The sequence below is a fragment of the Motacilla alba genome, chromosome 8 (genome assembly GCF_015832195.1).
Source record: "Motacilla alba alba isolate MOTALB_02 chromosome 8, Motacilla_alba_V1.0_pri, whole genome shotgun sequence".
NCBI classification, from domain to species: domain Eukaryota; kingdom Metazoa; phylum Chordata; class Aves; order Passeriformes; family Motacillidae; genus Motacilla; species Motacilla alba.
In genome coordinates this window covers 23093066-23362727 of record NC_052023.1, presented here as the reverse complement: position 1 = coordinate 23362727, position 269662 = coordinate 23093066, and the positions used below count along the sequence as shown (strand labels likewise).

At 41.8% G+C, this 269662-nt stretch overlaps 9 protein-coding genes, 3 long non-coding RNA genes and 7 other non-coding genes across 50 annotated transcripts; 6 read left to right on the top strand and 13 right to left on the bottom strand.

Annotated features, from left to right (window-relative positions):
- The first annotated feature begins 5895 nt into the window (after positions 1 to 5895).
- HEBP2 (heme binding protein 2) lies at positions 5896 to 11024 on the top strand. Its single transcript, XM_038144235.1, has 5 exons — positions 5896 to 6065; positions 7891 to 7975; positions 8074 to 8209; positions 8322 to 8487; positions 9051 to 11024. The coding sequence occupies exons 2-5, from the start codon at positions 7901 to 7903 to the stop codon at positions 9223 to 9225; spliced, it is 552 nt and encodes a 183-aa protein (XP_038000163.1). The 5' UTR covers positions 5896 to 6065; positions 7891 to 7900; the 3' UTR covers positions 9226 to 11024.
- LOC119703829 lies at positions 10146 to 16086 on the bottom strand. Its single transcript, XR_005257786.1, has 12 exons — positions 15959 to 16086; positions 14891 to 14937; positions 14344 to 14383; positions 14030 to 14078; positions 13675 to 13707; positions 13196 to 13288; positions 12588 to 12612; positions 12085 to 12132; positions 11347 to 11392; positions 10671 to 10703; positions 10435 to 10477; positions 10146 to 10269 (listed from the first exon to the last, which is right to left on the bottom strand). It is a non-coding gene; the product is annotated as an uncharacterized LOC119703829 (long non-coding RNA).
- On the bottom strand, positions 10545 to 10619 carry LOC119704276. Its single transcript, XR_005257907.1, has one exon. It is a non-coding gene; the product is annotated as a small nucleolar RNA SNORD47 (small nucleolar RNA).
- Positions 11455 to 11530, bottom strand: LOC119704270. Its single transcript, XR_005257900.1, has one exon. It is a non-coding gene; the product is annotated as a small nucleolar RNA SNORD79 (small nucleolar RNA).
- On the bottom strand, positions 13534 to 13618 carry LOC119704279. The gene has a single exon (XR_005257911.1). It is a non-coding gene; the product is annotated as a small nucleolar RNA snR60/Z15/Z230/Z193/J17 (small nucleolar RNA).
- Positions 13788 to 13868, bottom strand: LOC119704280. The gene has a single exon (XR_005257912.1). It is a non-coding gene; the product is annotated as a small nucleolar RNA snR60/Z15/Z230/Z193/J17 (small nucleolar RNA).
- On the bottom strand, positions 14147 to 14229 carry LOC119704269. Its single transcript, XR_005257899.1, has one exon. It is a non-coding gene; the product is annotated as a small nucleolar RNA SNORD24 (small nucleolar RNA).
- LOC119704283 lies at positions 14453 to 14519 on the bottom strand. The gene has a single exon (XR_005257916.1). It is a non-coding gene; the product is annotated as a small nucleolar RNA SNORD75 (small nucleolar RNA).
- On the bottom strand, positions 15272 to 15350 carry LOC119704277. The gene has a single exon (XR_005257908.1). It is a non-coding gene; the product is annotated as a small nucleolar RNA SNORD74 (small nucleolar RNA).
- Positions 16087 to 16106: 20 nt separating the features above from the next.
- On the top strand, positions 16107 to 35735 carry ZBTB37 (zinc finger and BTB domain containing 37). Of its 2 annotated transcripts, none has more exons than XM_038144232.1 (5): positions 16107 to 16207; positions 17943 to 18042; positions 20319 to 21268; positions 22635 to 22734; positions 24907 to 35735. In XM_038144232.1, exons 3-5 carry the CDS (start codon positions 20346 to 20348, stop codon positions 25393 to 25395), a joined length of 1512 nt encoding a protein of 503 aa, XP_038000160.1. In that variant the 5' UTR covers positions 16107 to 16207; positions 17943 to 18042; positions 20319 to 20345; the 3' UTR covers positions 25396 to 35735. The 2 variants fall into 2 exon arrangements, with proteins under 2 accessions (XP_038000160.1, XP_038000159.1); XM_038144231.1 differs by having other exon boundaries at positions 20316 to 21268.
- Positions 35736 to 38604: 2869 nt separating this feature from the next.
- SERPINC1 (serpin family C member 1) lies at positions 38605 to 45108 on the bottom strand. Its single transcript, XM_038144233.1, has 7 exons — positions 45000 to 45108; positions 42460 to 42838; positions 40641 to 40856; positions 40198 to 40335; positions 39717 to 40110; positions 39307 to 39371; positions 38605 to 39097 (listed from the first exon to the last, which is right to left on the bottom strand). The coding sequence occupies exons 1-7, from the start codon at positions 45089 to 45091 to the stop codon at positions 38924 to 38926; spliced, it is 1458 nt and encodes a 485-aa protein (XP_038000161.1). The 5' UTR covers positions 45092 to 45108; the 3' UTR covers positions 38605 to 38923.
- Positions 45109 to 48190: 3082 nt separating this feature from the next.
- LOC119703745 lies at positions 48191 to 55726 on the top strand. Its single transcript, XR_005257750.1, has 2 exons — positions 48191 to 50880; positions 50921 to 55726. It is a non-coding gene; the product is annotated as an uncharacterized LOC119703745 (long non-coding RNA).
- RC3H1 (ring finger and CCCH-type domains 1) lies at positions 55043 to 112303 on the bottom strand. Of its 13 annotated transcripts, none has more exons than XM_038143992.1 (20): positions 112121 to 112303; positions 88136 to 88501; positions 80732 to 80852; positions 79243 to 79482; positions 77931 to 78106; positions 76911 to 77111; positions 75637 to 75769; positions 74002 to 74120; positions 72195 to 72307; positions 69324 to 69605; positions 68789 to 69006; positions 67127 to 67503; positions 65959 to 66090; positions 65222 to 65392; positions 62339 to 62549; positions 60846 to 60936; positions 60597 to 60732; positions 58511 to 58681; positions 57809 to 57924; positions 55043 to 56820 (listed from the first exon to the last, which is right to left on the bottom strand). In XM_038143992.1, the coding sequence occupies exons 2-20, from the start codon at positions 88364 to 88366 to the stop codon at positions 56667 to 56669; spliced, it is 3393 nt and encodes a 1130-aa protein (XP_037999920.1). In that variant the 5' UTR covers positions 88367 to 88501; positions 112121 to 112303; the 3' UTR covers positions 55043 to 56666. The 13 variants fall into 13 exon arrangements, with proteins under 13 accessions (XP_037999920.1, XP_037999923.1, XP_037999927.1 ...); XM_038143995.1 differs by having other exon boundaries at positions 55043 to 56817; XM_038143999.1 differs by having other exon boundaries at positions 58511 to 58654.
- A 65-nt stretch (positions 112304 to 112368) lies between these two features.
- LOC119703776 lies at positions 112369 to 133137 on the top strand. 13 transcript variants are annotated; one of them, XR_005257762.1, is made up of 6 exons: positions 112369 to 112530; positions 112810 to 112939; positions 115146 to 115224; positions 117129 to 117261; positions 119439 to 119560; positions 120707 to 122010. It is a non-coding gene; the product is annotated as an uncharacterized LOC119703776 (long non-coding RNA). The 13 variants fall into 13 exon arrangements; XR_005257761.1 differs by lacking the exon at positions 120707 to 122010 and adding an exon at positions 113282 to 113377 and having other exon boundaries at positions 119439 to 119951; XR_005257766.1 differs by lacking the exon at positions 119439 to 119560.
- UCHL5 (ubiquitin C-terminal hydrolase L5) lies at positions 120098 to 137021 on the bottom strand. Of its 3 annotated transcripts, XM_038144081.1 has the most exons (11): positions 136731 to 136956; positions 135327 to 135390; positions 133148 to 133253; positions 125779 to 125904; positions 125633 to 125694; positions 125425 to 125555; positions 124024 to 124087; positions 122849 to 122951; positions 122314 to 122427; positions 122017 to 122115; positions 120098 to 120702 (listed from the first exon to the last, which is right to left on the bottom strand). In XM_038144081.1, exons 1-11 carry the CDS (start codon positions 136810 to 136812, stop codon positions 120658 to 120660), a joined length of 996 nt encoding a protein of 331 aa, XP_038000009.1. In that variant the 5' UTR covers positions 136813 to 136956; the 3' UTR covers positions 120098 to 120657. The 3 variants fall into 3 exon arrangements, with proteins under 3 accessions (XP_038000009.1, XP_038000011.1, XP_038000012.1); XM_038144083.1 differs by lacking the exon at positions 122314 to 122427 and having other exon boundaries at positions 136731 to 137021; XM_038144084.1 differs by lacking the exons at positions 135327 to 135390; positions 136731 to 136956 and adding an exon at positions 129777 to 129860.
- A 130-nt stretch (positions 137022 to 137151) lies between these two features.
- Positions 137152 to 157334, top strand: RO60 (Ro60, Y RNA binding protein). 4 transcript variants are annotated; one of them, XR_005257754.1, is made up of 9 exons: positions 137152 to 137322; positions 141623 to 142215; positions 142899 to 143119; positions 143388 to 143534; positions 144754 to 144891; positions 145120 to 145236; positions 146003 to 146109; positions 146524 to 146670; positions 147581 to 147717. XR_005257754.1 is itself a non-coding variant. In XM_038144078.1 (9 exons), the coding sequence occupies exons 2-9, from the start codon at positions 141645 to 141647 to the stop codon at positions 147731 to 147733; spliced, it is 1608 nt and encodes a 535-aa protein (XP_038000006.1). In that variant the 5' UTR covers positions 137155 to 137322; positions 141623 to 141644; the 3' UTR covers positions 147734 to 157334. The 4 variants fall into 4 exon arrangements, 3 of the variants coding, with proteins under 3 accessions (XP_038000006.1, XP_038000007.1, XP_038000008.1); XM_038144078.1 differs by having other exon boundaries at positions 137155 to 137322; positions 146003 to 146116; positions 147581 to 157334; XM_038144079.1 differs by having other exon boundaries at positions 137240 to 137322; positions 141626 to 142215; positions 146003 to 146116; positions 147581 to 157334.
- Positions 157335 to 157507: 173 nt separating this feature from the next.
- Positions 157508 to 161017, bottom strand: GLRX2 (glutaredoxin 2). 2 transcript variants are annotated; one of them, XM_038144085.1, is made up of 4 exons: positions 160936 to 161017; positions 159585 to 159654; positions 158690 to 158866; positions 157508 to 158171 (listed from the first exon to the last, which is right to left on the bottom strand). In XM_038144085.1, exons 1-4 carry the CDS (start codon positions 160983 to 160985, stop codon positions 158052 to 158054), a joined length of 417 nt encoding a protein of 138 aa, XP_038000013.1. In that variant the 5' UTR covers positions 160986 to 161017; the 3' UTR covers positions 157508 to 158051. The 2 variants fall into 2 exon arrangements, with proteins under 2 accessions (XP_038000013.1, XP_038000014.1); XM_038144086.1 differs by lacking the exon at positions 160936 to 161017 and adding an exon at positions 160714 to 160910.
- A 4968-nt stretch (positions 161018 to 165985) lies between these two features.
- On the top strand, positions 165986 to 269422 carry CDC73 (cell division cycle 73). Its single transcript, XM_038143688.1, has 17 exons — positions 165986 to 166328; positions 171811 to 171916; positions 172888 to 172957; positions 173936 to 173998; positions 174087 to 174139; positions 174513 to 174601; positions 175948 to 176164; positions 186469 to 186567; positions 187804 to 187882; positions 196972 to 197036; positions 249653 to 249710; positions 252739 to 252774; positions 253186 to 253273; positions 261677 to 261838; positions 263641 to 263741; positions 266856 to 266997; positions 267826 to 269422. Exons 1-17 carry the CDS (start codon positions 166198 to 166200, stop codon positions 267860 to 267862), a joined length of 1596 nt encoding a protein of 531 aa, XP_037999616.1. The 5' UTR covers positions 165986 to 166197; the 3' UTR covers positions 267863 to 269422.
- On the bottom strand, positions 216364 to 240288 carry LOC119703622 (beta-1,3-galactosyltransferase 2). Its single transcript, XM_038143689.1, has 2 exons — positions 228037 to 240288; positions 216364 to 223176 (listed from the first exon to the last, which is right to left on the bottom strand). Exon 2 carries the CDS (start codon positions 223042 to 223044, stop codon positions 221776 to 221778), a length of 1269 nt encoding a protein of 422 aa, XP_037999617.1. The 5' UTR covers positions 223045 to 223176; positions 228037 to 240288; the 3' UTR covers positions 216364 to 221775.
- Positions 269423 to 269662: the final 240 nt, after the last annotated feature.

Genomic DNA, 269662 nt, shown 5'->3' with positions numbered 1-269662 from the left:
CCCCTAAGACAAGGTACTGCCCTAAACAAATTCATAGCAATAAATGTCAAAAAAATATTATAATAGATTGTCTTCAGTGTGCACTTTGAGATCTTCCTTTAAAACGTGATTTGAGAGCAGCCAGTGCCTGCAGAGAGAACAATCCCCTGTTGTGTGATTCAGGAGCACATGTTCATGGATTCACATAATAACCTCAGAAGTTTGGGGCTGTGGTATTCCTCCTCCACCCCAAAATATGTTCACTGTGGGCTGTTTGCATGCAGAGATCACTCTCTGGGTTTTTGCCTTATTAACAGCTCCTTACAAAGCACATATATTCCCCTTTTCTAAGAGGGTCATCTCTCTTAGAGGGTCATCTTGATCTTCCAGAAATCCCCTTTCTCTACACTCTTCCATTCCCACGGGTAATTTCTCTTTCTCCAGGCTCAATAATTCCAGCCCTTGCAACCTTTGCCACCTCCCCTAAGCACCAGTGTATTTCTGGAAGTTCACAGACAATCCAGTGCTCTACAGAGCCATTTAGATGAAGTCCTCAAGATTTCCTGAGTATTTTAATGCCGTTTTAGTGCTACTTCATGGTGTTGACAGCACAGGAGAGAAGCTTTATACAGTAGCCTGGAGAGGTTTAGAGCTACTTAGAACCCTGCAGGAGTCACAGATTGGCATAAAAGGGTTTTAAAGCTCTTTGGAGCTCCTCAGAGGAATTTTAAAGCAGCCTGCAGGAGTTGAGATTTTTGTACAGTAGAGATTTAGAGGCATTTTGGATGCATTTAAAGACATATTAGTGCTGCTTACAGCAACATAGAGCAGCTTTAGATCAGTTTAGGGGAGCTCTGAGGTGCTGAGAAGGGGTTTAGAAGAGCTAAAGGAGTTTACTGCTTTACAAGAGTTCTGACACGTTTCATAGGACTTTAGGCTGCTTAGAACAGTCTATAGAATGCTTAGATTACCTTAGAGCAGTTCAGAGTGGTTTTAGAGGGCTTCGGAAGAGTTTTAGCATTGTCTCTAAGCAGGAATTCCAGAACTGCAGAAAAGAGTTGTAGAGCAGTTATTTTTGTGATTCTAGAGCAGTTGATGTGATGTCATTATGTATGTATGTATCTATGGATCTATCTACCTAGCTACCCACATTTATTCTGCTCTCAATCTAAACGTGCAAAAATCAAAATAAATACTGACCTTCTGGATATTAAATTTTAATTTTAAATTATTAAATTTGCTTTTGATTCCACCTGAAAACTTGCCAGTTTAGCTGTTCTAGAGTTAAGCATAACCTGGAGGATTTTCCTAACTTAGCATTTTCTTAACTGTCTTACACAGACATTCCCTGGCAGGGAGTCAGAATTATAAGCTCTTTTAAGTCCCTTCCAACACAAATGTTTCTGTGATTCTCTGATTCAGGTTGCTGTGACTGTCACATAAAAGATGTTTTAACATGCCAAGTTATTAATTTTTAGATGTTAAGATGCTTTCCCATTAGCAGCCAACAAGAGCATAATCCAATTTATGTCTCTGGAAATGGAAAGAACTATGAGGGTGCACTGGAGCTGAAGTGACCACTGGCAACCAAGAGAGGACCAGGGATGTTCCTCTTGAAGGAAAGCTCACCTCTGAACACAGCCAACAGTGCCACCTGCTGCAGAGTGCAGCATGGGCTCATTCTGGGAACAGACAGCAGAGCAGCAGGTTCTTGAAGGAAGAATCCATCTCTGAAGGCCTTACTCACATCATCTAAAGAACAGAAGTGCCTACCAAAACTCCACACCCACTACCAATATCCCCACTGTTAGATGATGGGAAAGTTCTGATATGAACCACACTCATGCCAGTGAGATGAGGAAGAAGCTTATGAGATAAACCCTCAGTTCCAGTTACCTCTTCATGCCTTTTTGGAAGTGGAAATCATTTTAAGGAAAGTATTTCCTTTAACATATTCATCCCTACTCTCTGGGCCTGTTTGCATCATGTCTGGATGTTCTCAGGTTCCTGGGACTACTGAAATCCTGAGCTCTCAAGGGCAATTTCTGCGTATTAGGGTCTTTTTCAAACATGTGGGGCTGTCCCCACAATTTCAGAACCCCTTTAGCAGAGTCAGAAGCTTAACCCAGGTCCTTGGCAGAGGAGCTGCCAGGTGGTCTCAGTCCATGCAGCATATAGACTGGGGTAGGCTGAGAATGAGAGAGAGAGGGGGAGAGGAAGGGAAGGAGGGGGCCAAAGCAGGTAAAGAAAAAGATCACTTTAAAACTCTGGGAAGGGGGATCGAAGAAAGAAAATGCAGAGCCCACTGTGTTTCTGCCCAGGCAGCTGTTGCCTCTTCAGAAGTGTGTTTGCAAATAAGGTGTATTCTGTCACAGTTTAGGCTTAAGTCCCTTCTAAACCATTTAAAAAAGCAAAACCAGCAGGGCAATAAATTTGTGTCAATTTGTGTCACTGTTACCTCTGTCCCTTTATGAGACAGTCCTATCTTGAAGATAAAAACGTACCTTTTTGCATGTTCTTGTTTCTGAGAAGAATCTGTCAACAACAGAATGTGGATGAATTTGTAGGGGAAGATGAATTAATTTCCTCTCAGCAATCAGAGAGGACTGGAAGTTTCTGTGGATCTAGGCAACTTTTTTCACTGGCTGAAGTTCACTGAGACAATCGCCTGTGGAGTTCAGTTTCTAGCTAGATCCCAGAACAGATCCATATTAAAAATAAGCCTTATATGTAGAAATAAACCAGTGAATAAAGCAGTATATAAAGCTGAAATAGCTTCTCTCTTGGCTCCATGCACAGAAGACAGGAAGGTTTAGGAATGTTTTTCAAGGCTGCTGGAAGCAAGGATTCATTTAAGATTAATTCCCCAAACCTGGAATGGTTTCAAAATGTGAGCTTCAGCAGAGAAATCTTGGAAAATGCCAAGTCAGGAGTGCTCTGGAGCGGTGTTTGGTGTAGGAAGCTTTTTATTTGGCCAAGAGCAGCCAGTTCCATGTGTTCTCTGATGAAGTGAGCACAGAATCACTCATTCAGCAAGATTTAGGTAACACCGTCACTGAGTAAGCAGGAAGATGCAGTAGTTTCACATCACTTGTAACAAACCAGCTGGAATCGGGCAAAAATATGGATAAAATCCACACACACATTTCCAGAAAGCAGATGATTTTTGGCTGAAGGCAAATTCAATGGTAACAAATTCCCCTGCTGATATAAAATGTGTAGGTCAGAGCATAAGGTCTAAGTACCACCTCACTGAAGTTACGGCATAGATTTCCTTTCCACAATTTCTAAGGATAATAAGGAACCTCCTTGGAACAGTATGACAGAACATTCAACTGCTTCTTGAGAAGATGGTGTATTTCTGCTTGTTCATTTTCCATGCTGGGAGTGAGAATATGATATAAAATGGAGGCTTTCTTTAGAGCAAGGAGCTAAGAGGCTTCTTTTAGGAGATGAATTTGCAGTAAACCACAGTTCATCTAACAACATATAAGGACACTTCTTCTGCCCTGGACAGTAACCACAGTAACATCACATGCTCAACTCCTTTGCTGTGAAGTGAGGTTTCTGCACCATCAGAAGAGCATATGTTTACAAAAGTACAGGCCATTTATGTGTGGAGAGACTCAGTTCTTTTAAATTAATTGTCAAAGATTCTCTGACAGGCTTAGGCAGCAATGCAAAACTGCCTGGAGCTTTGTGTTGAGACCACTTGATAAAATATGTGAGTGGCCACACATCCCTGTCTGCCCCTCACACCCCCATTCGTCATATCACACTACAGACCTGTCTGCTACAAGAACACGACTCAGAGTTATCATCAACCACACTTTTCTCCTGGCTTCCTCCAGTCCTGACACAATTAGGTCAGTGGAAAGGATTCCTGCCTGTGCACACAGTCGGTGCTTGCCTCTAGGGATAAAGGTAACTTAGAACACAACTGCATCGATATGACAGCAGCAGTTGTAATGCTGCCACACAGCAGATGGAAGCAGTTTTGCTGGGGAGAATGTTGCTTAAGGTCTTGCTACAGAGAAGCAAAGTGGAATTCACAAGTGATCACATCACAGGCTCGTCCTTATCCAATCAATGTTATTATTTAAATACCAGTTCATTACAATGTTCCTGCCCAGATGAAGTAAAATTAAGGTACAAACCCCACACTTTTTTCTGCTTGTGCCCACATCTCTGCTCCTTAAGGCAAGGGAACAGAAAAACATTGCTTTGTTAACGGTTCTAGAAAATGCCAGCCAAGTCCCAGACACATACCTATGACATTACACAAAGGTCAAAAGTCACAGAGCCTTGGAGACTTAATGGCTGCTGTGTACTTGGATTTTCCTCTGTTTGGAGGAGCTAGTGAGAATGTGTGTCAGGTTGCACCAGAATCCCATCCCCATTCTCTAAGTTTTGGAATGTATATAAACAGAATGCATGTCCCCATGCCTGCCCTACTGTCTCATGCAGCTGTTGACATGTTCTCTCAATGTTTATGTGTAAAAACAAGAGTGCTGGAAAACAACCTCTTGGGGAAAACACTGAGGATTGTTCTCCAGCCTGGGGGTGCTCCACCAGGAACAGTCAACTCTTTGTCAGGGACATCAGCTGGACACACAAACTCACTGTGGGTTTGTTCTGGGCCTCTCTGCTTCAGAAACCAAATGAAAATCCACTCTGGGCTTGTCTTTATCTACAGTTATTGCCCCCCTGCCAAGGTAATACTTCTCAGTGCTCACCATTGGGGTAAATTTGTGGAGATTTGCCAAACTATTATTGCTGGGTATTGTTTTTCATATCTGGAGGCGTTCAAAACCACTTCCATCCCTGGGGTGACAGGGTAAGGCGACAGCTCACTTACAACCAGCCCATGCCTATGGCTCCTGAGTAAAGACCAAGCAGCTTCTGCTCCTCCAAACACCCTCCTGCTGTTCCTGTTTGACCCGAGCAGAGCACAGGTAAAATGGAGAAATATTTTACTCCATAAAATAAGAAGCACAAAGCATGCAGAGAAGTGGTTACACATTTCAGGCCTCAACCTGTTTGAATAAACTCTAGTAGCAAATGACTGTACACCACCCTCTTCTGTGGCTCTGGAGAGACTTGTGGCTTTAGAGATAAATTCACAATTGCTTTTTGGCATGGTTTTACTTCCCTTTTCAGAACAGGAGTGTACCACACAGCATCCTGATGAAGTTCTCAGCAAGAAAAGTGGGTTTCCTATTAAAAGTCATTCCCAGCTATTGATGTAAAATGTCCCTGAGAGCTCAGCTGAATTTGGCTGCAAGGAATTTGCACAAACCATGACAAACTGAGAGGTGTTCTCAGAACACAAACTGTGCAGTTTAATCTGCCCTATTGTGCTGGTACCAAACTATGTCTGGAGCTGCAGCTGGCTAAATGAAGAGCCCAGCTTCACTGTGTGTATTATAAGCAGGACAGGATTTCACAATAGCTTTGTATAACCCCTTTGTGCAGATATCCAAGGGCTAAGAGGGCTGATTAACCTCAAATACCACTCAGAACAGCCAGCCATCAGAGAACACTATCTGTCTTTCATAACATGCCAGCAAAAATCTCGTGAGGATGGTCTCAGCAGAGTGTGCAGCCAGATTTCTACCTACTCTTCACCCCTGTGGTAAAAAGGGAAAGCTGGCATTCTGTATAACACCACTCTCCCATAATCCAAGTCAGGTGGGGGGGAGAGACACATTATTTATGTGAAATCCTTTCTCCCAAAGCACAAAACCTGCCACTGACCCTGTCATAAGTGGGCACGCAGCCATGGCAAACGGGAAGTTACACAAGGGTGCAAAACTGTTTATGGAGCCAGATCACACACTAGTGCCAGTGTTGCCTTGTGGATAGTAGGTGGGGCCTTTGGCATTTGCGTGGGGGCTCTCCAATGAGACCCAGAGCAGGACAAGGCTCCAGCCTTCTGGTTTTCATAACAGTAGCCCCCTCCAGTAGGGTTGAGGCATGGGAGGAGCTTGCCCAAACTCAAATAAACACTGACATGCAGCATCTAATGAGGATGTGCAGCCTCCACAGGACACACTGCAACAGCTAGAAGGACAAGGACTCAAACTGTAAGTATGTCTACCTTCTCCACTTCCTTAATAGCACTAGTAGTTTGTGGAGTGGCATGTTCTGGCTGCAGTTACTCGTGTTAGCAGGGTAACCTGCTGCCTGTCCCTTTGGCTGGCCCATGTGTTAACAGCTGCAGAAAATAAACTGAACACCCTACAGACATATTTATACGAATAGTTGGACATTTCAGCTTCCCTGTACATCTAAAAAAATTCAACTGTATCTTGAGGATTCTTCTGCTTGTCTCTCCCATCCCAAAGCATAATTAAAATATTACGTAATTAAAATATTTCTAGCATGCAGTCACAGACAGCACTGGCCATAAAGTTACAAAATCCAGAGCTGGGAGGTCTATCCAGTAGCTATAGAAAAGTATACTGGGAAGCAGCTGGAATTAGCCAGTAAAGAGAAACCAGCTTGTTCAGTTCACACTTCACAAGTGTGAAGCAGCATTGACTTTCAAGTGGCAATAACTTGTTGTAGGAAGGTTCAGTGTAATTGCTCATATTTGCTTCTGATGGTATGAATTCCTGCTTTATGATGCTTTGTTGATTTGTAAACACAAGGACAAAGTCTATTAATAGAGTACAACTGTGCAGCAGTCCCTGGTGACCATCATTCTGGTCAGGTCTGCTGACCTGAGAGATGATGTACCTTCAGGCTGGGACAGGGAAGGGAACAGCACCTGCCTTTACTACCAGCAGCTGTATCCAGCTGTTTGATTCTGACCTTCCCTTGACCTGTGGTGACAACTGAAGGAGCTGCTGGAAAAAGCTCAACACTGAAGTGGCTCCACATGCTACTTATTTTACAGACTCTAAAGGAACCCAGTACCACCAGGGTTTGCAGCCTTTTTTTTTATGGTGTGTTTTAATAACAACTTTTCAACCTCAGATCCCAAGAACTCTTCGTAGCCACCTCTAGGCAGGGTACAGAAGGGGATTAATAGAATTCAACAGTAGTCCAGGAATTGCAAGAAAATGTAACAGCCAAGAAAATGGTTAAGCAGCACAAGGCTGCTTAAGATTTTACAAAACTCACACTGTTACCAAGAAACAGGTATTTAAGTTATAGTCTGAGAAGACAACATTCTATGACCTAAAAATCCAGATAAATACTGAATTATGGGCTCTTTGCAACACGAAGGGTGAAGGACATTGTAATGTGGCACAAGGCAGAGACTGTCAAAATGCACATCATACTCTACAGTCTGCCTGGTTAACAGAAGTCATATATAGAGGCCACTAAAATCTCAGCATTTTACCAGATCTGATAATTTCAACACTGGTTTTGAATATTTTCACTCGCTTTGTCTGGGACAGTGTTTTAAAGTTTTCACCTTTTTTCCTCCCTTGTGAAGGCTATTGAGGAAATAGTTATTCATTGAGAAATGCAGAAAATCTCATTTACCCACAGGACTCTGAGGCTAAAGGCCTTTAAGAAAGCCATCGGCTATCATGAGAGGCCAAATAAAGTTAAGAGCACAGTCAACACCAGATCATTCACCACACCACAACTGCTTTTTCATCCAGGAGCAAACAGACCGAAGTCCTTTTGACTTACAGATTTCCACAGAACTCCCACTTGCAGGATCTCTTGACTTTACTGTCAGGAAATACCTTTTTGTCATGGAGAAGCACGGGCAGCGTATCCTGAAAGAACACCTCCTCCAGTAGAGGTAGTTTCTTGGTCCTGGTGCTCTGTTCCTGCAGGGCTTAATGACTTCCAGCCTTTTTTCAGGCCTTCCACCAGCTCAGCAACAACTGAAAAGCTCTAGTGCCATATTAATTTAACAGATGCCAATGAACTGTGTCTGCCTTCCAGCTCTGCCAAGATGATCAAGTCCTTCAAGCAAACATTTCTGTCCCTGGACCTGCAGTCCCCTCGCTGGAGCTCAGCAGAGGCAATGGTAACTGCAACAATACTTGTATGCTGATTTGGAAAAAGTAACTACTAATTGCTGTCAGCACCCATCTCATGGTGACTGTGACTTCTGGTACCTTTCAGGCAAAGGACTATGAACTGCGTCAGTACGAGCCAGCGAAGTGGGTCAGCACAGTCATTAGGGGGGAAACCCAGAAGGAAGCAATGCGCCAGGGCTTCTGGAAACTCTTCCACTACATCCAGGGAAAGAATGAAAAAGGTAGGACATGCTGGTTTTTAATGGACAGAATTACCAATAGTTCATGAAAACAAATAATGAGCAATAGAGGAGCTGGGAGATGCAGCTTAGACACCTGGTTTTCCTTTCCTAGAAATGAAGATTGATATGACTGTACCAGTGACCTGCCTGGTAAAATCAGGCTGCACAGACTTCAAGATCTCTTTCTTTGTGCCATTCGAACACCAGGACTGCCCCCCCCAGCCCACTGACTCCGATGTGTTCATTGAGGAACGGAAGGCAGCAGCTCTCTTTGTCCGGTAAGCAAAACCAGCACAGCTGACGCCACACGAATCCAGGGCAGCAGCTGCCCTCATTTCAGTGTGGGCTAGACTCTCCTAAAAGATGATAGAAGTATGGATAGACCCTGCTGTTCAGAGCTTTAACTGCTAAAACCCAGCCCTCAGGCAATCTTATGTTTGGGTGTCTTACCACAGACAAGTGACCAAGTTGTGAAACTGATTTTTTTAGACAACACTTGAAAATTGCTTTGAGTTTCACAGAGATGCAGCCACCAGAATCTTTTGAAGACAGTTTGCTGTACAGAACACCTAAACTGCTCTCACAGCATTTTCTTTTATTTGTAGTCCTGAACTGCCACAGAACAGACAGGGCAGTTGTTACTAGGGTGCTTACTTGTATTAAATCTTACCTTTAAAAACAGCATAAATACCCCTGCTGCTTGACTGCTAGTTCTGCATGGGTAATGTACTAACTACAAACTGCAGCACAAGTGCTCAAATCTGCTTTGTAAGTGTAAGCATTCTGTGAAAATAAAGCCAGGGGCTTGAGCCAAAACCTGTCGTTTTCTCACTTGTACCAGGTCCTTTGGTGGATTTGCCTCCCCAGAGAAGTATGCTGAAGAAGCTGATGCCTTGGCCAGAACCTTAAGAAACAGAGGCCAACCATTCCACGAAGACTTCTTTTATACTGCAGGCTATGACAGTCCCTTCAAGCTCTTCAACAGGCATAATGAAGTGTGGTATTTTAGAAAGTAACACAAGTGGGGGGGAATATTAAGAGGCTACTAATCAGCTCTGGATGAAAACAGACATTATTATTGGCTTTTTAGTGCAGAAGAGATTTAATTCACATGTGGACACAGTGTCCAAATTTATTCTCTCTAGGATAAAGTACTTTTCCAGATAGAAACATTTCGAAATGTAATTCAAGATCATACCAGGTGGAATGGGCAGGAAACAAACTTACTCCTCTTAAAGATTCTAAGCAACACTAATAATGTGAAAATAATCCTGCTGAATTTTAGGTATGTAGCTTTATTTCTCATTAGAAGTGCTACAGCACTACTTGAAGTGTTATGGAAAGGGAGTCCTTCATAACTGACTTCCATAAGCTGACTTCCCTCATATTGACATCATCCCTGAGACCAGGGAGGAATTTAAATGAATTTTCCAGAGAAGCAAGCTTCCATTAAGGAGCATTAGAAAGCAGAAACATCTTAGCAGGCCTTAGTGACTCCGATCAGTATTTTCAGAATCTCCCACTTCTCCAACCTTTTTCCCTCATGAAGACCAAGTGTTGTGTTGTTTAAATCCAGAAGCCTTGGAAAAGAGTTATCAAGTCCAAGCTGTACACTTGTTGAGAAGGTTTGCACCTGAACATGCAATACCAGGATTACTGATAGACTATTACTTCAGTAGCAAATACACAAGTAGTAAGTTTAGCTCTCTCCTTAAAACACTCGAAATTGTCCTTTAAGTTATTTAGCTTTGTCTAAATCTGGTCCCTTGCAGCCCGCACACCTGCAGCATTCGACACCATAGTTAAGACAGTTGCAGGACTAGCATCTTGCCTAGTTTAGACCCTGCTCTAAATTAAGCATTTTCAATTTAAATATAGCAGCCTGAAGTATTTTGCTTTAAGTTGTTTCAGCCAGAAAGGAGGTCACAACACCAAGTAGAGTTTACAGATTTTTATTCACTCCAATCAATATCAGGCAAACATGACCAGTAAGGTAAAAACACACTGGCTTTTAAAATGCTGTTCATGCAAGTGTAACCCATTCAGCAGCAATCTTCCACCTATTAAGACAGACATAAGAACTGTTATAAGGTACCAAACCAGCATAACACACTTGATGGGAACATCTCAGACCTTAGAATTTCATCTCTGTTCAGTGAGAGAGTTCAAGCTAAGGTTATCATCACTTGTTCCAACAAATTCATTATGACAGCAGTTACACTCACCTTCTCAATTCTTCATATGCTAGTTTCAGAGTTGCCTCTTCACCTAAATCAAGAAAACACAGTTAGAACATGCAGCAGCACAAGTGCTAAAAGCTCCATAACAGCTCTGTAACCTCAGATAGAAATGGAACGGAAAGGGTAATATCACAGGAACTCATTTGGCAGAATCAATTTCATCAGCGGCTACAAATATTTCCAGAAGTTTTTAACACAATTAATCTGTTGTGTGGACTTACCCAGTGAGGCTGCAGGCACAGCACAGTCCCTTCCTGAGGAAGAAAGAAGTACTTTCAGAATAACAGCCAGCAGCACAATATGCAAAGTTTATTTATCTATTCATTTCTAATCACCAAACTTTTACCTAAAACAAAACTGACTTTTAGCTGACATCTTACAAGTTCAACTTACAACAGCCAAATAGGATACACAAAGCTTACAAATTCTAAATTAACTGGAAACACAGATTTACTAACATTGGAAGAATCAGGGAAAGTAAAAAGCTGTAACTTTGCTTTGTGATACTGCCTCTACCAACTACGTTGTATTTCATGATTTTAAATACCTAAAATACAAGTCCCATAGGTTTTCAAGATGGCTTCTATTTTTGAAAGTGTTTGGAGTGGTCCAGTTTGTTTGAAAACAAGTTTGTACAGCAATCATCTTAAACTTCAGCTACATTTGTGTGGAACCAATATAAAGATTAGTAGTAACAACTGCTGAGAAGTGACAGCCACAGCACAAGTTCTTATTTAAATTCCAGAGTGCAGTGTTAGAGTGCCCACAAAACAGGCAGACAATAAAGGGAAGACAAAGCAGGTATCTCATAGGACTAATTTTAGGCATCACTATTTAAGTATTCAGCACAAAGACAACATTCTAGGAATTATTAAACCCCATGTATTCTACACTTACCTCAGACACATTCATCTTATTTCTCCAACTCCATGCAAGCATCACCCTGTAAAGAAGGGAAATTGTACTAAAACACTTTTGGCACTTGTTTGAGAGTGTGAATGTGGGTACTGTTTCAGCACAAGAATTCTCCTCAGCCTCTTTCAGAGAGATTCCCATTGCTTAGAATTCATCACAAACAGTACATGCCAAGAGTAGCTTAATGGTGTATCTCTTGTGACAAACCCTTTAAAGGGGGATCTGACCTTACTCCCAATCACATCACCGTAAGAGCTCTGATCTAGCCATTGACATAAAACAATTTACCACAGAAGCATTCAAGATCAGGGCTACTCCCTGAAAGAGCCCACTGAATTTATACAACAAGAAGTTTAATAGCAGTTAATTGCACTGCATCTGCTCAGCCCAGCATAAGTGACAACCTGGTAGCACAGAGCTTTTCTTATTAAGTAGGAATTCAAGTAGTCCACAGCAGTTCCACATTTAAAATGGTCACCACTATTTCTTTTTAGTCACAAGAAACAGTTTATTTTGAGATATGCAGCACCTTGGGGCAGTGAATCCTGCAGGCTGCTGGAAAATCCAGACTTTTTACCTGGAAAAGGTTATAAAAATCAAGAACCCTGCTTAATGCTGCAGCCAGCCCTGTAACACCCTGTAAAAGCCAGGACCTAGTAACTTCCTCATTCCCCGCATCACACAGCTCTGACCAGTCACACTGGTGTGTTAGTAACTTACTTTTGCTGGCAGCACTACCAGGTCCATCACCTCCCAGCTCTGTCACACCTGGAATGAAGCAAACCGTTAGGACAGTACAGAAACAAGCACAGAAGGAGAAAACCCAAGTCAGGTGCCTGCAGTCAGATAGAGCTAATTACAGACCTCCATGATTGAAGTCAAGGCAGTCACATCTCATCACACAGGCAGCTCACCCTGTCAGCCCCTGTGCAGCCCTGCTCTGTTCTAGGGCTGGGCTGCTATGGGCAAGAGGGCAAATACTTCAATAGTATTTAACAGAGCAAATCCAAGAGGAGCTCACTGTGGTAAGTTGTGTGCACACCACCCTGTCAAGACTGACGGGCTCCAGCCAGCAGCTCCCCTTTAAAACATGCTCCTGTTTGGCTGAGATGTAAGCCACAGGCAATGGGCCACATGCCCCCTAGCTGACAAGCAGTTAAAATACTTAACTTATGGGCCTATGTTGAAACCCCAATACTTAGGAAGTAAAAACAAGTACTTACCTCACAATGACAAACATCTGGAAGCCTGCAAAGAAAAATTAGCTATTAGCCAGGATCCAGCAGCAAGTTATAGCATTAGGAACAGTTTGAGTGAACTACTGTATCAGGCTTTGGTCGATTCATCCTCATGGAGATCAGAGACCTGATTCAACATCATCTACAGTAGGCTGCAACACTCCTATCCCTCTTCTGAAGGCAGGCTGTAACGCCATTTCCCAGCACTCTTCAACACTGCCATGTTCATTCCTCACCTCTAGAGCGTGCTGAAACTGCAGCAAAGAGCAAACCTTGCAACTGCAGAGTTCAGTGACTTGAAGTTTGTGTAACCAAGTTGGGCATTTTAAGGATAATCAATTTGGACACTGATTTCACAGCAATGTGGCATTCACCATTTAGTTTCAACAGGAAAACTCAAGAGATCATTAACACCACAATTATTTGATGCTCTTACTGTGAATACAGGAAGCAAAAGGCACACTTACAGTACTAATCTTTGCCTCACACTTTTTAAGAGCAAAATGAATTTGCAAGCATCTCTAAAAGCAAACTCCCAAATGCAGCACAGACAAAAGTAGCATCCATCTAAGGAATGAAGGTTTATTAATCACCTTTAATTAGGAAGGCCTTGTCTTCACCAACATCAGGAACAGGTGAAATGGCTTCTCACACAAGAGGGATGGGGCTCCTCTGTCGAGGGCAGCCTGGGAAGCAACAAGAAACTTTTGGAACCTGGAGCACCAACACCTGAATAATCTTATTCTGCTATATTTTGTGCTTGACTTTACAACCACATCCTAATCCCTATCTTTCTACTCATCTTACTAAGTTTATGTCTTCCCACTTAGTGGTCTTCTGAGATCAATTTTAAAAACACATTCATGGAGCAAAAAAAGTGTATCCCCTTCAGCTTCCCACATGATTTTTTTGAACTAGCCTAAGCTACAGGAGGCTGCATCAGAAAAAGGCGAAAGACAGAAACTGTGATCACCACAGGTCATCTGCTGAACTATGCACTCATCACACAGCAGCCTTTCCCAACAGCAGGGATTGAATGAGTTTTCACAGATGTCAGAAGTGCAGTTCTTACCTTGTAACAGCTTACAGTTTAATTTCCCAGTGCCTGCAACAACAGAAAACAAAATCAGATCCCTTCGGCCTTTGTGCCCAAGCCCACAGCCCCTGTCTGGAGATCACAAGAGCCAGACACATCAGATAGGGGCGAAGCACAGGAGTGTTCATCACAGGATATTCTGCTGAACTATGCCGTCATCACTGCATCTGCTCTGCAATCACAGCACCAAGCCATCGCCTCTTGGGACTGCTTTGACAAGTACATTTCCCAATTGAAAAAAGTAATATTTACAAGTTTGAATACCAGCAAGTATAAATTGCTTTTGGTCTTAGTGGAAATTAATCATAAAACACAAGTACCTATTTCTTACCAGGAGATGATGCTCCTTCTGCATCCCTCTGAAGTGCAGGATTCAAATCCTAGAAGTAAAAAACTTGTCAACAGTATATTCAGCAGTCAAAGCATCGAGGGGAATTTTAAGTTGCTGTGCCTCAGAAAACTGTTTATGGTGGTAAAAGTGCTCATCACTCTCTTGGTCAAGAGTAGCAAATAAGTGTCATCACTGTGGCACCAGAGGGATAGCTTTGCTCAAGGAATTAAGCTGATAGCATCAAAGCAGAGGATGCTGTCTAGACAAATATTAAGCACAATTTTATATTTAATTTTCAAGAATAGTTTTTTTACCTTGGGTAGGAGTATTAGGTCTCCACATTTGGGGGCAGATCTGAAAGAGAGAAGAGTTAGATGGAAATGCTTGCAGAACTAGGGAGCTTCTTTGGCAATCACATTAGAAAGCCTCAGCATGGAGTTTTCAGAAATCACTTCTGTCCACTACTCTTACACTGAAACCATCATAGGCTTTGAGATTTACTCAGCATCAATCCCCACAGTTACCCATTTTCTTCAACATACTCCAGGCAGTTTTCACAAAACATTATTTACTGCTGTGAACAAAGAAACAGCAGTAAGGAAAAAGGGACCAGGGGGTACTCTTGCAGTCTGGTTACAGTATGAGCAGTAGCTCATAGTCAGGAGCCTCATGAACACTCTCCAGGACAAACAGGTGACTTTTCCCAGCAAAAAAGGGAAGCCAGCCTGAGACACTACAGGCAATGCCTGGATTACAAGTGCTGATGCTGTAACTCCCTGATGTAACAGTACCCCAAGCTAGTGGTGCACACAAACCCAACATTGGTTAATTTCAACTCTGTATTTCAGAAGCAATATTTACCTGCAGTGAAGCCACAGGAAGGACGAGTGTAGCTGATACATGTTGAACTGAAAACAAGAAAGCACGTTAGTTTTTCTTCAACCAAAAGGGACACAATATTCACAAATATTACTTTGAAAAATCCAAGCAACACCCAAAACACTTTGAATTTTAAGATTTTCCCTGATGCAATCTTAATTTTGGCTCTTAAAAGGAGTGAGGCCACAAAAAATAATTGCAATTATCTATTTTTAAGCGGGACGTGATCGCTAACTGCTTGATTTTCTACCACATCAGTTCTGGTGTATTATCACTGGGGCAGCCAGGCAGGCATGAACTCTGGCTTCTTCAAAGGCCCAGTGGTGTCTCAGGCTTCCCAGATAATGCTCTCAGAAGTATTCCATGCCCAGCTCAGATATGTTGGCATTCATCACCCTCTCAGATGTCCCTACCAACATAGTTCTCATCACGTGCTGAGCATACAGAAGTGAGCCACTTCTCTTTAAACGTGCTGAGTCAGGACTCGCAAGGACCACGGTGTCCAACCCTCAGACTCGCACAGGTCCATGGCCAAGAGTGGGGACACGTGCCCGAGAGCACCGTGCGAACGCTTCCAAAGCCTGCCAGCGCTGGGGCTGTGAAGCCAGCCCTTAACCCTCCTACCCTGCACGCACATCCCAGCCGTGCGGGGACCCTTAATCCTTCCAGAACGCTACCGCTGCTCCTTGCACAACGTTTCCCACTTATCTGCAAAAACACGCTCCTTAAAGCCCAGCTCGGGGAAAAAAACCCAAACCCACTAACGCGGGAGACCTCTCGCGAGTGACCCGGTGCTCTCCCAAACGCGTGTGGGCTCCACAGGATCCCGCCCCGTGCATCGCCAGGGCCGCAACGAGGCCCGGCCCCCGGCGGTCTAGGCCGCGGCCCGGGCCCGGCCGTGCAATCCACTTCAATCCTCCCTCGCCACCTCCCATCGGCGCCCGACCCGCACCCGCGGGGCCCCCCGGCCGCCCCTCGGAGCGGTCCCGGCGCACCCCGAGCGCGGAGCGGCCCCCATGACCCCCATGGCCCCCTCTGGCCCTCACTCACCGGCGGGGCCGCGGGCGGGACGCGGAGCCCGCGCGGTCGCGAGAGCGGAAAGGGGCGCCCGACGCCAGCGCGCGCCTTACATAGCCCCGGTCACGTGGTGCGGCCGCGGCCGCCCCCGCCGGGGCGCGGCGCACGGGCAGGGGCGGGGCGGGGGCGTGCGGTCCGCGCGGCGTTTCCTTCCGGGGCGCGGCCCGCGCTGGCGCGTTTCGGTTCCGGGCCGGCGCTGCGGGCCCTTCCCACCCCCGGCAGGTGAGGCTGGGCCGGGAGGGGCGGGCGAAGCCGCCCGGGGCCCCGGAGCGGCGGGGGCGCGGCCGCCGCCCCGCGGGGCCGCGGCTGGGAGGGGCGGGGGCGGGGGGAGGCTGGTCCCGCCCGCCCCGCGCAGCCCGGTGCGGGGCCGCGGCGCGGCTGTCACGGGTGAGAAGGAGCCGCGGGCCCCGCTGGAGGAGGGTCCGGGAGCGCTGGGCCCGGAGACAGCGGCTCCGAGAGGCAGGTCCTGCGGGAGGGGTGCGGGCGGGCGGGAAGCCGCCGCCGCCTGGCTCAGTTTGGAGTTGTGTTCGCGCTTAGAGTTGCTGGAGTCCCGTTGGAATGTGCGGGCAGCCAAAGGGGTTTGCTGGGGAGACATTGTCACCTGTGAGGGTGGTGACGCCCTTGGCACCGGGGAGCTGTGGCTGCCCCTGATCCCTGGCAGTGTCCAAGGCCAGGTTGGACGGGGCTTGGAGCAAGCTGGGCTAGGGGAACGTGTCCCTGCCCATGGCAGGGGGTGGAACGGGATGAGCTTTAAAGTCCCTTCCAGCCTAAACCATTCCGGGATTCTAAGCAGCTCTCTCTGCGACCAGGGACAGGAGCCCTGGAACGGCTGGAGTTTTGTCAGGGGAGGTTTAGTCTGGATGTCAGGGAAAGGTTCTTCCCCCAGAGGGTGCAGGGCACTGCCCAGGCTTCCCGGGGAATGGGCACACCCCAAAGCTGCCGGAGCTCCAGGGGAGTTTGGACAACGCTGTCGGGCACAGGGTGGGATTGCTGAGCTGTCTGTGGAGGGCCAGGAGTTGGCTCAGTGGTCCTTGTGGGTCCCTTCCAGCTCAGGATATTCTGTGAAGTTGCCCAGTCACGGTAAATCTCAACCCAAAAGCTGAGAGTTGTCAGTGCTTCCAGGGTGACATCATCTGCTGGGTGGTTTGTCTCTGCTTCTTACCTGAGGGAGCAGGAATTCCACCCACTCCTGGTAGCTGCCTCACAGGCTGGAAGGCATTTGCTGAGCTAAGTCTGAGTCTCAGCTGGTGACACTTCAAATGGCATTACAAACAGCAGTGTCTCAGTGTGTGCCCTGTGCTGACTCAGCCCAGCCTGCACGTAAAGGTGGCTGGAGGTGATGGACTTGCCAGAGCAGAGAGACATCAGGATGTCATTGCCCTGGGGTGCAGAAGCTCTGAGACATTCCCTTACTCAGAGGGGCAGAAATCAGCCTGTGACAGGGTAGTTTGAACCAAAAGACAGATTGCCTCTCCCCAGCCTCTGAGTGGATCATAACATGCAGGTTCCTTGGCACTGGGGTGAGCAGGGTTCTGTGGGTCACAAAGAGCAGACGGATTTTCCCTGCCTCTGGAGCAGGAGCTCACAGATAATTTGCTGGGCTCTCTGGGGAGCAGCTGCCTTCTCACCACAGCCATACCCAGCCATGCTCAGCAGTTAAGGTCTGATGATTTTTTTTTCCCCTTCTCTTTCTGTATATCCCAAGCTCAACCTCTGCCTCCCTCTTGCCTCCCTGGGTGCTCGTGGCCTTGGCCGGGGTGTTTCACCTTTGCCTTCCTTGAGAGTGTACTCTGAGGCTTATTGCTTTAGGAACAGCTGTTGTGGGAAGATGGTGAGCTAATCCTGCTGCTAGATCCTCCAGCAGAACCAAGAATGACAAAGCTTGATGTTCACAACCGCTCTTGGGAGAACCCAATTCCTCTGCACTTCATTTTTTCTTTCTTTTTACCTCCTAAAGGGGAAGGGGGCAACAAGTGCTCTTCTTGCTACATCAGAAGAAAAAAAAGAAGGCAGCACCCCCATTTCCTTCCCACTGCATGTAACTCACAGCACTCCAGGTAAGATGTTGGCTTTTCTGTTTCCCCTTGTTCTGTGCAGTTGGTGTTCTGCTCCCAAAGCTGTGTTGGCACAGACCTGTGCACTGTGGTTTCCTGATTTTTGTGGGATTTGTTGTTTCTCCAAAAGATAGGGAAGGACATGGAGCTTTTGGAGTGAGTCCAGAGGAGACACCAAGATGATCAGAGACATGGAGAATCTCTGCTGTGAGGGAGGCTGAGAGAGTTGGGGTGCTTCAGCCTGGAGAGGGGAAGCTTCAGGGTGACCTCATTGTGGCCTCCAGTGCCTGAAGGAGCTGGCAGGAAAGACAGAGACAGACTCAGGACAAGGGATGGAATGACAGGATGAGGGGGAATGGCTTCCCACTGACAGGCAGTAGGTTTAGATTGGATATTGGGAAGCAATGGTTCCTTGTGAGGGTGGGCAGGCCCTGGCACAGGGTGCCCAGAGAAGCTGTGGCTGTCCCTGGATCCCTGGCAGTGCCCAAGGCCAGATTGAACAGGGCTTGGAGAAAGATGGGCTAGTGGAAGGTGTCCCTGTGCATGGCAGGGGGTGGAACAGGATGAGATTTAAGGTCCCTTCCAACCCAAATCATTCTGGGACTCTGTGATAGGGGAAGGAGAGAAGAAGCCCTAAGACCTGGCACTGTTCAGCTACACCTTGTGAAGCTTTGTGCACTCTGCTCTGGCTTCCCCAGGGACATGCAGCCATCCTGCCACTCAGAAATCCCTTGGCACAGCTCCACAAGATTGACAGGCTGTCCTGCAGCTTCTTGTTTAGTAACTGGGTTTGCCAAGTTTGCACAAAGCCTGCTTGGGCATATGGACATGTGCTATGCTGCAATGTTCATAAATTCCAAATAAAAAGTCCTCCACAGCAGACATGCTCATATGCCAATCCCTTCAATTCAGAGATTCCTCAGAGTGGGCACTGTGAGCCTCGGTATTCCCAGCCTGCTTGAAATGGTTTTGACATTTGCAGGACCCTGCTCAATCCACACTTCAGATGCTATCAGGCTTGGAAGCTGCTTATGCTGTGAGTGGACTTTAACAAGCGTATTTACTTTCCTTTTTTTTTCCTTTTTTTTTTTTTTTTTTTTTTTTTTTGGATGAGTTTACATCTCACTTTCATTCATTCCAGCTTTTTACCATATACGGTCAGGGCTTCTTTTCAAACTTTGCCAGAATGAAATGTGATGATGTGCTGGTGCATCCCCCAGTCCCCCGCCCTGGCCCTGCTCTGAGATCTCCTGATAAGCCTTGGTGGCCTCGGCTGAGTGGTGAAGTGTCCCCTGACTGCTCCAGCTGGGCAGTGAGGTGCTCCCTGAGCCTACCAGGAGCTCTTGTGTGGTAGAGGTGGGAACAACGAGGAACATCCCAGGCGAGGTGGGAAACAAGGGATGAGCCGTGTGTAGCGTGGCTGAACCATTTACCTGGACTGCAGGCTGAGCAGAGCAGCAGCGCTGTGAATTGCAGCCCCAGTGGAACAGTCCCATTTCTGCTCTACTTGGGAAAGAGTCCTGGAGTTACTGACCTTGGGTAAGGCCAGGATAGGAACTTGGTGATGAACAGTATGAAGTCTCCTGGGACCCTACAAAAGTGATCCCGAGGGAGGCCCTCTGAGCTCTCCTGGGCCACAGGTTGGTTTTTTTTTTTCACTCTCCTGTTATTATATATTTTCTGGCATGTGTCAGAAGTGCCACATAGGATGGGTATCTCTGGTTAACAAAGCACTTAGGATGCCTTGAGGTCAGACTTCTCAAAAGTCTCAGGAGGATTTAGGTCCCAGTGTCTCCTTCCCGGTTCCTGTTTTACAAAGGAGCTTTCCCTATTACTTTCTCTTTTCAAGATGCTTAGAAGGTACAAGTGGTGAGAGTTTTAATCCATTATGCAATCAGGTGCCTATTTTTAACACCTGTGCCGTTTTTAATGTTCTTTTCACATGCAGATGTGCTTTTATTGGGGCTGGCAGAACAAAGTGTTTTGCAGGCTAAAGCCACAGGGAATTGGAGCCTGTTGGGGTCTGGTTTAGCAGAACTCTTGTGCAGGGGGATGCAGAGCATGGAGAGATCAGAGAGCTTTAGGGATGCTTTTTTAAGTGATCTCAAACACACTCCTTCATGGCAGAGCTGCTGCCAGGTGTGTGGCAGCTCAGTGGGTGAGGAAGGTCTCTAAAAGGGTCTCCAGTGTTTCAAACTGTGTGGAAGCAGGTGAAAAAAGTTCTCATTTCAAATGATTGGCTCTGCTAATGACGGGATCTTTTCCCCCTTTTCCAGCAGAGTGGTGCACCTGCAGCTGGGACAGCCATGGAGAAGAGTGGGAACATTCAGCTGGAGATTCCTAACTTCAGTAACTCTGTCCTGAGCCACCTGAACCAGCTGCGCATGCAGGGTCGGCTGTGTGACATCGTGGTCAACGTGCAGGGCCAGGCTTTCCGTGCGCACAAGGTGGTGCTGGCTGCCAGCTCGCCCTACTTCCGTGACCACATGTCCCTGAACGAGATGAGCACTGTGTCCATCTCCGTCATCAAGAACCCCTCTGTTTTCGAGCAGCTCCTCTCCTTCTGCTACACCGGCAGGATATGTCTGCAGCTGGCTGACATCATCAGTTACCTGACAGCTGCCAGTTTCTTGCAGATGCAGCACATCATAGACAAATGCACGCAGATACTCGAGGGGATTCATTTCAAAATTAACGTGGCCGAGGTGGAAGCGGAATTGAGCCAGACCAGGACGAAGCATCAGGAGAGACCGCCCGAGTCTCACCGGGCGACGCCAAATCTAAACCGTCCCCTGAGCCCACGTCACAACACCCCCAAGGGGAGCCGCCTGGGCCAGGTTAGCACAGTGCTGGACATTCGGGAGCTAAGCCCGCCCGAGGAGTCCACCAGCCCCCAAATCATCGAGCAGAGTTCCGACGTGGAAGGCAGGGAGCCCATCCTGCGGATTAACAGGGCAGGACAGTGGTACGTGGAGACGGGAATGGGAGAGCGCGGGGCGCAGAACGACGAGGAGGTGCGGGTGCTGGGAGGAGTGCGCATTAAGACGGAAAACCTGGAGGAGTGGCTGGGGCCGGAGCACCAGCCCTCGGGAGAAGATGGGAGCAGCGCTGAGGAGGTCACGGCCATGGTGATCGACACCACGGGCCACGGATCGCTGGGCCAGGAGGCTTTTGCCTTAGGCTCCTCTGGAGCCAAAGCGGTCAGGCCGACCAGCAGTGAGATCGACAGGTGGGTGTTCTTAAACCTAATTATTCACCTTGGCTGTAAGAGGAGGTTATGCAAGATTCTGACCTGGCTGGGTCAGTCGTTTTGTAACATTTCCTCTTTCTATTTCCTTTGGCCATCTTAAGCATAAGGGCAAAAGGGTTTTTACCTGGTGTTAGGAAGCGTGTCCAGTTTGGGTAATAGTATTTTGGCTGGGTAGTGATCAGACCAGGATCTCCAGGTACAGGCTAGCTTGGGAAACTAATTACTTATTAGTTCTTAGAGGCTGGGATCTCTACCTCTCAGTGTCTCAGCTGAGGTGAGACTTTTTTTTTAAAGAAGTTGTTCAGTTCAGCCTCAGTAGATACCGGACTCAGCACTTGGGTTGATGAGGTCGCATACAATACGTGTTACATATCTCCATTGCACTGGTGCCTGCTGGCGCAGAGGTCTGGGGATGGTTCTGGCTGAGAAACAAGCCAGACACCAGCTGTAGGTCGAGGTCTTCCCAGTGGTCCATGACAGCAGTGGGCCCTGGGTTTCCATCTTCTGAGGCAGTTGAAATGGGGAACCCAGTGGCCTCCACTGTTGTTTTGGTTTATATGAGAGAGCAGTAAGCCTTTGTTTAAAATGAGTGGTGAAATCTGCTGTGTTTGGATTCTCCATCCATTTGCTTCCCCTCCACTCCAGCATTTGCTTTCTTCCCCTAGGCTCAGGCCGGAGAATGGATTTGATAAAGGGCAGATCTGTTTTATTTGGGGGGGGTTGTAATTCTAGGGTTTCCCTTCACATCTGCCTCTCTTCTAGCTCAGTCCCATGGGGAAACAGCTGCCTGGAAGCAGTGGATAATCTGTCACTTGTCCCTTAATAAATCAATCAGTGGGAACAATCTTGAGCTGGCCTTTGGAGAGTGATGCTTTCCTACTTCCTTAGCCCTTTTCCTTGGATCAGCTGGTCTCTAGCATCTCTTTTTGCACTGCAGTCTGTATGCTCTGTTTCCCACTTCTAGTCCATCACGTCCCTTATGTTTCACACTGGGAATGGAGGAGGAGGGTGCTGGAGGAGAGCTGTCCTCTGAGCAATGGTGTCTGTCCTGCTGTACAGTTCCTGAGTCATCAGCCCCATATTATTTTACTCATGATATAGCAACCCCTCTGTGTTGCTGAACTGGAAGCCAAATGGCTCAGTTTTATTTCTCAGATGTTTAGAAACCATAGACTGGTATGCTTTGTTTTTTCCTTTATATTTGCATTTTTCCACTTCCAGCGTGTTAGCTGATGAGGATGAAGAGATGCTCTACAGGTGCCTCTGTTGCTCCTCCATCGCTCTAAACACTGTAGTGACCTGATGCCCATTAAAAATCCCATTTCCACTCTCCCCCACCCCACAGATTTAGCCCTTCTGGCAGCATGGTTGCTGTGACTGAGCGGTACAGATCGAAAAGCGAGTCTCCTGGGCGGATGGACGAGCCTAAGCAGCCCAGTTCCCAGGTAGGCAGATCAAGATGTTTGCAAGTAAATGTTGCCTTGAAGGTGAAGGGGACTTTGTGGTGATGAAGTGTGTCATCTTTTATGTTTGCAAGCAATAATGTGTGTGATACAAGGGCCTTTTACTTTGGCAAAGGAGCTACCTGCTCACAGGAGAACATGTGCTGGGCAAGTATGATTTAAAATGGATTCTGGCTGTTGTTTGGGATTTTGGCCAGATACTTGGAAAACACAAGGAGTTTCTCCTGTTGTTTGAGGGCATAAATATCCACCCGTATTCTGGGCAGGCCACCAACTCCTGAGGAGAAACCCCATTTGCCTGCAGAGCTGGATCTGCCCTCAAACACTGGCAGCAAATGCCTGAGCAGAGGGAGGAGGTGTGGCTTGGCTTCTATGGAAGACGGGTGACAACAGCTGAATCTTTCTATGCTGGTACCAAGACCATTCCCAAAAGCCCTCCAGGCACTTCACCAATAAACCCTTTGGAGTGGAGTGTCAAAGAGCTGTGGAGTTTTAAGAGTTTTTCTGTCTCTTCTCCAAATGACTGTGTTGCACAGCGGACTTTGCAACATAAAGGAGCTCTGAATCCTCTGCTTTCCTGGGCACAGTTTTGGGTAGGAGAGAGAGATGTGCAGAAATGGGAGAGCAGTGGGCTGTAAAGTGCAGCCAAGTGGGACACGACAGTAATGCCTGTGCCTTATCATTTTGGTCTAATTTAGGCACATCCAGTTAGTGTCACAATGCCACTGTAGTGCAAGCATGTCAGCCAGCACAGTGCAGGAGGACTCTTGTGAGCCTGGCAGGTAGGGAATGTGTCAGTGTGTGAGCAAAGGACTTGGCTGGAGGTGGGTTAGGAGGTACTAGGCTGCTTTGCTCTTGAGTAAGACTGAGTGAAGCAAGGAGGGGGGAAATTGTGATTGCTGTCTGCTGACTTTGTTAGACACTTCCATAAAATGACAGATACCTTTTTGTTCCTGTTTTGCAAAGCTTTGTTTTGTGTCCTCAGAAGACATTGCAAAAATTTCAGGTCAAACCAACCCTCTAGGGTAAATGTGACATATTAAGCAATTTTAGCTCTGCCTACAAAAAAAGGTGCTCTTATTTCTCCATTGTGAGACAGCCTCAACCATGAAACCTTAGGCTTTACACACCATGGGGAAGTATCATCACCTTCCACTCTCCTGGCATTGCAATATCCATACTAAAATAGCCTGCCCCTGATCCCTGCCCAATGGCAGTGGTGGAGTGGAAAGGAAGAACCAGAGCTTTGTGTATCTCCTTTAGTCCTCAACAGCTTCCCTATGCCTGTACAGCTGCATTCAGCAGCACCTGGCACGGGTACACTGCTGCTCATGCCTGTACAGAGGAGATGCCCTCCTGCTGGTTGCTTCTCTCCAAGCAGCACTGGGGGAGTAAACAGTGCATCTCCAGCACAGAAGCTTTCTGGAGTCTGTGTGTTTCTGCTCAGTCTGAATACGATGGCCAGAAGTGTCTGTCCTAAGACCGGGCTTGTGGTTCAGGTTGCTCTTGGCTGTTAGTCTGTGTGACTTCAGAAAATACAGAGGAGTCCTTGCTGTGCAAGCTGGGTCAGGCACATCCTTGCCTGCGGTGCCACGGGGCTGGGATGGATTACACAGCCAGGCAGGCAAATGGGACTCATTGTAAAATGAACTCTTAGTGACATCCGAATAAACACCTGTGTAAAATGACACCTGAAGTCTTTCAGATATGATTTGCTTCTCCTTTGTTTTACTGCAAGGTCATCAATCGGCTTCTGGGTTTTTTTGATTTTTAGTAAGGAAAACAGAAGGTGATACTCCCAAGTGCTTTAATTAAACCAGCACAAATTTTTTAAAAAGTAACAAGTATTGACATGTGGTCCACAACTGAATTGGTGGCCAAGTGCCCTTGTGTTAAGGGCTGTCTTTTCTTCACCAGATCCAGGGAATGGCTTGGCAGAAGGGGCCTTTGCAGCAGTGGTTTCTAATTGATTGCTCGTTTGTCTTCAGCCCCAAGGCCACAGTTAAGCACTTAAATGTGCGCTTGAGGTTGCAGACATTAGTGCTGCCGATTTTGAGGTTTGGCACATGCTTTGCTGGCTGGACCTGGGCCTGATCTTCTGTGCGACTTGTTTTAGGCTGCTTGTTATTTAAATCTGTGCCATTTCCTTGGCAGGGGGAGGAATCGGCCATGCTTGGAGTGAGCGGTTACGTGGAATATCTGCGGGAGCAGGAGGTTTCCGAGCGCTGGTTCCGGTACAACCCGCGGCTCACGTGCATTTACTGCGCCAAATCCTTCAACCAGAAGGGCAGCCTGGACCGGCACATGCGGCTCCACATGGGCATCACCCCTTTTGTGTGCCGCATGTGCGGGAAGAAGTACACCCGCAAGGATCAGCTGGAGTATCACATCCGCAAGCACACGGGCAACAAGCCCTTCCACTGCCACGTGTGCGGCAAAAGCTTCCCTTTCCAGGCCATCCTCAACCAGCACTTTCGCAAGAACCACCCCGGCTGTCTGCCCCTGGAGGGGCCCCACAGCATCTCCCCCGAGACCACCGTCACGTCCCGGGGGCAGGCAGAGGAGGAATCTCCTCCGCAGGAAGAGGCTGTGGCGGTGGGGGAGACGGCCCAGGGATCGGTGTCCACAACCGGGCCGGATTGAAGCGCGGCTCTGGAGTCCCAGGAGAAAGGACCGTCTTCCCATTCCTGGCTCTAAAGAGTCAGCACCGACCCGGCAGGCTGGTACTGTAATTAGTGCAATGCCACCACTGAACAGAAAGAAGCTCCCAAGATGTTGCCAAAATAGAAAAATCTCTCTCTTTCTCTCTCTTCCTCTCACACACCCACACACGCACCCATAGAGTGTTAAATGTTTTTCTCCCTTATTCCTCCTCCTCTCGGAGAAAAACAGAACAACTGTGTCAATCAACTTCTTATTCAGGGATCGACAGGATTTTAAATTTTTTTACTGTTCTGTAGTGATCTGGGACAAGCAGTCGTTTGTATTTCTGGACAGCGCTGTGGCCCAGCAGGGCGTCCCGCCGGCGGTGCCGGGTTCAGCCACAGAGCCATATCCACTGCTCCCGCTCGAGGGGAGAGCAGGGGCAAGGGGCTGTTGCCTTTCTCCCTTCCCCAGGTAGTTGCCACAGCAAAGAAAACACAAATACTGTCCTGGTGGAACCTGCCTTGCCCGAGTGTATTTATCCCTGTCTTATTTTGGTGTGTCTCTTTACGTTTTTATTTAAACTGTTATTTTAGGGCTTTGGGCTTGCTCGTTCCAGGCATGCAGCCCTGGTGCCCCTTGTTAAAGTGGGCACAGCTACAAAGTGGTATTCCAGAGGTCAGCAAAATGTGAAGGAAGTACTTCAGCTACTGAGAGTGGAATTTAGCAGCTGTGAAGTTTGCATGAGACTCTGATGCATTGGGAGAAGGGCTGGAGGGATCTTCCAGAGGAGGTTGTCCTCTGTTGGTGCTGATCTGGAGAGCTCAGAGCGCTCTGAGATCCTGGCTGGAGCGCTGCCGTGCTTCAGGTGGTGCCAAGTAGGAAGAGATTTTCTGGAGTTGCTGAATTGCAGAGTTAGAGGCTGGCTACCAAAGTCCTCTTTCACCCCTGCTCCCCCCTCGACACACACTTGATCTTTTAGAACAGCAATACGGGATATGGGAATACTGCAATGCTGTTGTCACAGCCGAGCAATCGCAGGTGGTTGCTTTTAAACCTGTTTCTACAAACTAGTTTGATAACTTTTTTATCAATGAAACGCAAAAAGAAAAGAGAACCCTACTCTATTTCCTTATAACAGTTCAGGAGACTTAAAAGTGAACGGTTCCTAGAGCAATCACAACTCTGTCCCCTTGCATGGACTTAACATTTTTGTATTCTGAGTAGCTCTGATGTTTAGAGCAAGTTTAGCAAACCTGGAGAGACATGCCTGCGTGTGTATTGTAGGTGTTTGCACGAGCTTACGAGGTTCATAACCAGAAAAGCATGGGACAGGCAGATAAGTGCAAATATCCTGACATCTTTTTTAAAAAAAAAATATGCAATATTTTAAGAGTTTTCTCTGGTTCTGATGCCAAGTTGTTCATGATGAAGGGGGGACGACAGGTTGCGCGTATCAGGTTTGGTGAAGGAGTTCTCTTGAGGATGTATAATGTGTATATGGTGAGGAAGGGTGAAGTTCTGAACCTTAAGGTGATGGGAGGAACAAGGAGACAGGGAGAAAGAAATACACTTCCTCTTGCTTTTGCAAGAAAGCTGGATGACAGGTGAGAGCAGGGGCTTAGCAGGCCAGGAGACTGACCAAGTGACAATAAAGCTTGGCCTGCTGTCTGACTGCAGTTTTGGGCACATGGAAACATCTCCAGCCCTTGCTTTCCCCATCTGCAAATTGGGACTTGGGATCATTTTCCTGCCCCTTTGGAGGGAATAATTTGGAGAAGGGTGATGTATTCTTGCCTTGATTTATAGATTTTTTTTTTATGTGTGAGGAGTCTCACTGTTCCTCCCATCTCTCTCTCAAAAAGAGATGTGGCTCTCATGTGTTTTTGTGCGTGGGAAAGGGCTCGGTGCCAGTATCACGTGTAACAGGGATGTGATCCTACAAGAGGAGCCTTTGCAGGTGTTCTGAGCTGGGTGCCTGCAAAGTACCATTTCATTGACCATTTCAAACAGGAAAACTGATACTTCACCTCCGTTTTCCTTCTGTGCCTTCTTCCTCCTCTCCTGTCAAGGGCATCTATCACACAGGGAGTGGTTTGGCCACCCAAACACCAGCTCCGTCAGGTTTCCTGGCAAAGGTCAAACATCACGGTACCAAAACAGTGAGGTTGCCAGAGAGCAGTGGCAGAGGATGAGGGGAGAGGGTGGCCAAGGTAGATTTTGTTGCAATCAAGGTGCAGGGAGGAGTGGAGATGTGCTGCTTTAGTCATAGCTTTTGAAGTTACCAAAAAAGAAAAAAAAAAAAAAGTTAAAAACTTTGAAATCCTATCCTGTTCACACTAGAGAGCATAAAAAGTTACTTTTAGTTGCTTAAAAGATTTTTAAGTGTTTTAAAATAGAAATTTTAAAAGAATACTACCAAACTATAAAAACATAAAATTATTTATATACATATATTATATAAAAATATAGTGGGAAAGTTTCCCTGCTAAGCTTGCTGTGAAGAGAAGGGTGAAGGTGCAGTAACTGCTACACAAGCAACATTTCTCTGAGACAGATGGCAACCGTAGTGAAGAAGGGCTGACATAAAATGGTGAATGCCTTTGTTCCCATGGCATAGCTGTGAGTTTCTTGAGCAGGTTTTTATTTTACTGTATCAATACTGTGAACGGAGAAGCATCCAAACAGTACAGGATGCCAACAGCGTGTCCTGTTTGCTGATTCACTACTTCAAGTGGCCTGGTGAAAACCATGAAATTAGTCCTTCATACCTTACTAGGCTGAAAACAAAGCTTGTGAAAGGTTTTTATTTTTTTCCTACTTTATGTTTGCTTTTCTTTTTGTTTTTGGGTTTTTTTTTGGTTTTTTTTTTTTGGTGCAGAGGTTGCCACTGTATAAATGATCATTTCTGATTGCATGCAAAAGAGCCAATATTCTTGCCCAGGCCTCGCTGAGGTGAAGTTTATAGCTTGTAGCTAGAGTCAGTATAAGGTATGGTAGTGGGAATCATTTTGGTATTATTTCTGTACATTTAATGGATGTGTACGTATGTGTGGGAATCATGATGTCTAATATTTCTTGAACAGTGCTGAAACCAGTTCAGGCCCATCCGCACTAGACAGTGGAACCAGTTCTGAAGGAATCGTTATTGAACATTTCTTTCAAGGGTCGACTTCCTGAGTGCAGATGAGACCGAGGTTCGAGAAAAAAGGGCTTGGAGGTCCTGTACGGTATGGAGAAACCTCATGTGAATTTTCTGGCAGTGGTGTAGCTACTTTAGAGGTGCTTTCCCTAACAGAATGATACTGTGTCCTGTTGCCTCTGCGTCGGTGTGGCTCTTTAAGGTTGCACCAAAGCTGTGGAGAATCAGATGCCAACTTTCCAAGTGTGAATGCTTCTGTGATGGGTTGAGGCACAGCTTTGCATTCCCACATCTAGCTGCATCTTGTTCTGCCAAAACTGTGATTTCAACTGTGATTTAAGGAGGATGTGAAGAGAACTCTTGTGTTTTAATACCTCTGTACGTAACATTTTTGTCTGCTTTAGAGTTAGGGCTTACTAACCCATTTGTTTTCTTGCCTCAGGCAACAGGGAGAACACACTCTGGTTTTACAGTTTGCTTTCTTGGAGGTGGACTTATTTCTTAGTTCTTTGCTGTCAAAGAACTCACCTCCCAAATGTGAAGAGTTGTGGTTTATCTCCTTAAGCCTGCAGCAAGCCCTGGTGCCAAGCGTCAGCCAAGTGACACGATGGTTACCACGGCTGTTCCCTGCTGCTGCCAGGTTACCTGTGAATAGCTGTGAAAATAGCAAGAATTGTGTTAATACTGTGTGCTGCTTTGGAGAAAAGCTAAACCTCTTTGTCTCAGGAGGATGACTGATGTGATGCTGGGAACGGGAGAAGGCCAAAATGCAATGAGAGGATGTGAGAACAAATTGTGCTTTGTATTTCCAGCAGCTAGAGAGGGATGAATGAGAGGCTTTGTGGAATGTGAATATGTTGCAGGAGGCTGAGGACATGCTTAGAGGTAACTTAGTGAGATGCAGGGATAGCCTGGTGAGAGCCAGAGCAGTCTGTGCAAATGGGCAGTCCCTCCTCGTCCTCTCAGCATTATCCACCATCAGGTTCAGTCCTTGGACTTTCCTGCATCTTCTCTACAATATTCTCAAGCTGTGACCTGTATAATTTAACTTTAGTTTGGGTGCTGGGAAGAACAGAAAGCATGTTGTGTCTCTGCTGCTGTTTTAAACGCAGAGAGGTCGGCAGCGGCTGACCCTGTTCCCATCTGACAGCTATACAGAGCTGCAGTGGCACTGGGAACAAGCTGAAAAGCATCATGGGGCTGGCTCAGCACACAGGGCACAGAGCCAGGATTTCAGCCCTCTGTGAGCTCAAGGTTGAAATACATGGACAGGACAGCTCTCCCTGCTTGTCCTGCTCTCATTTTGTGACAGCTGCGTGGCTGCGTTTCCATCCCACACCTCTGCAATAGGAATGTCACTTAACTGTGGGATGCCCATTTCAGGAAGGGATTCCAAGCAGGGAAGGTTTTGGAGTAGAGTCCTTGCCACTTTGGGTGATTCAGCCCTAACGAGGCCTTTGCAGGAGCAGAGTTGCAGCTTTTATTTGCTGCTGACTTCATCTGTCCTGCAGAATCCAACATGTAAATAGGAATACAGCTGCAAAGGTGCAGCTGATTAAACTGATTTGGGTGGAAGGTGGCTTGGGAGGTAGATAGGACCGTGCATCTTGAAAACCAACAAAAACCAGCCCTTAAAATTATTTAAACTTTACCGAACTCTCCTCTTTGATTCATGACATGCCTGCCAATTTAGCCATGTCAGCATCCAAATGTTTCTGCAGATTAGTGACATCAAATGCTGTTCAGGCTCTGCTGGAAATATTTTGGAGATGGCAAGACAGTTGGACTAGGTGACCTCTAAAGGTCCCTTCCAACCCATACTATTCTGTAAGTCAAGAAGCTATAATTTCAGGAGACTTTTTGCCAGGATCTGGGCTCTGAATTTTCCCTAGGAGCTGAGTCTGTGCCCAGCACTGCAGTTGGAAAGCCTGGGATTCACTGCCATAGCAAAATAATTGTGGTGAGCATTGCTCCTGTCACAAGGTGAGAGCCATGCACAGAGTTTTGATGCCTGCAGTTAAAGGGCCTAAAGAGGAGCTCAGAATCTTTACTTTAATCACTGTCATTCAAATGATATTTTAATATAAAATACATATGTACCTGTGTACGTATATGTGTGTATATATATATTTGTAACCAAATAGAAGTTAGAACTATGCAAGCAATCCTGGCTGCTTCTTGAAACTAAAGTCTACCAGAACATTTTGAAATAGAGCAGATTTGGAGTAGACTTGCTGAGGAGTTTGTTTTTGTTTTGTTTTGTTTTATAACCTGTAAAATGCAGCAGACCAAAGTTTTGCTGCTGTTAATCTTACTAAAAATGTAGGTGATTCCTAACCTGAAACCCACTCAAGTGGGTCCTACCATCTCTAAAATATTTCCATTTGCTGAAAGGCTTTGGCTTGGCAAACATAGAAAAACACAGAGGCTGGGAATTAGGAGAGATTGAATGTTTGGGCTGATGGAATCAAGAAAGAACTGGGAGCATTTTCTTTTGGATGTAGGATTGGGTTGGTTTCAAGGAATCTTCCTACTTGGGAAAATGTCCATTGCTGAGATGGAGGCAGTGATCAGAGCATCCCCAGGATGAATTCTGGTTTTGATGGAGGTATTGGAAAGCTTCCTGCTGAATCTGATGGTACAAGAGTTAAGGCTGCTGGGAGAAATTCCATATGGTTTCTGCCATTTCTTTGTGTCAGATCTGATCTTTGCTTTTAGGATTAACTGCAATATATCTGTAACTTTCAGTGAGCTTTGGCTTTTTATTCCTGGAACTGTAGACAATTCAGGTTTCCCATAACATTATCCTCATCCCGACTGTGAAACAAGTTACTACTGCTTCTTATAATTTATTGTCTTTCTGTTCCTGAATGTCTGTGTGATCCAGCTGGTCACCAGCACCACCTTCCAGTGCTTCATTAGCTTTTATGCACAGGGAATTGTTGCAATGGATAAGTTGACCATGCTAGTTGGAAGAGTAGAAGCTTTTGGAGAATGTCTTTTGCTTCCTCTAGCTGTCATTAGGGAGTGCACACACACATACCTGTATATACATATATAGAAACAAATATAATGTGTTTCAATATAAACTCATTTAGCATTATTCTTATTTAATTTATATTTTAATCTAGTTGTAAACCAAAGTATTACAGCTTGTGAAATGATGTCTCTCGGAAATAGGAGGAACCTTTTTTAGGTGGGAGTCCTGAAAGGTCTTTGGTGACAAAAACATGGATAGGAGTAAGACTTAACAACTTGTGCTGCTGGGGAGTTGCAGCCTTTGAAAGGATTTGAAACTTGCTGAGTAAAGTTGGATGGTGGGGCCTTCTGAAGGTGCTCTTCATGGTCCTTAACAGTTTTGTTGTAAAACAAGGACGTTCTGGCAAAGCTAGAAATAAAAGGGAAGAAAGCAGAAAATCAGACTGTGACCTGGCACGGCCGGGAGCTGGGGAGGAAGCCACAAAACCAGCCACTGATGTATTTAGTGTCTAATTTAAAGTTTTAGGAAATGAGCCATTGCTATTTAGTGGTGTCTAGAAGTGGTTGGGGGTTTGTTAATAACTTCTGTAAGGCACGTGTTCTGCTGCCACCAATAGGAAGAAATGGGTTCAAAGATAAGATCTTGCTGATTTTTCTGTGCCAGGGAGTAATTACCTTTCTGAGGAATTAGCAAGTGCTAAGAACAAATTCACCTCTAACATGTCCCACAGGCTTGGCAGCAGCTCTGCTTCCTCTAGGGAGGAGGAAGAAAGCTGAAATAAGGAGAGAGCTTATCTGTTTTCAGCCCTGGCTGGCGCTGGAACCACACAGGGGAATGGCTAGAAAGGTGGAACAGCAGCAAAGCATCACTGGGAAGAGGTAGTGCATGTATCTGGTGTGCCATGGATGCTGCGGGCAGGGAAATGCTGGGTGTAGAACCTGCACAGGGCAGGAGCATGCAGGAAATGCTGCTGCCTTGTGAGACAGGTGTCCAAAGATGCCTGTTCTGGCACATGACAGCTGAGCAGCACCAGCGTTTTCCTTACTGGAGCTGTGAATAGTAAGAAGGAAAAGGGATCAGTCCCCTGTGGGGGCAAGGTTTGCTGTGAGCATTTCAAAAATGCCATTGGAAGGAACTGAAGGGTGGGATGTGAAGAGTGGAAGGGGCAGTACTAGACTTCAAAGTGCCATTTTCTGAGTTTTCTAGCAAGTGTTGAAGACTGAAGTTTGGTTTTGTTTCAGTGCTTTCTCCTTTACCTATATAATTTTTCCTATTTAAACTCCACAGCTCAGGGAAGGGTGCAGAGAAGATGGAGCCAGACCCTTCCTGGAGGCACACGGTGGAAGGAGGAGCAGCAGTAGGCAGCAGTTTATACAAGGGAAAATCAGGTTAGGTATGATAAGACATTATCTCACCATGAGTACAGTCAAACAGCATTGGATCAGGTTGTCCAGAGAGGCTGGAAATCTCCATCATGGGAGAGTGCAGCCTCCACGTTCCTGTTTCCATTAGACTGCGCCAAGCTGGATTTTTGTTACCTTTTTTTTTTTTTAGTTTTATCATGTAAAATTGGCAGCTTTACTGGCCTTCCTAGTTTGTATCAGTTAAGCTTTTGAAACATGTTCAGGTATTTTTAAATACTGCTGTGTAAGTTCCTTGTTTAATCTGACATATTCTGATTCATTATTTTACTGCAGTTACCTAAGGCAGTACTTAAAAAAATCAGTGCATTAATTTTTTTGCAGACTTTTAGCTTAGTTTTTGATAATGTACTTAACACCCTTCCCCTCAGATCTATGGTGAAATGGCTGCATTATTTTTATACTGCAGTGAGACTTATTTATTGAAACCTTCCCATTACCTTTGCAGTCAGCCCCAATATCATTGGCTATGAAACTGTGAAACTAATGAGAAATGAAGTTGGATTGGTTCATTTACTGCTGGACAAAAAATACAGAAAGTGGCAGTATAAAAAGATAAAATACAGTTTAAATTAGCTACTCAAATCACAGAGTGGCTTGGGTTGGAAGAGACCTTAAAGCTCATCTTATTCCAACCCCCCTGCCTCGGGCAGGGATGTCTTCTGCTAGAATTCCAATAGAAGTTACTGAGTCTGGGGCAGGGGGAGGAGTCACAAAACTAGTCTGAGGGAAATGAATTTTAACTTGATGATACCAATTAATTGGTTCCCCATTTGGTCAAGTTTTAAAAGCCGTTTCTTGAGGTTTCCCTGGCTCTGCTCGTTCATCGACACGTCCTGGGCATTGGTTTGATGTGGGGTTTGTGCCTCCAAGAGTGCTTTCTGAGAGTTTACATGTCTAAAGAACCTCCTGAATTACTGTGAAGCTTTCCCTGAATCCTCCCTTGCCTGTGCAAGATCACTGAACACAGCTCTTGCCTGCAAGAGGCCGGTGGGAGGGGGGTGGCAGCAGCGGGTGACACTAACACATGGACAGTGCAATAGCTGACAGATTGGAGTGCGGGAAGGGGCACCAAGCCCCAGCCCCACCGTGGCTGTCCCCAGCCCCACCGTGGCTGTCCCCAGCCCCAGGGCGTTCTTTCAGTCGATGTTTGTTTGCCGGGGCTGTTTACAGGGCAGCCTGGATCTCCAGCAGAGGTGCAGGGAAGGAGGCTGTAGGTGACATGCAGGCACTTTTCTGATGGGTTAGAAGATTTCCTAAGCCAGGCTTGTGCTGTTGGGGGAAGCGCCTCAGGTGGGATGGAGAGTAGAATTTTGTCATAGCCTTTGCTTAAAACTAATTCCTTGGGCTTCCCCTCTAAGGCGCTGGCCTGGGCAGAAAGCTGACAGCAGACAGCTTCCAGGGCTGTGCTGTCAGGGGGCAAGGGCCAGTGAGGAACTTTGGGAAGGGAGAGAGGAGTGGTGGTGTTCAAATAAGGCATGGTTCTTTTGTGTTGGTGGGTAACACGGCTGACGTTTAGGACAGGCAAGAGCAATCCTGGGTGGCGAGACAGACTTTTCTGAATAAGGTCTTTCAGAGGCTGAGTGAGGAGGAGAATAACACGCACCTGTGTGTTCTTGCAGTAACATATTCCTCACCTCGTGCCCCGCACTTGCGGGGAGAATTAGTGAAGGATGAGAAGACTGGATCAGATGGTAATTCATGGAAATGGAAGCAAGGTATTCAAAGCACTGCTTTAGTCTGAAAAGGGAAGGGAATGAATGCAGTTTTCCCAAGCCTCTAGTGTGTTGAACACTAGCTGAACCTCCCATGAGCTGTGTCCCCGTTGTCCCCAGAGCTCCCCTCATTTCCCTGGCGTCACCCCACCTTTCCTGCACAACACTGTGAATATGATATCTGTAGCTCTTTTTGAAACTTTGGATTTTTCCATTAAAACTGCTCAGAGCAGGTAATGCTGTCCTACTGCAGGAGCAGACAGGATGTGACCCCCAAACAGGGCATGGACAGTTGAGTAGTGGGAGAGAGAATTTTAAGAGTTAACAAGGGAAGTGGCTTTGTATAGCAATTTGCTAATCAAATTTCATCTTGTAACAAACTTAACTGACAATCAATTTCTAAAATACAAAAGCCTCTTAGAGGAAATAGTCAAGTATTTCTTCACCAGAAAGATTTAACTGGGATAACTTAATAAAGAGCACAGGATTTTTTTCCTCTTTTTTTTTTTTTTTTTCTTTTGAGCAATCACTCCAGAAATGGAGTCGCATTAAGCAGCAGTGTATTCACAGGACAGTAACTACCTCTCTCTCTTGGAGTGCTGAGGTTACCACACTACACACTCTAGCAGCAAAGCTTTCACTTTAAAGAGATTTGTTTTCCTTACCTCTGTGTTTCAGAAACGCAAGTCTGCTTTGTAAAGTGACTCTAATGAAAATGGCATCTGGCAGGAGCAACGGGAGTCCCTTGGGGTCCACAGTCCTTCTTGGCCTCCAGTTCCACACTGTGACCCTTTGCAGGTTGGCCATGGGGCTGTGACAGTTCAGGGGGACTTTGTCACCTCCCGTGTGCTGTGTGACAGTGAACTATCCCCTGGGCCAGAGCTGTAAGACCACATTCCTGCACTGGGAAATCAGTTAATGGTGGGGAAGGTAAAGGAGAATCCATCTCCCTCCTGCCTCTAAGGCAGCAGGCAGCAGTTAAAAAAAAAAAAAAAAAAAAAGCAATAAGATAAAATACAAACACTTTTATATGTTGTTCTTTAGTCAGCAGATCTGACTCTGCAAATTTATATATATATATACACACATACAGAGAGCAAATCTCTCATGTGAAAAGGTGCCATTTTTTTTCTAAACAGTCCCTTTCCAAACTAGAACAGCACTTTAAATAGGTTCCTCTTTAAAAAAAAAAATTAAAAAAAATTAAAAAGCAAACCCTTTTCTGCCGCAATGCACTTTAACTCGTCAGAGGAGCACAGCTGTGGCTGGCTGGGGACACAGCTGTACTGTACAGGCAGGCAGCTCCTGGGCAGCCACAGCTCGGGGGGAGCAATGCTGCCAGAGCCTCGGGCATGGCAGCTCTACCTCCAGCAGCCCCCCGGGCCGACACGGCCCCCGCGCTGCCCGGAGCGGCCCTGCCGTGCCCAGGCACTGAGGGGGCTGGGGGCTGGTAGGAGACTTAGGAATCTTTCAAGAGAAACCCACCCTTGCCTGTCAAGAAGATTGAAACCCCGTTTTTTAACAGGTCAGAAGTTGCACCCAGTTACAACGCAGCTGGTGGCCTGGGGCTGAGCTGAGCTGAGCAGCAAAGCCAGGAGCAAGCTGTTACTGGGGTTGTGGGCTTTTTCCATAACATGAATACGGAGCCCTCGTCAGTTCTGTTTGGTTTTTTTTTTTTTTCCTTTTTAATCCAAGTTTGTGTGTCCCACATTGATTCTGCTCTGAGCTGGTTTGCAGAGTAACCATTTGTAACAGAAATTGTGCTGTCACCTTCAACTAGTGACCTATAAATCAAACCTTTTTAGGACAGGTGTCCTAACACTCAAGACTTACTTTCACAGTTAAGAAATTTCCTGCTGTACTAATTATTCTTTTTTTATTATTTTATTTTATTTTTGGTTGCAGTCCTTATTTCAAGAAAAAAAAAAAAGTCAGTGTTCAGGCTAGTCTGGAGTAGGCTGAAGAGTAAGCCTGCTGTAACTTGTGGATATCAGACTGTTCTTCAGTGATTTTCCAAGCTGTTTCCAAACTGGCCCTCCATGACTGCTTCCCTTCTCCTCTTCCAGCAGGCACTGGCAAACAGAAGCTCCATGGCCATTGTGGCCAGGGACAGCCAGCACTGCTGGAGGGGGGTGGGCAGGGGTGGCAGGGGAACCAGAGTTGGGAAAGGGGGAAATAAAACCAAGGTAGAGGGGACTGTACAATTGCATTGCAAGCAGTTTAGCAAAAAGCGCTCTCGTTGGACAGCTTTAAGAACAATGTGAATGAGAACTTAGCAACTTGGGTAAGAATCTTGGAAAATTCTATAAATGTATACTTGAAATTCTGTTTGTATTAAAAAAAATGCATTTTCTTCTTTCTTTTAACACTGTGTAAAAGAACATTATGCATGTGAGTGGTTTGAGAATTAAATGGTTTAATACTCAGATCCTTGTCTGTGAAGAGCTTACTGCTCCTTACCCAACATGGATTTTCTGCCTGGTCCTGGCTGTGGGCTGCTCCCCACTCTCCTGAGCTGAGCAGCTTGAGAGAGGTTGCACAGTGCCAGGCTGCTGTTCCTGGCAACTCAGATGGCTTCTGTCCTTTTTGGCTGAGTTTTGTCTCATCTCTTCAGCAGGCTCAGCCCTTGTCAGTCTCCCCAGGAGGAACGTGCCCTGTGCAGGCCAAGTTTTGGATGTTTTCCCAGCTGCCTATGGCAGGGGAAGCATTTTGGTTCAGTGCCATGCTAGGGAGGCCCAGGCACTGCCTCAGCTCTCCTCTTTCACCAGTGTCCACCTCCCAGCCTGGAGCACAGCTGGAAAAGGCAGCAGTTACAGGAGGCTGTGTGTCTCTCAGTGATGTTCACAGGCAGAAGATGGGATCCAGCAAGAAAAGCCACAGGGGTAACAGCCAGAGGAGGGCAGGGAGAGGAAGAGCTGCTTTCTGAGCTGTTTTTTTCAAAATGCTTCCCCCTTTTCTCCCAGGGTCCCAACCCATCGCAGCTTCTTTCCAAGGTACAGCCCCAGGGGAGCATGCAGCTAAAGGAGCCCCTGAAGGACACCTCTCAGATGTGTACGGGGCCCGTGGGACAGTGGAGGAGGTGGCTCTCCATGTCCCAGTCACACACTGCTTGCACAGATGCCAAACAATCCTGCTAGGAAGAAGAAAGTCAAACCTCTGATAGCTTCCAAAACTAGAGACCCAGTGACCAAAGATCTGGCATGTCAGCTCTGTCCAAGTTAGCTCCCTCACTGCTTGGCTGGCTGCTCTGGCAATTCCTGCCAAGAGAAGCCTTTACAAAGGTGGATATTTTGCTGGTCCTACAAAATCCAGAGTAAGTGGCCCACTGGGGAGTGCACCCCACTGTCTGCACACACCACTTCCATCACCTCCTGAGGACAGGAGCTGTGATTTCACTGTTTGGTTTGAAACAGCTGCCTGAAATGGAGAAATCTTCTGCATCTTCAGGACAGCCCTGCCAAAGGTTCTACAGCAATACAGCCACCCTGAGAAGACAAGAGGTCTGATCACGTGTGGCCTGGCAGCAGGCCAGGAGACCTCAGCTCCCGGAGTAAACTTGCAGATGAAATAATTTATTTTTATCAAAGCTGCAGGTACTGGTTACCTCACCTGGGCACTGTGGTGGTTCATGGGCACTGCTGCTGCAGTAACTGTTAGATGAAATCTTAGCATTAAAAAAGAGTTTCAAAGCCTTGGCTCTGCAAGGCTGGCACCAGTGACTCCCTGGGCACACAGGACACACCAGAGCTGCTGGCAAGCAGGGCACAGCTTTTGGCAGCTCTTCCACCCACATGGAGCTGCAGAAGGGTGTTCCTAGCCCAGCCAGCACAGGCCTTACGGCTGCTGCTGTTCTCTCACCTTTCCAGTGTGGAGCCCCATTGCTGGAAAAGAAGAATTTCAGTAAGTCTAGGAAGTGGCTCGGTGTAAAGTGTGCATTCAGAGAGTAGCCTGTTACATACAGATCTATAGGTTTTAATGAACCAAGTGATCAGAGTTACAGAGGATTGGGCACAGGAAGGCCACAAAAATACTGGTACCAGATGAAATTCAGCTTTCCTTGCCACAAAGGACAGAACAGTGAGGTGAGCTATGAGCTCCCTCACCTGACATGGCAGGGAGGAGCAGGGACAGCCAGCTGGATGCAGTCCCTGCCTGCAGCTGGCACCAAACAGCAAGACCAACCTCCCCAGGAGCAGCCCATACTTTGTGGCAATACCCCCCCTCCCTTTTCCCGAAGAGAGGAGGGAGAAGTGAGGCTCTACCAGCCCCTTCAGGAGCAAGGATCAGCTATCCTGCCCATGAAGATGATGGTGTTGAGGGCAGCCTCCCGGATGAAAAGCAGGAAGGGCCTGTTGGCATTGAAGATTTTTCTGTTCATAGGGAAGGAACGGCCAGAGATGGTGACAGCTGTAGCAGCTGAGGCCTCGCTGCCTTCTTCATTCACCTGCCAGCCAAGAGAGAAGATGGGATTAAAATACAGGCATTATGCAGCATGGAGAGGGTTCACCCTCCTCCTCTGCCACAGAACGCAGGCCAGCCTCCCTCCAAAGCCCCAGACTGCTGAGAATTGAACGCTGTAGGTTCAGAACTATTTTCTTCTCTTTAATATTTGTTTTTAAAAAGCAAAATGTGCTGGCACAAAACAAGGCTCACCTCAAGGAAGGCTTTGTGGAAAGCCTCAGACACGTACAGGTCTGTGCGGCCCTCTGCAATGATACCTGAAACACAAAAACATGCGAAAGTCAAACTGTGAGTTTAGAGACAGCTCAAGGAAGAACACATTGCCATCCATCATGGCCTGGGATCAGGCAGAAGGCATGGCTGCCCTGAAACGAAAACATCCTTCTCCATGTGCAACTGACTGCTAAACTGCCGTGTCTGCAGGGCAGAGCAGGGCTGATTGTGCATGGTGGGACTGTACCAGAGAGTCCATCACTGACTGCAGCAACATACAAATGCTTCCATGTGCTCGTTCCCCTGTGCTGCTGCATTACTGCCCTGCCCAGGGAGGAATGGCCGCCCCTCACCTCCACCCTGCACGCTGCCCTATCTCCACATCTCACCGGGGAGTCTGGCATTTTCTGGACTGAAGAGATCTTCCAGCCCCATTTTCCTCAGCTTTTCCTTGAGACTGAAGCTGTCCTCGACGCGGAAGCGAGGGAGGTAGACGAAGAGAGACATCTCCTTCATGGAATCTATCCAGCTCTGCAGCTTCTCCAGTGTCAGGTCTCGCTCCACCTCCTCCAGTGGCGTCCCAGCACTGGGCAGGACCAGCAGCATGGTGATATCGTCCCCTTTGTAAGGCAGCTCCAGCACCTGGACTTTGTCCTGGGGGATGAATGCATAGTGGAATTTGGACTCCTGGTACATAGTTGGGACTTGGCAGGTCTCACCATTGGCTTTATGAAATATATCCAGTTTTGTGTTTGGAGCTGGGAACTGCGATTTCCAGTGCCCCTAAAAAGGAGAGGGGGAAAACAAACATAAGCACCATATCTCCTCCAAGGAAGGGTGCGGCTCCCCAGTTCTGTTAGCTTTTGTTACCTTAAAGTAAATGGTGTTGACCAGGACCAAGACAGTGAGATCATCAATACCACTTTCTGGGATCACTTCTGTGATGCGATTCTCTGTCTTATTAGCCACCCACTCATTAATGATCTGCCTGGAAAGTTCTGGCTTCTCCTAAAGGAAGAGACCAAAACAGGATAAGCCAAGGGTTTTAAACCCCTCTTTGTACCCCTACTGCAGGAGACAGGTTCACAAAGGTACGTGCTGGGGGAGGACAATGAAGCTTAGGTATGACGAGTGGGGACGTGGCTGTGGTTAAGGTGAGCTGAAGCAAGAGGAGCTGCAGGTTCCCTGTTGGTTTCACTGGTGTCCCACACACCCGGAGCAGAGCACTTCTTCTGAGCAAAAGACAGGGATGGACTGGGGGTGGGGTGTGGAACCAAACAAAAAAAGCAAAATCCTGAGTAGGTCAAACTCACTTTGAAGTTCAAGGGCCAGAGTTTTGCTCCATAAACGATTTCACTGATGTTCTGGTAAGTCTCATTGAAGACCAAAGATTTCTCCCCAAAGAGACGGTTGGCTGATACCAGCTCTGAGGATTTGTTTGCTTTCTTGTAAAGGCGGCAGTTCAGCTTGGCAAAGAAGAAATGGATCTGATCCGATGTCTTCTCTGAGATGGTGTCAAATCGAAAGACCTGGACAAGCAAAACAGCAACAAGGCATCCATGAGAAGGCTCTTGTGCTCCTGGGCCCCAGAGGAAATGGTGGTGCAGCTTTTGCCTCAACAGCAACAAATCTGCAGGCCCTCAGAGCTTCACCCTCCACGTATGGGAACCCAAATCTGTGGAAAATCAACACATCAACAGCCCAAGACCTCCAAGTGCTGTTAAAATTGACACGGTGTTCATAACCCCTTAGTACACCCCAGAGATGAGCACTGCACCCACAGGGCCTAGAAGCAGCTCTTGGGTCATATCAGGTCATGGGAGGACTCTCATGTGCTAAACCCTCCTGTGAAAATGCTAAAGGCTCCTCTTTCCCAGGAGGAATTCTCATGGCCTGTTGAGTACTTCTGGTACATCTTATCTATTTTTACAGGGAATGGGAATATGTAGCAATCATTTTGAGGGTAGATTTTTGCAGCACAGGGAATTTTTTTATCTGTTCCCAGCTGCCAGCTGGAAGGACAATTATGATTTGTCTACTGCTATGCAACCTCAAGGCTTTAAGGCACATAAAATCCCACAGCACATTGCTCTTTATGAACCTCCTTTGGCACTGTTTCCTGTAAGGCATTCCTGGTGTTCCCAGCCATTTCATAGGGAAAAGGGGGGTTAGGACTGCAGGTGTGGGAGGCTCAATGGAGAAGGTTTCCCTTCCAGTGGGAAGGGCTGCCCAGAGGGGAACACACAAGTGAAGATTTTGGAGATGTGGTTATTGCTGCTCCACTCAGGCTGTGTGGATAATGACAGGAGACCACCACCGTTATTTGTTCCCGTGGCAGGATTTGTAAGGACAGCAGAGGGGTTTGATTCACACCTCCTCATTGCAGGGAGAAAGGCTCCTCTGGGCTGAGGGCTCCCATTGGAGAAAGGGTATGGGCAGCATCAAACCCCACACAGCAGGGTGAGTTGTCAGGTGAGTGGGTCTGACATTGAGAAGGGTGCTAGCACAGGCAGGGAGTTAAATTAACTGCATGCAAGAGCCAGAACTCAGAATTACCTCAGTCTGGGATCAGAACTATCCCCTGAGTACAGGGCCAACAGGTAGAGGGAGAGACTCCCCGTGTACAGGCTCCCCTGTCCTGGAAGTCAGGTGGACTGCAAGCTCTCCCATGTGTCTGATTTTTGTCCCAAGGAAGAGAGAAGCAATGTGAAAAAGTTCCTCTGCCAGCGGGACGTGATATCATGGCTTTTCATGCTTTTTACATAAGGAAAAGCTTAGCTCAGTCTGCAAGAAGCAAACTGTTGCCATTCCCTTTCCTCACCCTCCAAATGGGCTTCCTTTCCTCCAGATAAAAACTAACTGCTCAAAGCCAGGAATGCTGGATCCAAATAGGGAGTAAGGGGAAAGAGCTGGGGTCTAAAAAAATCCAGAGACAGGGCTTGGAGCACCTTGGTCTAGTGGAGAGTGTCCCTGCCCATGGCACAGGGTGAAACAAGATGAATTTTAAGGTCTTTCCAACTTGGGATTTCCTCCCCAAGGCAAATCCTGAGACCCTGAGAGCAGCCATTAGCCATGATCACCTTTCCTGTCTTTCAGCCTGCTACAGGAAAAGGCTGAGGAATCTCCACCAACCTCCATGAGCTGCTGGAGGGTGCTGCCGCAGGCTCCGAGCTTGGTCATGGCGAAGGCTGTGGAAATGCTGAGGGGTGACAGGAAGATATTTTCCCCACTGTCCTTGGAGTCAGCCAGGTACTTGTAGAAGATGACAGCGAACCGAGAGTTGGCCTTTGACAGCTCCCAGACGCGGGGGTTGGTGGACTCGGGGAGCTTGTCCTTTGCTGGCTCTTGCCCCTCACCCTCCTGGGGCTTCTTGTCAGGGTTGCGATAGATGCAGATGGGGTTCACGGGGATGTCGCGGGGCTTGGCGGTGCAGATGTCTTCCACGGCGTACTGCTCCGGGGCAGCCAGCCCCCAGACGCTGAGCAGGCACAGCACCAGGAGCTGCATTGTCCTGGAACCAGAGACAGAGCTTAGACACGCGGCCTGGCTGTGAAACCTGAGCTGCTGCCACGGCCCCGGCCCCTTCCAGCCAGCATCACGGTGACAGCAGCCCCACAGTCCCCTCAGCTCATCCCTCTGCCCTGGGCCTGCAGGAAGAGCAAGGACAGACAGACAGCAGGAGGACAGGCTTGCCTGTGAGCACACAATGCTTTTAGAAGCAATACACTGAAACCAGTGACCTGGGGCCCCTCTTTTTTGAGCAGCAGGCTCAGCCCTGACAAGTTTGTACCAAAACATGTGATTTGAACTTTTCAGTCCTCCCTATTACCAGTGAGGTGACTACAGCGTAAGGACCTTGCCAGGCTCACCTCAGCTTTACAGTCCTTTTCAGTTACTGATGTAGGAGACACTGTGGCAGAGAAGAAAGGTGACAAGGAAAAGGTCTCCAAGGAAGTTGGTCCCTCTGTGGACTGAGCATCTCTAATTCCCAAAAAATGTACTTTATAAGCATGTATGGTGTAGCTGGTACCTCACACCAATCCCTGTCTGAAGTTCATACCACCTCAATGCAAACTGGTTGTCCTTGGTACCTAAAGAGTGCAGGCTGATGGGAATTACTGTGTTCTAGCAAAAGCAGCTCTCTGAAAATCCTCCAGCAAGAGAGAGATAATTTATATTTTCCCCTTTGCTAAAGCACACTGAACCTCAAAATTGTTTCAGTTAAAAGGAACTTTAAATATCATCGGGTTCCCCCCCCTCCAGAGGAAGGGACATCTTCACTAGACCAGGTTGTTCCAAGCCCAGTCCGACCTTAGACACTTGCAGGGATCCAGGGGCAGCCACAGCTTCTCTGGGCACCCTGGGCCAGGGCCTCATACCCTCACAGTGATGGGATTTCCTCCTAAATCCCATCACTCACCAGCTCTGGCAGCAAGGCCTCAGGAGCCATCCCAGGGCCTGCACGCTGTGGTTCTAAGATGCCCTTTGCATGATTGCTTTGTGTATGTACCCCATTGGAGGAAGCTCAAGAACCACAGCCACAACAGTTTGGGAAAACACTCCTGGGAGGGGCTGGCAGCCTGCTCAGGTCTTGTCTTGCTACTTTTTCAAACATGTGTCTAAGTTAGGTAAGTCTCTGCCTGTCTCCACATACTCACTGCCATGGCTACCAAGCATTGCCTTCTGAGACACTAAATTAGAAGTCACCTGCATTTAGCACTGGTGACCTCCACGTCTGTGATCTTCCAGTGCTGGTGGGCCAGCACCTGCTGGAGCACAAGAGGAGCAGGCTCAAAGGCTGATCTGGGATGAAGGAGACCTCTGGGTTCTTCTACAACCCCCTCTCCGGGCCTTTGGCCAATGACTTCATCTGTGCTCCAGTTCCCCTGCAAAAGCAGAAACTACCTCATCTGGCACGAGGACTGGCTGGAGCCCAAGGCTGTGTGACAGCACAGCAAAACAAGAGGGGCTCGCTCAGGCCACGGCCACAGCTCTCGCTGGTAGCGACACGAAGATCATCTTGCGAAAGGTTTAGGACAGATGCAACACCACAAAGGGGGAAAAAACTAAAAAGGAAGGGAAGTTAACCAATTAAAAAGCAAAAAACAACACTCAGGCCAAGAGAAAGGAAAAATATTAAGACAATTGAAAATACTCCAGGAAATGCTGTTCCTCCAAACCTTTCAATCCCACAGGAAAAGTCAGCCAGCAACAAGCCAGACACAGTCCAGAGTTCTGCAGTCCTGGGACCAGGAGCAGAGCCCTTCACTGCCTGCAGCAGCCCTCCCTCACCCACACTTGGTCCTGCAGCTCCAGCAGCACTGACACACTTGTGGCCAGTCCCACCATGGACAGGACAACCTCACCATGGTCCCTACCCTGTCACTCCACTCACCTCCAGGGAAAGCCATGGCCCATCCCTGTCTGGACAAGGACCAACACCTGCTTCTGTCAAGCCAGAAGCAGCTCGTGGTGTTTGCCATCACACAAACTGCTGCTAATCTAATCTCATACTTAAAGGCGAAAGCACAAGAGTGGGGAGGGCACCTCCATCCTCACCCTGTCCTCATTAAAAGAGAAAGACTCCCTGTTTTTACTCTGCAGTAAAGCCCTGACTCCATCAATTCAGGGAAGATACAGGACATTACGTTAATGCCTTAAATCTACTTTACCATCCATTAAGGTTGACCCAGCCTTTGACACATCCAGTCTTGTCTCTTACAGGGAAGAGCCCCTGCTGTTTCTCAGACCAGCTCTTTGTCATACCATTTGGCCAAAACTCGCTCCTCCTCCCCCCACAGCTCTTCAATGTTCCCTTTTCCTCTGCAGCACTGACACGCACTCCATGTGTGTCAACCTGGAAGGATGCCAAAAGTATTCCCACAACAGCACTGCCTGAAAAGGATTACTGGCAAGGGGGAATGTAGAAATTAGAAAAGGTTCTTGCAAGGGTGAAGCAACAAAAAGTGCAGAAAGCCAAGAAACAAGTTGCTGATTCAGCTCAAAATCTGAAGGCTCCAGGGAAGCATGGAGAAACTCCCCGATGCCTTGGCTGCTGTGCAACATGGCTGGGCTCTCACCAGCACACACCATTTCCATCCCACTCTGCCATGGCTGCAGGACAGCACGATTAACTGGGCTTACAGACCCCCAGCACCCACCCTACTGATCCTACTGGAGCTACTGGTAGCAGTGGGAATGTCCCACAGCAGCCAAGCACTGTGCTACACAGCCTAGCTAAGATAAAATAGCTCAAACCATTTTGAGATTAATTTAGGCTCTTGAGAAACCTTCCCCACTGCATCACACCATAAAACCAGAGTCCAAAGCAAAACAGCAGAGCTCTTTTGCAGCCAGCAATTACTCAGGGCTTCCTGACTTCATCAACTGCCCTCCACACCATGATTGCTGCAGGCTGGGGGCAAGTCAAGCCTGACAATTTAGAACAGCAGCCTTCATGACACCTAGGGTGGGAGGACTCTCTCTAATAGAGCAGAAAGCCACTCTGGCAGCAGCTAAGATTCATAGGCTCCTACTAGGGAAAAGAAAGTGTTTCAAGAAATTAAATAACAATGAAAGATGCGTGGAGTCTGTTTTTCTTACCTGCCCCTTGTACCTCCAGCCTTCTGCTTTTAGGAGGTAAATGCAAAATTTTGAGAGAACAGTCTTGCTTGAGCCCAAAGCAGTTTCCCCACTGGATTTCTGTGCTCAAACAGAGCTGAGACAGCAGCAGGGGATGGTGGGAGGGGAGTAGGATGCTAAGGCCAAAGGCTGATGACCAGCTGCCGAAGGTTAAGCAAAGAGTAGGAAAAAAAAGAGGCAATGTTTAGTTTGAAAGAGGTTTTAAAGTTCAATCTGACAAGGGAGAGTTTGACCACCTACCCCACACGAGTGCCACATGCCCTCAGTTTTTGCCAACAGAAAACGAACTGCTTATCCCATGAGAAGAACCTCAAACCCTTCAAGAGTTTGCACAAAAATTATATAAAACTATTTGTAGATCTGATTTTGGGATCTTGTAGCTAAGCAAAATGTTTCCTCCATCTGTCCCATACCCTGTCACCTGTATCCCATTTCCTGAACAGACACAAGTCGGGAGAAATTGCCCCACTTCACATTCTGCAGTTTCAAATAGATCCCTTCTTAAACACACTCACCTGGAACAGGCTCCCCAGGGAACGGGCACGGCCCCAAGGCTGCCACAGCCCCAGAAGCATTGGGACAACACTTTCAGGCACAGGGTGGGATTGCTGGAGTGTCTGTGCAGGGCCAGGAGCTGGACTGTGTGATCCTGGTGTGTGCCTTCCAGTCCAGGATATTCTGTGATTCTGTGACCTTTCACTTGCACAGCTGGAAAGCTGAGGATGAACAGCAGCTCCCCCAGCTCCTGTCCAGACTCACAAGGCAGAGTAGTGAGCAGGACTGAACACCATTTCTGATCCAGGATGCAGCTGCTCTACAAATCCTGCAGCATTGCCCTCTGAATTCCAAATCCCAGGAGCAGCAGGCTGGCTCAGCAGGCAGGTGCTGAGCCTCCAGTGAGGGGAACATTTCCCCTTAATGGAAAATGCAACTGGTTTGGGTTAAGTAAAAGACTTTACTGCATCAGTATGGGACATAGTTAAATGGGACAGAGACTGTGGAGATAAACTGAAGGGTAATGTAAAAAATAATGTCCTCCATGAGAAAGGAAGGGCTCACACACTGTACCTGTTATTTCAGGTGGCCGCTGGTTTAATGCTTTGAGGTAACTGACATGCTCACAGACCCCAGGGTTTTCAGATGATTAGGGATGCTCCACACTCAGGCAGACATCCAAGCACAGGTTTCCATTTACCCAGTGCTCAGAGGTAGTTCAAAGCAGCAAAACCAAAAGCAAACGACCATGCACATCCCACAGAACTCCAAAGGCATTTTTTCTAGGGTAGCTGAGTAAATCTAAATTTTGAATGCAGCATGTAAATGGTAATTTATGGCTGGTTTAGCTCCAAGCATCAACCCAGCACTTGCATCTGAGCAGAGCTATCCAGGAAGACCCCAAGATGGCCACTGTCTTAATCCAAACTGTTAGATGCCTTGTTTGCTGTGATATAGGGGCTGGTTTTCTCCCAAAGCTGCTGCTCCCAGACTCAAAGCAAAGATCAGAGGCTCAAAATCATCAAGCACCAAAGCCTGGCAGCCTGTGGCAAGAGAGATGAAGCTTTGGTTTTAGTCTCTCCCACATTTTTAGTCCTCAGGGAGCTGGAGTTCAGAGTTAGGAGGAAGGAGGTTACAGAAACAACTGAACACATCCTAGCTGGACAGAAACAGCTCTTGAACATACCTGATTGGTGAGCAGGAACATAAATTGCCTTAATTTTGTTTTGTGCTTCGGGTGTTCACTGTTGAGTTTCATGGATATGCACAGAAAAAATGACTCTCGCGCTCAAAAGAGCAAGATGGAATCAGGGAATCTCATGAGCCAGCCTTTTCAAGATTCTTTCTATCCTGCTATCCATATGCAAAGGGGAAAAAAGTTCCAGCAGGTACCGTCCACTTGAGCCTGGTCTCCTCTCTTTTCTACATAAAGAAACCCAGCAAGTTTCCCCCAACCTCTCTTGATAAAGAGCACCCACCCCTTCCTTCCAGAGGCATCTGACTCTCCAGTGCTTCAGATCTTCCTTTTAAAAGCCAGTCCCTGTTGGAATTCAGCTTTTTTTTTTTTTTCCTTCTGAGGTGAGTCACTACATGAGGATCCTGAATCCTCAGACTAGTGGGAGAAAGGGTAAGGAAACCATCACCAACTGAAACTTAGTTTTCTGCTGTATTTCCCAATAAATACAATTCCTTTATAGGAACTGAATGCTTTGAGTCATCTAGCAAGTTAGTGTGGAAGTGTGAGGGGGCCTAAGAATGAGCAGTGATGGGCTTCAGCCCAGCAAAACACACCTTACCTTGACCCACGGTGCCCAGGCTCAAGAATAATAAAGAGCAGTAATGAACATTATGCACAAACTCAAGGGGCAGAAGGCTGTGCTTGCCCTGGAGTAGAAGGAGCAGTTTTTCAGTGAAGCAGCAGCTTCATCCAGTTTCAGATTTACAGACAATGACTCGTTAAAGACCACAAAAAGGTGTGAAAGGAGAAGACTAAAAACCACAAAGCAGACCTTGGAGCAAAACTTACTTTCACTTTTAAGGCAAGTTCCAAACCAGGCTCAACATTAGACAAATGCTGCTCACTCCTTGCTCTGAAGGGTCTGGTTTGCTTTTAAAATATGTACACTCTGAGCAATTTAAAAAAAAAAGATTATTTTGAGTATCTTTTCTTGTTCATCTCTGGTGAACAGGTGAAGGGCCCACTTTGTTTACAGGTGAAGTCAGAAGAGAGCAGACCAAACCCAGGAGACATGTGGCTCCTCTGCTATTTGGCATCTCCTATGCTCCAGCCCGGCAGAGAACACACACACCTTGAGCCGGTGAAAATCTTACTCAGATGGTCCAACAGTCTTACACCTCACACAAAATTTAGAAGAATGTACATTCATGCCAGACAGAAAACAAGAGATACTTCAAAGTGTTCATTAATTTATCACTTAATATAAATGCTGACAGCAAAGCAAGTAAGACCTTGTATTTCATCTATTTACAAACCACATAGTGAATCACTTTTCCACTTTTATTTTTTTGTTCAATCTGCAGCTCAAAGGACCCTCAGACATTCTGTGAGAGCAAGGTGGAGTCAGGGAGAAAGATGGAGAAAAGCAAGATGAACAGGGAAGAAGAAATAGCATTTCAACTTTTTTTTTTTTCTATGTAACTGCCATGCATGTACAGTAGGTCTCCACTCCCTTGTTCTTTCACACAAAAGCGACACTGTTGGTTCAGTAGGTCTGAGAATTAAATAAAGACCAACACTGATTTTCAAATCTCTGGATTCTCTTGCGTTTTGCCTCCTTCAATGCATTCTGTCCCACTTCAGCAGAATACCTAGAAGGTTTTTCTTTCAAGTCTAAAAAGTACATTGTAGGAGTAAAGACACAGGGAGCTGGATATAGAGAACTTTCTTCTACTCCTTTTGTTATCTCAGTTTTCCCAAGAGGTAGCAAAGCACCTAACCTCTCCTGGAAAAGACATAGCAATTCCCCATGTACCTCTGAACATCTCACCCATGACCAGGCCAGTATGTACAAAACTTCATAATTCCTCTGAACTTGAAAGAATTCAATTTATGGAATTCTTCCCATACATTCTACTTCATCTCTACTCCTATTGTGAATGTTTTGATAGTTACAATAAATATCCACATTATCGACCCAGAGCCAGCCACTCCCATGAAGGACTGAGAATTTTTGTATATGGGAAAGAGAAATAGGAAAGGAAGAAATCAGCAGAAGAAGAAAAGCAAGGAAAAACACAAGGAGAGAATGAATGACATTTTGTATAGCACTGATCAATGAAAACAGCAGATGGAATTTCACTTTACCAGGATCCTATATAAATTTAAGAAATAGTTCATAACCTGACTCAACAAATTTCATGGTCTTCTTTATTACCTAGACTATCCTTTATTTTATTTTCTGTTAAATATACCTCTGCAGGGCACAATCACATACAATCAATACGATTGGATAATTACATGAGCTCTATCCCAAGCATATATGCACCAATGTTAAAAAGTTATTTAAAAAACCAAACCAAACAAACAACCCAAAAAATTAAAATAAACTCCACCCAAAAAGGTGATAATGACTGCAGAATGTCTCGGGGAGACTTGTAAGGAACTAACAAGATCAAAGAAAATTAGACTTACAAAAACCACAAAAAAAAAATCATATATCGAGAAATCCCACAACTGGAAGTAGATGATTTCAAAGAAGTGGGAACTGTCATACAGATCCCACAATTCTTCCTCCCTCCTCTCACACATGTCTTGCTTCACCTCTTCCTCCCCATAGCAACAAATACAAGGAGGGGAAGAGCTTAACATGACACTACCAGTTAGAGAAAATATGGAACAATAGCCAAGCTACAGAGCAGCTGCTAAGCTGACTTGAAGGAAAGATCCTTTTAGCATGGAAGCTGCTTACACAGCAAGCAGAGGTTGAAGGGGGAATGGGAACTCCTTAAAATTAGGGGAAACCCTAAAAGTGATTTGTTTTGCCCATGTTGATCAGCTTCACTGAGGAGAGGCTGCAGATGAACAGTACCAATTGTGAGCTGTGCAGCAGCTGTGATGTGAACGGGATTGCTGCTTCCTCTCAGGTTGCTTCGTGCATTTATTAAAGGCTGCTGCCAAATTTCTTTTTAAAAAGCTACAAATAAAGAGCTCAGTGCACACATCCAGTTGTGGGATCCATCCGATATACAATCTGGTTTGGATGCCAAAGACTTGTGAGTACTGTCTGCCACAGAACTAATAATGAAATCTTTTTAACATTATGAAGAAGCAAATAATTTCTCGAGCATCAAATACTCCACAGTATTTTTTTTCCTCTTACAGATACATTTACCCCATATACATTTCACATGTAATTCCATCATGTCTAATGCTTTTTATTACCAGAGACTGGTAATGTTGATTCTGTCTGTTGATTCTGTCTGTTGATTCTGACAGACCTGTTGATTCTGTCTCTCCCAATACTGTATTTTTCAAATTGGACAATTGTGTTTTCCTAAAACTTGCAGATCTTCAAAACAGTAGTTTCCTGGCATATGAAAACATCCAACCAGTATACCTAATGAAAGCTGCCTTGCTGGATGAAGTTAGGCACCTAAACCCTCCCAACTGCTGAACACCTTGCAATTAGCACTAAAAATCATACACAAACTCCCCGGAATTGCAAAGATTGCCTGGGAAAGATCAGTGAATTATTCAGCTACAGGAATCCAATTTTGATTATTATGGCCACATATTTTAAGCATCAAATGACCGTGATGTTCCTGATGCAGACAAATACACATTGTCATGTGCTCTTTATAGTGGGAAATTTCAGAATAAGCTGCAGCCTCTTTGCTTGCCACACTTCCCATGGAACAATATTACACTTGCCAATAGGAAATAAAATTATAAAAAGAAAACGTTAAATTTGTTCTCCTTTCTCTGCTAACCAAGGCTCTACCTGCATCACAAGAAGTGCTCTGAAGACTGTGACAACACTAAGCAGTTACATTCTTCTTCCTACAGAAGGATAAAGGCCACATGTTAACTGCAGAAGGACACTGCTGGGATAACATTTCCCCAAATCCCTTTCTTATGTTGTATAACTAGGATTAACTTTAGTCTCTGTCATCCCCTGACATTCCAACAGAAAATAATGCAGCTGGTAACAGTTCACTATGGAAATGAAAATTCCCAATAAAGTTTTTGACATTTTAAGAGTCTATCTGAATGGAGAGCAAATCAATTTGTGCTACATAATAATTTGTATAACAATATAACCCGCTCATCTCTTGGCACCACAGCTGTACACAAAAGGTGGCGTAGAAGAGCTGCTTCATTTTCCCCAGAAATTCAGTTTACACTTACTCAAGCAAGGTGCATGTTTTTCCTGTTCATAACTCCATCACCATGCATGCAACTCAAAAACTCTTGCTCGCTTTTCCCCCCAGGGAAATTGATTTGTTGTGATACAAGAAATTAAGTTGCTGACACACTAGCTTTTTTTTGCGTTGTTTTTAAATCAGCAACATCAGGAGGCAGGAATGGAAGACTGTGTTTTGGAAAGTGAATGATGACAAAATTTGAATATGAAGGTAACATCATGACCCAGCAGCATTGCTCAGTGCTCCTTTTATCTATCCTAGGACCAAAACCACCTCTCCATACACACACAGACTAGCAAAAAACTTGCACACTGCATATGTTTGGTCTTTTCTCCCATTTTTGAGCAGAGAAAGTGGCTGGCATGCCCACTGTTGAGCCTCCTGAACACTGGCATGGCATTTCTTGGACCATAAAAGGAGGTTTGAAGGAGCCAGTCCAAGAAAGAAACTTTATACTGGGGGTCTTTCAGATAACTATCCTGTAAGTCTGCTTTGTTATAGTCCAAAATTAAAAATAGCAGTGGAAATGAGGGTTTATGCTACTGGGACTTTAAGAGATTTCTCTTTGAACCTAAAAACTTTACTAAGAAGTCCGGGAGAGTTTTAGTAGCTCGAGGAAGGGAAATGCCAGCAGCTTTCTTGTATTACCAATAAAAGTGTCACTCCTGGCCCTTTCTAGTACAAAATTTGCCCCACCTTACTCAGTCCATGCTGTCAAGAGACAATATCATCACAAGTTTGGTTCTTCCACATCTAATTTAATGCAATGCTAGTGTTTCACAAATTTTTTCGGTCCCAGTGGACTTAAAAGTCAGTCACATTTGTAACACAGATTTATCTTTTACTGTAACTGAAGAAATTTTCAATCAGTATTCAATTTAGAAACACTTAAAAACAAGGCTTCTTGGATTATAACATTTCTACGTTCCTTCTCCCTCTCTAAATGAGCCATTCAGTCAGCTGAGAGAGTGCATGAGAGACTGAAAACACATCACAACACCTCAGATACATCTCAGTACATTGCAAATTGTATGACTAAATGGAATGATTTTCCACAGTTCAATGCATGGGCAAGGCTTGACAATCATTAACTTCTGGAAATTGTTATTAGGATAATACAGTCAACTCACAATACCCCACACAAATGTCTGACAATCAAAATGGCTACACCAGGGGGAAAAAAAAGTGTAAAGCACAAGTCTTTGGCTCTCCTTTAACAAAAAACAGCAGTTTACCATGTTTATACAGATCCCCTGTTTGCCTACCAGTAGGGGCAATATCACATTTGTGCATCACTGAGTAATAACACCATTAGAAAAGGCAACTTCACAGAAGTTATTGGCTAAGCGAATTCATTTGAATGCTCTGTTTTGAGGCAGCAAGCTGTCACTGTTACACAATCAGGGAGGGTGGATGGGCAAGCCACAGGAGAAAAAGACACAAAAAGGGGGGAGACAGCTCAGAAAAGACTACAGAGAGAAGAACTTGAGAAGAACAGGGATAAAAGTGCTGCTAGCTTGAAAGGTGCTCTGATTTACAGAAAAAAAGTCCTACTCTGAAATAGGACAGCATGCAAGAAGGGCAGAAGAAAAAGTTTAAACTTCTCCTATTAAGAAAAAAGAACTAGGTCACAGGACAGACAGATGAGATGTTGACAGAAGGAGGGAAATAACACCACAGAATAAACAGACATCATCTATATACTGACTGAATCACTGACACACTGAAGCTTAACCTACCACTTGAAGCTTCCTATTTTGAAGGTTTGTCCATGCTGTCCATCTGGCTGAAACTCAAATATTAAGAGTTGTCTGGTGCAGCAGAAAATTTAACCTACCTACCAAAGGATGCAGCAGTGCCCTGACACCATGGTAATACTGCTTCTTCTTGCCCAACAGAAGGAACTAAACCACTTGGTAGCCAAGACCAATTTCACTAGGTGGCCAGAATTCCTGTACAACTGGGACAATGATGGGCTACAGGAGTGAGTGTAGCACGACACAGAGTCACTCCAGACATTTTCATGCTTGTTAGCTGTAAACATCAATGCTGCCACTACATACAGAGCTAGCTGTCCCCCAGGGTCTCCCAGTTCTTCCACAAAACCGGAACATTTTAGGTGCAGTTTCCAGAAAAAAAAGTTAAGAGTATGCACTGCATTTTGGTGTTTTATTTGTTTAATCAACTAAAGTTCTGCAAAAAAAGCAGAGAAAGGGTAAGAGGAAGAGAGGATGAAACAAAGTTGAAAATCAATACTGTTAGTAGATACTAAGTAAACTATTTAACAAGCCTAACTATAATTTTGGGCAAACAGGGCATTCACCTGGACACATTGATCACAACAAGGACACTATGCACAAAGTACAGCACAGAGAGCTGGATGAAGGAGAAAAAAAACCCAGTAAGGTCCCCCTTCTAATCCACAGATTTTGGAAGCATTTGTCATATGTAGGCCAGCAATCTAAATAGTGCTTACTGAAGAATTCCAGGAGAAAATGTGTAGAATAGAATAATCCCTAACCTGGTGAGGGAACTAGGAAATAAAAGGTAAAGAGGTTTTTGGCCCTCTAGATTTTCTTCCTAGTATTACAAATGAACCTGTAGTGTCCAACCTATCATAACCATCTTGGAAAATTAATTTTACATCCACAATTACTACAGTCAAAAAAGGCACATTCTGGGCTTGTCCTCCTAGATTAGAATATTGCACTAATTATCTTGACTAAGATGAGCTCCCTGTGATAATAAAGACACAGCAGGAAGGAGCTAAACTAATTTTAATTAGCAAACTAATTAAAATTAAGGGAAAGGATGACCTGAGGGTGGTGCTCTGCACTGAAGGATGAGAGGGCCCAGGCCCTATGTCAGGTGACTTGGAAGCAGGCAGCCAGGAAAAGACCTTCATCCTGCTCATGCCCAGAGCTGAGAAGGGAGGAACAGACCTGATGGGCTCCCAGCTGCATCACCCCAGCTCTGCTCAGCTCCAAGGGGAGTGGCTGGAATGCTTGGCTTCAAGTAGGAGATACAGATGGATAGGGGCAAGGGGAGATGAAGCTGTTTCAGTGCAAAGTTGATTCTTTGCCAAAAGTTAAAACAAGCATTAGAAAAAAGCAAGCTTCAAACTACTCCAGGCAATTAAGAGGCCAAAGTTCAACTAAGAGTGAAATAAACCCGTGTTAAGACACATGGAAAGTGTGGGGGGGTGTGCTAAAAAATGCTTTTATTTTCATTCAGTGCTTCTACCTCCCAGACATTTGATCACAACAGCTGCGCTCATGCGAAAAAATTCTTAAAACATACCCAATATATATACAGATATAACTATGTATATATGTATATATATATATTTATATATAAATTTTTATTTAAATAAAAAAGAAAGCTCGAATCCCAAGCCAATATGTGTATCAAATCCTTGACCAGCCAGGTCTGTAGGGCATAATCAAATTCAATGTGAAATAGTATATAAACGCGGTGCCTTGACTGGGCAAATTAAATAATTGCTACTCAAAAGAGTCTTCTGTTTGGACTCTCCTACTGGTAGGCAATAGTGAGACTGTATCCCCTCCCACCCCCCTGTTGTTTTATTTAACAGTATGATGAATGCAAAGCTTAGCCCAAGGTTGCTATAACCTCAGCAGGAGTTAAGGTTAAGGAAAAAAAAAACTAAAACCCAAGAAAATTTATTAACTCTTGCTTTACCCAACCAAAGCAATGCAGTAATTTATTACATAACCAGTGCTTTCCCACTTAGTAGTCTAACCCAGGAAGAAAAAATGAGGACACAGGCCAAGAAGGTAGAGAGGGAGCAGCACTTGAAAAATCACTCTCAAGAGGTCTTCATATCCAGGATCTTACCTCAGCATATGCCAAAAAAGTAAAAAAATGTGCAGCAAGAACAAAATTTTATTCTAAAAAAAATAATCAAAAGACACTTACAGCTTCTCTGGCTTATGCCCACAAAGCATCTACTTGGAGAAGTATTAGATCTATCAGGCAAAATTTGCTTCTCGATACTTCTGGCAAGATCTGTGCTGCACCTTCAGTGGTTCCTTTGGTGCAATTTTTCCCCCATGAAACAAGAATCCAGGGTGGATTCACTGCAGCCCTGACAAACTGCAGGTTGATACTCAGGTGTCAGATTCTAACATACACAGACCTTAAATAACGCCAGCCTTTAAAAAGGACCACACCTTTGCAAAGACTCTGTCATTTGTAGTTTAAATTCAGCAATTTAAGCAAGAAGCTCAGGTTCAGTTCCTGGCCACAATGGGAGGAACTGTTTTAAGATGAAGTTTGCTGCACATCTTTTGACACTGCAATTCACAGCTACTCTCCAACCCTCATTCCTTGTTTACCCTTAAACCATACAAGGAAGTGGTCAAATTGTTGTCATAAGGTAAATAAGGAATTATGCACTGGGTATGTAATAATACCAAAATAAAAGAAAACCTACTTCATTAAGATCATACAATTAATCAAACAGAGTATATATATATAATATCTTTTTTTTTTAAGCCCTGGGATTCAAGGCGTCCAAAGTTATTAAAATAAAGTTCATTCACAGAACAAAAACAAATTTAATTTGAATTGCTTGCAGATACTGCTAATTTTCATTTTTTTAATTAAAAAATGCGTTAACGTGAACTATGTGCAGGATTTGTTTCTAGTAGTTGTGTTTGTGCACATTGCCTCTGGATCTGCTGCTCTGCTACTACTGCTGCTCCTGGGTTTATCCAATCATCCCTGGAAAAAAACACAAGATGGAAACTGCCGACACCCCAGCAGAAGGAACCCCAGGGTGTGCTGGCCTCGCTTCATGGAGCAGATGTGGGTGTCACTCCCCCTCGCTGGGAGTCATGGCCATCTCCTCCTCCCTCGGGGTCCTCTGACAGGCTGAGAGATGCCATGTTGTTTGACAGGAGGCCAATGTTCTCTTGGGTCAAAGCTGATCCATTTGGAACATCACTGCTGAAGGGAAATTGAAGAGAAAGGGGAAGTGGGTGAAAAGAAGCAATTACTGAGATTTTTTCCTTTATTTTTAAGTAAGAGGACATCAGTGTACACATTCTACAATATTTAACTTACCTAATAATAATTTGTCTTCCTCCCCCCGCCCCCCAAATTTAAAAAATATAAACAGTTGTCTTGATTTCATTACTTTCACAGCACCATATGGAAAAATTAGTTCCTGCTCTAGAGGTGTCAATCTGATGGTGCAGGACAAAACTCCAGAACTAGTCATAAAAAGAAGGCACAGACTTCATCAGCAATAGTGTATTTATTCAGAAAATGCTCATTCTGAATAAATATTAATATTCCAAATGGCTCACATGCAGTTATGTAAGCATGCAAGCTTCTCTGTTCAGTGCTGGCCTGAATACACATAGGTGCTTGTGGCTGTTTGAAAATACTTGCTGTAGAGACTTCCAGCATTCCCAAACAACATCTTATTCCAACTGTCTATTAAATGTGAACTGAAATCAATCCAGCATCTACACAGATAAAAGTCCACTACTGACAGCTGAAAGTGAACTTAGTTTCAAAGTCTGTGCCTTCCTAGACAAAGTTCACGTGACAAACCTTAGCAGGATGGAATACCTTTCACATTTGGGACATTTCTTTTATTTGAAACCAAAACAGCAGATAAGGATTACTTCTGTGGTGGCTGTGAAACTCCTGCTTCTCTCTACTAATCATCCAATACTGACCAGATGGATTCCTCTCTGCAAATCTTCTGTTGCATTAATTTATATAGTCTTACTCCACTCACCTACTCCACAGCTAGAGAGGTCCTTAACTCATACCTGCACTATAAAAACTTGATTTTTAGCCTCTTTGCCTGATAGGCGCTTCCTCATCACAGCTGATGTGAGGCAAGGGTATTTATTCAACAGGAGAGTGGCCCTGAAGAAGTCAGTCTCCTGTTACACAAAGAGAGGTTGAAGGCCTGTGTTACCTGAATGTCAGTGTAAGGTCCTCAGCTGGAACCTTGTTTTGTGGTTCTAATTGTCCATTTTCTGTCTGTTTAGTGGTGCCCAGCTTGTTTTTCATATCCAGTGAAGACTGGCTCTCCTTTAAAGAAAGGACAGATGAAAAATTCTTTAAGAGTGTGTTGAAAGAACTGGAGATATCATTCCTTGGGGACGATGAAGAAGGCCTGTAAATTGCAGTCACACAGTTTAACCGGCAAAAGCCATGAGACAAAAACAGACTTTTAGATGTGCTCATCCTCTCCAGACACAGTATTTCCCAAAAGGAAGGGATGATCCTTGTAACAACAAGCAAAGGCCACAGACTAACAGCACATGGACTTCTGAACACTAGCCTGTACCTGCAGACAATGTTTCCTATGTTAAAGCAGTTCATAGAGCTCATGGCACAGTGACCTTGGAGACAATTTGGTTTCCATCAAAGTCAACACCATGCTTATTTCAAATGGTGACAAATTAACAACATTTAAAGAGGCTACATTAAACTTCTTCATGAAGAAGACTCGAGAAACTCCTCAGGAGGTTTTGAAGAATAGAGGTGAAGAGGAAGATGGCTGACTCCATCTGTGGGCCTCCAGTAGGGAGCCCCTGTGCCAGGGTGAAGGGGCTGCAGCCAGCTACATGGCTCTTCACTGCATCTCTCTGCCTCCCAGCCCCCCAGCACTCACCATGCTCAGCTCACGGGTTCTCTTCCCAATTTCCCTTTCCACCTGGTGTAGCTCCAAGCTCAGCTGTTCACTTGAGATCATCCCAGGCCACTTGGGAGGTGGGGGTGGGGGCTGTGGTTGGCCTGCCAGGGTAGTCGCCTCTCTCTGCAACAGCAGCCTGTTACTAACAGCCTAGATGCATAAAGCCAAGCACATACACAACTGAGCACACAACACACCAAGCACAGAAAGCTCTAAGGCCATAATTCCAGAGTATTGCTCGTTTACAAAACCAAGGCTGCCTCTCACCACACTTCACAATGTCCCAATTGAAATCACTTCCAATCCAAGTTTCAACACGTTTCTGTAGACACGGACAAGTATTTTAATTTTTAAACAAGCAGTGTTAAATACCTCTTGCTGTCATAAATTTGCGTGTGTTTTCTTCATGTGTCACTCCCTTCTCAAAACTACGACTAAGCCCATGAACAAAAACATTACTCTCTTCTGAGCTCTATGTTCAACAAAAGAGAACTGCAGATAAGCAAGTTTGCTGCTTTATTTACAGCAGTAGAATTTATCTAATTCTACAGCAGAGCCAGAATTATTATTGCATCATCTTGAGAGATGTAGCTGTCAATATGTAGGTCTCTATTGACCCACATTAGGAAACACAGGAACAGAAAGGGGCAAGTGACTATGGTCATTCACAAGTTACAAGTTAATAAAAGCAGTAGCCATGTCAGCCATCCTAAAAATCTGCTAACACTTGTGAATCAGTTCTGCAAGTGTGGGCTCTGCATTTAAATACAACATCTTCTATTCCACACAACTCAGCATTTGGCTGGTCTTTGAGAAGAAATGCTCATACAATGCAAAAGCAAAATGATCTAGTTCTTCACGCTCTGGCTGAATTGATTGCTGCAACCTTGTAATAGGCAAACCAGTGAAGGCTCCTTGATTTCCAATACTGACACGCAGCTTTAAACATAAGAGATAAACTGAAAGCTGTTCTTAATCAAAATAACTGATTCTGCAAAATTCATATTATGCCAAAATCAAGGCCCAATATTCAACTCTGCAGGATTTAACACACAATCACAACAACGATGAGTGGGAGAAGGCAACTTACAGGTTTTGCAACTTTCCAGTACTCTTGTATTATGGCAAATGCAGACATGCAAGATCGAAAACATTTTCTCCTCTCATTCCCAAACAAGAGCACAAGAACACAAGCTATGTTTCAAGTAACTAACAAATGCATATTACTGCACCTACTGCTGTGAATTGTGAGCTCTTAAACTAATCTGCAATAACCCTCCTCTGTAACGTATTCTTAACTAACCATAGCTTCAGCAGAAGTTGCTATCCACTACTTACAGCAATTTCTTCTGGGAAAATGTTAACACAAATAGTTGCTGAGGTGCCTAGAACAGTTTTCTGGTAAATATTTACTGATTTTTCCTAAGAGGAAAAAAGTAACTAAGACTTTCTGAAACCATTCATTATGGCTTGACATTACTCCTGTCTCACAAAATCAAAATATTTCAGCTCATTAATTCTTTTACAAACACACACTCATCTTTCCTTATGCTACATTTCTTCTAAGCAAAGAGCCATAAAATATTAAGCCTTAATTTTTCAAGCTAAATATATTATATATTTACTTTGACTCTTGTGGCTTGTGCTATTTAGGAAGAAACAGGTACAAACACAAAGCCAAACATGAAACAGATGAAGCTCATGGCTTTTTGTACATATGATCAGACATTTCCAACAGCAGTAAAGTCAAGAAGAACAGGCTCCTACACCCCAAGTTTGCCTCTGAGTAGAGCTGAACAGAGGGGGAGTGAAAAAGAGAATGACAGCAAACAAGACTGAGCACAGACTGCAGATTCAAAGATGGTGTTGATGTGCATGTGAAGTGCAGGGAAGATTCTGCTGCTAAGCAGAAAGGCTGGAACTTGCACCACAGCCCTGATGCTTGGCATCACAGGATTAAGTATTGCCACCGAGTATCACTACAAAGGTCAGCCCCTGAAAGGCTTTACCAGCCTCATCTCCCTCCATCCCACCCCCCAGTTCTGCTCCAAATGCTGGTACAAACCTCCAGCCCCCTCATTTGGGTCTGCTGGCTGATCTGATGGTCAACTTGCTGCAGTTCCATGCGCAGCTGCTGCTCTCGTTCAGCTGAGGGCAACTGCTTCCCATGACCAGCCACATCCGCCATGGACAGCCTCTCCCTTTGGGATTAGAAAACAAAGAGATTAAAAAAAAATCTTTGCTCCACTGGCACAGAAAAAAATAGATAAAAGAAAATTTAGAAAAAGGCAAAGAAGAAGTACAGCAATCCTACCTGTCATTGAAACGTCCCTGAGAAGGTATATTTTGATGAGGAGAATATGGAGAGCCTCCCCAGCCACCGTGGGTTTCGTAAGGACTGTAGTCTACCAGGGAACAGAAGAAAACCACATTGCATTACTACAAAATCACCCTTTCAGTCATTCAGCCAACACAGAACTAGACAGAGAAGAAGAAAGGCCAGCCCGCTAATTATGAGAAGCTGAACATTTTTTCTGATTAAATAAACACAGAAATACTCTGTGACCGGTCTCACATGTCTAATACACAACTCTTCCTGTATGTCTAACAGTCCGTGACAGCCTTCCAGAGTCTGGGATTGTGAAGGACTTCAGATACTCAGGCAGATGAGCAAACACAGAACAAAACTTACACACATGATGTTTGCAGTTATTTTTACTACTGAAGTTCCTAAAAGAGTCAGGAGTTCATTGATAATTCTGACATACCTCGGTAACTACAGTTTAAAGATTAAGTTTTCACCTGTAATAAAGTCTAAAAAATTATTGCCTGAAAGAGCTAGAAGCAAGTTTGGGGGAATATAATAATTCAATATTTTCTTAAGGTTATGCAGTGCACCTCAAGAAAGTAAGTTTTGGAGTAAGACAGAAGGCCATATTATACACGTGATTAGAAAACAGATGTGCTGGAAATGAACTACTTCCACTTTTTTGCTTTGTCTAACAGTACACAAGACAATGGCCGCATTAAGTTTGCAGGAGCAGCTACCCATAAAGCAGGAAAACAGCAGTACAATACTTCATAAGATAGTTTTGCATAGTGTATTTGGGAAAGTGCTAGGCTTCTGCATTCAGCTGCTACAGATTTAAAATAAGCTTCCTATCAGAGGGACTGGCAGAACAAAGTAACTTCTTCAAAACAGCAACAACATATCACTAACAAATACACTGTGTATGCACAAACACGCAATGGAACCCCTGAATATCCCAAGTTGGAAGGGACCCATAAGGACCATGGAATCCAACTCCTGGCCCTCCACAAACACCCCAACAATCCCACCCTGTGCCCGAGAGTACTGTCCGTACACTTCTGGAGCTCTGGCAGTCCTGGGGCTGTGACCATTCCCTGTTCAGTGCCCCATCACCCTCTCTGAGGGAAGAATCTTTTCCTGACATTCAACCTAACCCTTCTCCTGACACAGCTCCACTCTTATCACTGGTCACTAGGGAGAAATCAGGGCCTGCCCTTCTGCATCCCCTCAGGAGGAAGCTGTAGACTGCTATGGGGTCTGCCCTCAGCCTCCTCTTGCCCAGACCAAGTGATCTCAGAAAGCTGTGGCAACCTTGTTGTGAATTCAGTCTTCTGAGTACAGCCCCACTTGCAGTTATTTCAAGTGGCATTAACACACACCACAGCTGAACCTCTAAGACAAGATACAAGCTTACAGGGCTTGTCTTCAACCTGTACAACACTATAGCAGTAAAGAAAACAGCAACAGCCAGCAAAACGCAAGAGCACAGATCATACCTGAAATGATGGATTTGGTGGCAGCTCCCTGAACTGCCATGGCCTGCATGGGCCCAGAGTTCTGGTACATGGCTTTGGAAGTACGGGAGATGGCCCCAAATCTTGACACAGTTGGTCGGTCTCCAAATGGAATGAGGTCATCGTCCCCCGTCTCGGCCGCTCGTCGCTGCATGTCCAGTCGCTGCTCACGCATGGCTTTACTGTCCACATTCTGCACAAGACATGGAAAAGGCACTCCAAAACTCATTCCAAAACAGGACACATTCCTCTCACAACAATTTGCTGAGTGCAGTTAGTTTCTCTCGAGTTCTCTATTCCCTTCACTTTTCAACTAGTTTTTCTATTCTTCAGTTTCTAACTCCACTGTCAGAGGGGAAGTCTCCTTAATGGTCTACCTTAAGATGACCATTACTACACCACAGTGAAAAAGCTGCAAAATCGATTGTAATCAAATCCAGAAGAAGAGAGCAGCAGCAAATGTGTCAGAGAAAGTCTAATGGGAAGAGAAGGTGGAAAAAACCCTCCCCTCATATAAACTCAAAGAAGAGATCACTGGGCATCTCTGAGGAATACACATTCCTTCTAGAATCAAAAAGAAATTTCTCTGAAGCCCAGTGCTAAGAAATGTGTAACAGCCTGCAAATGACTCAGAATGGGAATTTTTCAGTACTGCACTTACTTGGACATGTCTAGTATATCTTTTCAGGCACTTTTCATAAAGCAGCAGTACTGTTTGGAACATGCTGTTTCTAACTGAGTTTCAGACTCAAACACCTTCATGGGTCAGTATACAAAGAGAGAAAGTGTTCACTCTCTCCTCCAAGAGCTGAGTTAAATAGGGAAGCTATCTCTTGACTACCAGAAACTGTAACATGGTAAGAATTTCCAAAATCAAGTTAAGACTTTGCTAAAGAAGTAAAACTGTGCACAGTAGAACAAAAAGAGCAAGGTAAGTGGGACCACTACACCAAGAAAATTGTCTAAAGGCTACAACCTTTGGTATAGTCCAATAATAAAATAAAACTCTGCAAGCTTTCAGTGGGGATAATGATTGCTAGAAACAGTTAACATAGCTGAGGCAGGAATAAAGGGGTGAAAATAGCAGTAACAACTAAGTTGGAAGCTAAACTCAAGAAATGTAATACTTGGAAACTGAAACATTAGGGAAAATCTACTTTGGAATTCTGGAAAAAAAAAATTTTAATCTTGAGGCCATAGGATGCTAGTACCAATTTTAATACTCTATTTACTCAGTAAAGCTGCATGTATCTGCAGAATATTCAGCATTATGCACTCAGATGATACTACTCCTCTCCTTCAAAAAAGGAATCTCTTATGAATGATTAAAAAAAAAAAAACACTGAAGAATTAATTCAGTAAAGGTCTCTTGATAATTTTTTTCCTGTGAGGAGACAAAAACTGAAAAGCAGCAAAGATCCCATTTTGCTTATTGAAAATTAGCTCTGGGGCAGAAGAATACTTTGTTTAGCCTTGAAAAAGGACGTTACTTCTTCAGAACCTTATTACTTGTAATTGAGCTGCAGGTTTTTTACACAGTTTTCTAGCAGCAGGGATGAAAGCCAAGAGCTGTTTATCACTCCTAGATGATGCCACTTGGACAGCAATAAGCTGATTCCAAGTAATCTCAGTACTTCCCCAGGTCAAACATGGCAGTGTGATAACTCCAGGCAACCACACTGTGTAGGACTGAGAGCAAGAGGACAGGTAAAAAGGCCAAAGCTGCAGATGAAATGCAATTTTTTGCTCTGCTTTTTTCAGGAGAAAGCCTCCTTTTTGGGTCCATTTCCAACAGTGGCTTCAAAGTTTTAAGAGGAAAACAATTCAGCAGACAGAAAAAAGACAAATTTAATTCTAATGGGGCAGAGGGGGAAAAGGGAAACCTTTTTGAGGAGAAGCTGAACCAAAAAAATCTGATTTAATTAAATGGTTGCAACAGGTGACTTCATTCTTCTAAGAAATGTTCCCCCCATTGGCCAAAGACAGGTCACCATGACTCCAACAATACAAAAACAAGTCAATAGATCACTTTGGCAGATGGGGGGTGAAGGAGAATAGATGAATCTCTGTAAAATAGTTCCTCAGGCTAAACAGTCTTTCCTCTTGAAGAGCCTGAATGACTTGCTACGTGCACGGGCTACCAGCCTATTCCTCATGTTGAGTGATGCCTGAGTGTTAGGAAGAAACTGAATGTAAGACTCCTCTTTACATTCTTCTCCATTCGTGACTCCAAATAGTAACATCCAAGCAGCCCCTTCATTTTGCAACACTGACCTAGCAAAAATGGAGCAGCACAGAGGTAGAAATTGCCTTCAAGAACAACCAGCCTAGTGCAAAGTTTTTACTGTGTTTTTACAAAGAAACTTCATGCAAGTTTTGGGTAGTCTTGTGGCCAAAAATCACAGTCCTTCAAGTAAAAACTAGCAACACCCTTAATAGCAGTAACAGCCACCTTAAAAGGAATTAATTGCCTAAAGTTAAGTTACAGCATCTTTCTCTGACAGAAAGAAGTACAGGCAGCAACAGACGGACATGCTTAATCAACAAGCTGCCAGGACTGAGTAATTTTTGCATTCCAAGTAAGTGCAAAGAATAACCCTTGCACAATATTCTTGCTATCTATGGGTTCAGAGCAGAGAGGTTATCCTGCAACTATATGCAGAATTTTGTACCAGCTACACAAGGGTAGGACTGTTCACAACTGTGAAAACAAAGTGCTTCACACACTGCAAATGCTTTCTGTGACTGCAGTGCACCTCTGAGTTTAAATAAAAGCACTGCCATTATTATGGAAAGCAAATGAAAGTCCTCCCCAACCCATAGAAATATGCACTCGTCTTCTGTTTTCCCCTTGTCCCTGCATACCGCCATCTCCACACTCCTTGCTGCCACAACATCTTTGGGTTTTGCATCTTTGGTTCCAATGTAGGAGCCGATGGTGTCACAGGACCACGGAGAGTACTGGCTGTAGTCATTTCCTTTGTATTTCCCAGCTACCTTCAGGTCTTCATCCAAGTACTGTACAAAAACAAAAATCTGGTTCTGTAAGTGAAGGGAAGAAGCAGTTTCACAGCCATCCCTGTTCACTTCAACAGTAATGAACTTGAGAAACACCACCAGGATTATTTTTTATCAGAAACATCACCCTCTGGAATTGGGCCAGAGAACACATGAAGTGCGTGAAATTCTGAGCCCCTGGCTACATTCCCAGTGCTGACTGTTCACTTGGCCAGTTCAAAGGTGATATTTTAACACTGGTTAAAAAAATAAATAAATATCAAGCTGTTACTTCATCCTAAATATGTCAGGAGTAAAGTCTGGTAACTGTGAAGAGCGATTACTTCAATTAGTAATGGCTCTAAATTAATGTTCTTGGCTGCACTGAAAGCAGAGAGCTTAGGACCAGTGGTAGATCAACAGCCAGCTGAAATACTGGAGACTGTACTACAAGGGCTTCCCAGCTAGGCACAAAATCTACTTTGCCCAACACTTGCCAATGCTGTATTGTTCCGATTTTCTTGTTGTCTACATCTATCAGCACGTAAACACCCAAGTATTTTCTAAACATGCCAGTATCTCATGTTTCGTCAAAATACGCTTACCTCCTCTGAGTGAAAAGGATGAGGCAAGGTTGGTGATGGTGCAAAAGGAGGTGGAGAAATCACCTTCCTCTCTTCCAGCTGGGCCATGATCTCTTTCCTGCGTCGGTGAAGTTCATCCAGGCTGGGATGAGGCTGAAATGAAGACAGGAAAAAGTTTCAGAGCTCCTGAAGCACTGAAGTACAAAATGAATAATTTCCTAAGTGATGTCTACCTGAAGAAAATAAGGCAGCTATGTACTGCAAGGAGAGGGAAATACAGAGGATACACAGTATCACTGAAGTAACAAATAATGATCACTTTGTTTAAGTCTACCTGTTAGCTTCCATGCAGGACATACATGTTCTTACACTGGCCAACCTTAGTTCAAGACACCCCACAAACAGGCAATGTGTTACTCCTTGGCAAAGTTCTCCCTGGCATATGTTCAGCATGGCAAGTTCCCATTACAGTCACGTAGGGTAAATTGATACAACTCTACAGGTCACTAGTCACATTTATTATTCACTTTGCAATAGAATTAAACACAAACACAGCACATTCAAACTGATAAATCTGTAAGTTATGTTAAAAACATTTCCTGTACTCAGCAATAGGATTCAGAGCCTTTAATCTGAATTACTTAAGTCCAACTATTCTACAGAACTCAATTCCAGCTGGTAAGTTATCAAAACAAATTTGTAAACTTGTAAACAACAGGAAGACCTTCCACTTAGCTATCTAACTAGAAAAAATTCAGAAGAGCAGAATTTTTAATTCTTTTATCAAGGCAGGTATGTTTAATGTTTATTATTGAGGTACAGAGTCGGTCAGTCACAGATGGGCAGTACAAGAATGCACATGTGACCATTTCCACACGCTGTATTTACTCCGCACTTGAGTAGCCCTCTTTAGCCTAATCTTTGCTGGAGGAGTCAGAGACTTAGGAGATTTCCAAAGTGAATTACAATGCTTTTCTACTTTGAGCACTAAAACAGCCTACTTTTACATATTAACATCATTTCAACTGCAGAATTGACCAGTAACTACAATACCTTCCAGCTTTTGATCCACTTCCTCAAGTTCAGACTTTCACAAAGCCACTCCCTTAGTACAAAAACATTCAATTCCCCAAGCAGTTTATAGTTTCTCTCTCCAAACAACTACAAAAACACAGCGCTGAACCCATACCCTGTGGCACGAAGGTCTGATCTGCCCAAGATGCGGAGCCACCGGGCAATAAGGCTCTGTTTGCTGGTATCTGTCTCTGGCCTCAGGTACGTAGAGGGGCACGGCCGCCTGCGGGATGTCGATGGGCACCGGGCTGCCCCGCACCACGTCGTCCCGCTGGTAGGGCTGCACGGGCGGGTAGACGCGGCGGCCGTCGTAGTGCGGCGGGTACATGGGCTGCGCCAGCGCCGGGTAGCCCTGCGGCTGCGGGTACTGCGGGCTCACCACGCGCTCCGGCAGGTACGGCCCGTAGTGCTCCAGGTACGGCGTACCCGCCTCGGGGGCTGATGGAGGAGGTCGGACAAAGCGAGACATGGACTGAGTGGGATAGTACACTCCTGAAGCGAGGCAAGGGGGAAAAACACAAGACACAGAAAGCGATTACCACAACTGTCCATAAAAATTGACTGCAGAAAACCCTGAAGAAGCAAAAGTTGATCCAAAGCTCGAGTGAGGTAGTGTAATTCCCTAAGATACCAGCACGGTGTCAATGTTACAGTAGCTGATGAAGAGCTGGTGAGACTGAGCCCACCACGGGTGCCCTGCCAGCACACGGAACAGAAAGACATCTCCAGAATGTCTCTGCAGATTGCTACAAATGCTTTCAGCTAGGTAAGACCTAAAAAGTAAACTGAAGATTGGTCTGTACAACTTCTTCCATGTAACTGAATTCAATTTATCTCAACATACCAGAGTCACTGTCAGGGTAAAGGAACTTTGATTATTAGGATTTAAAGTCGTCTAGAGATTTGTTCTATGTCTTGAACAGGAGAAAGACATTTCCGAACTGTAAATCATCAAAGACTTGTAATATCACATTGCCTGGTTACCTCAAGATTTTATTATTCTATCTGGGATCTCTGGATAATTTTAAAATAAGTACGAATATGTGCATGACATCAGATTTTGTGGACAACTCAGATGTTCACTGGCACATAATGAACAAATGTAAGTAGTTTGTTTTTCTTCAAAATGCTCTGCAACTTTCTCAGAAATGGCTTCCCCCATTTCACCTTTCCTTTCTAGAACTTTTTCTGCTTTTAACTTCCTTTGGTCTTTCATTGCTTATTTTTCTTTCACATTAACTTCACTTTATCTCACTTCTCTCTGCGACCTCACATTGCCTAAGAATCATTCTCTGTTTTCATATAGATAGCCAAAACCTTCTCTTTTTAATCCCCTTCAATATTATCTTTCTCCACGTGCTCTCTTGATAGTTAAGTTTTTCCTCTTAGTTCCTTTTTTATGACATTTTCTTTTTTTTGTAAACACCCTTCTCTAATTTCATGTATCTCTAGTGATCACATGCACTTTATTTCCATTTTCCCTGAGTCAAACTGAATTAAGGTTTACCATACTGGATCCCTCCTCCAGCCCAGTTAGGAAAAACTGAAGACAGAAGGACTTGCAACATTTGGACAGATACAGGTATTGTTTTCACATGCACTGATGTCTTCAGTCAAGGCATAAAATCCTGCTGATTTCCATTTTATTATCACATCACTATACTGGTGTCTTTCATCCATGTAATTTGTAAGAAAACTTCAATTAAAGGGCATAAAAGCCAGAGTGGGAAGAAAGACTCAAATCAGCATGAGGATGAAAGAGCTTGGTCAATCTTACCTTGTTGGTAGGGCGCTGGCTCAAACGATGGGGCAGCCCCCCTGGGGTCTTGATAAAACATATCTGCTTGTTGTGCACTGTACAGCTGAGACCCTCGGGGTACCATCTGCAACTGCTTGGTGACAGACACCGAGGGCAGATCTGCTGGCACCCGAGCAGGCACGGGATGAGGGTTCACTGGCAAGGCAGAAATAGAGCTCTTGGGAACAGATTCCAGCCTAAAGAAGTGGAAAGATGGCACTGTTCATTAAGGCCTGATATAGCACACTGTACTCTAACACACTGCTATTTGTCTACACTCCACCTTCTGAAGGCTTCTATCACCTTCTCCAATCAAAATATAAGCAATCAGGGAATTAACACAGTTCAGAGCTTTAGCTTTCTACTCTGCTACATAATCACTAAAAAAACCCCAACCAAACACAAGAATAACCACAACCCCAGCTCTGTTTCTTTTTTAAAGAACTGGCTTACTTTGTTTCTACTCCACATTTACACACACAACAATTTGAACAACAGGTAGGAAGAGGCGTACAAGTCAGGAGGGGATCCAGGGGCACTGCTACTCAGATGGTCCATCTTCCCAGGCTTCAGGGCACTTTCATAACCGGAGTCAGTCCCTCGAGAAATCAGTTGTGTCACTGTGCTGCCTGTTGACACAATTCCATTTGGCAGAGCAGAAGTTTTCCTATTGGGCAAGTCCACTCCCCCTTCCTCTGAGAGGATAGCTCCTGAAGGCAGGCCCACCTCATTCAGCTGGCCCAGGGAAGCACTAAGGGGTCTTCTGGGAACGAGACGCTTGTTCATTTTACGGAATCTTCAGAAAGAGAAACCACATATCAAAAATTGAAACAAACAAACAAACAAACAAAAAAATAAAAGGAGCTGTACTTTCAAGATTTCTCAAACATGGATTCTACTGAAAGCTTCCTTTTATTCAAATTCTTCAAGGGGCTTATGAAAACACATTTCAGAAGACAACTTCCCTGCTGGTTGATCTATTAATTGGAGTTTCAATCAGAACAAGAATGGACTTTTAATGACAAGTACATCAAGAATTCACAGGTAAACTTCACACAGCAAATTTACAAATCCTACTTTCTTTACACATTTGCATCTCAAGAGAAGAAAACCAAAACCAAGCATCACAAAGTACTATTATCACATAAAATACAGTAATACAAGCTTCAGAATAAGAATCACCGACTGTTCAAGCATGTTTTATTCAGAGAAGAAACTAATAGCATAAAATTTAAATGAAAGAATATGAAGTTATACCCTTTTGCTCTGTTTGTGCAATAATAAGCCAAATGTTTACTACCATGTGATATATTTTAAAGCACATTTTAAGATTAATGTTGCTATATCGATATGCAGCTTACACCATTTTGATAAAGTGATTGCACAGATAAAAACTCTATGAACATGCAGCAATTCCAAAAATCTGCTTCTGACTAAGGCCTGAAAAAATACAGGCATTTTAACCAAAGCTCCACAGAAACCAGTAGGCCAATGGTACCGGAGAACAAATTCCAGAGTTGAAGGTCCTCCACTAAATACCCTGCCATTAGTTCAGATCCCAGAACGCAAGTGTGAGAGCATATTTGCAGACCTGAGTGTTCTCACTAAACAAGAAGCAAACAGTATTTCTTCAGCAGGGTTGATTACTTTTGTATCATAAATAACAGTCAGAATGAGATGGGAACCCAGACTAGGAAGGTATACAAATTACTGCAGAAAAAGGTGGCAGCTGACTGATTACTCAATCTTTAGATAATCTCTGTAGTTGCCCACGTGCTTTAACAGCAACACAAGAGAGGTAAAAAGGGGTTTTATTGTTGGGGCTGTTTTGTTTTTTAGATGTTGTTGCAGTCTCTACATGTGCAGAACACAAATTAATTTTTAAAAAGTTCAGAGCTTGTCTATGCACACAGGGTCTTTGACCCTTGTCAAGAGGGGAATGAGCTGCTGTTTAAGCAAGTTTAGACTATAATATGCTATCTAAAGCATTACCACACGTTTCCCCATAACCTTCCTCCTAAGTTAAAGCTATACAGAGAGCTAGAGGAGTCACGCAGCAACAGCAATGCACATTAGTCACACTAAGCATTTTTAAAAGGAGGAGTGCTAACACAATAGCTACTTAAAGGAATTAAGCAAAGATAAAAGGTACAAGGAACAATCAAAACTCCCAAGCTCCCCAACCACCCACAGAAACTGAACAAACATTCTCTTCAGCCCAGGACAACATTAGAACCAAGGCAGGCAAGTCAGTCTGGCTACAACAGGCCTCTCCCCTCCTGCAAAGCTGACAAACAGTCCTTGATACATACAACTGGCTCAGAGGTGTAACACTGACCCACCACAGGTCAACAAAATCATCCCAAAGCAGCACTACCAATCTCCATTTCATTAGCATGGTGACAGAAGGCAAACGTCAACTGTTTCTGCAACACACAAGTACTAAAGTCCTATTCCTTGTTCATATGAATAACTGTCTTTGTCATTCTAACACCACATGCTCCTCTTTCTTTGTGTTTTGTCTATGTAGCATGCTGGCCATACAGGCCATGAACTGACATTAATGCTTTGAGTTTCAGATTAAGAAATGAAAAAGAAACACTGCATGCCAATTCCGAGCCTTTGCAGTATTCTACTCATTAAAAAGCACCTTTTCTTTGAATTATTTTATCCCAAAAAGCAAGTAACAAGCTAATATACTACTGTATTTGTTTCTTTTAGCTCCTCAATAATCCATTTTACTTAAAAAAACCCATTAAAACAACCTGCAGAACAACAGCATCTTGCTCTTGAATAACTGGTAGCCCTCCTAAATCTGTAATGGATCTAGACTGCAAATTTGATATGAGCATCATTTTTTTACTCTACAACAACAGATGTAACCAATTGAAGGCATGAAGCTTTTTGACAGATTGCACAAAGAATTGTTGCAGGAAAAAAATCTTGAATTGTTTGTTTTTAGCTCTTTGGAGAGCTAGCAACACATTCCTTAATTTGGAAAACTGCCAGGAACCTACCTGAATGAAAAGGGAAGAGGAGAAGTACCCCCAAACAAAAGCCACTGTGAATGCCTCACATAGCATGTTTAGTCACACTCAAGAAGTAGGGAAAACAGCCCACCTCCAAAAACTTTGGGTAACACTTGTGTAACATCAAACTTTGAGAGCTGCATTACGGATGAACAAAGCAAATATCCTGCTGCATGGAAGAACAAGTAGCTCCAAAATCTAAGTGATGACTGTTACAAGTTTATCACATTACTTCTTACTAGTTTAACAGCCAGGTTATACCTCCTTTCCCCCTCATTCCTAAATATAAGAAATAACTCTTATAGACAAGATGAAACAAAGACTGGGCTGCTTTCTACTACTAGAGATACACTTACTTTTCCAGCTCCTCCTGTGAGTGTGCAAAGGTGCAGCTGGCCCCCCGGGGACATCCTCCTCTCTGCTTCATGTCTCGGCACATGTATGTCTTGTACTTGCTGTGCTGAGGGGGCTGACAAGGTTAAAGAAACCAGGTGAGATACCTGAACATGAAAGTGCACTTAACCAAGCTGAATGGATCATCTTATCAAAGGCCTGATGGTTGACTGTTGACAGTTCCTCAAATTTAAGTGTTTCTAAAATACCTGACATGAAATAAACCTGAAATACTTGTGTTTGGTTCTTCAACAGAACCAACAGATTCAAGAGTACATGTTTCGACAACTAAGTCACTCTCAGTTCTCTGCAGCATTTTTATTCAAACTCCTTACTGGAGAGCTTGACTGGAACACAGGTGTACATTCTAGGACACAGGTAAGTGGGCAAAACAGATACAGGATGAAAAAATTACCAATAATCAGATATACCCTATCAACAGTTTCCACCAAGGGACTGGTGTGTACAAGTCAACATGCTTTCTGAGAAGCCAAAAGGTGTATATCTGTCAGAAGTCACCTGCAAACTGCTGTTTTTTTTGTTGTTGTTGTTTTTTTGTTTTTTTGTTTGTTTTTTTTTTTTTTTTTTTTTTTTTTTTTTTTTTTTTTTTTTTTTTTTTTTTTTGTTTTTATGGTTTTTTTTTTTTGGTTGGTTGGTTTGGGGAGGGTTTGTTTGTTTGTTTTGTTTTTGTTTCGTTTGTTTTCGGGGTTTTTTGCCTTCTACTGCAGTGAGAAGATCCTGGCAGAGTGAACATAAGCCACACAGCCTTTCACTGGCCACTGTTGCCAGGTAGTGCAACTTTACCCAGACTCAGCAGACATCCCTTTCCTACTCACAAAGCTCTGGGCTCCCTTCCAAGCAGCACAGCATGTACCACAGTCTCTACACAACAAAAACTCTTGATGTTTTCCCCTCCCAGATTCCCACTTATGCATTTCTGCTGTTTTTCTTTTTGCTGGTGACAGTGCTCATTATCCATCCCAAGCAATGCAAAAAAATGAAACAGCAGAAATTATTGTTTAATTATTTATTCTTTAATTATTCTAAACTCAATTTTGCCCCCTTTTTTTGGGCAGAGATAATCTTTTTACTAGTTGAGCTCCCCAAACCAGCTCTCCAAGAGGATAAATGCCAAAGTGATGGAGGAGTAGGACTGGGACAGGCAGCGCTGTACTTCAGCACCATTTATATCAACTGAGCTGCACAATAAAATGACATCAAAGAAATGTGTGATAAGGTAACTATGAGATAAGTTTATATACAATTATATTGTCAATGCTGAAACAAAAAAATTTGTTTCAGGAACTTGGATTGCACTTTCATATCAACTGCTCTTAAATCTTCAAGCTTGACAGACCACTCGGCACAGGTATAAGGATGATTTCATTAACAAAGAGCCAGCTACCTGAAATATGTCACATTAAAACAAACCCAAGAAAATTCCCACAAACCACAGCAGCATCCAATGCCCCTTCCCCACCCTCTGCTCAAGAAGGTTATTCATTTCCCTATGCCTGCAGCTGGATCAGAATGTTCTCCTTCCCTCCTAGTGAGCTGTGAAAATCAATTCCACAGGTTTTGGAGGTAAGTATGTGTTGTTTAGCACTTTTTCCTTTCTTGTTTCTTTTTTGATAAATATGAATTGCAGTGATGTTTTCAATTGGCTCCTTGTCAAACCAAACCTTTCCAGCAGACATTAGTAAACCTCTACTATAGGATACAGCCAATAAAACTTAGGGGTACACATTGCCCAAATGATTTAGCTTTTACCTGTTGTTGATCTGTTCCTTTTTTGCTGTGATTCTGGATATAATCAACTAAGCCATGAACCACAGTTCTCACAGCAACTAGTCCATTTTCCAGTTGTTCCCATGTTGGAGATGGAGCATCTATTGCATGGACAGCAAACACCAAATATAAAAAGAAAAATCAGAAAGATTTTCCAAAACCTCACAACAGTATCACAAAACTTGACTAGCCAAGTTTATAAAAAACATTTCATCAGAAGATAGAAAGCATTCAGCACCTTAATTCTGGGACATTTAGCTCTTACAGAATAGAGGTATCTATAAACTTAAGACTGATCTGCATAAAATACCAAATGAGCCAGTAAGACCATTATTAGCATGTAAAATTATTTCCTGTTAGAAGAACTCTCATCTCACAAGAACTCCAGAGTAAAGGCACTGTACAAACTCTTCTCATTAAGAAAAACATCAGGTTGAAAATCCCTCTTTGCATTCAGACTCCTGAAGGTAAAATTATTCCATACAAATACAGTCATCGCTGGCCTGATTACACAGGCACAGATGTAGAATAGCAACAGAAATTAATGCCTCTCATGTGGAAAACACATCACAAGGCCAGTCTATGAATCAGACTACCATCTAAAACACTGTGAATAAATTGTACAGTCTCAATTCTAGAGGAGCACTTTTTCTTTTTAGCCGATTTACTTTTCCAAGTTTTTGAATCTGTTCCAGCAGCGGACACTCCCACTATGTGCCTGCACACTCTGCTGCAAAGGACTGTACCTCAAAGAGCCTTTCAAGATCTTTAGCAGAATTAATGACATTATATTCCACTCACAGGGACTAAATTCTTCCAGAAGTACTTCAACATGCTTCTCTGCTGTTCTTTAGGCAACTCAACAGTACAGAAAAAACCCCAAAGACCAGACTTGGCTACTGAAATCAAGGAAGGCTATTAGTGATGCCACCTTCCATACCAGTTTTTTGCAAACAAATTTGCAGTACACGGGTTTATCCCCAGCTTGTTTCAGTATGAAAGATTTGGGAAGAAAGCACTGCATCTCCTTTAGCTGTGAATTACAACTGGTCCTCATTGGAAAGGAAGTTTAACTTCTGCTTGTTTAAACAAATATGAAGTACAATTTTTCATCTCCTGAAGTAGTAGTTTATATCATTTTACTATTTTGACATACAATATTGATTTTACAAATTCTAGCAGGTATAAAGTAAGACTTCAGCCAGAGGACTTTTCTGTTCCTTCCCTTCTCTCTCAGGTAGTCCATCCTTACAGCACTGCTGACTTTTCCAACAATTTCTATCTTTCTCTCCTCTGTCAACAATTTAGGTTCTATTTCCCAGTTAAATTCTTTGCAACTATCTTCTACCTGCCAGACTCTTTCCTAGTTTTGCAGAATTACCTATGAACAAGAAAAATACTGAATTCTGTACAGTAACAAACCATTCTTGTCTAGACTGACTTTTGCCTAGCTTCTCTCTATTCAATCTATCAAAATTCTACTTTGGAATCCAAAACTCTTTAGTTGACGAGTAAGGAGGACTTTTCCTTACACTTGATGATCAGCTTTCAATCCTTGAACAGTGTTAAGCTCATCTTGCTAAATGTAAAGGTTTTCATAAAAACACCCAGATTTACCTGGACTAGGATCAATATTTGCTAGGAGCTCTAGGTGAGGTCTAAGACGATTCAAGTTAGCTGGATCTCCAGTCCTCTGAAGAGCAATAGTTAATTCCTGAACGCTCTGTGCAAACGAGGCCGGGGTCTGCAACTTAAAAAAATTATCATCATTAACTTTCTACAGGCATAGCAATCCTCATGGTTTCTGAAAGCTGCTCCACAGGCTCACAAGAACTGTCTTCCAAAACTGGAGATAAACATCTTTCACAGAAGCTCATTCCAGTGAACCCTTTCTATTAAGAATGCACAGTGCTTTGACATTGCATTAAATTACACTTCAAAAAAAGACAAAATAAAGGCTGGTATTATTTCTAGCAATAAAACCCATTTCTTTTGTGTAGTGCTGCTACCCAAGAAAAAAAAATAAGCCATATTGGAAATACTTTATTTAGATTTCTGGAGAGTCTAATATCTCCAATCCCCAAACCAACAGGTTTGCACCCTGCTTTAAACTGAGTACAGCAAACAGAAAATAAAGAACAAGATGGTTAAAGGAAAAGATAGCTAGCAACATTCTATTTCCTAACATCACTCAATTCCAGTTTTAAAACTGTTAACTCTACCTAGATCCTTCACGAGATGTTTGGCAGGACACTTCAAAAGGTGGGCAAAGGCATAAATACACAGCAGAAGCTATCTTGAAGCTAATCCTCTTGCACAGCGGCCAAAGCTGTTTCAAAGCTTTCATAACCATTCAACAAGGTTCAGCTTGTCCCACCTAATTTAGGCACTTAAAAAAGCATCCCCTAATCTAAAAGCCCATTTATCCTATGTTGCTTTTGAACACAGAAAGATCTGAACACAGAGTTTAGGTATTTTATTTACAACATGTGCTTCCACCTCTCTGTCTTCACAGACACGGGGACTCATTTTTTTCCCAGCTTATGCACTAACTTACTACCCAGAAACACGGACCATTAGCCTCTGTCACTCCACTGGCACTTATCAGCTGTTCATAAAGGTCACCCCCAATTATTTAGCTAAACTTTGTGGGTTTCCATCTGCAGAAAGAAGTAAAGTAGCAAAAATATCCAGATGGCAGAGGAAGCAAGATTCATCAGGTTACAAATATATATTCTAATTATTTAGGACAATAACGGGTTTTGAAATAACAGGACAAAAGATTAACGGGCAAGTCCACGTGGACACAGTTTCTAAGTTCAACGTTACAAACATTTATATCTACTACAGTTGCAAACAAGATGGACTGGGCTGATTCTAGGTGGCTTTACCTTGTCAATGATACTCTGCATATGGGATTTGTGAGACTGGTCTCCGTACAAGAGCGAGGACCACTGGTCTGGTGCAATGCGCAAACCCGCTTCCATAGCTATTTGAACTATCTGTGAGTCGTGCTCCCTTCTCAGAGCTTCGTACGTCCGAAACTCCTCCTTCAGCTGCATCAGGGAGGAATCCTCATCTCGCTTGGTCACCTAGGAAGGAGAAATGAGCCAAATACAATTAAGTAGGATAAGCCCAAGATTACGTGAAGTCCGAGGCAAGTGACGCCTTCAGTCAGCATCTAAGTCCTTCTCCCAAACTAAAATCAACTATGACACCGCTCAGTGAACACCAGCTCCTACTAAAGCAATACGCACTCCATAGAGTGGAACCACTATAAAATGGACACAAAGCATTGCTTACTTAGACTCTGACTCACACATCGGTCAAAGTGTCACACTTACAAATGACTTTACAGCACCTACACCTTCAATCAAGATATTTTGTTTGCAACGCAGAATTTTGTTCGAGGGTACAATTAACAAAAACAAAGCATTTTTCTACTCATTTAGCAAGAGTAAATGACATTCAGGTTGAGCATCTAGTAACAGATATTAAATACCATGAAGTACATTAAGCAGTTTTTCCTCATACAGCTGACACCCCAAAGTCTCCTATTTCTTTGGTTCTAACCACACCACAACTGATTAACACAATTAGTGATTTTCTGGCTTTAAGCCACTTCCAAGAAGTTAAGTATGCTGCTTTACATCCAGGTTTTGTAACAGTACCTCTATGAAACTGGACAGAGGCAAAATCCACCTCTACAGCTTCAAGTTGCTGTTTCAGCCTACACTGCCATCACAGCTGAATGACAAAGAACTCTAAATTCATGTGGGACTTAACGAGCAATACTTCCTCTAACTACACATATTTTTAGGCACATTTAATGTAACAAAACAATAAAAGCTGAAGGTGAAATCCAATGGTTTTCATAGTATTACAAAACCTCTGGGCAGAATTCTTCATACCTTGAAGCATGAGGCTCTGTAAAGGAGCTGGACAACATGCCCGATGCTAGTCTTGGAAGCCTGAGGGAATCGCGGCTCTAGTCTCTGCACCACAAAGAGAACCAAGACCTTTCGTGACAGAGCAGATCCATCTTCCAAAGCCAGCAGAACCAGCTTTAGAGCCTCCTCTTGCATTGCTGGGAGTCAGGGGAAATGTAAAAAGAGACAAAGAATGAGAGAAGCCTAAGTAAAATTTTTGCAGTTCCTTGTTCACCTACAATTGTGCTAACAGTTAAAAACTCCCACCAACAGACACACAAACCCAGAGAAAAAAAGGAATGGAGCAAGAAGGGAGAGCAAAGAGAGAAGGAACCCCTCCAGATTCCCAGACTGTGACTTGGGAAAACATGGCTTTTTACCTTCAATGTTATTATCATTAATATAATATATAATGATAAATTATAATAATATTATTATTACTACTACTACCACTACAACAACATCTGTTTTGGGTATCATCTGATAAGAAGGTTCCTGTCTATACATCTCTTGATTATCAATATGAGTTTTCAAAGTGTATTGCCTACATCCCACACTTATCCCAGAAGAAAAAGCTGACAGGCTAAGGGAGAGCAAGGTTCATTTCCATGCAATTAAAAAAAAAAAAAAAAAAAAAAAAGCGCGCCCACACCAATCAACCAGGCTGCAGCACTGCTATTTTGCTACATAACCAACCTCTCTCTTCCCTGAAGTGGTATGAAAGTTAGTATCTCAAAATTAGTCTTCATCTTTTTCAGTCAGGAAAAGCTTCACTATTTTTTCATTAAGAAATTGACTTCATATTTCAAGACTCAACAAATGAAGTCTGTGTTTTCAATAACGAGACTTCATTTTTTTTAAGCAACATTGATTTCCTTCCAGTATTTTAAGCAAAGGAATTTAATTTATAAATGCAAAACTTCTTAAAAATGTGTACACATAACGATAAAAAATCTATCCCTACAACTGTTTTGCATGTTTATTGCCCTAAGAAGGAAAAGAAGCCATGCTAGTCACTTCCAGTAACCTTATTTTTTCAAGAAAGATCTTCAAGGAATAGCAACTGGGCATTTATCTTATGACAAAAAGGACACCTATTCTGAATTTTACAGAAGACTTGAAAAAGCATTAAAAATACAAGAAAACACAACAGACACATAATTAATTCTGAAGACTACTATTAAGAAATTAGGCTGTTGCTTAATAAAATCCCATGGGCAATTGGACAGCCATTTATCAATGGCTCAATTCAAAATTGCTTCTAGTACAGCAGTGGTACTGTGATGTCACCTACCTGGCCCAAGGAACTGGCATCCTCTGGCTCTCACTGCAGCCCAGAGGTTGGAGGAGAGCTGCTGAGGGTTTTGGTGCTGGAGGATGAGCTCTGTGACTGTTCTTTCACCCAGCGAGCGTGCTGCACGCATGGCTCTGATCCGCCCTTCCTCCTCCACCAGCTGGCAATGGACTAATGTCACAAGCTTCCTCTGCATGGGACGACTCAGCACGCTCTGAGTAGTACTGTTGAGACCCACACCTTCAAAACAAAATGAAACAGAATAATAAACTACCTCATACTCCTCTTCTTGTGCCAGTCTTCAGTGACTGTACTGGACAAGTGCAAACCTAGCTCTCCTGGTGTCCATTTTGTCAAAGGGAATACTAGGCAAGGCATATCGTAAGTTCATTTCACTTGTTTCACTTGGCAAGAAAAACAGTTTTCTGGTAGTCAGCTTCCCCACAGGCTTAATCTTGTGATTGACTGATCTGGCTTTTTAAGAAGATGGAACCTCTAATGAATCCTCTTCCCATGTTGGTAGTTTGTCCCACACCCTCCCATACAGATTCCCAGTTCATCCCTTATTCATGGACTTTAGGGATCACTTGGACATTTGTTTGTTTTCAGAATACATTTAGTTTCTTGCCTACATGTGGTACCTTCACTGTTTTGGTTTAGAGCCTACATGAGTCCTGAACTGCTTGGGTAATGTTTAATTTTGTGCCAAAACTCTGAATCACAAACATGCTGAGAGCCATCTAATTGAGGTTAAAGGAAGAGGTGACTCACTAGACAGACAGCTGCTGTGCTGAGTTTGCTCTACAGCCAGAGCTTGTTCACTGGGCCACCAATTCCCAGAGTGATACTGCTGTCACACTGCACTGGTCACAAAAGACTCAAACAGCTCCTCAAAAAAACCATTTTTGATAACCCAGTGCCCATGACGCTCAACTTCACTACTTGGGCTGATAGACTGTCCAAATCCAGCACATGTAATATATATAAAATCCATACTCTTCAACACAGTGCAGATTTGCTAACTTAGAATTACCCAGATTGACCCAGCTCTTGTATTTGACCTGGTATAAACGAAGTATTACTTATAATCTTCCTTATCTATCTTATATATAGTAACTTTCTCATATCAGTTTATTCATCTTGCACAGAACAGCTGCGTCACTACAATTATCACAAAGCACAACTGAAAAAAGGGCAAAATTAACTATTTTTACTCATTCTGCAAAGATCAAATCAAAGTTTGTCTCAACTCACTATGGCATGGTCAAAAACCTCAGCCTTTTCTCTGAATTATTTTTGACCTTTCAATTTTATATCCCACTCCCCTCCATGAAAACACCACCTTAATGTTTAAGAAATCTGTTTCAATTCGTTTCTAAACTAGATTTATATCCATTTTTCAAACATACTAACTAATAATTTGGATAGTTTATTTTGCATCTTATTTGGTTTTTTGTTTCATTTTCCAAGAAAGCACTGCAGGAACTACCTCTTGCACTGCTGAGTGGTTTGAGGTACAATGCCAGTTCTTCCACACATTTCTTGCCCTCCTCATAATGCTTGGTATCTTCAGCTCCACTGCATAAAGTAATCGGCTGCTGCTCAGGAACCTGAAGAGAGATGACATGTACATCTGCTATGAACATGCATAAATAAGTGGCAACCATGATTATAAACATTTATTACTACGTCACATTTCCTGTTTTGTTCTCCTTTTGTGATTTGGCTGTATTACTTGGCATTTTTCAGCTTATTTACTGAATAAATAGCATAAGAAACCCCAGTGAAAATGAAAACAAAAATACAGGATTCATGTTTAAGACACTTCTTTTATTTAATGGCTGAAAGGAGCTAGAAGCAGAAGGCTTAACATGGCACTTCCTAGAACTATAAAACTTCAGCTAAAATAGAACACATTGAAACATCCCCAAAGGTGACTGGCCAAAAAACTCAGGGAGAAGAAAAAAAAAAAAAAAAAAAAAAGAGGAGAACCCTGGTCTGCTGGTAAGTACAAATTTGTATCTAAGGCCTCACAGCTCTAAAATCATCCAGGGATAAGAGACTGCAGCTACTTAAGATTAGTGGAGGAAAGACTTAGCAGCAAATACAATAAGACACCCCTGGAACATATTCTGACTAGACAGTTACAAAGAATGACCAAATTATCCTATGTAGTGCATATGAACACACCCTGTGAGTATTTATCTGATGATAGACACCAACTACATTCTTGGGGTTTTGTGCTGGGTTTTTGTCAGGTGACATTTATTTCTTCTTCCAGACATTCACCAGAAATCAGGATTTTTCCAAGGAATTTGCACCCCACCCCTCCAAATTATAATTTTGGTTCTACTTTCCTCTTGGAAAATTCTTAAAGCTTTTATCAAATTTGAGGGTGCAGTATAGCACTGTACTAACACTTGTCAACATCACCGTTCAGCAGTCAACCCAATATGATAGGACAGAGAATTGGAATTCCTCAGAAGACTAAACACGAACACTTTTTGTATTTACTGTCAAAGTGCAAATATATCTCAGACTTCTATTTCCAAGTCAATCCCTATCCCAGGGGCAATAACAGCGTGCTAATCCCACATAGCTGCTTACAGGGACCAACCCAGGCCTTCCATCTAAAAGCAAAAGCCTTTAATGCTTCAGTTAAATACAGATACAAACCTGCTTACCTTCATGTGTAACCCAGCCATGGCAAGAGCAGCATTATGATGGCAGCACCAAATAAAAGCAGCAAATATATATAAAATATATATATATATATACACACATACATGGTTGCCATCACCAATGTGAACAGCTTTTATATAAATTTTAATAAAAAGCAATGCTACAACCATATCACACTTCTCCTTAGACAACCGGGACATCGTGCTAAGTTTCTCATTTGACACATAGAGCAAAATAAAAAGTTACTATCTTGCTTTTCCAGCAGGTAACAAAGAAAAACCTCAAAATGCAACATATTAGCTGGAATTAACATAGTATCATCACAACCCAATATAAACAAGACAGAGGTTGTGTCTGACCTAGGCTTCCGTGGCTACTAAAGAGAAAAACCCAAGTTCAATCACACCAACACAACAAGATTAGCCTCGACACTTATCACTGATGGAAGTTAACTTGTAATGTTCTGTGGGGTTTTGATTTTAATTTTGGGCCAGCATTTGTTTGGGGTATTGTGGTTTTTGAGTTTGAAGAGTTTGTGTCTGTAAGCAAGGATATTTTCAGCAAAAGGAGATTTTGCAACTCTGTATGTTAGAGTGGTCAGCTGTAAACAGTCACAACAACCTTATCTTGAGTGGTTTCTTGGGATTTGGGAAACGATTATGAACTCCTGCAATATTTGCCTGCCCCTTAACAGAATATTCCACACCTCCTTTTCAAAGGCACTGCCATTTTAGCAGTCTGCTTCTGCCAGGGAAGTTACGTAGCAGAACTGGCTTACTGAGCAAATGACACATCTCAAGTGAATGTGTCCAGACACTGCACCATCTCTGCCCTATTTCCTGCAGTCACACACTTGGTACCAACTCCTATTGCTCCTGCAAGCATTCCCTCTGGCACCCCTGACAGCCCCAACACAGGGACAGCGTCGCAGCCCCCGCCAAACAAAGGGGGCTCGGGACAGACGTGGGACAGGAAGCCACACTTAGCCCTGGATTTCCACCCTGAATTGAAGTGGCTTTAGCACACATTCAAAGCAGTGGTTTGGAATGCCAGACACAGCACAACTCCACCAGTGAGACACAAGGACTGTCTAGCGACTAACAGAAAGCTTCCCCCTCCCCCATGGAAAAGCTGGCAGAGAAAAACTTCCAAGAGCTAATCAAGCTATTCAAACACTATCTGCATATTGTTCCCATTCCTTCTCTTTCGAAGGCAAGCTTCAATGTAAAAATCTAAATGCTTTGTACGACTGCACTGTTTGCAAAATGAACCCAAAAGAGATTAAACTTTTATCTGAAGCTGGAGTAAGTGTAGTACTGAAGAGTAAAACATGTTTTTTCTGTGGTTTTCAGGAGTGTTCAGGAGAAGAGAATTTAGTTCTCATGCACACACTATTCATGCAGTGCACTTCACAACAAAATTTACAAGTAATTCTCCTTTTGCTGGTTGTATTATACGCATGTCCAAGAGTTATTTTAATATTTTAGGGCTAGAATAATTGTAAGAATAGCATCTACCAAAAGAAAAATCATGAAGACATAATTCATATAAGTGACAGGAAATGTGAATTTTTACTTTGGCTCCATCATGGAACTGCTGAGAGACAACTGAGAAATAATTCAACTGGAAAGCATTTTCACTTCCCCTTCCCAAAATATCCTTTTAATAGCATGCATGACCCTATGGTTACTGCTGTTTACAATGCCTCTCAGGAGCCTCAGAATAGATGCCCCACAGAGTGAGCTCATTATTTTCACACTCAGTCCATATTCCGTTCTCTCAGACATCACACCCTTATGACAGTTTCCACTGCAAATATATTCACATCATGTAATCAACACCTCCCAAAGGGGATGAGAGCAAGACAGGAAAAATGATCTCAGCTCTTTAATTGCTTTAAATCTGTGATGGTTTTGCATGTATCTGCTTTGGCAATGACTGCAAGCATCCTGACAGTGGAATGTTACCCATCAGCATGGCTTGTGGCTGTGGGAAGAGACAGGTTATGACAGCATAAGGAAGGGAACCGGAAAAGAATGCTAAAGCATCATCTCATACCAGGCAGTGATTTTGAATTGATGATTTAAGTGTAATTTGATGAAGAAAGTCACCTTGAGTTGTCAGTAATTACCATTAGACATCTAATTGCACAGAATGAGAACATGTTAAACAGACCAAACCTCTTTTTGTATGGTTTGAAAACTGTTTCTAGCAATATTTCCCTCCCCCTCCCTGCAAATGAATGATTTGCTTCCTGCCAAGAGAAAAAAAAAAAAAACCCAAAGACTACTGTCTTTAGTTCCTCAAAAGTTTACATTAAAGACAACTTTTTCACAGATAATTCCTCTTTTGTGGCACTTTATTTCATCAGAAATTAAAATAAAAAAAATTATCACACATGCCTCTATTAGCTCTGCACTTTCAACCTTCCTCTTTTGCAAGGGCTGTCAGCTGAGATCACCCAGTCTCTCATCATGTACAATTCCAACGTCTAGAATTGTGTTTATCATGTCCAGCAGGAGATTATTCCAAAATTAAAGCACCACAGGCATTTCTGCCACTCTACATCACCTGTTTGGAATGTGCATGCTGCTGTTTCATGGTTAAAAAAACACGAGGGAAGAGCTTACATGACAGATTCATGATTAGGTACCTTCAAAACACTAGCCAGGTGAATGCTTAAAATAGTTACATATAGTGAGTAATGTGTGGATGCTTGAATAACTAAAATTCAAAACCTTAGTCTCACAGAAACAAACTTAAGTGATTCCTTTACCCAGGAAGTCTAAGAAGCAAGGTATTCTATGAATGCCCTGCTGATTTGTGTCCAAGGCCATTGTGTCTCCCTTCCCTCACAGCTCCTGCTTAGGTGCTCAGCTATGTCCAGCTTTTGCAGGAATAATAATTCTCATCTTCCCCTTATGATCCCTCTGCTCCCCTCATTTTATGCAGCAAAACTTATCTAGACATGGTCTGAACTACCAAACCAGAGAGGCTGTGGCTATCCCATCGCTGCAAGTGTCCAAGGCCAGGCTGGATAGGGCTTGGAGCAAGCTGGTCAGGCGGAAGGTGTTCCTGCCCATGGCACAGAGCTGGAATGAGATGGCTCTCCCAACCCAAGCCAAGCCATTCTGTGATTCTGTTCTATTCTGTGACCACTGCCTTCCAGAACAGCCCCTGTAACCAGTGTTGATGTGTACCACGCTACAGGGGAGCAGGTAGAAAATCAGAATCTGAAACAGTTGATTTTCACACAAAGGGTGGCTATAACCCGGGCAATGGGTTTCATTTCAGAAAGGGGTGGGGAGAGGGAAAACTGAGGAAGAGTCTAATTCAAGTAAGAAACCAACTCTTTTCACCATTAGAGAGAAAAATTCTGTCTTGAGAGAGAATGCTACCATCAGAGAAATACGTTACTGCTTTCCTGGGTGACTGTGTGACAAATTCAGTGTTTTCCTCAGAAGTACAATCCTGCTTATTTCACTCGCTGTACTTGTGCAAAAGCCAAAGTGACCTGCCCTGGAATCCTGTCACTGCTGCCAGTCACAGCAGAATAGATTTGTTTCTTTAAACTGCCTGGTCTCCTCCTCCACCTCCAGCAAAAAAGCATTTAACAAGTATAAATGTGTGAATTCCTCAGAAGTCACTCCAAAGGGGAAAGAACAAACTGTTCTTCCCCCTCACAGATAAAAGCTTTAGTTGGGCTTTACTGCATTTCCTTCCAAAATGAAACCTGTTTTTTTGGAATTTAGCATTTACAAATAAAATATTACAGGTCTCTGGACTACATTAAGGGTACAGAGGTTTGTTGGAGATTAAGGGACAGTAATGACACATACATGCTCCTGAAACTAAACCCAGAAGTGGAAAAACAAATGGAAGTGTTTTCAACTGAAGTTGCCACTACTCATGCTTTGAAAGCTGGATTGCTGCTCACAGACCATTTATGCTGAAATAGAAGAAGAGTACACTCTCTTAATGGGAGAGTTCAAAATCACTAGTTTCCTTAAAGTACCTTCTTTTTTTTTTTTTTTTTTTTTAATTTGTCCTTAAGCAAGCCTTCTTCTTAAAAAGATTTTTTAAAATGGCCTTAGACAGTCTACTGGAAAATAGCAATTGTTTCCCTGTCCTTCCCAGGAAAGTAGCTGTATTCATTTACTAGTAATCCAGGGTCTGGTAAACACTGCAACAGCTGCCAGGATGGGAAAGGGAAGAGAAAGGAGAGTGAGTTGTAACGAACACTGATTTCATTCATGAACACTGATTTCATTCACGTGTTCATTTGAAATGAGGAGCTGGCAGAGAAGGTGCTTCAAAGGTCTCGTAAGGGGAAAGTTGGTCAGTAATAAATACCCAGCTAGGATCCATGGCTATTGTTACAGGTAACAGACTGCTGGGAGTAGCAAACAATCAGAAATGTGTGGCAAAGAACAGGGGTGGGAATAATGTATCTTTTGGTGGCATTTGCAGCTTTAAGGTCATGATGAAACAAGGTCCTGTGAATCTTCATCCTACAAAATTTTCAGATAAAAAGGGAGCACAAAATGATGTCATTAGTGCAAAGTCAGAACCTAAAGTTCAGAGTGCTCTCGAGACAAACACTATACTATAAAACCTTTCTTCATACCTCACACATATGTATAAGAAAAACTCTGGCTGGCTAACTAGTAAAACCAGAAAAAAAAATTCTCAGTTACCTACACAGAGAAGGCTGGATTTCCACCTCATTCCACAGAATCTTGTTTTCATAAAAATTCAAATTCTGGCAGAGGTCAAATTGAAGCTATCATACAGCTTCTCATAAAGCTTAACAAGTGCACACAAAGCAACAAAAAATGCAAGGGGAAGACATTTATCACAAATGTGGACATTTAGATGCAACTGGAAATATTCAAGAAACTGCACAGAGGAAGAACACGTAAGAGAGAAAGAGAATTGTAACTTCTTTTTAATAACATAGATTTCATATGGCTTGAAAGCTCTGCAAAGATGGCAGCATATCACAGAAATGGGAGTGCACAATCTCACTGCTTCCTCCTGCAGAGCAGGATGAGTCACTTAGCACAGCCAGAAACCATTTGATTTTGAGTTTCTGAAAATAACCTCTATGCCATACACCATGGAAGAAAAACAACAAACTAGCCATATTACTTGATAAACTAAGAAGTGGCAAAAGCACACCTGGACCTGTAAGTCACAGTACCTAGTAAAAAGCAACATAAGAGCATCTCCCTTTCCTCCACACCTTTTACAGCTCTTCCACAATTCTTTCCTTTTCCACAAACGATGGATCTCATTGAAGTTTCTGCTGTGTTTAATTTCAGTTATCCCAGACATTGGAGCAGTACAAAATAAAGCAGTTATCCTTTATGGTAACTGATCTCACCTATGTTTTCATTCTTCACCCATAAATTAGACAGGATTATCCCTCCTCTCCTAAGACCACAATCCTGTCCACAAGCCTTGGAAGGTGTGGGTCACAGGGATCTACCCATGATCTAACATCCATAAGCTTTTGTCAGCTTAAGTCTGTGCTGCAACTGAACGGGGTGATCCTGCTCTCCACACATCCCTGCCCTTTCTTGGGGCTGTTGTCAATCCCAGTGCCACTCATCCCCTCATATCACCACTTCAACTGACCTCATCAGTACCTATTCCAGCAAAAAAGGGAGTCCAAGCAGGCTTCCCCCCCTCACCAATATGGATTTAGAGTAACATGTCATCTCAGGAAGTTGTATTCCCATTGCATAGTTTCAAATAAGGCTGTATAAAAGCTGCTACCAGAGAGATCCGTCCCACATCCCCTCCTGCTTTTGGGACAACCAAACGCAGGTCTCACAGGGTGAATACAGTAAAGCACATAACCTACCACAGAAAAATGTCTTCCTACAAAATAAGTTCACTCATCCAGCTCATCCTTTTGGCAGAGCACGGCTAGTTAAGAGTCGAGGAAGAAGGAAGGAAACACAACAAACCCATTCTGGTCACAGCCCGTGGAATTAGATTAACAAAAGTCACGGTCACCAGCAAAATAAAGATTTAAACTACTGTTCCAGGCACCTTTACTACTTCTTGCAGACATCTACAAAAAGGTAGATGCCTTCTCTTCACATCATTAAGACAATATCATATTCTTTATTATTCCTGACTTGTCCTCCCAAAAGCAGAAATATACTGAAACAGATTTAAAAAAAAATAAAATCAGGGATACCTGAGCACCCACAAGTTGCAGCAAGGCGGAGTTCACAGGAAGGAGTTCGATGTCTGTGTTGATAGTGGTCTGGTCAAAGGGACATGCCTTACGGTGGAGCTTGTTGAGGCACATCTTGCAGACAGTGTGGCCGCAGCCCAAGCTGATGGGCTTGCGGATCGTTTCGTCAAAAGTCTGTGTGCAAATCGGGCAGGAGAGAAAATCCGTCCATTGTGGAGCTTGTACAGGCATTGCTTCAGGAGTTAATTGACAAGACAAAAATCTAAAGCACAGATTCCACTGGAATCAAAATTTTGCAAAAAAGTCTGTTTGGTTTTAAATATCTTCTGTAAGTACAGACAGTCTGCACATAGTGTGAAACATAACCTAGAAGAAAACAGAAACACAGAGTTAGCATTCTGTACTAAAACAGGCACGTGAGCTCCTTTGTGCTAGGGAAGTACCACTCCTCGAGGTGTAGCTGAATTAAATACAGGACTGAGTCACGACTTGCTTTAATTCCAGCTAGTCTCTGGTTCTGGAAAAGCCAGTGTAAACCATTTCTGTGATTACACAGTTTAAAATAAAACAAGGAAGATAACTATCACACTGAAGTTGTAAGACTAATTAGTTTTTTGTTTTTATGTTCTGTCTTTATAAATGAGCAAATTGACATCAACAAAATGTGAATTAAAAATACAATTCCACTAATCCACTTTTGTACAATTTTGACTGTACAAAATAATTAAATATTTAAATAATTTTGCTTAGACAAGGCTTCATCCAAAGCCTCTATCACAAGCAACCTTTCTTCAGAGTCCAGTGGGCTCTGGATTGGCACCCAATGACTGCCCAAGCCTCGAGGGGGATAGGATGAATGGCTCAGGGTCAGTCAGACACTGTGCAATGCAGCTCCCACACACCACTCAGTGATGCTGTGTGCTGCTACTCCAGCACCTTCCCACCACCTCATATGGACTGAGCTCTGCGGTCCCACATGGACGCATCTCAGTTCCCCTGGGCATCGGCATGCGCTCCTGCTGGAATTCAGCACGGCCAACGTGCCCTCTGCCTGCCATCCATGCACCTCCATCCCTCAAAAACTAAACGACCACTTCCAGTAGTCATTTATGACTGGATGACTGACAATCGTTCCTTAACTGTTCCTTTGTAACCCAAATTTGTATCGTTCACAGCCTGCCTAGAGATTATACTGATAGAGAAGGCAACATCTTTACTCTGTTGAGAAACCACACTGAAACTACCACAGAAGAAAAGCTGGGAGGTCTTTATTACGCGGCACTTTCAAATCAAAATACTAAGAAGATCAAATGTTATTCATTATAAGGGAATGGAAGAGAAGATATCCCTTTGGGACAGGAAAAAAGCAGAACTCATATGAGGAGAAATGTACAAGAATAGATGGATCACATGATATGAAAAAATCATTATCACAAAGAAAATTGGAAATAAAATAATTTCTGATGTCTGGCTTACTTTCACCAGTGGAATTTGAAAAAAAAAAAGTGCAAATCACTGATTCATAAACAATTTTTCTAAATCAAGGAGCAAAATGACAACAAAAATGCCACCCCAACCACCCATATATATTAGTTTCTTTTTTCCACACACCACTGGCTTCAGTTTCAAACCAAGGACTGCACATTACTTGCGAGTGTCTGTTCTGACAGGAAGTTCTTCCATAAGCAAAACAGCAACTTTTTATCAAACCTTAAGCTTAAAAAAAGTTTACAATTAAAATGCAAATTCTAAAGGCAAAGAGAGAAACTTTATATCAGGACCTGTGCAATTCAGAATTAAGACATTTTAAAACAGAAAAAATTCCTAATGCTAAAATAAAGACTCTGAAAAGCCTCTGCCACTTCTTTTCTAGGAAAAAAAGGCTTCTTTTTTTCAGAATTTAGTGCAATGTTGTTCACAGTTAACATTGCTTTGCCAAGGTAAACAATGAAGTGTTACTGGTTAGGCCTTTAGCTGAATTTCATCAAACTTAACCTTAGCTCTAAAGCTAATGAAAAGGAGTAGTAGTATGATGATCCCTCTGAGTCACTTCCAACTCAGGATGCTTTATGATTCCAGGGAAAAAAAAAGCTATTTCTCTCTTCAAAAGACAATATACAATGCCACACAGCCTCTGGTTTCCAGCCAATAAGCAATCAGTAAAAAAAAAAAGTCAGTATTACCCAGGCAGGGTGGCACAAGGAAGAGGCACCACATGTGGTTAACCCTACCACCAGCATTGCACAACAAGATGTCAAGGTTGTTCAGGGCTCCCTCTTCCAAAATACCTCTTTGACGGCAAATCAGCCATTTTCTTCCATTTTGTCAGTACAGGCTCAAATCATTCTCATTACTAATGTGTCACCACAACCCAAAGGAAATCTTCTATACTTTCAGGTTAGTACACTGAGAGATGGTATCCTAAACCATTCAGCAAATTTATTTCCAAGCCTTCCCTGGCTACCTGCCCTCTTATATACTGAGTAAACTTTGGCAACAAGCATTCAAGCTAGAACTATCCTTTGTAAACCAAATCTGCAACAGAAATTACCCAGAAACTCCACAGAAATCCTTCTGCAAATAGCAGTACACAGCTTGGTACATCTACTGTATGTATGGCTGTGCTATGAAATATCCTTTGGGGATCAAAATTTAAGAGCTGAATCATAGTTCTTCCTTTTGACCACACCGCTATTAGAATATCTACCAACAACTTCCCAGACTCCTCTGCAATTCAGAAACAAACTGAGCAGTCTATTTAAAACAAATTATTAGCCAAGCACTCAGGAAAACAAGTTTTCTACTAACTGAGGAAACTTAAAACCAGAAGCTAACATGAAGCTGTACCATCAAGTCTAGAAAGCAGATGTGAACATGGAGACACCACTATCCCACGCTGTGAACTGGAAGAAAAGAGTTGAATGCAGCTTTAATGTTAGTCAACTAATTAAAAAAAAAAACCCAGTAAACAGAGCCATGTTGTTACTACCTGTACCTGTGGCATAATGAAATAGGTCATATTTATTTACAAATTCAACAGTTGAAAGAGAAGTTTAGGGAGTCTGGAGATGAAGGGACTAATTAGTGGCATCCCTGATCCTGTGCCAAGACAGGTCTCCAAAGGCTGGGGAACAAGGGAAGCAAAGCTTATGCATGAGCACAGCTCTCAAGGACTCTACAGCGTCTGAGCTTGTGTCCTGGTGCCTAAATGCCAAAAGAAGGCCACTGACAATAGAACGTACAGCTGTGAGAAACCTCACAAAGTCATCTACTTCAGCACAGTCTAGCTGCTGCAACAGATGGCTAACTGGCGTGATGCAGCCAACCTTTTCCCCACAGAAAACAATAGCTGTTGGAACAACGAGCCCCGTGCTTCTAAAGAACCTCCACAGCAGATCAGCACAAACCTGTGGAAATTCCTCTGATCCTGCACAAGACAGGAACGGCATCCCAGGGACTCAGGATTCACAGGCCACATGCACCAAGCCAAGTATTGCTGGTGCCACAGCTTTCCACATACATGGTCCTCTTTTCCCCCCTGATCAACCCTTGCTCAAGGGAGCAGAGCCAAGCACTGAGATACAATGTACATCTCTTCCAGGCACAAAGATGTAGAGACCTGAAGCTGCTGAAGATACCTATGCCTTGTATCAAGGTTTGTGGCTCACCTTAGAAATAGCTGGAAAAAAAGAGTCTCTAACTTGAAAGAGCTACTTTGAACAGGAGACATTACAAATGGCAATAAAACAGTGGAAATAAGACAGTTTCACTACCACTGTCTGCTATGGGAACCAGCACCACTACAGAAAGAGAACACTTTGAACACGTACAGCAGGAAAAGTAAATTACCTCTTATAGTACAGTGCTTTTAAAAAAAAAAAATCTTCAGCATTATACCAGAGGTAAGCCAATCATAAAGAATGCAAAAATTTACAAAAGCCATAACTATTTAAATAGCCCACCTCCCCATAATATTACATTTTTAACCCACACTCAATTCACTAAGTATTTGACACTCAACAGCTTCTAACACTGTAAAATGTGTATCCATATACACTTCTTGGTGCATGATTAAAGAAAACAGATATGTCAAAACCCAAGAAAGCAAAAAACTAAAAAGACACATCCACAGCACATAAACTGGAAGACAAAAAGGTGTAATTAAGAATGAAGATGCCCCAAGACAGACCTTGAATCCTACACTGAAACCAGAGACAGACTGAATTTGTTACTTCTGAGTTTGGAAATAGAAAATACCTGTATGTAAGTCTCATCCTCCTGTTTACCCCTGAATAAGCTGTTTTATCCACATCTAGAACCACCTGGAAAAATTTCTCCTCTCTTCTGGGCCTCCCAGCCCCAAAAAAATCCTTGAAATTCCATCCTACAACCCAGACTGGAAATGTCACGCCGTAATCAGATCGGTGACCCGTCTCCTCTGGGACCCTGCCAGTGCTTTAGAGAAAGCCACAACTATTCCATAAACCACTGGAACAACCCCTCAATCCTCACTCTGCCGGACTACAATGCAGAGGCTGATGTAGCCTCATGCCCAAGCTGTGTTATGTCTGTGGCAACCAGAGTCTTCCACGTGTTCTCTGCAGATTCAACTCCTGACAAAAAGATGCTGGTAAAATGCAGAACAGTTTGTACCAACACCGGCATCGAGTTTCCCCCACAATGACACACAGGAAAACTCCCCTGCTTTCAGTTTGAATTCAGTGCACTCTGAGGGAGTCCTTCAGCGCAGGTTCCAAGCACACCCCAAATTCTCTCACAAACATGTTATTTGGACCCAGCACGCTCTTGCATGGACACATCACATGCTGTTTCATCACCACCCAGTTGGCACTGCTCTCTCCCAGCAGCAGTCCACACTAAGTCATGTCACAGTTTAAGCAGATGACTCAGCATACCTGAGGGGCACCCTTGGCTCAGCTCCTGCCAATTCAGTAGATACAGCTCTTAAGAGCATTACTCCCTCCTGAGTTTTATGTATTCCCACAGCATTTCATTACCCAAACAGCATCATCACCTTAACCAAAACTCGGTTAAGCTGAAGCTGCTTCATTTTTGCTGAGTATTACTCCTGGCTAAACCAAGTGGAGCTTCCTGTCGCAGTTACCAGTGAACACAAGCAAAGCCTATTTAGTGCTAAGCTTAACACTACAGCAGCTCCTCAGAGCCAAAACAAACTCAGGCTTGCCAACTCAACTGCTCATGCAAATACAACTCTTGAGTAATCATTATTTATTCTAATAAAGAAAACACAATTTCATTAATTCTTTTAAAGACTCTTCCTCCTTGATAATAACTTACACTTTTCTGAGAAAAAGTAACCACTTCTCTCTTCTGTGAGACTGGTTCTGTGGTACATTAACTACTTCAAAACCTCAGACACTTTGAAATTAAAAATAAATCAACAACATAAATTAAATGAACAGACAACAGTAAAGCAATTCCTAAGTCTTAAGAACTACCAGATACCCATAGTACAATTCTAGCCAGCAGCTGAACCTCCTCCATTCTTGTCTAGTGCTAAACAGAAAAATTTTTGCTGGTGTTTCACAGAACCTTTTTGTTTTCTATTCCAGTGTGCTCATTATAATAAACAGTATTTCTGAGGGCACTTAAGTAGCTTTCTTCTTTTCCCTAAGGAAATACTTTAAAAAGTCCTGAATATCATCTTAGGGAAAAATTAACCTGAGAACCTGTGGGAAGCCCTGACCAGCTAAAAGCAATGTGTTTTTTTTACAAGCACCCTGTACTGCCAATTTCACTGTTCACAGAAAAGGGTAAGTCACACTAGCTATGTTTTCCATGACCAGTTCCACAGAAAAACCTCTGAAAAATTTTGAAGAGAGAGGGAAAGTCCATACCTAACCAGAGAAGAGAAAGTAGAAGAAAAGAGCTTCTTACCTCTGCCTGGGAAGCTCCATGAACAACGCATACCATAAGGCCAGAAGAGTATCTGCAACAGATTCAGGGTTTTTTTCCCCTTCCTGTTTGCTCTCTCGAGCTCCCCAGTAAACTCGGCTGGCAGCAAGGGCCCCACTTCCTCATTCCTGCTCCACGCATGCGTGTTGCCAGCACACACCCAACAGCACCCAACACTGCCCACAGCACGGAGCCCGGCAAAGAAATCCCCACCCAACACCACAACCTGCGAGTCCGTGCGCAATGCATACTCCAACCCTTCCTTCAAAGCCTTAGCTGCCTTGAGGAGCTGGCTAATAAAGCTCTTCAAAAAAGAAGCAAAGATAAAATCATGAACATCATCAAAACTGTGTCCTAAAGTAACCGAAGCTCAGTTAAATCGGATTCAAGATCTGCTTTCTCTTCTCCTCAGTAATTTCTGACTGTGAAAACAAAGGGAGAAATTTATGTAATTTCAGAAAAAATCTCTTACGTCGTAGAGTCAGTGAAGTACCTTAGGAAAATGGGGCCACTTAACGACAAGATGTTATTCCTTATTTGAAGCTACCTGCCTAGTAATAACACAAGGAAAACAAGGAAACCAAACCATCAACATCACAACTCTACCATAGTACCTCCCCAACAGAAAGCAATTTACAATGATTTAAGCTTCCCAACATCCTGTGAGGAAAGACCTCATGTCTTCCAACAGGAAAAAGTGTTGAATGAGGTTATTTATATGGTGTTTAACAGGAAATGCAAGGAATGAAGCCTTAAAATATATCATTTTCTTGACCCCTATTCTCACCCAACCACCATTAGGGTCAAGAACATTAAAAGACAACACGTGTAGACAAAATTTAAGTGTTCTTGCTCATGCCCTCCAAAATATAAAACCTGCATGTGAATAAAATCATTAATTTTCAGGAAGATATACGTAACCAGCTTCATAATTCCTGGTTGATATTATACATCCCTTACAGCTTATTTAAAAGAGGAAACTACATTTATTTATTTATTTAAATAAATAAATGGTTTTATGATCTACCACCTAGAGAATTTTTTCTACCAATAGATGATAAAGTCTAGGGAGTTAATAGCAGACAACAGCTCAACATGTTCCTTTCAATTCAAATTACGAGTTCTTGCATTTGTCAATGAAAACTCTAATGGTAACACAATGATTAAACCAGTGTTTAAAAAATCAAGGAAAAACCAAATAGATTAATAGAAGAAAGGCAGCACGCACTTCAAAAATCCACAGTAGTTTTCAGGACAGGGACTTGGGTTCAACAGGTCACATCCTCAAGAGCTCTCAACCCTGCTGCCAAGGAGGCAAGCTAATAATTTGCTTTTCCCAGAGAAAACACACACTCAAAAAAAGCCATAGCAAAGATAAAGAGGACAAGCTTGTAGAAGCCTTCAGATTCAAGGGTACAGACGATATTACCTCTCAGGGTCAGCTAGAGAAGCCACTACTCCTTCTTTCCCATTCCTTCCTAAGATATTCTGGCTGGACTGGTTGCATAGCTGTCCAAGCTGAAGTTTTAAACATAGATTTTTATTAATAAACACAGGTAGGCAGAAATGTGGGTGGACAGCAATTACACAACCAATGCCTCATTTTAACTAAAACAAGGCAACAAATCAGCCACACAAACAGCTTGTCTAAAATAACCCCTAGTAGACTTGAGGAGGAGAAAGCATTTGAAGTGAGCAGTGTTCTGGATCACTGAGGTCAGTATCAGTCTTTTCCATGCAAGAACAATCTACAGTTACCTGACAACTACTACTGCAGGCATCAGGCAGATCAAAATGAAAAGCTGAGGAAAAGAGAGGGGAAGATCTTGGTATCACTACAATGCCTTTATCCTTCCTTAGTCATGAATCATTGAGAAGACTCAGCACAACTCAATGAAAAAGAAAGCATTAAAAAGCCCAATCTAACAAAAAGGTATAAAATACTGCTTGCCACCTGCTCAGAAACAGCTTTTCTCCCCACTTAATTCAGCAGCTCCAGTTCTGCTTTGATGTCAGCGACACTACAGCTACCGTAACAACTGCAATGTCAAACAATAGACAGAAGGGCAGACATAGTCTGGCTAGAGATACTGGTCAAAAACTGTTCAAAAAAGCCCTCTAACCTATAATACAACCTCTAATCCCTCACCCCCTGCTCCCCAGCAAACTTATGTAAGAATACTGTCGCCAAAAGGAAAAAATAACCCAGAAATTTTTCTTTTTTTGTAGTGAAATGTGAAAATATTACTGAAAATTTTTATTTGATAATCGTACACGGCAAGAATCAAGCAATAGTCTGAACTTCCTCCCCACCTCTTTCCCCTTAAGCCCAAGTGTTGGCATTACACTTGCCACTCTGCTATTTATTTGTTTCCGAACTGACTGGCAGACTTGAAGAAAACAAACCTTATATGACAAAAATTCCAGGTGCAATAGTGAGGAAATGCTGAAATATACTATAAGAGCAGTTCTAAGTGAATAGAAATGCTACTGCCTAGCATAGGCCAGAAAAGGCTTCTATTTCATTGTTACTGAAAGTGTAAAATGGAAATGTAAAATCCCATTTTATGAAGAACTCCATAGGTATTCAGAAAACATTCTCAGTGTCCACCTGAAAACTTATGTCTCAGGACTTCTTTACAGTATTTTCTTCTTTCTTCTCATTTCTCTGATTGGGAGGTGGCTTTTCTTGTAACTTAGTAGATGTCACTCTCATTTTAAAAATAGATATCAAATAACTTCATGTTAATAACATATAACAACTGCTGTTTACATAACTACTCTCTAATAAAGCTTCAGTTATTCTATTTACCTTCAAAGCAATTTATTTTGGAAGACTGCATTTAAACATCAATAAAAATCTTTTAATAAAAGCAGAAAGTCAAGAGCAGTGAAAACTAATTAATTTTTTAACAGAACTACCAATGTAGTTGCTTGCTTGCCTGCCTGTTTAATGTATGACTTCATTTTAAACATCATCATCACAAGAAGGGCTATTTTTTTTTCTGTGTTACATACAAAGCCACCTCTAGACTACTGTGATGTTATTTCAAAAGGCAATGGAGCACCTGATTTTTCTGGCACATATATTTTATCATAGTGGGAGTTCACAGTGACAAAGAATATTTTTTTCACCCTCTGAGCCTTATTGTATTTCTATCCATTACACTGTTCTCTCAAAGATTTTGATACAGAATTATTGAACTATATCAGCTTCAATAAATCAGCTCCTCTACTTCACGCACCTGTTCGGTCAAGCATGTGATATCATTTCTGCATTGTGATGAAATGGTATGGCACCAGCAGCTGCAGGGAGAAGATGCCCATTTACAAACAATGTGCAAAACACTTTTGTGCCCACCACAACGCAGCAGTTTTACCAAAATCTTGAGGAGTTGCTAAGAGAAGATAATCCAGGTTTTCCTCATTTCTCTCCCAGATCAGTCAAGTCTAGCTGCTAAGAGAATTGTTAAACATTAATTTAACAAGTGCCCTTGTGGCCAGAAAGGCCAATGGCATTCTGGGATGCATTAGGAAGAGCATTGCCAGCTTTTCCAGGGGTGATCCTATCCCTTTGCTCAGCCCTAGTGAGACACATTGGGAATGCTGTGTCCATGTCTGGGCTCCTCACGGCAGAAGAGACCTGGAGCTCCTGGAACAGGTCCAGAGGAGGCTGAGGAGATGAGGAAGAGTGTGAAGCAGCTCTCGAGGGACCTGCAGCTGTTCAGCCTCAAGAGCAGACCCAGCTGAGAGGGGCCCTCATCCCTGTCTGTCCCTGTCTGCAGGGAGGGCTCAGAGCAAGGACCAGGCTCTGCTCCCTGGGGCCCAGCAATGGGACAAGAGACCCTGGGCAGGAATGGATGCCCAAGAAATTCAACCTGAACATGACCAAGAATTTCTTTCCTGTGCAGTGACCAAGCACTGGAACAGAGACCAGAAAGGGTGTGGAGTCTCCCACTTGGAGGTATTCCAGACCTGTGGGGACACAGTCGTGTGCCATGTGCTCTGGAATGACCCTGCTTGAGCAGGGAGGTGGGACCCGATGACTCACTGTGGTCCCTTCCAACCTGATCCACTGTGAATCTCCGAAAATACCCAAGCTGTAAACAAGAGCAAATCACAGCCCCTACCTACAAGCATGATACTTCAAATGAGATTTGAAGCAATAGAATGTAATCTCTCCAAAAAAACTAATATGAGTTAATCACCTTAGCCTTGTGAGGACCCAAGAATCCAGACTCATATTTGCCTTGTACATCCAAGGATAATGAAACTTTACCTATTTAGCATTTCCAGTGCATTTTCAAGCATAGCCTTAGAGCAAGGAAAGTTTAAACTACTTCACAGAAAGTACTCTCCATGCCCATGCTTCATCTCTGCTATGGACCTAAGCCTGTCGAAACCAAATTCTCTTCCTTCTCACATTTGCTTCTAAAAAGTTCCAAAGGATGTTCCAGATCTGTTAAATGGTTAAGAAGTCCTGTAAACAAGGGAAAAATGTGGGAAGCACAGAAGAAGGAACTTCAAGGCAGACACTTTTAGCATCAGTAGACTTGTCAAGTTCTTAGGTGTAGTTTCATAAGCAGCTTATTTGGGCACAACCAGGGCAACACAGACTTTTTATGTATTTCTTCATTAATGGAAGCCATCTTGAAAGTTTTGACTGAATTTTAACTAGCTACCTAAATGCTATTCAGCAATCCTAACAGTAAGGATGACTACACTAACAGGTTGAAATGATGAGAATAGGTGAAATGGAATAAGGAATATGAGCAATAATTTGTGGAATTGTTACTTTACATTAAATCCACACCAAAATGATCTAATTTCAGAAACAATGCTAGATTTAAGCAATGCTTAATGGTGTAGGTTATGCAAATACAGTCAAAGCCATCCTTGCAGCTCATTGCAGTTACAGCACCGAGTGCAGGACTGTCCAGAGAATGCTCTAGCAGTCAGTCCATAACTCACATCACCTTACCGCCCCTAGAACCTAGCTGCAAATAAGGAAGCTATTCTAAATGCTACAATAGTTGATACAAAAATAGCTTACAGGGCCCAAACAAAACCAGATATACTTCTTTGTTGAATCCTGTAATAGCTCCCCTTGCAATAATAGCAGGAATATTACTCATCTGTGAAACTTATGTTCGTTATCTTATTCTACCTGTTTTCATGACTGAGACTGCAATTGTGTTTTAGTAACACAACCTAACCTACACTACAGCTCTGGAGTCATCCAAGGTCAAGAGGCAGCTGTGGCAGAAATGGCACCGAGCCTGGAGAATTTCAGCTCTCTTGTTAACAATTGCATAAATAAAAAATTAGCTAGTCAACACACTATACAAGATTTTCTCCACACCTCTAACAGATTTGATGTAAGAATCCAAAGAGTATTCAGCACCGACAAGCCTGCTCAAGACTTTTAGGCAGTGTTAAATTACCATTCACACAGGGCTTAAAGTCTTTAAGTAGCAGCAGGAGAGGTCACACAACTGTTGCTGAAAAGCAGGTTAATTCAGGTACGTCTGACTCAGAATGTAATTGAGCCTCACTTGCTTTAAATGATACTGGCAGCCGGTGATTCAATTTGTAGCACTGCTAAAAAAAGCAGTTCCAGAGGCCAAAAATAGCCAGGGGCAAGGTACTCCTTTTGAATTAGACTTTTCAGGCAACCTTCAATTACGTGAAAAAAATCCCACCCTGAAATATTTTACAGCCTTTGTGTTAGTCTCACCTTCTAGATTTATAAAAATAGAACCTTTTCTTTACAGCTTGACAACAGAATTAAAAATTGTGTTATTTTAACACAATCTGGCTTTCAGTGGGAGTGGAGGAAGCCACAGAGGTTGCTTCTGAAATAGAAGCTCCTCGAAATTTCTACTATGTCCAGCAGAGCCAATCTCTAAAGGCTCTGACGATGGACATACTGGCTGGCCCCACTAGGGAAGTGAACAACGCCTCTGTGACACCACACTTAAAAAGAAAAAAGAGAACTCAACTCCTCTTTCTTCTGCCTCTCCGAGGGGTGGTGAGAGGGGCCACCGGGCCCCTTCCCAGTGTGGCCAACAGGGCCATGCTGCTGGGGGGACCATCCTGGCACCATGAGCAGTCACAAAGCCGAATCCACGCGGCCGGAGCCAGCGGCGGGAGCAGCCGCGTGGCCAGGACCGCGCGGTTGAAATCGGTGCGGTGCCGCACGACCGCTGCCATTGCGGCACGGCTCGTGATGAACCTGACTCGCTTAGCTGCTTTCAGCCAGCCACGCTGCCAGCAGAAGAGCAGGAGAGGCGGCAGCAGCTTTTCATTTTCGGCGCCCCACATGAGGAGAGGCGCTGAGTGGAGGCAGCGGCCGGTGCGGCTCACACAGTGCCGGCCCGCAGGGACCGTGGGACCAGCAGCGAGAGGCACGGCAAGCAATTCCCAATGTGCTCCCTGGACAGAACCAACCTTTGAGCGCTGCGGAACTCCATAAAACTTTACAGTTGATAGAATTTGATAACAAAGGAACCTAAGGACACCGACTCTCTTCTGAGGTAGAAAAAAGGACAAGGTGAGGAGGACATGTGAGGAGAACAACATGGCGATACTAATGCCAGTGAAAAGGAGGGAGGTGGAGGAGGAGGTGCTCCAGGCATGGGAGCTGAGATTCTTCTGCAAGCCATGGTGAGGACGACAACACCACAGTTTCCCTGTAATTCATGAAGTGCATGGGGAAGATGCAGAATTCACCCACAGTCCGTGGAAAAAAAAGGCGCTCACACCAGAGCGTGAGGATGCTGGAAAGCTGTAATGTAGTGAGAAACTTGAACAGAGACAGAGACAGCCCTTGCTTCCAGAGACAGGGGAAGAGGACCCTTGCTTTATACTAGAACAGCTCATCCTTAAAAACTACATCCCACAAACTAAATGGCCCATGAAAATCAGTTGTGGGAAGACTGCTTTGCCTGTGGGAAGGACAGGACTGCTCCTTGTGAAAATCAGAACCACGTCTAAAAAGTTCACAAAGAACTATCTTCCGTGGGAAGGACCCCACAGCATAACAGAAGAGACTCCTTCCCTTAACCATTAACTAAAGAAAAGATTTTAAAAAGTGACAAACTGGCTATTAACTCCATGTTTTGTCTCCTTGCACTGTCAATGAGGGGAAAAGAAGAGCTGTGGGGTGAGGGTGTTCTAAAGGTTTATTTTAGTTCTCATTATCCTCTTTTAATTCCGCTAATAATTTTTTATCTAAACCTTTTAATTTTTGAGCCTGTTTTGCCCTTAGAGTGTTTTCTCCCAATCTTTATCTCACCCCATGAGCCTTTTAGTTGTTCTTTCCCCCTCTTCTGCTCATCTATAGCAGAGAAGAAAAAGTGAATTGTTTTTTTGGGGGGTTTTTTTGGGGGCTTCTAGCCAGTGTCAAACCCATGACAAAATTACCCAGAGTTTCAGTGAGTGGTAACAAAATGCTCAATTCTCAGGGTTTCCATTAAACACCTACTCTTAAACCAGTAACAAAGATTTCAGGCTTAACCACAAAAATAAAAGCTGTTGCCTTACATTTTTTAATAGAGCAAACAACATAAGATAGTCATGCGTAAGAGAAAAAAATCCAACCCTCAACATCTCAAAGATCTTCCCATCAGTAATTGATAGGAGGTCTATTTATTTTTTGCAGGAGCCTGAATTCAACTCAGAAAAAGAATACCCAACATCCTCCTATAGAGATTTTGAATTAAGACCCTAGTTATAGAAGTTTAAAGTTACCTAACTTGAAAATCATTCAATCAAGAAGGCAAAATGCAATAATCCTGGGAGTAATCTACTAAAAATCCAGTGCCAACTTGATGAATTTTGCTGCTTATGACTTGTAAAAACAGCAAATGCTGTCTTTTAAAAGAAAGTCCTCTTACTTACTGCTTACTTTGCATGAAACTTATTCTAAATGGAGCATCCACAAAGAATTTTTCTCATTCCCAGTCTTCAAAGATATATTCATCTCTAAAAACATACTACAACTGTATTATTGCAGTATCAGCAACCAGAAGGATGTAAAATAAAAATACATGGGATACAATCTCACAAACTACCTCACAAACTACTGCCAGAACTGTCTTACTAAAAAGCACACAGATCTCTCTGCTGAACCAGCTTAACTTTTCAAAAGCAAAGAGTAAACTTGCACTAATGAACTTTATTCACAGAAATTCAGACTTCACTCAAGGAAAACTAAGATACTGGACTAGATAAGGCTTATCTAGTCTGGTATCTTAAGATAAGACTCAGAAAGAAAATAACAGTAACTGCAAATATGCTCAGAAAGAAAACAACAGTAACTGCAAAATCAAGCAACTCAGTACTTCATCTGGGTGATTTAACTTCCATTAACAATCTCCTTGCAATAGTGACAGCTCACCATGAGATTTTAATAGGCATTGTCCCAGACTGCCCTGAGACTAGTGTTTGAGCCTTTACAAACCCTGACTGCAGTGCCACCTTGTCCAGCACCTTGAGAGTACAGAGTACACCTGATCGGTGTTTTACACCTATGGCACACATGAACTACTCAGAAAGATCCTTCCATGTTTCAAATTTCCTATTTTTAAGAGTCTTAAAAATAGAACTCGGCTGCCCATTGCACCACTTTGCTGCAGTCTGAGCCACGACAAATGACAAGCCATGTACAGCCAATATTTGCATGATTTGATAATTTAAATTTCCTCTGACTTGTGTTGTGTAAGCCTGGTTAAACATCAGATATCCAAATATATGGTAAGGTACAGGAAAGGAAAAACTAGGCATTGAAACTCTCTTACCACCCAGGCAGTCCATTTACACATATTCCTTTATTCAGCCACTTGCTGTCTTTGGAATAAAAGCAATGACAATACACTAAAACCTAATGACAAGCAATTCAAAAGAGAAAATTCTAAAAATGGGTAAGCCAGAGGCAGCTGTAATAGCAGTGATGTATCCCTCATAACTGCACTGGGAATTATTCAGCGTGCAAAACCTTACAAGAACAAAGTATTTAAATGTATTTATTAGCATACTGAAGTCACTGGATTTCCATAGGCTTACTGTCCATTTTTATTCTGTAATGACAACTCACATAGCAGCTTGTCACATCAACATCACTGACTATTCCCACTTCTCAAAAGCTACCCCAAGTTTCTGAAATTATATTAATGAATTATCAGATGTGCTTGAAGGAAAGGATTGCTGTCACTCACTTCCCCGTCCTAAAGGCTCCCAATTACTGTCATATAAACTGGTAAATAAGCAAGGGCTTTTTCCCCCTTTTGTCCTCTCCTGGGGAAGGACAAGCTACATTTTTATTTATCAGGGGAATGAATACCTGTATTACTCACAGGAAGACACTGTAGAAGATTGGTTGGGTTTTTTTTTTCAGTTGAGATTTTAGTTAAAATATACCTGTGACTGTTTTAATACCTGGTGAGTAATCCTGACTCCACAGGCCTTTCCTCTCCTGTAGTGCCCAATGTGACAGCCACATCATCACATCCTCAAATGCCAATACCAAGGATTTCTGTGGAAGCCTTTCCTCCTGGTATGTCCTGAAATCACCCACACCATGGCCAAGCTTCAATTTGACAGAGCTCAAGTTCTGTTCTAAACCGGTCTAGTGAATCTAAAAACTCACATAAAAAACTGCTGTGAGCATAGAATTCTCCTCAGAAACACACCCACAGACATCCCCACCCCGCCCCGGAGTGCTATTTTGTTAGAAGCATTTGACAGAAAAGTTCCACTGAGAAAGGAGTGACCAGAAAAGCTTACTACAGATCTCTGCTGAAGTCATGTAAATCCTCAGATTTACAGAATATCAGAAGGGAAATATTGCATTTCTATGAACTACAGTGCAGACGTTGACACTTAGGTTATTCTGCCTTAACTGATGAATTTCCAATACTCCTGGTAAAGGAATGAATGCTGAAAGAAAAAAAAATTGAAAAAAAGCCTGAAAGCTACTTGCCAGTGTTGATACAATCTTATTAGTCCTATTTTTATTTTTTTCCTTTTTGCAAATGCTACAGAAAAGAGAAAGAACATCATGAATTAAGGACAGATTAAAATTTTGCCAAGTTTCCACCCACTAAGAATACATTCTGAAAAAATCACACTGCTCAGAGAGAAGATAAGACTTAGGTCTAGTAATAATTAGAGAAAAGGGGTAAATTTACTACAAGTATAACTTAAGGAATTTATTTTGATTTGCAACCAACTGGGCTGTGCTTTTTTGCTTCCTGGTTAAGGTGTTTGAGAGCTTTGTGCCTAGCCTTTACTTTATTATTTTAATAAAAATAAGAAGTACCTTGCACTCCAACAGAACCTTTATGCCTACAGGCACTTCACCAGGAAAATGCTAAGCAGCATGACTGAAGGGAAAGCCAAAAAGCTCAGTTTCCCAATGCATTTTGGCATGAGTTAGAAGTAAGTTATTCCACATACCTCCACTCTCATACTGTTATCAACAGGGAACCTCTTCTAAAAAAAGAGATGGGAGGATTTAGAGGGTTTCCAAAGCAGCCAACCCTTACTTTGAGCACCTTTTCTGTGCACTGAAATTATTCACATCCCTGAAGATTCTCAACACAAATGCATCCTTAAAATATAATAAAACGTTCAGGAGACAAAACCAGATGGAATCAAAGCGAGATGTCTTCAAGAAATGGCTTTGTAAAAACTACTAAACAGTGGATAAGCAGCATTAGAAGGTAGCATGGAAGAGCTATATTCAGCCAGCATGATTTAACACAGCACACAAGTACAGGAAACTAGCAATCCATACACAGGTTAAAAAGTCCAGAAGACAATCCTGCTGGCTCACATCTCTTCAGTAGAATCTGACAATAGCTGGCAACAGTTACATTTTAAATAGTCTGGTCTACTCCAAACAACCACCGTTTCAGCAGTTCTCACTGCCCTGAATAACATTTTCTTTCCACTGTTACGATTCACTTACAAAGAAGTTACAGTGTCAACCTTCTATCCATAAGGACTGGTTTAAACAACGAAGACTAACATTCAAATTGACTACAGGTTTTTGCAGCACTAATAAGGCCTCCTTTTTAATTAATTCTACAGGAGGCCTTCTAACACAATTAAATGGCAGAATGACTCATAAAACAGGAAGGACAGCCTGAGTGCCTTTGGGTTAACTAACCCAGTCCATCTCATCAGGCCAGTTTAGCCTAACTTATTTTTATCTTTCTCCAGGTCTCCTTTCAAATTTACAACAAGGTGGTCACAATGCTCCCTAACTTCTCATCAGTTCCAGAGGAAGCAGTGATGTTTCAACAGTCCTCAGTAAATTCTAGCAAAGAGTACCACAGCTTGCTCCATTATCCAAACCAGCCTTCTTGCAACCCTGAACTACAAAGCAATCAAACTAAGAGGCAATAAACCATTTCTGTTACCTGCATTAGCTGGCTCAATTGATGAGTGGCTCAGACCAAAACAAAGTTAAATAAAAAAAAAAAAAACAACAACAAAAAAAAAAAAACCGAGAATACCAGAGAATGAAAATTCATTAAGGAGAACAGGAGAGGTAAAGATAACCGTGCATCCAGGAAAAAAAAATCCTACAAAGAAAACAGAGCATTTTAGCAAGCAAAGAGATAAAGACTCCTTAGAGAAAAGTTATTTCAAGTCTGGAAAGGTACATCAGAGAGTGGTATTTCCTTTGCAATTGCTTTACTAATTTATGAGACTTTGCCCTGTTCTCATCTATTTTTGATCCAAAATCCACATCCCCTCAAAGCAAGCAAGACCAAGAATTACTGTCCTTCAGAGCTGCTAAATAAGAGCAAGCCATTTTCCAGCTTCCAAAACTTTCTGGACTTTGTCTACCCATACAATAATTAACAACAATGCAGGTGCCAGTGACAATTTCTGTATGATGATAAAAAGCTATTTATCAAGATCTTTCCAATGTGATTAATTAGTTCTGTTTACAATAGGGGACCCGTGATTTGGTATGAAACCCCTCAGACAGGTCTAGAACCAACTTCCCAGATGCTGTGGTAAACAAACAATTGCTCTAGCAGAGCTCAAGAAATACACATGCAACACCATACACAGCTGTGAAGATTTTTCATTTGTAGAGAGCTGAGACTTGCTTCACAATTCCTGCTCTTCCTTCCATACACAGATTGTAAAGCAGGACAGCACTCTGCTATTTCCTATCTCCTCAAGCCACCTCAATCTGCAGCACAAAACCCAAGCTTGATTTTCGTACAATGAAATAGGAATTTTAAATTGTGACACCCCACAAACAGAGATGATTGCTTCACTGGACTCATAAGCAGATTTTTCAAGATTTTATTAGCATAATGTTCACTTATAAAGGCAGGGGAACTTTTTCTACTAAGCCTCCCAGAAAATAGCTTACATCCAGAAGGGTGAGATTTAATTATCATTAGGCCTGCATAACTGCCAGAATCATTAATGGTCATAAAATAATGTTTATGCAACATGCCACAATTTAGGAATGCCACAGAAGCTAATCAAACTCACTTTCTACAATTTGCTTTACAATTTGGTTTCCATTAATTTCAAGGTCTCTCCTTCAGTTCTTGCATCTCAGCGCAGAATTGAAAAAAAAACCACAGGACAAAACACTTTATCTTGCTGTACTGAGAGTGACTGGATAATGAAGTCCTAACAGTTCCATTTGTTGGTACAGTTCTAACATCAAATAGCACCTCAAGGACTTCCATTCTAAAGTGGTAACAAAGGAAAGGAGGTGGAAGGAGAATGAACTGAAAGAATGTGACTTACAGGAAAAGTAAGTCAACAGTAACAGTTTCATTTCAGCTGCTTTTCAAGGGCATTTATATTACACAGTGACTGTAGTAAGACGCGGAGAAGTTACTAATTCAAACACAATTGCTGCAGAAAGTGAAGAGTGCCAAGTCATTATGAGTAACGTTTACTCTAAAAACAAAGCATGGAGAAAGTTAACTGCTACCGAACACTGGGAGCGGTCCACAGAACTTGGTTTATTAACAAGCAGGTAATTAAGACCATCCTCTGTGGCATGAATTTCAATTCATTCCCTTAGTAATACCTGTCCTGAACCTTACTCCTTTTGCCCTCAAGGTAGCACCTAATTTTGAGATGGGGACCAACCCTGGCTGACACAATTTATCAAAAATATTTAAATACGAGTCTCTGAAAACCTCCAATGCACAGCAAAGAGGTGAGATTCCTACCACTCTAGTAGATGTCTCCTTTGTAAATAGCAAGGAAGTTGAAAGTTGAAAACCCTTCCAACTTGCTCACTATCTGAACTAAAGTAATTGCTCAAAATGAGCTCAGGAGAAAGTGCTGAGAAGACCTTTAGATCCAAGCTAGAAACATTCCTGCTTCATCAGCTGATCAATGAGCATTTTTTTAACAACAACAGGTTTAAAAACAACCATACCTCAACTTTCAAAGCTTATCCTGACAGGGTAATAAACACAGAAGCATCCTGAAAAATAATTACATTTGGAATGTCCAGATTTTTATTTAAGATTAACAGCCTGCTTTGAAAGAGTATTACATAAGACAATTTTAAAAACACCTAATTAATTGGAATAGTAGAGAGATGAGACCAACCAGACTTTCCATGTCAAAACTAAAAACAAACTAAAAGAAATAAGGAACCACCTGCGAGATCTCATTTTCCCAGCCCATTTCAGCTGCACCAAACACTTTGTTTCTTCAGTTATCTTGTAGCTGAAGCAGTCCTGTCTCAGATCAATATAATGGGCACACCACAAACACCAGAAGATCAGTAATTGAAAATTAATACTTCAAAAAGTGGTTTTGCAACCAACCTGTAGTGAGAGGGGTCTATTCAGCAAGAGGCAAGAACAACATGTCCTTATGGTAGTTTTAGTGACCATGGCTGGAAGGCATAACTGTCAATAAATCCTCCAGCTTCTGTAGTATTGAATTCCAGACTCGACACAGCGTTCCCTGACACAAACACTCTCTTTTGTGTTCTTTGTATCAAATTACATGGCAACTCTGTCACAATCTATGAGAAGCAAGTGAAAGATCAGTTCCTTCAGCAACACTTCCACTACTTTTCAGTTTAACTGCGTATCTTCCATTTCTTATGTAGCAGAATAAGAAAAAAAGAATCCTTTTGTGTGTCAAAACAAGCCTCTTCCCTTGTCTCCCCTCTCCTCCTCACATCTCTCTCTCATATGACGATTCCTGTCCACTCCTCGAAATATTCTTCATTCTAACAAGGTAGCTTACATAAGCCTCTACCTACTTTGTACAATTAAGTGATAAAGAGAGATCTTATTCTCCATTTGATTTTTAGGATTCCTAAATTTTTTTTTTTTTTTTTTTTTTTTTTTTGTTCTGGGGGAAGAAAAGCTAACCTAGCATGTAGGGCAGAATTTTTCATGTAAAAGTCTGCATAGGATGTCCAGGCTCTTCAGTATATGCACATATGCCCTGATAGGAGAAGTCATCTCTACCCACTGGACGTTTCCCTCAGACCCCCTGCAGCTGCCTTGCTTCTCACTCCATTAGAAAGCAATCTCAATGTGAGGCCAGGACACCCATCATGCCTGCACGAAACACCCCTCTACACTTTCTGACACAGAGCAGTGCACAACTGGCACTGCCTCTGACAACACACATTTACAGCAATTTTTTAGAGTTCTTGCTATTTCTATCACCAAAATCTCTTTCTTCTCCAGCTGATAGCACCAAATATGATGCTACCATGCAGTAACAGGAAAGCTGTTTCCTCAAGCACTCTAACCAGAAACTATTTTTATATCAGAAAAATCTATTTATAATAAGCCATCAGGACTTTTGCACCTCCTTGCCCATTAACCCACTTCCACAAATAAAAAACCTCATTAGGAAATCAGTTAGCCCTTGGAAATCTAATACTATTTCAATTTTAACCGTACTGGTAACAAAGAAAATGAGACTGATGCAAAAAGTAATTATCAAGAGATACACTTCTTCAGCAAAACAAGTGGTCAGACTCAGTGATGGGAACTGCACCTAATTCTGGGCACACTGTGGAACCTGTGCTCAGAAAGGAAAGTAATATAACGTAAGTAAACACTTGTGGCTTTCTTTCTCAGCTAGCAGAGTTGCTAGACTTCATTACTGCAACAGAGCCTACATGGAATCTTGAAGGTCACACTGAAATTTCAGTCGGTGCAGTGTGTTTATACAACAATCTTTCACAATAGCAGCATATTATATCTTCATGCCTTACGATGATGGTTTCCCACTTGTTACCTAGTACAGTCCAAGACATTAACTTCAAGCTACTAATTCCCCCGTGTTTTATCTGCCATGTCAGATTTGTTTTTCTGGCCCACCAGCCAACGTTACTTGGGATGCTCCAGGAAACAACTACCTGACTTACTAGGTGTGGGGAAAACCACCACAAAACCACACAGACTTTCATCTGCAAAATGACTCAATGAATCCATGGTGGGAGAGGAATCTTAAACAATGAGTAGGCTTTGCAAAAAAAAAAAACCAAAAACCGAAGTTTTATAAAGGTCACCTGCTTAAAAGATACCTTACAGTGGCCTCTGCATCACTGTTGTGAGATTGTTGGGAGGTTTGGGAACCTACACGCAGATGAGTTCTTTCCTTCTAATTCAGCTTTACATGTCATCCCATTGGAAAGCTATGACTCCACAAGTTCTTTCAAATAGCTGAAACTTCTTTCCCCCAGGTATGCAGCATGTCAACTATAATTCTTGGTGCAGATTAAAAAAAAAAAAGAAAAAAGAAAAAAGCTAATTATCCTTCGTATCACTACATATTACAGACTACAGGGAAGGGTCAATTTCCCTTATCATGAAACAACCTTTTGCAGCCCTGGTTACTTAAGAGATAGAGGCCCTAATTAAATGGGATGTCAGTTTTTGCCATCACTGTGAAAGGTAGCCAGCATCAGTGTCACCCAAGACTTCTGAACCCCATACAAAGTAATTAAAGCATTATTTTAATATACACTCACTGAATCTCAACTTCTGTGATGCTTAATTCAACAAGATTGATAATGGCTCCACCCAGATTGCTGGTGAATCATTGGCAACACGTCAGAAGTTTCCAAAAGCATTCCTGCTCATTTCTCTTCATCTGCTTTAGCATGAGCACTTTTATATAATAATACATGCCTCAAGATGCCCCTAAATTAAACCCTGCGATATTAATGTCAGCAATTTCCAGCTTCATACGTTCATCTGTTCACTGGAACATTAGTTTTTTAAATTCTCAGCACACAACAATCCCATCAGAAATTTCTAAAATATTTTGCTTTAAACGAAGCTACTTTGGATACAAAGCTGACAAAAAAACCCTCACAAAAACGAACAACAAAACACCAGAAACCATACAAGTTACTTCCCACTTATGTCGATGAAGGTTCCTGCTGCTCCTAAGTGATTGACAAACTCAAGTCTCTGGTTGTCAAAACAGACTGCTCTGATGGTACCTGCCTTTCTAAATTTCCCTCCAAGCAGCCTGCCAGGCTGTCTGCTTTGACAGACCCTTTTCTAGGACAGGAAGGCAAAGCCATAAGCTATCACTGGGAAAGGAAAACGTGCCTGATAACGTCTGCTTCTATTTATGCTAGTGGGAACCATAATTTCATTATCAGCATCGTGTATTACTGCACTGAAGAAAGCCATGGGGCTCCCGGTGAAGCTTAGAAACTGGCAATAATCTACCAGCTGCTCCTGAACACAGGTTATTTATACAGCCATGAAGTCCCGTATTAGCTTCATTGACTTCAAACGCAGCAATACAGACATTTATAGCTGACAAAGTCAACCACCTCCACATCCTCATAAGCCTGAAAGAAGTAAGAAAACTTAAGTTGATGAATACATTAACTTCTGGCTCAGAGTATTCCTGTATTATCTCACAATTCTATAACCAAATAATGTGAATGGAGTATAAATGCTGCATTTATCTTCCAACAGACACATTAAATGGCAGCATTGCTACACCAGTTACAAAGATTAAAGCAGCTAGGCTGCAATCCAGGTTACTTTGAACCTTTCAATTATTTTTGCAAATTTTTAATTTTTTCCCCCGCTTCAGCCATTTTCAATATGGCAAAAAAAGCACAGAAAACCGTAGCTTCTGCTGGAGGAACAAATGATTTGTCACACATACTTGATTAAAATGTATAAAAATAAGATATACACTCTGGACAAAACGGTGTGCAAAGGTAAACGAAACATTCCCAATTCCTAGGGGAAAAAACCAAAACCTGCATCAGTTCCCTGCTTTAAAGCAAGACAGACCTCACAATGGCTTTTGAAGACAAAACCTGATACCAGGACATTCCCAACCATCAAAGCAAATGAAATCCCAGCTACACCAACACCGCACCCCCGGCATGAAACCCTACCCACTCTGTGGGTGTAATTCAACAGCCAAAACAATGCCAGGGTGGAAAAACTAGTGCAAGTCAGGGAGATCCTGTGCGGTTTCACCATCGTTTGTCCCCATGCAGAGGGAGCCGCGGCCACCTCGCTCTTCCCTCACGCACGACAGACAAAAGAACCACAACCCAGGGCGGAGAGGTGTCCCGGGGACGGGTAGGGCTCTGTCATTATTTTCCCTCCGTCTCTGTTGTTCAACGCGACAGAGGGACGAGTTTTCTCACGCAGAGGCAGGCAGAGCCCCTGGAAAAAAACAACAGCAGGCAGAGGGGGCACACAAAAGCCGCCTGTCCCTCGGCCGCCGCAGCCTGAGGCGATGCCGCCTCTCCCCACCCCCAGCCGGACCCAGTCGCTCTCCGCCTCCCCCCCATCGGGCACAGCGAACCGCGGTCCCTCCCCGCCTGCCCGAGGCGCTCGGAAATCGAGCCCGGCCGGAGCCTGAGGCCTGGCGAGACACAAAGTCACGGAATTGTTAGAAGTAGAAAGCACCTCTGGAGATCATCTCGTCCCAGCGCCCGCCCCTCCGCCTCCTTTCTCGGCAAGGCGGGCAGAGCTCTCCCGCCCTATTGTTCCCCGCACCCCGCGGCGGAGGCAGCGCACTCACCACGCGGGCCGGGCTTCTTGCAGCGCCCACCGGCCCCCTCAGCTCCGGCACACCGGGGCTGCCACAGCGCCCTGCTGCTGCTCCTCCAGTAGTACACGCGGGCCCCGGGGCAGCGCCGCCATCGCCCGCCGCCGCCCCGCTGCCACTCCGGCAGCGGCCATCTTGTGCGTCGACTGCTCCTCTCACCGCCCACCTCCCTCCCTCCCTCCCTCTCTCTCCGCACCACCCGCCCCTTCCTGCGCCCGCCTTCCCCCGCAACCGGGACGCGACGGGACGGGACGGGGGGAAAGACCCGAGTCACGGCCTGGAGCCCGTGAGGGCAGGGAGGGGGAAGTACCTCCCGTCTCGGGCAGGGTACCTCGCGCTCCGTCAGGGACGGGCTCCAATGGCAGATGCCTTCCTCGTTTCAGGTGGAGTCTTTTTCCTCCCGTCTCACCTCCCCTTGTCATAGTTTGCGGGCTCGGGGGTGGAGGTCGAGGTTTTCACACACGGAGTGGCTGGTGGTGAGCGCTCTGTGTTTTGGGAGCTTGCTGAGGGCCCCTGCCCGCCATTTTCTCTCCCTCAAGAACCTCTGTTGGCGGAACCTGCGGTTGCCTCATGCCATCACACCTTATTGCTTCAAGCCGGTTACTTTTCTTACTTCAGGGAAAAATAACACAGATTAAATTCCCTCTTACGTGGCCGTGCAGGGCAAAGCTTTCAGAGTTTTACCCGCCAGTCCCAAGTGAAGGCGTAGAGATGGACTCGGCCCTGGAGGGTCCCCCGTAGCTTTGTGTGCTGCAGGACACAAATCATCCTTAGCTTTAACTTACACCACAGGTAAGATGTTTGGGGACCCTCCAAGCTATCCTGTATCAGTTCCTATTCATTTCTGAAAACAGAGTTTTCCAATCACAGTCACAGGCAATGAGATCTTACAAAAAAGATTAGGATATTTACAAAGCATCTTGACTTAGCAAGAACTTTACTATGAGCTAGAAAATAAGTGTAAATTGGAAGTGTCCAAGGCCAGACTGGACAGGGCTTGGAGCAACCTGGTCTGGTGGAAGTTGTCCCTGCCTGTGGCAGGGCTTGGAACAAGATGAGCTTTAAGGTGCTTCCAACCAGTCTGATATTCAGTACCACAGAAACTTCTCAATCAACAATTACCATCTTTTGCAGACTCCTCTTTAAATGTTACAATATAAATGTGAACCTTGTTGGAGTTGTCAGTGTCCTGATTAGAAGCAGAAGATGGCATTAGGAATAGCTAAAATGGTAGGTGTTCTTTGCAACCTTGGTTTAATGTCACAGAAGCTAGAAATGGTCAGGGCCTGAATCCTGTTACTTCCTAGTTTCTAGCAAGTGACTGAACAGTGTTGTGATGTTCTCTTCAGTCTGGGTTTTAATATTCCAGTCTGGGGCCTTCTACCACTTTGTCTTTTGGTTCCTGTGTTGTGGAAAGTCTTCATTTCTCATGTAGTTTATGTTTTCCCTCAACATGTAATTGCATTACCAGTAGGAACATGCTAACAACAATGTGCAGTAGCACAGCATAGGTTACCACAGTAATACATGGTTGAAATTTAAGAGAACTGGGATATGAAATCACCTATTGTTCTTATTATGTAACACTGCACAGATGAGCACTTTAATTCTCAAACCCCACTTTAGACTTGAATCAGAGTCAGGTTTTTCTAATGTTTATTATGTTTTCTGAAAGTTCAGAAATTTGTAGATGAGCTTGTTCTCTTGCTGGGATCTGATCCGACTAGATTACTTAGATTATTTTTAGTGTCTGCCTTCCCCAGTTACGCAGCATTTCTTCCTGCGTGATACACTGCTTTTAGCATTTGAAACACAAAGTGTTATTTGTCTTTAGGATTACTGTTTTCAAATATCATTTCAGCTTATCATTGAATCATCTCTAATTCATCTCCACTTGTTTACATTGTTCTTTCTTTTATGTTCTTAAAAACCCACAGGAATTAGGTTTTATTCTACCGCATATAGTCTCGATTTTCAATTCCTTTCTCTCTTTTTTTCCCATCCAAAAGGGGATAATGTGTAGGCATGGTTTTAAGATCTGACATTTGTGGCCACACTAGTAATGTTCTTCAAATTATACATTAAAAATGACTCCCCATTTTAGCCTCTATGACTGAGAAAAATACCTAAAATACCAGTGTAACTGTCAAATGGCATCATCTCACCATTCAATTTTTATATTACTCCTTCCATATAAAACTGCTCTAAAACTGCTCAGGGTAGCTGTCTTTAAAAAAAGAAATGTGTATTTTTTAAATGTCTTGGCAGTGTTTCAGTTTGCTATTTTAGTTAGCAATGTGACTTGTAAAGCTGATAAAGGAAAAATTCTCATTTTGAAACCTGTGATATCAGAATGGAAGAATGAAATATTCTCCAGGTGGCTGCAAGCATGTCCTTGTTATTTCACACAGTGAAAATTCTAAACCACAGATAAAAAAGAAAATCCTTAGCACTTGTCTATGGTTGACCATCATGTTAAAAAATTGACCATCACATTAACAAAACCTAAATTCCTGCACTTTTATAAAATTCCACGGACAAAAGCAGAAGACTGTATCCACCCAACATAATCATTGAAAAAAAATCCAATGTTCATTAAAGAGCACGCTGAATGTCATCCAAGCCCATGGGATACAGGTGCAACTAGTGGAGCTAGTTTTATATGCTTATTTTAAATAATAAAACACTGTTAGCAAAATACAGCCTTACGCTGTGGGCATGCTCAGTATCTCCACCATAACACCAAGGCTTCTGTTTCCCATGTCTAAAAGAAGCCTGGAGGATCTAAAGGAACGTGGAGTCCATCTGTGTAAAATGAGTGTTCCTCCTTGAAAGCTTCTCTCCCAAGCATTAGCAAATTCACTGTTTGCACAAATGAATAGTACTATATAACCCACCAAACATCAGATTTGTTTAAAAAAATTTTTTGCAGTTATTTGATGCTGTTCATAATAAATTTGTAGAATATCAATAAAAGTATTAATGTTTGTGTTTCCAGCCCACTTGGAATGCAGAGGTCTATGTAAATATACCCCCTGACTGCAGCTGCTGTGGAAAAAGAAGAAATTATAAGGAAGGTAAGAAACTTTGTTTTGATGATTTCTCATTAGAGGTTTCACTTCCTTAACCATCCCATCTCATCATCCTCCTTGTCCCACTGCTGGTGTGGGAGGCAGAATGCTGATTCAGGAGTATGTGCCCCAGATTCTCCTCCTCATTGCCTTTTTTGCTTACATGTCATTGCCTGCTTTGCTCCAATCCCAGACCTTCCAGTGTCATTCAGCACATCTCCTCTCTTTTTGGAATAAAAATTTTGAAGCGACAGAAAGCAGAAGAAATTGCAGCAGAGCAAGTCTGTAGTTCCATGAGGCAGGGCAAGGCAGAGCCAGTACCACACCACATCCTTGTCACTCCAGTGCCCTCTGCTGAAGTAACCATCTCCTTGGCTTCCGAGGCTCCTCGGGCAGGGGCAGGAGCCTCTGCCAAGTGCCATGTGCTGCCACTCTTGATCTTGCACTTGACTTCCCAGCTGTATTTCCTTTTCTATTCTGTCTCAACAGAAAAGCAGAAGTAGGACCCCTTATTTCCTTTCCTTGCTCCAGTGGTACTTAGGTTGAAATTTGTTCTTTTCCTTCATAGCATTGCTGCATCACATTTTACGGCAGCTTCTTAATGAGCCTAGGAAGGTAACATATATGTTGGGATAATAAACAATTTTAAGCTAAATTGTAAAGGTTAAGCAACTTGGCGTGTTCACATAGCAAGGAGTGGCAAGTGAGGAATGGTCTGGCCTCCTGTTCCAACCACTAGACCTTGTGCATCCTCCACTCTCATGCAAGTTACTGTAATTACATTATGACTAAAGTGCCACCTGAATAATTTTACCAACCAAATTTCCCAGAGAAAGCACTCTTACCACATGTAAAAGGTAGGACTGTCTTACATCTCTGTAATCACATCACATTTCTGCAGTAAAAGAAAATGTACTGGTAATTTCCTGGAATTATCCTTGCTTTGTGTTATCTATAAAGGCTCCAGGTTTTTGGTACTGGTTTGGTTTGAGAACACCTGATACAAGACCTGATACAAGACCGGACTGTCAATTCCCACAGGAACATCAAGGGCCAACCTTAGCTAATCTTAACCTCTGAATAATTGGATAAAGCAGGCTTAGGTGCCCTTACATTAGTGTGGATCTCAAGGAACTCTTGCTTATTCAGATCTGAGATTTTATTTTAAAAGTATGTTGTTCAGGAAGTTGCAGAGGGACATGTTTTTAACTCCTCAGTAGTGGCTTTTCAAAAAGAGATATGTAAACAAAAATCAATTTTATAATACACAAATATATATGTAATATACTTATTTTTATATATGTAGCTGCAGCATATGCTGGAAAAACAGTTAAAAATATTATTTCCAGTGAAAACCCATCACAATTTGTTTACGTAGGCTGAGATTATTTTTTGGAGATCATAGCTGTATGGTAATTTCTGTTAGTCTTTTACCAGATTCTACATATCACGTCTTCTTTGTCAGGCACACATGCAAGCCCCCAGCTTTTAAATAAGAATTTAATAATTCCTCCTCCAATTTTAAATTTCTTTTCAGTATTCTCAGTTTCCTCTCATTTCTGTACTGGTAAAAAAGCTGTTAGACATCATTCTAGCAGTTCAGTTTCAGCAGGAAACATTGAAATTTCTGTATTGTAAATGTACAGTACAGTTTGTTCCTGTTGTGTATGTTCTTCTGGTTTTGGTAAATTTTCATCAAGAATTACATCATTAATCCTGACACTTAAGGATTTTGTTTAAAATTGATATTTCAACTATTATTTTTTTGAACTTGCCTAAGAAGATGAGAGATTTTGTAAAAAGAAGTTGCTATCTTTTTATTGTTTATAAAAGATTTTTTCAAGCTTTCTTGAAGGCTTTTATAATCTGACATGTCATAATGAATGTTCCCTACTCTTTTTTGAGTCTAGCAGGTGAAAGAAGCAGCATTTACAAAAGAAGAAAAAGGAAAATCACAGAAGGAAATGCATAAGTTGAGTGAAAGTTAGTAATACTGGAATTGCCTCTTATTACCAGACAGAAAGAGATAGTATTTGTGGTTCGGTGAGTTAGCTATTTTTGATGTTATTTTTCTACATAAGCTACCGATAAAATTGCTAAAGAAAAATCAGTGAAAAGATCAGAACATCCTGTGAGCACAGATAGAGCTTACGTTGTGTATACATTTTTGAGATATTAAACTCACTTATTTTTAGCAAGTGTCATCAATTTCTCAGAGATGAATCGATTCTTTTTATATGCTCATTGAGGCACATGGAACGCACAAGTCTTAGCCTGTTAACAAATGCCAGCTATTTTGAGAAGCACACTTTCTGTTCTGTTGGGGAAACTTCTTGCTCTTGTACATAAGGCCATGGTATCTCCAGTCTGTTTTTCCCCAATGTTTCTGGGGCTTTGCTAGGCAGACGTGTGTTACCTGCATGAAAAATATGAACATAAAATAACTCACCTTCCTTGTGAAGACCTTAGTCTTTGCAACTTGAATGTACTTGGACTTCAGCAATTCGATATCAAGGTTGTGGCAGTTTATTAGAGACTCTCCCAGGCAGCTGTTTTTCTTATCATGGTTTCCATTAACAGCTCTGGGAAAAGAAAAAAGGAAAGAAAAGGAGTGTCCTGTATTTTCATACACAAACTCCACCTTCTCCTTGGACTTCCTTCCACAGGAAGCATATAGGCATGTATGCACTTATTTGCATAATTAATAGACAAGATAAAACTGTTTCTACCCTACATTGATGAGTCAAAACACTGAAAAGCAGTTGAGGGCAAACACGGTCATTCACTGATCTCTCAGGTGTAGCTGCTAAAACTCACAAAGTTTTGGAGGCAGAGGCTGAACCCAGCTGTGCTGGGTTTGCATTGCCTGGTTTTTGGTAGCATGGGGGGGACTATAGGGGTGGCTTCTGTGGGAAGCTGCCAGAAGCTTCCTCCATGTCTGGCAAAACCAATCCCTGGTGGCTCCGAAGATGGAATGATGCTGGCCAAGGCTGGGCCAATTAGAAATGGTGGTAATGCCTCTGTGATAGCAGATTTAGGAATAAAGAACAGAAAGATGGGCAGCTGTAATCGTGGCCAGAGAAAAGCAAGGTGAGAATATGGGAGAGGAACAGCAGATTCAAGGGGCAGTGAATAAGCAGAGGCAGGAGGCGTTCCAGGAGCTCGAACTGACATTACTGTGCAGCCTGTGGAGAAGACCATGGTGAGGCAGCTGTGCCCCTGCAGCCCTTGGAGGTCCACAGGGATGCAGCATTCCACCTGCAGGCCATGGAGGAGCCCCGTGCCAGAGTAGGGGGATGCCTGAGGAGACTGTGACCCTGTGGGAGGCTTAGCAACCACTGAAAACATCAGCGTGTTACCAACATTTTTCTCATGCTCCATCCAAAACACAGCACTGCACCAGCGGCTAAGGAGAAAATGAACTGTATCCCAGCCTAGCCAGGATCAACTTCCTGTCCAGCTCTGCATTCATATGACGCTGTCCTAATATACAAATAACTGCCTTTAAAGTGAAGATATACATTATGAAAAAATGGTTCTACAAATCTGGCAAAAAAAGTAAAAAATTTGCCACATGTTTGATCAGGAAAAGATTCATAATACAACAGAAAACACTAGCTTCGAAATGTTCTACTTCTGCATTAAACAGTCTTTTTAAAAAACTAAGCATTTTTCACTTGCTCATTAGAGTAAAAAATTTTGTTAAAATTTGATCTTTACATCCATTCTTTTTGTATGTTTACAAATCCAGAAAGATTGCTTGCAATATAAGTTTCCTAATTTCTGAAACAATTGCTACTAAAAATTTGTTGATAATTGCAAAAATAATCGTCTGCTTCAGCAAAATTGCTTTTCCTTTTGTGCCCAAGCACACCAGTAAAAGGAGAATGAAATGACTTCAGTACAAATTTAAGTTGACATCTAATATCAAATTCCAAAATTCTTCAAGGATGACAGGGTGCAGCAGGAGTCATCAGGCTACCACTTAAAAAGACAGACAAATGTTTTCAACAGGTTGAAATAGAGTTTCAAATTTAATTTTAAAAGCAGAAATGTCTCTTCCTCTGTAAGTCTTTCTGTGTCCTTGGACTATAATGCTGCAGTGAATTACTGAAGTAAGAAATTCTCACAAGAGTTTATGTTCTCATTAACCTGATCAATTTTATACAAAACACAGATATGGATCTCAGGTTTTTCTAAAACCGAGCTTACCTTTCCAGCCACAACAATGACTCAGGGAGATCCTTCCAGCAGTGAAGAGCACAGTCTACGTTTTATTTCTTCAGCCAAAATTTTATCCTGTTTATATAAATATATATGCAATATATATGAAGCACCACAGGTAACAGAATGTTTCATATCTTTCTTTTCTTTCTGTTTCTTATCTGAGTCTTTTAGGAAGAAACTGGAAGTTACTAAACAAACACATGTACACTGACAGTGAATAATTCAAACAGTGTGCAGTGTTGCAGTGGCCTGTTACTATCCATACCAAAACAATGTGTTCATTGCTGCAGCATGAACATGCTGCCTGCAGGACACCCAGTGAACTCCATTCCCCAGGTATTTCCTTTGGTCCATGGGACACAGCTCAAGCGTCTTCCACAGCAATATTGTCATCAACAATCATCTTTCATACACGTTTTTCCTTATATTACTTCTCAAAGTCAAAAAAAAAAAAAAAAAGCAGTGCTTTAAAGACTTAAATTGAACATACTCCAAAAGAGGAATACCTTATATCCAAAACAATACCTTATCCCCAAAACAATAACGTGCCTTCTTTCTACCTCAAATTTAGAATGCATATACTCAAGTCACAAGGCTGATGACCTCTGTATCCTAATCATCTTATCCCATAATAAAATACCACAGAAAAAAGTTTGCCAAAATAAAAATGGGAATATTTATTATCTTTTCTACTAAAGCAATGCAGTTCTTTTGAGATTATACATTGGTCTTTGCAAATGTTTCTACAGCTAAATTCATACTTTTCCATTTTGTAAAAAAATCAGACACATACTTCATAAAAACAAAGACACAGGCTATGCCACCAAATAACTGGAAAGGATTGTAACTGTTAGTAGGGATGAGCAAAGAAAGCTCATGCTTATACTTAAACCTCTGGCATTTGTATGATTATCATGTTCAAATGGGACAAAATGGGGACATTTTCCTTGCACATTTCTGGGTCCACTTCCCAAGCTTTCAGACAGACTGTTAAATACTGAATGTGACCAGGAGAACCTAAACATTGCTCAGCAGTACTACATGCACAAGATGCAGGGAAGGAAGAGTCAGACCCATGCAAACAGTACAAGACAAACCATTACAACTGGCAAACGTGCACTGGACAAAAATTGAAGTTTATGAAAAGCTTTATTTGTTGTCATGAAAATAGTATCAGAAGCAAGTAACTGTATGTGTTTTGCAAAGTCATCTTCATTTGGCCTCCTGAGCTTTCTTGGCATTCTGTTTTTCTTTTGCCTAGGAAAGAAGGGGAGATGATGTCAAGCTTTGACAAGATGAAAATCATTCTGGAGCTTTCAATGACTGCCCATTACATTTCTAAGTATTAAAAATATGCTGGAAAAAGAAAAATTTAAATGTAAATTTGGACCGTTCAGAAGCATTCTACTACTATTTTACTAGGTTAGTGTATAAAGCCTTTTAAGAACAAATACAGTTTTAAATAAATTATGCAAAAGAAACTGAGATTAGGTAACTTCTCTAGGGGAAAAGCACTACTTTAAAATCATAATTTAAACTTTCATTTTTCATACCTCCATACCAATTTCATTTAACAGAAAAAACTTTTCCTAATGGAAACATTTTATGTCACAAGAAAACACCACATTCAGACATATAGATGATCAAAACTGAACTCTGAAACCAACCAAGATCTTAGTGGTTTAGATCTTTCAAAGAAGTGGAAAAAGCCCCCACAAAAGATCCAGTCAAAATATTTGCAGACAGATTCTCATATCAATCATAAACAGTTCAAAATGGTAAGGAACTGGCACTTTCTTCCTTATGAATTTACTTAAGAAACAGATTGGGCAAGAAGAGGGGACAACTTAGAAGCAATACTGGCCAACAACTTTCTGTCAAAACATTAGTTAATTCTGAATCAAGCTGCTGCTTGTTACCACTTACTGAACAGAACAGCATCTAATTCAGTGATTTAGAATAAAGATCTGTTACTACCAATTCACTGGTAATTTACTTGTGAAAGCAGCTTGACGGGTGTTATCAATGACTTCTGTTAAAAAGAAACTGGATTAAAACTCCACAAGTTACTCTCTTAAAAACTACAAGCCTGCAAATGTACCTTCCTGAATAAATTCAGCTAAAGAATGTACTCATTAAATAACACACAGCTCTTTTTTCATTATACTAATTCAGAGATCCTTTCTCAGTGAGTATAAAATCAGGGATCCTGCCTCGGGCACTCAAGTGTACACCAGCACAGCTGAGTACGATTCAAGTACTTGACCAGTTTAACAACCTTGCCAAAGTGGCAGACACGCTTTATTTAATAAAGTTTTAATATAAACCTTAGCAATAAATCAATGTTAATGGCCAGATACCTTAGAAAGGGGAAACCCAAGCCAGTAAATGAGCACAGGAGCAGGGAAAAGGGAGGGACCGAATTCCCAGCACTGTGCCATGGCTTCCACAGGAGTGTGGGGAGCTGTCCCTGGCCAAAGAACTTGGAAAAATAAATCACATGGGCTCGTTTATTTAAAAGAGAAGGTATGAAGAATTATAGTAATATACTACCAGCTAGGAAATACTCACTTTTTCTACTAATGGTATTAACTGCTGGTGCTCTGCTAGAGTCTTTAACAATTCCATGATGAAAGGCAGGTAGTTATGTTTTCTTCTAATATTTTCAATCTAAAAATAAATTAAAAGCATTAACAGAATTATTATATAGCTGAACTATCTTCTAGTCCCCATCCAGTTCCTTCACATTAATTGCCAAGCTCCCATATATATATATATATATATATATATATATATGCATACACATAAAAGCTGACTTTATCTTACAACTGTTCCAATAATTTCATCAGAAAAGCAAAGACTACATACCTTATATCTTTTTAATTTTTGGTTCTCTTCTTCAATTAACATCTGGTATTTTGCAACTTCTGATTGTATAGAACTTAACATATTACTACTTTGATCTGTATCCATAGGCTCCTCCTTCCACAAAACAAAAATTTAAATGGATGATGTTACTCCATTTTTAAATTTTACTTTTTAAAAAAGCAAGTTTTGTCTCAAGGGTATTTCTATCAAGTAGGCTTCAGTTTTGTTTACCATTATAGGTATATACCAGGAATTTCTGCAGTTAGTTACAAGCAGGTACTGGGAAAAAGCCATTTCCAGCACCAGCAAATGAGTCAAGGCAGAAAGTCAAAATGACATGGTCAACACCATGCTGAGTGCTCAGCCCAGAGCTGCAGCACTAAGTGCATCCACACTGTGCTGGGCAGATCTCTAGCAATCACTCCCTGCTTTTTTTGCTGCTGCTCCATTGGAAGCAAGGAAGGGAAGTGAATAGTAAAGCCAACACACAGAACTATCAGGGAACTACTTTAGCAATTTAAGTTCCATGGCCTACCTCTGCCAGTTGCTGCTGTAGCTCTGCAATCCTCTGCTCGTATATCATCTTCCTGTCAGACACAATAGCCATCAGGTTAAACCTTATCTCACCTTCACTGTATCTAAATAAGGAACAGAAAAACAAAACAACAAAGACAACCCACTGTCAGTTAGGTACTAACATGACAACTCAAAAGCCCCCTCCTTGATTTCATTTCATGGAAACACAATTTTAAATGGGTCTGTTAAATTAAGTTGTGCTACAGATCCAATCTTGTCACAAAATAAAATCAGACCACAAATTAACTCTATCCAGTATGTAATTCCTAATTACCCTCTCTGCCCAAAATTTACTATTCCTGTCTGTGGTCACAAAACAAATACTGAAACTGTCCAAAAAAGAAAAGAAAGCACAACAACAGCACGTACAGAAGATGCTTCACACAATAGTTTTTACTTTCTCATTACTATTACATGTTAGAAAATATTGGAGACTTCTCCACACAGTGTGAAAAGTACATTAACAATTAAGACTAGCAGGCCTCTTGGAGGTTAAATTCTCCAGAAACAACTTGGTAGCCCTGTTTTGCTTATCAAAAAAAAAAAAAAAAGTCTTCAAGCAAAAACTTAGAACCGTTTTCTAAAAATGATGTAAAATCAACTTTACTTCTAACAAATTTGGGACTGCAGTTTGGAAACAGAGTTAAGAAATAGCAAAGTTCCACAAAGTATGTTTTTCTAGCTTAAATTTCTAAGACAAGCCATTCCTAAGAAAAACTCCAGATGTCTAAATACCAGCTGTATGGACAGAATAACTATCTAATAATTTTAAGTGCATAGGCAAATGTTATTCATGGTCATGACACTCTTAGCTTTCACTCACAAAGATCCACAGCTGTGTAACAGATAACAATCTTCGTTTCCAGAGCACTCGTAGGATCTCTCTTCACTACACAGACACCTACTTGGATTAATTATGCAGCAGCACAGTGTATTTGAGATTTAGCTATCATCACATTTGCCTCATGTCGGGCAACAGGTTCTCAAGTCACACAGTGACATGCATAAAGAAATGATGCATAAGTGCCATGGCTTAGAAATTTGGCAGAAATCCTTTAACTGAAGGAAGTTAAGACAATGGGATTTTCAAGCATAGGTAAGGTGCTATATTTTAAAGGCATCACGACCATTTACTTTTGTATGCGCTTCTCTATGACAGGCCGCACTGCGCTTATCCAGTCATCCTGATGGCATGCACCTGGGGAAAACACAGGAAAAAATTCAGCTTCTTTGCAAAATTTAACAAAGGAAAAAATTCAGTATCATGGCAAAATTTATTTCAAAGTCGACTCATAATTCAGGCTTATGCAGCAACTTCAGAGTATATAACAAGTTTTTCCTTAGCTACTGCAGTCTGAAATTACTTAGGTGGTTTTTCAGGAGGTGAAAGATATTTTTTTAATAACAATAGTTAGATAATGCAGTGACCAAAGCAATGGAACAAAGCTAAATTTTAAGGGCATAACCACCTAACATTTGTTTTGCTGATAACAAGAAATAATGGGGTGGGGGAAAGTATGTTATGTAATATTTTTATGACACAAGAGAAATTAGTTGGTATGACAAAATTGAAGAAGACAGCAAAGGAAAACACTATGGACAGGTGCAGCTGTTTAATATTAACTCTTGATTTTGTCTGTGTGGATGCAATATAATGTTAAAAAGTCAGGCAGAATGAAAAACCATAAAAGGATCTATGATAGAGAACTTGATTTCAAGATACATGACAGGATATACCCACAGGTGATTTCCTAAGCTGAAAATGCCTCTTTTGCAATTTCAAGACCTTAAAGCAAATTTAGAGACTCAGGATCTTGTGACCACACAGATGTTACTGTTAGGTCTGAAGACTGAACAGTATCCCTGGACAGACTAAAGACAAGATTAAGCAGCAAGCAGTTGCTCACCCTAAACATAAATAAAATTGTCAACAAATCTGGGAAGACACTCTGGGAATGGAGGGTGGAACGTGTTGCTGACAATGTATCGGACTCTAAAGTACAGACACATGATAGGCAGTGCAGAGCTTTTCAAGATTCAACAGGGCACACTTATCTCAAGAAAGATTACAAAACAGAAGCCTGTCTTACAGAGAACAAAGCTATTTTCTTTTAAACCATTAGGGAAACACTTGCTATCTAAGAAGAAAGAGGGCAGTGTGTAAACACAAGCCACATAAAGGAAAAAAAGTGTCTGGAGTCAGCTGAATACATTCTCCCTTTATTGCAACTTCTCTTGCAAACAAAACTATCAAGGTTTTGGAAGGGATTGCAGAACCTGATCATTTGATTACTTAATGAAAAGAGAGCATCAGAGACATGGAGGAAGCAGGGAGAAAATTGTATTTTCCGACCAACAAAACTAAAACAATACAAATGACTGCAAGGAAGTACAAGCCTATGGCACATTCAAAAAACTTTAAAGATATTCTTTATTTTAATAAATAATTTGCTTTGAGCCTATAACATACGACCAATTTACTGCAAAAAGCCATTGTTAAAATAAAGGATGTTCAGCAAAAATGTAAAATGTTACCTAAATCAATTGGTCCTTCCCTTAAGCCATCTAGCTCATATAGCCTCCCATTAACAGGAACATAGCTTACAAAGTGAAAGGCATCTTCTTCCTTTGCTGAAGACTTTGCATCAAACTCAAACATCTGTTGTCTGCAAAGAAAATTTTAAAACCCCTGAGATTAAAAAGGATTTGCTCAAATTTTGGCCAGATTTAAAACATAGGTTACCTGGCAAAACTGTTGTGAACTTGCCGAATCACTTCCGAGTTGCTCAGTGCCAAACCTTTCATCTGAAATGAAGTAACAAAACATCTGTAAACCACCACAACTTTAACACTGTGACACTCAAAATGCAGAAAACAGTAGTCACTCACTGCAGCATCAAAGCTTTGGGAAAATTCTTTAAATTCTGACAAGGTCTCTCCTAGGTGAATGTCTTGATGAGCACAGTTTAACAGCACACTTACTATGGCTTGAGTTGCACAGGCATTATTTATGACCTAGAAAAAAACATGGAGAATTCGGTCAGCACTGGTGATAAAAGTTCACTCCAAACTGTGTTTGCTTTTGTTACACACACACACACACACTTTCTGTGCTGATTCACATTAGAGCTGCGGCCTAACACAGACTGGATTTGCTGCCTGGGTAGCTACAGAAAAGCCCTTGCTATGATTAAATCAGCTCTGCATGGCTATCATATACAATTCACTGATAAAACTTGAATTTCACAACTGTCCTCAGAAACTGTCATTCCACTGCCTCACCATCTCTTCTAAAGCGATTATTGAAAGGCATAGAAGAAAGGCAAAAATCCTTGGATCCCTGTGGAAAAACACACAGTAATATTCAAAGCAAGCTGCCCAAATTGTGCTATCTATGACCTTAAAAAAAATTCAATTCTCCCAAAAAAAGTCCTTCAAATAATGAGATCTCCTACTAGGAGTAAGAGGTCGAAAAATTTAATTTGAAGCAATAAAACACATTATGGAACTTGAAATTGTTATTAATAGGTTTTATTGAACAAAAAGTTTTCAAGTTTTCTAGGGAAAAACTAATAAAAGCATTCCAAGATGCAGATACTGTTTAAATGATGGTTAGCTGAATAATGTACTTGTCCAATATAACTATCCTTTTCAAGTTAAAGTTACTGGTTTGACACTGTTACATTTCAGTGTTAAATATTCCACTTTTAGAAAATATAAATAACCCCCTTTGTATTAAAGCCATGTCTTGAATCTTGTTTACTAATAACCAAACTAAAACATGGTATTTAAAGAAAGAAGCTGCAAAGATTATTAAATATAATCTGAGATTTAACTAAATGCATTGTAATCAAATGGTATGAGGCTGTAATACAGGACTTTATATTAGCAGTTTCTTCTCAGAGAGCTATAGGTTAGGAAAGTTTCAAAGACTAATGATACATTACTCTATTTTGCAATCGAAAATGCTACTTAAAACTTCCAGGGAGGATGTGACTTTTGTATAAAAATATGAAAATTAGTTCAGGGCTGTGAATGTGAAACCACTTCCAACAAGAAAAAAGGAAAAAAAAAAGAGAAAACCCAAGCAACCTGTTTTACAATTAAAGCTAGTCCTAACAAAGGAAAACCTACTATGTTAATACTAAAAGCCACATCATAAATTTATTTTCTATACTTCAGGGTGCTCTCAGTTCAGATTATGTATATATGCAGATGATAAATAAGAAAATACTTCTTAATTTAAGAAAAATACAATCTAGTTGACTTAAACAGTAAGCAAGGGAGTCAACTACACATACAGAACAGATTACAGCAGCCAAAACTGAAATTAAACCAAGTGCAGGTACACCAGCTAAGGGCTAGAGTACACAGGTGCAAAATAAAGGACATACAAGGAAAATCCATCGAGGGCAGCAAAATAATGAACCAGCAGCAGAAAAATTCAAACCCCCAGACCAGCAGAATGGCATACTTTGAATTACACTGTGACTCAGGAAAAAGAAGTAAAGACTCTCTGAGACAGAACTAAAGAATGTTAGCAGAGACAGTGGTAAAGTAGTGCTAGGATGAAAGCAGGGAAATCTCAAGTGGATCAGAGTGGGTGAAGCTGATGCAGTGTAACTGAGCTGATAGAGAAGCAAGAGAAGGCACAGACCCCTGTGCTGATGCACTGTTAGAACAGTGCTGCTACCATCGAGGCAGGGTCACTACAGCAAATTGTATTTGTAAATGATAATTAATACAGGGCATTATAGGAGGGACAGGACTAAATGGCAACTAATTTTGCTGAAAAATCAAGATGGAACAACCAGTTGCTCTCTTTACAGACAACTCAAAAATGGCTTCAAAACAAGGAAAGGAAATTTACTGAGATTTTGTGCCTAGAGGCAAGAACAACACTGAAACTGCTGAATAGCAGGATACAAAAGCTTGAAACAGAAAATAAAATTGGAGGGAAAATTAGACTCTGCAAAGATTTAATGGGCTCATCAAATACTGGCCTTCAAGCATATTTGTATTCCAATTATATTATGAAACAAGTCTGATGAAGTATATAGAGACCAAGCTAAACAAAGTCTGAAACACTGTGCAAAAGATGTGGATCTGAGGGCAACAGCCTCCAGCTGTTGAAATAGAAACACATTATAGAAATACATTCTAGAACTTCAGTCAAGTGAGAGGCAGGAGTTAAGGAAAAGGCAGCAACAACAGTCCTGTAGCAGAGGAATAGAAGGAAATGCAGGTGATGTGCATAAAAATCCAGTCTGTTCCTGGATGACACAGGAGAACACCAAGATGGAACAAGGGAATCTCGGGCAAGTGGTGGCTCACAGGCAGGGTGAGGAGTGCAGAGTCATGTGATTGCAGGACCAGATGCAGGCAAGTGTGGGATTTGTCACACAGACACAGTGCCATCTGTGCACACAGCCAGTCCAGCACTGCTGCACACACAACCTAGAGCATCCTTCAGGATACCCACCTTTCATTTCCAGTGTGTCTCTTACTTAGGGTGCCTCAGCATTTGTAGAACACATTCTTTGCATTTAAGTAACATGATAATAAATGCACCTTGTTCCCAAAAGATTTTTATTTGGACTTGAGGATTAAGAGGATTTTCTGCATTTGTCCAGAAATACCAACATTTGCCTGGATATTTCTGTCCAGGAAGTCTTGGTGAGTTATTTGATTGATCAATACGCAAGACTCCAACTTAAAGCAGACACTCATAGTTAAATGATTTTGTAGGCAAAAGTTCAAGGAGTATTTTACAATACTTGAAAGAAAACTTGAACATACATACACAGAAATGTATCAGAGAGAAGACTGACCTATCCCGAAGTGAAGCTCAGCTTAAACGGAGGAACCACTTGATCAGGCTACTCTCTAAGTAAGATGCATTACTTCCTAAGCATGCACCTTTCTCTAGGGATCAGATCTGACCTTCTGCATCAACTTTGGGCAGAAGCACTTCAAATTCTTGACTCACATCTTCTACCTGATAGATTATGTATTTTTCTTTTCAAAAAAACTGTGGACAAGCCAGTGCTGCAATTGGTAGTATGACCAGCAAATCCCAGGAATTCACCATCTAAACATTGCAACATTACGGATCAGTTGGTTTTACAGAACTCAACATGAAAAATTCAGCATTAGCACAAAGTTCCACAATTTATTCTTGTTTAGAAACCCAATACAATTTTTTCCATTTAAATTTGGTTGGAGTAAAGACATAATCTTTCTACAGCTATATTCAGTTACTGAAAATCTCTTTCTGATTTGTTTCATGTCTTGAAGTTGTACTTCTTGTAATTTATCTGTTATCCCAAACTTAGCTTTAACATAGATATCTGGTCTATCTTAATGTTACCAAATCTGAAAAGGTCATTTCAGTTTGAAATCAATTAAGTACTGGAAATGTAAAAAAAACCCCAAAAACATATGCTTATACATATGCTTCCATTAGTGCCATAAACATAACCAGAGATCAATGGTTTGTTATGAGCAGTGTCATTTATAAGACACTCCTTCTGAAGGTATTCCCAGTTAATGATGTTAACGTTCTGCCATGACAATGCAAAATAAAATAAACACATGGCACCTTGGAAAGGCGGGATATCAGCAGTTCCATACTAAAAGCTGGAGAATTTATGAAACTCAAAAGAAGTAGTTTCAGATCTGCAAATGGCATTCTTTTTTGTCCAGAGACACTTCTGCAGTGCTCAGCAGAGAATGCAGCTCCTCCAAAGAGCGTGGCAGGGAGCTGAGTACATGGAACAGCTGTAATCATGTATCCATTGTGTGTGAAAACAACAGCAAGGGCCCGCTGAAGCAACACAGAAATCAGGAAATTCTGAGTTAAGGCTGAAACTGTATCCTTAACTCACCTCATGGTGCCTATGTATCCTAGCTCAAAGGGTATGTAAGATCATCCAGAGTTCTCTGGCCTCAACTAGAGGACCAAACCATACCTAGGCATAACAGGGAGGCCAAATTTAACATGAGAGCACATAAAAGTGACCATTCAAAAACACCCCTTTAATATGCATGCATACAAGACAGACTTCAAAATTCAACCCCCCAACACAGTCGTGCTATAACCTCAAACAAGATCTAGTTTCCATTTGGAATTCAACTACAACATCACTATGGAAGTGGAAATGAGGAAAATGTAAGCATGCACAAGCTTCTTACCAAAACTGTGTTTCCTAGTGCGATTTTAAAGAAGTTTTACTGGACAGTTTGAGAGCTGTAGCCCTTTACCTCTAAAGTCCCCCACAATGAAACAATTGTTAAGAATGAACACATAATAAAGTTGAACAGAAACAAATTTATCTCCTCCACTCAACTCTTGTTATGTATTAACAGTAACCTTGTCTTGCTCACACAGGATTCAGGAAGGCACTTGAAAACATGTCTGCAGGAAAATCGACTGTACCAAATGTCTTTAGATAGGAACATTTAAAAGAAGAAAATGCATGAGAAAAGAAAGAGAGGCAAAGACTTGTTGAGATTTTTCAGGCTCCAGTGTCATGGCAGTTTTGAAGATACAGATCAACAGATCAATAACCTTAAATGTGATAAAAATTGCCCTAACCAATCTATTTGTTCTGGGATTCCTGCCTACAAATGAACATAGTGTAATTTCATATCATCCCTTTTGTAATGAAGAAAAAGATCTTCTGGAAAGACCCTCAAAGCAAGCATAAAATTTGGCTTAAAACATACAGAGGAAATAAAAAATACACATGAACCCAGTTGCACGATGGCTGGAGACTTGCTCTTTCACAATTCTAATTCTCATCATTCAGTACTAATGCTCATCTTGCTTTGTACTCCTGGGTGACTCAGAAGGATGCAGACTGTGGTTTTGTGAAGTGCACTAACTTCAGCACTACCATAAAGAACCCCCTGTTCTCTCACCTGTTACCAGTTTTGTTCTATACAGACTTGCTGAACAGACACATCTCATAGTACAGCAGAGACCAGCCCAGGTACTATGCACAGGAAACTGCTGGGGGATGAGCTTCACTGGCTCACAGAGGTTCACTGCACCCTGCTCTCATCAGCAGCAAATCATAAGATCAGACACTTGCTCAAGAAAACACTAAGTCCTCAAAACACTGCTTGTCAAGTTGGATCTCTAACCCAGGCTAACTTTCTTCAGTGTGAAAGTAACCAGAGCTAAACTGGTCTTAAACAGATTCCTCTAAAATAGCCAAAGCAGTTTCTTTTTGTTGACTTCTAATCATAATTTCTCTGTACCTATTTCTAGTAGTTCAGCCACAATAGCTCAGTCCAGGCAAAACTGAACTGATATGAAACACTAGCATATATATGTCTTCAAGGAACGTTGTAATTTTGCAAAGCCACTGCACTTGACTGAGAGATAACAGTAAAAAACCAAAAAGATAATAAATTCTAAACTTTTTGCAAATGACTTTTGAAACATCTATTTCACGCCATCAAGTGGCATAACCAGGCAGTGCTATTGTAAGAGTCAACATTTCTAGAAATTGCTTTCCATGCTAAAATTAAGAGTCACTCCAGCACACTCTCTTTAAAGGCAGCGGGTAAAGGGACAATTAAAAAGGAGGTTTCAGCTTAAGAACACATTAAATTATGAGTGTTTCAAAGAAAACTATAAAATAAGGCTATTCACTGTAAGCCTTGAATTTTGTGGGGCTTGTTATCAAATCTAACATTATCCAAATTTTGTGATGTACATTCTGCAATCTCATCTTAAAGCTCAACAAAGCTCCTCTTAGCTATTGCCTTTAAACAGTGTCACGTTTGAAAAAAGGAAGGAGGTGGAAAAAGCAAAAGAAGTGGAGCAAGCAGACAAATGCTTTCAAACTTTACAGCATTCACAAGAACAGCAATTCTAGGACAACCTCAGTTACTCAAAAGAAACAAGATTAAATCCCTTGAGTGAGGGAAAATTCACCTTCACTTTAAAATAAAAAATCCAACATCCTCCAAAAAATCCCTCTCTAGATTCCAATCAGAGTAATTTCCTCCCACCATGGCACTAACCTTTTGAAAGTTATATCAAGGTTTTTCTCTGAGTTCTTTGCCTCATGGCTGTTGTTTAGCTACAGCCCACAGCTGCTAACAGTATGTTTGGTTAGGTGGGAACCACAACCTAAGCCAGTGTCTATGAGAGCTACCAAACTATAAAGACCATCAGCAAACTGCTGCTGATCACTGCATCATAAAAACAGTGGGCAGTGCTTGGCAGGACGCAAGAGCTACAGCAGGGGAAGAATGAAGAGAAGCAGCATTGAAAAAGCTGATCCACAACAACACGATTATGAAAGGAATGAAACAGAAGTGCAGGTGGCCAGGATGCCTATTCACATTGTTTTCCATATTTCTATACTTTTACCTAGAAGTGTGAAGAGATTTTTTTCATATCCTGAAATTTACATTCAAAATTTGCATTTGTGGTGGGAAATAAAACAAGAAAAAGCCCAACCAAAAGAAAAGCCTCCCAAACCCCCCACCCTAAACACCCCAACAACTAGACCATGTAACAGTCTTCACAGAAATCCTAATAATTTGCCCTTTGATGTCAATGTTCTGTAATAAATACCCCTATTAAATACTCCAACTTTCATTCTGGTCACTTTCTCTTGCTTTTCTTTCTTGCAAAAAATGCACACAGCAGTCAGTTAACTCTAAGACAAAATTTCAGTACTACTCTGTATTTAATAAAACACAATGGACTACATCAGCTAAACCAATTTTCCAGTGATTTCTAATTTAAACTCACCTTTCTGATTTGAATACTTAAAACTTGCATGCCAAAACGGTCTGCAAACCCTTGAAGGAAAGTGTTATCCTACATACACTGCCCCAGCTTCAGAGCATTTGAGGAAAGTAAGAAATAAAAACAGGACCAAAATAAATTTCTTCCAACAATTTGTTGAAAGTGGTTTCAAAAGAAGTAATTTGCTCATCCTGCTGAGAAGATTTACCAAGTCACTTCTACTGCACAGAAGACTGAGTTACTTTATGGGTGAGAGCTGACAAACAAAAAGAGCTTTACTCATCCATAGCTGCAACTCTTGTCTGACTTGACAGATCAAACTGAATTGCTTTGTCAATACACAGCTCCTACTCTCAGAATTTGTTGAAACTATTTTAGCTTGCAAAACACTGATTTCTGTGTACATATTAACAAAAAAAAACCAGCTTTTTTTATTAAAAGCTATGTTTCATTATATAGCTAAAACAATTACTGAATTTCTCATACCTGCTTAGCAAAAAATATTGTATCCAGTCTGGAATCCTGGACAACAGAACCCGCTGGCTCCTCTCCAGGCTGCCACTTGAAGAGAAAAATCAGCCCATGTACTGGCCTGAAAAACAAAATTTATAGTAAAAAGGTCACCAATACTGATGAAAAATATTAAAATTATCTGTACTGTAGTTTAGCTGTATGCTGGTATGGTAATTCTGTTAATTCTTTCTAAATACCAGGAACTCACACTGAAATTCTCAGATGTGCTCTTTTAATTAGGCAGAAGGCAATTCACACTTCTTTCTGTAAGTGCTAAACAATCTCAATCTGAATTAGCAATTAGCCACTAATTTTTAAAAGTCAGGACCAGTTTTCCTGGTTACTGCAACTTTTATAGTTGTAGAACTCTCGTTTGAATTCGTTAGTGATAAACAGCTATCAAAGCATTTGTCAGTCAATAGGAGAGCAGGAACTAAAGGTTTGGTAATCCTTCTAGACACAGATGAAATGCCCAAAGAAGAGCTCTCCCAAAACTTTATGCTTTGAGTTATCTCACCAACAAGGAAGAGAAACCCAGTTTTCTCTTCTCGTACAAACATGTCTTGCCTTTCAGACTGTGTGTCTTGAATAGTAACCATCTTTTACTACACATTGCACTGCATTTAGTATTTCCAGAACACAAAAATTTATCAGTAAAGAAAATAGGTCTTAAAAAAAATCTTCAGTTACAGTAAGACAAAAACTGATTCATCAACTTAAATCTAAGGTCATCACCAAAAAGAGGCCACAAATGGTTTCTCTACAAAAGACAAACATACGCTTGTACTGCACAAGAAACTTTTCCTAAGCTCTGACCAGAAATCTGAGATGCATTTTTTCAAATTCTCTCAGTGGACCTGTGTCACAGCACACCACACAGCTGAGATGGCTTCAATACACAGAGCATCATCACACAATTTCAGAAAGCTTCAACCCATACATAGTAACACCACACCTCTTCAGAAGGCTGCAAGCAGCCACCCTTCTTGTTCTTCAGCCCAACCTTTTATCCCTCGTGTCCATGCACTGCAGCTGTGTGCCCTCTGCTCCCTTTGGTGGTTGCTCAGTGCCCCTGGGCACTCCATGGCTCATTGCTGTCAGTGCTGCTCACCTGCCCTGCACAGCTGCACCCACTGGGGATGAGGCTGGGCCCAGCCCCACTCCCAAATGCCACCAACTGTGCGCCCACAGACATGCTGTTTAGAAAACAAAGATGCTTCTATATTCCTTCACTCCCAGTGCAGGTGTAAATGAGAAGGGAGCATGGAAGCTGGCCATCCTTCAGGACTAGAAAGATACACACCTCGCAGGATATGCAAAGCTGTCACTTAATGAACCAACAGGTAAATGCTCTGATGGTGCAGACAGCAAATAAACCCATTCGTAGGCAACATTTCTGCCATTCAGGTGTTGCTGGTCAAACATCTTCAGTCAAAAATTCTACAAGTACATCCTCTGTACCAATTCCTGCATCTTTTGAAAGACTAATCCTACAAGTATGGGATATTTGCACAAGCTACAAGAGAATGGTCCAGGTTAAATTATATTTTCCTCTTGAAATCCTGTATGTAAACATGGATAACAGCATGTTTACACGTGGATATCATGGACAAAACGTTAAAAGAATTAATGTTGCTTAACAAGGGCAACATTGTTCCACATGGCACCAGTCATTATGAGTTATAAAAATCCTATATGCCTTCACATCCATATGGAAGGAGCTCTGCAGGAAAAATGGGTTACAAAGGTATGTAAGTACCAGAAAATAATTTAAGGCAACAGAGACAACATCATGGGATGTGAGGAGGGAGGGAGATAAAGCAAGGAACAGAAATTTGCCCAAGCATTTGTTAAGAGCTGTAAGGCAAGCTAATGGAAAAATCATTAGAAATCTACTTCCACATTCTAGCTACTATCAGGATTTCTTTCAAAACCTGATTAAGATAGATTAAGTACCAAAGCATTAATGAAAAGCAATTTAAGTGCCAGCTATTCCATTAAATCAAAGTCCTACCGAACTTCAGGAGAAACTGAAGGAAAAAACACAAACATAAAATGCCCCAACCAAAAGATCCACCAAAGACACACCTGAATTTAGTACACATTCTTTCAGGGACTTCAGACAAATGTGAATAAAAAACATGTGCCTTACTTCAATTTTTCAAAGTTCTCTGGCTCCAAACTCCATATTTCTTCAACTTGTGCCCCTCTACAGCCTGAAATAAGGAAAAAAATACAGGTTTCTTCAACTAACTCATTCGAAAAGGGATGTAGCCAGTAAAGACAGACTTATGAAAGAAAACACAAAGACATTATGTAAGACTTTTCCATAGCCTGGATATACTAGTTGTAAATATATCTGTGGGCTTTAACAGACTTTGATTAAAAAACCCAAACAAGGCAGGCAGAGAGAAATTATTTCAGGAATTTCTGAACCTACGTATGGTGACAGTGTCTTTACAACAGAGTTGCATTTAAAGAAGCAGCAGAGGAGCTTAAATATCTCTGATCACTTCATGGCCTTTGCTTAACTGAAAACAACGCTGTTTATAAAGGCATTATCAGCAAGCCTGAAGCAGAGCTTTAAACATCTGTCTCCAGACAAGACATATGGTAGTAGACCAGAAATGCTGTGCACTCAAGCAAAACATTTGCATAACATGCAGCCCAAAAGGTTAAAATTTTTATTACGTGGATGTTTCATTCATTAGCTAAATAAAAACATAAAAGAAGCATGTCTAGACTTAGTTTCTGAGAAAAAGACACAACATAGTATGAATCAGTTACACGTGGAGTAAAATCATTTTGGTTCTTTGGCTGAGAATAACCTGGCTGCTGTAATAACCATACATTCACAGTTTCACCAAATATTTCTAATGCAATTCAACACAAAATTTAACATTCTAGAAGGCCAGGCAGCCGCTTGCAGGCTACCCAGCCACTGCCAAGCCCCACAGCTCAGCCTAGGCACAGTCCTTTCCCTGAACGTCCTCACTCCTGGGGCTCTGTAACCCGAACACCTTCCCAGGCAAGCTGAGATTGCACATTCGGAGGAATTTTTCCAAAGGGCTGATCAGACATTGGAATGGTTGCCCAGGGAAGTGATGGAGTCACTGCTCTGGAGGCGTTTAAGGAAAGACTGGACACGGCACTCAGTGCCACGGTCTGGCTGACCAAGCGGTGTTGGGTCACAGGTTGGCCTCGACGATCTGAGAAGCCTTTTCCAACCTAAAGAGCGCTGTGACTCTCCGCGGCTCGTCCCTGCCGAGCCGTCCCGCAGCACAGCAACAGGTGCCGGGCCGGGCCGCACAGGCCGCGCTGGGGCCGGACTCCGCGGTGCCCGCAGGCGGCCGGGCCGGGCCGGGCCGGGCCAGCGCCGCGGACATCACGGAAGCCACGCTGGCCACCGGCAGCGCCTCCCAGCCCCTTCCCGGCCCTGCAGCAAGCGAGCCCCCGCACCGCCTCCTCGCCCGGCAGGGACGGCGGGCTCGCACCCGGCGGCGCGGGAACGGCCCCGCGGAGCCCCCGCCCCTGCCCGGCCCCGCTCGACCCTCACCGAAGCCCTTGATGAGCTCGGTGAAGACGCCCGGGTCGCTCTCCATGAGGCACCACTCGCCGGCGCTGCTGCCCCCGGACATGGCGGCTCTGCCGCCGCTCAGGCTGCGAGGCCGAGCCGCGCCGCTCCCTTCCCGGCAGGACCCGCGCCGGGCAGCGCCATGGAGAGGCGGGGCGGCCGCAGGAAGCGGCGCGCGGGACTGGATCCGGGGCAGCCGCGGGCGCCGCCGGCACCGCCCCGGCCGCGGGAGGGCCGCGCCGCGCCTCGGGGATGCGCTCCGGGGCGCCTGGGGAGGGCACGGCAGCTGCGGGGCCCCCGGGCGGCGCGGCGGGGAGCGGGGCCGACCCCGACCGTGGCTCCATCCGGGCACCGCGCGGGGGGCGCGGCCCCATCCGGGTCCCGGCGATGCCGTCGAGGCGCGGCGGGCGGGGCTGGAGCGGGAGACGCGGATCTCCGGCGGCCGGAGCGGGACGGCCCTGCCCGCCCCCCGCGCCCCGCAGCGGCCCGGCCGCCGCTCGCCGTCCCCGGCCCATCGCCCCGCGGCCCCGCGGCTGCGGCATCGCCCGGCCCCGCCCGGGCCGCGGCCTCGCAGGCAAGTGGCGCTTCCCGGGCTGCAGGGAGGGCGGGGAGCGGGGTCCCTGGGCCGGCCCCGGCGGGCCCCGGGGACGCGTGGGGAACGCGGAGAGGCCGGGGGGGGGCAGCTCCGGAGAGCCGCGGGGCGTGAGGGGCCCGCGGGGCGTTCCCGGGCGGATCTCCGGCGGTGCGCGTCCTCCCCGTCACGCGTGTTTATCGTCTTTAAGGAGGCTGACAGCTGCGATCGCAGCTCTTCGGGTATCCGCTTTAGGTGCTTCGAGCTCCTAATTCTGCGCTACGTCAGCTAAGCTGCCTTTGCCCCCCAGTCAGTACATTTTTTAAAGCAGACAGGCAAATTCTGCAGTAGAAATGCGTGGGCTGGTATGTGGTTCGTATAATGGGATGTCTGCTGGGCTGCTGGCGTCCACCACTCCATTGGTGATTTGGGCAGTGTTCTCCTGGCATCCCAGTTGACATGGAGGTGCTTATTTTCTGAAGTATGAGAACTATGTTGTCAGAGCTGCGGCACAAGCCTGTTTTGTTACAACCGTAGCTCAATGTGATGGTTGTGGTGTCTTTGCTCAATTAATTCGAAGGCGTTCCTTACAGTCTGCAGGTTAATGCTTATACAGGATTTAGACAGCAGAGAAGTGGAATGCAGTTCCTCGTAGAAGTATACGTCGTTTTGAAGTATTCAAAGGCAATTTGAGAAGTTGTCTTTAAAATGTTAATGCTTTTTTTTTGTCATAAAAGATCTGACTTTCTCAAAGTTTAATTCCATGAGATTTCGCTACCAAGTGTCATTAGTTGTTAATGTAGCAGTTAAACTTAAGAACTTAAATTAGAATCTGTAGTTCTGTTAAAGCTTTATACTTTATGTGGTTTTATTCATGCATCCATAAAACTTGTCACACATTTTATTTCTTAGGAAAGCTAGGGCAAGTTGGAAAAGTTATCAGAATTGAGAAATGTCAACTTAAAGGACTAAATCATGCTATGGTACAGCAACATAAAAACATTGACGTACTTCTCGACGTGTAACTGGTGTATAGACTGTTTCAGAGCAGTCAAAGTTGTATTTTACTTATAAATTTCTATGGTGGTTGAAATATAGTGGGTTTTCTCTTTCATTAATAGTGGTGAAGAGCCATGGAGTTTAGTTTAGCAATTTTTGTTATGAAACTCCTAGTCTGGGACTTTGAAGAATTGCTGTTTGCATTCCTGTAGTTCCGAAATTGGAAGTGCTTGCGGAGCCAGAATATTGTTGATAAATCCTCCACAGGTGTTTGAAATTCAAGTTCCCTGCTACAGCTCAGCAGGTGAAGAGTAGGCTTATAGTGGAGCATATGTTAAGTGAGCATCTGCATTTATCCACCTGTTAGGGTGAAAGATGTCTCTGTTGTACAGGTGTTAAACGAAAAAATAAGCTTGAGGTCTGTGCAGAGGAGAGGGATGAGTCCAAGGGAGGGAATAGCTTTGGGAGCTTGTGAGGCTGGGATGTAATATAGGGTTAGAAATAGCCAAAATGACTAGAGCAGCTCAACTAAGAATAAGTGCTTTTCCAGTAGCTGCTGGTGAATTGTAAATCTGATACTTTTACTGTGACTGTTTAGTAGTGAGATTGGTGGTTTGCATCAACTAGTGTGGATTTCAAAAGTAATTTTTAAAATACAGGTTTATTTTCAAGAATTTACAATTTGTGTTAGACAGTTGCTGGAAAGGGTAACAGAGTCTGGGTTTGTAGCTTATAGCATATTCCTAAGAAAGCAAATTAAGGAGCTAAGTGTCAGAAAAACTATTTGCAACCATCTTTTCTATTATGGGTTTGTGTCAGAAGCATATGGATGCAGGTATATGCCTCTTTCCAGTGTTGTGAGTCCATGAATAGCCTGGTCCATACAAAAGTAAACATAAAAATTATCCATTGTTAATATCCATAAGAGTTTTCCCTCTACAAATATCCTCTACAATTTTCCCTCTATGAAAGCTACAGCAAGAAATCATTCTCAGTATTTTATGTACATGGAGATGTTCTTGTCCATGGGTGATCCTTTATGCTTCCCATGCTTATTTTTCCTTCAAGATAATGTTATTTCTCAGTATCTTTCATGTACCATTTTTTTTTTTTCAAATAACTAAATGGATGCTTACTGTGATTTCAGGATTTTTTTGTTTGGGTTTTCTGTGTTTATCATGAAACATTATTGACTGTGTAATGAAATGAGCTAATGGAACTGGATTGAAATATAATATATTTAGACATGAAAAAGTCCTGATCTGGTATTCATGCATGAGGAATAGCACCCTTGTTATTTTCAGTGTATTTGCATGCTTCAGATGTCAGGGAAAAATCAGTTCAACCATGATGTATATTTAAATAGGTTTGGCAGAAAACATGGTTAGAATATATAATTTTAGCTGAGCACCAATGCTGTAAATAATACAGTTAAAGATATTTCTTAGTTAATTTTCAGTGAAACCTGCTTTCTTAAACCAGGTGTCAGCATATGGCTTCTATTTTTACGGTGTATCAGTTTGTAGAATGCAATGGGAGCACTGAAGATTGCTGTTTAATTCTGGGTGCAGATTAGTGCAGATATGCAAAATCAGAGGAAAGGTGCATTTCCAGTTGCTTGCAGAAGAAGGGAAATTCTCTGTCCAAGAAGTAGGGAAGTTGTTTGTAAATCAGAGTGTTACTCACTGAAGCTGGGTGGGGGAGGCACCCTCTGTCTACATTAGTGGCATTTGTTTGTGCTGGCTTATCCTGGTAAATGGAGCAAAATGGCTTTCATTTGTCTCCACTATCTGAACAAGCAAAAAAGACAAAAGTAGATATCTGCAGTTCTTGAAAGTTGAAAATCTTTTAAATGTCATTTGTGTGGGCTCAGACTTTAGTCCCTGATTTTTATGTTTGATGGAGTGGATTATTGGTTCTGCCTTTTTGGTTTTCAGTAGGAGCTCTTGGTGTTATTCAGTGTAATTTTCTTGTTCGGTGAGGACTGAGTAAACTAAATTTATTATTGTGCCATTAATGTTTTGGAGGTAGTGGTGATGAGGAATTTTCTTACCCCTGCCCTGCTAATTTCATTTCACCTGCATTTGCTTTATTGTAAATGTCCTGGCTTGATTTTTGCTGTGCTGGATGTTCTCCAAGTAAGAGCAGTGGTGCTGCCCTACAAATATTACAGCTCTCTTGCAGCTGAGGAGTGTATAAATAGAAAGACCTGAATGATTGTAAATTTTTGTGCTGATTTTTGCTTCTCAACTTTGAATGTAAAGCAGTACAGAATCTGTTGTGTCTCTGTTTTCTTGGATCTCACTTGAAGCAGCAGACTGTTTGAGCCTGTAGGAAAGATAATTTGTTCTTGAACTGCCCAGTTGTTAAAAAGCTGTTGTCTAAGCCTCGCTGAAACCTACCATATACAAACCTCTCACAAAGTCTTCCAACTAAAGTTTTTCCATATCTTAGTTGTTCATTTTAGCCTAATTTTTCTTCAGTGGGTCGGTATTAGCAATTCTTAAGCAAAATAGATTGGGGCAAAATCTGAATTTTGAGCCACTTAGTCTGCAATATAAAAATCTACCTAAGAAAGTGATGTAATGTATTAGTGGCAAAAGGCTATAACACCAGATGGTTTTTGTGTGCCACTTATCGGGGTTGAGTAGTTTCTGAGTTGGTTTTCAAGAAGTAAGTTATTGCCACGTCTGCGGTCACCATTTATTACCACGGGTCTTCTGGGCAGTTAGGACTTGCTGAAGCGAAGGAGAGATCTTGACTCCATTTCAGAAGGCTGGTTTATTATATTATGATATATATTACATTAAAAAAGACCACACTATAACTATACTACAAAGAACAGAGAGAAAAGAATCATCAGAAGGCCAGACAGGAATAGAAAGGAATGAATAACAAAGTTCTGTGACTCCCAGAGAGTCCGAGAGCTGCTGCCTCCTGGATTGGTCACCAAGTAGAAACATCCCACACTGAGCAATCGAGGAAGCACCTGCTGCATCCCACAGCAGCAGATAACAAACTGTTTACACTTGAAGCTGAGGCCCTCTCAGCTTCTCAGGAGAAGAAAATCCTAGCAAAGGGATTTTCACAAAATATCACAACCACAGTAAGTTAGTTGCTATTATAACTCGGAGAGCTTTTTGTTTCTTTTCCCCTAAGTGATGCGTATTACCGCACACTTGGAGTACGCTGTGATTAAATTCATGCAAGAAAACTGAAGATTCCAAGCTTACAGACAGCGCGTATTTACTTTGCTAAAAGAGTAGCCAACCGTAGTTCTTAACAAACCGTGTTGTTCTCGCAGCAGGGCCCTGGCAGTGTGAAGGATGGAGGCGGAGCAGAGCCGAGCGCAGCCCCCGAGCGAGCCCGGCTGTGGCAGCGCCGCCGGCCGGCCCCTCACCGACAGCGGGCGGCTGCAGCGCTTCCTGTGCTTCGGCTGCGAGGGCGCCGCTTACCACGCCAAGGAGCAGAAGCTGGGCTTTGAACATGCCGAAGCTTTGCTAAGGCTGATTGAAGAGGGCAGAGGCTGCGAAGTTGTTGAAGAAATAAAAGCATTTAGTCAAGAGGGCAGAGCGGCAAAACAGGAGCCCCTGCTCTTTGCCCTCGCAGTTTGCTCGCAGTGCTCCGATGCCAAAACAAAACAAGCGGCGTTTAAAGCTGTCCCCGAGGTGTGTTGCATACCAACCCATCTCTTTACTTTCATCCAGTTTAAAAAAGATCTGAAGGAGGGCATGAAATGTGGCATGTGGGGCCGTGCTCTGAGGAAAGCTGTTGCAGATTGGTACAATGGAAAGAATGGCATGGCTCTTGCTTTAGCAGTTACAAAATATAAGCAAAGAAGTGGTTGGTCTCATAAAGATCTTCTGAGGTTGTCCCACCTAAAACCTGCCAGTGAAGGTAATAAATTTTTATTTACCTGAAAATACTGTGTTTTAAACCTTTTATATTTACTGTGGAAGTATTTTGGATACCCAAGTGCCATTGTAGATGAATTCTTAGTGAGGATATCCTGTAAATTGCATCTTAAAAACGTGGGTGATCATATCAATAGCCAGCCCTGTTTATCTTCAAGGTAAACAGGATTTGTTCCTTCTTTTCTTCCATATGCCAAGAGAAGACAAAATAACTCCCTCATTTTGTTCCTATTTACTTACAAATGATGAAATAACACTTTTTTGTTATGTGGGAAGATCTGTTGACTTCAAATCTTAAAATAATAGAATGGTTTGGGTTGGGAGGGACCATAAAGATGATCCAGTTCCAACCCTCCTACCATGGGCAGGGACACCTTCCACTGGCCCAGGCTGCTCAGAGCTCCATCCAGCCCGGCCTTGAACACTTCCAGGGATGGGGCATCCGCAGCATCTCTGGGCAATGTAGCAAATACATAAAGCTCCTTACTTCTAAGGAGATGAATACAGTAATTAAAATTACTGCTCTGAATTGTGTGTGGCTGACCTTTTCAGTAGGTGTTTGGCAGGTCTGAGAATGAAACCTGCTAATTCATTTGCATGCTAGAATGATAAATTCCAGTATATAGATGGTAATCCTGCTTGAGAAATGGTTTTCTTTTTCATCAGGAATTGCTATAGTCACTAAGTATATTACCAAGGGGTGGAAAGATGTCCAAGAAGCTTATAAAGAGAAAGCAGTTTCTGCTGAGACTGAAAAACTCTTGAAGTATCTGGAGGCTGTGGAGAAAGTAAAACGCACAAAAGATGAATTGGAAGTTATTCATTTGATAGAGGAGTATGGTCTAGTTAGAGAGCATCTCCTGACAAACCATCTGAAATCTAAAGAGGTAGGTAAACTTCCTTAGTCAAATTCTCCATAGAACTGTGAATTCTCTGCAGTGAGTAATGCTGTTCAGAGTCTTAAGTCCAGATTTCTTTTCAAAATAGCCCTTAGACTCTTTTTCAAATTGTTTACCCAAATAGTTAATTTAAAATAATGAAGATCTTAATATAATTTGTACCTTTATTTTAAAATACACTTATTCAATGTGCAGATAACAGTTCTCGTACTTTGAGAATCTCATCTTTCTGTGTTTCCCTTCTCTTTCATCATAGGTTTGGAAGGCATTACTCAAGGAGATGCCTATTTCTGTACTGTTGAGAAATTTAGGAAAGCTGGCAGCAAATTCAGTGCTTGAGCCACGAGGTTCAGAAGTGGCAATAGTATGTGAAAAACTGAGAAATGAGAAACTGCTAAAAAAGGTGAGAACTTCATAATCAGTGCCAGCCTCTGTGGATTTTAATTTTTAATGTTTGGTGTATTCTATTTAAAAACTGCAGGTTATTGTCTGCAACTTTATTTTAAAACTTCTGTTTATAATTTCTCATTTGATTCCCCGCCTGCTTTCTGAAATATTCTGATAAAATGAGTGTACTGGCAGCTATTGGATCTTCTCTGAAATGAGGGCTGTGGCAAGCTTTGCTAGTTGGGTTCATCAATTTTTTCTGAGTCTTACAATTTTTAAGTGAATTAAGAAAATAGCATAGCAGCTGAGGGGAAAAACAAGATGGGCAAGGAGACTTTCCTCTTTTCTGATTGCTTTATTGTCCACCAAAGTGGGAGGAAAGTAAGAGGGAAAAGAGGGTTTCACAAAGCGAGAAGAAAATTTTCAGGGATTTAGTCAAAGGGAGAGAGGGCGAGTGTCTTGAGCAGCAGGTTTGTGAGCTGGGAAGATGAAAATCAGGACACTGAAATTCTTCAGCACCAGAGCTGAATTGAGCACAGCAACAAAAGTCCTTTTTTTCCTCATCCTATTGCAATTCCTTTTCTCTGGTTCCTTCCTAGAGAAGGGAGAGCAAAGATCATGGTGCAATACCTTGCTGGAAGATAGACCATGCACAGGCATTCAGATTTACTCAGTTTTGATGCTGGCAGTGGTTAAGGACTGAAACACCCCTTTTGGATAAAGATAATAAAATGTTGATATAGTTATATAAGTTAAGTTCATATATGGAAACCAAATAAAAATTTGAGTGTTTTATAGCATGAGGAAAATGAATGCTATGTTCCAAAAATAATTTATTGTCCAGTGTTAGTGTATCTTGTATAAAGCTAATTCTGAGTTGGTTCTTTACCTTGCTCAGCTCCTTTCTCTTCTGCTGGGCAGGGACTTTCTTTTACTGTAAGCCTGTGATGGAAAATAGCCCTGGACAATCACAGAGCTACAAAATTTTACCAGAATCTGGTGATGGCATCCCATTTGGTGTTAATGAGAGGATTCTTGAGAGGGAGTGAGGTCCATTATCAGTTCATCCAACAGCTGTGTAAAGACTGCATGAAGTCTTTAGATTTCACAAATTTAAAGTAACCATATACTAAACTTGAGATATTTTTGTAGTAGGAACTTATTTTCATGTTTAGTTTGTTACTTTTTTTAAGGAGGTTAAATTTTCATGTCCTTGTTTTTGATTCTGCCTGTAGGGTAGAATACATCCCTTCCATATTTTGGTTGCATTAGAAACCTATAAGGCTGGACATGGAAACAGAGGGAAGCTTTGGTGGCGTCCTGATGAAGACATTTTAGAAGCTTTAGATGCTTCATTTTACAAAGCTTTCAAGGTAATAATAGTTCTCCAATTTGTTAAGCTTTCTAAGAGTTCTGTGTTTTCTGAAAGCTTATCAAGAACAGTTCCTGGGATGGATAACAATTCTGAAACTTTGGCAACAGCACTGTCCTGATGTTACCCAGAAAGAGGAAAGAATGCCCTCTTTAGGAGTGAAAACAGAAGAAGAAATTAATATATAAATTATGTGTACCCATTATATTTTTGTCTTTTATTGTTTCAGACAGTGGAACCAACAGGAAAGCGCATTGTAATTGCAGTTGATGTTAGTGCGTCAATGACACAAAAGGTTTTGGGCAGTGTGCTCAGTGCCAGCACAGTTGCAGCAGTAATGTGTATGGTGAGGCTTTCAATTTCTTTTATTTATAACTGTTTTCAGCTTGAATTGCTTTTTCGATAGAAGGATACTCTGAAGCTGGTTAGAAATCAAGAGGAAATTCACATATAATATTTTTTGGGTACAGAAGGTGTGACCTTAGTCATTGCTGAAAGCTACTAGCAACCATATTCAGAAACATCAGTTTGAAGAAGTTGCTGTCTGTCGGAGATCAAAGTGGTCAGGGCAGCTTTTTCACTTATCTTAGCCATAATAAAATGGTTTACTATAAGTAAAAAGTGCTAACTTTATCTTACACATTTTAATTTTTTCAGAAGCATTCACAGGAATATACAGATTAGATTAAGAAATATTGGGATAGTTCTTATGTCTGTTTGAGTTGTTGATGTGGCCTTTATTCACAACTGCTTTCTCTTCAGTTTAATATTCGAAAGCTTCTTGTGTTGTATTCTTTTATTGCAGAGGAATTGAACTTTTGTTGGCCCTTAGAAACGGTCAAGGTTTTATGTCAGAGGGGAGGGAAGAAAATGGAAGTATGTTTAGTTACAGTAATTAGAGCAGTTGTTCAGCTCTTTTTTGCAGTGTTTGTTGGCAGTAATATGACAGAATATTCAAAGTGTGGAGTGAACCATTACTGTTTATGAGCAGCCATGATGACTTAAATACAAGAGCATTTGTCATGCTATGTGGTAGGGAATGGCTCCGTTCAGACATGAAAAATTCAGAGTAATGTAACTGAGTTATTTTCACTCTTCTCACTCTTCCTCAGGTTGTGGCTCGGACTGAGAAGGATTCCCAAATTGTTGCCTTTTCACATGAAATGGTCCCGTGTCCAGTGACGGCTGACATGACCTTACCTCAAGTTTTAGTGAAAATGTATGAAGTATGTAAAAAAAAAAAAGTCTCAGCAGTTACATTGTATTTTCTTTGTAATCAATGCCACTACCTTGTTTAATCTGTATAGCTCTAGTACAAGATTGGATTTTTTTGGGTGCATTTTATTTAGAGAAAGCCCAGCAAACCTCGTTATTTCATTTGCTGGATATTAAACATTGCAATTTAGAATGTCAGTGCTGCGTCACAATGAGTTTGTTTGAAAAGAATACTTTAAAAAGTTCAAACAAAAAAAAATTCTGGACAAACTGAGATAAAATTAACCAGTTCAACAAAAAAGCCTCATTGTGTAGTAACACATGTTAAAACATGAAGCTTACATCAAAAGGAATTTTTCCATTATTTGTTAATTTCTGTATTAATGTGTTCCATGTATATTTTTTCTTTCTCGATAAGATTCCAGTGGGTACCACTGATTGTTCCCTTCCAATGATATGGGCTCAAAAAACTCAGACAGCTGCTGATGTCTTCATTGTGTTTACTGATAACGAGACCTTTGCTGGGAATACTCCTCCTGCAATGGCCCTTAGAGAGTACAGAGAGGTAAATATGCTTCTGACTATTTATGATTAATAAATACTGTGCAAAGTAAGTACCAGCTCTAAAAATCTTTTAGAGATTGGACTGGTTGTGGCTTTCTTCAGTAAATAATTATATATTGTTAAAAACTTGTCAATCCTGCAGTTAGGCAGAATTAGTGCACATATTGCACTAATTGTGCATATTTCAAACCACAGAATTGCTAAAAGGATTTGTAATTAGACTGCCCTGCTTGGTGTGCTCCAATGTTCATGAAATTTTGTTACTCAGGGATTTTGTTACTGCATGAATTTCTACATCCTATATATAATTGATGGAATAAGTTTTTGTAGTTGTTAGAGAATGATTGATTGATTGACTCTCACAACTCAATTCAGCTTTGATGTCTGCAGTAGATGTCAAAATGTTTCAATGAAGTCATGAAGACAGGTGTCGAGAGGATAAGGTGACAGTATCTTGTGAAGAAAGCCTATTGTGTTTTAAAGGGACTGCTCTAATCTGTACAGCTTCATAATATTACAGTAGAACAGAGAAAAATACCTTCTCCAAGCACATTGCTTATTTATTCAGCTAACAATCCTTTATGCTTTAAATAAACTATTTTTTAAACTACCAAAAATATGTTTGTCAGGCACGGGTGTATGGACTTTAATCATGACATAGTTTCCACCCTGTTGAGATGAATACCAAAAGTCTTTAATTTGGTTTCCTTGGTTGAGGTTAGCTGCCATTGCAGGGCTGACAGGCATCCTGCAGTTCTGATTCTGGCGTCCCTTGTTTCTGTCAGTACAACTCTTCAGACAGTGGCTTATGCAAGCGAGATTTGGCCCTCTGGCATATTTAAGTTACTGCATATGTGCACAGGTTTTGCTCTAGATGCGTTTTCTGATATTTTTTGCTCTCCTTCCTGTAGAAAATGGGTATTCCTGCCAAGCTGGTTGTTTGTGGAATGACCTCCCACGGTTTTACGATCGCGGACCCGGATGACAGAGGCATGTTGGATATCTGCGGCTTCGACACAGGAGCTTTGGATGTCATTCGAAACTTCACTTTGGATCTGATTTAAGTTTTTTAGGCATCTGCTCTTCCCAGTGGGTCCATTGGTAGCAACAGACTTCACTCTGGGAACTCCCAGCCAAATATACTTTATTAGCTCATGGCATATTGTATACATATCAGAATGTTACGGGAGGTGGTGGCACTTCAAGCATCTCTGACTAGAGCTTCTCACTAAGGTGTTTGTAAGGTTGAACAGAACTTCAGAACAGTCTCATGCAAATCTGAGAGAGAAACTCAGTGCTGGCATCTCTGGTGTCAAGCTAACTGTCAGTAGCCAGTGGTCCCCCTGCTATTGGAGGTGGCAGCCACGTGTCACCGCTGTCACCCTGGGACTTGGCGCCATGCAGCAGCACGCTGTGCATTTGGACACTCCTGGTAATGGCTGGCAGTGCAGTCACATTGCCATTCAGAGCCCTGCAGCACAGCTGCAGCCCTGCTCCATGCTCCTTCAGAAAGGCATCTCCACTCCTCAGCCACCTTCCTTGGATCCAGCACGCTCCTTTTCCCAAGGCGGTTGGTTTCTTCCTATACACACACTCAAAACTCTACTTGGACTTCATTCCCTGACCAGCCTGGGCTCTGTGTGAGCTGGAGCTCCAAAGAGCATCATCCCTTGTGTGATAAGCACAGGAACTGTGCTCTGAGGCCTGTGAGCCAGCACCAGCCACTCTGGATCTGTCCCGGGGTAAACAGGACCCCCGTTGTGATGGGATGACGGCAGGACCGCAGTGTACTTTACAAACCCTTGGTCCCCGAGCTTCACCAAAGTCTTCCTGGCTAGCCTGGCCTGCAGCACGTGAATCACCCCATCCCTGTTGTCCTCAAGCTCCACAGCATCCACTGCCTTGAGGAGAAGGGTGGTTTTGCCTGGGCCCAAGGAAGACACCACCACAGCAAACTCTTTGTGTCAGCATGCCGGACCCTGCTCTCACTCTCCACCAGTGCTGGAGTCAGCCCAGACACCATCTTGGCCACATCCAGCTCCTCCGAAGGGTAAGTGAAGAGGGCCACAGTGTTGTCCAGCTCCTCGTGGACTTTGGAGTGCCTCTGCTGCAGGTACCCCTGCTGCAGCAGCAGACCCAGCACCTGCTGAGGATGTGCTGCCTTCGTCAGCCCCAGGAGCAGGGTTGTACTGCAGGATGGCCAGCTTCCTGTCCCCCAGGACTTCAGCTGCAGCAGAGACCAGCAGTGCCAGAAAGCAAGTGGGTCACCTTCAGAGCCCTGAGCACCACTTGGGAGTCATCGAGGAGGCTGAGGAGGCCAGACCTTGGCCTTTTAGGACTGAGAAAGTCCCTTGCAAACAATCCTGAATGAAGAGGGGTCCAGGAAGGCTGGACATTCTTCAAGGATTCTAAAGATGGAGGAACAGGCTGTCCCGTGTGCTGAAAGATGAGCCAGTGGGGAAGCAGACTGGCCTAGTTGAACAGGGAGCTGTCACTGGAACTCAGGGAAAAAAGGCCTTTGGAAGAAGGGGCAGGATACTCTTGAGGGCTACAAGGATGTTGTTAGGTTATGCAGGAAGGTTAGAAAAGTGAAACCCCAACTAGAAGTTAATTTGGCCGCTGCCGAAATAGATAACAAAAGGTGTTTTTACAAATATATCAGTAACAAAAGGAGAGCCAAGGAGAGAATCTCCACTCTTTATTGCATGTGAGGGGTCATTGCCACAAAGGATGGGAAAAAGGCTGAGGTACTTGATGCTTTCTTTGCCTCAGTCTTTAATAGTCAGACCAGCTGTCCTTGGGAAGACAGAGACAAGGAACAAATCAGGTCCCTGTAATTCAGGAGGAAACAGTGACCTACTCCTCCACTTTAATGTTGAAAGGTCCCTGGGGTCTGATGGAATCCGCCCAAGCTGCTCTCCACCGTTTATCATCAATCCTGGCTAACCAGGGAGGTCTCAAGATGACTGGAGGTTGGCCAGCGTGGCACCCATTGAGCAGAAGGGCCGGAAGGAGGATCCTGTCAGCCTGACCTCAGTGCCAGGGAGGGTTATGGAACAGATCATCTGGGTCACACAGCACATGCAGGACAGCCAGGGATCAGGCCCAGCCAGCATGGCTTTATGAAAGGCAGGTTCTGCCTGAACAACCTGATCTTCTACTGTGGATGGTGGCCTCCCTAGTGGATGAGGTAGAGGCTGTGGATGTGGTCTACCTGGGCTTAGCAAAGCCTTGGACACTGTTTCTCTGCTGTCAGAGAAGATAGGAGCCTGTGGCTTGGGCAGGTGCACTGTTTGCTGGCTAAAACTGGCTGGATGGCTGGGCACAGAGAGGGGTGGTGACTGAGTCACATCCTGCTGCTGGCTGGTCACCAGTGGTGCTCTGCAGGGCTCACTGCTGGGGCTGGTCCTGTTCAGTATCTTTATGGCTGATTTGGACAAGGGGATCGAGGGCACCCCCAGCCAGTTTGCAGATGACACCAGGCTGAGGTGATCTGCTGGAGGGCAGGAAGGCTCTGCAGAGGGATCTGGACAGGCTGGGTCCATGGATTGAGGCCAAGTGCTGGGTCCTGCCTTTGGCTTACAACAATCCCAGTAATGCTCCAGGTTGGGGCAGAGTGGCTGGAAAGCTGCCCCGTGGAAAAGGACCTGGGGATACTCGTCAAGAGCGGGTGAACAAGAGCCAGCTGTGCCCAGGTGGGCAGGAAGGCCAAAGACACTCTGGCTTGGATCAGGAAGAGTGGCAGCAGGACCAGGGAAGGGGTTTGTTCCTCTTTACTTGGCACCAGTGAGGCTGAACCTCAAATCCTGTTTGCAGCCAGGAATTGGAGCCGGCTGCCCAGGGAGGTGGTGGAATCATCATCCCAGGAGGTGTTCCAAAAGCACGTGCATCTGGTGCTTAGGGACATGGCTCAGTGCTGGACCTGGCTGTGTTGGGTTGATGGTTGGACTTGATCTTAAGAGCTCTTTTCCAACCCTCACGACTTTGTGATTTTTATTAACTTTTTGTGAAGGGAAAAGAAGAAAAGCAGATGAGGAATCTCTTTTTTTCTTTTTCCTGTTGCACACAATTTAGAATAACAGTGAGAAGTTTGCTAAAAGTGGTTACAGGGTTACATAGTATATAATTTAATTTCATTTATAGTAGACGATAAATGTGGAGAGATTTTTAATTTCCCCCATTGCTGTGGAATGCTTATTTGCAAGAATAAATTCATTAATTACTTTTAGAATGGAGCTGGAAACAAATGGGCTTAGTATTTTTAATAATGGCAGTTTACCAGCAGCTTCATTGAGAAGGAATTTTCTTTGGGCTTTTTTAAATCTTTGTATTTTAAGTGTTAGTAATGTTCAATGGTTTCCATGGCTATGGTTAAAATCTGCAAAAGAAGTTTTTTCTGGTATGTATTGAGACCATGTGACTGTGATACAGTGTAAAAGTTACCCAGGGACATTTTATACTGCTAAAACTGAAAGTGCAAGAGCTCGTGCTAATCTTTTTCTCTCTGGATTATCATCTGCGTTTTCAGGAGGAAATATCTCTTTAGGTAAATTGAGGGGCAGTTTCTGCACAATACTGTTTCAGAAGCACTAGTTTAGAATTAAAAATGCTGTACAGGAAGTTCTAAAAACTGTTTTTAGTAGAAAAAGACCTTGGAAATGACTGGGATGTCACATTCAGTCCTTGTCACAACTTCAAGAAGCATCAGCACACCTTCAGTGAGCAGGATTAACAAGTGCATGTGTCTTGGCCTACTCAGCAAAGCTGAGTGGGAGCAACCAGAAACAAAAAGCTACTTTTTTTTTTTTTTTTTTCAAAAGAATGTATTCAATGACTCAGAAACAATCTTCCTAACAGGAGAGTATTTCATTTTTTAAAATCTTTTTGTAGATTAGTGTTACTTCTGATTTCATAAATTAATTCAAGCTAACATATTTCAAAACTACCTCCAGTTTATAGCGACCAATTCTTAAAAACTTTTATGAACTGTACAGTTGCCTCCTTCATGTTCACAAAATCTTGTTTAGGAAGCGATTGAAACTGGATTCTTTATTTTTAATTTTTTATTTTTAGTCTGATAGTAAGAGTGTGACAAGGAGAAAGCCAGTGAGTATTCTACCACTTTGGAACAGAAATTGATAGCAATTCGTGTGTATATGTATTTAATTCTGTGTTTTCTATATGTGTGTATAGGGGGAAGTTAAAAGATCTCTTTAGTAGATAAGTCTTACAAGATTTGAAAGGTTTTTTAGTGATGCTTTTACAACTTCCTCTAAAACATACATATTGCAGCCTCTTTTATGCTAATGCAGACTGTTTTAAACAGTGAATTTGATGTTCATTTGAAAATAATTATGATTTATAAAAATATCATGTTTACCCATAGTGGTAAATGACACATAAAACCATATTTTTCTGCCTCAAACCCAAGCTTTTAAATGTAAAATTGAAGTTCCTACTATACTTTTGGTACTTGTAACGCTTTTCATTATGCCTCATTCCTATTGATGATAAATTCAAAGCTTGCATTGTGTAGCCAGGATATCTCATTTGGTGCTAAAATAGGATGTTACATGTTACTGAAGGTATTCTGCTACTTCCTTACACTCTCCCTTGATGCATAATGGATCCAGTGAGGGAAGCCTTTCCTGACACAAAGCAGGGCCACCAGAGCTGCTGGGTAGAGCGTTGCCTTTCAGCCAGCATGAATGTAAATCGCTCCTGAGTTCTCACTGCTCTCACAGAGCAGCTCTGACAGAATGCTTGGGGACACAGGACTGCCACCAGCTCCTCAGGTGAGTTCAGAACAAGCCAAGCGTTCCTACAGAAGCTAAGACACAGCACTTTGGGGTTTGCAAAAAGAAAACCAGCCATTTCCCATGAAAAATTGCATATCATTTTTAGCATCTAAACAAAACACCGTGAATATGGGGAGTAAACTCATTTGCTCAATACATGTTAATAATTATCTCCAGTAAATGCACTGGTGTGTTGGGATTTGGTTTGGTAGTGATGCATTTTAAATGACACAATAGTCAAACATCTGATAGGGTGTTTCCTTCTAAGCTAGAGATGTCAAAATAACTGATAGATGAGTATCTTTTGCAAGTACTTTTTCTTATTTGCAGTAGTATTTGTGAAGTAATAGGAGATATTTTGGACTAAATATAAAACGAAAACTTAAAACAGGTGTTTCAAGTAACTTTCAAGTAAATTTATTGCAAATAAAAATTAGAGTAGTTACTAACAGAGTGTACGGTTATAGTGGTGTTGCATCTTTGGAAGCAGTCCAGTTTAAAATGCAGTTCCTTGAACTAGAGTGTGGAGGTAAAGATGAACTTTTCAGTAGGAGTGATAGCAATTGTAGATCCCTGTATCTGTTGACACTGGGTAGCTGTGACCCATGATAAAAGGTAGTCATCCCTGCTGGGGTACAGAACATGCTCCTAAACATTTATAGTAACTCTGGACTAAAAGCCTGGTCAGTGGTTTATGTGATGTAAAACCAGCACTGATCAGAGCACATTGCCATCTGCTCCTCCTTCAGGATTTGCACAGAAAGGGGAAACTGAAGTAAATGCTGACAGCTGAAATTTTGTAGTATGTGGCCCTTTCTTTCTGGGAGTTTCTTTCTGGTTTTGCTATTCTCTTCTATTAAGGGGCATAGAAGAATGATGCTGCATATTCCTTGTCCATAGACTGGATCTTTTTCATCTGCCCATACACTGAATTTTAGGGGGCAGCATGACTCACTTGCCCTAACAAGCATTTGGCCCGTTTCTAGTCTTGAGTTATTTAACTGATAATTTCCAAAACAATTCTAGACACCTGAAGAGGAAATAATTACTGTAATGCTTGAAAAATAATAAAGAAGTGAGCTAAGACAAAATTGATAAGCTAAGCATCAGTTCAGTGTACAATAAACAAGCTACTCTTTCACCAAAAAGGAGACTTTCAAATTAGTAGTGGTCATTGCATTGGAGGAACACTGACTGGAAAAGCAGCAAAGGGGCTATAATTGTGCACTGCAGTTAATCAATAAACATTGAGCAGGGACAAGTTTAAAGCTAGTTAATTTTATTCAAAATGCTGAATGAAAAAAGGTCTAAATGCAGAGTGCAACTGTAGACCAGGCAAATGCAGGTTTCCTGACAGCCAACAGTTACCTGCTTTCAGTTTGTCTGCCATTTCTCTGTGACCCCCTTGGCAATTCTGGAGCATTAGACTATTGTGTCTAACACTGTGATGTTCAGGCACTTCAGCTTTAAGAAAGAAGAAAAGCATGTTGTGGTTGGAAGCACAGCAGAAGTGAAACATTCTCCTGTGAGGAATGAACATCCAAGGTCAGTTTTTTTTGTCAGGGACACAAAGACGTGGAGAGGGCAGGAGGCTCTCGAGTTTTTAAAAATAATGCAGTGAGCACATCAGCTTTGAGTAATCAATTCAATAATGACAGTAATAATTTAGCCAAGAAATAGAATTTCATGTCAGGAATTTTAGACCTGGAGCAAGGAGTAGGAGAGTTTGAGGTGCTTGTAGAATTAGATCACAGTCCTCTGTGTTTCAAAAAAGAGAAGTCTAAAGGTAGGTGTAGTTCTGAGGTCAGCAGGGCCAGTCTAAATGCCCACTGTGTGAGGGCTACTAATAACTGACACTAAAAGACCTTGCTCCTTAAAACCACTGTTAAACCTGTTTGTCAAACACAAGTCTTACGGAGGTTTATGTTGCTTTTTCACATTGCTGTTGTTAACTGATGCCCATAAACGGGCATGCCTTTAAAAGGCTGTTCAACAATGTACATGTTCTTGGCTTAAAAACACACCAGCAGTTTGGGAAATATATTTTTAATAATAGCTCTGACTGTAAAAACACTAGGAAAATATCTGTCTGCATTGCAAATACTGCCTAACCCTGTCCTGAGCTCACAGGCACCATAACAGAAGCTTTCGTTTTGGTGCCATTTGTTTTGTTTCTTCTTTTGCTGTCCCCTTTTCTCTGTTAGGGTTGAGTTTTTTTCTCCTTTTCCATCTTGTCACCTCAGGCCTATACTTGAATCTTTTTTCACAAGCTCTCATCCATTCCTTTTTTCTTTTACTTTTTGCCTCTATTCCTCTGCCTTCTTGCTGTCACTGAGTGTGCTCGCTTAGCTCCCTGCACCAGAACTGATGGCATAGTATTTAATGTTTCTAATAATTAATAATTTTTTCTGTTCTTTAATTATAGAAATCTCTTACAAAACATCTAATTTGTTGTATCTGTCATATTTTTGGTAAAACTCTGTGTAAAAATCAGTTACAAAAGTATACTTTATTTATTACAAAAATCCAGCATCTGCCTGTGAATGGCTTTATTTGAAAAAAGTAACTATTACAATTGGCTTTTCAAATGTACAGCTTTTTTCTAGAATTAGTTCAATGATTTGAAACTTTTCCTTCTTTTAAACAGCATCAAGCTGCTGTCATGCAGAATTAGGAAAACATTTAAATTAATATTCAGGATAAACAGGCAGTTTCTTTGCAATATTGACTAGAGAAAGTCTTCAAAGAATAGCCTAGAGAAGTAAATCTAAGTAAAGAATAATTTGTCTTTCTTCTGCTTTTCATCTTTTTATTTAGTTTCTATGAAATTCCACCAGTTTCTAGGTTTATCTTGCTGTCTGCAGTGGTTTGCAGTGCAGAGGTATGCTGCTGTAAGCAGCTGTTCTGGTGACTTTCTTGCTGGAATGGTAGAGATTTCATCTTGCCGTGACACTGTGGGGTGTGCAAATGGCTGAGCAAGAGTTCTGGAGAAAAGGTGAAACACTGACCAGGACAGTGTTTCATGGATGTGCTGCCCTGATGGAAATCATAAAAGATAAGCTAATTTCAGCAGAGGGTCTGGTGTCTTTAAATATGTGTGCTTACATATCTGGATTTATGATTCTGATACTGCAAAGCGTGGGGTTTTTAGCTATTTCTGCATTCTGAATTTAAGTTTAAATATTTATATATTTGCATATATATGTGGTATGTTGAGAACTTTTACAAATGCTTCATTAACAAATAATGAATATAAGTAGCTGTTTTTCTAATGTTACCAGCTTAAGAGTTGAGCACAACTAGTTACAAATGAAATGTCTTTTCATTCTCCTGTAAAAGTGTAGTTCTACTCTTTAAAAAAGCAACACATGGGCACATCGACAGCTCTATGTGCTTCATTAAATAATTCAGTTTGCTTCCAGCTTCTTCTGCTTTTTAGAAGCTTGGGATTTAAAATGGATGAGCAGGTATCCAGATCTTCTAGTGGAGAAATTTCAATATTTAGATCCCAGGACAAGCATATTTTAAGACAAACAGCTTTGTCCTGGAGACAATGCTGGGGAAAAAAATTTTAACAAAGGAAAATTTTAATGACTGTTCTTGAGGTTCTTCATTTTGGTTGCTTTGTTTTGGTTTTTTTTCCCCTAGATTAGAACTACACTTTAACTGCCATATCAGGTTTAATTTACTTAAGCATAACATGGCCTTGTGCCATCCAGTAACGAAGGCACTGTCTTGCTGCTACTTTCTGTGAAATTGTACACAATGAATAAAACTGTTTGGATGGGGAGCCTTAATATGGTTAAAAAGAAACATAATTAACCCTTTGGGTGCCTTAAGCTCGATCCTTTTTAACGATGGGGCACTCACTTGCATCTGCAGGCACACAGCTTGTTTCAACGGCTGCAAGAGAATTGCCTTAAGTGACAATGCCCTGGGATTTCCAGAACTTGGAACTCAAAGGGTTATTTTAGACTACTGGTTAAAAAAATGAGCCTCTAAACAGGGAACAAAATGAAAAAGTCTTTGAAAAATTCCTTTGAAAAATTCCTTTGCATACTATTGTTATTATTTTTACGTGATGGGTTTATCGGCTTTGGGGACAAAATTGTTGTTAAGCTTCTGGTAAAAACATCACTGGCTGAAGAATTCTACACAGAGAAAAAGAATACTTGGTATTCTTACATGACTGTATGTGCAAAATAAATTGCTTTATTAAGTGTAAATTCAGAGAGAGATGCACATCTGTGTGTTTACCGTGATGACTGTGTCCTAGCAGCACCCAGCAAAATGCAATAATTCAAATGAAACAAGGTCAGTGCGAATTAGCTGATTACATATCAAAGATGCACAGTGCAGGCAACTGTATACTAAAGACTTTCTACAAATGATGCAGTTTAAACTCAGTTCAAACCTGCATCACAAAAATGAAGCTGTCGAGTTTAAGTGATGCTCTTGCCGTCCTAGTTAGCTGGAATTAAAGATTGATGGTTTTTTTCCCTTAAAGGAAAAAGTAGTTTAGGTACATGCAGTGCTGAAAGCAATGGAAATAACAGGATTCTTAATGGACAAAAAGTAAGTAAAAAATTAATTGACTAATGTTTTTATTCTAATATGTGCACCTTTAGTTGTGTAATGGTCCCTTTAACTGAAGAATGGGATATGATTTTCTACTTGCATATGAAATTCTTTGAAATAACCAAGAGTCTTGGCATCGCCTGGTCTGGCTTTGGATGTACATTGTACTGAAACTATGGAATTTTAGTCATTTCTTTTAGACATTTAACTGAAAGTTAAAATGGCTAGTAAACTGCATTCTGACTGTAGAATTTTAAGTACTAAATAAATAAACTCTATGCATATTAGACCTGCTTCACTTGCTCTTATGTTTCATGCTGTTGTTGGATCAGTTGTACCACAGTGCAGTGGATTGGTGGATTCACAGAGTGCCCGAGCTGCCTGGCCCCTGGAAGGCCATTCCTGAATGGCATACAGACTGATAGCTCAGAGTGCAGAGTAAAGATGAAAGCTGTCACTCTCTAAAGCTGCCAGAATCTTTATTCCCTTTCTGTTCCATTGGACACACGATTTGGGAGCTGGGTGACCAGGCACTGGAGTACAGGAGAGGAAGACATGCACACACCAATATCACTACAGACTGGGTTTGCTTTACACTTCAGTTTGACAGAGAAGAATTCCATTTAAAGAAACCATTAAGTAAAACTGACAATTTATTGAGACAAAGCTAGAAAGCAAACTCACGTGCAGCAAAACCCACAGGATTCTTTTTTCAGAGCCTGGGCTTCCCTGGAGCAGGATGTAATCACTATGGAATGACATCACTGTCTCACCAAGAGCCCCGAGAGTTACATAATGTTTGCTAAGGACCACCGGGCTTGTGGGAAAGCTGAGGCAAGGACACCAATAATTCACCAAGTCCATAAAGTCTGTCAGAGTGATCTGTAATTCAGCAAGACATGGTTTGAAGTTGTTGAGTGCAGCTCATGCTGTGTCGGTGATCTTCTGATTTCATCTGAAATTCTGTTCATAGCAAGGAAGATGAAGCTAAGCTAGAGACAGTTGCTCAGAAATTTGCCCTCATTTGACACTGATGAATTAAAGGAAGCAGTTTGCCTTCCTCATGAAGCTTTTGAGTATCTGTTGCACCTCCAACACAAGTCCCATTGATAAACACTCTTGGGACCTATCAAGAAAACAAAAGTTGCATTAGTTATCTCTTGGAAAAAGGTAAACATTCAAGCAAGCCCATGTGGACTCCAGTGCACACAATTACTGTGTTCATCTAGATGTGTGTGTAATATCAGTGTACAACCCATAATATTTACAGAGATGGGAAACTTCATGTGCCCCTCAAAAGTGGGATAAAGACACTGCGTGGGTGATTGTAATAAATTCCAATAACTGAGTCAAGTGAGACTATGTAAAATAAAATAAAGGTGTTAAACACAATGGTTTAAATATACAAATGAAAAATGGCTTTGATACTTCAATTATTTCAGTGGCAGTATGGCAAAGATCAGCTGTGAGGGATAGCCAGAGGGGTTCTAGAAGAAGAGACCTCCTTCCTGCAGTATTTCATTTAGGAGCTTGTATCCCAGATTTACCTGTCTCAAAACAATTAAGGACTTGCTGTGGATATAACCCAAGAGTGATGTGTGTAGCCCAAGCTGTTACTTGTTAAGTATCAGAGAATATACTCACTGTTCTGCCACCAGTCATCTGTTCCAGGATGTCTTGGAACTGCCTTCCGTTTGTATTCAGGTCCAGTTCCACAGCTGTGTAATTCACATTCAAACCCTCAAAGAGGTTTTTTGCCATTTTGCAGTATGGGCATGTTGTTTTAGAGAAAATCACCACACAGTTGTGGGAAATAATGTCCTGTGTGCTCAAAAGAAAGTTAAAAGTCAGCGAGCTTCTAGCCAATGCACTTAGGACTCTGTTGAACAGTCAGGAAAGTAATACACAGGTTAAAAAGCTGCTGCTAGAGTAGCAAACACGGGAAAATCTCTGCTGGCACCTCTGGAAGCAGGTTTGACCTGCATCTGGCTCCAAAACAGCGCAAGGATGGTGGGGTGTGTGGTACAGCTCTGCTCTGCAGTCTGCCCAACTCCCTTTGTCCCCTGCCTTGTTTAGGACAGTTTCCTCTGTCCGTAAGGTGCTTGGGTGTGCCAGTGGAAAGCACGGTGACCAAAAGCAGTGGGTGGAAGATACACCCTTATGACTTTACTGTAAATTCAAGGGGATTTCAGGCTATCATTAACTATCAATAAATTTATAAAAAACCCACAATTTCTAAAATATTTAACGTTACTTGATATCAGTAATTTTACAAGGTTCTATCCCTGATGTCAACAGCAGCACTGAATTTGAGTAGAAGTATTAAAAAAAACCCATAAAATGGGTCCAGCCCCGGAAGATCAGGATCCAGGGCTGTGGATAAACAAAACTGCCAGCATGGCTTGATAACCATGATGAACACAGGAACAGGTTCAACAGGCAGAACTATGTACAGTATTTCTTTGTGTAAATAGGAAAAGGTTTGAAGTAATTGGCTTTTATAAATGCTGGAAATCAGTAAAAGCAACATAAATGCTACCTGTATTTGATTCACAGCAGCATCATATGACAATCCTACAGAAGCGGTCTGGCTGTTCCCCATTCTATAACTAAAAAGAAATGGCAGTCAGATCTTTGAGCTTTCAAAGAATCGCCACATGGCCCTGTTTGGTTCGGGTATTTCACTGACTGCGCCATGGAAGTTCACTTGAGCTGCCGCATCTGCAGCCGCCCCGCTTCTCGTGTGCCTGCAGGGAGGGAGCAGCGGGATGGCAGCGGCTGCGAGCGCCCGGCGGGGCCGTTACACGGGACACGCTCCCGCGCCGCCGGCAGCCACCCGCGACACCGCCACACCGCCACACCGCGACAGCGCCGGGCCCGGCACCCGCACCCCGCCCCGGCCTCATCCTGCTCCCGAGCCCTGCCCTCATCCTGATCCTGCTCCTGATCCCTGCCCTCATCCTGCTCCTGCTCCTGATCCCTGTCCTCATCCTCCTCCCGATCCCTGTCCTCATCCTGATCCTGCTCCCTGTCCTCATCCTGATCCTGATCCCTGTCCTCATCCTGCTCCCGATCCCTGTCCTCATCCTGATCCTGCTCCTGATCCCAGTCCTCATCCTGATCCTGCTCCTGATCCCTGTCCTCATCCCGCTCCTGATCCCTGCCCTCATCCTGATCCTGCTCCTGATCCCTGCCCTCATCCCGCTCCTGCTCCTGCTCCCTGTCCTCATCCTCCTCCCGATCCCTGTCCTCATCCTGATCCTGCTCCCTGTCCTCATCCTGCTCCCGATCCCTGTCCTCATCCTGATCCTGCTCCTGATCCCTGTCCTCATCCCGCTCCTGATCCCTGCCCTCATCCTGCTCCTGATCCCTGCCCTCATCCTGATCCCGAACCTTGTCGCTCTCCCCGTCCCGATCCCGATCCCGGTCCTTGTTCCGATCCCGATCCTTGTCCCGGTCCCGATCCTTGTTCTGGACCCTCTCCTGGTCCCGGTCCTTGTCCCGATTCCGATCTCGATCCCGGTCCCTGTCCTTGTCCCGGTCCCTGTCCCTGTCCCGACCCTAATCCCAGCTGCGGTCCCGGTGTCGGTCCCTGTCCTTGTCCCCGTTCCGGTCCCTGTCCCGACCCTAATCCCAGTTCCGGTCCCGGTCCCTGTCCCTATACCGACCCCAGTACCGGTCCCGATCCCTATCTCTGTCCGTGTCCCGATCCCGATCCTTGTCCCTGTCGCAGTCCCAGTGCCGATCCCAGTTCCTGCTCCAGACCGTGTCCTTGTGCCGATCCCGATCTCGATCCCTATCTCTATCCGTGTCCCGATCCTTATCCCAGTCCCATTCCCATTCCCATTCCCGGTCCCGGTCCCGGTCCGGCGCCCCCGGCCCGCACTCACCGCCCCCCCCAGGCGGCGGCCACGCGGCGCAGCGCCCCCTGCAGGGCCATGGCTCGCCAGGAAGGGGCGGGCTCGCCGCAGCCTCACGGCGCCGCTCCCCTCAGGCCCCCGCGCCGCCTCCCGGGGCTGCCCGCCGCGCTGCCGGTGCTCCGGGAGCGCCAGCGGCACGGGGCCAGCACGGGACAGGGACAGCACGGGGACAGCGCGGGGACAGGGACAGCACCGGGACAGGGACAGCACGGGGACAGCACGGGGACAGGGACAGCACCTGGACTGCACGGGGACAGGGACAGCACGGGGACAGCACGGGGACAGGGACAGCACCTGGACTGCACGGGGACAGGGACAGCACGGGGACAGCACGGGGACAGGGACAGCACCTGGACTGCACAGGGTCAGCTGGGCCAGCACGGGGACAGGGCCAGCACAGGGACAGGGACAGCTGGACCAGCAAAGGGCAGCACAGGGGCAGCGCAGGGTAGCACAGGATGGGGCAGCTTTCCCTGGATAGGGGTCAGGAGAGACGTAGAGAGGGGCTGGGTTTCCCGGGATCGGGGTCAGGAGAGGCATAAGGAGGGGCTGGGTGTCCCGGGATGGGGGTCAGGAGAGGCATAAAGAGGGGCTGGGTGTCCCGGAATGGGGGTCAGGAGAGGCATAAGGAGGGGCTGGGTGTCCTGGGGGTCAGGAGAGGCATAAGGAGGGGCTGGGTGTCCCGGAGCCGCTCCTGGTGTGGGGGAAGTCGGGCGGATTTGGCCTCCCGCTCGGCCGACTTCCAGATGCGGGAGTTTTGGCGGTGCCTTTGCTTTGTGCAATGTAAAACTTACTTTAAATCTTCTCCGTCCCCGTTTCTGTTGCCTGTTCTTCCTCACGGTTCTTTCCTGCCGTGCAGTTCTTCGGTCAGACACTGACCTGTGAAACAGGAGCGTTGGGAATGGACTAAATACTGGGTGGGGGATGAAGAGCTCCTCCTGGTACCTGGGAAGTTGTGTTAGCAGAGTTGGCTAATCGTGTGATGTGTGGAATGTTTTTAGTGGCTCCTAGGAAAAAAAAATAGGGGAGGTTTTACTTTATGTGGAGGTGTTGGGTTTTAGGTATTTCCTCGGTTTGCCTGGTAAAAGCTGTCCAACAATATTCTGCTATTTCACCCCCACATTCCTTGCTGAGGAGCCTGGTCAAATGAGTGTCCCTGGCAGAGCACTCCTGTGGAATATCCCTGAGTATCCCCTCTGGGGTCTGCACAAGTATTCCAGTAGTGGAGAAACTTTTCTACTCCCTCTTAGTTGAGAAGGCAAATTGTCCTCTGGATCACTGTTCAGTGCTCAGCCCCATGTTTTAAAAAATACTGCGAGGAAATGCGCGCTTGAACTGATTTGGTTTTGCTCACGCGTGTCTGTGAAAATGGGAATGTGTGTTCATGCATGATGTATCTTTCTATTATCTTTCTGGACGTTGATTAATCTTAAATGAACTTACCTATGATGTAAATTTATCTAATGTTTTGCAACTTAATTTTGCTTTCCTACAAAACATCAGTATAACCTGTTAAAGTAGTGAGAAAATGCAATCGACACATTGTACCCATGTCATACACTCTCATTTTACTAAATGGAAACTTGCTTGCTCATTTCAGATAATGATTTAGTAGCCTAATCTTCTGTGATAAAACTGATAAACTCTCAGGTATGTAATGCCACATGAAAATAGTTTCATATCAAATCCTGATTCAATGATATAAATGCTGGCTAATTATGTCACTGTGATCCCCAAAGCAAACTGGGAGAGCTATTTTGTAAACTCCCAGTTAAAACTTGTAATGGAAGTGCCACGTTAAGAGTAAACCCACTATAGTTTTGAACTAAATTTGCCAGAACATCATCCCCTGCCACTCCAGCTGCTCCTCAGATATCGGAGGGGACAGCTGGGTTTAGCTTTTGAGCCGTGGCCGATTTGGCAGCAGACGTGCAGAGCTGGTGTGGCACTGGAAAGAGATGACCCCTGGAGCTCCTTCCAACCCAGCCCAGCCTGTGGCTCTGTGCTGGTGGTGAGTACCCTGCGTGCAGAGGCGTGTGTGAGCCCATGAAACATGAGCCACACGGCAGCCACAAGCACAGCCAGGCGGGAGGTGCCAGTGTAGCAGTAAGAGTGCGATCACAAACACAGGCTGGCGTTCTGAATTCCCCGAGGCAGCACCCGCTATAGCCGAGCGCTGGAGTCTTACCCAGTAGGTGTCCCTGTGGGGAGGAGATGGGTAGAGCCCTCTGACAGTGCCAGGAACCAGAGATGGGTTCTCCTCTGACCTCCCTCGCCACTACAGCTGTATTTATATTGTTTCCAGTGAGTGACAGGAGAAGGTGAAGTTGTGGCTGACATAATTTCCTGTTTAAGTGGAGTTTGATTTTAGTCATGAGCATAGACGGGGGTACTGACACAAAGCTGGGTCATTCCTTTGCCCCAGCTCCTGTTACCTGCATTGTTCCTGCCAGAGCATGACCACAGCACCTCTGTGCTGCTCCATCCTTTGTTCCACATCTGCATTGATTTCAGCAGGGCGATACCAACTTGCTCCCCGCTGCTCCCTGCTTTGTTCCCTCCTCCCAGAGCAGCACACCGAGCTCCTGCAGGGATCCTGCTCCCAAGGCTGCAGGCAGCTTGTCCCTGCTGAACTACTGCCAGTGCACACACTCCTTGCTCAGATTTCTTTTTCTTTTCTTTCTTTTCTTTTTTCTTCGCTGTTCTTCCCAGTGAAGGCAGCCTCGAGTGAAAAAGGAAACCAGAACTGCAATGTTTTCTGGAAACGTGAAAATAAATCTCTTTGCAGCCGTGTGTGCAGCTGACTGTGAGCACCATTCCCTGCTCCCTGAGCAGCGGAATGGAGCAGAATTGAAATGAGGGGCTTTTTGGTGTCATTGGGTCACAGGGACTGTGTGTCTCACTGAAAAGAGGTATTGTCGTGCAGCAGATGTACAGGATGTGTTTCTGAAGAGGTAGCACTGGTTTAGGGGATACGCTGGGGCTTTTGGATGAGGCACGGAAATTGGACTTGGCCTGTTGGAAGCATTTCAAGTCCTGCTCCAATTTTCATGAGCTGTAGCTCCAGTCATAATTCCAAATGCAGTTCAGGAAATGATATTGTTTATTCATTATGCCTCTGTCTTCTAAACACATAAATATTACTCTATACCCACTGACAAATAAATATTGGCAGTGATTGGTATAATTCACCATGTTAATGGGTGTTGTAGTACATATTTGTGTGCTAGACTATTTCAATACCACATCTGAAATGTTTTACATACACTTGTGGTGCTCTGCATGTTGTTGTTCTGACACAGATGGGGATGTCACTAACATATTGAACATTTTGCTATGGGCTGTTGCCTTTTAGTCTGTTTTCTCACTCTCAGCACATGTTACTTAAAAGAAGGAAAATGACCCAATTCTGCCTTTTGCAAATTTAAGATGGTGTCATGTTTTCTGCCAGTGTTGGAGAGTGTTAAGAAAATTCTGAGCATCAAAGGTTAGAATAAGTCATGATGAGAGCTCGTTTTGGGGTCTCAAATCCTGCAATCGGTATTCCCCAGGGGGTACCAGTTTGTTTGGTTCTGCTGGGAATGCTATGCTCCCAGTTTTTGTGTGTTTGAGCAGAAGAAATTAACCTGGAACACGGAGAGAGCAGTGCCAGCTGCAGCTGTGCAGTTTCTCAGCTGAACAAACAGAGCAAACTGAGCTCTGGGATCCCAAATTCTGCAGGGTAATGTGAGATGTGCTCCATGGCATTACTGTTTGTCCTTCTTCACATTTACAGGCAACATGTTCCTAATGACATTTTTTTTTTGCTATGGTCTTTTGATGGCTTATTTGTACCAGAATTTTTGTGATTGATAAAGCAGAGAGTTTTAAATCTTTTTTTACCCAGCTTTATATCCAGGAAGCAGGAGATTTTCTCTCCAGCCTGTAGAGTGAGATGCAAGCACAGTGTCTGAGAGAATCAGAGTCACAGAATACCCTGGGTTGGCAGGAACCCACAAGGATCATCGAGCTGCACTCCTGTCCCTGCACAGGACACCCCAATAATCCCACCATGTGTCTGAAAACATTACCCAAAAGCTTGTGGAGCTCTGGCGGGACCGGGATCATTACCTGCCCTGGGGGAGCCTGACCACCGTCTAGGTGAGGAACCTTTTCCTAATGTCCAGCATAAATTTCACTGATACTGCTTCCTGCTGCTCCCTCTGCTCCTGTTACACCGTTTTCTTGAGCTATTCCTGTGACCCTGCAGTCCCAGCCCTTACCAGCCATGTGCTGCCGGGCACATGGCTGGGAGTAATGACATAAAACCTCCTTAACGCCCCCAAACCCCTCCCAGGGCCCTTTTTAAAACCTCTTCAGTGTCACTAAAACCCCTCCAAGTACACCATAAACCATCCCAGCCCCCTCAACACCCCTCAAACCTCCTCAGCCTCCCCAAATCCATTTTAGCCCTCTCAGACCCCTCCCAGCATGCCCTAAAGCTCCACTGGCACCCCAAATCCCTTTGAGCACCCTCTAAAACCTCTTTAGCCCCACTAAAACTCTTCCCAGTGTACCACATGCTGTCCTAGCATCCCAAACCCCCTTCAAACCTCAACACGCCTGAAACCCTTTGTAGTTGTGCTTTAGCATCTACTGATCCTTCCCAGCACCCTGAAAAACCCCATTAGCACCCCCAAATCCATGCCAGCACTCCTAGAACCTCGTTAGCACCACCCAGCCCTTCCAGTGCCCTCTAAAATCCCTTCAGCACCACCAAAATTCCTGGTTCCTCTGCCTAAACTATCCCAGCACGCCCGGGGAGCGCGGCGCAGCCCCGCGCCGTGACTCGGAGGGCACCCGGGAGCATCAAAGCTCCAGAGAAGAGAAGCACGCCTATAAACTCAGGCAGTGGTTGCGTGTAAAGCTTTATTTTCACATAAAACATAAGAGAGCTCTGTGCGCTCAGGACGGAGAAAGCCGCAACCACCCCTTCGCCCCGCCTGGGCCGCCGTGAGGGCGGCAGCGGGGGCGCGGCCGCCGTGAGGGACGAGGGGGCGTGGCCTCCGCCCCACCAGCCCCGCCCCCCGGACGGGGGCGGGCCCACGTCGCTCCCATGGCAACGCGTCCGGCGTCGCCCCTAGTAGGCGGCGCGGCGGCGTCGGTTCAGGCATTCGCGGCGGGCAGCCCGGGGCGCGCCGGCGGGGTCCTGCGGCGGGCGGCGGCGGCCGGAGCGGTGGCGGCCGGGCGAAGATGGCGGACGTGCTGAGCGTGCTGCGGCAGTACAACACGCAGAAGAAGGAGATCGTGGTCAAGGGCGACGAGGTGATCTTCGGAGAGTTCTCCTGGCCCAAGAACGTCAAGACCAACTATGTCATCTGGGGGTGAGCGACGCGGCCGGGGCACGGGGCGGGCGGGGGGAGAAGTTGCCCCGAAGTTGCTCCCGGGCAGCGCGGACGGGGCTGCCGCCGTCCCTGGCGCCCCCGGCGCTCCGCGGCTGGCGAGGCGGACGGGGCCGGGCGGGCCGGTGCCGCCCCCCGCACGGCCTCGGGGCCACGGCGCCCTGTCCGGCTGTCCCGCGGGCGATCCCCGTCCCCTGGCAGCCCGGCCGGGCAGGGAGCGCTCGCCGCTCGCTTCGGGAACGTTCCCGGCTGCTGCCCTGGGCCGGGAGAGCCGCGGAGCCGGGGCCGGGCCGTTCCTCGGCTCTCCTGCCCGTGCCGCCCGCGGGGCCGCGTCCTGCAGACTCATGCGATGAGATGGCAGCAGGCAGCTGCTCCCGAGTTTTTCCGGGTGTTCGGTGAAAAAGACGCGTTGTGTTGCTCGGACGACGCTCTCAGGCACACGGTGGGATTCTTGGGGCGTTTTCCGCGGAGCCGGGAGTTGCAGTCGCTGATCCCCACGGTCCCTTGCCACTCAGCGTAGGCTGTGGTTCTGCTGTCCTGGGTTGTCCAGGCTGCTCCTCGTCTCCTGGAGCTTTGATGCAGCAGCACGAAGGCAGCGAGCCGCGCTCCCTCTGATGGGCTGTGCAGGTGCTCTGCCCCTACCCGAGGCCTCTTCCTGGACAGGCTGTTTCCTAGTTGCTCTTATCGGAATAAACAAGTGGAGAGAGTGGAGAGAGTATTTATGTGGCTTAAATGATTGTAGTAGATAAAATGGCTGGCTTTAGAAAGCCTCTAGAAAATGAGGGGTTTTACCTGTTGAATTTCCTAGCATAGCATGGGTTGCTTACATTGCAAAGGAGTTTTTTGTTTGCCTTTCCTCAGAATTTAGCAGCTGTTGCTTTTAAGTGTCCTCACTAGAAGGGTTCCAATGAATCTTTTTCAAACTTGAGAGGGAAAAATGTTTCTTTTTAAAGCTCAGGTATTGATCAAAAAGGACATGTTATCCTGTGAACCTTTGGAAAAGCAGAAGTACCTGCAGATTTCTCACAAAACGTTGAACTTGTAGTTAAAAAAAAAATTATCCTCAGAGGAATTATTATTCCCTCATAATTATGATATGACTATTACTAGCCTTAGATTGAGAGAGATGAAGAAATTAAGCCTACTTGCTTATCTTCAATTGTAGGTGGACTTTTCATAGCTGATTTTACTTTGCACCTTATACATTACTAGAAATTTGCTTTTTCATTACCTGTTTCAAGCTTTCAGATACTAATTTGGGAGTTATTTGTGCTTCCTGGCTGAGTGGGGGATACTGGTACGTAGACTGAAGAGGAAGAAAAATATTTGGATGAGCAGTTCGAAGTCTTGGCTGTATTTTTGCTGGGCTGTGTGTAGACAGATGTGGTGATTTCCTTGCTACAAGTTGCCTTTCCCAAGTAGTAACAAGTAGTGGTTAAGGAGACAAACAAGTTTCATTGCAAGAAACTGATATTGCAGCCCTATCCTATTGCTCAGGAGAGCTTGGGTTAGACCCAGAAATTGTTACCAAAACCCTACAAGCAGCTGGAGAGCAAACTTTGCTGTGTTCAGCCAGGCAGCTTTATCTTCCTGGTCAAGAAGGATGTGTGGGTGAGCAGAGGGTTCTCTGGGCACAGCAGCAGCTCCTGCCAGAGCTGGGAGTGCTCACCTCCTGGTGTGTGGTGGAATTTGAGGGGTTTTGTTCTTTGAATCTTGGTTTAGACCAGTGGCTTCTGAGCTTTTGATAGGATCAGGCTGCTCTCAGTTCACAGCATTTCTTGTCAACCACTGTGGCGTTTTGCATGTCTCAGCTTTGAACTGAAGCCACTGTGAAAATGAGACCAGTTCTGCAAGCCATGCTCAGTAGCTTGAGCACCACACTTCAAGAGCTGCTAATTTAGGTAATTGCTACACTCAGGAGGGACATTCTCAAAAACTTTCAAGATTCAAACCCTTTTATATTCGGGTCACTTGACAGGATCCAAATTACGCTCGCACTGAGCAGGTGTTGGTGGCTTAATCTTTCACAGAGCAAACCTTGAGTTCTGTTTTAGGTGTCCCCAGCACCAGTCCCAGTTGCTGTAATTGCATCTCCAGCCTGAAGAGAGTAATGCCAGGCTGAAGAGCAGCAGTGGCATTTGTCCCTGCTAGAATTAGAAGTAGTCCCAGGAGACATTTAGCTGTGGCTCCTGGAGCAGCTTAGCTGGCAGAAGTCAGCAGTGCTGCCCTGCATTGCCTTCTCTCTCTCTAGCACAGTGTGACCCAAACAGGGAATTGGGCTGAGGAATCAAGCCAAGATAAAGGTAACCTGAGGAAAAAAAAAAGTGTGGGGGGGAAAGCAACTTTAATCCAGTTTAGTTTCCAGATAATAATTACAGGGATGCTCCTGCTGGCACACGAAAAAGGCTAGGTGGGCTGAGGTGAAGTGGTTTGTGTGTTTTGACCTATGGACCTTGAAGAGTGATTAATGAATCTGTTTCAAAACCAAAGGAAGGAATCAATCTACCAGAGAAATTTATTGCTTCGTTTGCCTAGTCAAGGGGCTTGGTTATGCAGCTGAGTTTTCAAACAGTGAGCAGCTGGCCCTGGGTATTGTCAGTTCTGTGATACTCAGCGTGCTTTGTCTTGTGTTGTTAAAGATTTCTGCTTGGTTTTGTGGATGAGACACGGTCCTTAGTACCTCTGTAAAACTTCAGGCTTTGAAACAGGAAAGAGGAAATAAGGCTGTTAAAAATGAATAAATTACTGGTGCCCACAGGTGGAAGGTGAATAGGTGAGAAAGAAGTAAGTTTCTGGTGTTAAAGATGAGCAGGTGAAACTTACTCTCTTCTATTATATAAACATTTTCTCCGTTTTTAAGCTTTTATTTTGTAAGAGATGCAACTGTTCCTTGTATTTTTGCTTTAATGATTGTCACTGGGATTGTTCAGTTCTGCCTCCTAAGATTTTAATTTTTTTCTTAAGTAATTGGTGCCATAACTGAATATGGGAAATAACAGAATTAATTTCTATTTCTACTTTGGATGTTTGTAAATTCAATGAGGCAAGCTACCCTCAGATCTGCCTGTTTTTAGTTCTCTGATTATTTAGCAGGAGCACACACAGATGTTGGAATGTCAGTTTAGGCTTAGGTTTTCTCCTTGTGTGCAACTGCTGGTCCATCTGATGATTTCCTATTAATGCAATATCTTGTGCTCCTAATAAAACATCCTCTTAGAGCCATAGTGAGCACGGGGAATCCTTGTGTGTGTGGTTGAAGTGATGAAGTACCAGCTGTGCCCTGCTGAGCTTTGGCAATGCCCGTGCCTTTGGAGCACTGTATTGTTTAAATTCATAGATAACGATTCAGTATTTGTTTGTTTTGACATGTTGTCATTTCTTGCTAAATGTTGTAAAGCTTGAGTAGATGACCAGCTGGACTTTTCCATCGTGCTCAGTGCATATGGCACACTTCAAAGAAATAATGAGTGATTCTGAACTAAGACAATCTCAAGTGTTTGTTTTAAAATGAAGTGACAGCTGTATCATGTGACATCATGGCTTTGCTTCAGAGCCAAGCCTGTGTAGAGGAAGCTTTTGTTTCTGCTAGTGCTTCCAGTGTGTTTAGATACCACCTTATCAAAGATCCTTACTGCTTTTAGATACCACCGTATCAAAGATCCTTACTGCTTTTGGATACCACCTTATCAAAGATCCTTACTGCTTTGCTGCTTGTTCAAACAGTTCCTTGCTGAGGAATCCAGTTCTGGTGGCTACCTGTAGTTGTGAAGTCAAGTTTTGGCTTCTTAGCAGTTGAAAGAAAAATCCTGTGTGTCTACCCCCTTTCCTCTGCAGCAACAAAAAGTACAGGCACCCTCCAGCTCGTGCAGACCAAGTTTTTGGAAGGAAGGGACAGTGGTGAGAGACACCCTTTATTCTACAGTTTTGGTATCCTGAATCCCTTTTTTCTGCATGTTATTCTTATGTTGGTTTTCTCAGGCATCATCGTGAAGGTGAGGTTTTGAACTTTATGCTCACAATAAGTTCTGAACAGGTTACTGGGCACTCTCAGCTAATTTCAGAAAAGTTATGACAAGCAAAGCAGTAAGTGCATTAAATCCACAGTACTGAGAAAACAGACTTACACTTCTGTTGGTTTAGTAGATTTTTGCCTGGCTCTTCCAGGCTCCATAAAGTTGTGACTGAGCATTTATTTCCTCTCCCTTCCCCCAGTGAGGCTGGCACTTCTGTGGTGTGTGTTTTGATGCTGATGATGAGCCATGAGTAAAGCCACTGTAGTTAGAGGGAAAACTCTTTTAATGAAAGGGTTTCTTCCTGAAATCTTATGTTTGTTGAAAATTCTCTACCAGTCTTAAATTTATAGCTTCGGGCTGGTTTTGTGGTGGCTTCTCTTCCTCAGGCTTTAAGGTGAGCCAGCTGGTCAGGGACAGGGAGTGGGCAATGTGGAGGAGCCCTATCCTGCCTGGAGCTGGGGTTTGACACGTCCCAAAGTGGGGGTGGGCAGTGGAATTGCAACCCTTGCTGCTTTCCTGACTGCCAGGGCTGTTTCTCAGAGCACTGCGAGTGTTAAGGGAACAGGGGTTTCTGAAACATGGACAGGCATTGCTTCCCCTACAAAATCTTGTAGTAACAGCTTAATGGCTGAGAGGGGGGAATTCTGTTCTGTGTACATGGAGCCAAGCTGAGCCAGGGATTTATTTGGCCTTGTTTGGTGTGGTTTGTTTGGGGTTTTTTTTGTGAATAGTTGCACAGAACAAGTTCCCTTTTAGACTTAAGAGCTGTATCTTCCAAACAAGCTGTTTGACAGCTGAGATTGAGCTTGATGCTGCTGTGTGGCTCTGATGTGGTCTGACTTCAGTATGGGAGCTCACTGTGATTTTTGTATCCTTCAGCATTTTGCTGGGGTTTTTTTTGTGCAATTAGTTTGTAGTCACTCCTTATTTTAATCTCTTGGCACCATTTTGAGCCCTTTGCTCCCTAGACTTTGTGGAATTTATATGTCCTGAGTTCTCACTGTGCTTTCTCCAGTGCTGAACATTCTGGCCTGTTGTACCTGAAGGTGATGTAATGCTTTATTTCGTTTGCAGCTCAGTTCTGTTTGTCTGGCTGTCTCGCATGTGACAGACAGTTCCTTTGGTAATCAGAATAAATAGTGTAAATGAGAGGAAATGTGTGCTTACCATTTCCCAGGTCTTGCTTGTTTATTTTACAACATATCCAACTCTTATTTTGGGAAGGCTTTTTAAAATAATTCATTCATTAAAGAAGCTGCAAGAATTTATCTCCTTCACCTGTACTTTTTAACACAATTGAGAGCTCACTAGTTTGGCAGTAGCCTGATGATAATGTTAACTGCTTGCTTTTTAAACTGTTATCTGGAAAGAAAAGAGACCTTTTCTAAAAGAGGGTGTGCTGGAGACAGAGATGGAGAAATTAAATGCTACAACCTTTTCTTGTGTTACAGGACAGGGAAAGAGGGCCAGCCCAGGGAATACTACACTTTGGATTCTATCTTGTTCCTGCTCAACAATGTGCACCTTTCCCATCCTGTGTATGTCCGTCGTGCTGCAGTAAGTAGATCATACAAAATGTGATTTTTGTCTTGTGATGATGAATATGTGTGTAGTTATTTTCAGGGAATGATAAATGCACTTGTATGTATGAATTTGGCTGGGGAAAGTGAGAATGAGATGCAGCAGAGTGTGTGTGAGTGCTTAAAAACAATCACCTCTGCAGAAGGATCACAGGACAAGCCCTGTCAGGGTGGTGTATTTTTCCTAACAATTCACCTCCTAACAGATTATCCCCTCAAACCACCAAATTATGTTTACAGCAAGAGATTGTTACCAATTATTAACAGTAAAGGCAGCATTTATCATGATAGTCTATGGACATAGTCGTTTCCAGCACTAAACTATTTCAGGAGTGCTTTTGTCCATCTGTTGTGCGGAGTGATCCCAATCTAGATGATCCTTTAGTGCCTTAGATGGCAGGGGTCTACAGAATGGAGAAAAGCAGAACAGCTTTGGAGTGGAGTTGGAAGTAAGCAATCCAATTAAAAAATTTACTGGTTAAGCCCTACAAATCAAGATAAAGGAATTTTTTTCAAGTCCTTTTAATTTCCGTTTGACTGTTTTCTATGAGGCCCCTCTTCGTCTTTCCTCGTGCTTCACCTGAGACAGCAGTGCTGTGCTGGAACAACACAATTGAGATACTTGACTTGTATGTATCAACACAGACTCCTGGCAGGGAAGTGTTTGTGTGTGTGTGAAAAGCTGGTTCTTGATCTTATTTGCAAGTTTGAAGGGAAGGAGAAAAAAGGCTGCCCTCTCTTTTAGTTTCGTGGCAAGGTGTATGTTTAATTTTGTGTAGCTGAGCATCCTCTAGGATGTGGTTGCACTTTAAGCTTGATAGTTAAACTTCCTGGGATGGCAGGACACGTGGTCATGTCTTGGTGTGAATGAGTAGTTTTCAGTAAAAAATCTTCAGTGAGTCTCTGTGAGGGAAGAACAGTTTAATGTCACATCTGCTGTCTTTTCAGACTGAAAACATTCCTGTGGTAAGAAGACCTGATAGGAAAGACTTGCTTGCATACCTAAATGGGGAAACATGTGAGTGATGTGTTCTTTTGACTTGGACACACAGTGCTCTTTACTGCTTCATATTCATGGCACAAGTGAGAGCTAGGAGGGGAAGGTTGGGTGACAGTAGGCAGTTTGCATCTTAACTGAAGGTGCTGAAACTTCTCAAAGTTATTATTTCTTGCATTTTTAATTGTGTTCTTAAATTAACTGTTTTGCTTGGATAGGAGCTGCATTCCTACATGCATGTTTAGAGGTGAACATTATTATTGCTATTAACCTACTCTGGTTAATAATTATGTGTTAGAATGCTTAGCATGTATGTTTTTTCCTTCTCTAGACTATGGGAAGCTTTCAGTAGTGCATTGATCTTGAATGCAAGAAATGTGTGGGATGTAATCTTCAGTTTAATAACATATATGAAATCACTGCTTTGTCAATCTGGCAGATTTGCCTAACATTTCATCATCTTAATTTTTGAGGTTTCTCTGGGAAAACCAGCAATAACATCTTTGTAAGATGCTCTCTTTCGTAGGTGGCCTTTAAATTTTAGGTATCCTGGAGTATGAGATTATTTCTGTAATATGATGAGTAAAATCTCATATATATTTTTTGTAGGGATCAGCAGGTCTTTAAAAAAAAAAAAAAACAAAACTTAGACAAATCAGTAGATCTTGATTCTAGATTCTAATTCTCATTGTGACGCTATTTTCTTTTATGAATGGTATATAGAGATCGTAGAATCATGGATTAATTTATATTGGACTGGACCAGAAGAGGTCACCTGGTTCAATCCACTTTTCAAAGAAGGGCCAAATAACCCTGAGCAACATGATTTAACTTTACATTCAGTCAGGTTCTGACTAGTTCCACTAGTGTTTGACCACCTTTGCTACCTAATACGTAGAGTTTCCATTGCTGCACTTCATCTGTTGTCCTTCTTTCTTTTATACCCAAATATTATTACAAATATTTTCTTTTTCAACTGAATGTTCTGTTTGAATGCAGCAACCTCATCAAGCATAGACAGAAGTGCTCCACTTGAAATTGGTCTTCAACGATCCACTCAAGGTAAAGTTTAACTAAAAAATAACTTTGAAGTTTATTTTGTGAAAATCTACTACAATCTTGCATTTTTAATGTCCTCTTTTTCTTGTAGTTAAAAGAGCAGCAGATGAAATATTAGCAGAAGCAAAGAAACCAAGAATAGAGGTAATGACAGTGCCTGTCATGAATACAAATTGTTGGTGGAGGTAAATTACGGTGTTCATCTGGTTTTTGTAGGAATCCCATTGAGTTACCTGTCCCTTGGTGTACAGGTAACATGGGAATGGGAACTGGAAGGAATTAGGACTTCATGGGAATGGGAACCGGAAGGGATTAAAAGTTAGACTTGAAGAATTGTGGTTCTTGAGGAAACTTCCAATAGCTCTGCATTTAATGATAGTGCTCAGATGAAAAAGCAGTGGAAATAAAGATGGTCCATGCAACTGTGAAGAAAATACTCCTGAATAGCTTTAATTCTAGCTGTATGTATATTTGAAAAGAGAGTGCACAAGAACTTCAAGATGACTGTTTCTTCCAGGATGAAGAGTGTGTGCGCCTCGACAAGGAGCGCTTGGCAGCTCGGCTGGAAGGACACAAAGAGGGCATCGTGCAAACAGAGCAGATCAGGTGGGATTACTTCTCCTTGTGCCTAATGCTTAATTACAGGATGGAGAACAATTCTCGTGCTATTCAAAGCAGCCAGTTTTACGTCCAGCAGCTCTCAGTGGAAATTTTCCTCTTTGATAGTCTCAGTAATGTTTGAGGAGTCAGACCTTGAAACACTTAGGAGAGTGCAGATTTGAGGCATTTATGAAATCCATAACTATAGCTAACCACGTGAAAAATATGTATTTTGAATGATTTCTTCCTATCTCTTATATAGGTATACTTAAAAGGAAACTATAGAAAAAAAATCTGATTGTGACATAGTTAGAAAGCATAGGAATAAAAAATTTAAAGGTACATGTGATTTTGTGTAAGCTAATTATTTGGATCCTACCTTGTGTGTAGCATTACAACTTTGCAATGCTGCAGTGAGGCTTACCATGTGTTTTTTGAATTGGTTTATATTCTCTAGTTTCCAGTTCTTTTAATGCTGAATGTGAACAGCTACCCCTTTTAAAAAAGTAGGAATATTTACAGGTAGTGAGATTCAACTCCGTGCTTGACCCTGCTATGCACCAAGTAGCAACACAAAGAAGTTCTCTTCCCCATAACATAGTTACAAAGGAGAATGCATCACAGCCAGTACTTGCATTAATTTTTTCATGTATTCTCAAAGGAAAAACAGCCCCATGTAACAGTAAATTTGGTATGGACAGTTAGCGTTCTGCAATTCAGTCTTGATGTTTTTTCTTCAGCTCACCTGTAAACAGTAGGGCTCACTGACAGCCCAATGCTGTGTTTACAATTAAAACCAAACACACATAGGTGTTGCATTCTTGGACTCGAGTGAGTTCTCTCAAACCCAGATTTATGTGGGCAGGGTTACCACCATCTGTTGTTTGCTGACCTGCACAGTCTGAGAAGGTACCACATCTTCCAAGCGACCAAGTCCACATAATTGCCCCTCAGCCAAGGTTTAGAGTAATGCTTTGAATGCCTCAGAGCAGCCAGGGGTTGGTTGGCAAAATTTTAATTCACTAAAGATAACAGGGAATTGAAATTTGGATGTTGTTATAAACGAGGTCCTGATGCTTTACATTTGGATTCTTTATTTTTGTTTGGTGTAGTTGGGATTTCTGGGTGATCTTTGTGTTTGTACTGTGAGTCTTTTGTCACAAATTGGATTCACATGCCCAAAACAGCAATGCCAAGCCTATATAATATTTCAGTGTATATATAAAGTGACTGTTTTGTAGTTTATAGCACAGCCTTAAACTTTGGCAGGATGAAGTAACTCATTCACAAATTCTTTCAGAACAATTGTTGGTGCAATAATTCAGTCTCTGCTGTTACTTTTGCTCTTTTAGGTCCTTGTCTGAAGCTATGTCAGTGGAAAAAATTGCTGCTATCAAAGCCAAAATCATGGCAAAGAAAAGATCCACTATCAAAACTGATCTGGATGATGACATAACTGCTCTTAAACAGAGAAGTTTTGTTGATGCTGAAGTGGATGTAACCAGAGATATTGTCAGCAGGGAGAGAGTATGGAGGACAAGAACTACAATCTTACAAAGCACAGGCAAGGTAATGCTCTGGATATGAAGCTTGGTTTTATGATCCCTATGACAAACTGCATTTTTATTTTCTGTGTCTAATTTGTTAATCAGAGATGACAGGGGGATTATGCTCAGTGTTTCATGTAAAGGTGGGCTTGCGGGGCTGTTGGCACAGTGACAGAAGAGTTTGTCTTTATCATGTTGCAGTAAATCTAAATTGTATCTCCAGCTACTTGCTTCTGCCATTTAAAAGATACTAAGTAATCACCTAATTCCTCTTAACCAAAGCTGGCCTGGGCCCTGCAGTGGGGAGGGCTCCAGGAATGGATTGGAAGCAGACCAGAGTGGGGAGTAATTGATAGACAGAACAATGCAGGTACATTAAAAGCCCAATGCTCTCTACATTGTGGAAAACGCCGAAGGAGTAAGGAGGAAAAATGCTGGAATGAACAAAACCAGAAGGTGTTACCATGAAGAGGTTTTTGTCCCTTGATGCTCCTTTTGGGCTGCACTTGGTTATGTGCTATTCTGAACATGGCTGCAAGCACAGCTGACAGCTTGCTGTCTTTGAACAGTGAGGCTTTCTTTATTGCAGAGCTACTTGGCACTAAATTTCTCAAGGAAGCAGTAAGTCAATTTCTAAAAGATTTCAAGGGTTTGTTTTCCTGAGGTTATTGTCAAGCTGCATCCTTTGCCTTCACTACTTCTTTTAAGTATTGTCACAGGAAAATAATGTTTAGAAATAAATGAACTCTCAGACTTCATTTGTCTTATTTTTAACAGTGTTTTACAGTATTTTACACAGTTCTCAACTTCCCAGTATTGTCTCAGGGCATTAGTAGCAGAATAGTTTAATTCATGAATTATGGGGTAATTACTGGGTATGTGGCACATTCCTGTGTGCCACCTACACAGCGAGTATTGCTTCTCTGAGTCTCAGAGATTTGTAGCAGCCTCGCTGCTGAGAGCTGATAAATTGGTAAAAACCTTGATGTTTTAGTCATTGGGAAGATTTGTACCAAAGGAATCTGTGTAGCTCTTCTTCCTTTTGTGAATCTTTCATGGCATTCCTATCTCTACTTTTCTTCCAAGTGAAATTGCCAAGGTAGTAGGGAAGAGATGAATGTTTTTGTTGTAGTATCCCTGTAGTAACAGTGAGATGAGGTAGTGGCTTTGAGCAAAACATGACCCAGGGAGAAAGACAAGAAACAAGAGGTGAAGTTTGTTCTTGGACTCTAGCATGCAGTTACTGTGAGCAGCCTGATGAGTGTATGAGCATAACAGCAAATCTTCTATTTCGGTTTGTGCAGGGTTGCAGGAACATTCTTGGTAGCTTGGACAGCAATCACCGAGTGTTAATGTTTATATTTCCCAACAAGTAGCAGTGAAAGTAAGTAGATAGAGAAACATCACATGTTACTGAGGGCTGTGATTTATCCCAGAACAGCTCAGGTTTTTCATTTGTACTTTGGTTGGGAGGGTTTTTTGGTGTGTTTTTGTTTGGTTTTTGGTTTTTTTTTTGGTTTTTTTCCTTTTCTCTTTTTCAAGAACCTTTGTAAAGACCTTCTTTAAAGTTGTGAAGAAACTCAGATACATTGTCTCAGGCAAATAATTTCTTCCCTTCTTCCCTGTTCCTTTTAAGAATTTTGATCAAGGAAGCATGATGCTGCTCTGCAAATGCTGTTTTGACTCTTCTGTATGATACTTGAATTGCTGATGTGCCTGATAATTCTTTTTATTGTAAATTTTCACTATCTGCTTGGTATGGGTTTATCTACAATCTCTTGAACCCTCCTAGAGTATTTAAATCCAAAATTGACTTCAGCAGTGCATGCCTTTGTAATATCTGAATTCTTTTGGAGCTCCTGGATGAATGGTAACAGTGAGCACTCCTAAATGTAAATTTTGTTGTTTACTTGCAAAAATTACAAGGTGGCTTCTGAGGCTCTTTTCCACAGAGAAACACTCCTGTGTGTGTAGGTTTTCTCAGTGTTCTCTGTGATAAAGTAAGATGCAGAAACAGCTTAAGATGCAAAAAGTACACAAAAGGCCACAGTAAAAAAAGTAGCCCACAGTACAAAAAAAATCTCTCGACCTTTTCAGCTTACTGACAGGTTTCCTCTGGTTTTGATATGTTTGAGGAAAATATTGATTCCTCCAGCAATATGCTGCTCCAAATTCTTCATAGATGTCAAAAATATTAACTGTATTTCTGAAGCATTTACTGTTTCTCCTTTTGGACACACTTCCCAATTCTGAAGTTTGCTTTACAGAACTGTTCCAGGATGTTTTTAAAGTCTCTGGTGATGTAGTGTTCTTTTTGAACATTTTAAAAAGTTCTCATGATACTTGCATTCTGTCCTTTTACCTGCTGCTTTTATTGCCAGCATCTTCATTGTCACAAATCTCCCCTTGCTGAAATTGCACTGATAGATTTTTTTCTGGGCTGTGAGTTGGGTTTTTTTTGTTTGTTTATGACAATGTGTAATTTGAGTGCATTGATGCTCCTGCTGTGGAAGGTGCTTCAGCAGCTGTGTCATTCCCAGTTCATTTGACCCTTAAGATTTCTGTAATGCATCACCCAGGTCCCTTGTCTGTGTGACCTGTCTGCTACCCTCTTTTGATCAGATGTTGTTGCGTTGATCCCTGGATGTCTTTTTACTGATTGCTCTGAGGTTCCTGTTGTTTGTAAAACCAGACATTTCAGTTCACCTGTCCTCTTTTGGTTTTAAGATTTCTACATTTGCATTTATCTGCTTGCTTATTGTTATGTTTCGCTTAAAACTTTTTGTTGAGTTCTTATTCCATAGTTTTCTGTATGATTATTGTGCAGTTCTACCTCTTTTGGAAAGTCAGTGTTTGATGTAATTGCTAGTAGATGAATCATCCTGCTCTCTCTGTTTTAAATATTTGTTGGCTTTCTCCAAGTCCGTACTGCAGTCTTCTAGATTTTTATGAATAATGTGGCATTTTTATGTGATCACTTTTCAGAGCCAAATTGTATCTGTTTAGTATAAAGATCTTTTTCCTTCTCGTAGTAACTTAATTTTAGAACTCTTTGACAGTATATATTGTTTAAAGGAATTTAATTTCAGGAAGAGTTTTGAATCCATACATAGACTATTTACTATCCTAAGTGTTTGAAATGTTAAGCTTTGCATCAGTGCTCTGCACAGGTGTCAGTCGTGTGCATGTTTTTAGATAAATGGGAGGCTGTTTTGTAAAACAAACCATTGAGCACCTAGCAAGAAACCTGTGTTTATACTGAATTTGATTCTTTCCTTTCACATCCTTCCTCTAGCTTTCTTTCCTAAAAATCCTTTTGTTTTTATGATCTTCTGTAGCAGGCAACAGCAGTCTTTTCTGAGGGAAAAACCTCCTCATTTCAGCTCTACTGTAAATGTATTTGGCACTTGAATTTTTCCCTTGGGAACAAATTAAAGTAGCATTCAAGGTGTATTTGGAGAGTGTGTTTTTGTCTGTGGCTGCTGGTGTACTTGATTTATATTTCATTATTTATTTTTAATCTCCCAGATTGCTCAGGACTATTTCTTAGATAAGCAGCAAGGTAACTGGGTGGGATCTTAAAGCAGGAATTTTGGAAATGCACTAATACTGGCCATGTGAATTTGGAACTTTTTGAAATGAACCAGTGTTCTGATATGAGCAGCTCTGAGCATTTCAGATGTTCTTTAAAAAAAGAACAAAATCTTTCATCCTTTTCTTTGTGGAGTGTGGTGGATTGACCTTGGTTGGATGGATGACAGGTGCCCACCAAGCTGCTTCCCTCCTCAGCAGCATGGCTGGGAGAAAATAAGATGCAAAAAAATGTGTGGGTCAAGATGAAGGCAGTTAATTAAAAACAGAGGATGTGTGGAGAAGCAAAGGAGGACTAAAGATGTGTTCTCTGCTTCCCATCAGCAGGAAATCTCTAGGCACTTCCTGGGGAGCGGGGCTTGGGTACATTGGGCAGTTGCTCCAGAAGACAAATATTGTAACAAGAAATGCCCTCCTCCTTCATTCTCTTAGCTTTTGCTGCTGAGCAGATGCTGTGTGATGGGGAATATCCCTGTGGTCAGCTGTCCTGGCTGGCTGTCCCCTCAAGATCCTGCCCAGCCCCACTGACTGGTGAGGAGGGAGCCTTGGGGCTGGGTCAGCACTGCTCAGCAGCAGCCAAAACACTGCTCTTATCAGCACCTTTCTGGCCACCAAGGCACAGTGCAGCACTACCAGGGCAGCTAGGACAGCATTAACTCCACCTCAGCCACACCCAGTTCATGGGAAAATGCTAGAGTTTATTGCTAAACCTTGAGATTTTTGCCAGCACTCTTCAGTTATCTTTTCTCACAGTTGCAAGTATATTAGAATTCTATTTTCTCAAGTGAACTCTAACCCTCTGTACAAGGAAATAACATAATCCAGCTTGTCAAAGATATGGGAAGTCTTAAAGGTTATAGCACATAACCTTTCTAAATCTCTACAACTACAAAGCTGAACAGTGGCTGCACACTCCTGATGTAGGTGCATTGTCCAGGCAGACACATGGACACATCTGTCAGCAGCTGCCCCAGCTGCTGCTTTGGAGCATTTCTCAGCTTTTAGCACATCTGTAAATATTTTCTCCTCCTCGAGCCTCGTGTAAGTCTTTTGGAGACTTTGCCAGGCATTGTATGGCAATGAGGGACCTGTATGGCACCCTAACATTACTGCCTGCCTGGAGACAGTCCAGGGAAAAGCACTGAAGTAGAGCCATGGAAGTTGGACAGGAGAAATTGGCATTTGAGGTATACACATTTCTAATGGAGTTAGGTGTGTATCAGGTCTAAGAATGATGGGATATGGGCTCTTTCTGCAGGTAACTGTTTATAATGGAAAAACTGTTAAGGCTTGGCATGGGATCAGAGTTAGGTGGAGCTGAATCTCTGTAGTTTCATAACCTTTACATCATGAAATTGTATCATTTTGTACGTGTAACCTTGTTCCTTTAACTGGATATTACTTACAAGGTCAAGGTTGCCATGTTGAAGCAATGGTCTGTTTTTTTTTCTTGCTGTTGCTTCACTGCTGCAGACTGGTGAATTTGATTCTCTTGCAGTCTGCTTAATAGGTACAAAAAACTTAAGAAAATATTGTAAATGACAACTTTTTTTTGTATAAAATAGTTCTTTTTTCTTTCTAATAAGGTATGAACTAAGCCTGAATACAATAAACTATTTCCTGCCTTGATCCTTATATATCCTCTGTTGTTATGTGAAAGACTTAAACTGGGTTATCCAGCACATTTTTTAAAGTTTTGTTTTGAAAACATGGAAATCTTATACTGCATAACAAGTAATTTGATTAAATTAACAGCTTTGTTTTTTAAGCCTTCATAAATTTTCAGCTTTTATATCTTTATTGCAGTTATTGCAGCCCTGTTGCAATGTGCTAGTTATCTGTACTTTTCTTTGGGAAGGTTGCTTGATGCCCCTGTCTTGTTACCCATGACACAAGATGTTAATACAGAAGATAATAGACTTTTATAGCTCTTGACTGTGAGTTTTATGTATTAAATTTCATAATTTTGGTTTGTGTTTCCCCACTGTGCCACCCCCAGCTTCTGGGTATTTTTGTGTGCATGGTGAGAGAAGACCAGAACTGAGTAGGGTGATTGGAGTTTATAGCTGACCTAGCTAGAGGGATTGGCATTTTCCTGCTGTGTGGCATTTACCTTGCATGTAACCCACAATTGCAAATTTATCTAATACAGCATCTGAATTATTCCAGAATGTTGTTTTGTGGTCTTCTGTATTTTTGTACACAAGTATTAAAGAGCAGAACTGGTTTATTTCTACACATGTAGCTTATCTTTGCGGTGGTCATGATTTTTAGTTTTGTGTTACTGCCTGCAAAATATTACTACTGCAATAAGTACTTGCATATTTTATTTTTAAAATTAATATATTTTCTTTATAGGTTTGATCCTTTTCACAATAACTACTGTATTTGAATTAAATGTGAGAAATCATGTTTTCAGTTACTTTAAGTTCTCATATTTTTGTTCTGATGACTCTTGATCATTCTTACTAGTGAAGTCACCTGTGAGGAGGTTAATACTGCAGTTGTAATTTAAATTTCAATAATTTAATTTAGCTGGAAAAACAATTTTGAAGCAAGACTAATAGTATTTAATCACTTTGGACAACTAAGAGGTCTGAGAGCAAAATGTTGCTTATTTTAAGAGAAATTGATTGTAAAAGCATCTTTATATGTGGGCTCTAGGTGGCAGGATTGTCTCATGTTCCTGGAGTTCACAGCAGTGAGACTTGAATAGCAAATTGAAAAAGTGAAGGTGTGCCAGGCCAAGAGCACCTGGTGTCCTCATCAGTCCTTCAGGTGGAGCAGGAGGGGCTGGCTTTGGAGTGGCTGTGCACAAATGTCACAGTACAGCCTGAATGCCCGAACTCCAGTTTATGCAGGACTGGCTCCCTTAGTAAAACGAGGCAAATTATTTTATTGCTGCCAGGCACTAATGCAAGCATTTGGAATGTAGCATTTAAAGGAAAGATGGGCCAGATTTAAAAAATTGTATTTACATTGAGCAATAATAAATATAGTTTTGTCTTTACGTGCCTTGAATTTGACCAAAGAATCTCTAGAATAAAGCATTATGTTTTCTGAAACAATATTTAGGTTGGCTATAAAGTAATTCCTTAAGCACTACTCCGACATAACTATTAAAAAATTATGTATTTCCATATGCTGCATTCATAGGAGAAATAAACTAGGATTATGTATCAAGGGGATTGGGATTGTTGAGATTTTATGCTGTACTGTATTTTCAGGCTGTTACAGTGTTGCTGCTATTTCACACTTCTGAATTAAAATTTCAAATTAAACGTTTCGGTTGTCTTTCATATAATATTCTTGCCATAAAAATTTAGTGAAGATAACATAGAACAAGTGAAAATTGCACCTTTTTACTGAACACATAGTCCACAAATATACAGTGAGCTGTACAGGGAGCATAGTCCACAGCTGCACAGAGAGCAGACACACTCACAGCTATGTTTTCAGTTCAGCTTTAGTAATACACAGAACTTATTGAGTGGAACACAAAGAAATGCCCAGATGAACTTTTTTGTGAAAGGAGTGTCTAGTTTTTACTTTTCCCCCAATGGTTAGTAACAAGTTGAATTTTTATCAAACTTTTTTTATAGGCTCCCTAATCTGAAGCTTGCCAGAGTCATCACGTGCTCTTAGTTGTTTAGCAATATAAGTTCCAGCAGTGTAATGTGAATTTCTTAAACTACCGTTGTCCTGAAAGCAGGATCACAAACACCTGTTTGTTCAGGAGGTTAATCTGCACTCTCCTGTGTGGCAGTGTGCTTGTTGTGTGCCCCAGCAAGGCTTGTCTAGATCCAACAGAGAGCTGTTTGAGGGGTATCATGAGTCCCTGCAGCTGGCAATTACAAGAGCAGGGAGAAGAGAAAATCAACTTCTAACTTGGTGAACAGTTTGTAAATTGAAGATACATATTCTGAAGGCATGGGAGAGTAATGCCTTAAATGATTTTTTACTTTTTGATTTGAATTTGAGATTGAAAGATGTGCTTTAATTTTAGATGTGCAAAATATTTTCTTTTAAATATACAGTTTATCACTTCATGTTCCTTATGAGCAGTGCTTTAATTTCTGCTGTACTTTTATGAGGCCATCTCAATGCTGTTTTCATTTTTCTTGTCATGCCATATATAGGAATTACTGAGAATGTGTGAGAGGAATATTGCCTTTTTGGCACAGCATCATGCCTTTCAGTCTGCCAATGGCTGTAAAGGATTTAGCAGTACATCTCAGCATATCAAGCAAATGTGTAAAGAAATGTAGTTGTGGCTCAATTCTTCCTTCTCCAGCCCTACTCTAAGTCTAGACAATGTTTACAGCATTCTGCAGCTCTTGATTTTCCTGGGATGCATGTCCAGGAAATCCTTACTGTCAGTTCAAGAGTTTTTTTGAATTTATATGGTTTTTCTTAGGCTCTTCTTTCTCTGCAGTGAAACACCACAGTGTAAATCTGATTAAAAATTGGTTACAACTTAGCTCTAGGAAAGTTTTGAAGCACTTTTTGTAAGCCATATTGTGTAACAAGGGTGTATACTTCTAGTTTTACATGTTAGATTTAAGGTTTTATTTTTGTCAGATGATTGAGATGAAGTATACTTTTCTTCAATTTTTTCCTCTAGGATTGTTTTCAATGAAGCTGAAACCGATGTTTATCCTTGATGATCACTATTAGAAAAATATTTATTTATATTTGCTAGCATGATAAAGCTGCTGTAATGACTGGAAGTCTTTGTTAATGAGAATTAGGATTATGGTGGGCTACAGAAATTCAAGACTGCAGTTTTTTAGAATAAACTGTGATATATTGCAATGGAAGTATTTTTATTACAAAAGAAATTTAGTTAATGTTGTGGCTTCATTAAGCTTTCCTCATCAGAGCAGTCTGATCTGACTGACCCTGGGATTTCTCCACTAACATCCTGGCATTAAATCACCACCAGTGATAGTAACTTGATTTTGGTGTGTGTTGGTCTCTGTGTTGGCAAGGCATAGAGCCTCTGTGCAGAGAAACAAATATTTTGATGTTTGGGGTTTTTTTCCCCTCTTCTTTCCTTCCCTTCTTCTGCTCTGTCCCTAAGACCAGAAGTTTTTGGTAGTAAAAGTGTTGCACTTGGTTAATAAGTTGAACTAAATCTAGGGCAGAAGCTAATGGATATTCATATTCTGATCTCTGAAGAGATGAACATTGAAAACTTAGCAGTCTTCAACTCTGCAGGGCTTTACAAATCAGCAGGTACATGCAGTGCACTTGCTGCTCAATCATTTTTCTGTCACAGTAAGATAATCCCATATCCCTGACCAAGCCAGTGACCAGCAAGAAGATGATGTTAGTTGGAGTGCTTGTTAAAACACTGCTGGTTTTCTCCCTTTCCAAACAGTCATTAGTTGTGGCCCTGGGGAACTTGAGTTTTCATGCTGTGGGAAAAAGACATCAGCAAGAACACTTCTGATTCCATGCTTATTAGTGGCTTGTTTTCAGCAGATGGGAGAAACAACCTTGTGGGGTTTTTCACTTGAGTTTGGTCCAGGCTGTGCAATTTAAAGCTATTAAAGTCCCATGTGTTTAAAGGCCTTGGAAATGTTCATCATTTGAAGTTGCAACTCCCTTTAAGACTATATTAACTGTAGGTTTTATGAGTAAAATCTGGATGTGAATGTTGGTTGTTAACTTCCTTGTGACTGGGAGATTTGGCTTCTGCATGGACAGTCACCCTTAAGACATTGCTCCTCTTGTTAATTAGCTCCTCCTTGTGAGTTTCTGAAGATGGAGCAGCCTTGTTTCCTAGAGGCAGCGTGTGATAAAGCACAGCCATGACAAGAATTTTGATTGATATGATGCCCAGGCCACAGACTGGGAGAAGTCTGAATTTGCAGTAAAAGCTTGTAGTTTAGACCTTGAGTATCCTTTTATAATTGATACATGCATGGCTTGCAGCTCTTGAAAGTCTTTTTCCCTGGGATTTTTCTGACTGAAAAGAACTTTAAATACAATTTTGTGTGAGTTCCTTCAGACTTTGTCAAAAGAACTGGGTTTGCTCAGGGGATGGCTTTGCCTTCATAAGTGGTTTCTGGTGGTTTTCCTGCCCGTGGTGGCTTGCAGTGGATTGACAAGATGTTCACTGAGATCAACTGAGCAGGGAAGCTTTGCAGTACAACTCTCTAAGTGATTTCTACAAAATTCACCCCAGAAGTCTCTGTTTTGTAATTCATGTGTTTGTTTCATTATACCAGTGGTGTTAACACCACTTCAGTGTTAATATACAATACTCTGGAACAGTGTTAGCATTTTGTGAATACTTTATATTATTCTGAACCACTAAAAAAAAAAAAAAAGCTGGTTTCCCTAATTGATAAAAAGGTTTCTTTTACTGATGAACCATTACTGAAAATTGACATTAGTAAGAGACATTGTGTACAATTAACTCTGTACGTCACAGGTTACAAGTACTTTGAGAAGAGTTTGGTTTATCTTATGGTGTAATGAAGCCAGTTTAGATTTAGCAGGTGTGGGCCTTAAAGAATGGGGGGTAGCAATGATGCCTTAAAACCCTGTTAATGTTTGGCTCCTGTCTCAGAAAGGGGGTCAGAAATCAGCTATTTAGAAAATTGGTACACCAGTTTTGGTTTTTGGTGAAATGTAAGTTAACCAAGTGGTGTCTTCCATCTGGATGGTTGTTATGTGAAATGCAGATGGTCAGTAAGGTTCACAGGTACCTGGTATCTTTTTCAGAACTTTGCCAAGAATATTTTTGCAATTCTTCAATCAGTTAAAGCCAGAGAAGAAGGCCGAGCACCTGAGCAAAGACCGGCACCAAACACAGCACCAACGGTAAGAGCAGTGTTTGGCTCAACACGAGGGCTGGCACTCTACAAGTGAGAGTACAGTGTCTTCTCACTATTACATACACAAATTGTTTTGGTTTACTTCCAAAAAACGCACATTTTTCAAGCATAACTTCGCAGCTATTCTTTGACTTAAGTTGCGTTTATTGGTATTTAAAGAGTTGAATATATTAGTTTAATTAGTTCAATATGCTCTTGTTACTGAGAGATTAATCTGCTAGTGCCAGCTTCTGCATCTATCAAGCATTAGCCACATGCTGCATCTATTTGCAAAAAGTGTATTCGATGAGAGTGCTGCCATTTCAAATGAAATGTTTTGCTGCTTTTCTGACAGATAGGGTAGCAAATGTTTAAGAGTCTGGAGCATGACTCATGAGTGGGAACAGCTCGAACCAGCTTTCTTTTGCCTGTAATAAATCAGGACAGACTTAGAGCTGTATTGTTTACTTCTATCCAGGTATTAGACAGGATTTGTTTAGAAGTGTGGTGTTTACTACTGTGTTCTATTAAACCTAAGATATCTTTGAACATGGTGGTAGTCTGCTCTAAAAGATGTTTAATTGTGCTGTGTTTTGTTTTTGCTGCTACTGCATTTAACAAAGAACTAAATTTAAATAGCGAGATGAATTCCAACATGTAAATATTTGCTTTGTGTTGAATTTCTTAAATTGTGCATGGCATTATTCAAATGCCCCACTCAGAATAAGTGTGAATACATAACTAAGCCATCCACAAAAAGGATTGAATTGATATTGAGTGTGCCTCTAGTTTGGGGCTTTTAAAAAACTTTCTTCCCAGAATGCCTTTTTTTTCCCTTCAAAATTTGTTTTTATTTATTTTATTTAGCAAAATTTTATCCTAATCAGGCTGCCAGGGGAAATTTGGTGTGGCTGAAGCCTTAATCATGAATTGTCAGTTAATGATTTTTTTCCTCACTAATTCTTTAAGTATAACAAAAACTCAGTAGAGATTTTAATGATGTAGTTTGTTACTGTTTGTTATTTCAGTTTTGCCTCAGGTTATTCTCTTTGCATTCAGAACTAAACTGTTTCTGTAAGTGGGTTTTGAATGGAAACATCAGAAGTTTTCAAATGCATTGAAACTCCTACAAAAATGAACTGGTTTTATACTCTTCAGTAGTTCTAAGTAACTCTTCATGAAATTCAAAAACCATCAAATACCCTTTTAGTATGTTTTACAAATGTTATTTAATCTGTTTTAGGATCCCACTTTACGAAATAAGCAACCTATTCCTGCTGCCTACAACAGATATGATCAGGAAAGATTTAAAGGCAAAGAGGGTAAGTTGATTGCAATGTTTTTTTCAAAATTAAAAAAAAAATAATTGAGAACCAAAACTGACCAGTCACCAAGTTCATATTAGGGGATTTTCCCTGCTATTATTTCACAAACCTATGGAAAGACAAAAAAAAGAGCTGTAACTATGCCTAAAGATAGCTTTCCAAGTAATAAAATCCAAAAGTATAATTTTGAAGAAATTACTTCTACCTCTTAGGAAGCAAACTGAAAGCTTAAAACCAGAACTTCTTGGGGAAAAAAATTGTTTAGGGAGTGTCCTATGCAATTAATAAAAAAATCACTAGTGCAAGGATAACTGTCAGGTGCATAACATGGAATAGATTCCCTCTCCTCAAACGACCACAGTTACTCTAAAAGTTGCCTCCAGTAGTTCCAAGTAAATATTATCTAGTTGTAGCTATTTAAATTAAAAAACAAACTGGGAATAGCAGTGCAAAACACAAGCACCATTCTGGAGAGGAGATGGAAACAATGTACAATATTGACGAATTCTCAACAGTTTTAAAAGATGGTGAACATTGAACTTGAGTGATGATTTGTCTTTCTAACATAATTTTTCTCCTGTCCCCGTTGCTGTTTTTATCTTGTTTTTAGCACAAGTTCAGTTACTTCACTTTCATGTCTTGCTGTGGTTTTATTTTGCAATCTTGTATTTCTTGTGCTTGGATGGTTTTGCGCTTCTTGCAGAAGGTCATGCAAATTTTGTTACATTTCTGAAATGCCTCTTCCTCCTGTGTGATTCTGAGAATGTGATGTTGGGGTTTCACTGGGTGCTGAAATGGGATTGACTGGACTGCAGCAATCGTTCCAGCTGAAAGATTCTTTTGTGATGAGGTCATACTCTACCTGCCTTACTCACTGTCACACTCCATTCTAGAGGGTGTTTTTCTGCCTTAACTTTCTCATTACTTATATTTGGTGTAGTCACACAAAGTTAATTTTGTATTTCAGGTTTCTAGGGATATTTAAAGAAATACATAGGTTAAGAATACCAAGTTAGCTGAGTGTAGGCCAGCACTGGAAATAAAAATGAGGTGTTGGAAAGAAGGTTTTTTAAACGCGAGATTGACTTAAGAAAGGTATTGGTACATCACTTATGGAAGTTACATAGAATTAGTAATTAACATCTGGATTTCTTAGGAGAGGACCTAGAGATACTTGAGATCTTTTTTGGCTTCAAATTAACTTCAGAAAATAGCAAAGATCTCATTTACTTCTAGGGTATTCTATTGTAAACTACGAAGTTTTAAATTGTAGTCTATCTGGAACTTTGAGTACAGGTGGTTTTCCTGTCACAATTAGGCATTAATGCACTGATAATGTCATTTGCTTAAAACTGAACGATGCACATCACTTGCAGCTCTGTCACAAGTGTCACAAGCTCATCCCTTATGGGATTTTTAATTTAGTTGTGCTCAAAATGAAGATGTGGCTCCCAAATATTCAGTGTAGAAGTGAGACTACAAGCAGAAATAGTCATGAATAAAAATAAAATAAGGGGTTTCTTTTTCAATAAATTCTGGGGTTTTTTTACAATAAGTCTAGTAAGAATTTGGAATTCCACTTGTTTATGGAGAGGTTGCAGTATTGGGACTTTTGGGAAAGAATTCTGAAGCAAAAGAAAGATAATTAAGTTCAGAGGGTAATAACTTGCAGTCTTTATGCCACCATATCCACATTTATTTAATAATGGTGGATAACACCGACAATAAAGCTGAATCCTGCAGATTTCTGCCATTCTGAAGGGTTTGCACACCTTTCCCTCTCTGACTGCCTGTGCTTGGCTACAAACTGTGGAAGGCAGGATGGTGTGGTGCTAATAACAATGGGCACAGTGGTGGGCTTGGCTAAAGAGTGAAACAAAGCCAAAAAGCAATGTCTCCAGGCTTTGTTCTTTGTGTCTCACCTGTTTGCTCTTTCCTCAGAGGGACTGAAATCCTAGGAAGGGTTCACAGTAGTCCTCTTCTAGTTGCAGCAGGATTGTGGCATATTGTCTATATTCACTTTTGTATGATACTACAGTATTTAAAGTTTAGGCAGCAAAGAGGTGAACTGTTTTTCTTTGAATATTTGTGGGCTTTAATAGAGAGTTTTTCCATTAGCTGTCTTGTCCTTAGCATAAGAAATTTGAAGCTTGTAGAGCTAAGAGTAAATTTAGGAATTTTAACATGCATTAAGTAAACTGTTGAGTTGCAGCCAAATTTCTCTGCTCCTTGTGGTGGATCATTATTTCTGATGTAGTGTATCAGGATGCCTCTCTGGTAGACTGACTTAAAATTTTTGTGCCAGATGGGGCATGCTTTGCTGCTAGAGTGGTTTAACAGTCAGTGTGAGGGGGTGGTGGTTGTGCTGTTCTTGAAGAGCAAGCAGTGAGTTCCAGGTGCATTCAGTGGAACTGCTCAGCAGCCCAGGGACAAGGCTTGGGCACCTTTTGTCCAGAGGGGTCTTGTTCCCGCAGCTTTGGTCCGGCAGGACAGAGAAACCTTTCCTTTGATATCCTTCAAGTTCTGTGATGCATTAGAATGTTGTTGGCAGTAGGAATTTCACATCCTGGGTATTTCCACATGGAAAGTGGAAGCACACATTGCCTGGCAGTGCACCCATCCTGCCCAGCTGCTCAGATGGTTTGGAGGTGAGGAGGTGAACTGCTTGCAGTCACTTTCCTTGGGTGCTGTTGCTTTGGTTTCTTCCATGCTGGCAATTAGTGATGGTATTGTCTCTTCAACAGCATAGAGCTCCATCCTGTGCTAAAATTCCTCTGCTTTTACCTTGCTAGTTCTGTTCCTTTCCTTTGTATTACTAGCTTGAGTGGCTTTTTTACATGTTATTAATGTGCATCTTTACAACTTGAGAAATTTTTCCCAACTGCAGTTTGTCATACCTTCTTGAGCAACATAATTTTAAAATCTTGTTCAGGATTTAAAAGTCCTGTGCTCAAATGCCATTTGATGCTTTAGAAGCTTATTTTGTGTCCTCTCCTGTGCATCCTAATGTTTGATATTCAAATACACATTATTGATATATATGTTTTAGATGCTATACTGTCTTTTCCCCCTATTTTCTTGGGTAGCTTTACCTCAGAAGATTTTTTTTCACATGCTTGTTTGTTCTGTAATTTCCAAGTGTGCAATAGTGCTGGAATGGCAGTCTTGCAGATGTAACATTTTTGTGACCCACTTCTCTCAGTATGGATGGCAAAGTCAAGTTTCCCTGTGCTGCTCCATGGTTATGTCTTTAAGGCTTTTCCCTGGAGTGTTCCTGTTGTTCTCAAAGTTTCAACATAGTAGCAGCCAATTGTTACTACTCCCCCCAAAACAAGAAACCCCCAAAACCTCCAGCAATATTCAGTCCTACTTAGGGTAAATCAGAGAGTATTGCTGTGTGATTTCACCGTAATGGTGGAAAGAATATTCCTGACTGTGTTCAAGTGTTTCTTTCAGGAAAGTTTACTGTTGACTTCCTGCTATTGTCATCTTATATTTTATTTACAACTTTACTGGATTTTCAGACACAGCTGCCATTTTCCAGAAGTTTGTCAGTCCTAAGTGCTAAGCCCAGGGAACAGAGGACTGTGAAGTTATTATATTTGAGGTGACTCTGGACCATAACATTTTGTTTCTCTCTCATATACCTTGTTAAGAAAGTTTCTTTATAAGGCATTTCTCATTATAAGTTGTTTTGTTTTAAATTGTGTGATATCCTTTTACACAGGGAGAGTAGAATTGATAGCAGGAGATAGAAGGTTCTGAAGTTTTACTGGTCAGACTTAGTTTGACCGGTTAAACATTCATTTATTGCATTCACTTGAAGATTTATATGATTTTTTTTTTTTTCCCTAACAGAGAGTATGTGCAAGAGATGCACATTTAGAAAAAGAATGTGATCTGTCTGTATTTTCTGGCTTGGTGTGACCAGCTAATTTAAAAACTTTCAGCACTGCACATTCACTTCTGTGCTGGAAAGTACACATAAATTGTAATTACAATGCACATAAATTGCTGTGAGAAATGTAAAATGTTGGTGTTAATTACTGGTAAGATTATTACCGAGCTGTTATATGTGAACTGTACAGAGAATTTGTAAAGTAATTAGTGTAACTTGGAAATTTAGGTGTGAAACTTACTTGTTAGGATAGAGTACTGTAAAGGAGTGCTCAGCAAACTCTCATGCAGAGTGACATTTGGTGTCAGGGATTAAATTACTGGGGCTGTGAAGTGGAGTAGTGAATCATTTCCAGGCAGTATGCAGAGTGTTGCTGTCTGGGGCTTGAAGAGTATACAGCTGAAAAAAGAAGTGGTTATTCAGTCTTATTCATCCACAATTCAAACCAAGGCTTTAACGTGAGCTCTTCAGTGTCTGAGACATGCTGCTTTGTTCTGTTTTTGTTTCCCTTGACTTCCTTCCAGAAATTCAGGTTAATTTGAGTCTTTTTCAAGCTTTTATTCTTTTGGTAATGTATCAGAGCTGAAGTTTGTGGCTGGATTGGATGACTGGAGCTGCAGAAGGTGCAGAATCAAAGTGCAGGGTGACCTAGATGGATGTGGAGCAGTGGCTTTAAGCAAATGCAAGGCACCCTGAGCATTAATATTGTATGCAAGGAAATGGAACATGCAACCCAATACTGATGGAGAATATCATCAGTCCAAAAAGCTGATGCATTAGGGTGCCTATTTTCATTTCCAGGTCTAATTATTTTAATTAAGAAAAGGCACTCAGACTGATGCATGGGGATGCTAGAAAGGTAACTTGTGATAAACTACACTGGAAATATTCATGGTTCTTTTACCAGTCTTGGGGTTGTGGAACTGAGAAACTGTGACCATAATACATGCAATGACTGAAGAAAAAGAAATCGTGGTGATAGGTTGTATTTTTAAAGCATTGGAGTTGTTTATTCAGTTCTAGTTATTATGTTTAGTCTCTCAAGATGTAGTTTTAAGGCATCTGTCGGTGTTGGTGTTTCTAACAATGCATATATTTCTAAAATTGATTCTATTTGGCAAACAAAAGGTTGCAGTACAGTTTTTCATGACAAAATTATTGTTGGGCTTTGCTTGCATTCTTTAGTCCTTAGTGTTAGACCTGTGATTGAAGCATTTAATATGGACTGCTCTATGCCTAAAGGAAATATGTGTCATAACTTGGTAGTAATTATATTGAAAATTCCCAGTGTCTACAAGACCCTCAATAAGTTTTTTAATAGTTGTTCTGCATCTAATTCAAAGCTTAAAAACAAGGGTCCAAAGTGTTGCCATCATGGTACCTTTATTTATGAGGTTCTTTTTTCTTAAATACCCTTTTCTTAGTAGATGGTTTATGATTTTAACTGCTTCTATTGCCACCAGTGAAGCTGGGATTTTGAAGCTGGAATTATAAACTGCTTCTTGGCCATGTATTACCATTTCAGCTCACAGCTGGTGCATGACTCAGCAGCACAGGTTGGAGCTGCTTTGGGAGGGAGAGGAGAAGCTTTTGTGTTCTTGGAGGGCGTGGCACAGCGTTTGTGCTGATGAGTGCTGGGGGCATGGCCTGGGATCACTCTCTTCTGCTCCTCTTCACTATGGCCCGTGGTTCCTCTTGCATCCCAGGTGTGCTTTTGAGCAGCTGTATCAGGGTCAGGCCCTGGACTTGGAGAATAGCCTGGTCCTTGAATATCTTTTACAGCATTAACCTGGCTGGCACCCTCAGCAATTTTTGAAGTGGGAATGAACCTGGAACTGTGGAGTCCCTGACCTGGAAACATTTGTTTCCCGCTTTGCCCTGGCTGTGCACAGTGAGTGGAGCTGAGGTGCTGCTGGATGTGCCCAAGTGTACAAACTACCGAGACCTAAAAAAATGGTCCAGACATGCAAGGGGCAGGGCTCGTGCTTCTGGCAGTGTTTATTTCTGTAAGAGAAGTGATTGGCTGACAGGTACAATACCACATGGTGTGTGAGAGAGGATTGAATCAATAAAGCTGTGTTCTGACAAATGTGTCACTGCTGTTCCTGCTTCATGGGGGGGGTTGCTATCCCCCTCTGGAAGCTGGAGATGCTGAACTCCACCAGTTGCTGGAGAGCTGGAGACAGGAAGCTGGAGAGCTGCTGGGCAGTTTGGGAGGTGGTTTCTTCTACTGGTCCCACCCTACTGCAGACAGCAGAGCATGGGCCCTGCAGTAGCTCTGGCAGAGGCTGCAGTAACTGTTTGCAGGAATGTCTGTGGGTACCTACACTGACCATTTAACATGTCTGATATTTGAATTAGTCCACAAAGCTACTATGCCATTATTTGCTAATTATCAGAACTGTTTTGTTTGCTACCTGAGTAGCTTCTAAATAGTACTGGGACCCCTATATAGCTGCTGGGAACATTCATCAGGCAGGAAATTGGAGTTTGCTGGAGGCAACATGTGGCTTTTCATCCAAGTTACTTACTTCTGCTAGAAAGAAGGGTCGGGACAAGGCTGGGAGCAGGAAGCTGATGAGTGCCAGAGCTGTGGTTTGTGGCTCCCATGGATCATTAAATGAACCAAGACAGATTTTATGAGAGACTCGGGAAGACTTTTGCAAAAGATGAAACCAGTGGCAGTTGAGCAGAGATTTGTTCCCTGCCAGGTGCGTCTCTCCCCTTTGATTTACTTTCTAACCGTGCTGCTGGCTCTGTGGGCCTTTGTTCCCTTTGCAATGCTGATGGAGGCAGGGAACAAACATAGAGAACTGATTTGTGCTGAGAGGAAAGAAGCCACAGCAGGCCAGGCACAACAGAGGATGGTGCTGTGCTGGTCTTGCCATGGGGTGTCTGTATTCTTTGGAGATAATATCTAACTAAAATAGTTGGAAATGCTCTGTGTCACAGGCATGAGGAACCCATAATAGGTCAGTCTGGAAAGGATAAAGGTTCTTCTGGGGTGATGATGTTCTGAAATTCACAAACAACTGTCAGCCTAGATTAGACACCTCTGATTTGCATCACTCCAAGTCAGCAAAAGCATCCTTTCAACTTAGGGAGTTTTACTAAGCCTTCTACAAGGCTCCAGGCACCACCTGAAATATTAACATGCTCCCTGCCCTGCAGCAGTGCCCTATATAGTCACAGAGCAACCTGTTCTCCATGGAAGCGTTTCTGCAGTCACATCTTGACCATCCTCAGCTCAAGTTCAGTGGTGTGACCTCTGAGCTAAGGCTCAAGGCACAGTTATAGCTTGGGGTTGAGGGGAAAGGTGGGAATGCCTATCAGTTTATATAGGGAGGCAGCATCAATTTATATAGGGAGGCTAGGCTGCTTTCTTTGGTTTTTTTGTGTGTGGGTTTTTTTTTTTTTTTGGTTTGTTTTGATTTTTTTTTAGTAGGAAGGACTGTATTCACATGTGTCTGTACCTGAATTTTACTTTCTCAGAATTATTTCTGTAGTTCAGAAATGTTAATTTGGCAGAAGGGGAGGGCTGGCCTTGAGAAGTGGAGCTGAAGAACAGCTGGAACTGAGGTGACTGTAAAACTAAACATGGTCAGTGGCATGGGGCATCTTGACTTGATAGTGGGTGGCAAGTCTGGCATAATTGAGGGAATGAGGGGGAAAAGGTGGAAGCCCAAACTGTTCAGTAAGTAGATAGCTGTCTCTGTGGTGAGAGGAGTACGATTAGTTCCAAACTCTGGAGTATCATTTTATAGGCACTGGAGGGTCCTTAAATCTGGGAAACTTGTTGGCCTCCTTTCCTCTGAGTGTCTGATGATCTTCCTCATCTAAGGAAGAAAGGATTAACAGCCACAGATGTTTCCCAGATCCATGTGAATTGCTTTCCAGCTTGTCTGGGTTTCAGTTTAAGTTAATTTACTCATGATGAGAGCAAGAAGCTCTAATGGTTTTGAAAATTCAATATTTTTCTTGGACTTTTTTTAGATTCAGGTAGGAGCCATGCTTTGGTTCTGCCTTATTTCTTTGTCTATCATGGTTTTGGGCTGGTGCACAAAATGAAGGGGGTGTAAGAAATGACAAAAACATACCAGTTCCAAGTAGCTGTTTCTGCACAGTATCAGTTACCTTTACCCAAGTCTAGTTGAAATAGCCCAGAATTGCTTAGATGTAGACAAAAGCTTGTTTATCATGGTTTGAGTGGTGAATATCGTGCCATTTTAGGTAGGAATTGTTTGGTGGTTGGGTGATGGGATCAATTGATGGTAGATGCATGAGGCTAGGGAATTTACAAAAGAAAAAGGGTTTTCTTGTGGCACCAGAGAGTGCCACCAGAGAGTCCTGGTGGCCCTATTCAGGAGCTTACTTTGATCTTAAAGTTGAGAACAGGGGGACGGGGAAGGAGTCTTCAAAAGCAAAGAGGCTTCTGACAGCAGGTTGTCATTGGGCAGTTGCAGGCTTCTGACACTTAGCATAAATTCAATCTAATTAAAACTAATTAAAAAAATCCACTCCAAGAATGCCCCTTTTTATAACCTTTAGTCTGGTATTGTGCATTTATGCAGATTCTGTCCTCTGTATCATATGATAATGACAGTGTTACTCTTCAGCACTCCAGAAGTGAATTTATCAAGTAAAATGGCCACACTTTTCCAGTTGACATGTAAATTGGTTTCTTAGGTGTATTTTTCCATTAATACAGGTTGAATAGGTTGCATTATAATGTATTCTGGGAATATGAATGAGGCTTCTCAGTCTTGCAGTGAGGAGAATTTCTGAGACCACGTGCAAGTTGTAACCTATTCTCACAAAGGTTTAGGTTTATGGCCTTTCTCTGAAGTACTTCCAATCATTCCATGCAGCAGGAAAAGTACTATTTAGAAGCTACTCAGGTAGCAAATAGATAATTAGCAAATAATGGCATAGTAGCTTTCTGTACTAATTCAAATATAGGACATGTTAAATGGTTAGAGAAAGCAGCAGACTCAAACTGACCTCTGCTGAAGAAAGCAGATTTCCTACTGACTACCCAGGTTTTCTACTGAAAACAGAACCTAAACCACCACCAGCAGCAAGATGTGTTCTTTGACAAAAGAATTCCAGAGAGGTCTCCAGTGTTGTCCATTTAGACAAGACACTGCTGTGTTCACCAGGATTTACAGAAGCTTCTTTCTCTTTGCAGAAACGGAAGGCTTCAAGATTGACACCATGGGCACCTACCACGGGATGACTCTGAAGTCTGTGACGGTGAGTGGGAAGTCCTGGCTTAAATATGTTTTATAGACATGATTGTAAACATAGATGCAGTCTGTGTTTGGAGATAGAGAGAGCTTGTCCTCCTGGCCTGGGCTCTGGAAGGTCATTTAGACTGAGTAACAATTAGTGAAAATTCTTGTCTATGACAAGCCAAAATGTGTTTTGTTTGATCTGTGTGTTCTAGAGGTCTGTGCCCCAGGGGTTTGTTTGTTTGCAGTAAAAAGGTGTGCTGGGAAGGCTTCTTGAGGTGCAGCCTTTTTCTCTTATACTTAACATACCCAGATTTTTGCTGACCTTAGGTGTGTCTGGAAAGGACTTAAGTGATAAAACTACACTCAGAAAACTGAAGTAATGAGCCCAGGTTTTGGAGTATCGCTCTGTTTCCCGCTCTGCATTTAACAAAATAAATTTTTTTGGTGGTGGACGAGTTAGACCTCAGCATTACTGTTAAAGCTTTCTAGCCTGGTGAGATGGACTTGTATTGTATGGCTGTACAGTGCTGTCAGTGGGAATTGAAGCATTCACAGGTGAGAAAGAGAGACCCTCAGACAGATTCCCTTTTCTTTCTTTGGCCAGTGTTTGTCTGCTTTTGTGCAAGTGGGTTGAATGCTCTCAAATAAATAAATGCTCTTTTGATCTGATGATAAGTATGACAGATGCTAGAAAACTGCTGTAGTGCCCTCATTAAGGTTTTTGCCAGCTGCATACCTATGTAAATGTGGTGAATAGACAGCACGTAACACTCTCCTAAACACATGAACTACTTCTAGTTTGCTCTTCTTATTTGAACATAAAATAATATCTTAAGTAGAAATTTCTGAAAAACATCACAAGGTTTTTTGTTTGATAAAAGTCCTTTCCCAAATCTGTAATTTCCAACTCCTCGTGACTTAGGATACTGTAAAAGAAAATGGAAGGGAATATTTAATGAAAGAATCTACTTAGCAGTAACTAGTGTAATTTCTAGATGAATTCAGAAATTGACTGGATGAAGAAAAAAGATAACCTGTTATGTCTGAAGATTTGTTCTCGAACTTTGCATGAATTTTGGGCTGCTTTATGAGGAACCAAAGTGTTGTTTGTATGGGATATCATACCTGCTGCAAGGGGTAGGGATTTGAAATGGGTTAATAAATAGGTTCTGTTTAAATTGCTCTGTGGGGAGGAAAATGAAAGAGGAAAGAGAAAAGCAAGATTATAGTAAAGCAGAAATGTTAAAATGTTTTAAGCTTATAAGTGTAAAATCTGTAAAAGTGAAGAGATGCACATTAATTTTAAAAATTATATGTTTTTTTTAAGATCATAAAATAAGTAAGGTTTTTTGTCCTAGGAATCCTACCTCATGTATTGAGCATACTGCCTAGGGTTTTGAGGTTGTTAAACCATCCTTGCTGGTTTCTTCCATTTAGGAAGAAAATATAATAGATATTAAATTACGAGTAAACCTTTTTTAAACATAAACCAGAATTTTTTAAAATAGCTGTTTAAGAGTGCATGACTGCACATAAAGCATCATCTGGTGTCATGAGAAATATTAAAACTCCATCTGTTACTTAGCTTTTGTCTAAGAAAGAACTGGTGAGGGATTTTTGGAGCCTTATTTTCCAGACTATTAAAAAGGTGCCCTCAGTATTTAGCTCATTCATAAATTGCAGCGACATCCTGGCTTTGTGTTTCAGATGGGGGAGAAATAAATCTGTTAAATATGTTCATCTGCTTTGTCTAAACTTTGTCATAGTGATGGACCACTCAGTTCTAACTCTTAATGTCTGATCATATTTTTGTGGAGAATAGTTAATCTCCTGCCACTTGTCAAGTTTCACGTTTTGCTTTTACTCAAGGTTTTTTTGTGGTTAGTTTGTCTTTTTATGCTAGACAAAACTAGGGAGGAAATGGGAAAGTAATTGTTTCCCCTAAGTGTTTAATGGGAAAGTACATCATACTCATTGGCTAAATCATGGGAATATGGAGGATAGCATTGGAATTCATTCACCTGCATGGTCTCATGGCTGTCCTCATAGTATTGGTATAATTCCTGTAGGAGCTCATCAAACATTTGAAAGGAATTAAGAGTTCTAGGAAGCTCTTGGTTAGAGGCTGTCTTCAAACTTCAGCCCTCTGATTTCCAGATGGATGCTCACGTTTGAAAGCTTCTTTTTTTATGCCATTGCTCTCCTTGACATGATGGCTCCTCCATTTTTCCTGTGGTGTTTGCTTCCATTAATGTCTTTCTGGAGTGTGGTCAGATTGCCTTAAAACTTACAGTTCTTACCTCTCGTGTGAAGTGATCCACTGTTTGGAGTTGCTCACCTACTTCTCATACAAAATTTGTAAAAAGCTTTTTTTTTTGTGTTACATTCCCTACTCTTGCACTCTGCCTTGCTCTAATTCTCTGTAATGATTTTAATGAAATGTGCAAAACTTATGTTTTGTGTTTGTTCTTGCTGAAATGTGAGCTGTCCTAGCTGCTTGTTCTTTTTGACAGCAAAACAAAAACTTCTTCATCTCGACTGCTTTCTTTTCATCAGTGATGTTGGAAACTTTCTTAGCTTTCAGAATTTGTGCCAGAGCAGATGGTGAATGGTGGGCTTTTTCTGAAGTAATGTCAGCTAAAATAACTTGTGCTGCTGGCAGTTCTTCCCTGTAACAGGGTTTTTGCTTGATTGGCACACTACCTCTTAGGAAGAACTGACTTATTTATTGAATTTTTATTGTGAAGGCATGATCTCATTATTCTAGACCTGGAATTGTTTATAACAAGGCATTTTTCTCAGAAAGATTTTTTCAAATATTTTTTCCTTATTTTATTACGTGTGGCACCTTCTGTTTTCCTGGATTGATGATGTTTTGGAAATTAGTAAGTAAGCTAGTGGTGGTACCTCTTTCTGCTGGCTCCCCAGCAGTTCAGGTAGCAAACTGTTCAGCATGACTTTCCAAAACCTGCAGGTCTCCCTGCAGCCTTCACTTCCAAGCATAATCCCCCGTGTAGCAGAACATAATCTGTTTTTTATCCAGGGAAGTTTGGTGTTTGAGGTGCATCAATCTTTGGAAGAGAAGTATGTTTGTATTTCTGTACCGCACAGGGTGTGAGGTGATGCTTAAGCTGATATTCTGAAGATTCTTTGTCACTTGTGTAAATTTGACGTGTTTGGGGCTTTAGCCTCCTGCTGTTCTAAAGGGTAATGTTAGCTTGGAGGCCAGTGTCATTCGGTGGAAGCCTAGAAGGAGGCTCTCACCTTTTACATACAATGAAGTGGAATTTTGGACTATTCATTGGTGTAACTAGGATATGTGAATCATTGAACAGCTAGTGCAGCTCAAGATGCAAAGATCAGAACAGACCAGTTAGCTGCACCTAGGGCAGGATGGGAAGAAGTTGCTTGTTCTGTGAGCACCTGGTAAAGCTAAACTCTTCCAAGCTGAGGGCATGCTTTGTATTGACTGTGTGCACTTGCAAATAATATTTGTTTATCCGTTACAGTAATAGTCATGGTGATGCTGGTTTTACTCATCTTTGTGCTTTTATCCTTGAGTTCTCATGGCTTTAATATGAAAGAAAGAAATAGCATGAAAGGCTATGGAGTTCTGTAGGGTGATTTCCTCTGAGTTCTGAGTGCCCTGGCTGGTCAGGAGCTGTGATTCAGGATTCAGCTGAAACTTGTGTTCAAGTGAACAAGAACTGCATAGCACTGCACTGGGCCCTTTTAGAAATGATTTTTTTCTTTTTCCCCTGGAAAAATCTCCTGTTTTCAACTTGGGGTTTCTTTTAGCATTCAGGGCTGCTGAAGCTTGGGAGCTTCCTTTGGCTTTGGTTTTTGCTGCTAGCAATGGAATGTGTCATTGATCATCTGCACTTGTAGGCAGCCAGAGCACTGTTGGCATTTCTTCCTCTTCCCATTGAGTGAACAGGCAGGTGCAAGAGCTCCTGTAGGACTGAGCTGATGGCCTTCCTGGGGCATCTGGAGCTACACCTGTATGATCAGTATAGTTAGTGAGGATTTCACTGGAGGATTTCACTGACAACAAACTCGAATGCAAATTTCTGTGATGTATTCAAACTTTCTAAGTAAGAAATTCTATGTAAATTTTCAGTGCTTCTGAGTTGAGTGATATTTTTCCTCCAAACTGACAAAAGTAACATCCCACTTACCATTGTAAGGCTTTTCAGCAGTCTCTGGGTAAAAGTGCTCCGAGTAAACATATGAGAATATCAATAATTGAAGTAAATGCACTACGTTTCATTTACAACAGATACATTTCATAATCCTAGCAGAAACCAAGTAATTAAAAAGGAGTTTCTATGTAAACCACAGTACAAGCAGGTCTAATTTCAGAAGAATTGGAGACTGGTTCAGCACCCCTAAGATCAACAGCATTTTTCAGTCAGTATCAGATTAGGGGAGTTAATTAATCAAAGGATTTTACTGTTATTGCCCTCAAAATCATTTGAGTTGGGTATAACCTTTGTAGTTTTTTTAACTGAGAGGTTGTTTAACCACCTCTGGTGTATCTTCAAAGGAATAGTGTGTAGTATAAACAAATTACTAAATTGTGGCACTTTACAGACTAAACCATTGGAGAGGAAGTGGTTGGGGCAGAAACAATTAACATGGTGTGTGCATGTGTTTTATATAAAAAAGACTTAGAAAATTGATATGCTTCTGTGTGAGGAGGTAAATCTGCAGGATCCTGTAATTGATCATGAGCAATTTGTGATTCAATGCCAAAATTCAGAATGGCTGTTTAGAAGCATATGGTGGAGTTGGACATTGTTTCTCAGTGTTCAGATAAATAATACTTTTAAAAAGAAATAAAAACTTAATACATCTTTAATATTAGAGATGGAAGAGAGATACTATCTTATCCACATCAGCAGTTTTCTGTGTCATGTCCTAATCTCATTAAAATATTGGGAAGCAGTGGGATTGAGGGAGGAGTCAGCAAAACAATGAACTCTTTGAAATGTTTGCAACAGGCTCTGAAGTGCTGCATAATTTCCGTGCAGCCTGTGCATAAGGTGGTCATTATTCCCAGGGTGAGTGCAACAGCAGCCTGCCTACACCCCACTCCCCTCTGCAGGCTGAGCAGCATTCTGTGAATTCTCTCTGCATCCTATTCAGTTTTTAACCAGCAAGAGGAGGTGAGGAAAACTGTAATAATATAAAATCATAAAGCCACATAGATTTGCATAGAGGGCAGATGTTTTTCCATAGATGATACTTGAGGTAGATACTTGTTTTTATTTGGTTTGTAAATTATTTTTCACTGTAAGTATACTCCTCTGTAACTAATCCAGACATACCCGTGAGGTCCTTGGTCCATTAGGGTTAAGGGCCAGGACATGGCCACGAACTCAAAAAATCTTTTAGCTGGAGAAATGGATGTTTCTCCAGAGCAGTCTGCCAACAACCTAACAATGCTCTGGGGTAGCAGACAAGAAGGCTTTGTGTGTCTGTATTACTCTAATGAGAGTGGATAAAATGCAACCAAGAACTATTGCTGTATTTTATATTTAAGGCCCACACAACAGTTTCAGTGGTTGGCATTTCTTTGCCTCGGTTGTGTTTCAAATATTCAATTGCTTTCCCTTGAGAGTTTGAGTGTAAATAGTGAAGCTGATACAGACCAAGAAAAATCACATACAAATGCTGCTTTCAAGAAAATGTGTAAGGTTGAACAATGGTGCACTCGTTTTCTTTGGGATTGTAAGTCGTGTACATCTGTGCCAAGATATCTGACTGCTGTATGCATTACACAATAGAACTGCCTGGTTTGCTCCCTGTAATAGCTGTTCTTTTATGCTGGGGCTCAGAACTGCAAATTGAACTAAAGACAGGCATGTTGTATCATCAGTCATGCCTCAGGAAGTTAGGCATTGCTGTGTGGCACCAGTGGACTGCTGAACAAGAGGGAGCAAGACCTGGAGCTGTGCAGCTTTGCCCCTGAGCCAGCGTGCCTGGGGTCACTGCTGTGTGCACAGCTCAGCTGTGGGTGGCAGTGCTCTGGGTGCACAGCTCAGCTGTGGGTGGCAGTGCTCTGGGTGCACAGCTCAGCTGTGGGTGGCAGTGCTCTGGGTGCTCGTGGCACGGCTGGCAGGTCCTGAGAGGTGAGAATGGAGGAGTGCCAGGCAGGGGAACCCAAAGCATTTTTGAGAATACATTCAACGAGAGCTTTAGACATCCAGGAAGCTTTACTTTAAAGGGCTTGAGAGCCTCAGGCATGCTTGGTATGAGCTCTGAGATGACCTCCTAGACCTGTCTTTATCCAAAGCTGCATGGCAGGAGTGTCTTTGCCAGCCCTAGGGGTATCCCCTGAGAAACTCATCTGCCATGCACACAGTGCACTAGGACTGGGATCCTTTAGAAATGTTTCAGGAGTCACTCTCATCTGGAAACATCGCCCCAAGTAAAACTGCCTAGGACACTTCATTTGTGTTCTTTGGATTGGATGTCCACCTTTACTTGAGTCCTGCATAGGTTTCTGCTTAGATTCATTTGTTTCTCAGGTCTTTGGGTTTGTGTGTAATCAAAGTTTTATAGGGTGCTGCTCAGTGCTACCAACTGAACCTGAGCTACAGATTTTTATACTTTGTCCTAAGAGTTCTGAGCAATCAGACATCATGCACTGCACAAGCTTATTTCAAACAACTGGGGTAACACCTTTCCCTCTACAAATTATCTCCAAGCATCTCATGAATGTCTAACAGCTGCATCTTCACCTGACAGTTCTGGGGAAAGAACAACTCTGCTGTTATGTAGGGTTGTAATTTATTCACACCTACTGAAGGTGATGTAAAGGTCTTGCAGACCCAATAGAAATGAGCATGTGTCAGATTGGGGAACAAAAAATAATTCACTTTAACATACCTCCTTCTACCTGCAGGTTATGGGTAGCCATCCTCTTGTCTCGGAATTAGAGTTTTGATGCAGTTTTGAAGGCTTCTAGCACACTTTGCAATTCATAATACAGTAACTCAATAAAAATTACAGTAAAAGAATGATCTGAGTAATTCATGTAACTGATGTGAGAACTGAGTCAAGATTTCCTTCTCTGGTCAGCTTTTGAGATTATACCATTGTCATGAGGCCCTATGACACTTTACTGCTTAGTTTGTTTGTAATAGAGTAAGGTAGCATTCATTATTTGTGAAACAAGGTTTCTGCTTTTTCTACTTGGAGTACTTGCTCGTATTTACCTTAGTGTCATAGTCATACCTTCTTCTGAGCTTGGAAAGTAGGATAGCTTGTTACCTTAGCAATATCCATAGGAACTGCCTCAGAGCCCAGGCTCATGTATATCTCACTCATGCCATTTACTACTACTTCCTTAAGCTAGAGCACACTCTCCTTTATGATTTGTTTACAATTATTTTTATACATTCTGTGCTTACTCCTTACTGTTGCCCTCTTTGAACACACTTAAGGACTATGTGGACTGTGTTGTAGTGTTGTTTTTTTTAAGGTCCATTTCCTTTCCTTTTTCTTGCACTTGTGGGTTTATTTAGTTGTTTAATTGAGGTTTTCTTCCCTTCTATTGAATTCTTTCACTTTGTGGCTGGGAGTGTGTGATACCAGAGGCTATCTCTATCTCAAAGTGGCAAATTTTGTTCACAGGTACACAGTTATTACAGCAGTGTGGCATGGGCAGGTGTTCTTCAGCTGCTCTGTCAGAATATGTAAGGCAAGGATAGTCTTTTCTAAATGCATTAAACCTGCAGGGCTCAGAGCTGAGACAGAACTTTAGAGGCAAATGTTGATGGAATGCTGAGGCAAGAGCCCTGGTTCTTAGTCTTTTTGGGGATGGATTGTAAGTGATGTCATTGGGCACTATTTCCAGGTAGTGCAACAGAACTAATGAGAAGATCCAGTTAGAATAGCAAAACAGAACATATTTTAAGCTTTTTTGGCAGCTCCTTCTTGCACCATTTAAGAAGGTAATTGATTAAGAGTGACTATATTTAGGTCTTGAAATTTGTGAGATTTTAGTGTTCCATCTAAATCCAGGTGTTAATCTGCCTGTGTCCTTCAGGCAGCCACACGGTTTGCTGTTGAATCAGTGTCCTCACTTTTAGGATGATGTCTGTAGGCCAAGGTTTCACTCAGGTTTGCTCCTGGTGGTTCTGGGTAAGTGTTCAGTGCAGGCTCTCTCGTTAGGTAAATGACTGCAAAGGCCATATAATGAACTCTGCATTAGCTATGGCTCACTCACCTGGCATTTGGGCAGCAGTGATCATTCCTCCCAGAATGTACCTGTGACTGCGAGCTGCTGGGCTGCCATCTGGAGCTGGGTTTGTGCTTGCCCTGAGCAATATGCTAGTGCTGACAGCACTCACATCACTGCTGCTGCAAGGGTGGGTCCTGGCTTTTTATTCATCTCAAACTCAGCTGAGCTGAGGGAGTCCAGGTGAGATGTGTGTGTATGCAAGTGCATGTAGGCAGGCACTGCGTGATGCATTGGCTAGTTTAAATCTCATTCATCACTTTCTCTGTTGGCCCTCTTTGTTCCCAAAAGGCTTGTGGGATTTTCTTGAGATTTTTGGTTTGGGACTTTTGTAAGTAACACGTGCCTCATGCAAATGGGACTTAACACTGAAGAAGGTGATCTGGTAAAAATAAATCTGGTTCCTTACCTTTGTGAATCAATAAATGTGTAGCCTGAATGCAAATTTCTTTGAGAGACACACATTTTTATTTTCTTTTGAAATGTAAAAGGCTAACCTTGGATCTATGCATCTGTAGTACTTAATTATTTTAAATAATGAAGGTTTGCCCAATGTACCTAAAGTGTCACATTTATCTAAGGCAGCTGGTAAATGGAAAGAAATTGATAAATAACTTTGAGAACAACTATGTTTTTTACAAATACATTACTTAATTAGCTGGCCTGTTGTTATGTATGACCCAGACCTCAAGTGTGAATGAGTTTTATTGAAAACAAAAAAAATCAGCAAAGCAAAAGGGACAGTGCTGGGAGTGTGGCGAAATGCCAGAGGCTTGTGCACAAAATGGTGTCTTCACCTTTTATCACCTGATATTGCATCAGCTTTATGCATATTTATTTTGGGTTTTACATGGTCTCACCCCATGTCACTCTCTGGCACCGATGTGGTTTCGTCACTGTGGTTGTCAGGGTCCTCACTGGATGAAGTTCTCCTTTTGGGGTTGTGTCTCAGAAGTTTGGCTAGCAACAGTCTGTCCAATGCAAACTCATGAACCCACATTGCAGCCCACCAAACCATACTGTCCTCGTGAAAACCAATTTCACAACTAGGCTACTGTAACAACGTTAACCACTTCATAACATAAATTATTATCTTAATGTTAACAACATTATAATATCGATTCAGATAATACTTTGTAAATCCAATTCCCACGAACTTGTTTCTCACACCTATAAAACTGTTAGTTAGACTTTATATAACATGAATATTAACAAAGCATGTTTTTATTTCATCTCACATTTTTATTTCATCTTGCATTTGGCGCATTAAGGTTGAGGAAGTCCAACTATTCAGCTGGTTTGCTGCTTTAAGAAACTTAGGATGTATTTTTGGAATTTAAATATCTTCCTTTCTGTCTCTCCATGAAGATATATGAGTCAGTTTTGTGCATGAGCAACAGATATGCTTTTAAAATTCAGTTGAAGTGCGAAGGAAAACTTGGTGTGACTAAGCAAAGTGATGTAGTGATGTGATAAGTTTGCTTGTAGTTAACTGTCAGTCTACTGGCAGTAAATTCATAGTACTTTTGATTTAGAATATTGTTAAAAAACTCTAGGTTTCTTCAAGAGAGGTGGGTGTCTCCTCGTGCCCTCCCTTGGCCTGGAGGGAAGTGCAGCTGCTGAGTTACAGATGGGTGATTTTGGGTGGCTTGGTGCTTGTTTTGAGGAGACACAGAGAAAGCACTGCCTGCCTTTCATTCCCTGGGAGCAGTAATTCCAGGGTTTAATTTCCCTGGCCAGCAATTTTCATAAAAGTTGACAAAGGCAATAACTTTTCTCCAGGTTTTATTGAAATTGAGAAGTAATTTGGAGCCGTACTGTGGGAGAAGGGAGGGAGTGTTACTGAAGCAGACTGAGAAGTGCTCTCTTTGCTGAGGTGGGGAAAAACCAACTCTGCTTTTGCTTTAGCATAGGAGACTTCAGAGTGCTGCTATTATGCAGCACTATCCATCAGCCCTACTCCCCACTTACCTTTGGTGTAAATCAGGCAAACAGATTTATGTATAACTGAAATAAAAATGGAATACACTCAGCAGTAAAGCAGATAATCTGCCTGATTAATTGTGTTTTATCATGGTTGCTAACTAACAAAAGACCTGTGGATGGAAAGGCCTTTATAATGACTTAGGACAAATATTTTGTAGCTAATAATACATAGACTATATAATAATATACAGAACATATGCAGCTACCTCATCTGGGTCTAAAAAGGCCATTCTGTTTTAGGGTGATGATGTGTGCTGTAGCAAATAGTGATTTTTATAGTAGCTTTCACATGTATAATTATGTCTGGAAAATAATGTCAAGAAAAAGCTTCCAAAAATATCTGGACATGAACAGCAGGTGAAATGCAGATTAAAGCAGTAAACTACATATTAAAATCCTAAATAGATTTTAATGCTGTATTAGAAATTAAAATCGAAGGGGACTCTGAACTGCCTGAATGTTACATCTAGTTTTAAAGGATAGGTTTATAGTTGGCTTAGATTTCAAAGCTGAAGCTTTAATAAGTTAATCAACTTTCTTGTTCAGAGCTGAAATCTTTTGGAAACTGTGTTTGCTGGTTTGTTACAGTTCCCATTCAGAATAATGAAATTGCCTAATCAGGCAGCTTGCTCACCTAAGGTGAGCTAAATATTTAATATGGGTAGCTTGCATATGTGTGGTATTGTGCTGCACAACAGAACCACAGATTCAATATGTCTCTTATATTCCTTCCCCTGGCAGGGCTCAGCAAGACTCTTAATGTCCTTTTATTTTCTTCTCTGGAAAGCTGCCTGCACGTGGCTTGTAATGCCAAACACTGTGAATTATAAGCTTTTCAAATATGAATGTGAGTATTAGATAATTTTAAAGAATGAGTACCATAACAGTAATCCATATGCAGGGAACATTTTATAGGTGGAAATTTGCAGTACACAGAAAATATTTTCAACTATTATTTTATTACTCCTTTATATGGAGCTGAGAGAAATAGACTATAAAAGGTAATAAATACTCAACATCCTCCAGGTTAAGATCCAGAATGGATTAAATATAAACACTAGGATAGTGTTCCTAATATTAGCATACTAATATTTGTGAAAGTTTTCAGTTATGAATAAAAACCATTCCTTTAAGGAAATGATGTGACTTTTCCTGATGCCTCTCCTAAGTGGAATGGAAGTGATTGATTAACCTGACATTTAATCTTTGGCAAGCTTCAGGGAGTTTCTGCCATATGTTCAGTGAAGTGGTGTTTCTTTAGTGACATCATATTTAAACTATGGTAAAATGCATAGAAATGTATTGATACTTAATAAATGGGGCATAACTAAAGAGTGTTCACAGCTTATGGTATTTTTTTCCCTCCTCCCCTCTCTTATTCTTTTTTCCCCTTTAAACAAAAGACTGACTTTGGCTCCAATAGGCTTGGCCAGTTTTCTCTCCCATCGCATTCCCCAGAAGGAAGCTAAATTAATTCTGTCCATAAGAAGATTAAAAGCTGATGGGGTGGGCAGATGTTTTATTTTCTCGGGGGTGAAGGAAGTAGCATGAGCTTCTTTGGCAAGTCTGAAGATAATGGTGGTAGGAGGGAATGTTTTGCTTCTAGTTAAATTGCAGAAAGGCATTTATACCTTTCTGTAATATATTTCATGTGCTCTTTGACATTATCTTGCTGGAAAAATAAAGATGTATTCTAGGTTTATGTATTAGTAGTTCACTTACTCCAACACTGATTTGTAGTGAATCTGTTATGCTTCAGAATAAACTTAGGTGTTACTGTGAATGTTACTTGCTTTTTACTTCTTTGTTTTTCTTTTAAATGTTTAAAATTCAGAATTTTCTTGCATTATTTATATCTCAGTTAATTTTACATAGTTTAGTTAGTTTTCAGTTCTTTTGCTTAATATTCTAGTGTTTTTATTTTCTGTTGATAAAGCCCTGGCTGCAGTCTGGCTTACTCCCTATGACCAAGCTCCTGTGGGAGAAATTCATGGTGGACTCTGTGTGCTTTCTAGCAGAATGCACAGAATTCTCTTATTGGAATGAACTGATTCTTGACCTCTGAAGTCTCATCTCTCTGTGGCACTCTCCAGCCTGGTGCTGACCTGGGAGCTATTAAATAATTTAAAATGGCAAGTTACTTCCTTTCTCATCTTTGGATCCTCCTGGATTCCAGGCTTGTTAAGGGATTTTGTGACAAATAAATAGGTTTCTGGAGGTACCCTTGTGCTCACACAAAATACAATTTAAAAAATAGCTGTATAAAGCTTTGGGGTGAAAAAATCCCCCCCTGTGTCTGAAACATGACTGTGGTTCTTCCTGGTAGCCTTGGTGTGACTGTCAGTCAGCGCACTTCAGGGGCTTGAAGACCTTGTGGAACTTCCTCCCAGATTTCTGTTGTAGCTCCTGAGCTCCCCAAAGCAGGATTTGTTTTAATGGGTTAATTAATATTTCATTTGTAATGAAACCCATCAGGACTTTGCAGGGTGGAGCTGTTGCCACCTGGGCATGGCTGGGAGTCATTAGGAAGTTAAGAATCTTCAATAATGGTCTGTGTTTTCCTGTTGAAGCAAGTACTTCGTTGTTCTGCCATTCCCAAATAACCTTTTCTCCTTAATACAATGGATGATGCGATCTAAAATGGCAATATACAAGTATTCCTTAAGGCTATATCTAGATCAAGGCACTCAAGCAAATTAAAGCAAATTACCAAAGTGTTCAACATCAACATTCATAAGTTATAATGCATTAAATTGCCATTGGCTGGTGATGTCTTTAGGAATAAAATTAATTTAGTGAGCTGTATGTAGTTTAATTTCCTTGCTTTACAGTGAGTGAAGGCCAATTTACTTCTGCATTGGAAAACTCACATGGGAATTCAGTGCGTTTAAATTAATATGTTTTGACTTCTCACCTTTCCTTGAATCTTGCTAAACCTTCAGATCTTTGTTCTCCCATTAAGTTTGGGAGCAGCTTCCCCAGACTGTGATGTATGGTTGCTGCTCCTCTGCTTGCTGGGGTCCCACTCCTTAGTGCTGGGTGTAGCCTACATGGGATTACAGATTTGATCTGCACCGGGACCACAAATAAAATTCACTCGCTGCTCTTCACTGCAGGCACCAATGGCTGGGTTACACAGAGCCAGGCCAGCATTTATGAGCTGTCCTGCAGAGCCTGCATGCTTTCCACAGTGCCCAGTTCAGGATCCTCTAGATCTCATGGACATCCAGCAGTAAATTCAGCACCTTCTGAGTCTTCCATAATGCGCTTGCTCTGTGTGTGTATATATAGACAGTGTTAAAAATTGTAAAGGTATTTTTAACTTTGGGTTTTATTTTGGTTGGCAAGCACAAGGGTAATTTGTTTTGCTTTCAGTTTTATGTTTGGGGTGTTTAAGTTGAGAAAGGAATAGGAAATTAAATTGCTGTGGATGCTTAATAGGCTGTTTATTTTTGGGCATAGCCAGTGCTTTCACACTTTACCTCAATTGTCATTACACAAGAAAAAACACTCATTTCCAGTACTTAAACTGATGAATTGAAGCCTACCACTTAAAATTTGTCCACTTATTTACTTACGTAAGCTCTTTAGGGCAGAATATTTTCGCTTTTAAGTGCTTGTCCTGCCCGTGTATTTCCCCTAAGTATGAGTTTGTGGGTTCTGCATCTTTTATCTCCCTGTTTAATAGAAAGAGATGTACTGTGTAATACTTACTCAAGTGTCACAACTTAGAAAGTTTGTAATTACTGTCCATTATTCTAAAAGATTTCTACCGGGCTTTAAAAATGTTTTCCATTTAATGCAGTTAGCAGCAGCAGAATAAATGTACTGATAATTTCTGCTCCCATTTTGCATGTGTGGAGGGTGGTACAGTCCTAGATCACAACATCCCTAGAGTTGAATCTGTGTAGGTGAATTTCTGTCTTCTGCCCTTATGTTTTCCAGTAAATGGGGAAACTTGGGTTATATTTCTGTTGGCTAAATTTTATCAACTATCTAGGGAGGGTAGTACCAGGTCCTAATCAACATTTATTTATACTTATCTTTTTTTTTTAAACAAATAATTATGATTTGGTCTAATGTCATCTGATGCCACTGTTAAGTAAAGAGTTGGTCTGCAGTATATGATCCATTCTCTAAAGAACTAAATCTTATTGGTAAGCTTTGAAAATACTCTATAGAAAATTCAGGAACTGTAGTTTGGTGTTTGTTAGAGAGAGACAGGTTTGTGTCATCTCTGGGAGTCATTGGTTTTTAGGGAGTTGGTGTTCACTTGTTTAGAAGGACTAGTTAGAAGTTTCTCTGAAAGTGAATGCTTAATGTGTTTCTGAGGTGTTTGGGTGAGGAGGGAGATTGCTATGGGGTTTGTATAGAAAATGCTTCGTTTTTCATATTGCATCTTGCAAACTTGCTTCTAGTGGGTAACAGCATATCTCTGATAACTTGAGAAAACCTCTAGCTTTTAAGAGGTAGTTGTAAAAGAGAAATAGGACAACAAGAAAAGAAAGCTTTATTGACAATTGGAAAAATAATTCTTTTTTTTTTTCTGACTTCCCAAAATCCAGGGACAAACACATTCTTATCTGTATTGGCCACTGAAACAAATGAAATGCCAAATGTTTTAGGTGGCTGTGGTGGGAGGCAGCTTTTTTTTTTTTTTTCCTATGGCAACACATCTCATTGTCATCATTTTTCACTTCAAGTAACTGACAAAGCCAGTGTGAAATATGTTCAGCAAATATGTAAAGCTATTTTTGCCTAAGTCTTAAAGTGTCACAAAAAAAAAAAAGGAAATTGTCCAGCACCTTGGGTTACACAACTGAACACGATGAAGAGTGAGAAGGCCCATGTGAACCTAATGAGGTTCAGCAAGTGCAAAAGGTGCTGCAGCAGGGTCACAGGCTGGGAGAGGCATGAAGGACCTGGGGATTGTGGTGCATGAAAAGCTGGACATGAGCCAAGATGTGCACTCACAGCCCAGAAGGTGAACTGAATCCTGGGCTGTGTGGAAAGCAGGGTGGCCAGAGGTGAAGGGAGGGGATTGTTCCTCCTGAGACCCCACGTGCAGTGCTGCATCCCGCTCTGGAATGCCCTGCACGGGGCAGACGTGGTGGGCCTGTTAGAGCGGGTCCAGAGGGCCATGGAGGTGCTCGTGGGGCTGGAGCTCCTCTGTTCCAGGACAGGCTGAGAGCTGCAGAGCAGAAGGCTCTGGGGAGACCCCATTGCAGCCTTCCTCAAAGAGGCTTTGTGGAAGAGAGGGGGCATGTCTTTTGACATTCTCACATGTGGGGTTTCCAGCCCCGGATTGGGGTGACCCCTAAAGATGGACAAGTCTCTCCTCCAACCTGTGCCTTCAAAGAAAGACTCAGTAGTCCTCTGTTGTCTGTTCTCAAGGTTGTTTATTGTTGGTTATCTAAAAGATTCTTTTCTCTGAACTGCTGTGGCCCGTTCAGCAGGTCAGACAAAGGCACACTGCCCTCCCAGGGGGCTGGTGCTATCTTTTATATCATATATTACGTACTACATGTTTATACCTTTCCCCCAATGCCTACTATCTATATTGAATGGTGACTTTCTACTCTAAACCAGTCTGTGAGTGCCAACATCACCAAAGACATGGAGGCTAGGAAGGAGAAAGAAAGAAAGAGGACAGGGCACACCCAAATCCCTCTATCTTAGAACCCCTGACCCCCATGTACAAAACTTGGACCCCTGCGTAGAAGACTTAAAACCCCCCTGTACAGCACTCAGAAATCCTTCCCTTCACTTGGTGACTACTTCTACTACAATACCTAACTTGTGTGTGTGGCTTGTAATTCTTCATACAGAGTTAGTAATTTGCTCCATGGGCTAAGATCAAAACCCCACGTGTGTCTTTGGCTGCATGCCAGGGTCTCAGAGCCCCCTGCCAGTGGCTCTGGCCATCCAGGGCACCCAGAGGGATGTTCTGGATTCCGACACTCACACAGTGATAGGACAAGGGAGAACGGTTTAAATAAACTAAAAGGGGAGATTTAGATTTGAATTAAATGTCAGGAAGAAATTCTTCCCTGTGAGGGTGGTGGGGCACTGGAACAGGTTGCCCAGACAAGCTGTGGAAGAAGTGTGCATTCTTTCAGAGTGTGACCATTGTCCAACTGCAATTTATGTTACATTTAAACTGGATCCTAGCTGTGTGTGCTGAAATGGCTGCACTTGGAACTGGAGCAGAAGAACTTTGCTGTGTCCTAGCCAGGATATGCTAGCATGGACTGCTTGCTGCAATTCCATTGTTGTGAGAAAAAAGAAACAACACTTCATGCTCCTGAGCATCTGTTTTGTCATGAACATGCTATGATTTATCTGTTCTATGGGTAAATCAGAGTCTGATGAATTTGAGGACTATATTAATGCTTCAGGTGCTAATGCTCAGAAGTCCAGGAGAATATTGTGATAAGAAATGGGGGAAAAAAACCACTTTATTCCATGTCAAATATTTACAATGAAAAAAAAAAAAAAGGCAAGATTCATAGGTGGTTTTTTTTCTTACAGAATTGGAAGAGGTAAAACATTTATACTTGACTGGTTGTCATAAGAAGTCTCACAGGCAAAACCAAAGCAGTGTTTCATAAAACTCTCAATTTATGGAATGTGTACAGAAGATGCTACTTAACAAAAGTGTGCTCATGGGTGTAAATTTTTTTTAATGAATAGGAGGATGGGTAGGGAAGAAATGTCATTGTGTAGTTTATTATAGTTTTTCTATTCTGTTCTGCTAGCATGAAATTTGGACAATAAATCATTCAAACTGCTTAACTTCTACTAGTAGAAAATATGGAAATGGTGGAAGAGAAAAAAAGAAAATTAAAATGTTTGAGGGATCCAGGCAGTGCACTTCTTAATGACTAGGACAGCATCATATTTCATTCAGGCTTAGTGCCTCCAAATTATTGTCACAGGGCTGTCATTCCTTTATTAACATTAATGAAAGCTGGATATCTGAAGTTGTTTGCAGCATCCATTTCTCAACTGAATTTTGGTTAGAAAAAAAAATCATACTTTTGATGGATGTAGCAAACAGATTTGCCTGCTTTTTAAAAAGGGGATATTTCACAGCTGGATAGTAGGCAGTAGTGACTACAGCTTTTAACTCTGAAAAAAAAATTAATTTTTGTAAAGTAAAAGAATTGTGATCATCTATAATTCTTGCCTAATTTTTTTTTTACCATTTTGAGAATTCATGGAAAAGATTAGGTTTCTCAATTAATGTGGATAACTTCCAAAATAGTTAAATCATGTAAAATTTGATCAAATAATAAAAGCAAACTGCTGCATTAGGTTTTAAAAATCATTTCAGATTTGGAAGACAGAATTTTGTCATGCCATAAATAGAGGTATTATTGAAAATACTTTTGAAGATGCATCTATATAAGAATAAGGTGGTTTCTGGAGTTTTGCTAGATTTTGGTTGGTTTTGCTTTTTCCCTTTGATATACCCTTTGATAAACTGTGGGTACAGCATAAGCTTTGTAATTTGCTTTTTGTACAGTACAGGTGTCAGTTGTTGCCTCAGGTATGCATGAGTTATTTACCTTTACTTTAGAGTCTTGAGCAACATTAACAGTACCTCTGAATCGTCTCATTTCTTTACATTTTTGGGACATGAAAATGTCCAAAAAAGGGTGCTTTTCTGCACTAAGAAACAGTCAATAAAATACACCATTTTGGATTAGTTAAAGATGATGCAGTGGGACATTGGTTCTCTTCATTCAGAAGGCTGGATAATGGAGTTGAATTTTTATGGCGGCAAAAATCGATGTCTAGGTGGACTTTGGAAGAATGCCGATAAAAGGACTGGCATTTGCATTAAGTAACAGCACTAAATTTTTGACTGAGTCACAGATGGTACTTTCCAGTGTTTCTTTTTTTGTTTTGTCATCTTGTATCACCCTGTATGTTAGGCCAAAACAGTCTTAAAATGTGACGTAAATTGATGCTTCTTTTCAAAGTGATGACAGTGACACAAATCCTGAATGAAACCTGCAAGATTGTAGGTTATTCTCATTCTCAAAATAGTTCTTAGACCTCAGCTTGTTTAAATGCAGGGTATGTTAAATATTTAGGAAAGGCAGCGAGGAAGGTTTTGGTTTCCTTCAGTGTCTTGTCTGGTATTTTATTAACAAAGGATTTCTTGTGGCAGTTGGTTTTTCTTGTTATAAACTTTGAGTCTGATTGAGATGTGGGAACACTTGGCCTTTCCAGAAGAAATGATGTGGTGGGGTTGTGGTTTTACAAGAATGTGGAGGGATTTGGTGGTTTTAGGATGGCATGGATGGTTTTAATTTTTAATTTAATATAAAACTTTAAGAAGTGTTAACAGCAAAAGAACTGGGAATACTTTACCTTCTGAGGAGTTTTTTTTTTGTGTTGAAAAGATTTCTCTCTTACATCTTTGCAAGCATGACTTTTTCTCTGAAATCTGAATTTTTGTCATCTTGGGAAATTTTTAAAGATTTCACACTGTTTTCAGTATCTTAATCTTTTTTAGTTGAATATATTGCAAGACATTATCAAAGCTGGTATCCTTAAAATGTTAGGATGACAAACATGTTTCACACACTTCACTTTTTAATGAGGTAAAGAAAAAGAGACTTCTCCATTATGCCCACACTGAGCATCTGGGGGATCAGAGTGAGTGGTTCACAGAATATTCCTATTAAACTGTTGAAATGCCACTTATTATTAGCTAAAGCTAAATGGGCTAATAGGAGGTGGAGGCGTTGCTGTGATGCCCTTGTCCTCAGAGCACACTGTGTATTCCTTAGTGCACTTTGGCCTCCTCTGAGGTAGAACAGCTTGCAGCGTTTTGTTATTTAAAAAAGTGTGTAGTGGTTACAAACTGATAGAGATTGTACAAAAACGCCAGTTTTTTCCTCCTCCTCTTTTCTTGAGCAAATGACATCTTGAAGGTCAGCAACAATTCACTCCACCCTTCAGAAAGTGGGTTTTTTCCTCCAGCCTTCCCAGGCTAATGAAAGCCCTTTGAGAAAAATCCCATCAAAGATTTTAGCAGCCTTGACTTCTCCACCCCGCACACTGCTCAACTTAAGCATTCACATGGAAACCTTTGAGAGTATATAAAGCTTTAAGCCATGAGTACTCCCTGAACTGGGGGGACTTTTTTTTTTTTTTTTTGAGTGGTAATTCAAGGTTACTGTCTTGGTCAGAACATTTTGACCAGAAGGACAGTCTTGAGAAAAGTGAAGGGAATGGTTGGTACCCTGTGGTTATAGAGCAGCTAGCTCATGAACCAAAATGCATCATTACTATCATTCAGTTAGTGTTATCAGGAAAACTGTCAGATTTTAATGCTTAAGAGAGCTCTTGTAACTGTTGCCATGGCAATATCAGAAAAGCAACGTGGTAATGTTCATCCATATCCCATATTCAGTTAAATTCCTTTGCAGTCTTTTAACTGTGAAAGGAAGGTACCATATTGTACCAGGCTCAGTTTCTTTTGAGCTGGAACAAATGAAGGCTGAATTTAACTCTTTGTGTGAAGATGAAATACAAATCCTAGGCACAAGTGATCCCATTTGCTTTGCTTGTGTACTATGTGTAAAGTACTCTCTGTGGAGTTACTGATCTGCTGTTCATGCCATGGTGTCATGACTTGGAATTTGGTTTGGGCTTTAAAAAACATATGCACTGCAGTCAGAAATGAAAAATTTTGTTAGAAGAATGGATTTATCTCATATGTAAATTTTCCCTAAGTGCAGAAGTGTGAACACTTATGACTAGAATTCCAGATCCTGCTTTCTCATTTGGCCTCACTTTTGTGACGCTTTTCCCTGCCACTGAGCCTGCCCTGCGTTTCCAACCTGTGTGGTGTTGATCAGCTGTGCATTTTTAGTTTCACTCTCCTGTTTTCTGACGTTCAAGCTCCTTTTTTTCACTGGCTTGCTGCAAGAAGTTGTTTTCCAGAGCCCTCCCCCAGCCTCCTGCCCTGGAAAGCCTTTGCCTTCGCTCTTGGTACAAAGCAGAGCCCACGTCCTGTCCTTGCTGACCTACATTTGCACAGTGCAGCATTTCAGAGCTGGTCATGCAGCTTCCCTGCCTCCCTCCTTCCCCGGGGCTGCCCATGGAGTGCTGGGGAAGGCAGGCAGGGCTGGATGGGCTGGAGAAGGGATCTGCAGGAAGAACAGCCAGTGCCACGGCCAGTACATGTGCTCAGCAAGGGGGGTGATACTGTGCCCCGAGTCACATCCTGCTTTGGAAGGACAATCTGAAATGAAAAGGACAATAATGCTCTTCATTGAGAGGTGCAGTTCTCACAGTGTAACTGAGTGATCGTCCAATATTTGCTTATTTGTGCTACAGGACAGCAAAAGAGGGATTGAGAAATAGCATCTAAAATTGGGAAAATATGGCAACAAGTGATGCTTTTGCCAATGAGTTACAAGCCCGTTCTTTCCAAGAGCACAAATGGAAGAAGCAGTAGCTCCTATATTAGCATCTTCCCTCTCCCTTTCATTTCCTCCTAGGAACTTTCCATGCATTGCAATGAGCATTCGTTCAAGGGAAAAGGTTTTCTTGCCCTGTGGGATTATGTAGGTATGTTAGATTGATGTATGATTAGGGACTGTGTTAACATATCAGGAAAATAAGTGGGAAGAGGGAGGCAGTCTAAAGTAATGGCCTTTGGATGCTTCCCTCCCCTCCAGTGCCTGATTTAGCCTGGGCTTGGAGACTGTTAATGCATGTCTTAACATGTTGATATATTCTGAAAATATTTTGTAAATGAGGACTGACACGTTTAATATTACTGCACTGCAAAGAAAAGCAGATTCTAAATTGCTGTTCTAGTAAGGTTAACCTGAAAAGCAGTCTGTCTCATCTCTTCTAGATCACTGCCATCCCATAATTTAAGTTTATAAATTTAAGTGAAGATCTTAGTGGGCACTGAATTTTCTCTCAGAACAACCACTGATGCTTGGGAGTACCTTGACATGTAATTTTTAAAATTTAGAATGACTGCAGACTTTACCCATGAAAGATCTCTCAGTGACTGAGGATGGGATCAGTCCTACTACACCAAAAGCTGTAGTTGCACGTTTTTGCATTCTTAATTCTATTGGTGTGGGATGTGCAAATGTCTTGTACCACTGATTTAACTGGAGACGTGAAAGGAACAGTTCTGTTCAATAACAACTTTTTTTTTTGTGGGACTTCATTGTGGTCCTATAGTATCCATGTGTAAATCTTTATTAAGCTGAAAGTTAAATAAATATGGGAAAATTTTCCAATTTCTGGTTCTTATTACCAGGCCAGCTTTTCTAAGATTTTTCTTTGCCATAATAATGGTGCTGATGATGTCAGGATTTTTTTCTCCCATCATAACTTTTGAGCCATTATGACTTTTTATATTTTTTCAACCTGAAGCAGACATACAGAGAAGTAAAAACATTTAAAGCAACTATTATACAAACTCTTGTACTTCTGTATTCAATGAATAGTTATATCCTTTTTTTTTTTGCTGCATCGCAGACATGTTAGAGTTTTTAGCTACAAGTTGGTATGCTATTGCTCATGAAAAATGCTTTTTTTTCTTGCTGTATGGGGAAAGGAAGTGAGAGAACTTGTCCAAGCTTTTAATGATATAATTAATTATTGCACTATTTTTAACATGAACTGTTTTTATAGTCTAGTAGAGTGAGCAAATAGCTTAAACACAAGCTAGAAAACAGCAAAACATTCAGAGAAAAGAATGTAGAGCGTTCATTCTGTAATTGCATATTTCATCATACAAAATGATTCCCTTTTGTTTCTGAAAGCTTTGCAACAAACTGTGCAAGAAAACAGTACTTGGATGCAAATGCTTTTAGTAGCCTTTGACCATCTTGATAAGGATTCAAGTATGTTTATAGAGTAGTTTCAACTTACACCCAAACATCAATACAAATTTAAAAAATCATGTTGGACCCTTAAAAGGGCATTAAGAATGGCTTTTTATTTAGCATTCTGCAGCTTCTCACTAGTCTTGTAAGTAGCAGGAGGTTTGGTATGCTGAACTCATGGGCATTGTGCCGTGGTTCTGCCAAGCTCGGGCAGATCAACATCGAGTAGGAGCTCCAAAGCCCAGCACCCAAGAGGTGGTTTGGCTGCCAAACTTGATGATTCCAGTGCCAAACTATTTAAGGTTTAGTATTAACCTCTTGGACTACACCCAGGAGCCAGAAGAGCATTTAGGATTAGCCGGAGTTGGTAAAATGGAGTACATCACAGTGGAGCTGGGAAGCGCCAAGGGCTGGGAGCAGCGCTGGAGTCCTCTCCAGGAGGCTGGATTGTGTCCTTGGCCAGCACTGCCTGGGGAGGGGCCACTTATGGCATTGGACATGTTCCACAGCTCAGGCCCCTGCAGGAGCCGGCCTCCCGCACTCCCTCTGGGAGTCCAGAGCTAGCGCTGCAGTGCAGAGCCTGCCTCCAGTGACCTTCAGCCAGGTGCCTTCAGCTGGATGTCAGCTGGGAGCCAGCAGCACACCGAGCGGGGAGAACTGCACTGGGGGCTAAAGCACGCTCCCAAAACATCTGTCCAGGGCAGCTCTCTCACATGAATGCCAACAGGAATCATGTAAACTGAGTGTATGAACTTTCAATTTAGTCAGAGAAATCTCTGCAGAAGAGAGTTATTACTTTTACAGGTATTTGCTTTCCCCAAAACTAGACATTTATATGATTTGAGGTGTGCTGGAAATGCAGAAATGTACAATTGGCACACCCTAAGTACAGCAGAGGAAAAATTTAGTAGAAGATCACAAAAAAAAAGGTGTTGAGCAAATTCCCATCTCCACCTTCCAGGGGACCTGCTGAAATTGCTTCAGAGGTGCACCCAGTGCCTTGCAGTCTGCTCACATGTGAGAGCTGCTGCAGACAGACAGCCCAAGAGCTGCTGAGAATGGTCAGTAATATGATTTGTCTTCTCATTACAAAGGAGAAAACCCTGCTGTGATCTCTGTACTGTGCATGAAAACCAGGCTTCAAGGACTAGGGAAACCTAGTAATGCTGAAGTTAGAAATTTCTTTCTCCCTGAGCAGCTTTCCCAGAAAAAGTAAAATCTTAAGACCATAAATATAATCAATTTTATTAAATAATAAAAGTACATCAAAGTTTTGTATTTTCTCCAATTAATAAGTCCCAGTCAAACAGAAAACTAATTGCAGTTTGATCATTTGCTGATGATCAGAGGTGGGTATTGCTTACCCTGGCACTGTGACAAGCAGTAATAACCTGAATTTGATACAACTCTGCTGTAACAGTTGGAAAATAAGCTTTAAAAGTTCTGTTTGTTAGAAAACTGCAAACCTGTAAATAGATTTAACCCACTTCTCACAATTTATTTTCAGTGGTACGTGTTGTGACTTTAAATTGCTTAGGCTTTGTTCCTGCCCATCTTGCTGGCTGGAACTCTCAATCTTATTGTGACCTAGTTTTCTCCACCTATAAACTCAGGTGTGGGGCTTCGTTTTCTCCAGCAGATGTGCTTTCACTTGGCTGACCCTTGCATTTTGTCAGACAGGAAAGAGCAAAACAACACGTTTGATTAATTTTCTCCCGCTTTGCAAAAAATGAAATTTTGTCGAGAACGGTGCAAGACTGGAACTTGTGTTTTACATTTCTCGTCAGCCTTTGAGTTACCTTGAAGTTATGTAGGGAAATTAATAGCAGATCCAATGAATTTGCATGAAGGTTCCAAGTGGAATGAATGTTACTTGGCATCAGATCTTAGGAGCTTGCCCTGTGACTTCTAGAGAATGAAGTAACTTTCAGTCAGCTCTTTGTGGACTGAAAGTTGCATCCAGAACACCACTTGCATTTCTGAAGGCAATGTACAAAGCAACTTTGCAACTTTGATTTCATTTATCTCTCCTTCCAAACCAAATAAGCAAACGTGTGAAAACTGGACCTACTTCAGGGAGTACATTCTTAGTGCTTTAGATTTTATTGGTAGTGTCTTACTAAATTGTGACATTGGTAAATGTGTGGTACATTAAAGGAGTGTATAATAATTGTCATGTGGCATTTGAAGGTAAAACTGAGCTGCCCTTCGTGCAATTCCTTAGTTTTTAATTTTTGATTTTATAGCTGTTCTGGAAAGAAATTACTTAATAATAAGGAATTACATGGAAGAGAACTATAGCTGTGAATGCACTCCTTAAATTAAAAATTGTAGTGTGGAAAATATGCTCAATTATATTGTACTGGCACATGATTCAGCAATTGTACCACCCAAGTGTGCATGCTTATTATTGCATGTTAACACAGAAATCCTTATATACCATCTTGTCATTTGTTTTTTCTTAATCTCGAATTCGCTGGGAAAACCTTTTGGTTATCATTTCATCATATTCACGAGCTAAAATTTTTTTTTTTTAACTTAAAAAAATAATTTCCCTCCTGCAGTGTGTGCTGGGCTCAGAGCTGGGGCTGCCCCGTGCTCCCTGTCCATGCGTGGAGCGCTGTTTATTTACACGTGCCGCGGGGCCCTCAGTGCAGCCTGCGGTGGCGGTACCTGCCGGCCTTGTCTTTGGCCGCGTTGGCGCAGGCGTTGTGCTTGTTCTGCTGTAAGTGGTTCCAGTATTTGATCAGCTCGCTAGGTTGGAACTGATGGGAGGTAATTAGGTGGCTGTATTTACAGCTGGAGTAAGAAACTCGCCAGTGATTGAAGACAAACTCGTTGGGTGGGGGCATGGGGTCAATCCGCAGCTTGGCGAGACAGATCCCCACGTACACGTCCTCTAAATGTAAACGTCTGATGCTTAAGGAGACCTTAAAGATTTTTTCTGCTAAGTCTCCAGAAAAAACATAACCAGTTCCAGAGCAGAATACAGGGTAACGTTCACTTGGATACAAATCGGGTGGCATATACCACTTGCTATCCTTGTTCCTATTGGGTGCATAACCTCTCATTAAATAACCTGTAAAATACCTGTGCCTCGGAGGAAGTTCTGGTTTCAGAAGCTTGTGTATTAAATACTCAGTATTGACAAACATATCGCTATCAGTTTTCATAACATATGGAACATGTGGACAGTAGGTTGCAACCCAGTTCATTCCCATCAGAGTTTTTATAGTTAAGTTATAGTAGGTGTCGAAGTATTCTTGTTGAATGATGTCGTGGTACTGTCTGCTTTCCTCAAGGATGGTTCTCTGGAGGTATCCATCTACCTTGGTGCTTAAGCCCAACAAAAAAATCCGCACAATTTGGATGCCAGGTGTCAGGCTCTCGTTGCCCCAGGTCTGTCGAATTGCTTGTCTGGCCTCCACCTGGCCTGGCTCTGCAGCTATGAGCAGTATTAGAAAAGGGGTCTTTTCCTGGCACTTGCCGGGCTCGTTGATGACGTATTTGAAATGATAGGAAGTTGGATGCCCAGTGCCTTTCTCGTTGTAAATACTTCCATTGGCACTGAGGGTGTTTTCCAAACCGGTTACTCCCTGTGGGGACAGATCCGTGTTGTTAGGGTTGGTGACTGTCTGAGGCCTGAGTGTCTGAGGCACAGCATCTCTCCACACGTTCCTTAGAGAGCTGTGGTTGGTCTCACTTTTTGTAGATCTAAATCCTCGTATGGTGTAAGACATGGGGCTTTCTCTGAATCCAGCCTTGCCTGGCAGCCAGTCGTGATGGTGAAAGAACAGAAACATGGCAAAAAGAAACACCAGAGAGACCAGGCCAATGAGATGGGTGCGAAACAGAGACCTTTTGGTATTCCAGGTCATCTTTGCCAAGCAGCAGTGTCGTCTTCTCCACTGAAGCATGTTGTAAGGATCCAGTGATGGGATATGAGACAATGCTCAAGGAAAAGGCTTTTCCAATTGGTTTAGAATCCACTGCTATTCTTTGGTATTCATTTTCCTTTGAGTAGAGCAATTGTCTGCAAATGGCTCACTCTGCAAAGAATGAAAAAAAATCAGAAATCTTTCATTTTACACACTTGTAATATAAACGGTTACAAATAGAAACTAGATATAAACATAAAATTGAGTTAAATTTACTGGTTCAAAGAACAGCCCATGTCAATGGAAATAAGATTTGACTTAGGCTAAAAGCCAACCTTGCTTTATGATTTAACTTGATTTGTTAGCTTTTAAAAATGCTTTTTTGCCTGGTAAAAGTTTTGACAAACATCTTTGATACCAAAGATAAAGAGGAAAAAAAATGTATCATGTTAGCAGGAAAAAGTGTGAAGTAGATGTAAATAGCTTCATGTCCATGGCTGTGAAATCCTTGTAGAGTGTTTGAGAAGGACTGAATGAGAAAGCCTTGCTGGCAGATGGAAGGTTTAATGGCATTAATTAAAATTGATTTGACATGCAGAGGCTAGGATGGCTCACAGTTTTAAAGCCCTTTTTGCAGACGGCCGTGCCTGGTGGTGGGACAGACGGCGCGGGGTTGGCGATGGCAGAGCTGTGTTAGTCACAGGACAGTGCCTGGCGCGTCTCCACCGGCCCCCACTGTGCAAGGAAGGTCACTGAGAAGATGCACCTGTCAAAATTAATTTTCAGGGTCCAGTAACCTCACTGCCCAGCCCTCAGATGCTAGTGCAGGATAGCATTCCTGGTCACTTCTCAGACACCTTTCACCTTCTGCTCTGCATTGGAGGGAAACATTGAATGGAGCACTGGGCTGTGGTGCCAGCCTCAGAGGCAGCTGAATTAAAATTAAGCTCTTGATTCTCAGTAGACAGAGATCTTGGGTAGTGATCATGTTAACTGGAAATAAAATTGCTCAGGACTGCGTTTCTGGCCAGCTATCTGATGATCATGATACTGGGTTGGGTTTTTTTCCCTCTATAAAAGTATATGTAAGTACGGCACACAGCAGTTGGAAATTTCAAGTATTCTGACCAGCAGCTGTAGCTGTAGGAAAAAGTGCCAAAGTAGTCTGTGCTTCATTTTCTCTTAAATTTTTGTTCATATTCAGCAGCAGAGTCAATATGGCAGCTTCATGATGCTGCATATTAAAAGCTGATCACATCATCTCGTAAATGAACTTTCACTGTACAATAGCAATTCGTTTGTGATTTTCAATTTGCTCTAATTTATTCCTGGGCCCTAGGGTCTTGTATAGGAAAAAAGGATGACAGTTGAACAAGAGTCCATAGAAAATGCTGTTCCTAATAGAAAAATGCGGTTTATTAATTGCTTCGCTATCTTCTTAAACCAATATTTGGATTAATTTGTGCATTTAAGAATCAAGTGATACGTTACATGGGCAATTACAGGGTTTAACGCTGGAAGGGAGTAATTTAAGATGAGATGTCAATCGAATAATAGGATATTAAGTTGTATATGTGCGATGCAACATTCAGTCTGCCCTGTTCACGAAAGGGAATATTTGTACTTCGGAAGGGCGGAGAGAGGGGTACAGCTGATGTTTATTTTACTTACTGCCGGCATCTTTACCATCACCCTCCGCAGCGAGCGGCAGCCGCCTCACGGCCCGCTACCGCCCCGCGACCCCCGCCAGGGGGCGACGCTGCGCGCCCAGTGTGACGCCAAGGGGCGCGCGCGCCGCGATCCTGCGGGAACACCCGAGCCCGGCCCGGGAACACCCGAGCCCGGCCCGGGAACACCCGAGCCCGGCCCGGGAACACCCGAGCCCGGCCCGGGAACACCCGAGCCCGGCCCGGGAACACCCGAGCCCGGCCCGGGAACACCCGAGCCCGGCCCGGGAACACCCGAGCCCGGCCCGGGAACACCCGAGCCCGGCCCGGGAACACCCGAGCGGCCCAGGGAGCCCCGGCTGCTTCCGTGCGTTCGGTTTTAAAGCTTGCTGAAAGTGTCCCTGATTTTCTTATTTAGCTATTCGCCACTTGCCGGAGACTCGGCTGTCTCTGTAAAAATCATAAAGCCTTGTGTCTAAACTAGTTCAGGAATTAACCTGACACTGCATGCTGTGCTGCTTGAAGTCGAATGTAAAAGAAGATAAGCCCCAGATGTGGAGACTCGTGTTTGTGTGACCATTTGCACCTGCTTTTCCCTGCTGGCAAAACAGAAGCTTCCCCTCAAAACTCCTAATGGTTAGTTTGTCTGCAGTGTGCAGTGAGTTGTAAATGAACGCTCAGCTATTCGGGAATATCTCTGTATAAGCAAACAGAAATGTCGCTTCAAAGGATAGCCTAGATCTCAGGGCAGTTCATTGTTTGGTTGGAGGGCAGCAGTGGGAATGTTTGATTAATTGTTGTTCCATCGCATGCATTCACAGTTCAGGAAGAAAACCAAACCCAGAATTTCATGAATGTGGAGCAGCAGCTAGAACTCAGATGAATTTTGTCACACCAAATTCTTCCACTTAAAAAACTACAGTCATTAGATGGAAATACTTCAGCAAAAAGTGCACTGCACTACTAATCTTTGTTTAATCTGAGGCAGTGCTTGGATGAGCACCTACTTGGATAAGGCAACAGGCAAAGTGAGAATCTTGAGTTACGTAAATATTTGTGTGAACTGACGGGGGTTTGCAGGTGCTGTGTTTGCCTGATGCACTGATGTCCCAGCACAGGCACTTGCCATGGCCGAAGCCTTTCTTAATTAGGCTGCATGCTTACATAATGCATATGAAAATAACTTTTACAGAACTGGAATTAGAAGACATTTTAAGAGAGTTGCATTTCCTTGATATTTTTTATGTAGTTGCTTGATTTTTCGAGGTAGGAGTGTCTTAGAAAATCTGTCTGTGTTTGCCCTTTAAAAAGGCATTTCATGAATAGGGGAAGCACCCACATCTGTATTTCAGCTTCATAGAGCTGTTGACTGAAAAAAACCCAAATAACGTGGGCTCATTTTCTTTGCAGTTGTGTGTAAAACATTCCAAAATACATAGTGGGGTGTTAAGCATTGAAAATACAGCAACAACAGTGGCACCTTTGAAAAAAAATACTACATGCTAGGGTGCATTGTTTAAAAAGAATGTATAAAACTGTCAATAGATATTAAACCCACCATCTAGTTGTAGAATAAAAATATTATTTTCTCTCATTTAATTAGGGTTAGAGCATTACTTTTTTTGCCCAAATACTTAAAATTCCATTTCAGAGAATGGTTATGAATAGGGACCAACTATTGACAGTAGATAAGAGAACCTAAGTACAGCAGAGGGTCTCTAGAACACTCACCTTGTCCCCGAGGAGGGTGTTGTTGCATGTAACTGCATTTTGCAGATATTATTTGTGATAATGCTGCTTCATTTTTGGCACCTGGCAGTGCAGTCACTGATGCATTATCAAATGCCAAATACATAAACCGTGAATGCCTCTTGAATTTTTATTTGTGGTCTGTGCTCTGCTGGTGTTTTGGTTCCTGGTACTTGCAGTTCTGCTCTATAATTACAGCTTTGAAAATTGAAGCATTCCACTTCCTATTCACATGTCTTGGATTTTCATATTTTAATTAGCTGTGTGGGCAAACTCTTAAATTAGAGGGAAGAGTTCAAAAGGCAGCCAGAGTCTGTATTCTGATGAACAGCAGTTGCATATTGGGCCTCATTTAATGTGCCTGACTTCCCTTACGAGCTCCATTAATCTTCTGCACAAAACAGTATTTGGGATAAGGTTTGATGTGCAGGTTTTTAAATGTCTGATACCAATGTCTTACATTAGCCAGGTGCGCTTCTCCTGGAGTGCTGCCCGAAGGTACATTTTTTGGTTGTTGTTTTAGAAGTTCTCTCAAGTGACTTTATATTCTAAATATCTTAAAACTGATTTGAAACCGGTGTCTGATGTATGCTGCATCCCTTAGTTTGTGAACTCCTTCCAGCTGCAGTTGTTCTATTTCATGTTGGCATTGCCTTGGGCAAAGAAAGCACATTTATATTGACATTTAATGATTTATTATAGCTTATTGGAAGATTCTGCAGATAAGCACTTTCTTTTTGTGGTGTATTGAATTGCTATAGATTTAGGTCTTAAATTTGTATCGCAGATATTCACCTTTTCTTTTGTCCCTAGTGACAAAGTATTTAAATTTCAACAAAAAAATTAGGAATGGATGGCAATTAGATGGAATGTCATTTTACAATCCAAGTTAAACAGTCAGTGTTTTCATATTAAACAGAAATTGCAGTGATGGCAGGAGATAAGTTACGTGCTTACCATTTTGAGTGTGTAGTGTTTGAAGGTTTCCTTTTGGGATGTCAGGGAGCCTGACGTTACTTGTAAATCGTGGTGCCTGATTGCACTGCTGATGGTTTAAATCGTGCCCAGTCTTTTGCATGCTCCCAATTTCTGCTTGGCTGGTAGTGCCCTTGTGACATTTTGCTTGTGTTTGGGGCAGAAAAGCAAGTGTAAAAAGGGCTGAGGGCACTTTTAAGATGATGTCTTTTGACTGTGTGGTCTGTTTTGATGGTTCGGTGCTCTCGGTATGCCACATTATGGCTATTTTACCGTGCTTTAAGATTACTTCAGATAAGGATTAATTCTGACCTAGTTTGAGAGGATTTCTAACTGGTTTTTCTGTATTGGAGGGGTTTGAGTTTTTAATTTCTCAGTTAAAAGCAATCATTACGGGAACTCCATTATCCCCTTAATCCTTCCTCTCCAGCCACACCAGCCTTGGCAGACTGTGAGCACCGCATTTAGTCAGTGTAAGGGAGTGACATTGTGCAGGGGGAGAGCAAAACCTGCTAGAATTCTTCCCCGCTCTGAGACGCTGTTATCTCGGGGCTCTGCGAATTAGGAGCGATCATTATCTGCAATGGTTGCAAAGGTAACAGACAAGCGAATGAACATCACACACGAGGGTTTGACATACCTTCCTCGGTCAGGCCATTTATGGTGCAGGATTATACCCACAGAAAATAGTTTGGGCGCGCCATCGCTTCAGCAAAATAAGATGCTCCGGACCATGCGCACATCCCCCGGCAGCCGTGCTTGCTGCGACCGCCGCGCTCGGGCTCGCTGTGTCCATCTGCCCCCGCGGCCGCGTTACCTTCCCCGCTGGCCGCTGCCGTCCCTGCCTCGCCGCTTTTTGTTCATGCTGCAGACAAAGGACAGCGGTGCCGGCTGCTGCGCTCGCAGCCGCTGCGCTGGGGCTCTCACGGCCGGTGCCTCGCAGCTCGGACAATGCAGGGCTGTGCTCTGCTCTCCTCGGGATCCATATTTCTGCTGGAAATGTTAGCGGGGAGTGCTAGCGCCTAAGTGCCTCGGTTGGCTTCGGTAATAGGATCTCCCTCCGCTCCTTCCTTCATTGTTGCTAGGCGGTAATAGAAACGGCTTGGAGTTGTTTTAACCCAGAATTGTGGTGGATAAAATCCATTCCGGAGTTCTTCAGCTGCTGCACGGGCAGGCAGCAGTTTAAATGTGGGCTTTGACAGATGCTGTCTTCTGACAGAGCAGAATTTAACGTCACTGCTTGGCTGAATCCCACGTGATTGTTTGCATTCATTTTGACTAAATCCAAAGGCAGACAGGAAGCTTTACAGGCTCTCGCTCTTATTTGATAAATGATACATACTCGGTTCATGCACCGTGATAGGTGAATAGTATAAAAATTGTATGATCATTAAGTGAAAATTTGAGGGTTTTTACAGATCGTTTTCACTTTTCCTTGACGCTGCAACTTACATTCTCTAGGAGATTTTTAATGCTAGATGTTTTAGTCCCATATTCCAAAAGCTGTTCTGCAGTGCAAGGGAATTATAAGCATTTAAATGCTGAAGCTTGATTTAACCCATTTGTCTCTCTTGGAGTACAAATGGTCTGTGCCTTCATGCCAGAGACAAGACAGAAGTGCCTTTCTTTGCTCGTGTTTCCTTTACACATGCTTACTCTTTAAAAGCTGCTTTTTGTTATCTGAGGTTATTCAATTGGGCTGATCAACACTGATTTATAAGCACATGCTGTTGAGCTGCCTCTCTGCTGTTAATAGCTTTCTGCTATGGTCTGGCATTGCAAAGTCAGGGGCACTTCATTTCTATTATTGATGAACCTAAAATGTCTTTTGTCTGTTACAGACATACCTATGTCATAAAAATTGGCTTTTGGGTCTTAAGAAACTTGTGTTCCTTTAATTTCTCTCTTTTCAATGACTGACCCTTCTGTGCTGAAGCATCTTATTATATTTACTATATAAGTAAAATACCATATTACCTGAGAAAATAGAGACCTAGCAGCGTACTTACCCAGGTATTTATTAGTCACTGCGTTTGCCCACTCTTGTTTTGAAAAGCTAATGACTGGCTCTTCAGACCTTTTTTTTGACAAGGATTAAAGAAACTGTGACTTATCTGGTGTGTCTGATTCGTAGTGTTGGGGGTGGGCATGTCCCTCACTGGGAAATAAGGCTTCCCCAGGCAGTCAGTATGTTTTATTATTCTAGATGCATAATATGATAATTTACTAGAAACATAATCAGATTTAGATCCTCCTAACTAAATCATCTGTGTACACTAACTTTCTCTATTAATTTAGTCTTGTTTGTAATGCATGGGTTTCCTAACCTAATAACGATTTCCACAAATCCTTTGATCCTATCTGAGGACATTTTAGGATCATGAGCATATTTCCTAAATAGTAATTATAAATATTAAGTGCATATCAGTAAAGACTTTGTATCTCCTCCAGTCTAAACAAATCAGTGTTTAAAAAATGGGGGGAAGGGGTCAGTGTGGGGGTAGAGTGTGAGAAGATGGCCTGTGTCCAGCACCACTTACTGATCTGGGACCTTTATGAATAATTGAGAACCAGTGCATTGAGATGTTCCACATGTGCCCACACGACTCAATTTCCCACCTAGACACACAAAGCTTTCTTATGCCTGCCCTGTATAATATCCAGAATTTGGTGTAGTCTGCTGCTCTCTCACAAACATGTGAGAGCGTGGCCAGGAGTCCTCCCAGTGTGCTGCACTCTGGGCTCTGGGTAGGAAACCAGGTGGGCTATTCATGTGGTCAGTGCATCCAGGCAGAAGGAAGGAATGCTTTTGTCAAAAACAAACACGTAAATCTGCCTCTGAGTTTTGAATTTTCAGACAAGACATGTAACCTAGTATTTGGGAAACAAGTTCAGATCTCAACAGAATGGTTATTAAAATCTGCGCTGTTTCAACTTAATTTATTTGCTACTGCTTAACTGTACCTGGTTCCTAAAGCTTGGGACCTGTTGGAAGGAGGAGAGCTGTTTTTATTTTTCTATAAATGCTCATGAGTAAATATTAAAGGTATGAAAATCCCAAGGGCTGTTTTTCTAAAGAGAATCCTTTTTAAAGTAAATTTAGAGGGGAACAGACATCACCTCTGGCTTTTAATTAAATGGCCGTATCCCTTGTGTGTAGCCTGTAAAGTTCAGGCAGAGCTGTTGTCTGTTGGTATGTGTAAAAATTGTCATCTTGCCTTGTGAACAAATTGAGTATTGAATTCTTAAATATTAATGACCAATTTCTTTCGTTCTTTCTCTATTTTTTTTTTTTCAAATAAAGTATGAGCAGTTCTTGGCTCATCTTACAAAAAAGTAAGAAAAAACTTTCGTACTGCTTTCCATCTGGGAGTGAGTGATTCAGCTTTAGGGTCAAAGTTTTGGGAAGAATTGCCTTTTGTTTTATAGCACTTTGTTCTTTGCTACTTTCCTAGGATACTGTGCATTTGTGGGTATTTCAGGAGGGCAGGTCTTGCTTTGGGCTGGGAATAGGAGCTGCAGGTTTGGGTAATCTTGCTGGGCTGGAGGCTGGAATGAGCTTTATTTCAGCCCAGTCTCAGCACGAAGGGTCAGTTGACTGCTTGTTCTCCATGCAGGGAGTAGTGTGTTCTGTAATGTTACTATGGTTACATCCCAAATTAGAAGCTGCAGTGTTAGTGCTTGAAAGGCTGCCACCTATTAAGGCTCCAAGGAGTAAGTGAAGATGTACAGCCTGGGTGAGGAGCAGCAGAGTGACTGTGACCAGGAACTGGAGTGCTCAGCGAGTCCTGCACACAGCCCAGGAGGGAGAGGAGAGGAGAGGGCTGCTCACAATTCCCTGTGCACCTGACCACTTGGAACTGAGCAAAACGTACCAATGCAAAACAAATTTGTGGTGGTTTGGAATATTCTCTTCAAAAAACTTTAAAAACTATTTATGTGTTGTTTTTAGAGGGTGTCAGCAGAGCTTTGTCTAACTGGTTTTATAATAAACTCCTGGGTTGAGCCATTCAGTAAAGTTCTGTCTTGATAACATTAGCAGAAATTCCTCAGACTGATTTGGATTAATTGCAGTAGTCAGGCATGAACTGCTCGGCAACTTCTGTCTGGTGGCACAAGCCCCCTGAGAGTTGCAATACTTAGGCCATGGGTGACCTATCACTGTTCCCATATGGATTGTGCATTCTGGATACTCCAGGAATACTTCGCAAAGTTCATTTTATCATAGTAAAATGGAGTATTATATCAACTGTAATGTGCTGAAAACCTTTCCAGGGACAGTTCAGAATGATTAATGGCAACATTTTCAAGGTTGATTTCTTGTTTTTAAGCTTATTTTTACCTTCTGGAAATGTGTTAATACAGAGTGTCAAAAATGCTTAGTTTTAATTTTCCATGTTGAGAATTATTATGTATATGGCTAGTGGCCATTCTGCTCTTTTCTTCAAAAATAATACTTCCCCAGGAGGTCTATCTAAAGTGGAGACAGGGTTGGCAAATACTTGGAATTTGCTTGGCTACTTTGAGATCCCAACATGTCTCTTAGCTATGCCAGGCATGTTTGTAAGAGAAGGAAAAATAGCAATCTAGAAATGACCACAAGTGTCAGTATTGCCTGCCTTATTTTGCTTAGTAGATTTTCACCATTGCTTAGCTGGTAGTGAAACCCCGTTTTAACACTTGGTGCATTTTTTATAAATGGTCAAGATTTTGCTCTCTGTTCTAATAACACCCAAGCCATGAACATGGTGATTTCATTAACTACTGAGTGTCATAACTTTGGAACCTGAATGCAACAATATAGATTAATCTATAGAACTAGAAAAAGTCCCCAGTTAATACGAAACATGGATCAGGTTTTATGCAGTTGATTTTTATGTTTTAGTCCATAAGTAATATAAACATATCCCCAACTTCACAAGGTTGTGAGAGGGGACAAAGTCCAAGTGATGTTTTCAAGTCAGAAGGCTGTTTCTTGGAAAACATTTCAGGGACATGTTCTGTAATTTTAAAGCTTGTATTTTTTTATTAAGTGAACTGATGTTCTAGGTGTCCAGCTAGAATTCATTCTGTTCTCTTGTCACAGCCTCCTTAGAGGATCACAGGTATGGAGTGATTCAAAATTCACTCAAAAAACCAAAATACAAAATTTAAAGTTTTGGTGTGCTTTGATTCAGTTCAGGTTTTGTGTATTACACAAATGTATATTGGACTATTTCCAGGTGTGTTTATTTCTTCAATATTGTGTTGTTTGCTTTACCATATATTATCTTTCTTCTGTATTCTGATTTTTCGTATCTTCCCCCAGGCGTTGCATGCAATTATTGCTGATCTCAAGTGCTAAATGCAGATTTTATTCTTCCAGAGGTTGGACAACATAATTTCATTTGTCTTGTGCAGGATTTTTGGTTGCGTGTTCTCCCCTGATGAACTGACAAGCCAGTGCCAGCAGTAATATTTTCTGCCTGTCACAAGTGTTGCTTTTGCATTCTGAGAAGAGCAGGGATTTTAGGAAGCTTTGATTCAGCACAGCAGGGGAGAGGAGGCCAAGCAGCTGAAGTACCAAAATTCACAGGCAGCTTACAGTGGGAAATGGGCTGGTGTGTCCCCCCTTACCTCATGGGTTGTTTCATCCTCCTGCCTGCACTGTATGATCAAGGTACCCCTAACACCCACCCCAGCATGAGAATTAGAAATAAAAACTCCAGTGCTTACAGAAGGGGGGACTCTTGTGGAAGAGCTGGTACTAAATATCCAATTTCAAAGCTTGGAAGATGGAATGAAGGAAGATGGCATCCTGTTGGAGATAATAGGCACTGGCTTTTATGCTGAGGAAGGCAAATGTCTTGTTCCAGTTGCTGCCACCTGTCCAGGCATTTTCTGCCCCTTTTCCATCAGGCTGTCTTCAGGCTCTTGAGGCATCCCACACTTCTCTCCCAATAACTTAGGGAGTCTTGGCTCATCAGGCTGAGCAAATGATGCAGCCATCCTGTCCTGCCTAGCACTCTTCCATGCTGGAGGAGTTACTTAGACTTTGTTTTTCTTTCGTGTGGGACCAATTAAGAGATTAGCAACTCCAACTGTTCATCCTCTCACTGAGTTTTTTTTCCCCATAAATATGGTTTGTACAGGAATATGGAGACATTTTGTTTGCCTCCAAAATTTTTAGTACTGCAATTGGTGAGGCATTTGTTTAGTGAATGTTAAATAATGTGAAATTGAAGAACTGGACTTTCAGAGCTGTCAGAATTTCCTGTGACTTGGGGTTGAGACCTGCACTGACTCTTTCCATCTGTCACATTTCCTCAGTAGCTTTAGTATGTTAATTCCTACAGCTCCATCCTGGAGATAGCCTCATTTACAGCTAATTCTGGGGGACATGAAAGGTTTACAGCAGAAATAACAGAGATTTAGCAAGTGCCTTAAATGCCTGAATCCTTTCCTTCAAACACAGATGCTTAAACTAGGAAAACCAACAAAATCTGTGGAAAAAAAATCCTTTCCCAGTGACTCAAGAGGTCCTATTTGTGTAAAAAATTTCAGCAATATTTGTTCATAGCCAACAGAAAACCTGGATCATAAAATGGAGAATAAATCTCCTTTTAAGAGAAATTCCCTACTGCTCTTTTTTTGACATGTTGGAGAGACTTGAAATTTTGCCAAACACTTTGAACATCACCCAGTCTGACTGAACTGCTTCAGCCTGGCCAGCTGGGGATGTGTCTCAGGTACTCCCCATTTTACTGAATGCTGTTCCATCTTCATGTTTCCCTCGATTTGCTGTAGTTCCCAATCAGTGGAGATTAAGCTGCAGACTTTCCACTTCTAAAATTCACATTAAACTTAAATGATACCATTGCTTGAGTGGCTTCCAAGGAAAAGGAAGCTCTGCTGTGGAAATAATGGATTTTGTCTGAATAACTGTGTTCATAATTCCTTCTGTAATCTGTGTAAGACTCTAGATTAATTTCATGAGCTTGAGGATTTTTTTTCGCATACATTACTAATGTAGAGTCAGTAACCAGCACTCCTAGTCCTCAAATACTTGATTTAGAGGAAATCCTCAGGGTCTGGTTTGTATAATGTAAATTGACAGAGAAAATTGATTGAGAACTAGAGAATTTTATTATTTTCTGCTATCTTAAGCTATATTTCAAACTGAAATTCCAGGTGGTTTAGTTTTTCTAATTTAGTGGCTTCTAGCAGCAGAAGAAATCAGAGACAGCTCCTTGCTTCTTGTCCTCAAGATGCAATATTAAGAATAATCAATGCATTCTGTAGGAAGGTGTGTCTGTAAAAGAAAAATACTGGTTGTTTTTAATATAATAATGCTGAATTCATAAAATTGGGCCTAAAATTCACAATTATATTCTTCTGTTAGGTATATAATCTCGCAATTCATAATCAGCATCTTCAAAGAGTTCTATTGCTGATCTGTCTTGCTAAAGTAAATTCATAGAGAGCATTTGTAATCTGAAAAAACCCACCCTGCTTCTTAAAAACATACCAAAACCTGTCATCCTCTTAAAAAGCCCTCCAAATCTCATGACCTTGGATGATGCATGTTGTAGATTCTTTGAAGTCTTCTCCTTTTGAGGATTTGTGTAATCAAACATTCAGACTTCTACAAATGCTTTTCCTGTAAGTTTTGGTTAATGCATGCTTGTTTTATCAGTGTGTAAGTATTATGGTTTACTTTGCACATCAAAAGATTGAACTGTGGATGAGACCAAATCTGACCCACTTTTTTCTGGTTTTTTTTTTAATTTTAAAGTTTCTTTCCCTCACACCTTTGGATCTCCATGTTAGTCTTTGCCATGGTGTTCTTTATTTTGCCAAATATCAAAAGCCCTTCTATTGTATTTCTAGGTAACAAGCAAAGTAATAAATAGAATAAAAATTCATTCTTTATTTAATAAGGCCTGGATACAGTGCAGAAAGGGAATCCCTTTGTTTGAGAATCTAGGTCACTTCATAAGGAAAAGGTTTCCCTACTGTGAAAAATTTACATTTGCCATTTTCTTTCCTTTTTTCTTTTTCTATTTTTCCTCACAATGTGCCACAATCTGTACTCGTATGCTGTGTTTGCCTAATGACAAGAGGTTGTTTATTCCATGTAATTAAATGTCACTTCTCTGAGGTGCATGGGAGGAAGGGAGTGAGCGAGGAGATATGTCAGTAAAGTGGGAAATGCTGGGTGCAGCAAGATAGCTTAGAGCAGCTCTCTGGAATCCCTGTTCTCCTCTCCCTGGCAGGTTGGTTGGGACCAGGGCCAGAGTAAAATTGGATGTGTGTATGCACAGGATAATGCACACAATCTCCTGAGCCTTGTGGAATGTCCACCATGTGGGAATAGATGCAGCAGCCTGCTCAGAGCAGCCCTGGCTCCCGTGTGGCTGATGACTCCGTGCAGAATTTCTGTTCTCAGAGCAATGCTGAGGCAGCCATGAGGTGCCTGCAGGAGCTGCAGCAGCTTGGGCTGGGTGGCAGTGCTGTGGCCTGGGAAGGAAGTGAGCAGTGGTTCTGAGAAGCTGCCCTGAGCTAAGGAAAGTGTGAAACCTGAGGCATCTCCATCATCTCCAGTGGAAAATGTGCTACCTGGAAATACCTGATCCCAGCCGACTGAGATCTGAGGGTGATAGTAACTTGGGGTTTTTCTTAGAGCAGCTTTCATAGTGGTAGTGCCTTCAGATGTTTCTTCCAACTAAGCACTAGTCGGTGACAGAAGTGTCTGTTGGAGGAGATAGGGATTTCTGCTCTTCCCCCAGAATAGGCACATATTAATTCCCCCAAGAATATGCCAATGCAGAACCTGTGAAATAAGGAAGAAATATGTAGTCTGGCATTAGCTCTTGATTAGTTGTTTTTTTTTTCTTACTTTTTCAAAATGTCTTTTTGGAAGCACAGGAATAAATAGAAAAGTGTGAGGTCTCCGGTCTGTGTACTTATTATCAGCCCGTTGAGCTACATGTAAGATTACTCTGCTGCCCTTGCTCCAAAGGAGATGCTGCTGTTTTGTTTTGGTGTTTTTCTCGTAAAAGTAGAGCACGACCTGACTAAGACAAGGAAGTTATTGGAAGAGTCTCTATGAAATTGAATCTGTTTGTGACTGGTAAAGCCATCCTAAGCACGTACAGAAAGTTCCAGGGTGTCATAACAGAGGAATCTTGTTACACTTTGTGTTGTTTTTTTTTTTTTTTTTCTCATTGAAGTCTTGGCATTGCAAGCCTAACTGTATTCCAAAGCATTGTCTGCTCTTAGTGGTTTACTCATTTTTATTTCCTGCCACTTTAATGTTCAGTTTTCTGAACTGAGGGGATTTTACTTTGCAGCACATTGCTGTAGGAAAAAAAAAAAAGAACTTAGTTATTTTTTTATGACTGACATTAGACTTCTCAAAGGTGAAACAGCTATTTGGAGTAGCAGGACAGATGTGAGGGCTGAAGGAGAGCTGAGGAGGTCTTGCTGCTCATGGCAGATTTCCTTCAGATAAACTGTGAAATCCCCAGGATCATCATGGATGACTGATGGTTGCTAACATGTGAGGAGCAGAAATAATGGTTGTAGTGAACCTCACCTGTGAATGTGCTGACTGGCAGTCTGTCATCTCCAGTGGCTGTTCACAGTGGGAGCTTCTTAAAGGTGACTGTGTGTGTGTGTGTGTGTACAGAGCGAGAGGGCACAGCTGTTTGAAAACTTACAGAACCTGTTTTGTCATGCGTTTTGGAGTCTGCTCATTTGTCAGGGGTTATTTTTTTTTGCAGCAATGGATGAAGCCTGTATAAAAGTTACAGTGTAACAGGAAGATGCTAAAATCTGTTGATTTTGTAGAGCCCTTATCCTCATCTTTGAATAGGCTGGCCCCAAACTACGTGAGATTTCGCCAGTTGACCTTTATTTAGGAGAATGCACTACCAAAAACACAGCTGAGAACAGTCTGTGATAAACCAGTTCTCCTAATGCAATATGCAATGCTAGAAGCTTGGAGATAGTCTATCTAGTATATGGATTGTGTGTAAAATGAAAAAATTAAAGTTGAATGCTGTCATCTTAGTGCTTTGAGAAGGGCTTAATTTAATCTTCTATACTAAAGAAAGAAGAATAATGGGGAATTTAGATATAATGCCAAAGGAAGCTGAAAGTAGAGGCAGAAGGCCAAATGGAAAAATTCCTCTTTTGTGATACAGCCAGAAGCCTTCCTGTATTTTAACTTAATGCATGATTTATTGCCACTACAGTTAGTTTTTGATATGGGCATGTAACATCATCAGCTTTTATATGCTCCAGCAGGGCAGTATGAGTGATGTGTTTCTTCAGGACACCAACACCAGCAGCCATTTGCACAATCTCTTCGGTGTATGGTATTACAGCAACAATACACAGATCCTGCTGAAGCCATGCTGGCACTAAAAACCTTGAAGGCACTTCTTTAAACATCTCCATTTCTCAGGAAGAACAGAAGTAGGAAGCTTTGCTGCTGTGATGCAAATACAGTATATATTATTCAATTGTTTGTCCTCAATATATGAATCTGTGTCGTGTGACTGGGATGCTCTTCTGTCCCAGGTGGCTTTGTTAGGTGATGATTAATATTGTGATTCTGTTGTTTGTTTCCCCTGTGTGGTTGCTTTTTGAGGGAAATCAGCCATGTCCATAGGCTGTATTGCTTTTGGCAAAGAGCCTGGCTTTTAGTGCATGCTGAAATGGAGACAACTGAAACTTTAATGTATGTTGTCTGTTTGTTCTCTGGGTATAAACCAGAAGGCTTTAATTTGTTGTGTTTGGGGGATTATTAGGTTGGGTTTTGTTTTCTTTAATTTTGGAATCTATAGGATAAGTATAAAGGCTTAATTGAAGAAATACAGAATTTTGGGTTCAGGTGGCTGCCTGCCTTTCTGCTGACATGTACAGTAGTGTGATTTTGTGCTCTGTAGTAGTGATACCTGCAAAATACTTTAATGTTTTCATCTGTTTACATCTGTACCCAGGGAGGGAAAATTTAGGCCGTTTGTAGTTACTCAGTTACACTCAGTGGAAATTTCTTCAAGAAGGGGGAATAATAAATGTTTTGGTCTAATTTGAGTGCTTCTTCCTAACTGTAAATGAAAGAATATTTTAATTAGAACAGACTTCTGGAATGAGAGTTCTGCAATGAAAAGTATGTGTTGGAATGGATCTCCCAGGGAAAGCTGGAGGCAGAAAGAACTTCAGGACAGGGTGATAAATGGCACATAACAGCACCAAACCCTCTGCATTTTTATGGGGGGTATTTGATTATGATGCTGCATATGAAACTTGGACATCCTGCAGCCAAAGAGAAGGTAGTCCAGCAGGCAGTTTTTGTCAGAGCTGCTGTGACTGGTGTGAGAGGAATGCTATTACTGCAAATTTTGGAAATGCTGACTTCAGAATATTGTACTGAGAAAAATAGGTTAATGATGTTGACTCTAGGTGAGCGCAGCCATTTGAGGACACTGAAGAGCACAATTTTTTTTTCCAGTAATGTTTTATTGTGCTAAATATCTAAGCTTAGCTGTGGGAAGCTGCAGGTAAGTAACTCCTAAAGTGTAATATTAAGATTGTGGTACTATCCACACGCTGCTTAGGATCTTGGTAGGTTTTGAGTTTGTGTTTGAATCCCAGATTGCTTCTGTGCCCTGTCTTAAAATGTGGGAAAATGACTCCAAGGGTGTGTTTATATTGTTGAAATTGGAACATAAACATTTAAATCCAGTAATAGATATGTGGTGTTGACATCTTTTGTTTTACTTGATGCAAATGTGTAAAGTCATGGGGCAGAAAGAACCATTGCAATCAAATGTCAGCTCTGGTCATAATAGTTCTCAAAATAAGGCTTTTTCATAGGGCACCTTTTAGCAAGCCTACACATAGGAAAGTAAAGTATTATGTTCACAGCAGCTGCTTTCTCTGATTTAGTGTTTTTAGTGAAGTAAAAGTTCATTCACAACATGACCAGTAACTTCCTGTTTGGGGGCAGATTTTCCAGCTACTTGTGATAGAATCTGAGCGTGTCTCAGTTTCTCTGAACACACTATCAGCCTGTTAGCAAGGACTGCTCTGGGGCCTCAGATTGGGAAGGACCTTCAGATGCTCGGGAGGGCAACAAGGCTGGTGAGAGGCTTGGAACACATTCCTGTGAGGAACTACTGAGGGAGCTGGGGGTGTTCAGCCTGGAGAAAAGGAGACTCAGGGGTGACCTTATCACCCTCTACAATCGCCTGAAAGGTGGCTGTGCTCAGGTGGGGTTGATCTCTTTCTCCAGGCAGCAACTGACAGAACCAGAGGACACAGTCTCAAACTGTGCCAAGAGAAATATAGATTGGATATTAGGAAGAAGTTTTTTACAGAAAGGGTGATAAAGTTCTGGAATGGTCTGCCCAGGGAGGTGGTGGAGTCACCATCCCTGGATGTGTTTAAGAAAAGAGTGGACGTGGCACTAAGTGCCAGGGTTTAGTTGAGGTGTTGGGGCTGGGTTGGATTTGATGATCTTGAAGGTCTCTTCCAACCTTGTTCATTCTGTGAGTCTGTGACTGTTCTGGGGCTGCACACGGGGAAAGGAGATGGGGAGCACAGTCTGGGCTGGCAGCATGGGAGAAGTGCCACCCCCAGGTGGAGGTGGGTTTGGTGCAGAAAGCTTTGTTTGAAGCTTTTGTCGCTGTTCCCCTGCATTTTAACCTTGCATTGTGCTTGACAAACATTTCACAGGGGCTGTTCCAATTGAACAAGCTGTAAATGCTTAGCTCAAGTTCAGCACCCCAAAACTCACCTGGGCACCCCAAAACTGGGGAAATGACCAAATTGAAGTGATACCTTTTGCTGCCAGTATGATCAGGGGTGCTTAGCTACAGTGTTGTAGAACAAAAAAAGTCTGTTCACCGTCTGTTCACCCATTGTCCTCTCACACCTGTCCTCCAGAAAATCTCTGCTTGCATCCTGATTTGATTCACTTTCTGTCTTCATGGTAGACAACATATTTTCCCCTTTCAGTCTGTTTGGTTTTTTTTTTTTTGGTTTTTTTTTTTTAATGAATTAAAGTGAATTAAAGCAATAAAATCTGTAGAGCGAGGGCAGGATAGGATCTGGGGGTCTGTGAATTGTGGTGTTCCTTTGGTTAATTTTCCTTTGGTTAATTTTAACTTTTTTTTCCCCATATGACAGCTAAAACTGAACTTGTGAACTGAGACAGCTGGGGCAGGACAAATGTTCAGAGACAGAATTCCGGTTATCTTGTAAGCAGATTAAAATATCCAGTTTTCTCCCTCTTGGGGAATTACAGGGTGTGGATAATTGCAGCATATGCGAGTCCAGAAATCTTAACACTTTTGTGCTGGACTAAAACTCAGAAGTTTTTGCAGAGAATTACCACTCTGTTTCTAACTTGCTTGTCTCATGTTGTACAGATCTCACTTGTGTCTCAGTATCCTGTCAATAGTTTTAGCACCAGCAACCAAGACAGTGAATCTGCTCTGTCTGAACAAGACAGTTTGTTGATCCAGGGGCTTTAAACAATATCGTGCTGGGGTTTCACTACTCTGTTTGCAAATGGCATAGATAATTTCTGTAATACACTTATTTTTTCCTTTTTCACCTATACTTACTGTTCTGTTACTTCACTTTGCTGTAGCCATTGAAGCAGTGGGCATTCCACAAGAATCTCCTGGGGTGTGCTTGTGTAAAAGTCACAAAGTAAAAAATACAAGAGTTGAGAAGAAAATGTGAGGTAGCACAAGTTTCATGACTGGTATTACTCAGCTGACTGCCAAGGTGTGGTTTAGTATTACCAGCAGCTTATTACAGTTACAGCAGATCTCACAATCATCACCTTTTGGGCATTTTAAAAAAAGTATCTTTGCCTTTTCAGCTGAATTTGCATAGCAGATGAGCTGTTCTTCATCATCAAGGAAGCCTGGAGTACAAGACACTCTGCAATTTGGACATTTTTTTGTCCTTTTTCTGGCCTGTGGCAGTTCAAAATAGTCCTTTCCATATCCAAGTGGTTACAGTCCCTTGAATGCTCACATCCATCGCTGTCATCACTCAAGCCCTCATCTCTTGGCTTGTTTGTCACAATTTGTTATAGCTGCAGCTAAAGCTTTTGATCCTGAAAAACACATCTTTGAACTCAGCAGTGTTTTTTCTAGGCAGCACAAACAACTTGGAGTTCATTGCTCTACTGTTCAGCTTTGCACATTGGCTCCTCCAGGAATTCAGTTTCAGGATTTTTCCCCAGATATTTCAAGTTTTGCTGGGTGATTACTTGGAAAATTGCTTTCATCTCTCTGCCCATGACCACCCATGATAATTGTGTTTTCTTGCAACATAATGTAATACATAAGCATAAGTGCTGGCATTGCTAAAGCTGGTGAGGTACAGAAGAATAGTATTAAAACTACTTTTTAGTGAATAGAAAGGAGAAGATCACATCAGATGGAACAACTGGTGCTGGATAATTTGTTGAACAAGCAATCATGAAATAACCCAAGGTCTTTAATAGCTGCCCGTGTATTAGAATTCTAATCCAGCATCCCCTGTGTTGTAGCAATGGGAGTCAGTATAAGCAAGGGAAGGCTGGAAAGAGCCTCAGCAGTTTCTGCTGCATGCAGATGTTCGACAGTGTCCCACAGAGTTATTCAGTTACTTGGGTCTTGATTCATTTTGGGGTTCTTTTTTGGATAAATTCTGATACAGAAGTCAAGGGTCCATCTGCATTCAATTAGGCACCTGCAGAGCTTTAAAAACATTCTTCTCACACAAAGCATTTCATGAGTCTTTCCAGAAATTGCAAAGGAGCCTTTCTGAGGTCACATAGACCCCTGTTTATGTATAGCTCACTGAGTGCAGGTGTAAGTGGGGTCTTCCTGCTGCTCTGTACTGAGCAGCATTTTGTGTCATGTAAATGTGACTGTTCCCTTGAATCCCATTTCCAAAGCTGAATCTGAACACAAGAACAATAGTGCTTCTCTATATGTTTGGAATTTACATGCCAGTTGTGCTGTTGGGCAAATGGATTGCTTGAGCCCCTTCTTCTGTGATATTTCTGATAAAACCACTTCCCGTGGGTGACCAGTGCCTGTCCTTAGAGACAGTATTGGAACTCCATAGATATGAATGTGTCAGATTGTAAATTAGAGACTCAAACAGGAGCCAATTGCAGTAAATTCACAGTTAGATACAAATTCCAGCTCTGTTGGACTGATGTGTCCTGGGCTCATTGTGGCATGCAGAAAACCAGTAGGGTAGAAACTTTACACCTGGCTTTAGAGAAGGATGAAACAATCCCTTAATACTGAAACTGTGCATCTCAAAACCCTCCCTGGCTGCCAAGAAATACGTGTGAGGCTGGCTTAGATAACTAACCTGAAGGGAAAGAAATCTAGGCAAAAATAATGTTTTAGTGATAACTGCCTTTGTCTTTTCACTCAGTTCATGGAAATGAATCATTAAAATGAACATAGGAAGGGACAGACAAGCCTTTATTTTTCAAACAAACAAACAAGTCCTCTGGAGTTCTCAGGATTAAGAGTTCTTGTTTTTGATGAAAACAGCTTATCCCCAGGAAAATGGAACTGTTTACATGTTTAATCTTCATTACCAACATCTCTCTTCTGCTCAAAAATTGCTATTTCTATAGCAACAGTTTGAATTTATGTGGCTGATGTAAATTCAAGACAAAATTCTGAATTTTACAGATATTCTGTAAAGGATAAAGGTGGGAGGAGCTGTAGCACACTTCTGAGGACTCTTCAGAGGGGTTGGATAGCTTAACTTTGGGGGTAATGGTTTTAAAGCATCTCAGTAGTTGTGGCTTTGATTAATTCTTTTCAAAAGCTTCTCCAGTGATTTCCATGATTGTTATTACTGCAGATTTTTTATTTGCTTTTGTCCCTAGCTGCTCACAAGTCACTACAATTTTCTTTTAGATTCAGTTGTGATTTGGTTTGTTTTCTTTGCAGAACCATAGTATTTCCTAAGATATCAATAAGCGGTCCAGTTAATTCAGTCACATTTAAAGTGAATTTCTTTTGACCTGGTAATGAACAAGAAATTGCAGGGAATTTTTTAAATTCAATGACACTCATTGCCAGGTCTAACCTGCAAACATCCATCAGTTCTGTTTATCATGTTTAACAGTGTCAGGGTTTCTGAATTTGAATAATCTTGTCAGTTTTAATTCTGTAATGGATTAATAATGGACCAGATTTGTAAGTGCAAGTTGAATTTGCATGGTATGGTACAACAAGTGTTAAAGTTTGGGTAGTCCCTGGGTGAAACCAGCAGAGTTTTATTTGTGCCACCCTCCCCTGCTTCTCCTTTCCCCCTCCTCCATCCCTGTAGTGCTGTGCTCATTCTGATTTCCCTCTTTTGTGAAATTTGGTATATGTGCTTCAATATTTGGAAAACTATAATGAGGCTTCTATTACCTTTGTAAGATTGACATTGAGTTTTGTGGCATGAAACTGAATTTCAGCATTGGAAGCCTTCTGTGCTGGATAAGACATGACCTTCAGTAAAATACATTTTAATATAATACACTAAAGGTTGGACTCAATGAGCTTGAAGGTCTTTTCCAAATTTAATGATTCTATGATGAGTTTTGTATTTTGAAATAAACATGTTCTGTGTATTTTTTATCAGTCTTCTTTGTCTTGTCACATCAGTTTTTTTGGTTGTCCAGGTATGAAAAAGAGAATCTATGTTGTTATTTTCTTTAGGTAGTTGGTATATGAGTCCTTTGATAAATACTGGGAAACTATTCTTCTGTTAAAATTTGTTCTGTAAAAATATCTTTAATTCTGTTAAACTCCCACTCTCCCTTCCAGAAAATAAGAAAGTTGAAACAATAGAAACAGTAGAAATGACCTTTTCATTAATATTGCAAACAATGGAAGTGAAAGTAACTATAATATTAGAAGTATTTGCACAATAAATTCTATTTTTTTACTGTATAGTTTAGAATTAGGAAGGCAGTTAAAAGCTTGCAATTTATTATTTAAGTACGTCTTGTGGGGCTGCATGTAGATTTGTGTGTGCATGGAAATATGAAAATAAATGATACCAGTTTGATGTATAAATAAAATGATGATGTGAAACACTAGTTAAAATATTACGAAAATTTTCTTGATGCAAACATAAATCAGAGAATTACTGGGAAGGCTGCAGAGGCAGAGCCTCTGAGTTGGATTATTTTGCATGACTCTTTGAAAAGCTTGGATTTTTTTCCAAGGCTTCTATGGGCTTTAAATTTTTTGAACAAAGCTCTATGTTTTCAGAATCCAATTTATATGAAATAGATGTTTCTATCAGGCTTCAAGTAGGGCATCTGGACTAATTTTTAGATACCTGCTTTGAAGTCAACCCTTTGTTTTGACTGTTTGTTCATACATTGATACATGCAATATTTAATTTATAGAAAAATTGTGCTCTTTTTGACTATGCAGTTGATTTAGGTTTTTTCATAGTTCTTTAGGCTGGCTGTGCTAAAATTTTCAAAGGTTCAATACTTTAAGTCAGGAAATGATAATAGAGTTGCTGGTAATTAAAGTGGGGTTTGTACAGTCTCTTGTACCTCAAATTGAATAGATACATTGAAGGCTGTTCTTATAAATAATTTTACAAGCTCGCCATCCACATGCACTTCTTTTCTTTCTCTTTTGAATCTGAGTTTTTGCTGTGTTCCTCTTCACAAACGGAGCTGTCTTTGGCTGAATTCTGTCATGGCTGGAAGCTGTTCTCTGTTTGACATGCAAGCAGTTGCTAACACTTCTTGCTATGTTACTTTTTGCTTCTGCTGCTTCTGGGCAGGAGCATGCAAGCTACCCAATAATTTTCAGATTTTTTAGTGAAATTCTGGGACTAATTTAAATATTATTAAGGAATGAGATAGTAATTAAATTTACCAAATTAAAGCCACAAGATGGCATCAAATTGTAAACTCTGTCCTTTGCTCCTAATGTTTTTTTTAAAGGTCAAAATACTACAGGCTCTTATGACCTCTACAGAGAAACCAGTTGGGAAAGGGAATATGCAATGAGATAGTTTTTCCTTCCACCATTTGGACCTGTAAAGCTGCCATGAGACATCTTTAATAATTTGGTTTTAAACAGGGGGGTTTATTTTCTAAAGTGTAGAAGGAGTTACTGTTCAGGCAATTTTTCATTCCAGTTGGGAAATGATGGGAACCTAACTATGGATGCTAATGCTCATTTTGAACCTATGGAAAGCAATAAGTATCTAAAATACAGACTGTTTTTCTAAAATATAGGAAAATAATAGTTGGATCCTGATGAATCTGTCAGGTAAATATTGGTACTGGGTAATTTTTTGTTAGTTTAATTATTATATCAACACTTAATATTAACACTTAATAGCTGTTTTTAAAAATTGTTATTTTTAGAAAGGTCAAAAAAGGAGGTTTAAAGAAAGACGTTTAAAACCAAGAGGTTTTAAAAGGTGTCTAAAAGAAAACAAACAAACCCCCAACATTCACTCTTCAGAAACTACTAACCACAGGTACTGAGCTATTTTCCACCCATCCATTGCTTTGTGAACCCAGTATTTTTGAGGTGTTTAGGCACAACAATGCTCAATAGCAAAAGGAATACACTAAACACAAAAACATTGTTAGGCAGAGATATTTTAAATGTCTGAAATGACAGGGCCCAGAAGCACTAAAATGAGTGCCACAGAGAAGCAGATCCAGCCCTGTAGGGAAACGAGGCAGTGAGGCTCAGGAAAGTATGGAGCTGATGCCATTCTGTGTCAGGTTGTTGCTTCTGAATGGTTAAAATGTAAATCATAAGTAAACTCTGTATATATAACCTTCTATGGTAAATTAGCAGAAGTAAACCAAGTAATATGTTTTTGATTAAAAAACAACGTTAAGTGGTTGTCTTAAAGAAGATTTGTATTTTTCAAATTACATGGTTTTGTTACTAAATTAGTTTCAACTTATGAATATTCATAATATACTCCTTAACAGTGTCAAACAGCTTATGCATGAGAATTAGGTATGTCATTTTCAAGCAAAACTGTCTAAGTATTCAGAAATTTTGAGGAAATGAATGTTCTTTAAATAGCTAAACAGTGATTTCTGCTGCTTGTGATGCTCAGGGTACAGCTGCATGAACAAAAGCTCCCTTAGCTGGAGTTCAAATTTGCAGCGTGTTGGTTACTTAAAAGTAACTTTTAGATGAAAAATTTCACATGAGAAGATTTGAAATACCTTTGTGGGTGCTCAGTGAGAAATAACTCTGGCATTTACAGGGAGTGAGAGTGTGTAAACCAGGAGTTGCCTCTGAGTAGCTGAGAGGCAACAGATCACCAGCAGCACCCCCTTTGTGTGGTTGGATGAAGCAGCTGCAGAGTTGCTCTGTCAGGTGAATACTCCTTTTCTCTGGGAGAAGTCCTAGCACGGACTTCTCTGTGGTTATACCTCCTTAAGAGCAGAGCTTGTCTTAAATGAGTGTGTTGTCATAGGAAAAGCTTATATCTCTTATCTGAATGCTTTTGAAAAGCGTTCATTCTAAATCCAAACTTAGCAGGACAAAGGAAAATATTAACAAAATTATCCTGATAATGATTTCCTTACTGACACCAGGTTTTCCTTTCCACTGGCAGGTCTTGTCAAGCATCACAGCTCTGTACTTCTGTTCTTTTCCTCACCTTAGTAGTATACATTTCTGCTTACAAATCTTCTGAGAAATGTGGGAGTGAAATATTGATCAGAGTTTCTTTTGCTGCATTGGCTGCAGCTTTTACAGAACAGGAGGTAGTGGTTAGATCACTGAAAATGGTAAAAAGAGAAGGGGTGTAAATCACCTCCAAAGGATTGATGGTGCACCTTCAATCATGGGCCAGCTGAGCTTTGAGGATACCTCACTATCAGGAGCTGTGAGCTGAGGGAGGTTCTTTCCTGAGATTATCATAGTCTAAGGTACCAATTTATACAACTAAAAGCTGTGACCTCCATAATTTATTGATTTGCAGAATTTGGTCTTACAAACAGAATGGTCATAGACATGGAAGTGGTATTTACTCATTTAAATGAATTTATTTCCTACTATTAATCAGATATTTTATGTGGGTTTTTTTTCTGTGCTTTGGTTTTCATTTGGGGGGGTGTATTTTGTTTCTTTCAGTTACCATGTTCTCAGAGCCTTCCTGTTTTGTTTTAGCCTCCTGCACTAAGTTTCCCATAAATCCCTGTAGAGGAGGCAATTCAGAGGAGAGTGTGAAGAACCCCCAAAAATACAATTTGCCAGTTATTTCATTAGGCTCAAGCCACAGGTTTGGCTTTGGTTGTTATTTGGTTATAATTCTTGACCAGTTTCTCTGCAGCAGCTCCTGGTTGCCTCCTTCTCTGCAGGCTGTGCTTGAGCCATGGGAAGCACTGGCTGAGAGGCAGAGGAGGCAGCAAGGCTGCACTGCTCATTCCATAGGGGTGGAAGGAGCAATGAAGGTGTGGGACAGCACACAGTAATGATTATGCATCTAAACTGGATTTAGAAACTTGAAACTTGGCATTGCAGGAGTTGATGTTTCTTTAGCTTGATAATTTTCTTTGCATTTCATCAAGTACTGTGAATTTAAGGAAGTGTTATGGGGGAATTCTTGGTTTCTTCAAAATGAGTAACTAGTGCAGCACAGAATCATTCTTTTGACACAGAACATGGTATCTTTCTACAGAAAGAGGTGCAAAAAGTTTTATTTTTGCTTTCTTGGAAAGTGGAAGTAAAAAGAAAGATGCTGTTTCTCAGTTGCAAGGCTTGTCTCAAAGGTAGTCAGCCTTTCCTGCTGCTCTTCCTCTAGAGTGTGGTAGTATTTTCATTTTTATAATTTTCTGAGTAATTATTGTGAAAGGACATTGGCAAAAATACCTTTCCTCTGCTGCAATAAAAGTATATCTTAAAATAACAGGTGCTGACTCAACTGCCCTACATAAATGTTGGTATTTCAATAATCAGAAAAGAGTACAGCAAAATTCGGGATAAACCCATTACTTGCAGTGCAGGGTTAAATCCTTCTACTAAAGATTAATGGGAGGCTGCTGCCTGTAAAAGTTACAAAAGCTGCTCACTGCACCAAATGGCAGCTCCAGCTTATTGTAACTAATCATGGGTGGCTTCACTGAGGCTCAGGGAAGAGAGACTTGGAGTAAGTTTGTGTTTTCTATGGGCTTGTGTGGGAGCTTTTATTTGTACTTCAGAGATCATGAGATAAAGAGTTTTAACTTTCATGATGGAAACTTAAAAGCAGCTCCTCTAAGTATTATTTAAATCATGCAGTGAGCCCTCTCATGAGCTTTCTTTTATTTTGCATTACAAAACACGCTGTTATTTATGCATGGAGATAGAAGTCTGATAATGCCTATTGGAGTCCTTTCCAACAGGTTTTTCTCTAAGTGGGATCTCTGACCTTTCTCAGTGTCTCATGCTTGTAGGATGCCTCTCATAATGTTTAAGTAATTTTCAGCTAAAATCCATGGTTTCACGTTAAAAAGGTTTTTTCCTGTCAGCTCTGCAAATAGATGGAAGTGGCTGGAATATGCTGCAGCTTTTTAGGGTGTTGGTGCTGTGTGTTATGTTCAGTGAGGTTTCACAGCAGAAACTGAGAGCAGAATTTGTTCTTGCAGGAACTGTGCTGCTTTGGAAGCAGACATGTGACCTCACTGTTTTCTTTGGTGCTGTGTTGACTCTGGGGACTTAACAAGAATAAACAGCAGTGCAGGTCTTTTGTGTGTTACATTAAGGTAATTGGATAAGGCATGAGCAGAACTAATTATCATGAGAGTGCTATTTCTGGGCACTAAAACTCCTCAAGTCAGGAATGCATTGCAATTTCTTGGTCCTGGTTTTCCATCCAAAGCATAAGGGAATCTTGTCTGGAAATTTCTACAGCAAATTGCTTATATTTACATTACTAACCCTTGGTGAAAGTGGTAGTAGGTAAAATGAAACAATGCTATAAATGGGAAAGGCTTCTTTGAATGTATATTTTAAAAAGTTTATGATTGGTTAAAATGTAAGACTGTAAAAGTTCGAGGTTGTCTGTCTTCCCTAAAGCTAAAACAGGATCTATAAAGAGTTTGGAATATTTTCTCTATTTTCTTCCATCTCTTTAGTGGAAACATACTGCTCTCATTATCACGATACTGTCAGTACCTCTGTGTTCATTTGAAAACTCATGTGCCTGACACGAAGCTCAGCTGATCATGTTGCTCTTCTGTCTTTTCAAAGGAAGGTGCATCTGCTCGAAAAACACAAACTCCAGCAGCGCAGCCTGTGCCACGACCAGGTAAGGTGGCCACTGTCACACGGGCTTCTGTCCCACATGTGCATGAGTTTCTAAGGAGTCCTCTTTGAAACTTTAATTAGCTCAAGAATGAAGTGCAGGTCATTTGTTTTTGGCCTTTAACTGTGCATGTATTAGAAAAAACTCATAGCCTTTTGTTTTGTGTAATACCGTGGGACTTGGGGTCATCCTCTTCGGTGTGTTGCCCAATTAGCCCATTGAAAGGAGGCACTGCTGAAATTGAAAAGTCAAGAACTTCTCTTGGTTGTGGGCTTGGTATGTCACAAAATTCCCACTCAAATATCTAACAAGATCTGGTAAATACTCCAAGGATAAACAAACAGAATACCTGATCTCAAAAAGAGATATATTATTACTTGTAGGATTAATATGTCAGAAATAAGTAGTTCTCTGAATGTGTTATCATTACTTCTTCACACTTCTTAAGCACATAAGATATTTGTAATGGGGCCAAAATCCTCAACTGGGTTTTTAATTCCCATTCAGTAAATTTTGGCTACCAAGTCCATTTATCTGTCAGATTGAATCTCAAGTTTTGATGCAGTGATGGGATGATAAATGTACTTTGTTTAAATAAGAAACCCTTAGGATGAGTTTTTAGAACTGTGTAGGACCAGTACATGAGAGGGACACTGTTTGCAAACTAATGTGCAGATTTGCCCCTAGTTTACATACTTGGAGAGTTTGGTGGTTTGATGGAAGAAGGTCTCAAGTGCAAGGTGCTATTTCAGGACAAGATGATGTTATGAAGATCTTGGGGACATTCTGGGGGGCTTGGAAACAAAGCTACCAGTTAAAATGAATATACTTTTTCTAGAAGTACTGCTGGAATACTGTATATCCTTGTTGAGACTCTAAATGCTTGCAATGTGTACCTTGCTAATTCCTTGAGATTTGTTTGCAGGATTTAATGCTAAGACTTAATATTGTAAAGCTGCTTCTTCCTCCAAAATCCATTCTAATATTGAATGTTCTCAGCATGCCTAAATGCTGTTGTGCACAGATTCTTCTGTTTGGTTATTTTGGAACTGGAAAGGTCATGCTGCCTGTCATACTTATCTCACTAGCCCCCTTAAGCATCCTAATGCAGATGGAGTTGACAGACAGCAGTATGAAAAGGGTAGAAGTGGCAAGAAGGGAAATGTGACTGAGTTGTCACAGTCCCTGCTGCTGGCTGTGACTTCCTGGGCATTTCCTGCCAGCAGTGTGGGCTTTGTACATGATAGAGGTGACACTGATACTGCCCTGCTCTGAGGCCAGCCCCATCCATTACCTTGCATCTACATTGGAAATTGGAGAGAGAGTAAAGAAGACAGGTGGAGTCAGAAGAGGTTTCTCTTTCTGCCTGTCCTAGGATATTTTTGCATTTTGATATTCGGATATTTTAAGAATTCAGCTGTTCTATTCTTAGTAGTCAAAGCAACTAAAACCTGCTATTTCCAGGAGGATGCTGCTTTGCACACAGGAAGCATTAGTTAAATTAGGCTAAACTGTTGTACTGTAGTGATTTGAGGAAAATACCTGAGATGCACTCTTAAATGATATTTCTCGGCCCCATATTGCATTACCAACTTTTCTCCTAACCTGTCTTTGTATAGCTACTTAATTTCTTACAGATGCTTATTCTTCCTCCCCCTCCTTTTTGTTTGGATGTTTTTTGCCTTCAGACGGCTGGCTCTGCCCATAATTTCAAGAATATTTTTACTTTAAGGAGATACCTAAATTAAAGAAAAAAAATTAAAAATCACTGGGTAGGTAAAGTTCATGTAGTTCAATATGGTGTTGCCAATTATATCTGTGCATTTGACAGTGTCAGGAAAAGATAATTAAGGATATGGTCTCAATATTTCAATAATGGCAAGTATGTGCTGTGAATATTTATACTGTTCTAGGAAGTTTCTGAAACAGTTGGTCATAAATAAACATGAGCAAGTTGGTGCTAAGCAATTGGAAGTCAATTAATGAAATTTGTCATGCATAGTAGCAGTTGAGACTTGAGTTAGTCTGCATCAATCTCTCTACAACTCACCATTTTCTGAATTAGGATAAACATGGATGATGATGATTATCAAGTGCTACACTTCTCTCCTGAAGCTAGGGCTCCTGAAAACTGAACTGTAAAATGTTGATTTGGGGAAACCAGGCAGGTCACCTGGTAACCAGGTAGTAGCACCAAAGTGAAGAAACAAAGATGCTTTTCCACTCTGGGAATGCAGTGTCTCCTGTATTGAGGTGGTCACAACTTGGAAGACTGAAGGGGAAATATTTTGCTGGAGAGCTGGGGGGCAGTTCTTTGGTTCCTACCAGTGCAGCAGTGGTTTGGTGGATTTCTTTGGTGGTTGAGGGTAATTTTGTTTGTGGGTGGGTTGGTTTTTTTCTCTATTATTTTTTTCTTTTTTTGGTTGCTTGGGTGGTTTTCCCCTTGAGTGTCAAGCTTGACTGTGTCTGGCTCCTGAAGACCTCATGTAACTCCAGCTGCAATCCAAAATTAACCTGAGTAAGCCTGGAATTCAGGTTTTGATTGTTGAAAGTTCTATATATCTTTGAGATAGCTAAATCCCATGGATGTCGTGCAATAATAACTACTAATGAAAAAGTGAGGTGTAGAGATGAGTTTCTTGTGAAGGTTTTCCTGTTGGTTCATCACTACTGAACTGAAGATCTACCAGCAGCTTTTTTCAAGATTGCTGGGAATTTTTGTCCGTGGTGTCGTGTCCTGGCCTTTTGTGGAGGATGGAGGGGAATGAGTAGCTTCAGTAAAACTGGGAGAGATTGACTCAATTCTCCTTATGTCTCCTTCAGATGGTCAAAAGCTGTTTGTTTTCTGAATACTCATACCCAAATTATAAATCCCTTCTTCATCTTAGTGTCTTGCATCTGTAAAAATGATCTAATGGCTGTAGTGGGACTCTTCCCTACTCACTCCTGCAATTAAACAGATGCCTTGCAATGACCTTTGGATTGATGTCCTAGTCATTCTGCTGTATTTTTTGTTTGTTTTTTTCCTTAGTTTCTCAAGCAAGACCCCCTCCAAACCAGAAAAAAGGTGAGTCAATTATAGTTACATGATCCTTTTCATTTTTGTGTGAATTGTGCCCACTTTTCCTTTTTTTTTTTTTTCCTGACACTACAAGCAACAGTACAAGCAAGCAGTGGAATATATAGCATGTATTCTGTAGAGCATAATAGCATTCTATTGTGCTAAATATGAGCCCACACATGTTGAGAGACTCGTGATACAGAGATCTTTTTTTTTTTTTGGTGAATGAAAACCTTGACTTTAGTAAAGTTTTACTACTATTTTCTTTTACTATTTTTTCGTGACTGGGACCTTTTAAGCAAGAGTTTTGTTATGTACAGTTCCTTTAATGAAAAAAAAGGGGGAGGGGAGGAAACAACAACCAAAACACAACAAAAAACCCCCTCCAGGCAAAGTCTAACTTTATTATCTCTACAGGATCTCGAACTCCCATAATCATTATTCCAGCAGCCACGACCTCTTTAATAACAATGCTTAATGCAAAGGACCTTCTGCAAGATCTGAAGTAAGTAGCTGATTAGAACATACTGTATAACAATTTGTTTTCAGATAGAAAGTTATACTAACACCTAATTAGTGATTAAGCAAGAGGGTTCATTTACTCTCTTGTGACAAGCTAGTTTTACAGAGCAGAGTATAAAAGAAATTAATTCCTCTTGACGAGTAGGAAAAAAAGCAGAAACCTAATTCAGAGTTTTGGCTCAGCTGTGACCTGTGGGCAGATGTAGGAAACTTTTGCAGCTGGAATGTGTGTAGTGCTTCTCTTTGATGTAACATCTGTGCAGCCACGTGCAAGGGAACCCTTCCCATGGAAGAAGGCTGTGAGAAGCTGACCAAGGGGACTCCTGGAGCTCAGAAAAGATTTTGGGAAAGGACCACAGTTATTGTAAAGGAGAAGGTGACCAGAGGAGCTGTATCATCCCAGCTGGTTGTGCAAGCAAAAATTTTTTTTGGAGTTCACATATTGTCATTAAGTATTGATGCAAATGCATCCAGGGAAATCTCAGTGAGTTACTAAAACTTGTTTATCACATCACACATCTGATTCTAAGATTTAATTCATTATGGGTGAATGAATCTTTCTGCTTGTCCCACAGATCATGGTTTTTAGACTTGCCTATCACTAAATATCAAGTAATATTTTGGAAACAGTCTTTTTCACAGAGAAATACACTGTTGTAGGTTGTCTGCAATGGTATGTCCAAAAAATGGAGGGATCATCTTTTTATCACCTTCAGCACTCATGTTTCATGATACTGTTACACTGCTTTTCAGCCAAACCAGGCTGTGGTGGTGGTGGTGGTACAACTTCTGCTGGAGTTGCCCTAGAATTGTTTAAACTGTGCTCTGAGATACCATGTGCCTTCTGATCCACAGCTAGCTCCAGTTCTATCTTACTGCCACAATTGAAGGTCCAGTGAGTGTACAGGGCTCTGTGTCTCTTCTGCAATACTTTGAGGGAAGGCTGGCTTTTGACATTACAGTTCAATGTGCAAGCTGTCACTGATCCAATTGGATTGACAGAGGGTGTTTGTTTATGTGGGTATTTAATATTTAGGAAAAAAAATAGCCCTGGCTTCTTAAAAAAAAAGCCCTGGCTTTTACAGCTGTATAATTTGTGACTTCCTAGCACACGTGTACCCAGAAAGGAATGACGCACCTGTGTAGTGGGCTGACTGCTGGCCAAACGCCAGTGCACTCATGAAAATCATCTGCTCTTCTTCCTCTGCTGCAATTGGAGCAGAGGAGGGGAAAATAACCAGGTAAACTAAAGCTCATGGGGTTGAGATAAGGATTAGGAGAAAATGTTTTAGGGGCAAAACAGGCTCAAGACTTTAAAGGGTGTAAAGAAAACTTTATTAACAGAATGAAAAGGAGAATGATAAAAACTGAAACAAACCTTTAGAACACCTTTCCTCCCCCCACCCTCTTTCTATTTCCCACCTATAACGTCAAGAGACAAAACATGGGATTTTGAGTCAGTTTACCACTTCTAAAAATGAATCTTTCTTCAATTCACTTAGGGAGAGGAGTTTCTCCTGCCTTGTCACAGGAAACAGTCTCTCGTGGTTTTAATTTTCACGAGCAGCAGCCCGCCCGGAAATCTGCAATCCTGAACTCCCTCCCATATTTTGTCAGTCTTCTCACAACTGCCTCTGTGGGTCACTGGCTTATGGGGTGCAACTTTTTATGGATGAGCTGTTCTAGTACAGAAGCAAAGGTTCTCTTCTGTCTCCTAAAGCAAAGGATGTCTCTCTCCGTTCAAGTCAGGTCACAGCTTCTTTCAACATCTGTATACTCCAGTTCTCTTCTGAGCTGCAGATGAATGCTGCATCTCCCCATATGCTGTATGAGCTACAGGAAAATAGGCTGGTGTATTATATTCTCACCTTGGCTTGCAAAAAGTCTTCAGCTCTGAAACTGGAGCATCTCTTCTCCTTTGCTCTGGGCTTCGGCCCCTCCTTCGTGCCTTCACTTTTCCTTTGCTCTTCGGGAGAAGATTGTTGTCCACAGCCTTATTTGTTCTCAGATGGAGTTTTGCAGCGCTGGAAAGGTTAATCCCGCCCGGGCCCTGCCTCGGGCCGTGGCTGGCTGTGTGTCTCGGTGCTGCTGCAGCGGGCTCGGCCGGCCGGCAGCGCTCCGGGGCCGCTCCGCTCCGCTCCGCGCTGCCCAGGCCGGCTCCGCGCTCCGCGGGGATTTCCCTCCCGCTGCAGCCGCGCCGGGGGCGGGCAAGGGAGGCGGGGGGACGGACGACTTCTCTCTTCTCTAGAAAGCAGGAAGTAAGAAAGAGCTTTCTGTGGGTTTTTTTGTTCTTAAATATGATTTATAGAGGCGTGTCCGGCTTCTCTAATTGGCTTAGCAGCGTATCGGTTTCCAGAGCCAGTTAGCTGCTGTTTCTGTCAGCTATGAAGGAGGCTGTAATGCCTGTCATGGGGAAAGTCACTTCTCTGGCTGACCCTTTTTCCTCCTCACCGAAAATTCAATTAAGGCAAACCCAGGACAATCGGTCTGTCATGTCTAAGTGCATCTGTGCCAGGAGTCAGAGTTTTCAGCAGTCAACTTGCCAAGGCCTGTCCCAAGAGGATGCTCGTATTTAGAGTGCAAGGAACATGATCCAGAACAACTGAAAGGAAGGGTTTAATGGATGACACTGTATACTTAGCCTACATGAAAGAGAAAGGGGAGAAGCAAGGTGTATTAATGAATCAGAAGTACAATAGCAGAATTCAGACGAGTGAAATATTAATTTAGCCATGACAGGTCTGGCACTGTTATGGAAAATATGCCACCTGGCCTGTACTTGTTTGCATTCAGATTTATGGAAGTACTTTGTTCAGGAATGGCTTCAGGGTTTGTTTTTACTGTTAAGGTATGCAGAGTGTAGAACTAGCCTTGATGTGGAGTGTGATGGATAGATACATGATGGTTTTCCAAGGAAAGAAGACTTAGCTAATTTCTGCCTCCAAGTCAGCACCTTCTTTAACTCATTCCCCGCTTGCAGCTAAATTTGACAGAAGAGCAGAGATGTCAGAGACTCCTTTCATTGCCACCAGTTAAAAATGGGATAAAGAAATATTGTCCAGGTAGAAAAGACACCCCTAAATTAATCTTCCCTCCCTTAACCTTGCTGAGGAAGATGCAGGTAGATTTGCAGTTCTTGTGTTTCTAGACATAGTCAGCCTGCTTGTATTTGCCATCAGAGGGGATTGGTGATACAGCAGAAGGAGGAGAGATTTTTGGAGCTGGAAGGGTAAGAGCCATTGTAGGGGAGACTGTGGAGAAATGTAGCAGAAGCCTGGGAGGATGATGCCCCTGTGGTGATTGGGATATGGATATCCATGAGGAAACGCAGTCTATGAAGTGTGTGATCATAAAGAATGAGAATTTCAGTTTCATAAATCGACTTCTGTGATTCTGTCCACTTAAATGTTTCTTAAAACAAAATAAGGAAAAAAAATCAGCTCAAATTAAAGAAAGATCAAAATAGAGATCAAAATTTACAATCATAGCTGGGAATCTGTCTTTTAGGATATTTTTGTCTACAATCCTGGATTTTTTTTTTGAGGAATTGGACTGCCATACATACTTTGGATATGAGAAAAATTATTTGTAATATAATTGCCAGATATTTTAGGTTGGTGGTTGTAAAACAAACAAGAGGTTCTTCATCCAGCTCTGTGGTAGGACTTGAATTGCCAAGAATTGAGAGAAACTTATTAATTATACCAAAATTTTTACTAAGCCCATTTATAGCTCTGTAGTATACTAGTTTTTTATGCCAAACTTGGCTGACATTTGCATGATGCTTAGTATCTTACTTTATCGCTTACGTTAGGCTCTTTTAAGATAGAGAGTATGGAAAGCAGGAAAACTATAATGTGTAGAAGGAAATACATATGACAAACCCAAAGCATGGCACTAGTTTAAGATTTTATTTTTAAGATATCTGATTTCTGTATTCAATATATTTGTTGCAACTTAGATTTTGAAGGGAGACATTTCTGTATGTGATTGTAAGATATACAGTTCACCTGCTAAATAACATGCAAATATTCTTGCTAAGTTTTTTTTTGAAAGGTTACTTTTCTAAGGAGCCAAGTACAACATAAAGTGAAGAATTTTTAAAGTAGTAAAATGATAAAATTTGATATAAAATCAGGATTGCAATACATTCTGGTATGTTGTGATGCTTCTTTAAAATATTTTCTATAATACATTTTATTCTTACTCACCATCTGAATGCAGCACTGGATATCACAGTTACTATGTGAAATTGTGACTCAGTATTTGAGAATACCTGGAGTGAGGCTTTTCAGAGACAAGGCTTTGCTTTACATGGAGCCAAAGTGAAGCAGGAATTCCATCAGGCAGATGAGAATGACTAAATGGTGATGATGTATTTTTATTATGATGATGCTCTTGCTCGTGATACATTTAACCATACGTGTCCAGGCAATCTCACTGGAGATTTATCCAGCTTTGATACCAAGTGAAGTGTCTGGGGTAGATTCAGGCATGATGTAGTGTAAAAAACCTTTGTTCTCTTGCAAAAATAGGTGTCTACAGCTTTTGATATTGTAATTTACCAGAAGTGGGTGGTAGAAATAAGTCTCTAGTTCTGAACACAATCAAATGTGTAGTTGCTGGTAAGTTGCCTTATTCTCCTTTCACGCATTTTTCAGTGTGCCTGAGCTGGGGGCCAGAAAGTGCTGATCTGACCTCAGTGGAAGTGTTTCACAGGCACTGCTGCCGGTGGGTGTGGATGCCCCTTCAGTGGATGGTGTCTTACCAGTTACCTCCCTCAGCCTGATGGTGTTCAGTTGCTTGCCTGTCACCTTAGGGAAGGGACCTGCTGCCTTTACAAAGTGAGAATGCACCATTTTTCACGTGGATAATGATTTTAGCAATTAACAGCAAGGGCTAATATTTTCCTACCCCTACTAGGGGCATAAAAGTGCATTCTAAGTAGATATGGAATTTTTTTAAACAGGGAATACTAATCTGGAGAAGCAGCAAGAAACTGTAAGCTCCTGCACACTCAGGTTTCAGAACCCATTTCTGATGTTTAAAAAGCTGTCAAGTACAAATGTGTAGTTAAGCCACTGGCTATAGTATTATGTAGTGATGTTATAAATAATCTCCAAGAGTAGATGGGATTTTTGGTGTTTAATACTCAGTTTTCTTACGGTTGTGTTTTATGTCTGGGTAGTGATGACAAAGACCATAAATATATTTATAATCATACAGTAATTTCTGTTGATTCTCAGTTCTTGAGCATATGACTTGTACTGTGCTTACTGAGTCGATCATTCCCGGAAATGCAGGCACAGATTCCATAAACTTTCTGTCAGCTGTCCTTTATTCCTGTACTCTCTGTGTTTATCTGGATGTAAGTGCTTGCTTCAATGCTTGCTTTGTGACAGTTGACTTCTCTGCTGTGCCATTTGAATTTGCTCATTGATAGTTTGTCCTTAACAAGACATCTTTGTGTTGTGTCCTAGAGAATTGCACTCAAAACTTCAATTTTTTTTCCAGGAAATAGAACTGAAGCCATTGTCTAGAGGGGACATAACTGAATGGTGCCTCAATGGCTGTAACACAGTTTCTAGCTGCAATGGGCAGAAACTGCCAAAAACCTGGTGTTGAAATGAATTCTTAAACACAGAAACATTTAAAGCAGAGAATGTGAGAAGACTCAAGAGTAGTGAAGTTGTTACTCTGTGGCACAGCAATATTGCCTCCATTCTCATGTGGCAGGGCTGCTTTGCTTTCATGTTTCCATTTAAAATGTGTTTGCTTCTTCACATTTACAAATTAAATTTAAAATGTGACCTTTTAGATCCCTGTTCAGATGAATACTTGATTATCACTGTAATGTGTGTAGGGCTGTTTGGTTTTTATTTACATATTCTCTAAGAGTTTGTTCTTGTTTAATGTAGGGGATGGAGAATAACAAAATTCTTCTCGAGCTGCCCAGCATTTCAGGTGACCCTGGCTTTTCCTATCAACATTGCCAGTTGGATGAAAGGTGTTTGAGGGCTTATTTCTCTATTTTTAAAAAAAATTTATCTTCATTCTTTTCAGCCCAGATTCCTTTAGTTCTAATGGGCGATGAGAAGAAGAAACTCATTAGTAGTTTTCTACTAAGAAACTCATTAGTAGTTTTGTACTAAGAAACTCATTAGTAGTTTTCTTAAAAGCTGAAGGACCACGAAGCAAATCCTCATTTTAGGTTACAGTTTCCTGTCAGTTATTGTTGGTAAAGCAAAGCCTGTGACACACTGGCAGGACGGGCCATTAGGAGTGCTTATGATAAAGGTGCACCTCACTTTGGAGTTTTTAAATTAGCAAATTGATGAGAAATACTTCAGTTCTGGTGTTGCATTGGGTGGCTTTTTCCAGTGCAGAACTCACTGCATAGTGTGCAATTGTATGTGTCAGTCTGTTGTGATGGATAAAATAGATGTAAATATAAACAGTTTGCTAATTACTCCAGTTATTAGGGAAATTATCTTAACTTCTAAAAATATATATTCTAGATGGCCAATGTGTACTTTTCTCCCAGTGTCCTGTACAGCTTTTTTGTCTGTATTTCCTTTAGAATGATGGTGTTTCACATGAGATAGACAAGCATAATTTAATTTATAGCTGCTCATTTAAAACCTGCAATGCTTTCTCTGTATTTACAGTTCTAGTCAGCTTTAATGCACCATTCCTAGTTATTAGCAGGTGTTGGGCTTTTTTAAATTTCTCAGTGCAGTTGTATCAATTGAATGCATTTGGACACACTTTCAGAAATTGCTTGTGACTTTGTTTCTGAAACACTGTTAAAACTGAGGAGTAAGAGGGGATATAATCTGTTCATTTACATTGGGAAGGTAAGATGATTTTTCTTGGAGGTTTGTTGACAGTTTTCACCTGCTGCCTTAAAACATGTTTGCTTGTTTTTGTTTTTGTCCCCCTCCCCCAAAGTGCCATTTTCTCATTGACTATCTAGTGAAAACTAGTGTTTTCAAGTTGACTGAATAGTTCACTTTTTAGTGAACTTCATATTCAGTCTTGTGTTCTTTTTTCCTGTTAATCCAACAATAGGAAGTGCAGTCTGCCTGTTAAAGCACAGTCAAATTTAGTTTTTAGTATTCAAATCGAAATAAATTGAAGAGAACAAATAGAAATGCTGCAAACAACTACCCAAAAAATGTAGTAAACTGCTCAAAAGCACCATGTGCACTGTAATGAAGAGAAATGTTACCAGCTATGCACTGTGCTTTTAAAATGTACCACAAATCCTCCTGCTAACTACTGCAGTTAAGAGAAACAGAGTTTTGTTTTCATCAGAAGCTTTGGCAATGAAATGTCAGCAGCAGACAGGGTTCTAGTGCAGCTGGGTGGTTCTGAGTAGAATATTAGAACACAGGCCTGAACTCTGTTCTTGTGCTGGCCTGGGAGGTGCTGCTGGTCACATCAGCTTCCCTTTCCATGACACGCTTCCAGTTCTGTGAAAGGCATGACTCTGGTAACTTTCTTTTCTCTAGCTCAAAATCCACTGAGGTTTATCAATAAAAAGGCCCACACTGCTCTCACATTTATGATGCCAATTTTGAGACCTGTTCTGGGTATTTTATTATCACCATAAAGAGGAGGGCCTTGAAATGCCATTGCAGTTGTTTTTTAAGGGGAGAGGGCTGAAAGATTAAGGATCTGTAATTAATTGGAGGAAGGAAAGCTGTGTCACATCTTAGCATTTATTTTTGTCGTATGGAGGTAATATATGACGTGAGAGCAATGTTATCTGGATTTTACAAGCACTTGTTCTATCACAGAATCTATTGAGAAAAAAACCTCAAAAAACTGTAGTGTCATGCCTCATAGTAACCAGATGAATCACTGATAATGTAAAATCACCATCCTCCAAAAAATATAAAACCTCACTCAAAACCATTTTTGACCAAAAAATCCCAGCTTTCTTGAGAAAATTCTAGTTGGCAATAATTCTAATGACTCAAAGAGCTCCTAAAATTTGCTCCTGAAAGCAATTGGTTTAATGCCCAGGTTACCCTTGGTCACTGAAAAGAAGAGTTGTGGTCAGTTTGCAAGTTGTGGTCTGGCTCCTCATATGCAAATATATTGTGTAAGGCCCCAAGTGTCTAAGAATGGGTCAGGCTGTCTTTTTGAGGCACAGAGGACCTTTTAGTGTGACTGTTTTTATCATGAGGGCTTCTGAAATATTATTCTTACATTTTTTTGATGTTCTGAATGAGTAGTGATGGAGACTTGAGATCGTGAGAATGAGGTGGCTCCAGTGGCTGCTGTCACTAATGCCAAGCTCTGATAAAGCTGTTACTTTTCCTGCTGATTCCATCAAGTAAATTGCCCTTGTCTACTGAGGGGTCTGTTATTCCCTAAGGTTTGTACCATCAGATGAGAAGAAGAAGCAGGGCTGTCAACGAGAGAATGAGACTCTAATACAGAGGAGGAAGGACCAGATGCAGCCGGGGGGAACCACAGTCAGCGTCACTGTCCCTTACCGGGTCGTAGACCAGCCTCTGAAACTCATGCCACAGGACTGGTAAGGACATTTCTCCTTGACTCCATTTCTCACCCTGGACTATGCAGAATCTGGAAACAATAAAATGCTCTGAAATCTACTGAAAAGTGAAGGTACAGATATAAGAGTCTTCATTTTATTAACTGTAAAGGAGTCTTCAGCTGAAAATCATATGAAACTCAATTAATCTAGAAGATCTTAAAAACTTGCAGCATTTTGTATTTTAACAGTGTGAGCAGCACAGTTAATATTATTGAGTTTGCCAGAAATGTTCCAGAAATTCCAATAGAAATGTTCATATTATTGTTCTGGTTTGTGGTAGTGTAACATGCAAGTCACTGAGCCATGATATGCAAGAAAAGCCCTCCTCTCCTGTGTGCTTTCTGAGGGAGAGTCTCTTGGGAAGATGCTTTTGCAGGCCATCAGCATCTGACATTCTATCTTTTTTAATAGTTACAGAAAGAATATAGATCAGACAGTAAAGACTGAACTGTGATTCCAGTATCAGAACTATTGGAATTTTACTTTGGAAGGAAGAGCCCTAGTTGCAGAAAGGGAATCGTAGATAGTTTTTTACTTTTATGAAAAAGCTGGGAATGGATTATTTGCTCTGTAGCCCATTTTTCAAGGCTAGAGAAATAGCTTTCTTTGAACAGAAAAACTCTGAGAAGTTTGTATTGTTTGACATCTTTTTGGTATTTGATGACATGCAGCATTTTTACTTCTTCCTGATGAGTGAGAAGATCTGGGATGTGGACAAGGACATATTTGATGGCTTTGTCATTTCCAAATTACATTTTAATGGAGAGAAATCCTTTTAAAAGATTCTGTTCCTAAATCAGTTATTCTCTGTATTTAGAACTTGAATTAATCAGAAATCAGTGGATTTAGAATTCTGAATATTAAATAGCATTTAAAATGTTTAATGATCAGACCTTTAAGAACCATCAGAATACTTTCTAAAGTACTTCTGACCAAAGACATGAAATGGTGTATGGTTTTTTCACCTGGGTTTTACCCAAGGAAGCCATTCTAAAACCTGCAAAACAAAAAAAAAACAAAAAAAAACAAAACCCAAACAAACCCCAGACCACAAAAATTCACCTTGATTATTCTTTTTCATTTGGGATTTAGTGGATTTGATATGATATGATATCTAATGATAGATTAAATTTGGGGATTAGATTAGAGAGGTAATTATTTGTTGTGGTAGGTAAGAACTGTGGTTTGATGATGTAAATGTTCAAGAGAAAGATAGACCATATGTGAGGAGGTCATTTATTCTCAAAGGTGGGGTTTTTAAAATTTTAGTAATGCAAAAGCTTAATCACAAATTTATTTTCTTAGACCACAGGTAGTGGTTATGTACTCTTGAATTAGCTGAAATTTCACTTTGCAGAAATTTAGCAGCTGTTGCTTCTCATTAATTTTCAGCCTGGAAGTCAGCAGTGTTGAGAATAAAGGCTTTTAAATCTGCACATCTCACTTTCAAGTATCATTTGCAGAAGATTACCTCTGAAAATGTTGGAGCACTTTTCAAAAGCAAATTAATGATGACCACAAATAAACACTGCCTTCTAAAAATTGTAACCTGAGAAACTGAGCTGCCTTCTCCAAAGGGGCAGGGCTGAAAGCCCAGAGGAATCACAGAAATTATTTTTCTTTACAAGAGGAAAAGCAATTGTGCTGGAGGTGTGGTTGTTAAATGTGCTCTCCTGCTCTATAAAAGGAGCAGCTATGCTAAGGCTCACTGCCTGTTTAGGACAGCAGGTGACATGTCCCAGGCCATGCCCATGCCATGTCCATCCCTCTGTGTGTTCCAGGGACCGCGTGGTGGCCGTGTTTGTCCAGGGGCCTGCCTGGCAGTTCAAGGGCTGGCCTTGGCTCCTGCCGGATGGATCTCCTGTTGATATCTTTGCAAAAAGTAAGGGATTTATTTTGTTCCTTGGTTTGGGGTTTGGTGTTGTGTTTGGGGTTTCTTGTAGGGTGTTTATGCTCATGACAGAGTGCTGCCAAAGTGCTGCTGGGTGCGGGTGGCTGAGCAGGTTTTGGTTCCTCATGATGGCAAATATTCCCATGCCCTTTGTGGTAGTTTGGCTCTGATCTGTGCAAGCTCATGGAAATCTTCTCAGAGCTGTCAGCTCCAAGAGTCACAAATAGCTGGTGTACATATCTGCTTTCCAATCTTCTAAAAAAAGGGTGAACAGACAATGTGTATTCCTGCAATTCATAGCTAACAGGTTTACAGGCTGGCTGCACATTCCAGTGCTATTTTGAAGAGAGGATTAATCACCTAGTGCACCACTAAGAAAGTGTTGAAAATATGATCTGGTGTCTGACAAAAACTTCAGAGTTTAAAAAGTTTAAGTTTCAGTGAGCTAGATGTTAGCATTGTATAGATCTGAACAGGTTTTTTGGGTCCCTACAACCGCGGTGCTTTGAGTCACTTCTCTGGCACAGTTCACCCATCTGACACAGAGGTGGGCCATAGTATATAAGGACTGTGTCAGCTTCTCTTCTCTGTTGCTTCAGTTTGGAGTTGCCTTAGAAAACAGACCTTTTGATGGTGTCCTGTGGTTTCAGATAACCAACACATACACACACACACACACACACACACACGCACACGCACATGCACAAAAAAACCCCAGGCAGCAGACCCAAACCCACCTTAGTTCAGTTCTGGCATCTTGCAATCAGTGTGATGAGGAAACAGGTTTGATCGGGTTTTGTGTGTGCCCCTCTTTGGTGTGTGATGTAGAATCTGGAAAGACAGTGCCACTTTGGTGAGTAGCAAGGAAAAAACGCCAGAGTGGGACAGAAAGCTAAGGATGGGTCTGTGAACAAGAGAATAGAATGAGTCAGTTAAAGGGGTATTGAGAAAGAGCAGGGAAAGAGAGAAGGAGCCTGAAAGTCATTGTGAAAGTAAAACTCTGCCACAGGAGAGAGTTTAACAAAAGAGACTAATGAAAGAAGGAAATAGCACTTCAAAATAAAGATACTGAGAAAATGGAAATTGTGAAAAGCAAGGCTATGAAAAATGCAGTGAAATATTGAAGGTCTTGCTAGCAGTTACATGCTGCTTCCTATTAATTTTATCATTTTTATATATACATGTATGGAGGGCTGTAGGAATTGTTCTGACTTGCTTTGACATTCCTGGTGTCAACATGCCAAAAGATCACAATCACAGCCTGCACAGTTCAGGCTGAAGGTATACAAATTCATACATTTTTCAAGTGAAAAAGGGATATCTGGTCTTAAGTCTTACATTGAAATGGATCTTCAATTTAGAAATGCATTCCATTCCTTCAAAGCATGGCATTTTTAAAATATTTTCCTGGTAAAGTGTATTTCTAGAACTTTCCCCAATAACTTTACTCATCCCTCAAATGAAAAGAGGTGAATGAAGGGAGCACAGACAGTGTCAGTCCAGTTTTATGTATCTATTTTTATCTGAAGCTGTTGTTTTGCCATATTTACAGTGTTCAGTTGTCTTCACAAATGTGGTTTCTGGGATTTGCAGCTGTCCATTGTTTCATCGGCAGTTTGCATTTCTTCTTCTCCTCTGTCTCTGGGTGTGTTGTGGTTACCAAGTATTGAAGGCTGTCACTTGGAAAACAAGCAGGTAGCTTACCAGAAAGAACTCCTCAATAAAATGTGTACTGGGCCAGAGCCTGCCAAACTGGCTTTATTGGAACAATTGCTTTGTCCCAGAACATTTCATTAGCTGAGTCTCTAAAACTGTGCTCCTTAGTTTCCTTATGCATGGTGTCCTGACTGTTTCATGTTCATGTACCAAACCAACCTAATTTCACATCTACAAGTGAATGTTTGTGATGGAGTTTTGAATGCTGTCCGTTTGATGGACAAATATTTCATTTTGACTACCATTTTAAAGGTGTTCCTCCCAGAGCACCTCAGGGAGCTTGAATAGTGATTTGTTTCAGGTTCAGAAGTGGATCCTCTTGTGCTTAATAATAGTTAACTTGTATGCAGAGAGTCTGTCAGGTACCGATGATATTTTCTGTAAAGGCATGGCCCTGGTATATCTTTATTTGTTTTTTCTGAAGTTATATGAATATGTGTAACAATGTATAGTGGAAATAATGTATATGTATTCTTAATCACAAAGCCTGGAAATTTATCTGTCAGAGAAACAAGTCAGATGTTCATTTCTTTAGTTTGTCAACAAAAAAAAAAATGCTAATTTTGCATACCAGCCTTCTAGGAAGTTCCCAGATGGATCTGGAAAAGAGAACTGATTTTGTGGAAGACAAAATTAAGAGTGTGGTATCTGAAGAAGATAGAAGCATGGCATTAAAAAGAACTAGTTTCCACAAGACTGATGGCTTGTTTTACTTTTCCAATACTACTAAAATCATCAGATTGGGTTACCAGACAGGAATTGTGCAAGGCTTAAATACATTGGTTTTAATGCTCACTGTGTAAATGCTTAGGCTTTACCTAATTCACATGTGACAATACTTCCCAAGAGAAAAATAACAGTTAATATTTTACCATTTTTAACTGAGTACTAGATCAGGGGAAATTGGTAGTTACTAAATTTCTCAGAATGCTTTATGCAGCATTTGGGGGTCACACTGGCATTCTACTATCAATCTTATACAGATTCTTCTGGGAGTTAGCCAGGCTTCCTACTCATAGGTCTCAGAAATACCTTTTTGATTATTATTTTTAATTCTTTGACAGCTCAGAGATTTCAAGAAAGATCTTCTTTGTTTCTCAAAGAAAACGTACTTAAATTGGCAGTGTGTTTCTGCTATTCCCTTGGAATCTGTGCATCTAAAAGTAGGGGCTGCCCTTGCCCTTCACCCTGGAATAGCCTGGGAGCCATTGACCTCTATATTTAACTGTGCCCTTTAGTGAGTAATTGACTTCTTTGGATTATGGGCTTGTTAATTTTACTCTCAGGCTTCATTCTGAAAGAGGAAGAGTGGGGTGGGAATTTTCTTTGACCAATAAAGAGACACTAAAATCTTCATGTTTGTACCAAATGCTCTCCTGTTTGCTGTAGTTAAAGCTTTTCATCTCAAATACGATGAAGTGCGCCTGGATCCCAACGTACAGAAATGGGATGTAACAGTGTTAGAGCTCAGCTACCACAAAAGACACTTGGACAGGCCAGTGTTCCTGCGCTTCTGGGAAACTTTGGACAGGTATGGTTCCTGCTGGAAGTCCTTGATGTTCATGCTTGTATGGTTTTGGTGGGAATTAAGAGTTCTGGCAGCCAGGGAATTGTTTACAACTTAGACATCTAAACAATGATTTAGCTTGGAAATGCTGCTTGTTTTGATTTTCCCTGATGAAACAGTTAATAAAATGGAGTGGTATATGTTTACAGACTGTAAGTAATAATCTCCATGGTGTGGATTTAAAGGAAGGGTAGTTACCATTAATCATTGATTAGTCCCATGATTCCCTACCTCCTGACTCTGATTCTCTGGGTCAGAAGCCTCCTGAAGGGGAAGTTCACTGCAATCCCTTGTTCAGGTTGTAGAGAAGAAACTATTATCGTGAAGCAGTTGAAGAAATATTGAGGGAGGCGAGAAGCCCATGCGTTTCATGAATGTTTAATTTTTTCATGTTGATTCACAGTGAACTGCTTGAATGATTGAGTGGGAAAGAAAAATCCTGTGGGAATTGTCAAAATAATTCCAATCATCAAACTTTCCATGGCTTTCTATTTAAAAGTCTCATGTGAACAATATATCTGAACTCCCAGATGAACTAGTTGTCTTTACGACAGTCTTTCAATGTTAGAGGTCATGCAATGCCTTGGAAAGCTGAGTTTTCTTTGAGGCAAGGCTGTAGCTGGCTGTTATTTAGTGGGACAAATCCTGCTCCCAACATGTTGCATCTCTTTGGCAACTTTCTAATTCCCTAAGAATTCTCTTTTAACAATGCCTGGGCGTTTTATTCCTGCAAGTAAAATTCCTATAAATGCCACAAGGATAGTAATGCTGTCTTCTGTTAATTTTTTTCAGGTATATGGTAAAGCACAAATCTCATTTGAGATTCTAAATCCTTCAGCTGCCATTTATTTCCTGAAGTATGGATTGAAAAAAATGGAAGGGGCTCCAGTTTGGAGACCAGAGCTCGCACTATATATGTCAAGAACTTTACAAATGAGGAAGGGTCACAGTTTAAACTTTTTATAAAATCTTATTTGGATGATTCATGCTATGGCAGGTTGATACCTGTTATTCAGAAGCAAAGGGGTTTTGCTTAAAACTATTTTTTTAATGTTGTTAGCCTTCTAGTCTGCAATCCAAATTGTATATTTTGATAGCAGCAGTTTCTTCTCTGTTTTGTTAAATTAGCCACATTTTTAAAGAATGTGTTTTGTTCCCCAGTAGATGCTAGCTGGATCTCCACGGCAGGTTCCCCGTGTGTGTGTGCGTGTGCGCGTGTGCTCACGGGCGGGTGTAAATACACGTGTGCGTGTGTCTATAGATATAGTGTACAAAAAAGTTATAGACACGCTGACACACACCTAGGTGTTTCCAGGCTTCCTAAACCACTTAGCTTCTGAGCTTAGGTTGGGGTTTCTTTGCTTACTGTTTCACTTACTGAAAATATTTTGTTGTGAATGATATTACGTTTTAGTCAATAGGACTTGCAAACTGAGCAAAGTGAAAGTTGTTTTCGATAAATCAAAATGTCAGCCTGTATATGTATATTCTGTCAGTCTTTGTTAAAAAGGGAAGATCAAAAATCTATTAACTCTTTTTTTGGATTTGTAATGTCCCAGTTTACTGAATCTTGAAAATTTATTATAGGCATACCTTCAAGTCATGGTAACTCTAAATTGCCATTCTCCACACACATCTCTTACTTTAAACTGAAAGTGTGCATGTGTACATTCCCATCTAGCAAATACCTTTGCATATGAATCTAAATGTTACCTAGATTAAATGATGAATAGAGGAGGAGAGAGTTGGATTCTTTTTTTTCCTGGAACAGCCACCACAAGGAATGAATAATTTTAACTTCGCATTTATACCTCTAATACTATTTTCTCGTGACAAAAGTTGCCCAGACTGTCAACAGGAGTTGTAATTTTCTGAGGTGAGTGGCTAATATGGCCTCCCAAGAGTCCTGCATTGGAATGGAAAATCAGCCTTCTCAAATTACCAAAGAACAGATTTGCTTCATCTACAGTGTGAGGCCAGAGGATCCTGGTATTTGTACCAATTTACAGCATCTCTGTATCTATGGAATAACATTAAGTTGATGTCGCATACCAGTGAATGTAGAGAATGATCAAATACTGTAACACCTGCATGATTTTTTTTCTGGGATAGAAAATACATGTTTATATTCCTGTTCTTGAAATTCCAAACCATGTTTTTTTAATATACTTTACATTTAAGGTTTGACAAAAATAAAATGTTCTACCTATTCTGTTTTGGTTTTTATTTGATGTTAATTTCATTTTTAATAAAACCCAAAGTCATAGATCCATAAGAGATTTTTAAAACTATGTCTTAAGTTTATGAGGACCATGAGGTCTGACTTTTAATTGTATGTATCCATCCCTGCTATATTGAGACTGTATTTTCAAGTGATCTTAATGGAACTGTAAAATCTCAAACCACCAAAACGACCCTCCATGAATCCCAAGATTAGAAGCAGCTGACCCTGGATTTTGGAATGGATTCAGCGTGGTGACTGGGAAGACTGGGCACTGCAGAACTTCTGGGATGTCTCCTGTTTGTGTGGGCAGTTGGGCAGTACCCTGCAACCATGTTTTCCCTGTACTTAAGCATATTAGAAATGTTGAGTGCTTGGTTTTAACCTGTACTGTACAGAGCAAAGCTG

What these genes read in the sequence shown, in the direction of transcription:
- HEBP2 (XM_038144235.1), top strand. Translation starts at nt 7,901, where the DNA reads ATGATCAAGTCCTTCAAGCAAACATTTCTGTCCCTGGACCTGCAGTCC. An exon ending in GGAGCTCAGCAGAGGCAATG is followed by an intron (nt 7,976 to 8,073) that starts GTAACTGCAACA and finishes GGTACCTTTCAG; the next exon opens with GCAAAGGACTATGAACTGCG. An exon ending in GCAGCAGCTCTCTTTGTCCG is followed by an intron (nt 8,488 to 9,050) that starts GTAAGCAAAACC and finishes CACTTGTACCAG; the next exon opens with GTCCTTTGGTGGATTTGCCT.
- ZBTB37 (XM_038144232.1), top strand. Translation starts at nt 20,346, where the DNA reads ATGGAGAAGAGTGGGAACATTCAGCTGGAGATTCCTAACTTCAGTAAC. An exon ending in ACCAGCAGTGAGATCGACAG is followed by an intron (nt 21,269 to 22,634) that starts GTGGGTGTTCTT and finishes CCCACCCCACAG; the next exon opens with ATTTAGCCCTTCTGGCAGCA. An exon ending in CTAAGCAGCCCAGTTCCCAG is followed by an intron (nt 22,735 to 24,906) that starts GTAGGCAGATCA and finishes TTTCCTTGGCAG; the next exon opens with GGGGAGGAATCGGCCATGCT.
- SERPINC1 (XM_038144233.1), bottom strand. Translation starts at nt 45,091, where the DNA reads ATGACAAAGAGCTGGTCTGAGAAACAGCAGGGGCTCTTCCCTGTAAGA. An exon ending in TGGGTCAACCTTAATGGATG is followed by an intron (nt 42,839 to 44,999) that starts GTAAAGTAGATT and finishes CTCTGGTTCCAG; the next exon opens with GACAATGCAGCTCCTGGTGC. An exon ending in CCCTCCAGCAGCTCATGGAG is followed by an intron (nt 40,857 to 42,459) that starts GTTGGTGGAGAT and finishes TTGCTTGTCCAG; the next exon opens with GTCTTTCGATTTGACACCAT.
- RC3H1 (XM_038143992.1), bottom strand. Translation starts at nt 88,366, where the DNA reads ATGCCTGTACAAGCTCCACAATGGACGGATTTTCTCTCCTGCCCGATT. An exon ending in ACCACTCAGCAGTGCAAGAG is followed by an intron (nt 79,483 to 80,731) that starts GTAGTTCCTGCA and finishes TTTGTTTTGAAG; the next exon opens with GTGTGGGTCTCAACAGTACT. An exon ending in AAATATTGATCCTAGTCCAG is followed by an intron (nt 74,121 to 75,636) that starts GTAAATCTGGGT and finishes TCCATGCAATAG; the next exon opens with ATGCTCCATCTCCAACATGG.
- UCHL5 (XM_038144081.1), bottom strand. Translation starts at nt 136,812, where the DNA reads ATGTCCGGGGGCAGCAGCGCCGGCGAGTGGTGCCTCATGGAGAGCGAC. An exon ending in GGAAGGACCAATTGATTTAG is followed by an intron (nt 124,088 to 125,424) that starts GTAACATTTTAC and finishes TGTTTTCCCCAG; the next exon opens with GTGCATGCCATCAGGATGAC. An exon ending in AAAAATTAAAAAGATATAAG is followed by an intron (nt 122,116 to 122,313) that starts GTATGTAGTCTT and finishes ATTTATTTTTAG; the next exon opens with ATTGAAAATATTAGAAGAAA.
- RO60 (XM_038144078.1), top strand. Translation starts at nt 141,645, where the DNA reads ATGGAGGCGGAGCAGAGCCGAGCGCAGCCCCCGAGCGAGCCCGGCTGT. An exon ending in ACCATCTGAAATCTAAAGAG is followed by an intron (nt 143,120 to 143,387) that starts GTAGGTAAACTT and finishes CTTTCATCATAG; the next exon opens with GTTTGGAAGGCATTACTCAA. An exon ending in TTTTAGTGAAAATGTATGAA is followed by an intron (nt 146,117 to 146,523) that starts GTATGTAAAAAA and finishes TTTCTCGATAAG; the next exon opens with ATTCCAGTGGGTACCACTGA.
- GLRX2 (XM_038144085.1), bottom strand. Translation starts at nt 160,985, where the DNA reads ATGGCCCTGCAGGGGGCGCTGCGCCGCGTGGCCGCCGCCTGGGGGGGG. An exon ending in GCCGCCGCCTGGGGGGGGCG is followed by an intron (nt 159,655 to 160,935) that starts GTGAGTGCGGGC and finishes ATTTCTTTTTAG; the next exon opens with TTATAGAATGGGGAACAGCC. An exon ending in AGATGACTGGTGGCAGAACA is followed by an intron (nt 158,172 to 158,689) that starts GTGAGTATATTC and finishes TTTTCTTGATAG; the next exon opens with GTCCCAAGAGTGTTTATCAA.
- CDC73 (XM_038143688.1), top strand. Translation starts at nt 166,198, where the DNA reads ATGGCGGACGTGCTGAGCGTGCTGCGGCAGTACAACACGCAGAAGAAG. An exon ending in ATACCTAAATGGGGAAACAT is followed by an intron (nt 172,958 to 173,935) that starts GTGAGTGATGTG and finishes GTTTGAATGCAG; the next exon opens with CAACCTCATCAAGCATAGAC. An exon ending in CAAAGAAACCAAGAATAGAG is followed by an intron (nt 174,140 to 174,512) that starts GTAATGACAGTG and finishes TGTTTCTTCCAG; the next exon opens with GATGAAGAGTGTGTGCGCCT.
- LOC119703622 (XM_038143689.1), bottom strand. Translation starts at nt 223,044, where the DNA reads ATGCTTCAGTGGAGAAGACGACACTGCTGCTTGGCAAAGATGACCTGG.